The sequence below is a fragment of the Capricornis sumatraensis genome, chromosome 1, assembly GCF_032405125.1.
Source record: "Capricornis sumatraensis isolate serow.1 chromosome 1, serow.2, whole genome shotgun sequence".
In the NCBI taxonomy this organism is placed as follows: Eukaryota; Metazoa; Chordata; class Mammalia; order Artiodactyla; family Bovidae; genus Capricornis; species Capricornis sumatraensis.
In genome coordinates, this window is record NC_091069.1 from 219,933,023 (window position 1) to 220,221,380 (window position 288,358).

Genomic DNA, 288,358 nt, shown 5'->3' on the forward strand with positions numbered 1-288,358 from the left:
CTGATCATTGATCTGCTTTCTGTTACTCTAAATTAGTTTGCATTTGTTTTAGATTCTTTAGATTATTTTTATTCAAATAGAATCATGAAGTATTTATTCTTTTTAAAAGACATCTAGATTTTTTTTACATAGTATTAATTATTATTGACATTCATTCATGTTGCAGCACGTGTCAATATTTTGTTCCTTTTAATTGTATGGATCTAGCACAATCTGTGTTTTCATTCACCTGTTTATGACTATTTGAGCTGTAGTCTCCTCTTCTAAATATTAGTTTTACCACTGTATTTTATCCTTTTACTTTCAGGCAATTTGAGTTTATATTAAAAGTGCATTTCTTATAAGAGCATATTTGGTTCTTGCTTTTATGTTCAATATGAAAATCTCTGCCTTTTGACTTGGGTGTTTAGACCATTCCCATTAATATGATTATTAATATGGTTACATTTACACTTATTTTGTTGTTATTTGTGTTCTCCCATTTCCCTGTTTTCTTTGTTACTTCCTCTTCTGTCTTATCTAGGATTAACTGAATTTTTTATAATTATATTTGCCTTTTAAATTTATTTATTAGCTATAACTGTTTTTTTTTTTTTTTTTAGTGGTAGCTTTAGGGTTTGCGGTATAGATCTTTAACTTACCACAGTCTACCTTCAGAGTGGTCAGTAAATTATGGTCAATGAGCCAAATCTATCCCGCTGCCCATTTTTGTAAATGAAGTCTGGCTTTGTTAGGTGATCTCACTGAAGCTGCCAGTTGTTCACAAGATCTGTTTCCCAGTTCTTACACAATTTTAAAATTGTAGCTGCACATGGTTGCCCAGTTGAGGATTACATTTCCAGCCCACTTTGGAGTCTAGTGTGTCTGGATGGCTAAGTCCTCAGTTTTAGAATGTGAGCCCCAGTGAAGATTGCCAATTCTGGTAATGGGTGGGTGGGGAGGATCAGGAATGATACTAAACTTTAGGTTACTCAGACTCTTTGAAGCCAATTCTGAGTACAGCTAAAGGCATTCAATAAATATTTTGTAATAGATTAAAGAGCCTTGTGATATTTCAATATGACTGAGAGAAGTTACATAAATTATTCTCCTGTGAGATCTTCATGACATAAAAAGACTGATATGGCTATTAATGTTATAGCCATGTGTCCCAGATTCAGCAAGTTAAGCTTCATCATAACAAATGAACTGTACATACTGAAACTGTACAGAGTATAAAGTCAGAGCTATAGAGGGCCCAAACGTTTAACTCAGAAACCCTTTCTTCAGTTCTGCTTTACCGTCTCAAGGATAAGGTGAATCCTGAGGGAATGTTAATGGAGAGCACTCAATTCCAAATTAGATTCAACAAGTCAGTGATATTTTTCTTTTAATAAAGATCTTCAAATAAGTATAAAAAACTACCAATTCACTAATAGCTTTTGTATCTCTATAGAAATACATCTATAAAACATACATAGTCAATGTTTTCTTAATCACCTAGTATAAAAAGTATTACTCTTGAGTGAGTGAGTGAGTGAGTGAAGGCTGATGGCATGGCCACGTTAACTCTTCCCAGGTATGAATTATTATTTAAAACTGTTAATCAAGAGTTCACACACAAACAGAAACTGCTGAAAGGTCACAGGAAAAGGTATTCTGTCACTTGTATGCACATAAAACCCACTAACTGGGTAAATTCTCTACCCTAAACACTAATGGTTTGATGTGATAACTGCTGAGCTAGTTTCTTTACAAAAGCCTTTTTAGGACACTCCTATCCTTCTATCTCCTGCCTTGCCCTTTCTCACTTCTCTAATCAGAATCCAGAAAATACTTAATTCCAATGTATTTGTTTCTACTGCCAACAAGATTCATAGAATAAGAAGTCATATGCTATTGTCGCTGTTTTTGTTTTAGTCACTAAGTCGTGTCTAACTCTTTTGTGACCCTATGGACTGTGGCCCACCAGCCTCCTCTGTCCATGGGATTTTCCAGGCAAGAATACTGGAGGGGGTTGCCATTTCCTTCTCCAGGGGATCTTCCTGACACAGGGATTGAACCCGGGTCACCTACAGTGGCAGGAAGACATTTTTGCCACTAAGCCACAAGTTAAGTATGTGTATAAATATATATATATATATGTATGTATATATAAATAGTCATACAATGTGTGTGTAATTGTAAACCTGCCAAAACATGATTGATTAAATGTCAATTTTTGTAAGGAATTGTCAATATATTATGACATAAAAGAACTATTAGAAGAGAAAAATTAATAAATTTCATTAAAAACACTCTTTTTTAGCAAGTGTAAAAGGCAAGACTGTAATAAGAGTGTAATATCTATGTCAAAGTTAACTTTATGGGTCAAGTTGACCAGATCATGAGGTGACCAGACATTTGACTAAACATTATTCTGGGTGTTTGTGGGGTTCTTGCTGGATGAGATTAACAATTGAGTTGGTAGACTGAGCAAAGCAGACTGCTCTCCCTAATGAGGGTGAGCCCCATCCTTTCAGCTGAAAGTCTAAGTAGGGACAAAAGACTGATCCTCCCACAAGTAAGAGGGAATTCCTCCTTCCTGACTGCCTTCAAGCTGGGACATCAGATTTGTTCTGCCTTTGGGCTTGAGCTGAAACATTGGCTCTTCCTGTATCTCAAGTCTACAAATCTTGGGACGGGAACCATCCCATTGACTCGCCAGGGTCTCCAACTTGCCAACTGCAGATCTTGGGACTTGTCAGCCTCTTTGACTGCATGAGCCAATTCCTCACATTAAATTAATAAGTAAACACATAGACAAACAATATCCTATTTGTTCTGCTTCTTTTGAGAACCTTGACTAACACACTATGTTAGGTAATGAACTCAGATGACAAGAGGTAATGATATAACTGGAAATATAATTAATGAGCAAAATTTTGGAGTAATGATCTTCCTATCCAACAAAAAAGTGTCATTTTACATTTATTAAAATAGTTTAAAATTTTGACATTTATACCCAAGCCTGGAAAGGTTTTGTTGAAACTGCTAAAATAATCCATTACTGGAAGTAATAATTTGTCACAACTCTTTATGATAGTAATGCAGAAAAATATATAAAAGTGGGAGAACCGTTTATATCCCTTGACACTAGTCACCTTAACATATAGGAACTCTTCTTAGGGAGATAATGCTAAAGAGAAACAAAAGCTATCTGCATAAAGAATATTGCAGTTTTATACATAACAGGGAAACAGTGGCAACAGCCTAAGAAATAGATAAGACAGAAATGGTTTAGGAACCTAGTCAAGTGAGTATTATGCATCTATTAAAATTATAATTATGGTGATAATTTAAAGGACATTCCTTATAACCAAGCTTTGTTCCTACAAATTTTAGGGAAATACGGGTACCTATAATTTTCAGTTCAGTTCAGTTCAGTCGCTCAGTCGTGTCCGACTCTTTGCGACCCCATGAATCGCAGCACGCCAGGCCTCCCTGTCCATCACCAACTCCCGGAGTTCACTCAGACTCACGTCTATCGAGGCAGTGATGCCATCCAGCCATCTCATCCTCGGTTGTCCCCTTCTCCTCCTGCCCCCAATCCGTCCCAGCATCACAGTCTTTTCCAATGAGTCAACTCTTCACATGAGGTGACCAAAGTACTGGAGCTTCTTTAGCATCATTCCTTCCAAAGAAATCCCAGGGCTGATCTTCAGAATGCACTGGTTGGATCTCCTTGCAGTCCAACGGACTCTCAAGAGTCTTCTCCAACACCACAGTTCAAAAGCATCAAGTCTTCGGTGCTCAGCCTTCTTCACAGTCCAACTCTCACATCCTTACATGACCACAGGAAAAACCATAGCCTTGACTAGACAGACCTAAGTCGGCAAAGTAATGTCTCTGCTTTTGAATATGCTATCTAGGTTGGTCATAACTTTTCTTCCAAGGAGTAAGCGTCTTTTAATTTCGTGGCTGCACTCACCATCTGCAGTGATTTTGGAGCCCAAACAAATAAAGTCTGACACTGTTTCCACTGTTTCTCCATCTATTTCCCATGAAGTGATGGGACTGGATGCCATGATCTTTGTTTTCTGAATGTTGAGCTTTAAGCCGACTTTTTCGCTCTCCTCTTTCACTTTCATCCAGAGGCTTTTTAGTTCCTCTTCACTTTCTGCCATAAGGGTGATGTCATCTGCATATCTGAGGTTATTGATATTTCTCCCGGCAATCTTGATTCCAGCTTGTGCTTCTTCCAGTCCAGCGTTTCTCACGATGTACTCTGCATAGAAGTTAAATAAGCAGGGTGACAATATACAGCCTTGACGTACTCCTTTTCCTATCTGGAACCAGTCTGTTGTTCCATGTCCAGTTCTAACTGTTGCTTCCTGACCTGCATACAGATTTCTCAAGAAGCAGGTCAGGTGGTCTGGTATTCCATCTCTTTCAGAATTTTCCATAGTTTATTGTGATCCACACAGTTAAAGGCTTTGGCATAGTCAATAAAGCAGAAATAGATGTTTTTCTGGAACTCTCTTGCTTTTTCCATGATCCAGTGGATGTTGTCAATTTGATCTCTGGTTCCTCTGCCTTTTCTAAAACCAGCTTGAATTGCTGAAGCCTGGCTTGGAGAATTTTGAGCATTACTTTACTAGCATGTGAGATGAATGCAATTGTGTGGTAGTTTGAGCATTCTTTGGCATTGCCTTTCTTTGGAATTGGAAGATACATATACTACTATAAGAATAAGATTCTGTTAAAAATGTATGTGAGTGTCAGGTGAAATGAAAATTAATGTAGGAAAAAATAGATCCTGGGCCATGGTTAGTACCCAGCATACCTACCCATTGTCTTGTTTGATTTATTGGAGGTGGGTCATTGATTTGGCACAAGAAAAGATGCTCAACAGCCCTGATTTCTGACAGCTAACCTGAAATAAAATCCACATTGTCTAAAAAGAACACACTAGCTATTACACAGCTATTTTCAGCATGAAATCTAAGAGATATTTTTCCTTTTGAGTCTCTGCAAAGAAGACACTGTGTGAACCTAGTGAACAGGGTCCTACATTTTAGTGGGAGGGGATTATTCCTCCCTTCTTCCATGTTTCCATGGGAGAAAAGAATGTCCACTCCCCTCTTCAGGAAGGCAGGTCGGAGACATACACTAGGAGCTTCTCTTTCATCCCCTCTCTAAATAGGGAGGAATGATACAGCTGGTTGAAAAGTTTGAGAGAAAGAGAATGTGTAGCTTATCTCCTTCCTCACTTATAATTCTTGAAACCAACCTGTCTTCTGGGAGTCTGAATACTCTGCAGCTCTAGGGCAAATTTCAGGGTGGAGCTCAGCCTCAGAGAAATGGGGGTAAATTGCTACTGTTTACCTTTGCCTGTGACTCAGCTGGTAAATCTCTCTCAATCATGGGTGAAGATTCAAGGAGTCCATTTTGCCACAAAGACAGACCCTCCTCCATCAGGCCTCTCGACAAGGAGCTGAAATATTGACCTTCTTCCATCAGGTGTCTCTGATTCTCTTGCAATTGGTCAGACTTTGGATTTGAAGAAGAAGGTTATTCATTGGCCCCTAAAATTCATGCACTTAACAATATCCTTGTACTAGATACATTATTGAGACTTTCAGGGATATTTCTTACAATGTACCCCCAAACAAGACATGTTGCTATTGGAGAAGTAGTACAGAAACCTATGTGGCTGGAGAGTAATGACTGCTGAGGAAAGTAACAAGGTGAGAAGCAGAATGGTAGTTTAGGGACATATCTTAAGTGTAATGTGATGGCATGGGAAGGGTTTAATTTATACCTATAGAGCATTCCATCCAAAAGCAAACTATACTTTCTTTTCAAGTAGACATGGAACATTCTCCATGATAGATACATGCTGGGCCACAAACAAGCCTAACTTTAAGACAACTGAAATCATATCAAACATCTTTTCTAACCACAACACAGTGATATTAGAAATCAACTACAAAAAAAACCCCTGCAAAACCACAAACATCTGGAGGCTAAATAATATGCTAACAAACAACCAATGGGTCACAGAAGATATCAAAGAGAAAATTTAAAAAAAAATCTAGAGACAAATGAAAATGAAAACACAATGATCTAAAATCTATGAGATGCAGCAAAAGCAGTTCTAAAAAGCATTTATAGCAATACAAATTTATCACAGGAAATAAGAAAAATCTCAAATAAACAATGGAGTATTACTCTGCCATTAAAAAGAATACATTTGAATCAGTTCTAATGAGGTGGATGAAACTGGAGCCTATTATACAGAGTGAAGTAAGCCAGGAAGAAAACCACCAATACAGTATACTAATGCATATATATGGAATTTAGAAAGATGGTAATGATAGCCCTGTATGGGAGACAGCAAAAGAGACACAGATGTATAGAACAGTCTTTTGGACTCTGTGGGAGAGGGTGACAGTGGGATGATTTGGAAGAATGGCATTGAAACATGTATAATATCATATAAGAAATGAATTGCCAGTCTAGGTTCGATGCAGGGTGCAGTATACTTGGGACTGGTGCACTGGGAGGACCAGGAGGATGGTGTGGGGGTGGAGGTAGGAGAGGGGTTCGGGATTGGGAACATGTGTACACCCGTGGCGGATTCATGTTGATGTGTGGCAAAACCAATACAATATTGTAAAGTAAAAAATAATAATAATAATAATAAAGGGAAAAAAAAGATTTATATGTAAAAAAAAGTAAACTATCTCCCATGAGGTTAAAAAAAAAATCAAATAAACAATCTAACCTTACACCTAAAGCAACTAGAGAAACAAGAAGAAAAAAAATCCAAAGTTAGAAGAAAAAAAATCATAACAATAAGAGCAGAAATAAATGAAACAGAGATGAAGAAAACAATAGAAAAGATCAATGAAACTAAAATCAGGTTCTTTGAAAGGATAAACAAAATTGATAAACCTTCAGCCAGACTCATCAAGAAAAAAAGGGAGAGTATTCAGATGAATAGGTTAGAAATGAAAAAGGAGAAGTTACAACAGACATTACAAAATCACAGAGACTACCACAAGCAACTATATGTCAATAAAATGGACTAACTAGAAGAAACAGATAAATTTTTAGAAAGGTACAATCATTCAAGACTTAACCAGGAAGAAATATGAACAAACTAGTCACAAGTACTGAAATTGACACTGTGACTGAAAAGCTCCCAGCAAGCAAAAGTCCAGGACCAGATGGCTTCACAGGTGAAGTCTATCAAACATCTAGAGATGAGTTAATACCTATCCTTTGGAAACTATTCCAAAAAAAACTGAAGAGGAAGGAACACTCGCGAACTCACTCTCTCTATCATACTGATACCAAAACCAGACAAAGACACACAAAAAATAAAATTATGGGCCAAAACAGCTGATGAACATAGACATAAAAATTCTCAACAAAACACTAGCAAACCAAATCCAATAAGACATTAAAAGGATCTTACATACCATGATCAAGCAAGATTAATCCCAGGGATGCAAGGATTTTTGAATATATGCAAATCAACCAGTGTGATATACCACATTAACATATTAAAGAATAAAAACCATATAATCATCTCAATAGATGTAGAAAAATTTTTGACAAAAATTCAGCACACATTCATTTATGATAAAAGCTCTTCAGAAAATTGGCACAGAGGGGACATATCTCAACATAACAAAAGCCATGTATGACAAACCCATAGCTAATATCATACTCAATAGTGAAAACTGAAAGCCTTTACTCTGAGATCAGGAACAAGACAAAGATGTTCACTCTCACCACTATTATTCAACATAGTTTTGGATGGCTGAGCCACAGCAATCTAAGAAAAAAAGAAAAGGAACACAAATTGGAAAAGAAGTAAAACTGTCACTATTTATGCAGATGACATACTATCCACTGAAAGATGGATGTAAAGATGCCACCAGAAAACTACTGGAGCTTATTAATATATTCAGTATAGTTGCAGGATACAAAACTCATACACAGAAATATGTTGCATTTCTATACACTAACAATGAAAGATCAGAAAGAGAAATTAAGGAAACAGTCCCATTTACCATTGCATCAAAAAGAATAACATACCTAGGAATAAACCAAGATAAGAAGGCAAAAAACCTGTACCCTGAAAACTGTAAGATGCTGATGAAAGAAACAGAAGATGACACAGACAGATGGAATGATATACCATGTTCTTGGATTGGAAGAAGCAATATTGTCAAAATATCTATACTACCCAAGGCAATCTGCAGATTCAGTGCTGACCTTATCAAATTACCTATAGCATTTTTTTTTTTTAGATCTAGAACAAAACCCCAAAATTTATATCAAAACACAGAAGATCCTGAAAGCAATCTTGAGATGACAAAAACAGTTAATCAGGCTCCCTGACTTTACACTATATTATAAACCTATGGTAACAAAGAAAGTATAGTACTGGTAGAAGGACAGACTTATAGATCAATGGAATAGGATAGAAAGCCTAGAAATAAACCTGCACACTTATGGCCAATGAATCTACAACAAGGAGGCAAGAAAACACAATGGAGAAAAGACAATCTCTTCAATGAGTGGTGCTGGGAAAACGGGACAGCTACTTGTAAAAGAATGAAATTAGAACATTCCCTAACACCATACACAAGAATAAACTTAAAATGGATTAAAGACCTAATTATAAGACTGGATACTATAAAATTCTTAAGATGAAAACAGAAGCAGATGACTCTGACATAAATCACAGCAAGATCTTTTTGGATCTGTCTCCCAGACTAATGAAAATAAAAATAAACAAATTGGTCCTCATTAAGGACCAAGTTTTTGCACAGCAAAGGAAACCATAAACAAAATGAAAAGACAACCCACAGAAAGGGAGAAAATATTTGCAAATGAAATGACTGACTAGGGATTAATCTCCAAAATAGCTCATGTAGCTCAATGTCAGAAAAACAAACAACTCAATCAAAAAATGATCTAAACAGACACTTTTCCAAAGAAGACGTATGGATGGCTAAAAGGCACAAGAAAAGATGTTCAACAGTGCTAATTAAAAGGCTACAAACAATGAATTCTAGACAGGCTATAGAGAAAAGAGAACCCTCTTTCACTGTTAGCGAGAATGTAAACCACTATGGAGAACAGTAGGGAGGTTCCTTAAAATACTGAAAACAGAGTTACCATAAGATTCATTAATCCCACTTCTGAGAATATATCTGTAGAACACCACAACTCAAAAAGACACATGTACCTCAATGTTCACTGCAGCACTATCTACAATAGCCAAGACATGGACGCAACCTAAATGTCCATTAACAGAGAAATGGATAAAGAAGCTGTGGTACATGTATACAATGGAATATTAGTCAGTAATAAATTAGAATGAAACAATACCATTTTCAGCAACAAGGATGGACCTAGAGATTATCATACTAAGTGGAATAAATCAGACAGAGAAAGACAAATATTGTATGTCACTTACATGTGGAATGTAAAAAATGATACAAGTGAACTTTACAAAACTGAAACAGACTCACAGACATAGAAAACAAATTTATGGTCACCAAAACTGAAAAGTGGGGGAAGGGAATGGATAAATTCAGTTCAGTTCAGTTCAGTCACTCAGTCGTGTCCGACTCTTTGTGACCCAATGAACTGCAGCATGCCAGGCCTCCCTGTCCATCACCAACTCCCGGAGTCCACCCAAACCCATGTCCATTGAGTCGATGATCCCATCCAACCATCTCATCCTCCATCATCCCCTTCTCCTCCTACCCTCAATCTTTCCCAGCATCAGGGTCTTTTCAAATGAGTCAGCTCTTTGCATCAGGTGGCCAGAGTATTGGAGTTTCAGCTTCAGCATCAGTCCTTCCAATGAATACCCAGATCTCCTTTAGGATGGACTGGTTGGATCTCCTTGCAGTCCAAGGGACTCTCAAGAGTCTTCTTCAACACCACAGTTCAAAAGCATCAATTCTTCGGCACTCAGACCTCTTTATAGTCCAACTCTCACATCCATACATGACCACTGGAAAAACCATAGCCTTGACTAGAACAACCTTTGTTGACAAAGTGATGTCTCTGCTTTTGAATATGCTGTCTAGGTTGGTCATAACTTTCCTTCCAAGGAGTAAGTGTCCTTTCATTTCATGGCTGTAATCACCATCTGCAGTGATTTTGGAGCTCCAAAAATTAAAGTCTGCCACTGTGTCCACTGTTTCCCCATCTATTTCCCATGAAGTGATGGGACCAGATTCCATTATCTTAGTTTCTGAATGTTGAGCTTTAGGCCAACTTTTTCACTCTCCTCTTTCACTTTCATCAAGAGGCTTTTTAGTTCCTCTTCACTTTCTGCCATAAGGGTGGTGTCATCTATATATCTGAGGTTATTGATATTCTTCCTGGCAATTTTGATTCCAGCTTGTGCTTCCTCCAGCCCAGCGTTTCTCATGACGTACTCTGCATATATTAGGATGTTGTAATTAACATATACACAATGTGAGCTGTGCTTAGTTACTCAGTCATATCCAACTCTGCGACCCATGGACTGTGGTCCACCAGGCTCCCCTGTCCATGGGATTATCCAGGCAGAATTCTGAGGTGGGTTGCCATGCCCTCCTCCAGGATACACAATACTACATATAAAATAATCAACAAGGACCTACTGTATAGCAAAGGGAACTCTACTCAACATTCTGTAAAAACCTATATGAAAAAAAGATTTTGAAAAAGAATACATATAACTGATTCACTTTGCTGTACACCTGAAACTAATACAACACTGAAAATTAACTATTCTCTAATATAAAATAAAAAGGAAAAAATAAATAAGTAAAATAAAGATTAAAAAACTTAGCCATATGAATGTCTGATAACCAAGAACATGGTCCTAGGATGATGTTGCCAGTCCACTAGCTCTAATGTGACATTTCTCATAATTAAGGCTTTCTAAAGAACTTCTGCATCTTTTATTATAAAACCATTCAACAAACACATACACATATAAAACAAGCATTCCCACTTTTCTTTCATCACCGGTAGCCACTTTCACTTCTTTTAGCTAATTATTTTGGAATTTCTTTTCATGTGTTAAAATTTCATCCTTGTATTGCTAACTTCCTGACTCAGTTTGAGGCTTTACCACTTGATTTCCTATTATATAAAACAAGATTTTTGATCAGGGTCTTCCCATCCCATAAGCAGATATCACTCTCATTAACTACTCTTCTGTCATATTATAATTTGGGATAGATCAGTATGTCGTGTTTACATTGTTGTGACTATTAACAGCTAAACTATATTATCAAAATGGTTTTCATTTTTGTGCCCAACTTTTCCTTCTCCTGGAGATTTAAAATTTTTTTTCTATCACAGCCTGTTTACACGTACTTTTCTCTCTGCTTGCAATACCTGCCTTTCTACTTTCCATATTTTTACAAACATGCGTTATTATTTTCTTCCCTTTTGACTTAAAGGGTAACATATTGTTAATATGTGGTAAATTCTTAGTATTATAGTCTGTTTATCAGTGGATAGATGTTCACCATCCATAGATATTTATTAAGTACCTACTCTGAGGTAGGCACAGTATTATGTCCTGGGGAGAAAGCTGTGAATAAAACAATGTCCCCACCTTGCATCCCAGGGGAACTCAGATATTGTAAGCTTCAGTGGTGACAACTGCTTCTAAATGCAGCACTTTTTGTTGTGTTTTTACTTTTAAAAAGAAACAAATTTAATATCATCTAATATGAAAATATATGCTTATCTGTATTGAGCTCATAAATATGTAAGTAAAAATGTTTATCCAGCTGAGGTTTATTATCTCTTCTAAGCTTCCAAGTTTTTGTTTAATGAGTCACATTCTTAAAGTCACTGAGCAGAACTAGAGGGCCCTAAATTAGCGCAAATCTAACCCAAGTCAATTGCTTTACAGAGCAATTAAATACAGGAATAATTAGTTTTAATCTCAAATCCTCTTAGTGAAGTCACTCTCTTACATAATCAAACGTGCTATTCTTTATTTATTCTTGAAAATAAGATAAGGTGACATGTGGTCCCCAAACTTTATTTTTACCACTGTTCACACTCTACTTAAACTAGTCCTTTTCCTATCCTGTGGCCACAGACTTTATTATTTTCTAGAAATATACCACAAGCCTTACCTGCTTGTCCATCACCTTAATCTACACTGTTTGCTGTCATTTACCAAATTCTCTCTCTGCCTGCCTATGAGTTACACAGCTGACTACTTCAGGAACACCTAGATCACTGATTCAAGGCATATGACAAACAAAATGGCACACATATTTTACTTCCACTTCCAGAAGAAAGCAGCTCCTCATTACCACTATTGATTCGGTAAACATGTCAGTGCTGGTAAATACCTTTCTGACAATATCCGCCTAATGAAACTCTGGGAGAAATGACAAGCCTGCCATTAACCTTTAGAACAAATGACAGTGGTAGGACCAAAATTTATCATTAATAAAAATTACTTGTCAATGTTTTATGGATCATTTATCTAAGAGCTAAACTATTAATGAAGTAAGTTCAAACCTTGAAGCATTAAGACTTCTATAAGTAAGCTGTTTAACTAAGTGAACAATTACTAATTCTAACACTAGAAAGAGGCATAGATATATGCTGCCTGCATGTGTGCTCAGCTGCTTCAGTTGTGTCTGACTGTTTGTGACCCTATGGACTGTAACCCGCTAGGCTTCTTGTCCACGGGATTCTCCAGGCAAGAATACTGGAGTGAGTTGCCATGCCCTCCTCCAGGGGATCTTCCTGACCCAGGGATCGAACACACCTCTCCTGCATCTCCTGCGTTGCAGGCAGACACTTCTGAGCCACTGGGGAAGCCCTAAATACACACTATCAGAATTCAGAAGCTTTTCCCAGGTCCAAACTCAGGGATATATTGTGAACCCAACTCCACAATAACAATAAAACTTTATCCTAACTGTGCAAAGAGACTCTATCAGGAAAGCAATAAAACTTATTTATATTTTAGTGAGGAACTTCCCATAAAACTTGATATTTATCAGATTTTTCACAAATAGTCTGGGAAGTTTACTCTGTTTCATTCCTTGATTTAATAAAATAAAAAGTAGAGACAATCATAAAATTTGGGTATCTCAAATTTTATGTTAATTACACCTTTCCAATGTTAAGTACTATGAGTACCAAAAACATAAATACCATGAAATTCACAGCAAGGTCCTGAATACGCTAAAGCATTTCATAAGGTTTTAAAGTCTGTTGAAAAATTACAATCCTTTTATCACTCTGCAAGTTCCTCAACTGGTGTCCTTAGACCATCTGAGGTTTTAAAAGTCCCTGTCTTAGTTCAATGTGCAGCCACAGTTGAGGCCAGGGGTCCACATTTCTCAAAGTTCCTCTGAAAATGATGTGCTTCAGAGCCACCCAGGATCTTGTTAAAAATGCAGGCCAGAATCTTTAGCACTGGGCCTTGAAATCTATGTTTTTAAGAGGGCACCTTAATTGCACTCAGGATCACTTCAAGGCTTAGTATCAACAGAAATGTAATGAGTCCTGATTTTTTTCTACAATGAGTTATCACTTCACCTCTGTGAAAACAACCATCATTAAAATGTCTTCTGCTGCTGCTGCTGCTGCTGCTAAGTCACTTCAGTCGTGTCCGACTCTGTGCGACCCCGTAGATGGCAGCCCACCAGGTTTTGCCGTCCCTGGGATTCTCCAGGCAAGAACACTGGAGTGGGTTGCCATTTCCTTCTCCAATGCAGGGAAGTGAAAAGTGAAAGTGAATTCGCTCAGTCCTGTCCGACTCTTAGCAACCCCATGGACTGCAGCCCATTAGGCTCCTCTGTCCATGGAATTTTTCAGGCAAGAGTACTGGAGTGGGGTGCCATTGCCGTCTACAGATAATAAATGCTGGAGACGGTATGGAGAAAAAGGAACCCTCTGATACTGTTGGTGGGAATGTAAATTGGTGCAGTCACTTTGTAGAGCAGAATGGAGGCTCCTTAAAAAACTAAAAATATGGTTACCATATGATCCAGCAACCCCTCTCCGTACATATAGATAGATACTGATACAGATATGGAGATGGAGAGAGAAAACTTTAATTCAGAAACATACATACACCCCAATGTTCATAGCAGCATTATATACAATAGCCAGGACATGGATGCAAATGTCCTTTGACAGAGGAATGGATAAAGAAGATGTGGTTCCCATACACAATGGAGCATTACTCAGCCATAAAAACGAATTAAATGATGCCATTTGGAGCAAGATTGATGGACCTAGACACTATCAAATTAACTAAGTTTCACAGAGAAAGACAAACATATGATATCATTTATAGGTGAAATTGAAAAATCATATAAATGAACTTTCTTACAAACCAGAAATAGACTCACAGACATAGAAAACAAACTTATAGTTACCAAAGCAGAAAGGAGGGAGCGGGCAGCAGGGGGAGAAATAGATTAGGAATTTGGGATTAACGAATACACCCTACAATATATGAAGTAAAAAACAAGGACCTACTGTGTAACACAGGAAACTACATTCAACATCGTGTAATAACTTTTAATGGAAAAGAATCTGGAAAAAAATATATACATAACTGAATCACTTTGCTATACACCTGAAACTTATACAACATTGTAAATCAACTATAGGTCAGTAAAAAAAAAAATCATAAATATGTCATAATGAATCCTGATTTTTCCCCTTTCTTATTTTCATAAGTCTTCTAAAGCACAAACAGCAGTATCAACAGCTGCAGCTTTACTTTGTGTCTGCAGTGATATGGTTGTTATCAAGATGTGCCTCGTTATTTATTTATTTTTCACTTGCCTGCTAGCTCCAGTACTCTCCCCTGGAAAATCCCATCGATGGAGGAGCCTGGTAGGCTGCAGTCCATGGGGTCACTAAGAGTCAGACACGACTGAGCGACTTCACTTTCACTTTTCACTTTCATGCATTGGAGAAGGAAATGGCAACCCACTCCAGTGTTCTTGCCTGGAGCATCCCAGGGACGGGGGAGCCTGGTGAGCTGCCGTCTGTGGGGCTGCAGAGTCGGACATGACTGAAGTGACTTAGCAGCAGCAGCAGCTCAAGTCTTTGAGATCCCAGACCAATTAATTTCTTAATTCACCAGAGGGAAGTGTCACTCTTGTCTTTTAATTTTGGCATTAGCTTGATAAAGAACCATAACTAATTCTTTGAGAAAATTTTTGTTTTTTAGGTTTGTTAAAATTTAGCAAAATAGGCAGTCCATGGACTACTACTTGGGATATAAATTGGTACATTTTGGTGGGAATATGGCCCTTTCATCTTGGGAAACCTAAGAAGATCACGCTGGGTTTCATGGCAGGGTCATGAGTCAGCCTTATTTCCCAGTACTATCCCCAACTATGCTGTAGATGTGAGGAGACTTGAATCTCTAATTTACTTCTGTCCACATTCCTGAGCCAATATGAACCCAGAAAGACTCTCCTGACCAGCAGGTTAGCCTTGCATGATCCTGACACGGCCCATGGTCATGGGCAGGGCACACAGGATTCCTTTCTTTCTTTGCAGTGTCCTAAAATTATCTGGACATGCTACCAGTTATGTGACTGTCTGCAACTTGATGCATTTAGTAATATACTGACAGCTCTTCATCTCACAGATATATTTGTAAAGGTGGCAAACATTTTTCTTATTGAATATTTTATGTGTATTTGAAATAAAATGAAAAGCAGTTTATAAATTAATAATAATACCAATTATCTTTTTTGGACTGCTGTATATCAGGCACTATGTTTGGACATTTCGGATATATTATCTTTAACACTCTCACAGAAATTGCAAGTAGGTATTATCATTCCCACCTTACAAGTAAGGTAATTGAGTCTGAGATTGTTCAATCCAATATCTTACAAGTAGTGAGTAGAATCCAAGTTTTAATTCAGAAGTAAACTCAAGAGTTGAAAATACAATCTCAAATTTTACTTTTTGCTCTGTTTTAACTGAATGTTTTGTTAAACAGTACCTAGTATATACAATAACTTCAAAGATTCATCTGGAGCCAGATGAATAGAACTTTGCTTACGGCCAAGATGAACTTAGGCAAATGTTTCCATTTCTGTGAGTTTAAGTTTCTTCACCTATAAAATGTGACTATTTGAGGCTTACCTGAGAACATGGGCTTCCCTGGCGGCTCAGTGGTAAAGAATACACCTGCCAGTACAGGAGACATGGTCATTTCCTGGGTTGCGAAGATCCCCTAGAGAAGGGAATGGCTACCCACCCACGAATTCTTGCCTGGAGAATCCCATGGACAGAGGTACCTGGTGGGCTACAGTCCATGGGGTTGCAGAAGAGTTGGATACAACTTAGTGACTAAACATCAATAATAACAACAAACGAGAACATGAGTGTCAAGAACCAAACCAACAGGTGGTCCCTCTGACTACTTATCTTCCTCCTTCATGCCTGACTGTAGTGCTTACCATGTGCATATTATTTCATAGTAAATTGGAATTGAGAATAAAACTCATAGTGTGTAGATTAAACTTCACGTTAAATTGAGAATAAAGGTTTGTATTTCTATCAATTCTGAGGAAAGAAATGATTATAAGATAACCTCACACCTAAAGTCCAATATAAAACCAATCTTTAAAAAAATGCAGGGCTCCCTGACTGCCATACTTCACTGAAAAACAGCTAATTAACCACAGATTGCCAGATGAAGACAGACGAGTTCTTTCTCTCTAGTTCTTCCAGAAAAGCCCTATTATCACTTTGCCAAAACACTGTGACATTGTCACAAAGCTGGGGAATGCAAACAGATGAAAATAATGTGGTCTGAAATGAAGAAATAGACACGCAGAATTTCTCACTCAAATATTTTTTCACATATATTGTTGTTTAGTCAACTGTCCTATTGTCAGAATCTACAGATGTACCTGGAGGGCAATTCAAAGAAAATGTTAAGAACTAAATGAAAGGAGAAGGAAGCTCATGCAAAAGTGCTTTGTTTTGATAAGTTATGAATAAATTAAACAACCATAGTTTCATGTAATATTTATATAACACCAAGAAAATTAATGAGAGGGTTCTGTAACCTTTAGGAATTTTAGAATTAATGACGTGAGCCTTGGCTTCTTTCCATGGAAGTCACAGCAGGAGTTACAGTGAGCCTCAGGCTTTTGTCACAAATATAGCAATTACTCTTTATGATTTTGCTAGAGATTCTTTTCTGTTTGAACACTCTCCTCAAACAAAATATGATAATATTAATTGACACCCATAAAAACAATAAATTTTTTGGTTCCTTATCAGGCAGTGCCTTAGGCTCCACTTTAAAACAGGTTCATAGGGAAACCCTCAGTATTCATTACGCAAGAATCCCTACAAAGAGTTTGTGTGGATGGTAGTGAAGCATAGGACTGGGGAGTCAGGATGCCTGGGCTTCCATTATAAATCCTGCCGCTCACTGACTGTGTCTTTGGGAAGAGACAATCTCTTTGTGCATCTGTTTGGTCACCTGTAAAATAAGAGTAATAAGAAGGACTTACTTCATAGGTTGTGGTAAGGATGTAAAACTTTGAGAATATTACCAGGTACACACACAAACACTAGGTACATAGCTGGCGCTAGTAAAACCAACATTTTAGAAAAAGCAATTTGTCAGAGTTACCACCTAGCCACTTGGCATTGAGTAAGTCACTTTCCTGATTCTGATTTTCTTAATCTTAAAATGGAATATATAAGATGCAGAGTGAGGGCTAAAAATTGTCTTTGAAATCATGGCTGTATGCTGCAAATAGTTGGACATGACTAAGCACAGCACAGCACACAAGCAGCAAATACAGTTGCTCACTGTATTGTAACCTCTCATGTTTTTTAAATCTCTATCTTTTATATCTCTCTTCCCACCTTCTACTTTATAACTGCTTGTGTGTCTTTTTATTCCTTTCTCTCTCTCTCTCTCTATATATATATATATATATATACACACACACACATATTTTACATTATTAATTCCCTGAGAAATGGAAGCAATATATATTTATACTCCATGGCACATAGGTCAGTATCTTAAATATAGTGAATACTAAAAAATTATCAACTGAGAAAAATTAATGTTAGTTTAATTTTAGTACTTTGGCATACACTAAATTCTGTGAGTCTCCTTGGCTTTACATTATGAAAGAACTCACTAGGAACCTGGGAAATTAATACAGTAATACTTTCTATACCATATACACAGCAGAAGTAGAATAAAAGTTTGCAAAAATACTGAAAATTTACATTTTCCCTTTGATGATTTGCCATTATTATTATTTTTTTCTCTTGTAAGCTCACAACCCACTAGAACCCAGATCCATTATTTCCACACTTCAAATGTAACTCATCCATATGAATTTAGAAATGTCCCCAGGTAACTGAAACTGATAATGTGAATCAGTAAGGTCTAAGTGTAAGAGCACTTATACCTTCAATCAGCTTTCCAAGTGCCGACTGTGCTGCGCTCCCACGATTGTGCTGTGTTCTGGCCTCACCTTGGCACACCTATGTCTGTTTCTATCCATTATGCTGTCCTGGCTCAGACACAATTTCTAAAATTCACAAAATCACAGGTCCTCAAGTATTCACTAATATAGTCTTTTAGCAGCATGTTAGTTTCCTGCTGTTGCTGTAGGACCACAAACTCAGTGACTGGAAATAGCACAGATTTCTTCTCTTATAGTTCTACAGGTAAAAAGTGTGACAGAGGTCTCCCTGGGCTCAAACAAGGTATTGGCAGGGCTGCATTTCTTCTGGAGGCTTGAGAAAAGATGAGTTGAGTTCTTCTCCTATCCCATTACTCTGATTTTTCTTCTGCCTCCTTCTCCTCCCACATTTAAGGACCTTTGTGATGACACTGGGCCCACCCAGATAATCCAGAGTAATTTCTCTATTTTGAGGTCAGCTAATTAGCAATCTTACTTCCATCTTTGAGCTTCATACGCCTTTGCCACGTGAGGTGACGTAGATTCACAGGTTCCAGGAGATAAGACGCAGCCATCTTTAAGAGTTCATTGTTCTGCCTACCACGAGTTGTTCAAAAATATGTTTAACATCCTTTAAACGTATCCAGGTTAGCACACTGGAAAACTGGCATTTTAAAACTGGAGTTCTTTGATAACTAATGAGAACCTACTGTACAGTTCAGGGAGCCCTACTCAGTGCTCTGTGGTATCCTGAAAGTGAAGGAAATCCAAAAATGAGGGGATACATGTATACATATAGCTGACTTCATTTTACAGTAGAAACCAACACAACATTGTAAAGCAACTATATCCAATAAAACTTAATTAAAAACTAAAATAAAATTGGAGTTCTTTAAGTAATTTGGGAGAATTAAGACTTCTAGAGGGAGGAGATAGTTCATTTTTGGAAACATGCTCACGTAGTAATGCCAAGAGACTCTTTCATCTCAGAAGTCTGGTTTCCACAGTGACCAATACAGCATCATCTGTTGTTTTGCAGTCTGCCATGTAGGGCGCCCACCTCGATTCCCGCACGGACAAATAAGTGACAGAACACGAAGCCCTCCTGGCAGACACACTTTATCTAAAAGTCCAGAGACTGAGGATTTTGATGCATAATTCAGCCTCCTCCAAGCTAAGTCCGCTTCCCCCTGTGTGCGTGGCAACATGCTGGACTCAATGGAAAGACATCATTCACATTGGATGGTTTCCACTGACTGACAAGTTGACTGCAGAGGGAAACTTATGACAAACAGATAGCACCTCAAGTTCAGCTACGAGGTCAGAGTGCTAGTGCCACAAATGAGCTGCAGTTTGAATGTGGAGGTTTGCTTCATGTGGAAGCTGGCTTTTTAGACTCCCTTGGTATAGCTGGTTATTAGTAACATGGCCTTGATATAAGATAGCCAGGTGCAAAGCCCAGCTCTTTCCCTTAAGAGATTCGTCAACTTGGGCATTTTACTTTCTAGGTCTTAGTTTTTGCGTCTGTAAAATTAGTGATTGCTACCATACAGGATGATTATGAGGAAAAGTGAGTTAATATATTAATTTTAGCACAGTGCTTGGCACACTGTAAGCCCTCGATGGATGGCACTTCTTTTTCTCTTTTTAATCTGTTAGACTTCACTGCTTTAAATTCTAGCTAAAATATTAGGGAGAATATAAAAATATATCTTTTATCCATAGTAACAAGCTACTGAATTATTATTACATTGATACACTACTTGTTAAAATAGTTCATTCTGTAACACTGTAATTGAACAAAATATTAAATCAATTAAGTGAAAATGAAAATTTTAGTTTAAATGACTTTCCAGCAACATGAGATGAAATTCCTTATTATTTTGCAAATTCTATTATTTGCAAATGTAGATTTATTTCCGCCTTGTTTCCTTGCCTCTTTGCTTTTGGGTCTCTCACATTTAAATTCCCTGTTACTGTGTTTCTAATGGGGTTTCCCAGGAGGTGCCAGTGGCAAAGAGCCAACCTGCCAACGCAGGAGACATAAGAGACACAGGTTCGATCCCTGGGTCAGAAAGATCCCCTGGAGGAGGGAATGGCAACCCACTCCAGTATTCTTGCCTGGAGAATCCCATGGAGAGAGGAGCCTGGTGGGCTATGGTCCATAGAATGGGTCACAAAGAGTTGGACACGACTGAAGCAACTGAGCATGCATGCATGCAGGTGTTTCTAATAATGGCTTCTTGTTTGTACCTGTTTATCACTATACTCAGAATCTACCTAGTTCAGGATTATCCTGTTCTTTATATGATAATGGTCATGCTAAACCAGGCTTCCCTGGTGGCTCAGATGGTAAAGAATCCACTTGCAATGCGGGAGATCTGGGTTCGATCCCTGGGTTGGGAAGATACACTAGAGAAGGGCATGGCACCCCACTCCAGTATTCTTGCCTGGAGAATACTGCTCCTCTCTCATGGACAGAGGAGCCTCATGGGATACAGTCCATGGGGGCTCAAAGAGTCAGACACAACTGAGTGGCTAAGTACAGCACACAACACATGTGAAACATGAAACAGGCAGAAAGAAGAGATCTCTGATAGAGGAACACATGGACTGTGATGGAACCTATTCTTAAGGAAGAGATAGATTTCAGGCTGGGCTTGGTCTCAATCACCCTTCTAGTCAAAAAGACTAGCTGAGTATAAGCCAGATGAAACACATCTGGTTATGAACATGATATAGACAAAGAGAGCTTCAGGGCCATAGAAATCAAAAGAAAAGTTGGTCCCTAGCAGTAAGCAACCAGCACTGGGGCACTGGGCAGAGCTTTCCTAGCAATAGAGTTGAGAATTATCATCTGTAAAGTGATCTGGAAGGAAGTCCAACTGTAGATGGTGAGATCAAGGGAGTGAATGTAATAGCCCCAGGTTGCTTGGAAGTGCGAGACAATGGGAAGCCAAGAAGCAGAACCTGAACACAGCAAGAAGAAAAATATGTTCTGGCCGGAGCAGACCAAATCACTTAGCTAGTGAGCTAGTGAGAAGGATTTAGAAATTCACCGTCCAAAGTGAAGCTTCAGTTCAGTTCAGTTCAGTCGCTCAGTTGTGTCCAACTCTTTGTGACCCCATGAATCGCAGCATGCCAGGCCTCCCTGTCCATCACCAACTCCCGGAATTCACTCAGACTCATGTCCATCGAGTCAGTGATGCCATCCAGCCATCTCATCCTCTGTCGTCCCCTTCTCCTCCTGCCCCCAATCCCTCCCAGCATCAGAGTCTCTTCCAATGAGTCAACTCTTCACATGAGGTGTCCAAAGTGCTAGAATTTCAGCTTCAGCATCATTCCCTCCAAAGAAATCCCAGGGCTGATCTCCTTCAGAATGGACTGGTTGGATCTCCTTGCAGTCCAAGGGACTCTCAAGAGTCTTCTCCAACACCACAGTTCAAAAGCATCAATTCTTTTTTTTTTTTTTTTAATTTTAAAATCTTTAATTCTTACATGTGTTCCCAAACATGAACCCCCCTCCCACCTCCTTCCCCATAACATCTCTGTGGGTCATCCCCATGCACCAGCCCCAAAATTCTTCAGCACTCAGCCTTCTTCACAGTCCAACTCTCACATCCATACATGGCCACTGGAAAAACCATAGCCTTGACTAGATGGACCTTTGCTGGCAAAGTAATGTCTCTGCTTTTGAATATACTATCTAGGTTGGTCATAACTTTTCTTCCAAGGAGTAAGCATCTTTTAATTTCATGGCTGTAATCTCCATCTGCAGTGATTTTGGAGCCCCCCAAAATAAAGTCTGACACTGTTTCCACTGTTTTCCCATCTATTTCCCATGAAGTGATGGGACAAGACGCCACGATCTTCATTTTCTAAATGTTGAGCTTTAAGCCAACTTTTTCACTCTCCTCTTTCACTTTCATCAAGATTATTTCTAATGTCTTTATACATAACCATGCTGAAGTTATATGCAAATATCAAGTATATGGCTTTCAATGTGTAGTCATCATGTAAAGAACTAGTAGCTGTTATCCATTTCAGTGGATTCCTTTCATGATCTTCATGAAGCCATTAGTTAAAGCCTCTTTTGGGAATTCTCTGGTGGTCCAGTGGTTAGGATTCTGTGCTTCCACTGCAGGGGGCATGATTTGATCCTTGGATGGGAACTAAGATCCCACAAACCATGCAGTGCAACCAAAAATAAAATAAAAAGGCTCTTTTTAGGCATTCCTCCAGGTAGCTACACATAATAGTTTAAATCTCACACTAAATTTATCCAAATACTATCTTCCACAGTACCAAGCGGGCTTGCTGTATATCTTTGTTTGTTTTTTACTACATTATTTCTTCCTTTGTCCTTTTCTTTCCTAGATGTATACTGGGAAATATGTTAGCGCTCATGACCTCATCTGTTTTACATGTCCAGGGAAGCCTAATAGGAATTTAGGAAATTCACTTATAACATATGTGTTCCCTACATTCTTAGCCAGCAGACTTCACTGGTTGAGTGCTGATGGGTCCGCTGAATGTCCTGCTGAATGTCTTTTACCTGACCCCAGGTAATGAGAATAGGTGTATCTCTTCTTGGAAATTAATGCTGTTTTTGTCATCTATCTCCAAAGATACAACTGCAGTTTGAGTGTGCTGCAGCTCTCTCTGCTTCCCCAACTCATATGCTCCCTACTAAAATCCCTCAAGAGGCCATCTTCCTCTGTTTCACTCATGATGCATCCTATCTGTCTAGGATTGTACTGGTACATGGGAGGCATGTGGATATTTAGTGCCAAGTTGCTCTTGGGGAACAGGAAGCCTAGCAAGGGTTAACCCTCTGTTGAGGGGAAGGGTGAGGGGAGTAAGTTGGGTCAGAAGTCTACACTATTGGTTCTTGAGAGAGCAGACATCAGAAAAGTTTGTGCTTTGGTTGCCCTTTCCAGGTATCTCATGGTCTTCCTTTCACACTGTTTTTTTTTTTTTTTTTCTTCCTAAGATCTTTTTTTTCACACAATGCTAACAACTACTGTATTAACTTAGTATTTGATACATTTTTTCATAAGTACCACTTTTAAAAATATATTTGGCTGAGGAGACCACTCTCTCTGTCATCTACAGTCACCTGAGCCACACCTCTGTGTGGAACTATTTCAGGGAGGAGACTACCACTGTGACTTTGCTAAAGGGAGCATTATTAAAGGGATGGGTAAAACAGAGTACAGAAAAACAGCATCGAACTTTTATGTATTTGTAAATTGCTGAACATATTTATAAAATTGTCTGCCTAATAATCTTTAACGTGGTGGTGGTCAATCAGTCATGTCTGACTCTTTGTGACCCCATGGACCGTAGCCCACCAGGTTCCTCTGTCCATGGAATTTTCCAGGCAAGAATACTGAAGTGGGTTGCCATTTCCTTCTCCAGGGGATCTTCCCAACTCAGGGATTGAACCTGAGCTCCTGCGTCTCCTGCATTGGCAGGCAGATTCTTTATCACTGTGCCACCTGGGAAGCCATCTAATCTTCAGTGCTCATGCTAAATATTGATACTCCTGTTTATGTAACCATCAGTAAACCATCAGTAAAGATTATCACTTTAATCTTCAATGCTTCCCTTCTTTATCTTTTATTTCTGACTGCTCTCTGTTTTTTTCCTGCTCTTTTGTAAATATTCACAAAGAACATACAATATCTATAGTACTGATAGATGCTGGCTTACAGAATCGAATTACAAGGTACTCAAGGTATTTAAGGTACTCAAGGAGACAACAGATGTTTGGATCAACGTGATCCTGTGTGTTAAGTTCTATAGGGAGATGGGTATGTATGAGATGCTGCGTCACCACACAGGAAAATAACTAAGTTTACATGTTGAGGGAAGCTGCCCAAAGGAGACATCTTAAGAAAAGAGTGAGACTTCTACAGGAAGTCAAGAAAGATAGAGATTTCAAACAAAGGGAATATGTCCCTGACCCCACTGGCTGCCCCTTTAAGCACCGTTTCCTCTTCAGTTATTCCTTGCCATTGAAATCCCGACTTTGTTTGTATTTCCAGTAGCCTCATGAATCACTTAAGGCTTAAGTAAGCCTTAGAGATTAAATCTTGGTTAGTCTAAGTCAATAGGAACAGTTCTATTACCCTCTGCATGGCTGCTTTAGAAAAGATGACTTCATTCCATCCTGGTCCATGAGATAGAATTGGGAAATGATTTTTTGTGGGGATTCTGGGACATCCCATGTGAGGATGGTTTTTATATGCTGCAATATCAGGATATGAAGTTTGAAACTAACAGAGACACTTGTCACCATGGGAGACAAATTTGATATTAAAAAAAAAGGGGGGGGGCAAAAAACAACAATCCTGGAACCACTAACTGGAACTAACTCTGATTTCTTGTTGTGTCTGATAATAATCACTTTATTTTGTAAGTAATTTTGAATTAATGGATAAATAATAACAAAACAAAGGCTGTAGGGACAATAAATTATCATCGTTCCACAATTCGCATACCTACACTAAGGGCTTGGCTAATGTTTCTGGAATCCTATGGTATTGAACTGAGTAGTTAAGGATGAAAAAGTGCAATTTCCCTGAGGCTGTGGATGAAGACCAGGGCCAACTCTCACAAGCTTGAGACACCAATAAATAAAGAAGAAACTAGTTTGATTCTATGGGAAAATGCAAGATGCCCTAGTCTAAATATGAATGTCAAATATAAATTTTGCTAGTCTCTGGAAGGGTATAGAGCAACTGAGTCTGGCAGGAAACAATAGGTTGGTCTCTCTGACTTTAGTTCCTTTAAGTTGGCAGGCTCACCAAGTAGACTCACTCCTATAAAAGCCTGCCCTTAAACGTTCAAAGCTTTAATCATGAACCACTTGTACCGATTTTGTTTCACCAAGAAAATCATTTTCAGTTTACGATTTCACCATGATCTTTGGTCTAAAATGCTCAGGGCTTCTTCACTGTTTTTCCCTCCACTCTTCCCCTACACGCAATTCGACACTCCATCAACATCTGGCGCTTCCTCAAAAAAAATATCCTACCAATTTTGGTCAACTAGGATCATCTCCTCTGGCACAGACCACTCTGAACAAGATTTGCTCCAGCTTTATGAAGATTCTAAACAAGATCCACCAAAGTACTTTCTTACAGAGATAGAAAACTGACCAAGTTATTTGTAAAAAGCCCCATTCTTTTTATTTACTGATATTTAACATGTACTTAGGCGTCCCTCGGAGGAGGCAATGGCACCCCACTCCAGTACTCTTGCCTGGAAAATCCCATGGATGGAGGAGCCTGGTGGGCTGCAGTCCATGGGGTCGCTAGAGTTGGACACAACTGAGCGACTTCACTTTCACTTTTCACTTTCATGCATTGGAGAAGGAAATGGCAACCCACTCCAGTATTCTTGCCTGGAGAATCCCAGGGACAGGGGAGCCTGGCTGGCTGCCATCTATGGGGTCGTACAGAGTCAGACATGACTGAAGCGACTTAGCAGCAGCAGCAGCAGTAGGCTTCCCTGGTGGCTCAGATGGTGAAGAATCCGTGAAGAATTCAGATGGTGAAGAATTCCCTGGGTCGAGAAGACTCCTGGAGAAGGGAATGGCTTCCCACTCCAGCATTCTTGCCTGGAGAATTCCATGGACAGAGGAGCCTGGTGGGCTACAGTTCATGGGGTCACAAAGAATTGGACATGACTGAATAACTAAGCCAAGAAACATGTACTTGGTTTTTTGAACATATAATAGCAAAAAATTATCAACCTTACTTTTTGCAGACAACATTCAGTTATCTCAAAATCAAAATTGCAATATAATTATTGAACCCATATTAATTCATATTGAAATAAATTTAGAATATGTACATGTACCAAATAATAAAAAATAGGTATAATAAAAGTAAATAGTCATGGTGTTTATTTTCCTAAAATAGGTACATTGGAGCTGATGCTTCAGAAAAGTGTTTAGATATTAACAGGACAAAACCCTGCCTCAGAAATATTTTCATTAAAGAAGATCTAGCTTTTCAGGATAGCCTTTATAATTCTTTCTTAAGCACAAGAGAACATTTCTATAAAACTGACAAAACCCCATTTTGTTACTTCTCATTGTTTTCCAAAACTATGAGCCAGACTGAAAAGCTGCAGGAACAGAAACCCAGCACTCTTGTTTGTTCTGAAATTCTAGTGCTTAACAAAATGCTTCACATATAATGGGTGTGCTTCTCTTTACATATACATATTTGGAATCAGAAGTCTGAGTATTGCTTTTCTAAAATAAATTTTTTATTCATTTATTTTTGGCTGTACTGGGTCTTTGTTGTTGCTCGCAGGCTTTCTCTAGTTGTGGCGAGTGGGGGCTACTCTCTAGTTGCAGTGAGTGGGCTTTTCCTTGGGATGGCTTCTCTTGTTGTGGAGCACAGGCTCTCAGCGCATGGGCTCAGTAGTTGTGGCTTGCTTAGTTGCTCTATGGCATGTGGAATCTTCCCAGACTAGGGATTGAACCCGGATCTCCTGTATTGGCAGGCAGATTCTTATCCACTGTTCCCCCAAGGAAATCCCTGAGTATTGCTTTTGAGTAATACGTGAGCTGTGAACTTCCAGATGTTCAAGCTGGTTTTAGAAAAGGCAGAGGAACCAGAGATCAAATTGCCAACATCTGCTGGATCATCGAAAAAGCAAGAGAGTTCCAGAGAAACATCCAATTCTGCTTTATTGACTATGCCAAAGCCTTTGACTGTGTGGATCACAATGAACTGTGGAAAATTCTGAGAGATGGGAATACCAGACCACCTGACCTGCCTCTTGAGAAACCTGTATACAGGTCAGGAAGCAACAGTTAGAACTGGACATGGAACAACAGACTGGTTCCACATAGGAAAAGGAGTACGTCAAGGCTGTATATTGTCACCCTGCTTATTTAACTTCTATGCAGAGTACATCATGAGAAATGCTGGGCTGGAAGAAGCACAAGCTGGAATCAAGATTGCTGGGAGGAATATCAATAACCTCAGATATGCAGATGACACCACCCTTGTGCCAGAAAATGAAGAAGAACTAAAGAGCTTCTTGATAAAAGTGAAAGAGGAGAGTGAAAAAGTTGGCTTAAAGCTCAACATTCAGAAAACTAAGATCATGGCATCCAGTCCCATCACTTCATGGCAAATAGATGGGGAAACAGTAGAAACAGTGGCTGACTTTATTTTTCTGGGCTTCAAAATCACTGCAGATGGTGATTGCAGCCATGAAATTAAAAGACGCTTACTCCCTGGAAGGAAAGTTATGACCAATCAAGACAGCATATTAAAGAGCAGAGACATTACTTTGTCCACAAAGGTCCTTCTAGTCAGGGCTATGGTTTTTCCAGTGGTTATGTATGGATGTGAGAGTTGGACTATAAAGAAAGCTGAATGCTAAAGAATTGATTCTTTTGAACTGTGGTGTTGGAGAAGACTCTTGAGAGTCCCTTGGACTGCAAGGAGATACAACCAGTCCATTCTGAAGGAGATCAGCCCTGGGATTTCTTTGGAAGGAATGATGCTAAAGCTGAAACTCCAATACTTTGGCCACCTGATGTGAAGAGCTGACTCATTTGAAAAGACCCTGATGCTGGGAAAGATTGAGGAGAAGGGGATGACAGAGGATGAGATGGGTGGATGGCATCACCGACTCGATGGACATGGGTTTGGGTGGACTGCGGGAGTTGGTGATGGGCAGGGAGGCCTGGCGTGCTGTGGTTCATGGGATCGCAAAGAGTTGGACATGACTGAGTGACTGAACTGAACTGAACTGAGTACCTGATGGTCTGAAAACACTGAAGCAGACTGTGGGGGTGCTGTTATGCAGTGAGTGTCACTGTGCTTTCAGAAGACTATAACCTATTTCTGATTTTGACCATGGACTCTTAGATTTGAAGGTAAGTGAAGAGGTCTTTTCAACCTCTTACCCACTTCAGCAAAACTGCTGTTTGTTTCTGCTCTTTTTGGTTTTAGTTTGCTTGCTACATTCAATCAGTTGTCCTAGGCATTCTTTTAAAAGAAAGACAGAAAAAAATTTACTCAAATCTTCTATATGACTGTATTTTCAGATTCAGAAGAATAGTTGTCCTTCTGCACATGAACAATCCCCAATTTTTTATGACATTGCTTCTTGACTCTCATCATCTTGATATTTAATCCTTTCACCTTTCTCTGGGACATGGAAATCTCCTTTAAAATGTGGTATCATGAATTGAACTCAGTACTCGTGATTCACTCTTTTTTTTAATCCCAGTTAAAAATATAATAAATCTAGAGAAAAGTTAAAGGAACATTGTATTATTCACCTTTATTAACAAATATTTAATATTCTCATTTATTTTTTCTTTGTCCATATAAAATACACTAATTTTTGCCTGAAGCTTTGCTATTAATTTGCTGACATTTAAAAAAAATCGCCCCCAAATATATTTGTCCCTAAAACATAGCATGTATTTTATGAGAACAAAGACATTTTCTCACATTATCACTGTACCATTAACACATCCAAGAATGTAACATTGCTATGACAATAGTCAACATTCAAATATACCTAACTGTCCAATCGTTATTTATAGGTGCTTCTTTTTTCCCTGTCCCAGGATCCAATCAAGGACCATGGTTTACATTTGGCAGTTGTGTCTCTTTAATATTCTTCGAGTTCTCTCACTTTTCTTTGATTATTTTCTTTTTAAAAAGACTTTGGGGCTGGTGTCTTACAGAATATCCCACAATTGGAATTGGTCTGACTGCTTTTTTATGATTAGAGTCAGGTTAAACATTTTCACAATAATACTAGGTAAAGTTGTATCAATAATAATAGGTAAACTTGTGTCATATCACTCTACTGCCTTAAGTGGAGCATGGTATCAGCTGGTTCCATTTCTGGTGGTAAGCATTTTTATCATTTGATCACCATCACTTACCATGGTGTTCCCAGACTCTCCTGTATAGAGGTCAGTATTCTCCTTTGTAATTAATCCACATATAGGGGTAATATTACTTTAAGACTATATGAGCATCTTGTTCTCTAAGATTTATACCTATAGTTTTAGCATCTATTGATGACTCTTGCCTTCATCAATTATTACACTGGCTGGTGCAGAATTTCTAATTTTATCTCTTTAAACTTTACTAGCTGGCATTCTAATATAAAAAAGAGCTTTGCCTTTCCTGATGTGCTTTGTGTGGTTTTCATCTCCTTTGTTCTGAATATTATATTCCCACCAAAGCAGCCTAAGATTGCAGTAAATTATTTCTCATAATTGGATCACACAGGTCACTCAAAGAACAAATTGCAGTTCCATTTGAGCATGTAGAGTTTTAAACAATTCAGCATATATTAGAGCATTAAAGTGTAAGAATTAATTAGATATATTCATGTAATTCATAGGGGATATTGCTATTTCTTTAGCATCCTGACTTAGTTAATTTTTACTTTTTCAAAGCTCTCTACTGACAATGTATTTTCCTGGCCTCTTATGTTACTTCCTGCTGGAGGTTTATCTACCATCTGTCACTGAACTGTAGATACATGTTTAGCAATAAAAATGATCACATAATATTTCTGAAAGTGATTGTAATTCTACCCATAGCTACAAAGTCATTTGCCAATGATTTTCCCCATATCAGCATTATATGTTAACATGTCACAAGTGTTTTTTATTACATAGTAACATTAAATGAGAATTATAAACACTAAATATAGGAATAACATGGTATAATATTGCAACGTAATACTTCTCTGCAGAAAACCCTTGATAGAGATACTGTTAATATTTAAGCATATTATCAGAAAATGGTCTAAATGGTTTGAAATTAGGATTATCTGGCTCACCTTTTTTTTTTTTTCCCCAGAGAAAACAACAAAGTCTAGAGAAACTAAAAATCACTTCTTTATTTCTTTTCACAAGGTCACTTCTTTTCAAGGACATGGGTTTTTTTCTTTTTGGTTTGGTTCATAAAATCACAGAGATTCCTGAATTGGTGTTTCTCTCATGAGTGTCATCATCCCTCAAGCTTACAGAAGAAACAGATGTGGCTTGTCTTTCCATAAAGACTGTATGAGGCTGCAGCAGTTAAACATACTTCTCAGCTGCATCTTCACAACTGCAATTTGGCACTGCTTTTTAATTTATCAAATTGAAAAAAACATAAGGCAAAAATTACGAGCCATTTCTCTTGTTATTATACTGATTATACAGATTCAGCATGAGCAAGACAGATGCTAATTTGTGCATAAAGCACATTCCTTTTGACAGGAAAATATATATAAACTGTGGTTGAAGAAAGACAAGGGTAGAGCTAAAAGCATTTTTTGATTTGTATGGAAAGTTTTCAGTGAAAGACATGATCTCCTGCTTTATCATATCACCAATAATTCCTAGATATAGAGTGTCAGTAAAGACACCCAAACAAATCTCTTCCCATGGAGCCCGGTGAGCTTGGCAGTTGGGATATTTGAAACAGGATGAATCCAAGCAAATCACAGAAGATAGGTGTGATTGAGAGAAAACAACGAGGTCACCTGTGTCCCAATTTCTTGCACCATTTCTTCTACAGAAATTCCAATGTGACCTTCAGCAATTCCCTTAACAGCTTTTGGTTTCTGTTTTCCCATCAAGATGTTTGGGTTACATGCTGGCTGTGTACCTTTCAGCTGTAACATTTGATATATGGATTCTATTTTCCAAGCTGTGTAGAATGAGTTTGTGATCTAAGCATCTTTGAACTGATATAAATTCAGAGTCAAATATCCCCCATGACAGGTGGATTTTCCCCAAATCCCATTATGACCTAGAAAATTTGGTATTAAAAGCAACTTTCCTCCCGATAAACTTATAAGCACTTAAGTGTCATAAATTCAAGACCCAGTCAGTGCAACAAGAATGATATCTGCCAAGAATGATGGCAAAGCAGAGTTTTAGAAGAATGGAAGATTAAAGCTTAAAGTGGAGAGAATGTCTGTGGTGATAGATGAACTTCTCCTACTTAACATGTAATAAAAATCATACTCTTCCTTCAAAGCCTAGTCAAAAAGCTACTTACTCTATAAAAACGTCCCGATTGCCCCTCACCCACCCTATTTTCCATTCAGTTTCCTTTCCATTTTGTTCTATCTTCCCTTTAGTGTGGTCTTCTATTAAAATTAACTATTCGCATGTCAATTTCTCCCACTGTTTTGTAAATTTCTTGAGCCTAACACTTCTCTTTCACTTTTGTGTTCATTCTTTTTTACTTTCTTACAATAGGAGGTCTTGGTAAGAAATGTGGAATGAACAAACTGCTACTAACTGAAAGAATTTGGGAAAGTTCAAAAGGAGAGAGAAGATGCCAGTTAATATGGTCTCTCAACCTTCCAGGATCCTCCTTGCTGGAATCTTATCTCGGCTGAGTGATGTACATGCCACCAAGAAGGATCCTGAGTCAGAATGATTGGCTATAGATAACCTGGAAACTAATCCCATCACCATAAAACCCAAGACTGAGCCACGTGGCACAGCAGTTCTCCTGGGTTTCCTTACCCTGCTACTCTTCACCAAGGTACCCCTTTCCAACAAAGACTCTTGCTTTGTCAGTATGTTGTGTCTCCTCAGATAATTCACTCCCAAGCATTAGACAAGAGCTCACTCTCAGGCTCTGGAAGGGTCCTGCTTCCTACAACAAAATGATTAATATGGCCAGTTGTCGTAATGATCACTAGATGCAATTTCTAAGTATTAGCCTCATTACTCAAAAAGTAAATAATCTCACATCAATAAAAAAGAATTAACTTCTCTTTACTGTGTTTGCTATTGGAAACAGTGGAAACAATGTCAGACTTTATTTTTTTAGGCCCCAAAATCACTGCAGATGGTGACTGCAGCCATGAAATTAAAAGATGCTTACTCCTTGGAAAAAAAGTTATGACCAACCTAGATAGTATATTCAAAAGCAGAGACATTACTTTGCCAACAAAGTAGTCAAGGCTATGGTTTTTCCAGTGGTCATGTATGGATGTGAGAGTTGGACTGTGAAGAAGGCTGAGCGCTGAAGAATTGATGCGTTTGAACTGTGGTGTTGGAGAAGACTCTTGAGAGTCCCTTGGACTGCAAGGAGATCCAACCAGTCCATCCTGAAGGAGATCAGCCCTGGGATTTCTTTGGAGGGAATGATGCTGAAGCTGAAACTCCAGTACTTTGGCCACCTCATGCGAAGGGTTGACTCACTGGAAAAGACTGTGATGCTGGGAGGGATTGGGGACAGGAGGAGAAGGGGATGACAGAGGATGGGATGGCTGGATGGCATCACTGACTTGATGGACTTGAGTCTGAGTGAATTCTGGGAGTTGGTGATGGACAGGGAGGCCTGGCGTGCTGTGATTCATGGGGTCGCAAAGAGTTGGACACGACTGAGTGACTGAACTAAACTGAATGACATGTATTTTCTACATTATGATTGTAGACAGTTAAGTACTCATCAATTTCTGGCAGACAAATGTTAAGATTTACCTGACTGAGCTTCTTGAAGTCAGGGATCATGTCTGGTCCAGTTCTGTGCTGCCGGCATTGGTCATGACATCTGGCACTAAGTATCTGCTCTATTAAGGCTTACTGAATGGAACAATCCTGACCTAGGGAGCTGGGTTAGGATTAGAAGGGGAGCTGTGGGTTGAAAACAGTAGATTAGTTTTTTTTCTTGGATGAATTCAAAAGAGACTTCCAAGAAAGTAAACAAGGGATTGCAGCTCCCAATGAACCACATTATTTGCAATACTTTCAGAGTGACTTAGTCTTTAACTAACTATAGTTGACCCTGGAGTAACTCAGGGTGGGGAAGTGTTTGGGGCACTGACCCCTGAACAGTCCTAAACCTACATGTAAGTTCAGTCTGCCCTCTTCATCTGGGGGTTTTGATCGGTGGACTCAACCAATCAAGATCATGTAGTACTATAGCATGTATTTACTAAACTAAATCTGTATATAAGTAGACCCTCACAGTTCAATCCCATATTAAGGGTCAACTGTAGTCTCATTTCAACAATATATACTTTTTAATAAACTTGTATCAAGGGATGTGAGACAGTGAGTGTGAGATCATGAGATACAAAAGGAATCATTTAATATTCTAGAGTGAATCATCTAAGGTTATCTCAATCCTGAATATTCACTGGAAGGACTGATGTTGAAGCTGAAACTCCAATACTTTGGCCACCTGATGCAAAGAACTGACTTGTTTGAAAAGACCCTGATGCTGGAAAGATTGAAGGTGGGAGGTGAAGGGGATGACAGAGAATGAGATGGTTGGATGGCATCACTGACTCCATGGATATGAGTTTGAGTAAGCTCTGGGAGTTTGTTTGTGATGGACAGGGAAGCCTGGCTGTGCTGTAGTCCACATGGGGTCGCAGAGAGTCGGACATGATTGAGCAACTTAACAGAACTAAAGCTTATCTCATTTTTTTCTTATTTTTAAAAATATCCCCCAAACAGCATTTATTTACCCATTGAACTCCAAAAGATATAATTTAAAAGTCTAGTATCTTATAATCATCCATTTCGATTGACATGGGCTGACACATAAGGAAGACAGCCAAAGAGTTACAAAAAATAAATCCATGACTCTTAAATAATCGTAACCTCCCCCCACTCCCCAAAGTTACAGGTATCAAAACTTTAGATGTATTGCACTGAAAAGGTTTGCGCACCTCATTATTTAAAGAGGGAAAACAAAGTACAACTTAATCGTCATGTGAGGCAGCTTATTATTAAGTGGATGGAAAGGAGAAAGGATCTCTCCGTCTCAGCTTCCCTGAACCGTTTTTCATCAGTTTAAGAAACAGGCGAGAGCGGTGAATTCATATTTGCATGCACGGACATACTGCTTTAACAAACATTACCAGCTTGTTTTAAATGAATCATTTAAATAGCTGACTGTTAAATAGCCTGTGTCCGCTAATTCTCCCTTCTAACTTCCCCATTGCTTTCACCTCCATTTCACTTAGATAAGCAGGCATAGTACAGAAAAGGCCTCCTTGGGAACGTACCTGTCTGCACAACTGGAAAAGGAAGCTTCCACGGGCTCAAAGCAATGCCAATGAATTTGTCCAGAACTGCTTCCCGGGAGAACGGAGAGTAGATATGAGTAGTCTGAGTAGCTGTGCTGCCACACAGACAAGTTTAGCACTAGATATTCAGTGATTGTGATGAGGAAGGACTGGCGGTGACAGGGTGGGGGTCAGGACCGAGGCGCCTGCGTTGTTTTCTCCAGCTTCCTCGTCCTGTTGGTTGCCCCTCCAGAGGGTGAGGTTCTCTCGCAGCAGCCGCACGACAAGCAGGTAGTTCTTATAGGAATCCTCGTTCAGTGAGTCCAGCTCGGTTACGGCACCGTGAAAGGCTAAGAGAGAGGCTTGCCTGCGATCTTTCTGGATCTCGGCGTTGAGTGAGGCCTGGCCTGGCCGGATTGGGTGAGTGGGCTGCAAGCGCTCCTGGCTGATTGCGGAGGCTTCCTTTCCGCAGAGTGCAGAGTTTGGGACAACATCGTTTTTCTTCTCACCGGAACCGGCCCCTGCCAGGTAGCGATAGGAGTCGCCTTTCATCTCCAGGGAGAAGACTTTACTCTCACACTAGAAATCACTGCGGTTCCTCATGAGGAACTTGTCCAGAAGAGCCAGCATGGTGTTGCACACTGTTTCCAGCTCCTTGTTGATCTTCGCTCGGTAAACCTTAACCTTCTTTAGTTTCTTCTCATTCTGCCACAGTTTTCTGGTCGATGATCCTCCAGGAAGACAGGCAAAGCCCACGTTCTTGTAAGCCACAGAGAAGAGGTCTTGGTTTTCAGTGAAGACAGGTTCATTGAGGCTGGTCGCTTCCTTCATCGCGGAGGCTTTGGCCAGCTGCAGTCGCAGCTGCTTGCGGTGTCCCTTGTCGTTGTGGCCGGGCCTCTCCTGGCACCAGGCTCCCTCGCTCGCCCATGGCGCGCGCGCTTTTGGCCACCGCGGAGGCCACTGCCACTGCGCACGCGCGGACTGGCTTGCCGTGTGGTCCAGGCTGCAGGTGGCAGGCAGCTCAGATGGCCCGCAGCTGTGCTGGCCTTCTCGGCTGCCTAGACCTCTGGGCTGGGTTGTCTCATTTTCATATTTGTCTGGAGTGTCGAATAAAGTTTATAATTCCTTTTTCCTCCTTTCTGACATGATTGAGATTTTCTTTTTTATCCACTCTATGAGCTGTTCCATAAAATCGGTAGCATCTGTACTATTCACATAAATAGTGTCTGAACTATAGAGGGCAGCATGTGAGGGAGCACGTGGGAAACCAAGGTCTGGTACAGCTGGCTGTTGTTGTTGTTCAGCCCCTCAGTCAGGTGCGACTCTTTTGTGACCTATGGACTGTAGCCTGCCAGGCTCCTCTGCCCATGGAGTTTTCTGGGCAAGGTTATTGCAGGCGGATTTTTTACCCCTGAGCCACCAGTGAAGCCCACAGCTGGTTGTGCACTGGTCAAAAACCTAGCATGGGGGGGTGATGCCTGAGTGATTTTTGGCAATTTTTAGTGTGTTCATTGCTCAGTTTCCTATTATTTCATCTACATGGAAGAATATATAAAGACTATATAGAATGTGATTTTCTTTATATTATGTATGATAAGAATATAGGAAAATATTCCCTCTATATGCTCTGAGGTCTAGGGTCAGAATAACATCAGAAATGCTACATGCATCACTTAGACATTCTTAACACCCATTAGCATATCAAGAACCTTTGAGAAATTGTTTAACATTGTTATCCTAGAGTTTTCTATGTGTATTTGACCATTTTGCATTTTCTTTCTCCTTCTTCCCTTCCCTATCACTCTTCCTCCGTCCTCTACTTTGACAGAATATCTAATATTAATACTATAGTTTAACCTCTGATGCATGTTTTTTTTTGGAAGACCTCTAGATAAGTTAGAATTTATTGTGAAATAAAATCAGGCTAGGAGAAAACTATAGCATAGTCTAGATTGCGTAGATCTGAGGGTTTACTCTCATGGAGTTTCTTTTTGATGCTATATTCTCGTAAAAGTACTATCAAATCTACCTTTATATTTGATACAGGAATGCTGTTTGGAAATATTGTCCATCCCAATGTTCACTGCACATGAAAATGTTTTTTAGAAAAATTTCTGTTAATTGCTAGTGAAAATTTGCTTCTTCCAAATTAAAGCATCAATAAATGTATAACCTCAGTTAACAAGATGTCAGGAGACAGTTTGGTTTAAGAGTGATTATTTAGCAACTTGGTGATATTCACAGCAATTACAACTTCCTTTTTTTCAGCTATGCACTTTCAGTGTCAAGCTTGTTATTAGGCTAGCCTATGTCATTGTTGTTAGGTGTTTGTAGTAGTACTGGGAGTCAAATCTTCATAACAGTAACATCCTAAAGAATAACATATGCCAAATTTTCTCAGAATAATCTAGCTCAATGCAGAGGAACATCTCCAGAGAACCCCCAGTTATCTCCTACAATTTCATTGGCCGGAACCAGGTTAGGTGCCCAGCTACAACAAATACTAGCAGAACGACTATTGCAGAGGAGATGAGATGACCATGGCTGGCTTAGATTAACCATAATTTACCCCCAATCTACATAACTACCATAATAAAAATGTGTTTGGTTTTTTTTTAAATAAAGAGGAAGGAAGAAATCTTGAGTAGGAAACATAGTGTCTATTTGAAACACTTCCAGGGGCTCCTTTTCATTTAAAAATAAAAAACAGATTAAATTTATAAGCCATACATGTATATTTATGGCCATTCTACTTTATGGCCCATTGTTCTGCTTTTATGTCTTAATCTCATTATCAATTAAAATTTATTTTCCTGTTGCTCATGGTTTTTCTGTACTTTTTAAAAAATGTATAGTTCTGATGTTTTAAACTTCACATGTTTTTCAAAATGATATATAATATATAAAAACTAAAGCTATCAGATACAAACTAGGGGATAGAAGGTGATTAGGTAACTGTTCTGTGTTTGAATATACAGGATTCATTGACATTCCAGCTAAACAGTTAGGAAGTACTTTGGGCCAAGCCTTTAAAAACATGGCTGTGGTAATCAACTTTCCTAGCATGATAACACTGAATATTCTCATGTAATTAACATCTCTGACTTACAGGAAAGCAGCAGTGGTGGCACTCTAGGTAGAATTTGATTAGCCAAGACAAATAAATTAGGTTTCGTGCTTCTATCAGGATAGAAGAATTGCAGAGGCTGGTTTGGAAATTTCAAGCCATTGAATATGCCATTTGACCTCTCAAGGAAATTAACTTTTCTAGCTGCCATTCTGAAAAGTTCTAATTAAGCTATATTGTTATTATTGACTTATTTGCTACATTGGATGTCATATAGGCAACTTTCTTGAAATTCTGTAAAATCTTTCAAATGCTTTTTTTGTTAATGTACAACTGCATGATAGGTGAGATGGAACGCATCTTATGATGGTACATGTCAGCTGGGACCATAGAGAAGATTTATAGATTTAATCATACAGATCCCCAAAGATTCACTTTATTCTTTCCATATGGGGACCCAATTTGAATTACATTTCCTTTGTACAAGAGACTTATAGGATAAAGAATGCATGGAACATTTGAAAAAAAAAATAGCCTATGTAGTAATGGGAAGAGACAGATGTTGGAAAGGCAGATGTGGACTCATTTTATGGGAAACTAAATCAATAATGGGAAGACTTACATAGGAGTGACAGTTAGCAGTGATCCTAAGGGAAATGATTCAGTTAAATAATAAATAGGACAAAAAGTATTAGAAAAGGATTTGTAGGTAGAGAATAACTAATTATAGGGTTATGCAAACTTGGAAACACTTTGTGTGGTTGGTGCTTGAACTAAAACATATTTCACTAGTACAATTACTTCAGCAGAAAGTAGGAAGTATGTGCTGGAATCAGCAAGGACCCTGGAGGGCACAGACATAATGAAGAAGAAGAGAAAATTTTATATTCTTGCAGTCAGAAAAGAGAGAAAGGAAATGAAGGGTAAATGTCTTTAGAAAGAACAGTTAAATGTATGTGATTATAATGTGTGATACTTAATAAATTATTCCTATGTGATAGGTAATGTATGTTTTCTCAACATCCCCATAAAATAATTGATAAAAGCTGATGTTTCTCACTAATTCTTTGTGAGATAGCATGCATTTCAGGAATGTAACAAAGGCTGAGTTCTGGTCTCAGGTTAGTTCAATTGAATCTTGGAAGGACAGCTACTTAAGATTCCATTAGTTGGATTTTGTTCTGTAAATGGACTTATTTCATGTTTATTTATTTCAGTTTTGGAAAGAGATGCTGCTTTTTATTTTTCTCCATAGCAGACGTCTAGAGTTATCTTGGGCTCTGCTCTGTTCTCCCATCTCACTGCAGAGCCAACACTTCTTGCAAAAGGGCCTTCTGTTTGGGGCAAGGGGAGAGTTACTCAAGTATATGGCTTTATAGGGAATAATGAGGGGGCAGCAGGGCACACCAGTTCAGCATTTCTGTAGTCTTTGAATTGATTACCTTGATTATTTTGTCTTTGGACAGCCCCTGCTGTTGGATGACTTCCTGTGGAATACTGGGGAACTTCTCTGGAGTTTTGCATGAGATTCTTGGAATACATGGCTTTCACCTTTGTAGTAGTCCTCTCTACCTGTTTTGGGTTTTGCATGTGTGTGTGTTTGTGTGTGTGTGTTTGTGTGTGTGTGTGTGTTTATGTGCATATGCATGTATTTTAAACACTCACTCTCTTATTGCTTCCAATTTCCAGCAATTTCATAAAAAAATTTTGGCCTATCAAAATAATCTCTTCTTATTTCTACCTAATGTCTATTTATTTTTATTTCAATTAGATTTTGGAAGGAAAGAGAAGCATGTGGGGTTAGTCAACTTAGCCATCTTTAACCAAAGTCACAGGTATATATTCTTGACAGTTTAAAACACTTTATGTTCAGGGTGTACATTGGGCCCCTCCAATGAACTTGTATCCATTTTTTAAACAGGTTACAATGTTAAAATTGATTCAGTTGTCCATACATTATCATCACTTAGTCATTAAGTCATGTCTAACCCTTTTCGATCCCATGGACTGTAGCCCACCAGGCTCCTCTGTCTGTGGGGTTTCCCAGGCAAGAATACTGGAGTGGGTTGCCATTTTCTTCTCCAGGGGATCTTCCCCACCCAGGGATTGAACCTGGGTCTCCTGCATTGCACGCAGATTGTTTATCATCTGAGCCACCAGGGAGGCCCTCATTTGTCATGCTTTCTGGCTAAGGGGGAAAACATCCTTTTGGCCCAGAAAAGCTCTTCCTGGAAATGACCTGATGTATACCAGTGTTTATATAACCCAACTCACATAATTCCTGCTTTGGTTTTAGACATTAGCTTAAAGCAGGATTTGATTTAGTAAACAACAGTTAATCAACTTTTGTGGTTATTGATTAAGGCAATGCATCTGCATGTGAAAACCATCATAAGTAAAAGGAAGATTGATGGAATATGAGCTGGTGCTATACGTCCTGCTTGCTGATATTCTTTTATTCTCCTTTTAGAGCTAGAAAATTAAAATTTGACTTATAGATAAGTATTGCTAAGTGCATATTCAAGCTAATAAAGAATTATTAAACACACTTAGTGAGGAATCAATTTTCAAAGTGATTGAGTCAAAAGAAGCCAAGTACGGAAAGGTCTTGAGCATAAATAAAAAGCCCTGAATATAAATCTCGACGCTGTCACTCTTCATGATACTTTTTACGAGAGAGTTACCTGTGCTTCTGCCTTCCTCCCAATTTCTTCCTCTGGGAGTAATATCATCTTCCTAGGAATAATGGTCATTCTAGGAGTAATATCATCCTTTCATTGTTGTCGAGAGTAAATTAAAGCATCCATAGTATTTAATAGGACTTCCCTGGTAGCTCAGACAGTGAAGAATCTGCCTGTAATGCAGGTGACCTGAATTTGATCCTTGGATCAGGAAGATCTTCTGCCCACTTCAGTATTCTTACTTGGAGAATCCCATGGACAGAGGACCCTGGCAAGCTACAGTCCATGGGGTCGCAAAGAGTCAGACACAACTGAGTGACTAACACTTTCACTTTTCAACACAGTATTTACAGTAGTAAGCGCTTAATAAATGTAACTTAAACGGTCATTGCTATTTTTGTGTTCCACCCTCCTTCGTATCTTCCTCGTCGCCTTTAGCCCTAGTTCCTAGTTCTCGCCTCTGTGTTGGGATTTCTGCAGCCTCACACCTCTTCTGTCACTCTTATTCTCACATTCAGCACTATTCATCTTTTTTTTGATTTACTGATGATCAATCTTAAAGTGAAAATTTTATCCCTTTGTGCTTTTTAGCTTTTTCTGCCTAAACCCCCCAAACTGTATTTTTGGTTCAGTAACCTCTCCTGCAACATCTGCCACAAGGCTGGGCTAGAAATGCTGGCTAACAGAGCATGCTGGATGGCAGGGTTTTTGCATTTAGTCAGTTATAAAATTAAATGATTATGAAACACAGGAAATTTAGAAGCGTTATATAAACTCTACTAAAGATCATATTATTTAAAAAGAAATATATTGTTAGTATTTTCACTTTTTATATTTATCATATAAAAGTTTTAAATAATTTATAGATATAAGCCAGCTTTTCTTTAAATGTTTCTTCCAAGAGACTGTTTTGGTATTAATAATGCCAAAATGGGATTAATGATAACAAGCGGGAGTAAAAATAAGTTAACAGATTTGAAATTCAAATTTTATACATTGCACTCTTCCTGGCAAGGCACAGACATGCCTTGAAGCTCAGCCTAAGCAAACTCCCATTTACCTCTCCCTTTTGCTCACACACATGTGCACTCACACACATACATACACACTCAGATGCAAAACCCTGAAATTTTTATGTAGTATCTACATTTTTGTTATGCATACAAAAATTTGATCAGAAAGTAATCGCTGAGACAAAATTGAATTATAATACTCATGCTATCACTTGGATCAAGAAAAATTCACCTAAGACATTCTACACAAGTATTTTCTATTTTTTCTCTTCCTATCTTCTCAGTATGTCAGGGGTATGGACAACAAAAGTTAAATTACTGCCCTCTTAAACCTAGTCGTCATTGTCAGCTATGCAAGAAAACTCCTCAACAACTGAAGGTATCACATGTCACTACAGAAGAGATAAGAGATGTTCAAAATTCCCATTCTTTTTTTCGTGTGTCTATTGTGAGTAGAAAATTTAAAGATTTATGAAGAAAACAAACTTATGGTTACTAAGGAGGGTAGGGAGGGGTGGGATGAACTGGAAGATTGGTACTGACATTTGTAAACTACTATGTATAAATAGATAACTAATGAGAACCTACTGTATAGCACAGAGAGCACTACTCAAGGCTCTGTGGTGGTATAAATGGAAGGAAATCTAAAGCAGAGGGGATATATGTATACATATAACTGATTCACTTTGCTCTACAACAGAAACTGACACACATTGTAAAGCAACTCTACTCCAATCAAAACTTAAAAATTAGAAAAATAAGATTTGCAAGAACACAGTTTGGAAAACCAGGAATAAATTCTACTTGTCATGGAACTATAAGTCAAGTATTGTTCAAATTCCAAAACATCTGTGCAGGATTTCTATATAGTGATATTCTGGGAGACTCCTGGAAAAAAAAATCTCTGATATTTGGTCTGCAAGATGAGTCTCTATCTTAGATATAGTTGAGTGAGTAACTTCTACCAGTTCACTGGCAGCTGAGTTTGAATTTCTGAAAAACACTCAAGTTGAATGATATATTTATAAACTCTAGAGATTTTCATTTGAGCAAAAAATAATTTTAAGAAATGCAATGAGGCAAAAATGTGGCTTCAGAGTTTCTATAAAGAAGATGGAGAAAGCTAAATGTAAGAAGACTTGTAGCTGAAGGATGTCTATGTTCTGCTATGACTGTAGGTCTGTAGGTTACATCTGCATGCTGACATTAAATGTTTTCATGTTTTTTAAGACTTAAAACAATGCTATGCATATAGTAGATATTTATGTGCCTTTGGAATGTCCTGAGCCTCTTTCCTATAGTGGATTTCTTACATTATGAATCCTGCTTCCTAAGATGAAGGCCATAAACATGTTTTTCCAGGCTCCCTTGCAGCTAAGGTACAGATGTGTGACCTTGATTCTACCAGGCACACCTCAAAATATGAGGTCTCTTATTGGTAGAGTGGTGTGAAGAAGGTAATGCAAGGGGGATTCAAGTCTGATGATGAATTTGATTGCAGGTAGATGCTCAGTTTCAGAAGCAGCAGCAGCATGTGGCCTAGCTTCCAGCACCTGATGTTGGAAAGACAAGATACAGAGCCTGTGCCCAGCATGCAGGCTTAGTGTCCTCTAGAGTCATTTTGTCCCACTCCTAGTTATATAGCCTTTAAGCCTGATTCTTCAGAAGTCTGTAAGCTGTTTGAACCCATCTATTAAATTTCTTTTCTTCTTGAATAGTTCAGAACAGCTTCTTTTGTCTGCATCTCACAACTTCAATTAGTACCTAAAACAATGGTACTATCAATACTATTGCTACTACTAATAGTTTATATTTGTATATAACTTTTGTAATTTTAAAATAACATCTGACTTCTCTGCTGGTCCAGTGGTAAAGAATCCACCTGCCAATGCAGAGGACATGGGCTTGATCCCTGGTCTGGAATGATCCCACATGCCACAGGGCAGCCAAGCCCTTTTGCCACAACTGCTGAGCTCATGTGCCTAGAGCCTGTGTTCTGCAATAGGAGAAGCCTCCACAATGAGAAGCCCATGCACCTCAACGAAGAGTAGACTCCACTTGCCACAACTAGAGAAAACCCTCATATAGCAACAGATACCCAGTGCAGCCAAAAATAAATATAAAATAAAATACCATCTTTTGCATCTTGACTTTCAAATTATCTCTTTCAATTCTCATCAGTTCAGTTCAGTCGCTCAGTCGTGTCCGACTCTTTACAACCCCATGAATCGCAGCACTCCAGGCCTCCCTGCCCATCACCAACTCCCAGAATTCACTCAGACTCACGTCCATCGAGTCAGTGATGCCATCCAGCCACCTCATCCTCTGTCATCCCCTTCTCCTCCTGCCCCCAATCCCTCCCAGCATCAGAGTCTTTTCCAATGAGTCAACTCTTCACATGAGGTGGCCAAAGTACTGGAGTTTTAGCTTCAGCATCATTCCCTCCAAAGAAATCCCAGGGCTGATCTCCTTCAGAATGGACTGGTTGGATCTCCTTGCAGTCCAAGGGACTCTCAAGAGTCTTCTCCAACACCACAGTTCAAACGCATCAATTCTTTGGCACTCAGCCTTCTTCACAGTCCAACTCTCACATCCATACATGACCACTGGAAAAACCATAGCCTTGACTAGATGGACTTTTGTTGGCAAAGTAATGTCTCTGCTTTTAAATATGCTATCTAGGTTCTTATATCACCTTTAAAACCTGGGATGTGGTAGTTCCATCTGACATGTAAGGAAGCTATAAAACAGCAAGGCTAAGTAGCTTGTCTTGTCATAGAGCTTCCTGGTGGAGACAGAAGTAGAAATTAACATTATTTTTGCTTTGATTCTCTTGGCTTCACCATTATTTAATCCCATAAAGAAATGAACTTTTCTCCTAACCCTTGCTCAAGCTCCTTGATTTCTTACATGCTTAATAATAATAATAAAAGATTCCACTAGAGAAACATTTTGCAAGTAGAATTATTGGATTTGTAAACATTCTGTGTTACAAGTGACCTGCATCCAGCATCTACTCATCTTTGTCCAAGGTGAATGTTCTCTAGTGGCAGGGGCAGTTACTTATTTCCTGCACAGTTCCTGATCTCACTCTCCTTTGGCTCCAAAGATGAGGGTAAGATTTATACCCACGTAGAGTGATTGGTTGAGGGAGGAACAGGGACATGATCCTATGAGATGCCATCTGGATAATCCTGGAGAGGCATGTTATCTTCTGCTGGTTTTAAACATGGAAGGATGCAGGCCCAACCTTCATAGTGTATAGGTAAAGTTGACCCAGAGAAAAGACCTGAGAGATGGGTCCTGATCCCATTGTGTGAGTCTTTCATTCCAGCTGTGCCTGGGAGTTTCAGTTACATGAGCCCCTAAATTACTTTCATGCTTAGTCCAGTTGGATTGGATTTTTTGTAGCCAAAAGAATTGATAATCTGTGCCCTTCTAACTTTCTTGGGATTCACCAGTTCTGCATAATCCAACAGAGCAGTAGTCAGGCCAAGAGATAAGTCAACCAACTAAAAATCTAATTTTCTTTCACAACTTAATTACTATTTTTACATGAAAGGACTCCAAATATTGTTTTCCCAAATGTAGATAAAGATTTAAGAGGAAAGCAATAGATTAGACATTAGGAATGTATAACTTTCTGAATATTTCCTGCATTAGTCCTGTTTCTACTTTATTAGTAGCCAATAATCACCCCTTTCTAAATTTAGAAATTGCCTTATAATATCCATTAATAGACTTAAAAGAACAGAAAATACTTGTAATGTTTTTTACATAATAAGCAATTAATTAAATTTGCATATTCAAAACCTAGGTCCTTGAGATATTAATTCAAAAATTTATTGTACTTCTGCAAAATTTTTGTAGCCAATTTTAAGGCATAGTTAAGTAAATTTGGGTGCCTTTTACAAACTGTATACCCATGTCTTGAAATACTTTAAACTGTATTTATAAGTTTAATCATTTTCTGTAATTTTTAAGTATTTTAATATCTGACTCACACAAAATCTTCTTACTATTTAAATAACTCTCTCATAACTAATATATTAAAGTTAAAAATGTGGCAGATTTAATGTCAAGTAGTCAATAACTTCATGCAAAGATGGGCTCAATAAAGGACAGAAATGTTAGGAACCTAATAAAAGCAGAAGATATTAAAAGAAGTGGCAAGAATACACAGAAGAACTGTACAAAAAAAATCTTCACGACCCAGATAATCATGATGGTGTGATCACTCACCTAGAGCCAGACATCCTGGAAAGTGAAGTCAAGTGGGCCTTGGAAAGAATCACTACAAACAAAGCTAGTGGAGGGGATGGAATTCCAGTTGAGCTATTTCAAATCCTGAAAGATGATGCTGTGAAAGTGCTGCACTCAACATGCCAGCAAATTTGGAAAACTCAGCAGTGGCCACAGGACTGGAAAAGGTCAGTTTTCATTCCAATCCCAAAGAAAGGCAATGCCAAAGAATGCTCAAACTACCACACAGTTGCAGTACTAGCAATTTAGTAGTGCAATTTTACTATATTTAGACATAAAAATATTCGACACATAAACTCTGTAAAGACATGCTAGTAAAGTAATGCTCAAAATTCTCCAAGCCAGGCTTCAGCAATACATGAACCGTGAACTTCCAGATGTTCAAGCTGGTTTTAGAAAAGACAGAGGAACCATAGATCAAATTACCAACATCCACTGGATCATTGAAAAAGCTAGAGAGTTCCAGAAAAACATCTATTTCTGCTTTATTGACTATGCCAAAGCCTTTGACTGTGTGGATCACAATAAATCTTGGAAAATTCTGAAAGAGATGGGAATACTAGGTCACCTGACCTACCTCTGCATATAGGAACCCTATATGCAGGTCAGGAAGCAACAGATAGAACTGGACATGGAACAACAGACTGGTTCCAAATAGGAAAAAGAGTACATTAAGGCTGTATATTGTCACCCTGCTTATTTAACTTCTATGCAGAGTACGTCATGAGAAACACTGGGCTGGAGGAAGCACAAACTGGAAACAAGATTGCCGGGAGAAATATCAATAACCTCAGATATGCAGATGACACCACTCTTATGGCAGAAAGTGAGAACTAAAGAGCCTCTTGATGAAAGTGAAAGTGGAGAGTGAAAAAGTTAGCTTAAACTCAACATTCAGAAAATGAAAATCATGGCATCTGGTCCCATCATTTCATGGCAAATAGATGGGGAAACAGTGGAAACAGTGGCTGACTTTATTTTTCTGGACTCCAAAATCGCTGCAGATGGTGACTACAGCCATGAAGTTAAAAGACGCTTACTCCTTGGAAGGAAAGTTATGACCAACATAGATAGCATATTAAAAAGCTGAGACATTACTTTGCCAACAAAGGTCCATCTAGTCAAGGCTATAGCTTTTCCAGTGGTCATGTATAGATGTGAGAGTTAGACTGTGAAGAAAGCTGAGCGCCGAAGAATTGATGCTTTTGAACTGTGGTGTTGGAGAAGACTCTTGAGAGTCCCTTGGACTGCAAGGAGATCCAACCAGTCCATGTTAAAGGAGATCAGTCCTGGGTGTTCATTGGAAGGACTGATGTTGAAGTTGAAACTCCAATACTTTGGCCACCCGATGCGAAGAGTTGACTCATTTGAAAAGACCCTGATGCTGGGAGGGATTGAGGGCAGGAGGCGAAGGGGATGACCGAGGATGAGATGGTTGGATGGCATCACCGACTCGATGGACATGGGTTTGGGTGGACTCTGGGAGTTGGTGATGGACAGGGAGGCCTGGCGTGCTGTGGTTCATGGGGTCGCAAAGAGTCAGACACGACTGAGCAACTGAACTGAACTGAGTCAGTAACTAATAAACTTAGTAAGGTGTTATCGTAAGTCAAAAGTCAACTCAAGTACTCCTTTTAAACTGGAATTACAAGCTGTGGCTCTGATAAGCTAAATGTTAACAACTGTATAAGATCCTAAATTTTCACAGATTCTTTCTTAATTACTATGCAGAGTTAAGCAAACTGTACAGTTATAGGAAATAATCCTCACAAGAACCTTCACTTCAGACACTAGCTGCAAATTCAGGGTCTCCAGTGCCACCCTCACTTAGGACCAGCTGGCTGCAAATTCCAGGATTCCCATGGCCACCCTCAGGTTTGATAATTTGCTACAAGGAGTCACAGGAATCACTGAAAGCCACTGTACTCACAAGATTATACAGGGTCAGTGTACAGGACAAAATTATCCAAAGAATGTTACATTAAACAGGGTCTAGGAGGACTTCCCTGGTGGCTCAGATGTTAAAGAATCTGCCTGCAATGTGGGAGACCTGGGTTCGATCCCTGGGTTGGGAATATCCCCTGGAGGAGGGCATGGCAACCCACTCCAGTATTCTCGCCTAGAGAACCCCCACTGACAGAGGAAGACAAGGAGCTGGATGCGACTGAGCATCTAAACACACACACACACACAGGAGGCCTCCACAAAGAGCTTCTGGTCATCCCCTCCTTGTAAAGTTATGCACAGCACTGCCTCTTCCTGGCTGTGATGTGTAACAACATGCAGGGAGTACTGCCAACCAGGAAGGCTCACTCCAGCTGTTGGTGTCCAGAGCTTTTACTGGGGCTCAACCGCAGACTGCCCACTTTGGTGTAATCTTTGGTCTCCAAACCTTCCTGATGTCAGGCTTTATTTTCTAGTTAGTCTGGAGGTCAAAATTGATTAGCATGACTCAGAGCCACCATAAGAAATCAGTGTTAGATTCTCTGGTGGTCAAAGGTCCCAGCAAACAGATAGTTCTATTAATACCAGGCTGGACATGCCAGGGGGGAGAGCTCACCTTCCAGAAGACAGACTTTCTTTGTGTAGGATTAATTCATCAGTAAACAATGCTGAGGTATTTTCCTCTATCTTTGATTTTCCTAAATGTTTCTAAGTGATTATAAATCGTGTGAGTTTGAAAGACGCTTTCTGGGGAAGGTAATTAATATCCCAGCCAACTGAGATTATGTTTCCCTTTAGTTTTTCACCTGGCATGAGTTCTGGAATTGTGGCCATTTGAGGCACTCTGTGCTGTTCACTGAGATGAATATATTGTTGGCTTTGTCTTAGAGCTTGGGGCTGGTGCATGGGGATGACCCACTGAGATGTTATGGGGAGGGAGGTGGGAGGGGGGTTCATGTTTGGGAACACATGTAAGAATTAAAGATTTTAAAATTAAAAAAAAAAAAAAAAGAACTTTCTGAATTTGGGCCAAATTTACAGGTAGTTGGATTGGTTTTTAAATGAGAACCTTGAGATCTTCAGGTGAAAGGTTTCCTAAGTAAAATAAGTAAACAAACATTTTGGATTCTGTAAAGTGACATATACTGTTTTATACGCATAATTTTGATGTTACATTAGCAAGCTCCTTATGAGAGAAATGGGGATTCCCTGGTGACTTAGATGCAAGAGACCTAAGTTTGATCCCTGAGTCAGGAAGATCCCCTGGAGAAGGAAATGGCAACCCACTCCAGTTTTCTTGCCTGGAAAATCCCATGGCTGGAGGAGCCTGGCAGGCTACAGTCCATAGAGTCACAAAGAGTCAGACACAACTGAGTGATTTCACTTTCTTTCTTTCACTTTAAGAGAGAAACAGTAAATTTTGATCTTGTTGCAGTAATTGTGAGCAAATTCCTTCTAAAGCTTACTTACCAGCCATGGTTTGGACATAAAGAGTATTAATAATGCTTTGAAGCAATTTTGCGACATAATAGGAAATCATCATTTTGGGATCCTTTGATGTTTTAAAAAAGCTTAGAGATTTGTTTCTAAAAAGCATGGTGACAACATACAGCTGTCATTATGGGCTCAAAACAAAGGGAAATCACTCTATTTGTGTGGATTTGGGAAGCAGGACACCTAAGCACACGGTAAGGCAAGTCCAGCCCAGATGGCTGCCTGACAAAACTCATATTTCTTGTCAAAAGTACAGCAGGGTGCCTCCAAGAGTGGGAAGTTCAGTTAGCAAATTCCACAAGCTGTGTCTTTGTGTTCAGGCCATAGATTATGTACTCAGCCTCTTAGACTCCAGAAGTTAATCGTAGCAGAGCTCATTACTTCACAGATTTGCATATATCTCTCCTTTTCCCTAGAAAAATGGTTTCTAAAGATTAAATGTTGAGTTTTTAATGAAGATATCTTTTTATCATTTATTTTTAAAATTCCTAGCTTCAAATCCCATTGTTAAATTGGAGTTCAGTATCATTTTTACATGTGGAATTTACTGTCACCATCATATCATGACTAACGTATCAGCATATCACATCTGAAGCAAACAAAGTACAGAATTTCAGCCAAAATAATGTGGGATTTAAATGAAATAATAACTGAATATATACTGTTTTATATGCATAAAGAAAACCCTTAGAATTACAAAGGATGCCAGTTGTATGGTAATATGAAAGTCCATGGAATTCTCCAGGCCAGAATACTAAAGTGGGTAGCGTTTCCCTTCTCCAGGGAATCTTCTCAACCGAGGGACTGAACCCAGGTCTCCTTCATTGCAAGTAGATTCTTTACCGCTGAGCCACTAGGGAAGCCCGTATGGTAATAGAGGCATTAAAAACCCAGAGTTGATACACAAATGCACATATGTTCTATTAGAACATCAATAAAATCTACAGTCGTCTAGTAGTTGCCTTAATTTCTATATAGCAGTGAGCATTGGGCTTCCCAGGTGGTGCAGTGGTAAAGAATCCGCTTGCCAATGCAGGAGATACAAAAGACACAAGTTTGATTCCTGAGTTGTGAAGATCCTCTGGAGTAGGAAATGACAGCCAGCTCCAGTATTCCTGCCTGGAAAATTCTGTGGACAGAGGAGCCTGATGGGCCACAGTACATGGGGTGGTAAAGTCAGACAAGAGACAGAACACACACACACACAATGAGCATTAAATAATATCTGCAACAATTATATAGTAGTAACAAAGGCTCAAGTAATTCTATTATTACTACTATGGTAATAAATTATTGCTGCTGGTCAGTCGCCAAGTCATGTCCGACTGGTAACTGAGCAGGTCAATCTTCCCTGTCCCTCAGCATCTCCCGGAGTTTGCCCAAGTTCCTGTCCATTGCATTGGTGATGCCATTCAACCATCTCATCCTCTGTCACCCTTATCTCCTTCTGACCTCAATCTTTCCCAGCATCAGGGTCTTTTCCAATGTGTTTTCTCTTTGCATCAGGTGGTAAAAGTATTGGAACTTCAGCTTCAGCATTAGTCCTTCCAATGAGTATTCATGGTTGATTTCCTTTAAGGCTGACTGGTTTGATCTCCCTGCTGTCCAAGGGACTCTCAAGTCTTCTCCAGCAACACAGTTTGAAAGCATCAATTCTTCAGCACTCACCCTTACAGCTGTATGTGACTACTGGAAGAACCATAGCCTTGACTATACAGACCTTTGTCAGAAAAGGAATGTCTCTACTTTTTAATATGCTGTCTAGGTTTGCCATTGGAGAAGTAAATGGCAACCCACTCCAGTATTCTTGTCTGGAGAATCCCAGGGACAGAGGAGCCTGGTGGGCTGCTGTCTTTGGGGTCGCACAGAGTCGGATACGACTGAAGCAACTTAGCAGCAGCAGGTTTGCCATAGCTTTCCTGCCAAGAAGCAATTTGCTTCTTGTCTTCTAAATATAGGGTTTGTTAAATTTCACTTAAAGGTTTGTGAAAATTGAGATGTAATATGTGTGTATGTGTCCAGGGAGTGTTGGCCAAAGACTGAATTCTAGGTAAATTGGTTTCAGAAATGCAGAAACTACCCTCTTTTAACAGGTGGCTATCTAAATGGATTTTGAGAAATGACTTACAGTTTGCAGTTTCTCCGACTTTACCTCCCTTTGTTATTCTCAGTCTGTTTCCTCCAAACTGTTAAGCAGTAAAGTAAAGGCCCCCCCAAGGGCGCTTGGGCAAACTGAAGGAGATTATTTTTGCATTTTATTGATACCCTTGGCAGTCAAGAGAGTCCAAGGAATGAACTGGATGCTGGCAGCTTCAAAGCAGAAAAGCTTTCAAAAGGATAGGAAAACAAGCTCAGAGCCTGGAATCTGCAGCAGACAAGGAAGGAAACTTGGAAAATTGGTCCAGGAAGGTAAATAGACAGAAGGCCTAAGGGAATTCCTTGAGAACAATTTAGAATTCAGTGCTTTCTTGTATTAAACACATGAATTTTACCTCTTACATGAATGCAGTATATATCTGTCAATGTGTACTTTGCCTATTTGTATGTCTATGTGTGAATAGTTGTTTGATCTTCTCAAAAAAAGCTTACTGTGTGTAGTGTTACTCCACACTTTAGAAATGATGGAACTTGAGGCACTGAGATGTTAAAGGCTTGCCTAAGATTACATAGTTTGTAAGCAGAAGATTCAGGCTTAGCATATAAAGCTTATTTCTTAACACTTTCCCACATGGATAATTGAAGGGATTAGGCTGACCAAGCCTTATTCTGGTGTACAAAATGTTTACACAGAGCTTTCAAAAGGTCCTGAAAGGTGATTTCTAGTATGCTAATTTTCATTGACATGCAAGTATCTTATGCTGTAATGCCATTAAAATCAGATCAGACACTACATATATGAACTTTTCTAGAAGTTATCAAATGTATGGGTTTCTCCTTTAGTTAATATTGTACCTGATTCTTAACTTCAAATCTTTCCAGCACAGAGTGAGAAGATTCCTCTGACTAGCCATGGGCTTCTCCAAATTACCTGTCCAGACTCACGTAGAGCTGATGTGTGAGCTAGCAGTGCATGAAGAAGTTCATTATAGAAAGGAATTGGATTTGATTAATTTTTTCTGAACACTGATTGACTACGACAGTCCATTTTGCTAACATTTATGTTGCAGTAAAGTTTAATTATGGATTATTTCACCATAAGGCAAACTAGACTGACATAAAGCAGAGAATGAAAATTTACAGTGTTGTATATATATCTATTTCTAATTTTCTGCTAGTTGCTTTTCTATTTTATTTATGACTTTAGGCACAGAATTTTATGAATACACACAATTGTGTTCCTAAAATAAAAAAAATTTATAAAAACTGTTAAAGACAAAGAAATAGATCATAAGAAATACAGGATTAGTAGCCAATATGACACCATCTATATATATCTACACATGAGCTTTTCCCTATTGACATGACATTAATGGTCAAGTTGGTCAAAAATAGATAAACCAATGTGCCATCTGATGTGGTTGTTTCAGAATAATGATTTTGCTCTTACATATCACTGGGGTGTGAGGATGGTAGAAAGCTTTTCTAACTGCAGGACACTAGCTTAATACATTCTGTCACCATACCTTTTTTCTTTTTTTCTTTAATTTTTTTCAAAATGACTCTCTATTCATTTACCTCTTAAAGTGACTAAAGAATTATAGATACCGCTTTGGAATTAGTCAGGCTTATCCAAGACATTTGCTATTACAGAAAAAAAAAAAAAAATTAGCTTGTAAAGGAGCTCAAAAAAAAAAAAAAAAGAGTGATTGAGTGGAGAAGGAAGATGGTGAAAGGGACATTCAGGGGCAAAAGTCCAAATTTTAATGGTGTGTCCAAGTTCATATTTATTAATTGCTGTTCATATTGGCTTCTGACCCATAAAAATTTGGATAGATATGCCAGTCAGACAAGCACTGAATGAGAAGTGTGTGCACATTAATCTCAGGTCCCCAAACAATTCTATTTTACTGACATACCTTGGGTATTGGATGATACTGGATATAAAATAATGAGCAAGACTATTAAATTGTAAATATGAACTTCTCAAGTTTAAATCAAATCTTGTCCTTGTTTGATCACCACAACCCTCAATTAAAAAGATTTCCTGGTTTGCTTCAGTAGAATAGGCAATTGAGAAGGGTCAGTAGGTTGAGTTCATTATTATTACTAACATCTGGGTTGATAGCTTCAACAATAACAATTCTGGTATACTAGAATAGGGAACTAACTATACAGTCTTGTTCAAAACAGTTCATGCATGTCACTCACTGCATTCTTTTGAGGATGAATTTTTGTGCCAGTTTCTTTTTAACACTTCATATGAAACTTGCACACTGATATTTTTAAAATTTTGTTCAACTTTGTTTTAGTGTCCAGCAAATACCAGTTTGCTCTAGAATCAACTAAATAAATAATTAAGATCAAAGTAAAGAAAAAAATTTTCTTCTAATCCTTTCTCCTGCTGTCATTACACCTAAGCTAACCATTGAAACATACGGGTCCATGTCCTCCCAGACATATACATTGGTGTGGTAAAGAACCTATGGGCCAACGCAGGAGATGTAAGAGATGTGGGTTCAGTCCGTAGGTCAGGAAGTTCCCCTGGAGAAGGGCATGGCAACCCACTCCAGTATTCTTGCATGGAGAATACCATGGACAGAGGAACCTGGCAGGCTACAATGAACAGGGTCGCAAAGAGTCAGACATGACTGAAGGACTTAGCACACACGTAGCTGAGTGACTGAGCATGCATGCACACATGGTGTTTCCAAATATATTCATATATTTCTGATGCAAAATATTCAATATCTTCATTTTAGAAGCAAATTGAAAAAGTTGCACCTTTTAGATCTTTACTCGAATAAAATTTCTGATTTCCTTCTCATTCTTTCCTAATTGCTTATAATTTAAGCTTGTATCAAATAAATGTACAGTCAAGCTAATGATTATTAACCAGCTAATTGCTAATTAAACTTTTTTTTTTGCGAGTCAGACATGTTTCAACTTTCTCTTAAATTTCTGAGTTTAAATCAGTACATTTAAGTATATTCATTGAAGGTTTATAACACGTCCAGGAATAATATAAGGGCTAGAAGCAATAATAAAGTATAATAACTGATCTCACCATTTAAAAGTGATTTCAGTGTGCCCAAGGATACAAAACAAACATTGGGAATAGATTGGAGAGCAGCTGATGCAATATGGAAGAGAGATAGTGAAGGAACAAACCCTGAGAATTAAAGACACCTCTGAGAAGGCTTCAAGGGCTGGAAGGAGGCTACTGACCCTGAGAAACTTAAACCTTAGGAAGGAAGGAAGGGAAAATAATTCCAGGCAGAGGAAGCAACGTGAGCCAACGCGTGAAATTGATAATGATCTTGGTGTGACAGGCCTTTACACAGTGGGGAAAGGTAGTGAAAATTTGATGTGGGAAGTGACAAAAAGTAGCCATTATTAGATAACAACATTTTGACTTGATACCATCTGAATGAATGATTTTGATTTATTGGAAGCCTTATCAAATATCATCTTCATCATCTCTCTAGTTGTCTATGGAAATATTCAAGTGCCTGCTCACATCCCATATATCTTTCAAATCAAATGTTCCCCACACTGCACTCATCATAGCCCTTCTATTGAATGTCCCAAATTACCACAACAGAGTCTGTTAATAAAGCAAAACCTAGCTTGTGCTTGTTGCAGCAAGAAAAAAACCATGAATCTGATATGGTCTTAGCAGTGTCTTAGGAGAGGAATATTTACAGAATTTTGGCTTCTAGGCTCAGGTGACATAAGTCAGTTCCCCCAAGACAGAACTAATTGGGACTGCACAAAGTCTCCCTAAGAACGTCTTGATAAGCAAACTTTATTTGTTAAGTGGGCTGTTGCTCAGATGAACAGCCTCTTATCTTTAATAAATCTATCTGCAGGAATTTCCTAAAACAATTGGTGGAGCTATTTTTTGCTTTACAGTCTTATCTTTATCTGGAAAATTTTTCCAGAACAAAGAACTCTATCATGTTGACATAGGTGGTCTGCAGGCTTGTCTAAGTCATGTGGACACAGATGGTCTCAGTTCTCACCTCCCTAAACCAGGTCCTTCTCAGATGTTTCCTGCCTGAGTCACTGGTAACACCCACCACCCTCCTGCTCTCCCAGGGAACGAGCTTGACGTCATGTTCACTTCCCCATCCTCTGATGCAGGCTGTCACTCTCAGCTCCCATACTTCCCAAATGTTCCCCAAATGCTTCCCAAATGCTCTTCCAGCATCTCTCCTGTCTCCACACTTTCTTTCACACAAAGGTTAAAGTTACATTTCTAAAATAAATAACTGCATATATAACTTCTCTCCTAAATGATTTACAATAGTTTCATACTTTATATATATAAAGTATGTGACCCTATGGACTGTAGCCCACCAGCTTCCTGTATTCATGGGAGTTTCCAGGCAAGAATACTGGAATGGATTGCCATTTCCTTCTCCAAAAGACCTTCCTGACCCAAGGATCAAACCCACGTCTTGTGCATTTCCTCCATCGGCAGGTAGGTTCTTTACAGGAAGTCCCTATATAGCCCATACACATCTATGTGTATATATAGATGCATACAAGATGGTTTCATTAATCAATTGCATCTCAATTAAACTGGACGAAGAGTTTCCCAGCACTAAAAAATAAAACCTGAACTTAATAGCATTGGCTTCAAGACCCTCCCTGAGCTGGTCTCAACCTCTTAATTCACTTCATACGATGCTTTTTGTGGGTAAATAGTTTCCTTAACACAACATAGAGTTTTCAGGTTTTTGCCCTACCTGATACACTCTCTCCCTTTTCTCCACTCAAACTTCCTTTATTCAGTGTTAGAACTCTCTGTTTCCTTCCTATTGCTCTCTGTCTTCCTACTGCCTCACCACAGTTTGTACTTTGTCTTTTCAAATGCTCTCAGCTATTTTAATGCATCTGTTTCCTCATATTTGGTGGTTCTCCAATCCACATCAATCTTCCTTATCTATCCTCTAAGCTCCAGATGCAAATTTACTGCGCTATTCACAGCCCCTTGGGATTCCTACAGGCATTTCAGATTCAACATGCTTGAGACCAAATGCATCCTTCCTCCTGTAACTTTTATCACAGTATCATCACCCAGAGAACAAACCTAGGTGCTAGTTCCCTCACCTCTCACATCCCGTCACTGACCTTGCTTTGCCAAATTTACTTCCTTAGAGTTTCTCAGGTCTTTCCCATCCCTGGAGCTCATCTCCAACCCTCTACAGTTGCTCCAGTTCATGACTCACAACTCTTGCCTGAGATTCGGTGACCACCGCCTAACTGCTTCTCTGACACCTTGCCATTTTCATATAAGACTCCCACTGAGCCACCTGTGTTTCTAAAATGTAAAATTGCTGTCCCTTGAAAGTTTTCAGTGGCTCTTAAAAGCCTACAAAGTACAGATCAGCCTCTTCGACATGCAATATAAAACCTTCTATAAAACCTGGTCTCTCTGAATCCATGCTATATCATGTGCCTTGTGTTTTGCATTTCAGCAATTATGATTTTTTTTTTTTTTGCCTTTGAGATTGTGTTTATGTTTCCTTGGCCTGGAGTTTATGTATTCCCCAAGTCTTCTGAATAACTATGTTATTCTTTAAGAGTCCATTAAGCATCTTTCTAAGGGAGACTTCTTCTGGGATAAGATGAATTACACCTTGTATTCTCATAGCAGGGATGTACTATTGAACATAACGTAATGACATTATTTCAGGAGAAGGAAATGGCAACCCACTCCAGTATCCTTGCCTGGAGAATCCCATGGACAGAAGAGCCTGGCAGGCTACAGTCCATGGGGTTGCAAGAGTTGGACACAAGTTAGCTACTGAACCACCACCAGACATTATTTTTCATAGGTCAATTCTGGTGCATTCTTAGGACTTGGACCTTTTTTTGATTCTATCTATTTCAATTAATCTTCACAAACATACAACAAAATAGGTATTTTAATTATTATCATCACTTTACCTGTGAGAATTTGAAGTTTACAGAAGTTTAGTGACTTTCCTAAGCGAGCAAGTAACAGAGCCTGAACTTAAGCCCAGATCTGCTTGAGTTTTAACTATTATTCTATGCTAAGATGATGTTATAATGAGTTCAGTGTCTGCATATGGTATATACTCAATGCAATTTAATATTATTAACCAAATGGATATTATCCATTTTTATATATTTAGTATATAACTTACTGTAAGTGTTCAATAAATATTTGGTTCTTTGAAATAAAAGATGATTCTTATCTTCTGAGTTGAATTAAATATTCCTTACACAAAGATTTCTGTGCTCCAAAAGCACTTAGTTTTTAATTTTTATAATAGTAATTTGAGTTTCATTACTGTGAGTCGTTCAAGAGTTCGTGCTTCTTATGACCATAAACTTAGGGTCAGAGAATATATGTATATCAGATTATTTGTCCAGATATCTTCCAAATGCTCTTTCCAGAATTAGATTAGAATTAGATTATCAAAGTATAATATAATTTACATACATAGAGTTGTATAGATCTTAAGTATATAATGAATGATGACAAATGCAGGCACTTACCCCATCAAAAGATAGAACATTTTCATCAACCCCAAGAGTTTTTTTAATTCCTCTTTCAAATCAACTAGTGTCCCATCCAACATGGAACACCCATTTTCCCCCTTGGCTGTTTTAAGGATTTTCTCTTTTTCATTCATTGTCAGCAATTTAATTACTATAGGTCTTAGTGTGATTTTTGTTATGTTTAATCTGCTTGTAGTTTGTGAGTTTTCTTGGGTCTGTGTTTATATCGCAAATCAAATTTTGAAAATTCTTAGCCACTGTCCCTTCAAATATTTTTGTGCCCCACCCTGTCTCTTGACCTTTTCCTAAACGCCAATTACATGTTTGTTAAACCATTTGATATTGTCTCATCAATCACTGAGGCTCTGTTCATCTTCAGTCTTTTTTCTTTGTATGTTTTTTGTGTTGTTTCTGTCACCTGATCTTGAAATTCACTATTTTCCCCTTGTGTTGTATCTAATCTTCTGTTAAGCCCATCCAGTGATTTTTTATTTTATTGTATTTTTAGCTATAGAATTTCATTTGGTTCTTCTATATGGTGTCTATTTATTTATTCACAGTCTCTATCTTTTTCCTCCCTATGTTATTGCTGTTGTTCAGTTACTATGTCATGTCCCGCTCTGCAACCCATAGACTGTAGCACACCAGGCTTCCCTGTCCTTTACTATCTTTCAGAGTTTGCTCAAACTCATGTTCATTGTATCGATGATGCCATCCAACTGTCTCATCCTCTGTTGCCCCCTTCTCCTCCTCCCCTCAATTTTTCCCAGCATCAGGGTCTTTTCCAATGAGTTGGCTCATTCCTCCATATTCCTGTTTTATTTTCAATCTTTGAACATGAACATAGCTGTAACACTATTTTTCACTGTCCTTGTCTGTTAACACATTTGAATCACCTATGTAAATTATGGTTCTGTTTTTATTTCCTGATTTGTCTCCTGAGTATAGGTCATGTTGTTCTGCATCTTTGCATGTCTACGAAGTTTTTACTGGATCCTAGATATTGCAAATGCAGTGTTTGTGAAAGTCTAGATGTTCTTTCCTTCCTTGAAGTGTGTTGAGCTTTATGTCAGATATTTAATTTCTTTGAAGGTCAGTTTGATCCTACTGAGGCTTTCTCAAGCTGTGCTTCAACAAGTTGAAAGTCAGTTTTGCTGAACCAGCCCTGCTCGTCAGCAGTTGTCTTTCTGGAGTCTCTTCAGAATCTCTTGAGTAAGATTCTTCACTCTGGTTGGTCAGAATTCAAATGTCTCTCATTTGAGAGACAACGGGCCCTATGCCAGTTTTGGTGGTGGGTCTGGTTAGAGCTCCAGGTATTTGTTCACTCTTACTAGCACTTCTTTGCCATTTTCATATAATCCCATCCTGGATGTATGCAACTTAGAATTCAGCTAAAGATCTAAAAGGGCTCAGGTTGATTTCTGGAGCTCTTTCTCTATGTGTCTCTCTTGTTGTCCCTCAGCTAAAGTGCCTCTCTCACCTCTGATCTCTGTCTCTTAATCTCAGTGAAACCACTTTGCTTTATTTCTGCCTTGTCCTCTTCTGCTCCAAAAGTGCCTTCATGAAGCAATCTGGGTCAATTGTGGGGTTCCTCGTATTGGTTTCCCTTTTCTCATGGATCAGAATCCTGTAATGCTTGCTTTCTGGTATATGAAAAAATTACATATTTTAACCAGTTCTCTAGTTATTATAGCAGGAGCTATAATCCTGGATCAGTTAACTTCACTATGACTGAAATTGGGAGTCATTAAAGTTAGATTACATTAGAAAAAGTAGCTGCTAATGTTATAACTTTATAGGCTCAGTAGATATTTTTGGCAGGCTAGAGAATCAAAGTATTACATTTTAAAGCACATTTTAAGGATATATTGATCACTTCATTCTTATTCTTAAAAGGACTTATACAGTAGTTATTTTTTCTATACTCTTACCAAATACACCTTTGATTGTGTTATTACATTCACAACCAAAGCATTCAACACACATTTTGATTGTGTTATTATTTGACAACAAAACTGTCAAAGGCTATTGCTCATTGGTGAGTCAGTGGCTTTCTGCAGATTTTATTTGTGCTAAACCTATTCCTCATTAATCATAAAAAATAGCTTGTGCAAAAATAAAATGCTACCAAAGAGGGTATATTCAGGGTATATTGATGGACAGGATGCATCTTACTAAATTCATCCAGTCCACTGAGCTGTGATGAGCATCTCCCTTTATCTGGATGAGTGAGCACATGGTATGCCTCATTTGAAAACCAAAACAGTTCTTAGAAATTTATAGTAGCATGAAGTCATAGTTTAATAACGTCTTTTGACAATAAGCATGTCTATAAGAAAGAGCTTGAATTGACTAAGGAAGGATCTTTGGCAAAGATTTCAAAATGTTGCAATGACATTGGCTCTACTAGCAAGTTATTTTCAACTTTGTTGCCTCTCATGAAGAACTGAGCAGAAGATAGCCATGAAACCCAAAGAAAATGAATGACCTGAAATAGCTACTCTAGACTGTGACCCTGATCAAGTGATTGAGGTTAAAGAAAAGAAAAGAAAAACACTCTTTTTGAATCTGGGAAAAAATACATAGTAGTAGTAAGTTTTGGAAATATAAATGCAATGTATAGAGTAGGTTTTATGGCCTGAAGTTACTTGGAGTTTAGAAGGCTTAGAGGAATAAAGTGTTGGTCTTACTCAATGGGCTTTGGAGGGTGAATGGTGGACACTATGAAAAGGGAAATATGTGCTTTCAGAGCTCTCTGCATAGCAGAACACAGAGGTGGAATATTGAAATTCATACCATGAGCAAACTTTTTTTTACTTTCAAATGTGTCTATGACTCTATCCAGTCCCCATTTTAACAAACTCTTGAGGGGACCGATTATTTTGAACCAAAGTGAAAGTGGAGTAATAGTTGAAATCTTGCTATATTCAGAGCTGGTAAACCAGCTGTCTGGGACAGCGAGAGGAGGCCCTTATTTGTGGTGCTTGTTGATTTTTGGGGTGCAAATATTCTTACCATGACAAAGTTTATATTTCCCAGATTTTAACAACTGGGTTAAAACTTGCTGAAACTTTTATAAGACCTATGGGCAGCTTCAGCACACCAATGGCTATATGATATGGTACAGTGCAAGAGAGGTTGTGATGATCTTAGTTTAGAATTCTGGCCCTATTTTTTTGTGAAGTATGACCTTGGGAGAATAACCTTTCTGGCTGTATCCAATAATTTGTGATTTATTAATATTACAAAGGGTTGTTGTGCAAATTGAATGAGGTAATGATTGAGTGCTCAATACAATTCCTGAAACATAATAAGCATTCAATAGTTGGTAGCTATTATTGACTATATGGAGTTTTGAGATATTACAATGCAGTTACAGAAGAGTAACTGCTTTTTTAATCTGAGGATTGAGAAAATAAAATACCTATTATGAATTCTGAAATTTTGGCAAAAATATTTTCATTATAAAATGAATAGATATAGCAGGCTTATCTACATTTGAAACATTATTTGTATTTATTCTTACTACAGAAAATGCTGGGATGCATACGGGTTTTTAGATATGTTGTGATAATGGTTTCCTAAGAGTCAAAGATTCGTAAGTTTGTAACCACTATACTTATAATTTTGCAGTGAAAGTTTGAGTGAGGCAAACGAGTCATCACCTGCAGAGGTGAGTGAACAAAGGAGTTGATACAGGTCCCTGGAGTTACTGCATGTTCACAAATGCAGTTTTCTAATCCAAACATCTAAGCACTTTTCTATACTTGATGATGGAATTTCAAGTAAGACCCAATTTTAGGTAAATTGGACAGAACTGAATTTATTTTTCTAAGATTGTATAATGTTTCATGAGGGACAGTACTTTTACTTCTGTTTTTCAGAACCGTATTCTTCTGAGGAAAATATCAATATATTTTTACCTATTGAAAAAAATACTGATGAAAGTGGCTCATATAGTAGCTTTCTTAGAGTAGAAATGTCTCTTTGTCAGAATCCTTCAAGAGCTTTTGCGTTTTGAAGTTCACTCTATTATTATCATTAGATATTTTGTTCATTTAAGACTTAATCCAGAGAATACTCTGAATTTTTAACTCTCAGTTAATGTTTTGCTCCTTTAACAATGAAAATATCATGAAAATTTTATAAATGTATTTCAAAGAGTAGCATGAGAGTATTTCTAGAGCTCTTTATGGGGGTAGAAATAACAAGATCACCTTTTTATTTTGATGCTACTGTGCCAAGCCTATCAAAATACATATATTACACTGTAATTCATATTTAACAAATGGCTGTGATTATAGTTGAATTCAAGCCTATCAGAGGTAATAAGACTGCAGCTACAATAATTCAGAATAATACAGACAGCATCCATAGATTTCTCTAGCCTTCTACTTCTGTGCAATCGTAAAGCTTCCCAATTACACTGTTGGAAAATCAGTGAAAAATGCAAATGGATAAGAGGTTGTCAAGCAGTTGTGGGAACTGGCAAGAATAATAATGTTGGCAGTTCTGTAATCACCAAGCATACAAAAGCTGACAGGACAAGCACTTTCCTACCAATTGACTGAATGTATGTTATTGCTGCATGTCTTAAAAAGCACAGGTGACAAAACACCATTTTCTGAGCTGGACTTTTAAGCATTTTCAGTCTCATCATGATTTGCTGACTGGCAGAAAGAAAGAATGTTGTTTAATATTGAATTAGTTATTCCATAATCAGCTGTGTTGAATGCATTATAAGGACACATTTCTTTTTCAGCAGAGGAGCAAACAATGCACAAAATATCCTACTAAAAACATTTTTTGGAGCCAGTCTAGCTTTCTCCATTGATTGGGCATTATCCAAGGAGCTCTGAGGACTGTTTCCCTGGATGGAAAGTTCTGATCACTTGGTGAGCCGGGTGCAGGACCTGGAGGCCTCCATAGCTGGATCACTCATCAGTGAGCCTCATATATTGGGTTGGCTGGAAAGTTCTTTTGGGTTAAGATTGGACAAAAACTCAAATGAACTTTTTGGCCAACCCAATATAATGGAGGCAAAAAGGCAAGAAAGATAACTGAGGGGAAAGATGATTCTGTTGTCTGTCCAGTTGCCCAAGGTTTCAGTTTACCTGCCTCTAAATGACTTTTTTTTTTTTAAGGGCCTATATTTGTTTCCTGAAGAGGGCATGGCAGCTCACTCTGGTATTCTTGCCTAGAGAATCCCATGGACAGAAGAGTCTGGCAGGTTACAGTTCATAGGGTCACAAAGAGTCAGACACGATTGAGGCAGCTTAGCACCTTAGCATGTATCTGTTTCCCAGGGCTGCAATAAGAAAGTACTATACACTGGGTGGCTTAAAAAACTTAAGTTTGTTTCTTCACAGTTTTGGGGAAGTGAGAAGTCAAAGTGGTGGAAAGGCTATGTTCCCTGTGAAGTCTTCCGGGGAGGATGCCTCCTCGCCTCTTCCAGCTTTGGGTAGCCCCAGGTGAACTTTAGCTCGTGGCAATGGAACTCTACTTGCTGCTTCTGTCTTCACGTGGTCATTTTCCCTCTGTGTCTGTGTCTTCACAGAGTGTTCTCCTGTGTATGTTTATGTGTGTGTCCAGTTTTCCCTTCTGTAAGGACTCCAGCTGTGTCCTGTTGGATTAGGGCTCACTCTGATGAGCTCATCTTAAATTTGATTATAACTGTCAAGATCATATTTCCAAATAAATTCATATTCTCAGGGACCAGGAGCTAACATTTATATTTAGGGGACACAATTCAATTCACAGGACACTAGGGCACAGATTACTTCTTACGTTCTACACAAGAGAGTTAATTCAGTTATAGTAATAGGCTAGGAGTACTCAATGGGCTTCCCAGGTGGCTCAGTGGTAAAAAACCCACCTGCCAATGCAGGAGACACAGGTTTGATTCTTGGGTCAGTAAGATCCCCCTGGAGAAGGAAATGGCAACCCACTCCAGTATTCTTGTCTGAGAAATCCCGTGGACTGAGAAACCTAGCTGGCTGCAGTCTACAGGGTCTCAAAGAGTCGGACATGACTAAGTGACTGAGCACATGAGTGCTCTAAGATATTTAAGACAAAAAATAAATTAATGGAGTGTGATTCATCATTCATCTAGCATTATAGGAATTTATGAATGTTCTCTCTGCCAGACACACGCTGGGCATGCCAATACAGTGATGAACAAAACAATGTGGTACTTGCCCTCATGGAGCTTGGAGTTTTGTATATTGGATAATATTCAGTTATTCAATATAAATAATATTCAGTTAATCAGAGTTGAGTTAAATCTAGTGAAGGGAAAGTTTGGGATGCTGGGAGAGCATATACTGAGAGGATTTGATGTAGTATGGAAAATCAAAAAAAGGTCTTTGAAAAGCAAGATAAGTATGGCAATAGTAGTAACAATAATAGAAAATAATGATGCCAACATCAAATGGTGGACAGCAGATTTTGGAGGGAAAATTGTGACTTTGATTGGATACCCTGAATCTGAGAGTAGAACTATAATTTCTGAGGTCTCCACTATAGTGGTAGCATTTTAAACTGTGGCAGTGAGTGAGTTTGATGGGTAGAGAGAAAAGAGTATGAGGAGGATGAGGGCTTTACTGGGTTCCAAGGCTCTCCAGGATTTAAAGAGCAAGTAAAAAAGGAAAACGAAATTAGAAAAGTGTCTGAGAAGAAGGAGGTAAATTAGATGTGCCATAATGTGACAGAAGCCGAGGGAAGAGAGGATTTCAAGGCAGTAAACATGTCTAAGACTTCAAGTAAGATGAAAATTGAGTAGTGTTAATTATACTTAATAGTGTAAAAGTTACCAAAGCTCTTATCAAAAATAATCTTAGTGATGTGGAAAGGGCAATGCATGTATTGAATGAATGAACTGGTGAAATAAGGAAGCTGAAAAGTAAGAATTTTGTACCTACTTCAAGAAGTTTGACTTTGGGAGAAGTGAAGGTAGTAGCTAAAGGTAAGATGGAATCTTGGTGTGTGTGCATGTGTGTGTCTGTGTGGGCACACATGTGCACCTATTTTAAACAAATAATTTTGGTTTAGATCAAGCATAAATACTCACAGTAAGGATTCAGTGAAGAGAGAGTTATTTAGGATAGAGACATCACCAGCTTAAGATTCTAGGAAGTTTAAAGGTGGTGGGATTCGTAACAGGTGGAAGGGTGAGGGAGCAGATTTGGGTCCAGGAATTTGAGAGAGTTTATATTTCATGGCTCCCGATTGTTTTGAGGGATAAAGGTAAAGTAACTTGCCTCAAGTGTAAGGAAGACAGACGTGCCAGTTTGTGGAGACTGAAATAGTCGTTGCAGAGGTGGAAGGTGGTCATAGAAATCCAAGTTTGAAAGCATGTTGGTTCAGACATCTTTGTCATTCTGTTTTCCAGATGTATTTCAAATGTCTGGGATGGGACTAGTGCATAGCCCACACTTCGCACATTGTTGAAAGAATGCTTTATGAATTTGAGGTTGCAAGGTGACCATTGCCTAAAGGCCGGAACACAGGAACAGACTTCTGTCTTTGTTTATATTTGACCTGAGTCCCTTTACACAAGTTGAAGACAGTTCTTAGCAGACTTAAAAGGGACTTCTGGCTTTAGGAATTTGAAATGGTGTGAAGAAATGTAGCCTATTCAGTACTGCAATTTATATCTGTAAGAAAAGATTACACACATTTTCAGCCTAGTTTGGTTCACTTATCTAAGTTCTTGCTCTCTTTCAATTTCTTCTTTGCTTTAAGGCATCTTTGACAAGAACACATCCACTTTGAGGAAGCTTTTGTCAAAGGATTACCACTTCTTTTTAAGAAATGCGTGCACCTGAGAGAGATTTGTCATAAAATGAGTGGCAATTATTCTGTGTTTAGAATTAGTATTGGAAGTGGTAATGGCATGTTACTTCCATGATTTCCACATGTCAGTTTAGTCTGTGCAACAAATGGCTTGAGTCAGTTTTGACAGAGTTTGCCACTTCTGATGGAAACTTGATAAGTGATTAGACAATATCAATTTTTTAGTGTTAAGCAACTCAACTCTCAATTCTGAAGTAAATATTCTTGTAATGCCACACATCCTGGTGGTACTACGTAGGCTTCTCTTTCAATGCTTATATTTTATTTTGGAAGTAAAATTAGAATAATCATATAGTAATTTTCATTCTTGATAATGATTTAATAACTTTGGATTCACAGAGAGAAAACCTACTAAAATTGTCCCAGGAGCATATATGTGAAGATGTCTGATATCTTGATTAATTCCTGCACTTAATTAATTCTCTCTGTCCCTTTTTCCGGTTTGCCTGTGTCCCTCTTTCTAATAGCAATTGAGACCCATCCTTTGACAATATATTTATAATTGATAGCACTTTCTTTTCCAGATTGCAGTACTGAAAATAAAATTGAAGTCATTTTATATTTTAAGTGTTCATCCCACAAAACCAGCAAATTCTCAAAAAGATGTAACATACCATCAGTGATAAAATGCTCTGAGTAAGGCTGTAAAATATATTTAATTATGAGAATCATGTTAGTAGCCTCATGATAGCTTTTATTTGATAGTTTAGAAAAATGCTATTCATCATCCAGAATCAACAGCTTTTAAAAATTTTTTTCAATGCAGTTTGTTTTTTGCAAGGAATAATTTGTACATGAAATGCATTCCAGAATAGAGCTTAATTCCCTCTGAATGGCTTGAGTATAAGTGACTCATTAGGGGCTAAGTGACAATTAATTCATTTTCATCATTCATCGATTCATTTCAACTTTGGTTAGGCAAATTAACCACCTGAGGTGCACCTGTTTGAATGCATGTGTTAGGCTTGCATATAAAGTAACTGTAGAAAAAACCAAACAAACCACCCCCCAAAACTTGTTTCTATATCCTGGGGACAAGTAGAGTGCATCACAAGTGATAAGTGCTTGATAAACAGTTACCAAAAAAATTAAAATTTGCTCAAATTCCACTATTACTCATTTTAGGTGAAGTGCATATTTCTACCATGTATTATTTTACCATTTACTTTTCTGCTATCAAAACATCTACAGCAACTATTGCTGAGATATTCTTCCATTAAGCATCTAATGTGTATTTAGAGTAGGTGTAGTATGCAAATAGTTCATCTAACTGTAAGAAGTGTGGAACCTATAGCTACAGAGAAAACAGTTGTAAAATTCCAATGACTTTAGCACCTAAGACTTGCTATGATCTATCCTCAAACTGCTGTGACTCCTAATGGTCAAAACAGAGCCTTGAACTGTTTTTAAAAACTATTACCCCCTTTTCAAAAGAACATCAATATGGTTATTGTAGAGATTCCATAGATAACAGGATGGGCCCCATCCAACATCTGGTTTGATGTCAAGACAGATGATGCCACACACATACCCAATTTATGAAATGATTTATTACTAAGCTCCCAGGCAGGTCTGAAATGACTTAGAGAGCAGGGAAAAGGAGTCTTAGAGTCTTAATGGATGTTAGGAGGTGGGGTCAGGATGAGGATTCGTTCCTGTGTGGTTTGAATCTTCCCATTGGTGCCCAAGGAAGGAACACCTGGCCTTTCTTAATTTGCCCAGATTGGAGGTGAGGGGCAGGAGGAATAAAGGATTGGTGAAACTTAAAAGATGTCTGTGATCAAACATCGAAAATAGAACCAGGGTCTTTATTACAGAAGCCATTATGGGAAAGCAAAATCAGAATTTGGGGGTGTCGATTTTCATCTTTGGATCGTTTTAAATGATCTGTTTCTTGGAGGAAATCAAGAAATCATTTCCTTTTGCGTCTTTAAGGCCTCACAGGTTGTGATTAACCCTGGGCCACTGCTTTCCCTTCTAACCGTTGTTTCTACCATTTTACTTCCTGGAACCAAGTGCTGGCCATATGGAATCATGGGTCAGCTCACCAACTCTGGATCTTTGCTCTTGCTCTTCTCTTGTCCTGGACATCTTTCCCACCTCATTTGCAGGTGTATGTCTTATCCACTCTTCAAGCTCAGTTAGAGGCTTGAACCTTTTTCTGGTTGCGTCTCTTGGAAGAAATCACTGCTTCTTCTAAAGCCCCAAAGCATATTTGGTTTGCTCTGCTAGCACTTGCCACTTTCTAGCTGGTCTCTGAAATTGCCTGAAGACTGGGATCGAAGAGATGGATTGCTTTTTCTATCTTCTGCACTTTCTCAAAAGATATATGTTCTAAGAGGGCAGGAATTTTGTTTTGCTCATTCTTTTCCCTTAACACTTAGAACAGTGTTCACTATATACTATTTTGTAAATAAATAATAGACAATATTTAGTGAATAAATAAAAGTAAAATTCATAAAGGCTCTCTGACTCAAACTTCTATTAGATTCTTATATTGCTTTGTTATGCACTGCTTAAATAAAAGGAAAAGGCAGATTTTGTTGAGAGTTTAGCATTTCAACCGGTTGAGTTGGCAGTTGAACTAATTTAAAAGGAAAAATCAATACTGAACCAAATATTCACAACTGGGCATCTCAGATATGGTTCTATAACAGAGAATCTAGCATTTTCAGAAATTGAGATAGATTTTGATTGAAACAGGGAGTGTTAAATAACCTGTGATCACTGAGAAGGTACTTGGCAAGCACAGACATTTTGCTTTTGCCCTGTTTTCAGAGATTTATGCTAAATCTGTTCTTTTTATCACAGCTGTAGGCAAAATTAGCAGATGCTGAGAGGCTGGCTTTGTCAGGCTGTGCACAAACTCCCCTTAGCCATACTTGAACATACAGCATTCACTGGAGGCCAACCTAAGACAGGTTGTAAGACAAGAAGTGATCTCAATTACTGGTATTGTGAACATATAATGATATCAGGTGGGCCAGTCTGAGTGAGGGAGGTCTAATGAGGAAGGAGAAATCAAGAATGAATACTTCCAAAGTCTGGCCTCTAAATTGGGAGATTGGAAATGACATATACACACTAACATATATAAAACAGATATTAATAATAAGAACCCACTGTATAGAACTCTACTCAATACTCTATAATGACCTATATGGGAAAAGAACCTGAAAAAGAGTATATAGGTATATGTATAACTGATTCAATTTGTTGTACACCTGAAACTAACACAACATTGTAAATAAACTATACTATAATAAAAATTAAAAATGAAATTATAAGAGTAAAAACTTGAAGTTCAAAGAAAAAATAAGCTTGGCCTCAGTGTTCAAGGAGTAACTCTTCTCCAAGCAAATGTGACCCAAACACAGTCTGCAGAAGGTTGCGGTATCTGAACTCACATACGCACTCCTCAAACTAAAGGTGTCAAATTCCAACATCAAAATCCCTAGGTAAATAGGATTTCAACTGATGGTTGGTTGGTTGTTTTAAAGACGTTTCCTTGCCTTTCTACTCCCGGTATCTCTCTTCATATTCAGGAACATAGTCCATGCTCTTCATTCTTAGATTGTGGATGCCACAATCGAAAAGACGAAAGAGAAGGATACCTGATTACAAAACGAGTTGAGCAATAGGACTAGGAGGTCTGGAAAGTTAATTACTAACGAGCCTGGGGCAGATTGTATTTTTTGCTCCTTGAACATGCACTAGTCTTGTGATTTGCTTTGAGGAAAGTGACACTGTGTAATTCAGAGTCCAGGGCTCAAGAGGTCTTACAGCTTCTGCCTTTGCCCTCCTAGCTGCTGCCCTGAAACTTCCACGTAAGAAGCCAGCCTAGTTTACTGGAAGGTGAGAGGTCATGTGATTGGTTGACTCTCTGCACATTAGAGAAGTCAGCTTAAATAGACCTTTTGTTTCAACTGAAGGCAGCTGTGTGAGTGAGTGCAGGTGAAGCCAGTAGAGGAACCACCTAGCCAACTCACAGATTAGTGAGAAATTATAAATCATGTTGTTTTGAGTCACTTAGCTTTGGGAAGATTTTGTTACATGACTAAAGATAACTGATGCACAGCTTGATTGTGAATTTCAATTGTTTTTTAGCCTACAGGGCAGTCTTATTTCTTTCCACTTTCCAAATTTTTTAGGTTTTTAAAAACAATAAAATTTCAATATCTTTAAATGTTATATACCTCTGAAAGGTCATTTGTTCATCCATTTATACTCACTTTGGTGTTCTTCAAGTATCATATATGTGTTAGGAAGTAGCAAGCTGAGACTCTAGAGGTAGGTGGACACTAGACCCATGCTTTTCAATTCAGTATGGGCTGACAGTTAAAAAAAGGTAAGTATGGTTTCAGTTATTAAAACATATGTGTATACTGAGTCATAGTATGAATGTTTCTTTTACCTTATTAAAAAAAAGTATAAAGCCACTGGACAAGATCATGGAAAACATCACACAGTATCCTAAAAACTTGGATTTTTTCCCAGTAGTCTGCAGTGTCATTGAAGAGATTCAGGCAGGTTTATGTATGAGTTTTAGACTGATTGTGCTGGAGGCTGTGTGATAGATCTGTTTGAAGGAGGAATGACAGAAGTAGAAAAATTAGAAGTCTAGGCTGAAACAGAGGTAAGCAGAGAGACTTTCTTTTAACAAGGATTTACTACATTTGGAGAGAAAGGGGTAGATTTGAGAAATGTTTAAGAATTTAGATCAGAAAAAAATCTGAGGTCAATTGGATATGGTGGGGTAGGGAAGGGAGGAATCAAGGAATTTGCGGGTTCTGACAGATATATGGGAAATAATGTTAGGAAAGGGATCAAGAATCTAGAAAAATAGTACAGATGAGCCTATTTGCAGGGCAGGAATCGAGACAAATGCATAGGGAGTGGATGTGTGGACACCAGGAGGTGAGTAGTGGGATGAATAGGGAGCCTGGGATTGATGTGCCCTGCCATGTGCAAAACAGATAGCTAGTGGGAACCAGTATATAGCACAGCGGGTGCTGCTCAGTGCTCTGTAGTGACCTAGATGAGTGGGATGGAGTGGGGAGGGAGGGGATATATGTATACACATGGCTGACTCACTTTGTTGTATAGCAGAAACTAACACATAAAGCAACTATATTCCAATTAAAAAAAAAAAAAAGAAAGGCATCAAGGATGATACAGAGTTCTATCTTGTTTGAATGGCATAGCCACAAACAGGGATAAATAATGTAGGGATAAGACCAACATCTGTATTGGAGGTTTTACTAATTAATTTAGTTTGGAGCATGGCAAGACTGTGCTGTCTGCAGGACATTCAAATAACAGGTAGCTAGATAAACGAGTTTGAAGCTGGAGAAACAGATGTGAGCATCATTCAATGGTAATTGAAATCAAGATGGTAGATATGTAAAGAGACTATAAAGGGAGAAAAATGGGCCCAAGGAAAGAACTTTTAAATACTGGGGAAACCCTTGAGTAGTCAAAATAAAAGAAGGTCAGAATGATGGCTGGGGAAGAAGGCCAGATCCTGCAGTGTACCAGAAATCAAGGGAAGGAGGGTGGGTTTAACAGTGTCAAGTGAAGCAGAGAGATCCAGGAAACTAAAAATATTCTTTAGGTAAGTAGGGAATCATTTATATCAGTGCAGGGGTGGGGGAAGGAGCAGGTGGTGGTTCAATTAGTAGAAAAAGAAAGGATGTCTGGATGAAATGAAAAGGGGAGCATCTTCCCCAACCTCCCTCGCATGAAAGTGAAAGTGAAAGTTTTCAGTCATAACGGACTCTTTGCAATCTCACGGACTATACAGTCCATGGAATTTCTAGGCCAGAATACTGAAGTGGGTAGCCCTTCCCTTCTCCAGAGCCTGAGCTCATTCTATTCATTGCTTCTTCATTAGCATAATTCAGGCCTCCACTGCCTCTTGCCTGGTCTACTCGTTCCCCACTGCTTGCTGTACAGACCTTGTGATTTAAAGAATCATAAGGATTGTGACAAGTAGAATGAAAATAATATATGAGTTACCTTTACAGCAGTTAAGTGACAAGTACTCTGCCTGTTATGATGCCTACTATGATACAGAGCTGATGGTAACATGGTAGCAGGAACATTTAACCTTTTCTGAGAGGTTTAAAAAACTTCCCAGAGAATGTGTCATTTGAACTGAATCTTGAAGAATGAGTGGGTTTTTCTCGGAGGATCAAGACATTTGAAGTAGAAGGGAAGGCGTGTGCAAGAGGAACAACGGAGCACATGGCCAGAAGGTAGGTGGGTGTCTTAGTCTTCTTGGGCTGCCGCAACAGACTGGGTGGCTCAACCAGGAGAAATCTATTTGTCAGAGTTCTGGGGGATGGGAATCCAAGGTCAAGTACCAGCATAATCAGACTCTGGTGAGTTTTCTTTTCCTTCCTTGCAGATGGCTGCCCTCTTGCTGTGTTCTCACTGGGTGGAAAGAGAGAAAGAGCTCTTTACTTCACATTAGAACACTATCTCCATCATGAGGGCATCACCCTCATGACATCATCAAAACCCAATATCTTTCCCTCACAGCCCCATCTCCAAATAGCATCACATCAAGGGTTAGGGCTTCAATACATGACTCTTGGAGGGACACACATTTTGGTCTACAACACTCTGCCTCCCCCTAAAATTCATGTCCTTCCTTGGATGCAAAGTACATTCATTCAACCCCAACAGCTCCCAGAGTCCCAGATCATCAACTCTAAAGTCTAAGGTCTAAAGTCTCATTTAAATAATATCTAAAGCAGGCATGGGTGAAACTCAATGCAAAGTTCATCCTGAGGCAAAATTCTCTCCAGCTGTAAACCTGTGCAAGATGTGTTTTGAAATCCATTTTCCAATGTGTATGTGTGTGTGTGTGTGTATGTGGCAGGTAGTTTAAGGGTAGAGTGCCACAAGGCTGCCCCCCGCTACACCTTCAGATGCTAGTAACAAGCCCAGGTTGTTAACTGTAATGTTAGCCTGCTCACTGGCTACAGATTAGAGGTTTCATGACCCCCTCCCTAGACTTCAGATGAAGTTTACCAGTTCAGGTTGTTACCTGTACTTATGACTAAAGTGAAAGCAACTAAAGTGTTAGGAACTTAGTCATGTCCGACTTTTTTGTGACCCCGTGAACCCCCACAATGGTATTCTTCAGGCAAGAATGCTGGAGTGGGTTGCCATTCCCTTCTCCAGGAGATCTTCCCAACCCAGGAAGTGAACCCAGGAACTTATGACTGACTGACTATAAATCAGAGGTTTCCACAATCCCCTCTCTTTTGGTTTAATTAATTTGCTAGTGGGGCTTATGAAACTCAAAAAGAACATTTTACTTACTATATTGCTAGTTTATTATATCAAGGGTGCATGCATGCATGCTAAGTTGCTTCAGTTGTGCCTGACTGTGTGTAACCCCATGAACTGTAGCCCCCAGGTTCCTCTGTCCTTGGGGATCCTCCAGCCAAGAATACTGGAGTGGGTTGTCATGCCCTCCTCCAGGGGATTTCCCAACCCAGGGATTGAACCATGTCTCTTATATGTCCTGCATTACCAGGCAGTTTCTTTACCACTCACGCCACTTGGGAAGCCCCAGTTTATTATAAAAGGATGTAATTTAGGATGGGGGAGATGGGAGAGATTATCCAGATGGGGGAGATGTGTAGGGCAAAGTATGTGAGAAAGGGAAGGGGCCCCCAGGTGTGTCATTTTCCCCAAATCTCCATGTGATCACCAACCAAGGACCTCTCTGGACTCTGTCCTTTTGAGTTTTGATGGCTTCATTACATGGGCATCATGTAATGACAAAGAGACAATACTTTGTCAACAAAGTTCTGTCTAGTCAAGGCTATGGTTTTTCCAGTAGGCATATATGGATGTGAGAGTTGTACCATAAAGAAAGCTGAGCACCAAAGAATTGATGCCTTTGAACTGTGGTGTTGGAGAAGACTCTTGAGAGTCCCTTGGACTGCAATGAGATCCAACCAGTCCATTCTGAAGGAGATCAGCCCTGGGATTTCTTTTGAAGAAATGATGCTAAAGCTGAAACTCCAGTACTTTGGCCACCTCATGTGAAGAGTTGACTCATTGGAAAAGACCCTGATGCTGGGAAAGATTGAGGGCAGGAGAAGCGGACGACAGAGGATGAGATGGTTGGATGGCAGCACCAACTCAATGGACATGAGTTTGGGTAAGCTCCAGGAGTTGGTGATGGACAGGGAGGCCTGGCATACTGCTGTTCATGGGGTCACAAAGAGTCAGACATGACTGAGCAACTGAACTGAACTTACATGGGCATGATTAATCATTGGTGATTGATTTAACCTGCAGCTCCTCTTCTCTCCCTGGAAAACCATGGGGTGGGATTCAAAGTTCTACCCTCTACCATGGTGTTGGTTTCACTGGTAACCAACCACAATCTTTAGGTGTGAGTGTGATCCAAAAGCCACCTCACTAAGGTAGCAAGAAACAACTCTATCACTTTTACACAGGCAATTCTGAGAATTTTAGTAGCTCTGTGCCAGAAATGGGGATCAGTTCAGTTCAGTTCAGTCACTCAGTCGTGTCCAACTCCTTGTGACGCCATGAATCGCAGCACGCCAGGCCTCCCTGTCCATCACCAACTCCCAGAGTTCACTCAGACTCACGTCCATCAAGTCCGTGATGCCATCCAGCCATCTCATGCTCTGTCCTCCCCTTCTCCTCCCACCCCCAATCCCTCGCAGCATCAGAGTCTTTTCCAATGAGTCAACTTTTTGCATGAGGTGGCCAAAGTATTGGAGTTTCAGCTTTAGCATCAGTCCTTCCAAAGAACACCCAGGACTGATCTCCCTTAGAATGGACTGGTTGGATCTCCTTGCAGTCCAAGGGACTCTCAAGAGTCGTCTCCAACACCACAGTTCAAAAGCATCAATTCTTCGGTGCTCAGCTTTCTTCATATATATATATATCCTAGTATAAATCACAACATCACACTGCGGAACCTGACAGATTTTGTGTCCCCAAAGTACGATGGTAAGACAGCATTGGATAAACATTTCCAGTCCAAAAGGGAGAAATCAGGAAGAAGAAACAGGGAGGGGTCCCAAGCAATCCAGTACCCAGCAAGGTAAACTGCATCAGATCCCAAGACTCAGGATTAAGCCCCTTTAGTTTAATGACCCATCTTCCAGATCCATTAAAGCAGGAGTCCAGCTCTCATGGCACTGCTGCCCGAGGGTTGCACCGCTGAAAGCTTTGCTGGGCAGAGATGTTATCCCAAAGGCTCCAGGTAGCTCTGTCCTCTTGGCTCTGGAAGACCCCACCCTCATAGCACTGGTTAGAATTCCCTGTCTTTATTGTCTTTAATCCAACCTGGCAATGTCAATGCTCAGATAATCCCATAATCTCGTTCAGTTCAGTCCCTCAATCCTGTCCAACTCTTTTCCTGTCCATGGACTGCAGCACGCCAGGCTTCCCTGTCCATCGCCAGCTCCCAGAGCTTGCTCAAATCCATGTCCATCAAATCAGTGATGCCATCCAACCATCTCATCCTCTGTCATCCCCTTCTCCTCCTGTCTTCAATCTTTCCCAGCATCAGGGTCTTTTCCAATGAGTTGTATAATAATTTCTTTATTGTGTGATAATCCAGCCCTTGGTGTTCTCTTCTGAAAATGTTGGTTTTTTTTTTTTTTTTTCAATATGGCCAGGATGAATACTATCTAAATCTTAAAGTTTTGGTTCATTTTTGATGAACAATTCATTATTTATTTCTTCTCTCTTCCTGATTTTTGCAATCACTCAGGAGGAATCAACTTTAATACTTTGCTTAGAAATCTTCTTACCTAAATATCCAATTTCATCATTTGCAGGTTTTGCCTTCTGCATAACACTGGAACATGAACACAGTTCAGCCAAATTCTTAGAATTGCCCTCCCTCCAATTTCCAGTAACATGTTTCTATCTGAGACCTTGTTACTGAGTCCAAGCTTGTACTGCTCACTGCACCCGCAGGCCAGTAAATTGAGAGACAGGTTGCTGGAGCAAGGACTAGTGACTTTACTTAGAAAGCCAGCAGACCAAGAAAATGGTGGACTGGTGTCCCAAAGAACTGTCTTCTCCAAGTTAGAATTCAGCCTTCTTTTATACTAAGAAGTGAAAGTGTTAGTTGCTCAGTCATGTCTGACTCTTTGTGACCTCACTGACTGTAGCCTGCCAGGCTCTTCTGTCCATGGAATTCTCCAGGCAAGAATATTGGAGTGGGTAGCCATTCCCTGCATCAGGGGATCTTCCTGACTCAGGGATCAAACCTGGGTCTCCTGCATTGTAGGCAGATTCTTTACCTTCTGAGCCACCAGGGAAGCCCTTTTTTTTTTTAAATACTAAAAATGGAGAGAGTAAATCCCTGGTTCTGACCAGACTCAGAAGAGGATGTGCTAATTTCTTCCTTCCTGCCCCCAGGATGTTGGTTTTTTGTTTTTGTTTTTGTTTTTTTTTTCTGTGAGCTAAACAAAGATATGTTAGCTTAAGGTTTATCACCTGGGAGTCAGGGTTCCCAGAGATGGGCCATTATGTATAATTTACACTTATAATTTTGGCATTGTCCTTTTAAAGTTTGTTTCCTACCACATCCTCACCAGAAATGGCCTCTAATGTCCATATTTTTATACCATTCTGTTAATAATTATTTGTATATTCTCTAAGAAGATGGAAACTTTCCCTCCAGGTCTCTTCTCTCCTTATTATGAGTCCTCAAAAATTAAACTTTAAAACTCCCTTCATAGCAACGTTGGCTTCTTCTAGTATGCATCTCAAAGCTCTTCCAGACTCTACTCATTACCAGTTCCAAATCTACGACCCCATTTGTAGGCGTTTCTTATAGCAGCACCCCACTTCTCCGTACCAAGATCTGTCTTACTGTGGGAACCAGTAATATATGAAGAGATTTACAATAAGGAGTTGACTCACACAGATTTAAAGGCTGAGAAGTCCCAGGATCTGCAGTCAGCAAACTGAAAACCAAGGAGAATCAATGGTATGGCTGTAGTCTAGGTCCAAACCTAAGAATAAAGAGAGCCAATGATTTAATTCCAGTCCAAGTCCAAATCCAATGGCAGAAGAAGACCAATGTCCTAACTCAAAAACATTCAGGAAGAGAGAGAGCACATTCTCTCTTATTCTGTCTTTTCTTTCTATGCAAGCCTTCAAAGATTGGCTGCAGACCATCAAGAAGAGCAATCTGCTTTATTCTACTTATTCCAATGTTAATCCCATCTGGGAATACGCTCACAGACACACCCAGAATAATGTTTAACCAAATATCTGGGCACCCCATGTCCCAGACAAGCTAACACATAAAATTAATCATCACAGTGTGAATGGAAGAGCTCCTGGGGATTGAAGTTGGATGGGCAGAGTTGGAGCCATTTAAGAGCCTACCTGGTGAGCCTTCTAAGGCTTTTTGTTCTCTTTTTGCTAATAAGAAAGCATTTAAGAGTATTTTAGCAGCAAGGACATATGATCAGAACTGTGTTTTCATTTCTTATTAATATTGATGGTGGTGATATAAATGTTTTCAGAAATTCACACAAGAGACCCAGAAGTCTGGTTAAGACACAGCAATATTTAGAGGCAATCTAGATTCTCATCCCCAACTTCAGCACTTATTATCGATGTGAGTTTGTCAAGTTACTTAACCTCTTTCTAAGTCTCAGTTCTTCCATCAGTAATAGAGAAACTACACAGAGTCCTGTGAATCAAATGCTATCACAACTAAAATAACTGGGAAAAAGTACCTTTGCCCAGATGTTAGATCTCCTACCCTCTCTGTGGATACAGTCAAGCTAGATTCGCTGCCTACATCAGAGCATATTTTCATCAGTAAAGGAAGCAGTATTAAGAAATTATATTTGTGTGTTTGGAATCTCATTTTATTATTTATAAAAAAAGAGAGCTGACTGATAGAAGCAAGTGGACTGCTTTGTGTTTTATTATAAAAAATTTCAAATATGCACAGGAGAGAGTATAGTTCATGAACTTTTATTTACACATCACAGACTATCAAGATTTTTGCACACACGCTTTATTGATGGCTTTCTGTGAAGTATTTTAAGCACCCAGACATCACACACACCATAGTGTACCCTAAAAATATGGGTATATTTCTGCATAACTAAAATGCATTATCACACCTACCAACACTAAGTAAATATTCACGTGTTCTCAACAATAATGGTAGTTCGGTGTGCTTTTCAAACTATTCACATTATGTGCTAAGTTATTTCAGTCATGTCTGACTCTTTGCGACACTATGGACTGTAGCCCTCCAGGCTCCTCTGTCCATGGAATTCTTCAGGCAAGAATACTGGAGTGGGTTGCCATGCCCTCCTCCAGGGGATCTTCTTGACCCAGGGACTGAACCCATGTCTCTTAAGTCTCCTGCATTGGCAGGCAGTTTCTTTACTACTAGCGCCACCTGGGAAGCTCCATTCATCTTATAGGGGCTTCATTAATAAAGGCACAGAAATTGATGGACAAAAAATAATCTATCATTTCTAAATATATGCATAACCTTAGCAGTCCTTACAAAAAGAGCTGTTCGGTTAGATTGGCTTATAATTTGAAATACAGGGTTTAGTGTGAGTTAATAGTATTCACACAAAGACTTGTGCTATTGATGATGATGACAGTTTAAATCTGACAAATCAATACTAATGCAAAAGTAGAAGCCACAGGGAAGGCTTCAGAACATTACCAGCAGGCTTGCTTTCCTTATTTTCTCTGTAAAAGCTTGTATTTTACCTTAATTAAAAAGCCATTGACATTCAATTCAGTGATGTGTGTGTATATGTGTGACAGAATATGTATATATGTGTGTGTATACATATATATATATACACTCTCTTTTTAAGTGAAGTTATTGGAAAGCAATGACTTTCTTCATAAATTAGAATAACAAAGCCTTATTGTTGAAATTTTTTTTGTACAACTACTCAAGTTGAAAATGTCTTTATCCTTGAAACTGACTTTATCCTAGTCATGGATTGGTGGTGTTTAATATTCAATCTTCCTAATTCTTTTTTTGAAAGGCTGCCACAGGAGCATTGCATGTAGAATATATAATGATTTATTTAGTCTTGCAATCCCTCATATGTGGGAACCAAAGAGAAGAAAAGGAAGACAAGCTGATTCTCTCTTATTAATAGAAACAACTGTCTGTGAATTAAATAACTGACAGTACAAAATTAAAAATAGTGACATAAGAATCTGATTTTTAAAGTGTTTTTGCTATTCATACCATCCATCCATATTTTAGAAAATGTGTTTATTTTATTTATTTTGGATGCACTCCACTGCTTTTTGTGGGCTTTCTCTGGTGGTGGTGAGGAGGAGCTGCTCTTTGCTACAGTGCTTGGGCTTATTGCAGTGGCTTCTCTTGTTGTGGAGAACGGGCTCTCGGGTGCATGAGCTTCATTATGGACACATGGGCTCAGTAGTTGTGGCACATGACTTGGTTGCTGTGGTGCATGTGGAATCCTCTGGGACCAGGGACTGAACCCACATACCCTGCATTGGCAAGAGGATTCTCTTAGCACCCTTGGCATGTGTGCTAAGGGTGAAGGGCATAAGCAAGATGACTGAAAAATGAAGGTCAGTCATATTGCCATATTTCTGAGTATAAACGTGGTGGCTTAGAAATACTCTTTGAAATTCCAAGGGTTACACATAAGCCAGTTAACTTTGCAGCTGTGTCCTTCATAAGTTTCAGCTACAAGCAACCAGGCCTAGCTTTAATATGATTGCAAGATGATTTTGATGTCAAAAAGACAAGAAGCGACTTGACATCCCCATTAGGACATTTAATAACTGTCTCATACTCATCTCCCCCAAACTCATCTCACATCAAGACTCCTCCTGCCTCAACTGCTCAGGCTAAGGAGCTCTACTTAGAGTAGCGCTTGAGTCTTTTTTCTCTCATAGCCCATTTCCAGTGTTCAGAGAATCCTGCAATCTCTACCTTTAAAACATACTCAGAACCCAATCACTTTATCATCACCACCTGGGTCCAAGTCACTACATATCTCCTCTGGATTATTGTACTAACTACTTAATTGGTGCCCATTTTCCCTCTGGTCTGTCTGTAGTCTTGCCTCAACACAGCAGCCAGGATGCTTTGTTCTAATTTTTAGGTTCCCTACTTGAAACTGTCCAAATACTTCCAATGCCCGAGTAAAGTCCGAAGTCTGTGTTACAACCTATGAGGCGCCACTTGATCTGATTTTCAGGTTACTTTGCTCCCCCTCTTTCCTTTATCCTTCAGCACACTAGACACACCATGTCCCAGGAATTTTGTACTTGTTACTCTCTCTGTCTAGAACATCCCTCCCTCCCCTAGGATAGCCACACTGCTGGCTCTCTCATCTCCTTCAAAGTTTTACTTAAATATCTTCTTGGTGAGGCCTTCCCAGGCCTCCTCATTTAAACTTGCAATCACCTGCAATGTGCATTCTTCTTTCCCCCAGCTCTTTTCCAGGTAGCATTTTTCACCGCCTAAGCCATGACTTATTTTGTTTATATACATACCTTTATTGTCTATCTCCTCAACTACATTGTAAGCTCTCTGAGGCAGAGGGCTTTTAAAAATTGCTACATCTCTTGTGATAACAAGAGTATCTCATATATGCGTGCTCAGTCGCTCAGTTGTGTCTGACTCTTTGTGATTCTGTGGACTGTAGCCCACCAGCCTCCTCTGGCCGTGGGATTTTTCAGGCAAGAATACTGGAGTGGGTTGCCATTTCCTCCTCCAGGATCTGACATATATATGAACAAAGGTACCCACGGAGCTATTTAGCAGTATTTTGCATTATATATTTTTTAAAACATGCCACCATACTTTATAACACTTTCTTTTCACATCCAACAATTTGGCATAGAACTGTTTCTACATTTTTTATGTTTTAAAGGTAGAGCTTGCAGGATTGTTAGATAGTTGGACCATAAAGAAAGCTGAGCACTGAAGAATTGATGCTTTTGAACTGTGGTGTTGGAGAAGATTCTTGAGAGTCCCTTGGACTGCAAAGAGATCAAACTAGTCAATCCTAAAGGAAATCAGTCCTGTGTATTCATTGGAAGGATTGATGCTAAAGCTGAAGCTCCAATACTATGTTCACCTGATGTGAAGAACTGACTCATTTGAAAAGACTCTGATGCTGGGAAAGATTGAAGGCAGGAGGAGAAGGGGATGACAGAGGATGAGATGGCTGGATGGCATTACTGACTCGATGGACAAGAGTTTGAGCAAGCTCTGGGAGTTGGTGATGGGTAGGGAGGTCTAGCGTGCTGCAGTCCATGGGATTGCAAAGAGTCAGACATGACTGAATGACTAAACTGAACTGAGCTGAAAACATGTTGCCATGCTGTATAACACTCTTTTCACATCCAATAGTTTGGCATAGAACTCTTTCCACATTAGGATGTGGCTCAGCCTCATCTGTTGGAATTGCAGTATGCCTTATATGGATATGAGCTTCCCTGGTGGCTCAGTTGGTAAAGAACCCACCTGAGATGCAAGAAACCTGGGTTCAGTCCCTGGGTTGGGAAGATCTCCTGGAGAAGGGAAGGCTACCCACTCCAGTATTCTTGCCTGGAGAATCCCATGGACAGAGGAGCCTGGCATGGCACCTCCATGGGGGTGCCAGAAGTTGGACATGATTGAGTGACTTTCACTTTCAAACAGATATAGGTCAGGAATTAAGGGACATTTGAATTATTTCCGATTTTTAATAAAGACTGTAACATGCATGTTCTGTACCTGATTCCTTAAGCATATGAGACTGTATTTCTTTAGGGTAAGCCGATTTGTGTTTTTTCACCTCTGCTAAGCTGGAACTATGTTTCCTGGAACTCCCTCTCTTACATAGTTCCTACATACTAAATCTCTAAGAAGCATTTTTTCATGAAATTTGAAGATGGAAGTTATCAGTAGCCATATTGTTTTTATACTTGAAAAGTTAGTCTGGGCACCATGTGCTGCCTCTGCTCACGCACCTGAAAGCTCAACAACTGGCTCCTACGACAGCCCTGGGGTAGAAACTGAGCCGCACTAGGCCAGCCCGCACCTTCTCCTTCAGCTGCTCCACCTCCTGGATAAGTCACATGTTTATTCTGTGATGGCACTCATGGGCTCCTCCTGTAGGATACCCCCATTACTCAAGTGAGAGGTTGGTTGGGGCTGAAAGTCTCATGCAGATTCTTATCCTTCCTCGTGGCTTCAGCCTCAGCCTCCCAGGTTTCAGTTCATTCTTCCTTCTCCCATGTCATTTCCATCTTCCACTCCTGACTGCCAGCCTTTGGATTTCATGCTCCAGAACCAGACACACAAACAATAGCCACATACTGACTGTGTAGCCAACTCCCACAGTTGCACAGGGTCAAGCCAAATACATGTATTTATATACCAATAGTCCTGCTTCTCTGTTGAAATGCTGATCAATGCAGGTAGATATTGAAAAATAAATTTTCCAGGTTTTAGATTTTGTACTTTTTTTTTTCATTTTAATAGATTAGAAGATGGATCTGTCATCTATGAAACATTGGAAGCATTTTCTCCCAGGTATCTATAAATTATGAAACTTGCACCTTAACAACATGAAAAAAAGTGCTTCCCTGGTGGTTCAGATGGTAAAGCTTCTGCTTGCAATGTGGGAGACCCGGGTTTGATCCCTGGGTTGGGAAGATCCTCTGGAAAAGGAAATGGCAACCCACTCCAGTACTTTTGTCTGGAAAATCCCATGGACAGAGGAGTCTGGTAGGCTACATTCCATGAGGTCGCAAGCAATCAGACATGACTGAGTGACTTCACTTTGACTTTAGCAACATGAATAGATAGTAGAGTGTGTTTCTTGCTGAGAGGGTGGCTACGGAGGAAACCAGGGAAGGGAAACAAGAGTAACATGAGACCAAATGATGTGTAGTCCTCATTTGCACAGCTGGCCTCAGTTAACAGGACCACTGTGAATCAATTTACATTTTTAAATACTCCCTTTGCAATGCCAGAAATCAGAAACATAATTTCAACAAAATAAAGCTTTTTTTTTTTTTTCTGTTGAATGTCATTGAAGGTTTGTTGTTCATGAACAAAAGCAATTTTCCTCAGTGTGTGCATTCTTACTCTTGGCAGATGTGGGACAGATGTTTTTACTATTGACACATGGGGACTTACAGGAAAAACACCCTTCTAATTACTCAAAGCAGCCAAAAACTGTGTTTCATAACTTAGTGATGGAGTAAAAAATATGTCTCATGGCTTAAAACATCCATATTAAGATGCCATAATAGTCTGTTGTTCCTTTGATCACATCTATGTTCTAAGAGTCAGTTCTATATATCTCTGTCTTAATGGAGGCCCAGTGAGATGCTTTAAACTCTAGCCCCTTTGTTATTACTGATTGAAATGAATTTTGGAAAACAGTCCTTTTTAGATTTTCTAGTTTCTCTCTGCTATACCATTTGTGTCAAGCAGTAGTCCCTAAAGTTGTCAATAACAAAAGGCCATTTTAAAAAGTGAAGGTGGGGGGAAGGAGAGGGTGGGATGAATGAAGAGAGTAGCAGGGAAGCATGTACATTACCATACGTAAGATGGATAGCTGGTGGGAATTTGCTGTCTGACTCAGGAAACTCAACCCGGGGTTCTGTGATGGCTTGGAAGCGTGAGATGGGGTAGGGATGGTAGGGAGGTTCAGGATGAAGTATACCTGTGTATACCTATGGCTGATTCATATCGATGTATGGCAGAAGCCAGCATAATATTGTAAACAATTATCCTTCAGTTACAAATATATATATTTTTTAAAACTGAAGGAGATTTCCTCTTTGGGCAAATGTTTGGGTGGAAGGATATGCTTAACAGAACAGGGCCTGCCTGCCTCTTATGGTGTGCATTCTGAATTTCCATAGTCAACCTGGCACATCTAGCTTCACCATAGAAAGTGACTGTGGCTGACCCAGAGAGTCCCAGAAATGGGGTCCACATATGCCTTTAACAGAATCTACATGCCTTAATGACTTACGCTCACAATGAGCAAAAGTCAATTTTTGTGAGATTTATGTTTTCTTTTGCAAAAATTAGATGAATTCAGATACTAAGCCGAAGGTTAATTTTTATCTCTCTCCACACGGCAACTCTGTGGATCTCTGGAGATCTCTACCTCTTATCTCACTGGCAGCCAAGGGCCCAGCACAGCTGGGAAAGAGCAGGAGTTTAAGCTGCTCTACAATGAGAAACTTCACAAAACAGTCCTGCTTGTATTCCAGAGGCATCTGTTAAGTCACTCTCCAGGGAATCTGAAAACACGTTCTAGCCTCCTCAGGTGAAAGTTAGGGATGTGTTCAAGTTTGGGAACAGCTTTACTGATAATGTATGAAATCTGAACAGAGTTGTGGAGTGTCTGCCCTGATCTGGTCCCTAAAGTACTTAGAAATAGGTGTCTTCACTTCTTAGAGATTCTTTTTAAAACACCATGAAGGTTCATTACAGTTGAGAAATGCCCTTTTTTTTCCCAGAGCATTTCTGGTCTAGGGTTCTGGGTTTGGTCTTTCTAGTCATCTAAATTTTCTGTGAGCAGGGCACATTCAGCCAGTCCTGGTTTCCCTAGAATACACTCTGCATTTGCAGCCCTATGGTTAATTTTCCTTCTCCTGAGGAGAAAATAACTTACTTTCTAGCCCTGACTCTGATGTCATTTCCTTTCCTCTTCATGCCACAGAGGATTCCATTCTGGAAAGTGGCATTTAGGATTCTGGGAAAGGTGAGATATGGTATACACAGTTCATATAGAACTTTGGGTTCAGAGTAGACATTTGCACAGCAGTAAACTCAGATGCCATTTGATACCAGCCAGCTCATTCTCACTCACCTCTTCCCTCTGCTAGAGAGTACCTCCAACCCTAACAGGTATACCCTGATACCCAAAGTTTCACACTCATCTTCCCCTGCCTAGCTTTCTCTGCTCATTGTTCTTGAAGACACAGTCCCAAGCATGGGTCTCTAGGGACCTCATTTTAAGAAGTGGTGGTGAAGAGCAGGGGTCTTAGAACCAGGCTGTGTGGGTTCCAGACCTGGCTTTTCATTTACTCATTGTGTAAACTCAGGCAAGTTACTTGATCTCTTTGTATCTCAGTTCCCTTATCTGTAAAATGAGGATTAAAATATTTTATTTACCACATAGTGTTGTCTGTATTTACTGAATTAATATGTCTGCTTTCTTGAATAGTGTTGGCCACTAGTAGGTACTATGTAAGGGTTAGCTAATATATTCTGACATTTCAAAAATACTGCAGTTATTTCCTAAGTATTTCTTTTTTTTTTTTAAAGGACAGTTCTGGATTATTGGTCTTTTTTTTTTTTTAAGTTAAAAGAATGTCCAGATTCTTTGACCCTCTCCTTCCTTTCTCCTATTTGCTTTCCTTTTAATTTCCTCTCTGTACCTGCATAGAGCAAAATGAGTCCACCTGGCTGATTCCTGGTGCAAAGGGTTCCTTGGGTATCACATTAGAAACTCTGATGGTCTTAAAGATGTGTCTCTTAATGCATCCCAGTGTTTGTAACATGACATCAATGGCTTTCTTTATCTAACATCAACAACCACACGGAAGTAGGAGTAGATACTTACCTAGACTGGATCTTGTGATAGGTATATAGACCTATAATCTGTCTCTTTACAAACTTAATCTTAATGTTTAGAGACATGGTGGTAAATACCAGATGCAACAGTTAAAGGAGTGGAAGTGATCTCCTCTGGGAAGGGAAACTGGGGGAAGGGATAGGTGGCCCAGAACTGCAATTGTCTTCTTGTACACTGTAGAATGATTTGACTTTCACCTGTTTCTTCTGCTATTTATCATCATTATCAAGAAACATGCTTATACTTTCTTGATTTTTTTTCAGTTTTATATATTATCCTATGGTTTCTTATAATTGGGAAATGAAGATTTAGCTCTCTTACAGCCCTTCTCCCATCATCTCAATATATTTCAGTTAGCTCAATACTGTATTTAGACAGTGTACTGACTGTAAACATTATTTACAGCTGAGCCATGTAGTATGTGGGCTTCCCTGATGGCTCAGAGGTTAAAGCGTCTGTCTCCAATGCGGGAAACCCAGGTTCGATCCCTGGGTCGGGAAGATCCCCTGGGAAGGAAATGGCAACCCACTCCAGTATTCTTCCCTGGAGAATCCCATGGATAGAGGAGCTTGGTAGGCTACAGTCCACAGGGTCACAAAGAGTCGGACACGACTGAGCGACTTCACTTTCACTTTCACTTCCACTTCATGTAGTATGTAGTACACTTCTTTTATTGTACAATGCTGAGCATCCTCGGAGTTAAGAGCCATTATTTCTATTTATCAGTCACTTATTCAGCACGCTTGATGTCTTCAAACACACCAGGTAATTACCAGATTTGGTTTTGTTCATGCTAGTTTTCTTCCAGCTCCCTATCTTCCTGCCCTAAGCCAGTAGTTACTTGGGTCTCTCCTCACCATCACCAGAAAACAGTACTGTATTTTTTTTACTTCTATCTTTTTTGGATTCTGGTTTTTTAAGTCTTATGTCTTCCTTTTTTTGATCAAGTGGAACACATTCTCCACTAGTCTCCTGAGAAAGGGAACAGAGAAGATAAATTTGTTGAGGCTTTCACATGTGCATACCTATTATCACATATACTCACAACAGTCAGCAAAGTAGTTTTATTCTACTTAGCTTATTGATGCGAAAACTGAAGTTTAAAGAGGTTTAAGAAATCTTCCCAACCTCACACACTGGGAAGTAGAACTGAGAAAGAAACTGGCAGAGTTGCATACATGTAGGCACACACATACGATATAGAATTGGCTAGTGCCGTTTATCCTTAATTAATTTTATTTTTACAGAAACAAATTTTAGAGAATTCATCTGAAGAGTATAAATTTTTTTCATTCCTTTAATTTTTTTCTTTCTAGCTTTGCCTTGACAATTAATTCACCATTCTTTTTGAATGATAATTCTAGATAAAAATGTCATTTTCTAGAATTAGAATATCAGCTTGAATATTAAAAGATAATAATCAATGAAGAAAGTTTACAGATACAACAAATTGAGTTTGACTATTCCATATCATATGAATGTTAGTTTGGATATTTAATTTTTTTTCATGGGCATGATATAAATAGCAACAATACTACAAGGATTTATAGCTTCTGAGTAGTTAAACAACTTATCTTAGAAATACTAGCTACAGTTTTTATTAGAGAAACAATCCTTCGCTCTAAATTCTTTATTGAATTATGTGACTATTGAAATTGAAGTCTAGGCAATGGCCTTAGATGGACAGGGAAGCCTGGGGTTCCGCAGTCCATGGGGGTCGCAAAGAGTTGGACACAACTGAGCCACTGAACTGAATGGCCTTAGATGACCTTGAGTTCTCTTCTTTAGCCCTAATATGTTAAAACCATGTCACATAAAAATGAGGAATGGTGTGTAAAGGGGATACCAATGATCAGTTCTTCCATAACAGTTATGAACTGAATGTTTGTGTTCCCTCACTGTTCATATGTTGAAGCCCTAATCCCCAGTGTGATGGAATTTGGAGACCAGGCTTTTGGGAGGCATACTGGGTTTAGATGAGGCTGTGGGGGTGTGGGCCCCCAGTGGAATAGTGCCCTTATAAGAAGACAAGGAGAGACCAGAGTATACTCTTTCTCTACCATGCAAGGATACTGAGAGAAGGCTACTGTTTACAAACCAGGAAGGTGGAATTAAATTAGCTATCACATTGATCTTGTACTTTCCAGTCTCCAGAACTGTTAGAAATAAATGGGTGTTGTTTAAACTACCCCGTCTATGGTATTTTGTTATATTAGCCAAAGCACATAAATATAATAACTCATTTATTAAATGTTGGGATATTTTAAAACTTAGGATATTATGACAAGGAACATTTTATATTTAGAACAAACTATTTAGGTGTTCGTCTAAAATATCATGTAAGTTGGAGGTCCGTATAGCATTTTTTCAAAATCAGAGCTCTCCAGTTGGAAACACTAGGGTTCAAGTTTCACCCCTGCCACCATTCGCTATGGGAATCTGAGCAAGTTTCTGCATTTGTGACATAACATTAATAAGGCACACTTAGTAGGGTACAATGACAGTCAAGAGACTAATGTCCATCAGGTACTTAGCATCATCCTTTGTATGTAATAAGTACATAATTAGATTAGATTGGTTTTTAAAAGTGACTTAAATTTCTCTCTCTCTTTCTTTTTCCCCTCTCTCGCTCCCCTCTTTCCCTCTCTCCCTCTCTGAGGTGGCAAAGTCAGGCCCAAATCAAGAGTAGTTTCTTGGCTAAGAAGTCTGTATTAGTCAGGATCAAATCACAAGGCAGAAAGTACAAAATCTTTTGAACAAGGGAAGTTTACTATCAGTTCAGTTCAGTTCAGTCACTCAGTCGTGTCTGACTCTTTGCGACCCCATGAATCGCAGCACGCCAGGCCTCCCTGTCCATCACCAACTCCCGGAGTTCACTCAGATTCACGTCCATCCAGTCAGTGATGACATCCAGCCATCTCATCCTTGGTCGTCCCCTTCTCCTCCTGCCCCAATCCCTCCCAGCATCAGAGTCTTTTCTAATGAGTCAGCTCTGCATGGGGTGGCCAAAGTACTAGAGCTTCAGCTTTAGCATCATTCCTTCCAAAGAAATCCCAGGGCTGATCTCCTTCAGAATGGACTGGTTGGATCTCCTTGCAGTCCAAGGGACTCTCAAAAGTCTTCTCCAACACCACAGTTCAAAAGCATCAATTATTTGGCGCTCAGCTTTCTTCACAGTCCAACTCTCACATCCATACATGACCACTGGAAAAACCATAGCCTTGACTAGATGGACCTTTGTTGGCAAAGTAATGTCTCTGCTTTTCAATATGCTATCTAGGTTGGTCATAACTTTCCTTCCAAGGAGTAAGCGTCTTTTAATTTCATGGCTGCAGTCACCATCTACAGTGATTTTGGAGCCCCCCAAAATAAAGTCTGACACTGTTTCCACTGTTTCCCCATCTATTTGCCATGAAGTGATGGGACCGGATGCCATGATCTTCATTTTCTGAATGTTGAGCTTTAAGCCAACTTATAAAGAATTATTAATAGTGGAATGAGGTAACAGCGAAGTAACTTTGAGATGAAAAGAGGACTGTAAAAGATACAGGGTTAGCAGATACAGGGAGCACCCACCACACCCTAGGGTGAGACACAGTGTCCGAGGAAGGACCCTCACCTCACCCGGCTGAGATCCAGGCCTCCCTGCAGGGACTAGGTGATGACTAGATGGCAGAAAAGTCACTGTGGAGATGTACTTGTAGGAGTGGCCAGGGATCTTCCCTCCATGTTGTCAGAGAAGGCTGTCCACAGAAACTATCAAGCCTCAGAACTTGTGATGTGCTGGGGACACCTGCTGACCATTAGATGCTGCTGCAACTGGGAGCTAGGGAGGCTGCCCTCTGCGGGAGTCTAGTCCTCTGCTCTGAACTTCCAGGGTGCTGTCAGGTCATCTGAACAAAATAAAGGTCAGCCCCCCTGGGTTGCTGAATGACCATTCTTGTAGAATCTTAGGCATATGTATACACAAAACTTGGAACAGTGACCCAGGCTGGGGTGCCAGCTTGCATTGTCTGGGGCCCTTGGTTATGCCACTGCTGCTTGAGTTGAATGCTAGGCAGAGTGTGCTGCACCCAGATACTGGAGAAAGGTGCATGCTTCTGGAACTCAGCACAGAAGGGAAAGCAATGGAAGAAAATTACTCTCTGCTGGAGACTGGGAAGAGATCCATCTGAGAACCAGGAAGAGAAAGCTTCTTTTTCCCCAAATCTCTCTCTAGAACACTCTGTGCATGTGTGTGTGCTCAGTCGTGTCCGACTGTTTATGACCGCCATGGAATGTTGCCTGCCAGTCTCTTCTGCCCATGGGATTCTCCAGGGAGTGGGTTGCCATTCCCCCCTCCAGGGGATCTTCCCAACCCAAGGATTGAACTGGCATCTCCTGGGTCTCCTGCAGTGGCAGGTGGGTTCTTTTAACATTGAGCCACCTGGGAAGCCCAGGACTCTCAATAGATGAGGCTAATATCTTGTTAAGTGGCAAAGGAGAAATATCTGCAAAGCCCAATTCTGTTACCATACTGCATGAAAAAAGGGTGATATTGCAAACTGACCCGTAATAACTTCAATAATCTGAACCATGTCACAATCAGAAACTCACATACAAAGATATCATCGTATCAGGATAGTATGCTGTGGGCCCTACAGAGGTCAAGAACAGTAATCTTTAATGGGGGATCAATGTGACATATACGACTCCAGGTGTCTGACATCCAAGAAAGAAATTTTAAATCTTATACTCAGAGAACTTAAGGAAGAAGCAAGAAACAATTCGAGTCGAGAGTTTTCGCCAAACAATTACAATAGGTGGCCGATTTTTTAAACTGTTGTTGTGTAATTTATGTCTTTTTAATCATCCACAGGCACACTCAAACTGCTTTCTATTCAAGTATTTATTAAATTCCACAATAAAGTATATTTCTCTAAAAGCACTATAAACCACAAATACACATTACTTTAAAATCATACAAAATCATATCACAATATTCCACATGTACCAGTTCTGAATTTCCCAAAGCCTGAAGATCATTACTTGGTAGGTTAGCCAGAACTGTTTTCTTTTTGTTTCTTTGTGATTTTGGTTAAAAAAATTTCTCTGTCGCACATCTTATTTCTTGCCAACTTGTCACATTTGTTTTTTTTTTTTTTTCTATTGCTTCTCTTGGGAAATGCATCTTGGTAGGTAAAAGAACATGTTAGAATCCAATAGACCTGGTTTAAATTCCAGGTCTTACATCTTTTAATTTTGTAGGCTTAACCAATTTATCTCTCTCCATCCCTAGTATTTCAGTTTCTTCATCTTTGAAAGGAAAATGTACATAAAAACCATATTCTTACAATGATTAACAGTCATATAACTTACATATAGACATACTTATGGTATTTGGTAGACTGTTGATACACTAGAAATGTTAGTTTATCTTTGGAGGCTTAACTAACATAAGAAAGGGGAGAACAAAAACTCATCAGTCTGTTTTCTGCTTGTTAATATTTGTGATAATGGGAGTATAGGGAGGAAATTTTGAAATCATGGAAAAATACAGTTTGGCTCCCATCCATCTGTGCACGTCAGTTTGATGAATAGTTTCTAGAGTGAGAGAGGCACAGACTTGGTCCTCCCAATCAGAAAGTCTTAACAAATCAAGTTGTGAGTTTAGGGTGATGACAAGTCCGTTTATTCATCTCTTTCTTTCTCTTAGGACTCTGGCTGCTTTGGTGCCCTCAGGAAATGATATAACATCAGAGTTAGATTAGATATTCTCCATAGACTTGGTTCTTGGATGTTAGTATAACATCCTGAGAGCATACAGAATGTTTATATGTGCTGGATTCCTCTGGCTTCTTCATGATGAGCTTTCATGATGAGCCAGGGCCAACTGGAATAGCCCATGCAGACAAGATGATATTGTGATAAGCTCACATTCACCAGATGTTCCATTTTGTACTCTCTCCCATGTGGCAAAAAGTGAAACTGCCAGCCTCTTGATTAAATCACCCTTCATCTTCTGTCCCATCCCAAATGCCAACTTCATAAATTATCTACTCCACCCATTCTTGACCCTACAGTCCCCTGACTGCATCACATACCTTACACTCAAAAACAGACCAGAAAACAAATGTTAAAAAATTCCCGAGAGAAAGCAGAACTTCTTGAGGGAAACAGAATTCATTTGTTCTGCTTTCATTTTCCTTACTAATTAAAAGCCATACATCATAAGAAAAATAGAACCCATAGGAATGGGTTGATACCCAAGATGTATAAGGAGAGAAAAATGAAGCAAATATCTGTTTAAGACAACTTCAAAATCAGCCCCAAATCAATTTTTTTCATGAAATGCTGGAAGAAGTTAATGGAAGATCACAAAATTATTTTAAAATTATGGAAAACAGTCACTAACAGCTCAATTTTTTGAAACAGGGAAAAAGTCCACAAATTTCAGAATAGAAGCTTCACCATGATCATGGGAAAGATTACGCAATGGATTATTAAATGGCAGTTTGTGAGCTCTCAGAAAGGAATGAAAGCTCTCTGGAGATCAGCATAGTTTTATATAACAAAATCATGTCAGATCTCACATTTCCTTTACTGACAAGGGTTGTGAATGAGATAGGGCAGCAAAATGCTTAATATGGTATATGTTAATTTCAGAAAGACAATTACCAAAATACCTCTTGATGTACTTTGGGCAATTCATTAATTTATTTATGATATGGTTAATAAACCCATATTATTTGTCAAAGATTATGCTTGCACTATGCAAGATAGAAGAATGTAGCCTCGATGATGATAACTGTGGGTAGATTGAATACTTTCTAAAATCTGTACTTCCAAAGTATGTACTAGAATTCTAACAGTTGGGAGTTAGCATGACTGTAACAGTCCTAGCTGTCCTATATTTTTATGAAAATTCTTAGCTACCAAGAATTGCTTGAATTTAAGTGACATATTTGAAAACAGAATCAAGGCTGAGTGATAACTTGACAGGGTACAGTGATGGATCAAAACAGACAACGCAAAATTAATTGGAAATGACACAGTACCTTGCACTTAGTTTCAAGAAATCAACTGCACAGGTAATAAAGAATCTTCATTAAAACAGAAGCTCGAATGAAAACGTCTTAGCTATTGCATTTCCCTGGAAGGCCACTATTTATTGTGACCTCCCTACCAAAAAGGTAATATAATTTGAGCTACTTGCTAGAGGCTCAAAGTCAGAATGAGAGTCCATCATATGGACACTACCTTATACTTGCCAGACCATTTCTACCATATTATGCTCAGCCGTGGATACTGAACTTTAAAAGGGACAGTCTATGTCTACAGCATGCCAAGTTGAAGGCAACAGTACTATGTATGTTTTGGCAATCTTGTCATAGAAAGTCAGCGGAACTAACTGAAGGATGTCTGCACAGAGAAATGAAAACTCTCAAAGGAGATAAAATAATTATCTTTAAATGTTGAAGGGCTTCAATGTGGAAGAGGGATTTACCCAAGTTTGTGAGCTTGTGACCTTCAGAGCCTTGGGATACCCAAGGGACTGAGAGGTCTTATTTGCTGTGTAGGGCATTGGGGATTTGAAGTGAATGGAAAAGAGGTGGTAGAAGGGGTTTGCTTGAAGGAAAACCAATGTAATAATAAGCAGAAGCAGAGACTAGTGAGTAGAGCAAAGCCTTTGAGATCAGGTGCGCCTGGATCCAATTCCTGGCTTTAACTGTGTGGTCTTGGGAAAGCTGTCTAATCACTCTCAATTCAGTTTATCACCTGTGAATTTGGAATAATGGTAGTAACTAATTCAGAAGATTGATATGAGTGTGAAAATACGTGATGCCTGTAGAGAGAGAAGTGCAAGGCATGTCATCAATTAATACTAACTTGTCTTTCTTCTTCCGTAATGCATTGGAGGAAAGCTAGGATGAGCGTTTGAACATTAGATTGGATAGTTTTTGGCTTTCTAATGTAAGAATTTCTGATCTGTTGGAATGTCCCAATATTACATCTTCAGTGATAATGAGCTCTCCTTCGCTGGAATGTTCAGACAGGTTTTGGGAGGAGCTTTATATCGTATACAACATCATTCTAGAATGATCCTATTAGTTCCTAGCTTTTGTAAGCATGAGGATCTGTATTTAGCGTCAAATATTTCTCACAGTTTTTCATATGATAGTGTTTGTATTTTTACTATTCAAGTGAAATAAGTGAAACATACTGAGTTATTACTGTGGAAAATATGAGTGACAGCTACAACATACTGAGTTTTTACTGTGTTGTATGTATTTTTCAATACCTCTACAATAAACTTTGGTATAGTAAACTCTTCGTAATAAACTCTGTGAGCCAGATGAGCAAACCAAGCCTTCTAGAACTTAAAAGCATTGGACTAGGGCTACAGAATTTATGGAGGACAGTGTAAGCTTTAAAATATATTTTTTAAAAAACCTAATTCTCATACAAATAAATAGTAAATGTGTGCCAAACTATTATTTAACTTATCATTGAGGAAATTTTAAAAAAGACAACAACGTTTTTTCAATGGAAGATACCAGAAACTGATTATATTATATAGAATCTATGAAAGAAAGAATGCTGTGATAAAAGTGCTAAATCAGATATAAAAATTTTATTGCCTTAATTTCATGAGGACAATAAAAATATAATCTTGGAGTTATCCTCTCTCCCGGACAGGACTCTCTTTTATCGTTATTAAGTTGAGCAGGGGACAGCCTCCAATACCAAGTTTCATGTGTCGAATGTTGCTGTTGTTTAGTCGCTAAGTCATGACTGACTCTTTTGTGACCCCATGGACTCCTCTGTTTATAGCATTTTCCAGGTAAGAGTACTGGAGTGGGTTGCCATCCCCTTCTCCAGGGGATTTTCCCAACCTACTGCGTTGGTAGGCGGGGGCTACCAATGAGCCATCAGGCAAGCCCAAATGTGTAGACTATTTATTGAGAAATGTTTGTGGGATCAATACCTATGGAAGAGAGGATAAGAAAGCACGAATGGGCAGAAGGAGAAGCTGAGTTGTGACCCTGTCCCAGCAGATCGAAATCTGTTTTCTTAAGCTGGGAGGAAGGTGTTAGACTATTATATACTTTTCTTTACATAATTTCACCAGTCATGAGCATGAGAAGCTGGTTACTCTTGGGAGGAGGCAAGACCTTGAGAAAGCCTATTTTCTTCCGTGATGGAAGCCCCAAAGAGGACTGACAATTGAGAACTGTATTTTGGTAGTATTTCTGTTAGTTGGGGGACTATGACCTTCATTTCAGGAGGGAGATCTGAGGAATAACTTTCTCAGTCTACCATAAATAAACATAAGTTGTATCTTAGTATTCTATTCATTGAAGTCTAAATTTAAAATATTGTTAAATGTCTGGACCTTAATCAGTAGTAAACAGTAAGTCCCTTATACTTCCCTAGGTCCCAGAGAGTCACAATGGTTTTGTCAGATAATTATTAGCATCACAACATAAGGATATGCAACTATCTTTTGCACCATTAAAATTTTTTTTGCAATTTTATTTTTCTTATTTTTTAAATTATGAAAATATGATACTACATTTACAGGAGACTTGGAATATACAGAGCAAAGTTATATATAATTACACTGTATATTACAATTATTTTTTGAAGTAGATAAATTAAGATTTTTAGTTGGAGTTGGGCTTCCCTGACAGCTCAGTTGGTAAAGAATCTGCCTGCAATGCAGGAGACCACAATTTGATTCCTGTGTTGGGAAGAACCCCTAGAGAAAGGATAGGCTACCCACTCCAGTATTCTCAGACTTCCCTTGTGGCTCAGCTGGTAAAGAATCCTCCTGCAATTCCAGAGACCTGGGTTTAATCCCTGGATTGGGAAGATCTCCTGGAGAAGGGAAAGGCTACCTATTCAGTGTTCTGGCCTGGAGAATTCCAAGGACTGTATAGTTCTTGGAGTCACAAAGAGTTGGACATGACTGAGCAACTTTCACTTTCAATATCAAACTCTCAGAAATTAATAGAATGGATAGGCAGAAAAGTAAGATACAATAGATCTGAAAAGCTCTATGAACCAATTCAACATTATTAAGATTTATACAATTTTTACACAACAGCAGGATACAAATTCTTTTCAAATTCCCATAGACTGTAAACTGGGAGACACTGAAACATATCCAGGCACATAAAATAAGGCACAATGATTTCATGGTCTAAAGTTCCTGAAATCATACGGAGTTTTTTCTCTTATCATTGTGGCACTCGGTTAGAAATCAATATCAAAAGATATTTGACAATAACCCAAATATTTTCAAGTGCATTGTGACATTTACCAAGAGTGATCTTTGATTTAGCTATTGAAAGCCTCATTAAAGTTAAAAGACTGAAAAAACACAGAGGGTTATTGCAGAGAAGAAAGCATTTAAATGATAAATTAATATCAAAATGAGAAAGTAATATCAAAGATACCTTAAAAGCCCCTTGTATTTGGAAATTAAATGTCTACTTTTTAAATGATACATGTGTCTAAGAAGCCATAACAAGGAAAATTAGAAAATATTTGTAACAATAAAAATGAAAAGAGAATTTATTAGAATTAGTTTCATGCGGCTGAAGCTGCTCAATGCAACTAAATACAATATGGAATCTTGAATAAGGTATGAAAACAAATAATGGACACTAGCATAAAACTTTATGAAATTTAAACAAAATCTATAGTTAATAATACTGTACAATATGTTAATATCCTTTTTTTTTTTTACAACATAGTATTTCTTTATAGTTTCAGAATTGGATTAGAAGTTTCAAGCCTCATTCAGTTTTTTAAAAAATCACTAAGGTAATAAGCTTTCTAGACTCTTAGCAGTAATACTAGTGCATCATTTAATTTTTTTCTTAACAATAGTAGGGAGATATGACTCCAGAGAAAGCTCTCATCAATTAAGACAATATCATGAAGTAGTTAAGAATTGAACATCTTCAACTTAAATTTTAAAAATATTAGCACACATGAACTCAAGATGTGCTATTGCTTCAAAATATGAGCATTTCTTGGTAAAATATGAATATGAGATACTCTTCCCAGGGATTTGCAACCCACAGATTGCAAATAAAAGAATCAGATAATTTTAGGACAATTTCTACCTTACGTATTCTGAAGTGCTTGTCTTCCTCAGAGAAAGAGCACACTATGGATATTTACTTTTTTTCTTTTAAATTAATTTCTTTATTTTAATTGGCAACTAATTACAATATTGTGGTGGTTTTCACCATACGTTGACATGAATCAGCCATTGGTGTACATGTGTCCCCCCATCCTGATCCCCCCTCCCACTCCATCCCTCATCCCTCAGGGTTGTCCCAGAGTACTAGCTATGAGTGCTCTGCTTCATGCATTGAAAGAACAGCAAGCAAAACCTCTTTCCTAAATGTACTTTTTTTCCTTAGTAGTGACTGAAATTCTTTTAATAAGAACAAAATCTTGCATGTTATCACTAGTGTTAATGCCTAAATTTAAATGACCTTATGAGCAGCAATATTATGCAGTGGACATTATTATTGCTGACCATGAATTTTAGAAATTCTTTCCTTGCGGGCCTACTTTGAAGTAAGATGTGACTTCTGATTCGGTTTGGTCAATAAAATACGAGTGCAGTTATCATTTCCAGGCAGAAGTATTTATAAGCTGGTACATGATTTTCTCTGGTCTGGTTTCCCAGTTGCAAGAATTGGAGAAGAATGCATTGATGTGGAGGTGCCAACAGTTTGAAGAGGGCTGGAATGCAGAATCACCACATGCAGGCTGGCTGCCCTGGAGAGCTGCCCAAACCCTGCAGCAGACTTTATGGGACTGACAAAAACTGTCAAGCCACTGAGATTTCTGCCTTTATGACTTTAGTATAACTGAGCTTAATTTACTAACAGAAATGAAGACTTCTATGTATGCTAAGGTGTGACTGACTCAGATCATCTCCTTTCCTTTCAGCAGTTTTTGGCAGAAAGGAACGGTAAAGAGAAGCCAGGAAGGCATTTTTGAGGATACTCAGTCAAGAGAATGTGATGGATGTGAAAGGTGGACCATAAAGAAATCTGAGCACCAAAGACTTGATGCTTTTGAACTGTGGTGTTAGAGAAGACTCAAGAGTTCCTTGGACTGCAAAGAGATTCAACCAGTCAATCCTAAAGGAAATCAGTTCTGAATATTTACTGGTAGGACTGATGCTAAAGCTGAAGCTCCAATATTTTAGCCACCTGATGTGAAGAACTGACTCATTAGAAAAGACCCTGATGCCAGGAAAGATAGAAGGCAGGAGGAGAAGGGGACGACAGAGGATGAGATGGTTGGATGACCTCACTAGACTCAATGGACATGAGTTTTAGCAAGCTCTGGGAGTTGGTGATGGACAGGAAAGCCTGGCGTGCTGCAGTCCATGGGCTCACAAAGAGTCAGACACGACTCAGTGACTGAACTGAGCTGAGTCAAGGGAAAGGAAACGGGTTGGTGCAACAAGGAAATATTTGTAACATTTTCAAGTTTGTCCTGTGACAAACTTTCACTGATGTTGCTTATTGAAAGTATTTTTGTAGTTTATTGGAAGTATTAAACATACTTTTATAGAAGTGTTTTTGTAATATTAAACGTTTCCTTCTCTTTCCTTCTTTCTTCCTCCTCCCTCCCTCCCTTCCTTCAAGATTTGATATCAGAGGAACTAGAGCAGAGAAACCTTGAAGCCTGAGTAGAAAGTCTCAAAAATTATATAAAGACTTTCTTACAGTTTACAGAATATTATGAGATTTTGAAGATACATAGCATATTTCAACCTGTGACTATTGAAAAGTGGTTTACCATTCAGAAGTCCTTCCAAGTACAAGCAGCGCATATCTAGGCCACTGAAAGTTTTATTAGTTACTACCTCCACTACTGGGAAAGGACATGTAAAATGTAAGTCACAATCTATAGAGTTTCTAAAAATGTAATCATTTTTTATTAGAGTCATACAGGCTTATAACAAGATCACATTCACACTCCTGTATTCACTCAACCATTCCCGTCTCTAACTCCTACTTCCAAGAGTTAAATACACTTCACTCTTTTAACAAATTTTTAACAATATTTACCTTTAAATTTCATTTATTGCTTATGGTTCTCTTTTTCTATTTTTATTTTATATAGTATATTGAGTTACAACTAAGAATGAAGATTTACCTCCATTAAATTGGTAATTGCCCCAATTACCATCCCCTTATACACACCCCGCTCCCCTAATTTTAAATATTATAATTTAAGCAAAATCAATATTCATGGATAATACTATGACTGTACATATTCACAACTAAGCCATGTAGTATATTATGAGACATTCTATTTTGTATATAAGTTTTATTTTCTCTGGATGTTATAATTTTCTCTCAGTTTTTTAAGTTTAGTTTTCTAATTGCTGCTGCTGCTGCTTAGTCACTCCCGTTGTGTCCGATTCTGTGTGACCCCATGGACTGTAGTCTGCCAAGCTTCTCTGTCCATGAGATTTTCCAAGCAAGACTACTAAGGTGGGTTGCCATGCCCTCCTCTACGGGATCTTCCTAACCAAAGGACGGAACCTGGGCCTCCTGCATTCCAGGCAGATTCTTTACCACCGAGACACAAGAAAAGCCCCAGTTTTCTAATTACTTAGCTTTAATTCAATGCTCTGACAAAATTATAAAACCACAAAAGTCCCAATGATACATTCAAACACATTTGCTGGTTTCATTTTTGTTCCTGACACAGTCCTCCTGGAGTCCTCGATCTTCTGAAATTATTATGACCATTTGCTCTCTAGGTCTGTTGCCTACATGTCAAAGTGCAATCTTCCTTTACTATGAATCTGCATGCCTTCTGCAATCATGAACATGCTTGAAAAGAATAAAAACTGGAAAAGCCTCATCAAAGAAATAGAAACTCTCAACAAAGAAACAGAAGGTATAAAGAAGAAGTCAGTGGAAATTTTAGACTGGAAAAGTGCATAACCAAGATAAAAAAGATGGACTGAAGAGTGGAATGGATGGGACAGAGGAAGGAATCAGTGAACTAGAAGATAAAACAATAGAAACTACCCAATTATTGACTAATAGAGAAAAAAAATGACTGAAAAAAATATGAACAGAGTCTGCTTTGGGTCCCTGTGGGATGATAATAAAAGATCTAACAGTCATATCATCAGATTCCCAGAAGAGAGTAAGCAGTGAGGCCCTGAAGGAGTACTCAAAGAAACAGTGACTCAAAACTTCCTGAATTTAGCAAGAGGAAAAATCCCCACAGATTCAAGAAACCTAGTGGCCTTAAACAGGGTAGGTCCAAATAAATCTATGCCAAGACATCACAATTAAACATCTGAAAATTAAAGACAAAGGAAAAAGTTGAAAGCAGAGAGGAAAATGACATCTTACCTAAAAAGGGAAAAGCAGTTCCAACAACATTGGACTTTTCATCAGAAATCATGGAAGCCAAAGGGATTGGCAAAATATTTTTCCATTGCTGAAAGGAAATAATTATCAACTGGAATCTTTTACTCAGTGAAAATATTTGTCAGTAATGAAAAGGAAATCAAGACATTCTCAGATGAAAGAAAACTACGAAATCTGTTATCAGCAGACCTAACCTAAAAGAATGGTTAAAGGAAATTCTTTAGACAGAAATCAATAAAATTAAAAACAGAAAACAATAGACAAATCAGTGAGACTGGTCCTTTGAAAAGATTAATAAAACTGACAAGCTTCTAGGAAGATTGACAAAGGAAAGAAACTGTGGACACACCCACACAGTATCAGTAAAGAGACTCTGCAAACATCGAAAGGAAAATAATGGAATGCCACAAGCAACTTTATGCACACAAACTTGACAATTTTTAGAAAATGGGTCAATTCTTTGAAAAACTCAGAACTACCAGAACTCATTGAATATGACTCAATATGAAGTAGCCAATTTGAATAGCCCTATAAATATTAAGCAAATTGAATTTGTAACTTAAACACTGCTCACAGAACTCTCCAAACCTAGAGTACATAGGTACTCTAGAGAATTTCATCAAATATTTAAAGGAGAACTAACAGCAATTCTACACAATCTCTTCCATAAAACTGAAGAAAGAATATGTCCAAACTCATCCTGTGAAGCTTACTATAGAGCTACAGAAATCAAAACTGTGTAATGTTAGCATTGGGACAAATCCAGATCAGTGGAACAGAACAGAGAACCCAGAAGTAGAACTAACATACACAACAGATTTTTTACAAAGGTGCAAAAGCAATTAAATGGAGGAAAGGAGCTTTTCAGCAAATGGCCCTGGAGCAGTTAAACATCCAGAGTGGAAGAACCCAAGAACAGAAACTCAATCTACTTCTCATAACTTATAGGAAAATTTAACTGGAAATGTGTCACAGACTTAACTGCATTATGTAAAACTATAAAACTTCAAGAAAAAAACAGAAAAGAAAATCTTCCAGATTTAGGGCTAAGGGAAATATTCTTAGACTTAACACCAAAAGAATAATCCATTAAAAGTGATGTTGACAAACCAGACTTCATGTAAAAAATTGCTTTTTGAAAGATCCTGGTAAGAGATTGGGGCTTCCCAGATTGCTCAGTGGAAAGAATTCGTCTGCAGTACAGGAGATGCAAGAGACACAGGCTCGATCGCTGAGTTGGGAAGATCCCCTGGAGGAGGAAATGGCAACCCACTCCAGTATTCTTGCCTGAAGAATCCCATGGACAGGGGAGCCTGGCGGGCTACAGTCTATGGGGCTGAAAGAGCAGGACAAGACTGAGTGACTGAACATGCACACACAAGAGACTGAGGTAAAAAGCTACTGACTGGAGGAAAACATTTACAAACCATCTCTCTGAGAAAGAACTTGTATCTCACTATGTGAAAAGCTCTCAAAACTTAACTGTAAAAATAGGAACAATTCAACAGAAAATAAGCAAAGGTATAAACAGACATTTGACTGTTGAGAAGATACAGTTGTCAAATAAGCACATAAAAAAATATTCAACATCATGAGCCAATGAGATAGCACCACACACCTAACAGAATGGTTAAAATAAGAAGTAGTAACATCACCAAATGTTGGTGAGGATATGGGAAAATTGGATTACTCATACACTGCTGGTGGGAATGTAAAATGTTATAGTCATTCTGGAAATATTTTTGCAGTTTCTTAAAAACTAAATGTGCAGTTTTTGATGCAGCAATTACACTCCTAGGTATTTATCATAAAGAAATTAAGTGTTGTGTTTATGTAAAAACCTAAACATAAATATTTATAGCCCCTCCCCAAAGGAAACAACCCAGATGTCTTTCAATGGATGATTAAACAGTTATATGTCTGTACAACAGAACAATAAAAAAGGAATAAACTATTGATGTATGCCATAACCTGGATGGATCATCAGAAAATTATAGTCATTTAGAAAAGCCAGTCCAAAATTGGATTGCATGATATGTGATTCCATTTATATAAGATTCTTGAAAATACAAGACCATAGAAAAGGAGAACAGATAAGTGCTTCCCAGAGATTAAGGAGGTGTGGAGGGGAGGGGAGTACATTCAGCTTTCAAAGTGAAATATGAAGGATCTTTTTGGGATAGAAATGTTCTGTATCTTGATTGCATCAATGCCAGTATTCTGGTTGGGCTATTGTATCATAGTTATACAAGATTAACACTGAGTAATCGTGAGTAAAACGCTGTAAAACTGAGTAAATGGTACAGAGATAGCTTTGAATTATTTTACAACCATGTGAACCAACAATTATCTCAAAATATAACATTTAACTTAAAATACTATGGCATAATGTGAAAAAATAGAATTTTGAAATATTTGGTAATTGACAGATAAACCAATAAATGCATATTATATTTGTATACGTATATTTAGTAAACATATTTATACATATTGCAATGTATATATATTAGTGTGTATATGAAAAAACCCTTGAATTTACTATTTGGACACTTACAAATGCATTGCCAACCCATGATACACACACACGCACACACACACACACGGACACACACAGGGAATTGATATTTGAAGAGGATTTAAGTGACTGACTCTTTGTGACCCGGTGGAGTGAAGCCTGCAGGCTCCTCTGTCCTCTGGAGTGGGATGCCATTTCCTTCACCAGTGGATCTTCTCGACCCAGGGATTGAACCCAAATCTCCTGCATTGCAGGCAGATTCTTTATCTTCTGAGCCACCAGAGAAGCTCATCCAGGGCATGTAGGAACGTATAATGTTGCCAGTTAATGGACTTTATTGGCACATTGCAGTTCTGGTGTGTTAGCAAGTTGCTTACCTAAGCAGGCGGCAATTGCAACACAATTTTATGCTTTACTTTTCATTCCCTGTTCTTTTTTATCCCTCATGCTATAAACTTTTTTTTTTTTTTCTGAGAAATAGCCATCAAGTAAGAGAAAGATACTAATATAAATGTAGTTAAATTCAGTGTTAGATGTGCAGGGAAAAGACAAAGTGCTAATAAAGGAGCAAATCATTTATAACATAATTTTGTGTTTTTAAAATTTGAGAGATTCATCAAGGCATTGATATACATCCCTCGAGAATGTCAATGGCTCACAAATGCATATAAAATACGTATTACCATTTCACTAAAGAAATTTAGGTATAAAGTAAGCAATTTTAATAGCAGAACAGAGTACATGAGGATTTTGGTTAAATTCATAAGGATTCTTACAATATAACTAAGGATGAGCCAATGACATTGAAGTGATATGAACACAGTCATTTTTAAAACAGTGTTCTAATGCTGTGGTTGTAGTTGGAGGAGGCAGAGTTGTATCAGTAAATATTATTATTATTATTTGGTATCAGTAATTAGCACTAGTAAAAACATTTTTGTTTATAGTAATACTAGTAAAAATATCCTTTTCTGTCCTTTAAGTTGAGACTTTTGCAGGGTGCTTTAAAAAATCATCCAAATGATAAAAGAAAAATACTACACATTATTATATTTTCTTTTATTTTTTGGTGTATTTAGTATTGCTTCCCTCTTCAAACATCTATAGTTTCCAGTTTCACTGAATTTGCCGTTATAAATAAAACATTTGGAAAAGGATTTTTTCAGAATGATTTTTTTTCTTGCATGAAGGTTTTAAGTTAAAATTTACTCCACTTTCATCACCTCACATGAAACTTACAGTTCAATAATTTTGTTTCACATGCGTTTTTAATAGCTGACCGTGGTGCTTGAGTGAATGCTGACATCAGCTATAAAATGTTGTGGGCAAATCAACATAGTTTTACAGATCATATATAAATCATGTATCATGTATACTTAACTTTGACAGAACTTTGGCATAACTTTTAAATTCTCATTATCAGAGGACATATGAAGTTGGGGAAGACATAAGAATTGTTTCTGGAACTTTCCAGTTCCCTCGGAAAATAATTGAGTACTGATATACTTAGGATTCCAGAGTAAATTTTCCCCACCACAATCAATATTTTACAATGTCTGTAAGTGGTAGTTCTTTTCCTCAAAGTTTCTTTAACTTTATGCTTAAGCGGGCAAGTATTAGAGTTTTGGAGGAGAGTTAGAGAGAGAAGGTGGGGGAGGATTAATTATGCAGCCTGCACATTTATTTTACATGCATTGTTTAAGTCTCAGAGAACTGGGCTGGGCATTTTATTCATTTATTTTGCAGAAACAGAGATCTTACAAAAACTTTTAAACTAATACATTTGATAAATTTGCCTTTCTAATATCCACTGTATAGTAGAATGGAAAAAACTACTGTATTTGGAGTTAAACACATACACATATATTTTAGATTTAAGTTTTGGCTCTAGGCAATGTTCTTATGCTCAGACAAAAATGGAAAATTCTTGTTCGTTGCAAAGCAGAAAGACATAGATCTCCCCTAAATAGCCAAGGGACATGCATGTTTATAAATATTTAATATTGCTGTTATGTCAATATAGCTAGGAGTTTTAGTTTTAGTTTCATTCGTTTCTCTCTATAGATGATCAAGCTTTTTAAGTATATTAACCCATTTTACTCCTTCTATCTGCTAAATTTATCAGTTCTTGTGAAAACTATTTGATACTTGTTTCCTTATATATTGGGTTTTTATGAGTTGCACATAGGTTCACAATAGTTATGTCATCAAGTAATGTACATATTTAAACATAACAATGCTTTTAACTCTGAATTCTGTTTGCTCTAATGGTTCTACTTTTGCTATATTATCTTTCTCTTGGTTAGTATCATTTTCCATTCCTCCATTTTAAGACTTCCTATCCCTCCATTTTAAGACTTCCTATCCCATTAAGTTCTAAACTTGAACTTGTAAATAGCTGAATTTTCTTTCTTTTTACTCTAGTTGAGAATATCTGCTTTTTAAATAGGTTTATCTTCCTTATATTTATAATGATTACATTTCTATCATTTTATTTCTGTATCATGTAAGTCCTTCACTTTGGACTCATTCCTTCTTTGCATAACATCCTTATTCTGCCCTTTCTAATATTGGTTTCAAAGTTATACTTTCTGTTCTATATATTTGAGTCAGTTTCTCAACAACAGTACAAACAGCTTGTTGGGCTGTGTGATTCTTTGCTGTGAGAGCCTGTCCTGTGCATTGTAAGATGCTTCTGAACAGCATGACTGACCTCTATCTTCTCCCAGAGTTACAGCAACCAAACGTGTCTCCAGCCATTGCCAAATATCCCATAGAGGGGAAACTCACTCCCATTTGAGGACCACTGTTTTAAAGGTTATCTGTCAATTGTCATGTGTACATATATCTTAACAAAGCTTAAAGTTGCACTGTATCTTCTGCCCAGAGAAGATGAGGACCTTAAAATGCTGTATTTGAACCCCTTCCTTGTAGATTCAATTTCCCTTCTGGTAAAGTACTTTCTTCTGAGATGGTACTGTCTGTACTCACTGGGTTTGTATCTGAAAAATATGTTTATTTTAGCTTTACTTTTAAATGACAGTTGAGATTGGTTTAGAAGGATGATGTTACTTTTCCTCAGCAATTAGGGGATATTACTCCAGTTTTGTTTGGCACGTATCATTGCTCATGAGAAGTCTGCTGATCATTACTTGTAAATGATTTGTATTCTCTTAAGTTTTTATTATTTCTCATCATCTTTGATGTTCTGTAGCTTCCTTATGATATTTTATTCCATTTGTGGATTTGTTTTTAAATTATCCTCCTTAGGTTTTAAGAAGTGTTTTTAATCTGAGTATTCACTCTTTCCTCAACTCTGGAAAATTCTCCAACATCATCTCATCAAATATTGCTTTCCCCTCATTTTATGGATTTTCTCCTGGGACTGTAGTAGAAATAAGTTGGAATATCTTATTCTTTGCATCTCAGCTTTCACATCTCATCCCGTTATCTGACTGTGTTTTAGTATCAGTGATTTCTTTATATTTATCTATCATTTTATCAATTTTTCTTTGGTACTGTCCAACATAGCTGCTTACACATCTGAGCTTTTAATGTTAATAAACTACATTATTTAATTCTGGAATTTACATTTTCATCTTTATATCTGACTCCTCTCTTTTCCCCACAATGTTTATTCTTGAATTTTGGTTATATTATTTTCATCTCTGAAAATTGTAAACTTGCTTTTTAATATCTCTTAAGATTTGAATAAAGATATTGATGAGATGTGAATTTTCCCATTTTTATAGCTGCTGTTTCTGATTTTGGCAGTCTATTTCATTTGAGTGTGCTGAAATTTCTACAAATGGGCTCCTTGTCAGTGGCAGTTATTTTTCTTTTGGAGTGGCCTAAGTTGTCAGAGTGTCCTTTCAGTTATTAGGTAAATGTCTTGGCCCTGTGCTTCTTCAAAAATCATGTCCACAAGCTTGTGTTTTGTCTTTTTCTCAGTTACAATTATTCTTTCTGTGGCCCACAGAGATTAGCTGTCCTCTAGCCATATCCTAAGGCTATCAGGTACTCTCTTTTCCTTTAAGACAGATAAGACAACTCACACAGATTCTTTTCTTAGGAACCTTAGTTCCATCTCTCAGACACCAAACCCAAGGCCATCAAGAGCAGCTTGGTGAAACTGTGTTAAAAATCCAGTCATTTAGACCTATGTTCAATCTAGATATGCTGTGGGACACTGTAGTTCTCAGTCACTCTTTAAGTTTCCTTTTATTTTCTGGCACCAGGGAGTGCTCATTTTTTTTTGCTTTGGGGCTTGGGTTTGAATTTAAATTTTAATGGTTATATTTTGTCAATATAATATTAATATATAATTTCTATGTTAGAAGTTTTCCACTTCAGTTGAGTTTTCTGTATTGACTAGAACTCATTTAATTTTCTAATGTGTCATTATTTCTTACTACTACTTTTGCTTCTATATCTTTAATTTTTAAAGAAAGAAACCATTATTTTATCCAATTTTACTTAGATTTTACTCTGTTCTCTCCTTGAAGCCTTCTACATCTGTTTCATAGAAACTGCCTCTTTTCATGTTCTACTGAGAATACAAAACCTGTTTTGAAAAAACCCCTGCTAGTTCATACAGTCCCATGTAGTTCATACACTTTTCAGATGTCTGTACTTCATTTTTGCTTTAGGATAAAGTTCTTTCCTCTTTCATCTCCAGTCCATTTTTCGTAAGTTCTACACTTTTTCTGGTTGACCTTCTGAATCCAGCCTCTACCGTCCTTCACCCTGTGGGCACTTACTGTGAAACTAATATGTATGGACTCCGTCAACAGACTGGAGAGTCTTCTGGCTTCCAGTTGAGTTCAACCAGGAGGAGCATCTGTAGGCAAGGAGAGGACAGAGAGAGAATAAGGTTGGAACACTTATTTCCCTATCTTAATTCCTTCCAGGTTATTGACTTGGCACAACACCCACGAGGGATCCTATCATTGTAACTACCATCTCAAGATTCCAAGATCTGTTAGCTGACTTCATCCCTTCAGACTTGGTGTAGAAATGGCTGCCTGTGATTGCTGCCTGGGGATCTGCACTATCCTTCCTAGTATCTCTACACCCTGCTCACACCTTGGTAGAACAATCCCTTTATTGAATTCTTTTCTTGTATTGGTTTTTGTTTGTTCTTTTCTGAGTCTTGTTTTAAAAAGTTTAACTTCAGATTTTTGCTATTTTTTATCATTCTTTATAGGGAGGTGATCTATCTAGAGGAGCCAAAATACATGTGGAGTTTCCTTGGCCAGAGTCTTAAAATATGTTAGTCAGTTCTGTTTTCCATGTTTGTAGCTTGAGTTTATTGTGTTCATATCATACGGCTTTGTTAGAATCAACTCTGAATTTATCCTATCCCCTTGCCTAGCTCTCCAGTATTCTTTTCTGTACTGCCTTATGCCAGCTGTGACACTCCTATTTAACTAGCCAAGCTACCTTCTCCATAGGAAGGGAATAGAATAACACTTCCTGGCATACATACATTCAGAAAAGGCTCTCTCTCTATTTGTTTGTCATGAAAATTATCACTCAAGGGCTACTTCATCTTACTGAAGGTTTAAATCAAAGAGGAAGACTCCAAGCTGAAAAGGTTTAACTGTAAAAAGACATGCGGAAACATTCTGCTTCCTCTGGGCCAAGTACCTCTAGTCATACTAGCCCTTCTGGGATTGATAAAAACTATCAATTCTTGAAAAATACAAACAAAACTACCACTTGGTAGCACTGAAGAGTAATAGAAATGTGTGGAAATTGGAGAAGAGATGATACTTGGAAGAAGGGAAAGGATTCTGGTGTTTCCTGTTTATAAAACATTTATCCTCCACCTCCAGGGATTGCTAAAACTGATGGAAAATGCACAGTGTTACTTGCTTGAAGAACCAGAAGACAGGATTCAGTGGGCAACTGCAACCACTGAAATATGAGGAGGAAAAACACCAGAAAAAGAGAAAACTAGAAAGAAGGAGCCTCAGATTCTGTGTGTAACTCTGCCCAAATCTCTGGAAGCTCAGCTAAAGCTGAAAGAACTGAAGAGAGATTTGAGAGGCTACGCACAGCAGGGAAACAGAGTTTGGTACTTTGCCTTCAACTAAATAAACTGCTTGCTGAAAAATAAATAAATAAATAAATAACTGAAACTGTTTCCTTACTAAACTTATCGGTCCAGGGCAGAGCTTATCTGTGTAGGGAGGGTTTCCTTCCGGTTCTGTTTCTTTCCCATTTTTTTCCCCCAGTTTCTACCTCCCACCCTCTGCCAACTCCTTGAGATGTTTTCTTAAACCTCCATTCATCCTTCTACAAACGAGACAGAATCTCCTATTCCTTCTGCTACCTTGTTTTTCAGTCATTACTTGCAAGGAAAAAAAAAAAAAAACACACTGAAAATAGCTCATCAATAAAAAAGAAATTATTCAAAGTGGATAACCATTTAAAGCATAGAAATTCAAGACAGCTGAAAGAGGTGCACTTCATGAAGAGGAAGCTGGGCCTAGTAACAAAGTCATCAGGTCTAGAAAAAGGAAGATATTTCTCTTTCTAAAGCTACATTACTCTTTTGTCATTGCTTGTTTTTGCATCCAATATTGAAATCCTAACTAGAGCTCTCCACCCATAAGTCTACATGACTACTTGGCCTCCACTCCCAAAATGACTCATTCTTTGAGCCCAAATTGCAGGAAAAACCAAAAAGCAAAACCAAGAACTGGTCCCACCAGCAGTGGCTGGTGAGATAACATGCATGATACATTTGTTGAAGGGAAATAGGAAGATGGGTTACATCACCCCCACAGGAGTCCTCTGGGATACAGAAGATTTTCTTAGAAGAAGGCATGCAAATGGTGTTGTCAAATATGCTGCAACCTTTGAAATCAATAATTTATGATACTTTGATATAGCACTTAATAACAATAGATAATTATTTTCACGATGGGGACACTGCCAGGATACTTGTTAAGCCAAAAATATTTCTTTTGCTGTCCTCAAAAGCAGAGTTGCATGGATCAAGGAAGTGGTCATTTTGATTGTCAAGGACCTTAGGCTATATGTTTTTCCAAAGTTCACATAGCATGGTTTGATGTATTATCTAATTTTTCAGACCAATAGTGGTAGATGTTATAGGCAAATACATTCTCTCTTTGTATTATTTTCCATCCAGGACCTCTAAATATTCTTTTGTCAATTATCATATATATAATCCTTTTTTTAAAACTGAAAGAGTAAAGTGTTAACACCCAGCAAAAGACTTTATGGGAACATAGGGACTACATCAAAATGTTAACAATGGTTATCTCTGTGAGTGATTTTCTTTTATTTAAAAAATGCTAAAATATTCTATAACTAATAGTATTGCTTTAACAATAGAAAAATTAACTTCATAAAAGTTACACATTCTAAGCGCACACGGTAAATATTTTTGTAAATGAGAACTGTGGGTATAAATAAGTGATTAAAGTCTTGTAAACATGTAAGTATGGCCGGGAAAAGCACAGAAGTAAAAACCAGGACAACTTAGAATAAAGACAGTGCCAGAAAATAGCAAATAACTTTAGAGCTACAAAAAAAGAAAATAAGAAAATGAGAAATAATGGTCAACATAAAAGACAATAAAGGAAAGCTAGACGTAGACTTTGACATTTGCCTTTAAGTACGTGCAGTAGAATCTTGGCTAAAAACTGCTATGACAACAAACATCCACTAAAAACTTCAGTTAAAAATTCTGAGAAGAATTTTTTCTTTTTTTGGCCTTGGTAACCTTTTTCAAAAAAAACTGCCAGTGGTCTGACTAGGAGATGACAAATGAGACAAGATCCATGATAAAAATAAGAAAACATGAGGAAATAAATACACTTCAAATTTGGTCACTTAATCAGATCATTGATTATTTATCTTTTCTCTGCTGTAAGTCTAGAGACCAGAAGAGGGGAAATCTAAGTAATAGTAGAGAAGTGATTTCTAAGTGTTAGTCTTGAAGCAACTGGGGCTGCCATTGATCAAGATTTTATATTTTCAGGAGAGTGAGAAAAATTAGAACAAAATAGTGACCTTCATGTTAAGGTAAATTTATTAAATTTACATGAGATCATATCCTTCATATACTTTCATTGTTAAAATATCCTTTCTTCTATGAAATGACATAGATAGTGGATGGTGATTATTAACGTATTTCAAGCAAATGCAAGAGCTATAAATGCTATATTTTCCCAAATTTTCTGAATATGTTAGATCCCAAGAGTTATAGAATTACAGCTTTAAACCATCATCAATGTACATATCCTTTAAAGACAATAGTTCAATTGAGCAAGGAGATACACATCCACAAATAGGAATAGTACCATGCATTATGTGGTCCTATGATACGATGAGTGGCACAGATGTGGGCTGGTAGGACCATGAAGGTCTCAAGGTGGAGGTGAGTCTACCCTGTGATTTATACACTGGGTGAGATGTTAAGTGATGATGGCAGAGAACAGAGCACTCTGGAAGAAGACAATGGGGAGATAAAGTTCAGAATACACAAGGCCTATGAACTGAGTAGACATATTTGCTGGACATGGCAAAAAATAAGATAGACAGGACTGATGAAGTTGAGAAAAATCATTCACTTCAAGATTGTGTTAGGTTTTTTTTTTAAATTAGGTAATGGCAATTGTTTGGCAGTATTAAAACAAAGTGACTATTTGAAATGATTACTGTTAAAGTTTTTTTTTTTTTCTATGTCTTTGGTGCTCTGATGTTTAAACTATGTATCTAGGTTTGAATTTATTATCATTTATTCAGTTCTTGACATGTTGATCTTCTTGAACCTTTAACAAATAATTTGAGGAAGTTCTCAATAATTTGAATATTATCTTTTGCCATTTTCTCTAAATTTTCGATCTTTAGCTCCTAAGAGACATAGATTAGAACACCTCATTCTGATTCGTGTCTCTGAATATAACACCTGGACTGGCCAAAGGACTCCAATCAATGCTCAAATTGGTCTTGCTGTTTGAGAAGATTGTGCCCATCTGAGCAGTCTTGTCTTGATAACACTCAGCCCAAACCTGATATCTGATGTCTCAGGTCTGCTTTGTCTGTAGGTCTGGTGTAACCAATTTTCATGTTTTCTTTGACTTCCCAGTATTTCTCTACCATGGACCAGTGACTTTCTCTATGTCCAGGAGAGTGAGGCCACCTTTGAAGTGAGATGGGAGACCTCTTGGAGGTGTGAGGAAGATGATCCAGTCCTGAGTCACTGCAGGCTTTAGGCTCACTCAGGGGATTGAGTTCTTGGTCCTCTCCATGTTTAACATACTTTCTCCAGGTAGCTTATGGCCTAATTCTTCAATATTTTTTCATTTTTATTCAAGTGCCATTCAATGGGATCTTTGATGAAAGCTATTTAAAATGGAAGCAAGGTTTTATGTCAGTTTTTTGATTTGCGGATAGTTTATATCTGACTCTCAAAACTGCGTGAAGTACAGCACTCTGTTTATAAGATGTTCGGGAGATTTTTTTTCTTCCACCCTTGAAGAGCCCAAATTCCATGTTGTCTCCCTTTAATGGTGACTGAGCTTTCTCTCATTCTTTCTTTTACCTAGGGTAAGATCCTTTAGGGATAGTGTAGTCGCAGCTTTACTGGGAATCTGTTTTCTAACTCTCTGTCTTGAGCGGATCCTTTGTCTTGTTTCTAACTCTGGGATGGGTTTATAAAGTGAAAGTCGCTCAGTTGTGTCTGACTCTTTGTGACCTCTTGGACTATACTGTCCATGTAATTCTCCAGGCCAGAATACTGGGTGGGTATCCTTTCCCTTCTCCAACCCAGGGATCGAACCCAGGTCTCCCACCTTGCAGGCAGATGGGTTTATAAAGCTCAACGTTATTACTATGACTAATCAAACTCCCAAAGATACTTACTACCTCACCTCACTGCTTATCACTATTGTTGCAATTGTTATTGTTCAGTCACTCAGTCATGTCCAACTCCTTGTGACTCCGTGGATTGCAGTACACCAGGCTTCCCTGTCCTTCACTATCTCCCAGAGTTCGCTTACATCTGTCGCCATCCAACCACCTCATCCTCTGTTGTCCCCTTCTCCTTCTGCCTTCAATCTTTCCCAGTATCACGGTCTTTTCCAATGAGTTGCCTTTTCCTATCAGGTGGCCAAAGTATTGGAGCTTCAGCTTTAGCATCAGTCCTTCTAACCTATATTCAGGATTGATTTTCTTTAGGATTGACTGGTTTGATCTCCTTGCTGTCAAAGGGACTCTCAAGAGTCTTCTCCTGCACCACAGTCCAAAACCATCAATTCTTGGGTGCTCAGCCTTCTTTATGGTCCAACTCTTATATCCATACATGACTACTGGAAAAACCATCAGTTCAGTTCAGTTCAGTTCAGTCACTCAGTCATGTCTGACTCTGCAACCCCATGAATTGCAGCACGCCAGGCCTCCCTGTCCATCACCAACTCCCAGAGTTCACCCAAACTCATGTCCATCAAATCAGTGATGCCATCCAGCCATCTCATCCTGCATTGTCCCCTTCTCCTCCTGCCCCCAACCCCTCTCAGCATCAGAGTCTTCTCCAATGACTCAACTCTTTGCATGAGGTGGCCAGAGTATTGGAGTTTCAGCTTTAGCATCAGTCTTTCCAAAGAACACCCAGGACTCATCTCCTTCAGAATGGACTAGTTGGATCTCCTTGCAGTCCAGGGGACTCTCAAGAGTCTTCTCCAACACCACAGTTCAAAAGCATCAATTCTTTAACCTTTGTTGGCTATAATGTCTCTGCATTTTAATACATTGTCTAGCTCTTCCATTATATTCCTATGATCTCAGCTATATATTTATAAAGATATTGACTACTATATTATTTTTTCTCACACTTCTAGGAGGGATAATGTTTTTATCTAACATATCTCATTGCTGGAAATGAAAAATAAAATCAGTGTGTTAAAATATTGACAATGGTACAAGATAAGATTAGAAATGTAAAAGCTTAGTAGTGTATCAGTTAGAAGGCTAGTACAAAGCACTTCTTTTAAAGACTATTTTCTTAGAGCACGTTCAGGTTTACAACAAAATCCAGAGGAAGGATTTCTCATATACCCCCTGCCACCACACATGCATAGTGCCCCCCAGTTTCAACATCATGAATGGTATGTTGCTTCACCCAGGATGAACTTACACCGACACATATAATCACTCAAAGTCCACAGGTTACCTTAAGTTTCACTCTCATTTTTGTATATTCTGTGCATTTGCGTATAATGACATATGTGCTCAGTTGCTCAGTCTTGTTGACTCTTTGTGACCCCATGGACTGTAACCCGCTAGGCTCCTCTGGAATGGGTTGCCCTTTCCTACTCCAGGGGGTCTTTGTGACCCAGGGATCAGACCCATATCTCCTGCATTGGCAGGTGAATTCTTTACTACTGAGGCACTTGGGAAGCCCCTATAATGGCATTATAACATCATTCAAATTATTTTCACTGCCCTAAAACTCCTGTTTGTTCTGCCTACTCATGTTCCCCTGTTCCCATCACCCCTGGAAACCACTAGTCTTTTTGCCATCGCCATACTTTTACTTTTCCAGAATGTCATATAACTGGAATCATAAATTATCTAACCTTTTCAGATTGGCTTCTTTCACTCAGTAATATGCATTTACATTTCCTTTCATGGCTTGATATATATATATATATATATTACTGCTGAATATTTCATTGCCTGAATGTACCATTCACCCACTGAAGGATAGACTGGTTGTTTTGGCAGTTTTGGTAATTATGAATAAAGCTGCTATAAACTTCTGTGTGTAAAATGGATAACCAACAAAGACCTACTGAATAGCTCATGAAACTTTATTCAATGTATGTGTCAGCCTAGGTGGGACGAGGATTTGGGGGAGAATGGATACGTGTATATGTATGGCTGAGTTCTTTCACTGTTCACCTGAAAGTATCACAAAATTGTTAATTGGCTATACCCCAATACAAAATAAAAAGTTTAAAGTTAGAAAAAATAAATATCTGTAGTTTTTTAAGGCATTTAGGTTTTCATCTCTTATAGAATTCCTAATACAAGCAAATGTAATTGGTGGACTGTTCGGTAAAATGTGTTAGGTTTTAAAAGAAACTGCCAAACTGTCTTCCAAAATAGCTGTACCATTTACATTCCCACCAGCAAAGTATGAGAGTTCCTGTTGCTCCTTATCCTCATCAGAATTTCATACTGTCAGTGTTCCGGAGTTTGGCCTTTCTAAACAGGAAAGTAGTGGTTATGATAAATTTTTGACTTGACCAAATGAAAGTTATGTTTTAAGGCAGACTAAGATTTAAACAAAATTCCCTTTTTGTTTGGGCCTCCTCTCTTCATCCCTAATGTGTAGTGTGCATTTGCAATACATTAGCTGGAGCTCTCAAAAGATAGGCGTGACTGCCAAACTGTAAAAATTGTTTTTCCCCTTTCTTCTGATGCTAACAGTATAACTTCTCAGAAGAAAAGCATCCTTTCCCAACTCTTTAAGGGGTCATGGTGACTTGTTGCTTGCTTTGTACATGCCTACCTGGACTATGTATCCTTGGCAAACTTTATGTAAAATATCAATGCTGTTTTGATGTACAATCTTTGTCTTGAAAATGTATATGACTGTGCCTTCAACTTCCAATGGGTAGAATAGTTGTCAGCATTTTCTGAGAATTTGTTTCGCAGTTTATCATCCTCAATTTGGCTCGAATAAAATCCATTTGTTTTCTTAACTTTATTTTTTAATAATTTTCATCAATAGATTTAACAATTTTATATGTTTAGTCACAAATTAGAATCAAGATTTTGATAATTCAGAAATGTTGTGTACTTAGTGAGTATGAAGTGGTGGAGGAAACATGAAGCCAAAGCAGAGTAATTTGGGGGGATGGGAGGTAAGCAGTTGAATAAAAAGCATCATTCTATTATCTGAAGAAGTAAACATAGGACTTTGACTTTCACGGAAGAGGGCAAGGGGAAGATGTCTTTACCAAGCTTAAAATACCAAGAGCTGATTTGTATCTTCTCTTAGGACAGAGGAGCCGGAGGGCTACAGTCCATGAGGTCGCAAAGAGTCTGACACGACTGAGTGACACTTTCTTAAGCCTTAGATAGGAGCTTTCTACTTCTATAAACATTAAATAAAAATTATCGGAGCATCCAAAAACTTACTGTTGTTGCTGTTGTTCAGTAGATAAGTTGTGTCTGATTCTGTGACCCCCATGGACTGAAGAACACGAGGCTGCCTTGTCATTCACTATCTCCTGGAGTTTGATCAAATTCATGTCCACTGAGCTGGTGATCTTACCATCTCATCCTCTGTTGCCCCTTCTCCTCTTGCCTTCAATCTTTCCCAGCATCAGGGTCTTTTCCATTGAGTCGGCTCTTCAGTATTGGAGATTCAGCTTCAACATCAGCATCAGTCCTTCCAATGAATATTCAGGCTTGATTTCCTTTAGGATTGACTAGTTTGAGCTCTTTGCAGTCCAAGGGACTCTCAAGAGTCTTCTCCAGCACCACAGTTAGCAAGCATCAATTTTTCAGCACTCAGCCTTCCTTATGGTCCAACTCGCAGATTTGTACATGTCTACTAGAAAAAACCATAGCTTTTACTATATGGACGTTTGTCAGTAAAGTGATTAAAGCCTTTTAATACACTATTTGGTTTGTCATAGCTTTTCTTCCAAGGAACAAGTGTCTTTGAATTTCATGGCTGCAGCCATTGTCCGCAGTAATTTTGGATCCCAAGAAAATAAAATCTGTCACTGCTTCCAACATCTTATGGTACCAAGAAAATATGAAAGTATCCTAGTGAGATACCACTGCCAGCAAGAGTCAGCCTAAGGAAAAGGGAGGTACTCTGGATAGTTTAGTAGGTTACAGGTCCTTGAGCAGTGACTGAACTTATTAGGAATTACACATTTTCACAAATATAATTTCATGTCCATGGTTATAGTTCCATTAGTCATTCCATTGACTAGGTGATTGTATGCCTTAAGTTACTTGTGTTAAAAAGTAACATATTACTTAGTGAAATTTGTTTTCAAAGTGTTGAATGCATGAAGCAATTCTGAATCTAGGTTATGTGACAGGTGTTTGGGGTAAGCATTGTAATTCTGTCACAAAATTGCAAAATGGAAGCAATCTTGTCTTTGTAAAATATAGCTCTTCTATGCCCACTTATTTGAAAATAAAGCTGATTTCATGAAAATAATAAGTCAACACCCTCATGACATGTCATTGACAGACAACTTTCTATTGCAAGAATAAAGTGCTAAGAGTCAAGAGGACAGGTAGACTTTTTCTCTTAACTTTTCTTTTCTGTACATGGTTTGGTCTACAGGGATTTTAAATTCTTAGCATATGGTGTGTGAATAAACTACTAATGTTCATTAAACACCCACCAATTAGTTAACACATTACAAAGCTGAAGGGAGCTCAAGAGATTTTCTTGTTCAGGACATTTAGGCAGATGAATATCTAAATCAGAAATACTCAACTATTTGATGAATCAGCTCATTAATCAAGTAGCTGGTATGGCACAGTGTAATAGCATCAAAGATGATAACCTTCAACACTGGGTATGAGGTCTGACTGGAAATTGCTACCATATACCTCTCTTTCCTTTTTACAGTTTTCAGGTAGCTATCCACTTTTTCTCTTGTTTCTGATCTGCAGTATAAGTAACTCCTACAAGTAACTGGAGCTTCAGCTTTTGGCTACGATGGAAGAAATTATAACAGATGAATATCCCATTAAGAAACATTGGAAAATAAATCCTACACATGCACATACATCAAAACCACAACCTGTCTGAAGGTGTTATAGAGCTTCTCAAAATCCAGGAGTTGGTTCAGTATCTTTAGAGATAAAGCTTATTGACATGAGTCCACCACTTTGCATGTGGTGATACTCTTGGTACATGTGCCAATTTTTAATCTTGATGGAGTGAGAGACTGAAGGAAAATACTAAGGGGCAGCAGAGCCAGCAGGACTTTGAGCAATCCTATGGGGTTTATGAAACAAAAGTAGATGTATAGACCCGTGAGGGAGGCCAAGGCTTGAGGGTCCAAGATTTGGGAGACAAATAGGATATAAAGAAAATGTTTTAGAAGTGGTAGAAGAGGAATGGGCTATTTCTCCTCCAAGTATTTGTTCATTTATAAGCCCACAGGGCAAGATATCCAAAATTAAGCAAAAAATAAAAATCAAGCAAAGATTTCAGTAGTCTCCCTTCTTTGCTGGGGAGACAGAAATTGTAGGAAAGAATATCCCAAATGGAAAACAATAACCTTGGTTTACATTAAAGGCTCTCAACAAGGAACCTCTGGGAAGAGGGGTGGTTGTTTTACATGCTAGGAGACAAAGTTCAAACCTTGTAATGTCTGAAAAACAGCATCATGTCACCTAGGTTGAGACAATCTGCCAACACTCTGGCTGGCTGTCAGAAAATGAGTGTTAAGTCTCTGGAGGTAGATATTGTGATCCAGAGCCTCTCACATTTTTCATGCACAATGACTGAATATCAAAAAAAATTACCAAGTGTACCAAGAATTATGCCCAAGAGAAAATGATAAACAATAGCAATCAGTTGTATGGTTGATGCAGGGTATTGCAATAGAAAACTAAGACTTGAAATTTATGGTAATTAACATGTTCAAGATAATAGAGGGTGAGACAGGCGATTCAACCAGTGTCCTGAAATCCACAAAAGGAAAGTGTAGCACTAAATATATAATTTAAAATAAAAATGCAATAGATGTGTTTAATAGCAGATTGACACATCTGACAAAAGGATATATGTCTAAACAGACAAGAAAGGCTGAAGCACGGAAATATAAAAGATACCAAAAGACATATGAACACATTGGAAAGTTCCTATATATGTAATTTTTATGATAGAAGGAAACTGAATGGAGCAGAACCAAGACTGGAGACCAAATGTTGAGAATATTTCAAAAGTGATGAGAATAATCAGGCTAAAGGTTCATGAAGAGCTATAAGCATAAGCATGGATAAAATGGAAACACAAACCAACCAAAAAACATGCAACTGCATCATAGTAAAAGTGTTTCAAACTAAAGATTGGGGAAAAATATAAAGAACAGAGAAACCTGAGACAAAACATATACTAACTTTCACAAGATCAATAATAGAACTAATGACTGACTTCTCATATGGATAAACACAAGTCAGACAATGGAATGGAATCTTTAAAATATTGAAAGAAAGAAAATTGCCAATCCAGAATTACTCTTTCCTTAGTGGAAAGTTTCTTCAAAAATAGAGGCAAAATAAAAATGCTTGTAGGTAATGATTCTGAGAATTCTGCACTTGGAGGGCAGCACTGTAAGAAATATTAAAGGGTTTGATACTAAACAGAAATGATTCAAAATAGAAACATGGAAATCAGAAAGGAATGAAAAGCAACAAAATGGTGACTATAAGTAAATCCAAGCAATTACTCACCATGCAAAGCAACAACAGTCCTGATTTCCCAGGAAGATTAACATAATTTTTAACTTAATATTTAATAAATACTTTTCAGAAGCACATATTTTCTTTCCATCTAATGTTCTCTTTACTTTGAGCTATGGAAAATCTACTTCTAATAGTGAAAGATGAGATGTCATCTAGGTTTATTTTAATCTCATTTTATTTTTGTTAACCTGTATGGTGGCTGCCCTATCCTACACCTTTTCCTGACCCCTTGACTGTTCCCTTTGTCAGGTTCAAATTTTGAGAAAAGCCATTGTAGGCAGCAGACCTTTGACAATTCTGGTGTCTAGATTATATTTATCTTATTTTGTCTGGCTGTCCTTGTTTTTTTGCTTTGTTTTGTTTTTGGTAATTGCTTTATCCATATAACCTCTCTCTCAAGGAAAGTTCCCAGGGCTCCTTTTCTTTCTTTCTTTTGCTTATCCACTTTTTTTTTTTTTAATGACTACATGTCCCAAGCTAATATTTGTTCACACCTTTATCATTTATGTACCCAGATACTTATAGACTTTGAATGACAAGTTTAAAAACTACTTCCCATGTAAGAAACAGAAATTAAAAAAAAATATTTTGTGACAAGAACCACTCTGAACTAGAGACAGACACTGAAAAAAACACAGGGTCTCAGTGTTTTACTGATTTTAAATATATGCGCCTTATTTATAGCCATAGGTGATATTATCATTCAGAATTTTGGACATGCTTAGTCAAGGACTACACAGAGTCTGCCTGGAATATGACACATCATTCAGCAGTCCAGTGATTTATTGTCATTTCAAATGGATATTCTTTAAATGTTTAATATTTATTTAGTAGGGACAGGAAGGGGCCTACTTTTAATTAACTGCCTATCTATTATGTTTAAACTATGTAATTTAATGTATGTCCTAAATATTACATAATATTGTATTTTCCTTGAAATTATTCTTTATTTACAATCTTTCTGTTACTCATGGCTTATAGGGTATTTATTAGTCACTCAATCACTATGGCTTCCCTGGCGGCTCAGAGGTTAAAGCATCTGCCTGGAATGCTGGAGACCCGGGTTCAATCCCTGGCTAGAGGTAATCACAAGGTTATCAGTTCAGTTCAGTTCAGTCGCTCAGTCGTGTCCGACTCTTTGCGACCCCATGAATCGTAGCACGCCAGGCCTCCCTGTCCATCACCAACTCCCGGAGTTCACTCAGATTCAATAGTCTTACTTAAAAATACATTTTAAAATCCTTTCTGCTTATTTTCATGGTGGAAAAAAAATGTTTCCTACTTCTTTCCAGTGATTTTCCTCTTTCTTTTCTTATTTTTATTTTTATTGAGATGCAATTGACATGTTAGTATTGTGTACATTTAAGGTATACATTTATACATTGCAATACAATTACCATCACATTATTTGCTAACAGCTCTATCAGGTCACATAATTATCATCTCTTCTTTGTGGTGAGAACAATTATGATCTAGTCTCTTAACAACTTTGAAGTTTGTAACACAATATTGCTGACAATATATGATTATTGTGCTGTGCATGGACATCCAGAATAAATTTTAACACTAGTCATAAGTTTGTACCCTTACAAACATCTCCCCAGTTGCTTCATGAATGTCCCTGAACCCATTGCCATTCTAGAAGGTACATAGAATGTTCAGAACTGAGATGATAAAACCTGCTTCTAGTCATTGCACGATGTCTGTGTGATTTTGGTTGGAAGTTTCTGCTGACAGTGACTACGCCATGTTAGGGGCCTCTCAGCTGTCTGGTCTCTGAGTTGAGGGTAGGCTTGTCAGCAGTTGGGATGCATATAAAGCAAGCTGGCTGTCAAACAGCAGAACCACTCAAGCAAGATTGGGTGGCGCTAATGAGGCTTGTTCTGAAACCAATGTCCACTTCAGGGCACTGTCTACATCAGTGGGAGTGTAACCAAATTACATTCTGGCAGTTTTATCAGGAATTCTGTCTGGAAAGTCCAGCGAATTGGCACCAATGCCTGATTTGCTGCAATGGAGCTGTCGCACACAGTATTGGAGTGGCCTTAGGTATTAATATGAGCTTCCCTGGTGGCTCAGATGGTAAAGAATTTGCCTACAATGGAGAAGACCTGGATTCTATCCCCAGGTCAGGAAGATCTCTTGGAAAAGGGAACAGCAACCCACTCCAGTATTCTTGCCTGGAGAATCCCATGGACAGGAAGAGCCTGGCGAGTTACAGTCCATGGGGTCGCGAGAGTCAGACATGAATGAGAGACTAACACTTTAGGTATCAATAGCTTCCTGGCTTGCAGCTCAGTTGTGTTTTCCAATCTAACTCTATTGATACTGCAACCGGCAGAATCCCCACCTTTCCCTTTCCAAGACATTTCTTCCAAGGTTTATATATATATATATATATATATATTTGTAATTTTGCAGGGTTTTTTTTTTTTTTGGCATTTAGTATATCTTTCATGAGCATTTTAAATTAGATGATGAGAGTATTTCAGACCATGCCAACATGTAAAATGGGCCTAAATGAAATTGTTTTTCCAATACTATGGTGCTTCTCTCGTACCATTCCTTCAGGAGATGCAAACCTCAACATATCTTAGGGTTAAATTCCATAATCCCAATGCAAGTTAATGACGCTACATCTGTACCATATTTTACAATTTATAAGAGTTTTCCATTATGGAAGCAAATCCAGGCAATGAACCACAAACAGTAGGGGAAGAAAGAGCAGAGGGCTCTGCACAAGGATGTCAGTTGGCTTCAGTCTCTAAAATTTACTCTGAAAACAGGGATAAATTATGTATTATCTTGTCTACTTTATATGAGGAATTTGTGTTCTTCCTAGGGATGGATGTACTCTCTGATTCTGTAGGGGTATGTGTGTGTGTGTGTGTGATATCATTGTGTGTGAAAAAATTACTTTAAGTTAAGGATCTATTTTGTTCCCTTTTGGTTTTGCATCACAGTTTAGTATTTTCTGGCATTCATCAAACTTTAAATGATACTATGCCAATAATTACGTATTTCTAATTTCTAAGTTGTTCTCTTGACCACACTGATAGTGGAAAAATGACATAAGGAGAAATACATTTCACTTCACTGTCATTCCATTTAATATATTTAAAATATTTTTAGTACATGTTTATCCAATTTACAGCATTTTCATGAAGATGGGATTATTTATGTTATTATTTCTTTCCCCATTAAATCTGTCTTGAACACTTAAAAAAGACTGTTGCTCAGTCACTTCAGTCGTGTCCGACTCTGTGCAACCCCATAGACAGCAGCCCATCAGGCTCCCCTGTTCCCAGGGTTCTCCAGGCAAGAATTCTGGAGTGGGTTGCCATTTCCTTCTCCAATGCATGAAAGTGAACAGTGAAAGTGAAGTCGCTCAGTCGTGTCCAACTCTTAATGACCCCATGGACTGCAGCCTACCAGGCTCCTCCGTCCATGGGATTTTCCAGGCAAGAGTACTGGAGTGGGGTGCCATTGCCTTCTCCCCTTAAAAGACTAGCTAATTTAAAATATTTCATTTTTGAAAGATTTAAGATGTTTCACATTCATAGTATATCACATGAGATTAAGATGTTTCGGTATGTTTGTTCTGTGGAGAAACACTGAGTTAAGAAATACTATACAGTTCATAAGATGATTCATAATTAAACTGTGTCAAGATTTCATATCCCATAGTTGATTGCATTTAATAGCTTAGTATTATTGGGAAGGTTTGATTGCTAACCTTTTTTTAATTGCAGAAGTATTTTTCTTCTGTTAACATATTAAAAATGAATAAAATGTTAAATAAAACTAACAAAATATTTTCATCTTTCCCAATGTGTTGAGAATCTAGCATTTATTAGTACACAAAATTAAGATAAAAATATTCTAAGGACAAAATAATGAAAATACTAAAATTTGTCCATAATGTAAAAAGTAAAAATAAATCATTCAAATCTATATAAACACATTGAAAAGGGGTTTGAATATTTGTAAAACTCCTTTTAGGCAAAGGGATTTTCAGAAAAATGGCTTTAGGAAACAGTCTATTTTTGTAACTGTATCCTTAAAATTTCTAAATCTATCATAAAATTTATTCACACATATGTAAATGTTTTACATTACTATTCATAAACATATTTTTACCCTTCAACACATTCCTAAGTACAAATAGATAGGAATAAATATAAATACAGTGTACACATGTTTATATATGTGCATATATTATATCTATATACATGCATATCCATTATTCATTATCACAGTAATACTGTATAACAAAAAACTAGGACATCTTCAGTTCAGTTCAGTTCAGTCACTCAGTCCTGTCCGACCCTTTGCGACCCGATGAATTGCAGCACGCCAGGCCTCCCTGTCCATCACCAACTCCCAGAGTTCACTCAGACTCACATCCATGGAGTCAGTGATGCCATCCAGCCATCTCATTCTCTCTCGTCCCCTTCTCCTCCTGTCCCCAATCCCTCCCAGCATCAGAGTATTTTCCAAAGAGTCAACTCTTCACATGAGGTGGCCAAAGTACTGGAGTTTCAGCTTTAGCATCATTCCTTCCAAAGAAATCCCAGGACTGATCTCCTTCAGAATGGACTGGTTGGATCTCCTTGCAGTCCAAGGTGGGAGGGGGTTTCATGTTTGGGAACACATGTAAGAATTAAAGATTTTAAAATTTAATTATAAAAAAATAAATAAAAAAAATAAAATAAAATATATATAAAAAAAAAAAGAGTCTTCTCCAACATCACATTTCAAAAGCATCAGTTCTTCGGTGCTCAGCCTTCTTCACAGTCCAACTCTCACACCCATACGTGACCACCGGAAAAACCATAGCCTTGACTAGATGGACCTTTGTTGGCAAAGTAATGTCTCTGCTTTTCAATATGCTATCTAGGTTGGTCATAACTTTTCTTCCAAGGAGTAAGCGCCTTTTAATTTCATGGCTGCAATCACCATCTGCAGTGATTTTGGAGCCCCAAAATATAAAGCCTGACACTGTTTCCACTGTTTCCCCATCTATTTGCCTCAGAAAGGAATAAAAAGATATACATTTATTTATCTCACATTGACATGCTCAGGTGCTCTTGGCTGGGCTGGCTGGTGTACCTGCAGTCAGCTGGAGTGACAAGGCAGCTCTGCTGATGGAAGCTGGCTCTCTTGCACCACTAAGGATGGCCTGGTTTGGACTGATGTAGGATGTCTGGGCTGAAATGACTAGGGTGATGTGGTCCTGCTACATTGACTTTCAACCACTAGCAGACTAGCCTGGTTGTGTTCATAGCTGGTAGAAGTACAAGAGCAATAACAGACACATGTGTGCTTTTTTTTCCATCCCTCCTTGCACCATCACTGCTAGACTCCCCCTAAGGAAAGCAAAATCACATAGCTGAATTAAAAATCAAAGAGTAGGGAAATATACTCCATCTTTTTTTGAGGGAAGACATGCAAAGTCATGTAGCAAGAGTGTGAATGAAAGGAGAAGTGAACAGTTGGAAGTATTAATGCAATCCATATATTGAAACTTTTATATTTAGGTTTTCAAATGAGACTTTTCTTGATAGAATTAGGAGTCTTTTGAACTAGAACACAGTCAAGGACTATCTATAATTAATAAAAGAAAGGTCTTGAAATTTTCTCTAATATTAAGTGAAGATAACAGTTTTGCTTTGACAGATATTTCAGTCAAAATTAAATATTTCTTTTAATTATAGATAAGATTCCATTATTGAAGGTGGAATTGAGCATGTCTTAAAAGGATCTGAAAGCACATGGTAAAGAGTGGGGAGGAAAATCGTGGGCATGATGTGTGTGACTACCTTCTAGAATTCTGTGACATTGTGTTTTCTCTCTGCTTGTAATATGTCTCATACTTCTCTTCTCTCCGCATGTTCCGACATCATAGAAACACTTAATGGCACTTAAGCTGCATCAGAGCAAATAAAACAAATGAACAAGCTGAAACAAATGGATTTCACTTCCAAATTCAAAGCATGAGACGGAGGGAGGAAGAAAATCCCAAGGGTTTGGAAACTAGTCTTGGCAGTCAGCCACTTAAAGGGGATTTTATTCCCATATAAGATATACCAGAATCGGAGGGAAAGAAAAGTAGAGATCAAAGCTGTATAGTCTAAATCATGAAACTAGGAAGATGGAATACAATTGAGTGAAGCTAGAGACTTGGTTTCTCTGAACAAAGGAGCTCGTCTCACCCTTCTAATGCTTGTTATTTCTAAATATTTGTAGGCTTGACAGGCAGTGCTACAATTATTCCTCCCGGTTATTAAATCCACTCTGTATTAGTAATACTTTTGGAAACCTTATGTGCTAAGTTGCTTCCCTGTGAAAAATAAGCTTTTTTCCTTAATGATTGCTTAAGAAAGAATAAGTGAAAGATGAAGTATTAAAAATCTATCTGGAGTATGACTTCATTTTAAAGAAGGATGTTTTAGGAGACAAGAGAAAAATAAATTACTGTTAAAACAAAGGAGAAAATTCCTATAAACCTCCTGTAAATTGTAAACACATAAAACGAAAAGCTCTATTTTGACTGCTGGAATATTTTGTACTCAACTGTAACCATGAGAAAGTTTCTAATGAGTTGGTCTAAATCATTTATGCTTGGGGTTGTTCTTAGATCCATACAATTATTTTAGGAAAGAGAGAAAAGTCAAGGGACCAATAGAGAACAGAAATAACATAAACCTGAATTTGCTAGCACATGCTTTTAAAATCCACAATGCCTATGATTTAAAAACTACCTTCAACAATTGCTGAGGTAATTCACTCCACTATCAGAGTACCTTAACATTTTTGAGATAAGGATCCCTTGAGAGGCTAATCTGAGCTCTCCTTCCCTGGAACATTCAGAAACCAGAATTTTAGATCCATTCTGTAGAAAGGAAGTAGTGATTTGTAACTCTATTGAAAAATATTATAACCTTGCTGAGTTTTAAAATATAAAAGTTATGTATAATGTTAATTATAAATGAGATGAACAAGTGGAGAATTTTTACCATCTAATATTAACTATAATATTATTGATAAATTGGTATAATGCTTCATAATTAAAGTATTTTAAGAGCATTATGTGATTTGATCCTCACATAATAATTAAGTTATTATTTTTATCATTGTCAATATAATGATCATTATTATTACTTTATGAAATCTTAGTTTAAGCAATTTCTTCAAAATTGCTTTCATACACACTTTTTACACATTATATCACATTTTTCTGGGCAGTGCATTTCATTTTCCTCATCTGTAAAATATGGTTAATAGTTCCTACCTCACAAAGAAAAGAGTTCATTGAGAAAATAATACACATGAACCCTTAGAGTAATTCATGGCATAGAGCAAATGCTTGATAACTATAATTCATTATCATCATAATGAAAATATATTTAATCAGAATTCAGATGGCAATAGTTTAACAGGAACTTGATACATAAAAAAGTGTTGAGTAAATTAAAAGCCTAAAAAATTCCTGGATAGTCTAGGATCAGTACATATTTATTCTCATGACTTCTATATAAATATATACATTGCTGAAATTGATCTTTAAAATCCTGTGGTTTTAATAGAAGACTAGACTGTATTTAACTATGTTAAGTGTGTGTTATGAAACTAGGGTCCACTTAATTTTGGAGCCCTAGTAAATTGGAGTGTTTTTTCTTTTAAGCCTTGGAGACAATAATAGTAGAGTATGTTCACAATTAAGCAAGTTGTCTTCGGAAAGTGCTTTTATATGACGGTGCCTTGTGTCACCAGGCTCAGTTTCTGAGAAACAGTTACACAGGGTACAGTAACAGGCTGTGCCCTGGATGACCTAGAGGGATGGTGTGGGGGTGGGGGGGGAGGTGGGAGGGGGTTCGGGATTGGGAACACGTGTACACCCATGGAGGATTCATGTTGATGTGTGGCAAAACCAATACAATATTGTAAAGTTTTAAAAAAAAAAAAGATACACAGGCTTTAGATTTGTAAGAGCTTCCAATCTGAGCCCTTAAAGGCCTTTCCTTTCCTGATGATCTAAACAGAACATGACCTCTTTGAAACTCTACCTTAATGTATCTCATTGCTTCTTCATCTTTGACATACAGGATTTTCTATGGGTGGAAGACATGCTTCTACTTAATACAGAAAGAGCAAGCAAGAATAAGAATCCTGTCAGGATGGATAACTTTCACATTTTATCTGTAACTATGGTCTCTATGGGCTTCCCAGGTGGGCTCAGTGGTAAAGAATTTGCCTGCCAATGCAGGAGACACGGGTTCAATCCGTGGTTTGGGAAGATCGCTTGCAGAAGCAAATGGCAACCCACTTCAGTATTCTTGCCTGGGAAATCCCATGACCAGAGAAGCCTAGCGGGCTACAGTTCATAGGGTCACAAAGAGTTGGACCCTACCTAGAGACTAAACAACAACAATGGTCTTATAATTTGTTAGTCTTAATCCCAGAGCTAAAGGAAATTAAGATTCATCCACAGTCTTTTTGTCATTGTGTCTCCATTAATTTTTTGGGTGGCTGAAATTTACTCTTGAGTGGTTTCTTCAAAAGAATTCAAAGGCACTATATATTCTAAGTTCTTGCAGGTTTAGTTTGTTGTTTTCATTCTTACATAAGAATTTGGGAAGTTATAAAATCTCATCCTTTGAAAACACTGTAGGCATTCCCCCACTGTCTTCCAGTGTTCCTGTGGAAATTCTGGAGACTAGCCTGCTGTTCTACCACTTATCTGTAACTTGATTTTTATACTTGTACTTTTAAAGGACTCTTTGATTATCTTGGAAGTCAAGTGATTTTACTGTTCTATAAGAAAATTGGGTGTTTTATATCCATTTTTCCCTTTGGAATATGCTGTGCTTTTTCTATCTCTGAATTTATGATGATAATTGGAACATTCTTTGCATTATATTTAAATAATTTTATGTGTCATTATTTTGAATCTCACTTGTAGGGGAGTCATTTAGGTATATGTTAGATTTCATACTACTTATTTTTTCTGTAGTCCTCTTTAGCTCTCCCCACCCCAGTTTTATTCAGAAATAATTGACATATATGAATGTGTAAGCATTAATTACCATTATGCTTAATCGCTAAGTAGTGTATGACTTTTTTGTGACCCCATGGACTCCAGCCTGCCAGGTTCCTCTGTCCATGGGATTCTCCAGGAAGGATTCTAGTGTGGGTAACCATTCCCTTCCCCTGGGGATCTTTCCAACGCAGGGATCAAACGTGGGTCTTCTACATTTCAGGTGAATTCTTTTTATCATCTGAGCCACCAGGGAAGCCCTATAAGGTGATGGTCTGAAGCGCTATCTATCAGAATAGGTCCCCAGCCAGGGGGATCCCTCTATGTGCCTGACACTCAGAACAACAGAGAAGGACCCCAGGCAAGAGAGCCCTCTATGTGCCTGAACGGGCAGAACTATGAGAGAGACTGGCCAAAGAGGCCTTCTGATCGCCAGCTACCGGAGGCTTCAAAAAAGCCTCTGATAGGACCATAACTCCTGCAGCGGAGGAAGTCCTGTGTTCCTGCATACTTGGAGCCGCAGGGTCCCTGCAAGCCAAGCACTGCACCACCTTCATGCTCAACTCTCACTTGGGCAGAGTTGCCACAGGCAAAAAATATTTTGTGTCTATGTGCACAAGGTCACTTTGGTTGTGCCTGATTCTGTGATCCTGTAGACTGTGGCCTGTCAGGCTTCTCTGTCAGGGAGGAGGGTTCTCCAGGCAAGAATACTGGAACATACTGGGCAATACTGGTTGCCATACCCTTCTAGAGCACTATTTTTCCTGCTGCCTTAGCCGCCATCTCCCCTTTGCACCTGGTGCTGCCAGAACCCCTGCAATGCAAACAGCTGCACCACCTCCACACCCGGCCCTCACAGGGGGCAAACCCAAGTCCTCCAGGGTGGCCCCAGGAGCAAACCCCAATGGACGACCCACATGCAGATGTGGAAATAAAACCACAATTGAAACCCAGGGGCAGTGTGGCTAAGGAAGAAGACACAAAATCTTCCCACCAGCTGTACAAACTACAGATTAAATCCACACAATCAACTAGCCAGACTCTGTGTCTATGTAATATACAAAAGATCATTGAGAGCTCCCACAAAAGAAAATGCACTAGTTCCGATAGCTGTGGACATTAGAGGCAAGAACACATAAGAATAGGGACAGATTAGAATCTGAGCTGCCCCCACAGTAAGTTCAGAGACCAGCACAGTGTTGGAGGGCATCCTAGGGAGGTGAGGTGGACTGTGACTCCCAGCGAGGGAAAGGACTCTGACAGCAGTGACTAAAGAAAAACATTCATTATTCTTATGTTTTGACTTCTTCTGTAGATTCTTTTTGGATTCCCCTCCTCCTTCCCCAGCCCCCCGCCCCCTGCCCCATTATAGTTGGTGATTTTATTGGCACTATAAAAAGCCTCTTGATGAAAGTGAAAGAGGAGAGTGAAAAAATTGGCTCAACATTCAGAAAACGAAGATCATGGCATTCGGTCTCATCACTTCATGGCAAATAGATGCAGAAACAGTGGAAACAGTGTCACACTTTATTTTTGGGGGCTCCAAAATCACTGCAGATGGTGATTGCAGCCATGAAATTAAAAGACGCTTACTCCTTGGAAGAAAAGTTATGACCAACCTAGATAGCATATTCAAAAGCAGAGACATTATTTTGCCAACTAAGGTCCGTCTAGTCAAGGCTATGGTTTTTCCTGTGGTCATGTATGGATGTGAGAGTTGGACTGTGAAGAAAGCTGAGCACCAAATAATTGATGCTTTTGAACTGTGGTGTTGGAGAAGACTCTTGAGAGTCCCCTGGACTGCAAGGAGATCCAACCAATCCATTCTGAAGGAGATCAGCCTTGGGATTTCTTTGGAAGGAATGATGCTAAAGCTGAAACTCCAGTACTTTGCCACCTCATGTGAAGACTTGACTCATTGGAAAAGACTGATGCTGGGAGGGATTGGGGGCAGGAGGAGAAGGGGACGACAGAGGATGAGATGGCTGGATGGCATCACTGACTCGATGGACGTGAGTCTGAGTGAACTCCGGGAGTTGGTGATGGACAGGGAGGCCTGGCGTGCTGCGGTTCATGGGCTCGCAAAAAGTTGGACACGAATGAGCGACTGAACTGAACTGAACTGAACTGATGAAATCTAATGATGCTTTGGAGCTTTTTCTTTCTTCTCAGGCACATTTTTCTATTGTTGTTGTAAACCTCTGCCTCTACATTGGGGTTTTGCAGTTCTGTGGAGGTTTTTGTTTTGTTTTGTCTTTTCCTTTCTGCTTTTTTTAATTTTAATTTTTTAAACTATTATTATTTTTTCTACATTTATGCCTTTGCTTGCCTTCCCTGCTGTTCTTTGCCCCTTGCAGTTAATCTTGAATGTATATAACTCTTCTTCATCTACCTCTATTTAAATTTGCATATCTATTCTTTCTTTTCTTTCTTTCCCTTCCTGTCAACATATTTGTTAGTTTTGTTTTCATTGTTTTATTTCCCACTTGGCACCTTGCTCTAGTTTTGTTTTCCAGTTTGTGATTTAGTTAGTTTTGTTCTTAACTGATAAATATAATTTTTTATTTCCTTTGTTCACTGGGTCAATCTACTGTACTTTATTTTTGTTGGACTGTTTTGACTTTGTTCATGGGTGTAAATGTATATGTGTATATTCTGTTATTTTAATTATTATTTGTCTGATTTTGTAACTGCCATTTGTCTGGGGTTCATCTTTGGCTTCTCATTTTTTGGATATTTGTTTTAAGCTCACTTAATGCTATAACAAACTATTTGTGGAATCTTTGTTCCTGATGAGATATTAAGCCCTGAGCCCTTGGAGTGGGAGCACTAACTCCAAGACCCTAGCCTACCAGAGAACTGACCCTAGGGAGTTTCAAATGGTGAGAACTCATACAAAGGAAGGTACTGGAATACAAGACCCAGCATCACTCAACTACTATCCTGTGCAGGATGCCTATCTAAACATCAAGCAAATTAAAAACACAAACCAAATCATCAGCAGACAGGATTAGCACCTCACCAGCCTTGCCCATCAGAGGAAAAACAAACAAACAAACAAAAACTCAGCACAAATCTCACCCTAATCTCACCCTATACAAAGCTTACACAAACCACTGGAGCTTACACCCTTCCACTTAGAAGGGTGGAAACCAAAAGGGAGAAAGAATTCAACCTTGAAACCTGGGAAAAGGAGATCTCAAACACAATAACTTAAAAAAAATAGTGAAAAGGCAGAGAAATACTACACAGATGAAGGAACAAACTAGAAACACAGAAGTTCAAATAAATGAAGAGGAAATAGGCAAACTACCTGAAAAGAATTCAAAATAATGATAGTAAAGATGGTCAAAAACCTTGAAAACAAAATGGAGAAAATGCAAGAACCAATTAACAAAAGACCTAGAAGAATTAAAGAATAAACATACAGAAACAAACAACACAATTACTGAAAGTAAAAAATACTCTAGAAGGGATCACTAGCACAATATCTGAAGCAGAAGAACGAATCAGTGAGCTGGAAGATGAAATGGTGGGAATAACTTTTGAAGAGCAGAATAAAATAAAAAGAATGAAAATAACTGAGGATAGTCTCAGAGACCTCTGGGACTATATCAAATGTACCAACATTTGAATTATAGGAGTCCCAGAGGAAGAAGAGAAAAAGAAAGTGTATGAGAAGATTTTTGGAGAGATTATAGTTGAAAATTTCCCAAATATGGAAAAGGAAATAGTCAATCAAGTCCAAGAGGCACAAAGAGTCCCATACAGGATAAACCCAAGGAGAAACACGCCAAGACACATATTAATCAAACTAACAAAGACTAAACACAAAGAAAGAATATTAAAAGCATCAAGGGAGAAGCAAAAAGTAACATAAAAGGTAAACCCCATACACTTAACACCTGATCTTTCAGCAGAAACTCTGCAGGCCAGAAGGGAATGATAGGATATATTTAAAGTACTGAAAGGGAAAAATCCACAACCAAGATTACAGTACCTGGCAAGGATTTCATTCAAAATTGATGGAGAAATAAAAAGCATTTCAGACAAGCAAAAGTTAAGAGAATTCAGTACCACCAAACCAACTTTAGGACAAATGTTAAACTTTTATACTCAAGAAATATAAGAAAAGAAAAAAATATCTACAAAATCAACCCCAAACAATTAAGAAAATGGCAATAGGAACATATATATCAATAATTACTTTAAATGTAAACGGATTAAATTCTCCAACCAAAAGACACAGACTGGCTGAATGGAAACAAAAGCAAGACCCATATATATGCTGTCTACAAGAAACCCACTTCAGACCTCAAGACACATAGACTGAAAATCAGAGGATGGAAAAATATATTCCATGCAAATGGGAAGGGAAAGAAAGCTGGAGTAGCGATCCTATCAGACAAAATAGATCTTAAAATAAAGAAGATTACAAGAGATAAGGAAGGTCACTACATTAATATCAAGGGATCAATCCAAGAGAAGGGCATAACAATTGTAAATATCCATGCACTCAACATAGGAGCACCTCAATACATAAGACAAACACTAACAAACATAAAAGGACAAAATGACAGCAACACAATAATAGTAGGAGACTTTAACACCCCACTCACACCAATGGATAGATCATCAAAACAGAAAATTCATAAGGAAATACAAGTCTTAAATGATACATTAGATGAGATGGATCTCATTGATATCTTCAGAACATTCCATCCAAATGCAGAAGAATACATATTCTTATCAAGTGCACATGGAACATTCTCCAGGATAGACCACATCTTGGATCCCAAATCAAACCTCAGTAAATTTAAGAAAATTGAAATTGTATCAAGCATCTTCTCCGACCACAACCCTAGGAGACTAGATACCAATTACAAGGAAAAACTGTAAGAAACACAAATACATGGAGATTAAACAACACAATTCTAAATAACCAACAGGTTACTGAAGAAATCAAAATGGAAATAAAAAAATTTCTAGAAACAAATGACAATGAAAATATGACATCTCAAAACCTATGAGATGCAGCAAAAGCAGTTCTAAGACAGAAGTACACAGTGGTACAATCCTACCACAAGAAACAAAAAAAATATTGAATAGACAAGATAACTTTACACCTAAAACAACTGGAAAAAGAGCAACAGCAAACCCCCAAAATTAGTAGAAGGAAAGAAATCATAAATATCTGAGCAGAAATAAATGAAAAAGAAATGAAAGAAACAATAGTAAAGATTAATAAAATTAAAAGTTGGTTCTTTGAGAAGATTAAAAAAAAATGACAAGCCTTTAGACAGATTCAAGAAAACAAGAGAGAAGAATTAGAAATGAAAAAGGAGAGATTACATCAGACAGTGTGGAAATATAATGGATTATAAGAGATTATTATGAAAAACTATATGGCAATAAAATGAATAACCTGGAAGAAATGGATAGATTCTTAGAAAAGGTCAATCTTCCAAGGTTGAACCAGGAAGAAATATCAATTATGAACAACCCAATTACAAGCACTGAAATTGAATTGTGATAAAAAATCTCCAAAAAAAAAAACACAACAACAAGAACAAAAAACAATAGCCCAGGACCAGATTCCTTTAAAGGAGAATTCTATGAAACATTTAGAGAAGAGCTAATGCCTATTCTTCTAAAACTCTCTCAAAAAGTTGCAGAAAAAGGAATACTTCAAAATTCATTCTATGAGGCCATCATCACCCTGGTACCAAAAATCAGACAAAGACAACACATACAAAAAAAAAACTACAGATCAGTATCACTGATGAACATAAATGCAAAAATCCTCAATAAAATTTTAGCAAATAGAATTCAGCAGCACATCAAAAAGTTCATACACCATGACCAAGTTGGGTTTATTCCAGGAATGCAAGGATTGTTCAATATATGCAAATCAATCAGTGTGACACACCATACTAAAAAACTGAAAGATAAAAACCGTACGATAATCTCAATAGTTCCAGAAAAAGACTTTGACAAAATTCAGCACCTATTTATGATTAAAACTCTTCAAAAAATGCACATAGAAGGAACCTACATCAACATACTAAAGGCCATATATGATAACCCTACAGCAAACATTATTCTCAATGGTGAAAAACTGAAAGCATTCCCCCTAAGATGAAGAACAAGACAAGGGTGTCCACTTTCACCACTATTATTCAACATAGTACTGGAAGTCCTAGCTACAGCAATCAGAGAAGAAAAACAAATAAAATGAATCCAGATCAGAAAAGAAGAAGTAAAGCTCTCACTGTTTGCAGATGACATGATAATGTACATAGAAAACCCTAAAGATAGTATCAGAAAATTACTAGAACTAATCATTGAATTTAGCAAAGTTGCAGGATACAAAATCAATTCACAGAAGTCAATTGCATTTCTATATACTAACAATGAAAAATTAGAAAGGGAAATTAAGGAATCAATCCCATTCACCATTGCAAAAAAAAGAATTAAATATCTAGGAATAAACTTACTTAAGGAGACAAAAGAACTGTATGCAGAAAATTATAAAACACTAGTGACAGAAATCAAGATGACAGAAACAGATGGAGAGATATTCCATGTTTCTGGGTAGGAAGAATCAATATTGTGAAAAGATTGATCTGTCTACAGATTCAATGCAATCCCTACCAAATTACCAATGACATTTTTTACAGAATTAGAACAAAAAATTTCACAATTCATATGGAGACACAAAAGACTCTGAATAGCCAAAGAAGTCTTGAGAAAGAAGAATGGAGCTGGAGGAATCAACCTTCCTGTTTTCAGGTTATACTACAAAGGTACAATCATCAATAAAGTATAGTACTGGCACAAAAACAGAAATATAGACCAATGGAACAAGATAGAATGCCCAGAAATAAACTCACACCTATGGGTACTTTATTTTTTACAAAGGAGGCAAGAATATACAATGGGGCAAAGACAGCCTTTTCAATAAATGATTCTGGGAAAAGTGGACAGCTACATGTAAAAGAATGAAATTAGAACACTTCCTAACACAATACACAAAGATAAACTCAAAATGGATTAAAAACCTAAATGTAAGACCAGAAACTATACAACTCTTAGAGGAAAACATAGGCAGAATACTCAATGACATAAATCAAAGCAAGATCCTCTATAACCCACTTCCTAGAGTAATGGAAATAAAAACAAAAGTAAACAAGTGGGTCCTGATTAAACTTAAAAGCTTTTGCATAGCAAAGGAAACTATAAGCAAGGTGAAAAGACAGTTCTCAAAATGGGAGAAAATAATAGCAAATGAAACAACTGACAAAAGATTAATTTCCTAAATATACAAGTAGCTCATACAACTCAATGCCAGAAAGACAAACAACCCAATCAAAGAGTGGGGAAAAGCCCTAAACACATTTCTCCAAAGAAGACATATAGATGGCTAACAAACACATGAAAAGATGTTCAACATCATTCATTATGAGAGAAATGCAAATCAAAACTACAATGAGATATCACCTCACACGTGTCAGAATGGCCATCATCAAAAAGTCAGCAAACAATAAATGCTGGAGAGGGTGTGGAGAAAAGGGAACACTTGCACTAATGGTGGTAATGTAAACTGATACAGCCACTATGCAAGATGGTACGGAGATTCCTTAAAAAACTAGGAATAAAATCACCATATGACCCAGCAATCCCACTCCTAGGCATATACCCTGTGGAAACCAAAATTGGAAAAGACACATGTATCCCATTTTTCACTGCAGCACTATTTACAATAGCTAGAACATGGAAGCAACCTAGATGTCCACTGACAGATGAATGGACAAAGAATTTGTGGTACAAATACATAATGGAATATTCAGTTCAGTTCAGTTCAGTCGCTCAGTCGTGTCCGACTCTTTGCTACTCAGCCATAAAAAAGGAACACATTTGAGTCAGTCAGTTCTGATGGGGTGGATGAATGAAGAACCTATTATATAGAGGGAAGTGAGTCTGAAAGAGAAAGATAATATCATAATTCTAATGCATATATATGGGATCTAGAAAAATGGTACTAAAGAATTCATTTACAGGGCAGCAATGGAGAAACAGACATAGAGAATAGACTTATGAACATGGGGAGAGGAGAGGAGAGGGTGAGATGTATGGAAAGAGTGACATGGAAACTTACATTACCATATGTAAAATAGGTAGCCAAGGGGAATTTTCTGTATGGCTCAGGAAACTTAAACAGGCGGCTCTGTGTCAATCTAGAGGAGTGGGAAGGGGCAGGAGATGGGAGGGAGGTTCAAAAGGGAGGTGATATGTGTGTCACTTCAGTTCAGTTCAGTCGCTTAGTCGTGTCCGACTCTTTGAGACCCCATGAATCGCAGCACGCCAGGCCTCCCTGTCCATCACCAACTCCCGGAGTTCACTCAGACTCACGTCCATCGAGTCAGTGATGCCATCCAGCCATCTCATCCTGGGTCTTCCCCTTCTCCTCCTGCCCCCAATCCCTCCCAGCATCACAGTCTTTTCCAATGAGTCCACTCTTCGCAGGAGGTGGCCAAAGTACTGCACTTTCAGCTTTAGCATCATTCCTTCCAAAGAAATCCCAGGGCTGATCTTCAGAATGGACTGGTTGGATCTCCTTGCAGTCCAAGGGACTCTCAAGAGTCTTCTCCAACACCCCAGTTCAAAAGCATCAATTCTTCGGCACTCAGCCTTCTTCACAGTCCAACTCTCACATCCATACATGACAACAGGAAAAACCATAGCCTTGACTAGATGGACCTTAGTCGGCAAAATAATGTCTCTGCTTTTGAATATGCTATCTAGGTTGGTCATAACTTTTCTTCCAAGGAGTTAGCATCTTTTAATTTCATGGCTGCAATCACCATCTGCAGTGATTTTGGAGCCCCCCAAAATAAAGTGTGACACTGTTTCCACTGTTTCCCCATCTATTTGCCATGAAGTGATGGGACCGGATGCCATGATCTTCGTTTTCTGAATGTTGACCTTTAAGCCAACTTTTTCGCTCTCCACTTTCACTTTCCTCAAGAGGCTTTTAAGTTCCTCTTCACTTTCTGCCATAAGGGTGGTGTCATCTGCATATCTGAGGTTCTTGATATTTCTCCCAGCAATCTTGATTCCAGCTTGTGTTTCTTCCAGTCCAGTGTTTATCATGATGTACTCTGCATAGAAGTTAAATAAGCAGGGTGACAATATACAGCCTTGACGTACCCCTTTTCCTATTTGGAACCAGTCTGTTGTTCCATGTCCAGTTCTAACTGTTGCTTCCTGACCTGCATAAAGGCCACTGTTGAGTTTTCCAAATTTGCTGGCATATTGAGTGCAGCACTTTCACAGCATCACCTTTCAGGATTTGAAATAGCTCAACTGGAATTCCATCACCTCCACTAGCTTTGTTTGTAGTGATGCTTCCTAAGGCCCACTTGACTTCACATTCCAGGATGTCTGGCTCTAGATGAGTGATCACACCATCGTGATTATCTGGGTCGTGAAGATCTTTTTTGTACAGTTCTTCTGTGTATTCTTGCCACCTCTTCTTAATATCTTCTGCTTCTGTTAGGTCCATACAATTTCTGTCCTTTATTGAGCCCATCTTTGCATGAAGTGTTCCCTTGGTATCTCTAATTTCTTGAAGAGATCTCTAGTCTTTCCCATTCTATTGTTTTCCTCTATTTCTTTGCATTGATCGCTGAAGAAGGCTTTCTTATCTCTTCTTGCTATTCTCTGGAACTCTGCATTCAGATGCTTATATCTTTCCTTTTCTCCTTTGCTTTTCACCTCTTTTCTTTTCACAGCTATTTGTAAGGCTTCCCCAGACAGCGATTTCGCTTTTTTGCATTTCTTTTCCCCGGGGATGGTCTTGATCCCTGTCTCCTGTACAATGTCATGAACCTCATTCCATAGTTCATCAGGCACTGTGTCTATCAGATCTAGGCCCTTAAACCTATTTCTCACTTCCACTGTATAATCATAAGGGATTTTATTTAGGTCATACCTGAATGGTCTAGCGGTTTTCCTTACTTTCTTCAATTTAAGTCTGAATTTGGTAATAAGGAGTTCATGATCTGAGCCACAGTCAGCTCCTGGTCTTGTTTTTGTTGACTGTATAGAGCTTCTCCATCTTTGGCTGCAAAGAATATAATCAATCTGATTTTGGTGTTGACCATCTGGTGATGTCCATGTGTAGGGTCTTCTCTTGTGTTGTTGGAAGATGGTGTTTGCTATGCCCAGTGCATTTTCTTGGCAAAACTCTATTATGTGTGTAGCTATGGTTAATTCATGTTGAGGTTTGACAAAAAACAACAAAAGTCTGTAAAGCTGTGTTCCTTCAACAAAAAAATAAATTAATAAAAATTAGAAAAAAACCCTCAACATTCAGAAAACTAAGATCATGGAATCTAGTCCCAAAACTTCATGGTAAATGGATGGGGAAACAATGGAAACAGTGACAGACTATTGTTTTTAGGTTCCAAAATCACTGCAGATGTTGACTACAGCCATGAAATTAAAAGATGCTTGCTCGTTGGAGGAAAAGCAATGACCAACCTAGACAGGATTTTAAAAAGCAGAGGCACTAATTTGCCAACAAAGGTCCATCTAGTCAAAGCTATGGCTTTTCCAGTAGTTATGTATGGATATTAGAGTTTGACTATAAAGAACGCTGAGCGTCAAAGAATTGATACTTTTGAACTGTGGTGTTGGAGAAGACTCCTGAGAGTCCCTTGGACTACAGGGAGATCCAACCAGTCAATCCTAAAGGAAATCAATCCAGAATATTCATTGGAAGGACTGATATTGGAGCTGAAACTCCAATACTTTGGCCACGTGATGCAAAGAAGTGACTCATTGGAAAAGACCCTGATACTGGGAAAGATTGAAGGTGGGAGGAGAAAGGGATGCTAGAGGATGAGATGGTTGGATGGCATCACAAACTCAATGGACATGATTTTCAGCAAGCTCTGGGAGTTGGTGATGGACAGGGAGGCTTGGTGTGCTGCAGTCCATGGGGTCACAAAGAGTTGGATACGACTGAGTGACTGAACTGAAATGATCCTTCCTCATCCTCTGATCAAAATTTTATCATAGTTCAAATTATATCAATAATTAGTGTTTCCATCATTATAACAATGTAAATATTTTTCACTGCAAAACCTCTTAGAATACTATGATTACATGTTCTTTATTTCTTTAAGTTGAAGTATAATCGACCTACAACACTATGTTAGTACCAGATGTAGAAAATAGTGATTCAATATTTCTGTATGTTACAAAATGATCACAATAAGTCTAATTACAATCTGTCACCAACAAGGTTATTTTGATAGTATTGACTATATTCCCCATGCTGTATATTTTGTCCCCATGATTCATTTATTTGTACCTCTGTATCGCTTAGTCTCTCTCACCAATTCCCCTCCTCCTAAGCAACCATCTATTTGTTCTCTGTATCTTGGACCCTTTCTGCTTTGTTACGTTGGTTTTGCTTTTTAGCTTTCACATGTAAGTGAAATCACATGACATTTGTCTCTCTCTGCTTGATTCATTTTACTTTACATTCCCAGGGCCTATTCATGATATTGTAAATGGTAACATTTCATTATCTTTTATGTCTGGGTAATATTCCATTGCATATACATACTACCACTTTATCCATTCATCTATTAATGGGCAGCTTGGCTGTTTCCATATCTTGGCTATTGTAAATAATGTTGTGATGGACATTGGGGTATATTTATGTTTTTGAATTAGTGTTTTCATTTTTTTCAGATACATACCCAGGAGTGGGGGGTCTCAGGCTGCTGCCAACCTGTTGGTGAGATGAGCCAGGACCTTGAGCAGCTGGCTGTAAGGCCCACGGAGTGCAGGATTCATGTGGGCCCACTGGTGGGTGGGTAAGCCTCTGGCGCTAATAGGCTACAGGGAAGACTGTGAACTAGTACCCAACAACACCACAGTCTTTGAGATAGAATGAACTCCACAAAATGGCTGCCACTAGCCTCTGTGTCCCCAGGGAGAGTTCCAGCTGTCTCCCGCCTCTCGCGAAGTATCTCCAAGATCAACCGGTGAGTAGGACCGGAAGACTTTTCAAATGACTGGCTCTGCTCTGGGACTCAGAGTGTGTGAGATTTTTTGTATGCGTCTTTTAAGGGCAGAGCCTCTCTTTCATACAATCTCCTGGCTCTCCCGTATGTATGCCATACTGGACTTAAAAGCCATACATTATGGGGACTCATCTTCCCAGTGCAGGACCCCCAGACGGAGTAGCCTGCTGTGGCACTGAGACCCCTGACTGCAGTTGGGATTATCCTCCCATTTGTCGGTTTCCTACCTCGTGTTATGGGCTGTGACTCTGTAACATTTCTGCTCCTCCCACACATCTCTTTGTGATTCTTTCCTTATATCTCTAACTGTGGAAAATCAGGTCGTTCTCATTGATGGCTTCTCTGCTGTCATTTAGTCATTAGGTCATGTCTGACTCTTTTGGGACCCCATGGACTATAGCCCACTAGGCACCTTTGCCCATGAAATTCTCCAGGCAAGAAAGCTGGAGTGGGTTGCCATTTCCTCCTCTACAGGATTCGCCCAACCCAGGAATCGAACCCACATCTCCTGCATTGACAGGCAGATCCTTTGCCACTTTGCCAGCTGGGAAGCCCCAGCTGCTCTATAAACAATGGTAATTTTGGTGTGCCCATGGGAAGAAGTGAGTTCAGTCTTTTGATTCTGTCATCTTGGCCCAAGCAACTCTTCTTTAACTCTTTAATTCCATTTCCTTTTTCTTGTTCTTAATGTTATACTTCCTTCAGTTCAGTTCAGTCACTCAGTCGTGTCCGACTCTTTGCGACCCCATGAACCACAGCACGCCAGGCCTCCCTGTCCATCACCAACTCCCAGAGTTCACTCAGACTCACGTCCATCGAGTCAGTGATGCCATCCAGCCATCTCATCCTTGGTCGTCCCCTTCTCCTCCTGCCCCCAATCCCTCCCAGCATCAGAGACTTTTCCAATGAGTCAACTCTTTGCATGAGGTGGCCAATATACTGGAGTTTCAGCTTTAGCATCATTCCTTCCAAAGAAATCCCAGGGCTGATCTCCTTCAGAATGGACCGGTTGGATCTCCTTGCAGTCCAAGAGACTCTCAAGAGTCATCTCCAACACCACAGTTTAAAAGCATCAATTCTTCGGCGCTCAGCTTTCTTCACAGTCCAACTCTCACATCCATACACGACCACTGGAAAAACCATAGCCTTGACTAGACGGACCTTAGTCGGCAAAGTAATGTCTCTGCTTTTGAATATGTTATCTAGGTTGGTCATAACTTTTCTTCCAATGAGTAAGTGTCTTTTAATTTCATGGCTGCAGTCACCATCTGCAGTGATTTTGGAGCTCCCCCAAATAAAGTCTGACACTGTTTCCACTGTTTCCCCATCTATTTCCCATAGTTACAGGGAGTATAAGAACATAACTTTTATTTTTGTGATAGCTTCATATAGCTACCAATTCTTTAAGTTTTTTTACTTTATGACTACTTTTGTTCATCTGCTCTGTGGCAAGATTATTTTGGTGTGTGCTCTTTGCTATTTGCTTTTCCTGTCTCCTCCTTCATGTTATGTTATATTTGGTAAGAGCCAATGCTGATTAGTTATTGATGGTACTTTATCTTTGAGTATGGTTTTCATCCTTTACCTGTACCAGTAATTTACAGGAAGTTCATTACAGGACTGGGCAGTTTATAGTGCTATTGGGTAGCTCTTTTCTCCATCCAACATAAGTGAGCAGCTGTAGGGCTGTCTCCATTTATATCATTATCTTTTGCGTTACCTCACAAACTAAATGCTTCCTGGAAATATGGCATGTCACAGAGATTCTTTGTTCAGCCTTACTCAACCTGATTTTTGTTGCCATATTAGTTGATGGAAGTTTCCACAGTTAACCCACACATTCTGATGTTTCAGTTGAGAGATGTTGACTTCAGTTATTCATGTTGGAAATTCTGCCAAGTTAGTCTGAGATCTGCAGCCAGCCACAGGCATCTGTCTTCCCTGTTTATCTCCCACTCTTTTACTTTCTCCAAACTTGGAAGTCCTAATTTATATCATATCTTGTTATTCTGATTCACAGATTCATCTCTCATAATTATTAAAAGCAATTTTTTATGTTTTTTTGTTCTCTTTATTTTCTAGTACCATCTTTTATACTAGAGGCATAAAAATGTGATTTTTACAAACAATGCTGAAGGATTAATCAAAAGCATTGGAAAATCTTCATAAATGTGAATTAATTTTTCACTAGAAATAACACTTTTTCTCCTTTTTAAAACATAAGACTTCTGTGATAGGAAATGTCACAAAATACACTTACAAAACAAAAGCTCCCATGTAATAACCCAAATCCATTTGTTCATTTAACAAAGAAAAATTACATCTGGAAAATATTGAAGTGATTATGAAACTGAAACAAAGTAAGAATCTAATGTAATCTTGACTAAAATGGCTAACAATCAGAGAAACTTCTAAATTATTAACTATGCTGGACTTAGATGTCCTTAGTACTTATAAAGATTCTTAGTTACAAAGGGCTTTATTCTGATAGTGTAGATTTCTCACAAATCTTTTATAATGAGATGGTGATAAACACTCAGTTTTTACAGAAAGGGAAACGAAGTGGATTTTCCCCTACCAACATCAGGGACACATCCATGAGTATTTGAAACAGAAATATACAAAGAGAAAAATGGAGAGGTTTTTAGACACAAGTCTATGTTTTCAGAGACAGAATCTGTTTGCATTATAAGCACCTCAGAACATTGTGAGGGTGAGCCTATAGGCGGCTTAGAGACTGTGCCTTCCAGGCTCCTGTGGTCAGAGTTCAGTTCAGTTCAGTCGCTTAGTCGTGTCCGACTCTTTGCGACTTCATGAATCGCAGCACGCCAGGCCTCCCTGTCCATCACCATCTCCCGGAGTTCACTCAGACTCACGTCCATTGAGTCAGTGATGCCATCCAGCCATCTCATCCTTGGTCATCCCCTTCTCGTCCTGCCCCCAATCCCTCCCAGCATCAGAGTCTTTTCCAATGAGTCAACTCTTCACATGAGGTGGCCAAAGTACTGGAGTTTCAGCTTCAGCATCATTCCCTCCAAAGAAATCCCAGGGTTGATCTCCTTCAGAATGGACTGGTTGGGTCTCCTTGCAGTCCAAGGGACTCTCAAGAGTCTTCTCCAACACCACAGTTCAAAAGCATCAATTCTTAAGTGCTCAGCTTTCTTCACAGTCCAACTCTCACATCCATACATGACCACTGCAAAAACCATAGCCTTGACTAGATGGATCTTAGTCGGCAAACTGGTTTAATTTAAATTCCTGCTCAGCCTAGTGGGAAGGATGGGGCTGCCTACTAATGATTATTGTGCATTCAGAAGAGGTCATGAAGGTGAAATATATTGTGTACTATAACATTAAAAATACCATGATTATGCTTGAAATCATTGTTTAGTTCCACTTTCCTATAATCAGGATTTACAATTTTACCATACCAGTCTAGGGATAATCAATCTAGTTTTAAAGGGACTAAAACATATTTGGCGAACTTAAATGGTTTCTTTCTTTTTTTTTTTTAATCAGACATCTTTATAAAAGGATATCCAATTGACTGACAAAATTTTCAAAATAAAATCTTTGCTAGTTTTTACCTAGCATGCAGTCTTTTTCGTGTTTATTAACAACTAGTTTATGATTTTATTTTTGTCCCTCATAGTTTTTACACCACATGAAATTTTACTACTCCATATTTTTCAGATTCAATTTGTTACTTATGCTTCAGAAAGATTACTAATATAACTCATCTCCAATTGTCAGATACCTTTTCATTCTAAAAATAATTTTTTTTTAGGCTATACAGTAGCTCTCTTGCTTTTTCGATGATCCAGCGGATGTTGGCAATTTGATCTCTGGTTCTCCTGCCTTTCTAAATTCAGCTTGAACATCTGGAAGTTCACGGTTCATGTACAGTTGAAGCCTGGCTTGGAGAATTTTGAGCATTATTTTGCTAGCGTGTGAGATGAGTGCAGTTGTGCAGTAGTTTGAACATTTTTTGGCATTGGAACTTTCTTTGGGATTGGAATGAAAACTGACCTTTTCCAGTCCTGTGGAATTCCACTGTTGAGTTTTCCACATTTCCTGGGATATTGAGTGCAGCATTTTCACAGCATCATCTCTCAGGATTTGAAATAGCTCAACTGAAATTCCATCACCTCTACTAGCTTTGTTCATAGTGATGCTTCCAAAGGCCCACTTGACTTCACATTCCAGGATGTCTGGCTCTAGGTGAGTGATCACACCATCGTGATTATTTGGGTAGTGAAGATCTTTTTTGTACAGTTCTTCTGTTATTCTTGTCACCTCTTCTTAATATCCTCTGCTTCTGTTAGGTCCATACTATTTCTGTCCTTTATTGTGCTTATCTTTGCATGAAATATTCCCTTGGTATCTCTAATTTTCTTGAAGAGATTGCTAGGCTTTCCCATTCTATTATTTTCCTCTATTTCTTGGCAATGATCCCTGAGGAAGGCTTTCTTATTTCTCCTTGCTATTCTTTGGAACTCTGCATTCAAATGGGTATATCTTTCCTTTTCTCCTTTGCTTTTGGCTTCTCTTCTTTGCACAGCTATTTGGAACGCCTCCTCAGACAACCATTTTACTTTTTTGCATTTCTTTTTCTTGGGGATGGTCTTGATCACTGTCTCCTACACAATTTAATGAACCTCCATCCATAGTTCATCAGGCACTCTGTCTATCAGATCTAGTCCCTTAAATCTATTTCTCACTTTCACCGTATAATCATAAGGGATTTGATTTAGGTCATACCTGAATGGTCTAGTGGTTTTCTGCACTTCCTTTAATTTAAGTCTAAATTTGGTGATAAGGAGGTCATGATCTGAACCACAGTCAACTCCCAGTCTTGTTTTTGCTGACTTTGTAGAGCTTCTCCATCTTTGGCTGCAAAAAATATAATCAGTCTGATCTCAGTATTGACTGAATGTGTATGTCCATGTGTAGAGTCTTCTCTTGTGTTGTTGGAAGAGGGTGTTTGCTATGACCAATGTGTTCTCTTGGTAAAACTCTATTAGCCTTTGCCCTGCTTCATTCTGTACTCTAAGCCCAAATTTGCCTGTTACTCTAGGTGTTTCTTGACTTCCTACTTTTGCATTCCAGTCCCCGATAATGAAAAGGACATTTTTGGGGGGTGTTAGTTCTAAAAGGTCTTGTAGGTCTTCATAGAACTGTTCAACTCCAGCTTCTTCAGCATTACTGGTCAGGGCATAGACTTGGATTATTGTGTTATTGAATGGTTTGCCTTGGAAATGAACATTCTGTCATTTTTGAGATTGCATCCAAGTACTGCATTTTGGACTCTTTTTTTGACTATGATGGTTACTCTATTTCTTTTAAGGGATTCCTGCCCACAGTAGTAGATATAATGGTCATCTGAGTTAAATTCACCATTTCCAGTCCATTTTAGTTTGCTGATTCCTAGAATGTCAATGTTCACTCTTGCCATCTCCTGTTTGACCACTTTCAATTTGCCTTGATTCGTGGACCTAACATTCCAGGTTCCAATGCAATATTGCTCTTTACAGCATCAGACCTTGCTTCTATCACCAGTCACATCCAGAACGGGGTATTGTTTTTGCTTTGGCTCCATCCCTTCATTCTTTCTGGAGTTATTTCTCCACTGATCTCCAGTAGCATATTGGGCACCTACTGACCTGGGGAGTTCCTCTTTCAGTCTCCTATCATTTTGCCTTTTCATACTGTTCATGAGGTTCTCAAGGCAAGAATGCTCTGGTTTGCCATTCCCTTCTCCAGTGGACTATGACAAAGCCTTTGACTGTGTGGATCACAATATACTGTGGAAAATTCTGAAAGACGTGGGAATATCAGACCACCTGACCTGCCTTTGAGAAATCTGTATGCAGGTCAGGAAGCAACAGTTAGAACTGGACATGAAACAACAGACTGATTCCAAGTAGGAAAAAGAGTATATGAAGGCTGTATATTGTCATCCTGTTTATTTAACCTATATGCAGAGTACATCATGAGAAATCCTGAGCTGGAGGAGCACAAGCTGGAATCAAGATTGCTAGGAGAAATATCAATAACCTCAGATATGCAGATGATACTACCCTTATGGCAGAATGTGAAGAAGAACTAAAGAGCCTCTTGATGAGTGAAAGAGCAGAGTGATAAAGTTGGCTTAAAGCTCAACAGTCAGAAAACTAAGATCATGGCATCTGGTCCCATCACTTCATGGGAAATAGATGGGGAAACAGTGGAAACAGTGGCTGACTGTAATTTTTGGGTCTCCAAAATCATTTCAGATGGTGACTGCAGCCATGAAATTAAAAGACACTTGCTCCTTGAATTTAAAAGACCAAACTTGACAGCATATTAAAAAGCAGAGACATTACTTTGCCAACAAAGGTCCATCTAGTCAAGGCTATCATGTTTCTGGTGGTCATGTATGGATGTGAGAGATTGTAAAGAAAACTGAGCGCCAAAGAATTGATGCTTTTGAACTGTGATGTTGGAGAAGATTCCTGAGAGTTCCTTGGACTGCAAGGGGATCCAACCAGTCCATCCTAAAAGAGATCAGTCCTGTATGTTTATTGGAAGGACTGATGTTAATGCTGAAACTCCAGTACTTTGGCCACCTGACGTGAAGAGCTGACTCATTGGAAAAGACCCTGATGCTGGGAAAGATCGAAGGCCGGAGGAGAAGGGGACGACAGAGGATGAGATGGTTGGAGGGCATCACCGACTCAATGGACATGAGTTTGGGTAAATTCCAGGAGTTGGTGATGGACAGGGAGGCCTGGCGTGTTGTGGTCCATGGGGTCGCAAAGAGTCGGACATGACTGAGTGACTGAACTGAACTGAACTGAATACAGTAGCTCAATAATACTTTCGATAAGAGAGAGATTAAAAGGGACTAAGAACTTTTCTATATTTAATAACAACAAAAGAGCTCCCAACAGTTTATATGTGAAGTCTATATATTTCAAGAATACTTTTTCGTTCCCATTTTTGAAGTTCATGTTTCCTGACCTTACTGTGACAAGGCTTTATTTTCTATTTTTACTCTTTCTTTGTAATCTGCCCTACTTTACCATGTTTTTTTGGTCTGTATTCTCCTCAGAGCCCTTCATCCAGCCTCAGCTACCATCCACAAGACTAGAAGAGAAAGCGCCTACCAATTATTTTTACTTCTGTAGCACTTAGCATAGTGTTAATTTAAAGAAAGTGCCTTATAGACATATACCAGCTTTTGATTACTTGGTCATAGTTTTTCTAATGATCAAAAGCCTTTAATGGGTTTTTATTTCTGATAATTTTTCACCCAGCAATGATTCCCTCCTCCTTTTTATCCCTCCCTATTTATACTATTTTTCCATTGCCTAGCCCATTTTTTAGACAGTTTTACCTCATCACAGCCTGTTCCAGTCTTCTAAAATCTTCTTAGACCAATTTTGTTAAGAAAATTTTGTTCTATACACTGTTGTTTCTTTTTTCTGGTCTTATTCACACTTGTATAAAATACCATAGTGGTATTAGGATAAAAATAAATTAACAAATCTGTATTCTTCTAAGAACTCTAGCCCCCTTTTGATTCCTCACATGTGTTCAGTAGATTGTCTTAAATGCCTATGCATCCCTTTTTTCCTTTTTCCATCTGTGTGTGGCTGCGATAGCTCCTACTGCTGCTGACTCCAAAGCAGCAACTTTGCTGATTATGCCCACTAAAGTTTTCATGGCTGTTCCAGGTCTTTCCTGAGATGACTGAAGCTCCACGTCAAGGGTCTTGCTGTGTGTGCTAAGTGCACCCTCTTGCATCCCAATGAACGATTTCGTATTATTGCAGCAGTGACTGGCCCGATCTCCCATTGCTACAGAAACTGGAACTGTTATGGTGACCACCTTGCACATGAAGTCTGATGTTTACTCCTTTGGGTTTTACTCTGTCTTTTATTGCAATTCTTTAGCCCTAGAAACCAGGCAATAGTTTGTACAGTTTGGTCTTTCTTAAAGGACAAATGGAGTAATAATAATAATCAGACTGTTCAGAATCACCCCGATAATTGGCCCACTTCCAGTCTATATCCTTGTCAGAGCATAAATATACTGAAAAACTAATAGCTTAAATGTAATTCTCTCTTTAAAAAACCCTACTATTGAAGCAAAGAGAAGTTGTAAAAATCAGTAATGTGCCAGTCAATTCTCAAAACAAATAATAAAGTAGCATTTTCCCCAATTATTTTTCTATATGCATCTCCTATTTATTTAGGATATAGGGGAAAAGTCAAAGTATGTACCTCCTTTAAGGCTCATCTATACCTAATATAGAATTCTGAAAATGGGAACTCTCTTATATATAGTGATGAGGACCTTTGCTCTTAGATATAGATACTTATTTGAAAAGCATTAATATGAACAAAGCATTACCATATGTTTAGTACTTTATTAGTTAAAACAATCATGATTACTGGATTGCTGTAAATGCCTTCACATATATGAAAAAGAAAGCTAGGTACCTGTTGTCCATAGATTATAAGGCAGAGGGAAAGGAGAAGAAGTTCAAATACCAGGAAGAGAATGCTGATCAAGTGCTCATAAATACTGTAAGTTGAGGAACATACACAAAATTCCAAAGAAAGACATTTAATTTTCTCTTTTTTACTTTTCTTTAAGAGTTAGATCATTATCATCTGCCTCAGGTTTTAACAGTCACCCCTGGACTAAACTTACATTACCATTTGTAAAACAGATAACCAATGGGAATTTGCTGTATGGGTCAGGGAACTCAAGCTGTATAACAATCTAGAGGGGTGCAATGTGGAGGGAAATGGGAGGGAGGTTCAAGAGGGAAGAGACATATGTATACCTGTTGCTTATTCATGTTGATATTTGACAGAAAAAAAATATTCTGTAAAGCACTTATCCTTCAATAAATAAATAAATAAATAAAAAGAAAAAAGACAACTTTCAGAGCTTTTCTGCTTAAGCTGTCTATGGTCACTAATGTACCCAACATCTATGGAGACAGGGATGCTTTTGAAACCTTTTACCTCAGATTGGGACTCGAACCCACATGGCTGGGACTTGAACCTAGCCGAAACACAGTTTGGGAGTTAAACCCACATGTCTGGGACTTGAACTCTGCCAAAACCCACAGTACCTGGTTTCAGGACCCAATGAAGTGCAGATTCTTGATGTCTCATCACAGAAAGAATTCAGTGAGAGACAGTGATAGGTAAGAAGTGGATTTATTCAGATACAGAGAGAAACGCACTTCACAGACAGAGTGTGGGCCAACGCAGAGGGCAAATGCGGCTGCAAAATTTGGTGTGGTTAGTTTTTATAGGCTGGGTGATTTCATATGCTAATGAGTGGGAGGATTATTCCACCTATTTTTGGGAAGAGGTGGAGATTTCCAGGATTTGGGCCACTGCCCACTCCATGGTCTTTTAATAGTGCTGTGGAATTGTCATGGCACTTCTGGGTGTGTCATTTCACTTGTTGATTGAGGATTAGTTCAGTTCAGTTCAGTTGCTCAGTCGTGTCCGACTCTTTGAGACCCCATGAAATGCAGCACGCCAGGCCTCCCTGTCCATCACCAACTCCTGGAGTTTAATCAAACTCATGTCTATTGAGTCGGTGATGCCATCCAGCCATCTCATCCTCTGTTGTCCCCTTCTCCTCCTGCCCCTAATCCCTCCCAGCATCAGAAACTTTCCCAATGAGTCAACTCTTCCCATGAGGTGGCCAAAGCATTGGAGTTTCAGCTTTAGCATCAGTCCTTCCAATGAACACCCAGGACTGATCTCCTTTAGAATGGACTGATTGGATCTCCTTGCAGTCCAAGGGACTCTCAAGAGTCTTCTCCAACACCACAGCTCAAAAGCATCAATTCTTTGGTGCTCAGCCTTCTTCACAGTCCAACTCTCACATCCATACATGACTACTGTAAAAACCATAGCCTTGACTAAACGAACCTTAGTCGGCAAAGTAATGTCTCTGCTTTTGAATATGCTATCTAGGTTGGTCATAACGTTCCTTCCAAGGAGTAAGCACCTTTTAATTTCATGGCAGTGATGAAATTTTCTTTAGTGATTTTGGAGCCCAAAAAGATAAAGTCTGACACTGTTTTCACTGTTTCCCCATCTATTTGCCATAAAGTGATGGGACCAGATGCCATGATCTTTGTTTTCTGAATGCTGAGTTTTAAGCCAACTTTTTCACTCTCTCTTTCACTTTCATCAAGAGGCTTTTTAGTTCCTCTTCACTTTCTACCATAAGGGTGGTGTCATCTGCATATCTGAGGTTATTGCTATTTCTCCTGGCAATCTTGATTCCAGCTTGTGCTTCTTCCAGCCCAGCATTTCTGATTGAGGATTAAGGTCTATTCTTGTCTACCTTCTTGATCCCACTTGATTCCAATCAGTTTATGTTGTGTCCTTGGGCTATGTCATTCTATCAAAAGTTGTGCCCTGCTGCTTTCCCTCCTGTCACACTTTGAGTAATGGCTCATGCCAACACTTGTCACTAGTAGCAATAATTCCTAAGATGTGTAAGATCCAGGAACAGTTATCGCTAAGACATAGTCTTTTATATTTTTAACCATGTAATTATAGAATGTTACATTTTATGCTTTTTGAGATTTCTAGTCCAGTGTTTAGGTCAAAGTGTGGCAATTTACTAAAGTGTATAGCATTAGAATGATAATCCATATTGAAATTACCTTCTGATCAAGATAGTTTGAAAAATTCTATGTTAAACAATGTTAAGTGGATTTCTTTATCATAGGGCTTTTCAAAGTTTTATTATGCTAATGATTTTAAGAATTTTAAGACTGACCAAGAGAAGGATTTTATGTTTTAGGTGTTTGTCTCAGCTACATGTAATAGAAACCCAATTACACTGGCTTAACTAAAAGGAGATTGTGTTGTTGTTTTTTCAACCCTCCACAATAAGAAGAAGCCCAGTGTAGGCAGTCAAGGATTGGCTTAGTGTTTTCATTAAGTCATCGTGTTCTGAGCTTCTTCTATCTTTCTGCTCAAACAGTGTTATTGGGTGGGACTTCCCTAGTGGGTCAGACGGTAAAGCGTCTGTCTACAATGTGGGAGACAGACGATCCCTGGGTTCGATCCCTGGGTTGGGAAGATCCCCTGGAGAAGGAAATGGCAATTCACTCCAGGACTATTGTCTGGAAAATCCCATGGACAGAAGAGCCTGGTAGGCTACAGCTCATGCGGTGGCAAAGAGTCAGACACGACTGAGCGACTTCACTTCACTTCAATGTTATTGGGTGATTTTACACCTGAAGTTCAGGAAGAATCCTACATCTCCAGGCATTGTATTACAATTGCTTTCTGAGGTGCCTCACCTTAGTAGGTTTTAACTTAAAAATTCAATGACAGAACTAGATTATATACTTTCAGGAAGTCTGATGCCTGTGGAAGTAAGATTTTAAACCAGGAACACTGTCATTCTAACCAAATCAGGGTTTCAGTTGCAAGGAAGTTGGGGAAGAATAGATATTGGGAGGTAAAAAACATTGTTTGTCATCAAGCATTCTCTAACTTGTTATTTCCATAGTTTATTGTGATCCACACAGTCAAAGGCTTTGGCATAGTCCATAAAGCAGAAATAGATGTTTTTCTAGAACTCTCTTGCTTTTTCCATGATCCAAGGGATGTTGGCAATTTCATCTCTGGTTCCTCTGCCTTTTCTAAAACCAGCTTGAACATCTGGAAGTTCACGGTTCACGTATTGCTGAAGCCTGGCTTGAAGAATTTTGAGCATTAATTTACTAGCGTGTGAGATGAGTGCAATTGTGTGGTAGTTTGAGCATTCTTTGGCATTGCTTTTCTTTTGGGATTGGAATGAAAACTGACCTTTTCCAGTCTTGTGGCCACTGCTGAGTTTTCCAAATGTGCTGGCATATTGAGTGCAGCATTTTCACAGCATCATCTTTCAGGATTTGAAATAGCTCAACTGGAATTCCATCACCTCCACTAGCTTTGTTCATAGCGATGCTTTCTAAGGCCCACTTGACTTCACATTCCAGGATGTCTGGCTCTAGGTGAGTGATCACACCATTGTGATTATCTTGGTTGTGAAGCTCCTTTTTGTACAGTTCTTCTGTGTATTCTTGCCACCTCTTCTTAATCTCTTCTGCTTCTGTTAGGTCCATACAATTCTTTCCTTTGTGGAGCCCATCTTTCCATGAACTGTTCCCTTGGTATCTCTAATTTTCTTGAAGAGATCTCTAGTCTTTCCCATTCTGTTGTTTTCCTCTATTTCTTTGCACTGATCACTGAGCAAGGCTTTCTTATCGCTCTTTGCTATTCTTTGGAACTCTGCATTCAGATGCTTATATCTTTCCTTTTCTCCTTTGCTTTTCACCTCTCTTCTTTTCACAGCTATTTGTAAGGCCTCCCCAGACAGCCATTTTGCTTTTTTTGCTTTTCTTTTCCATGGGGAGGTTCTTGATCCCTGTCTCCTGTACAATGTCATGAACCTCACTCTATAGTTCATCAGGCACTCTATCAGATCTAGGCCCTTAAACCTATTTCTCATTTCCACTGTATTATCATAAGGGATTTGATTTAGATCATACCTGAATGGTCTAGTGGTTTTCTGCACTTTCTTTAAGTCTGAATTTGGCAATAAGGAGTTCATGATCTATGCCACAATCAGCTCCCAGTCTTGTTTTTGCTGACTGTATAAAGCTTCTCCATCCTTGGCTGCAAAGAATGTAATCAATCTGATTTCAGTGTTGACCATCTGGTGATGTCCATGTGTAGAGTCTTCTCTTGTGTTGTTGGAAGAGGGTGTTTGCTATGACCAGTGCGTTCTCTTGGCAAAACTCTATTAGCTTTTGCCCTGCTTCCTTTCATATTCCAAGGCCCAATTTGCCTGTTACCCCAGGTGTTTGACTTCCTACTTTTGTATTCCAGTCCCCTATAATGAAAAGGGCATCTTTTTAGGTGTTAGTTCTACAAGGTCTTGTAGGTCTTCATAGAACTGTTCAACTTCAGCTTCTTCAGCATTACTGGTTGGGGCATAGGCTTAGATTACCATGAAATTGAAATGGTTTGCCTCGGAAAGGGACAGAGATCATTCTGTTGTTTTTGAGATAGCATCCAGGTACTGCATTTCGGACCCTTTTGTTGACCATGGTGGCTACTCTATTTCTTTTAAGGGATTCCTGCTCACAATAGTAGATATAATGGTCATCTGAGTTAAATTCACCCATTCCAGTCCATTTTAGTTCGCTGATACCTAGAATGTCGACGTTCACTCTTGCCATCTCCTGGTTGACCACTTCCAATTTGCCTTGATTCATGGACCTAACATTCCAGGTTGCTATGCAATATTGCTCTTTACAGCATCGGACCTTGCTTCTATCACCAGTCACATCCACATGTGGGTATTGTTTTTGCTTTGGCTCCATCCCATCATTCTTTCTCGAGTTATTTCTCCATTGATCTCCAGTAGCATATTGGGCACCTACTGACCTGGGGAGTTCCTCTTTCAGTCTCCTATCATTTTGCCTTTTCATACTGTTCATGGAGTTCTCAAGGCAAGAATACTGAAGTGGTTTGCCATTCCCTTCTCCAGTGGAACATATTCTGTCAGACCTCTCCACCATGGGAATACCAGACCACCTGACCTGCCTCTTGAGAAACCTGTATGCAGGTCAGGAAGCAACAGTTAGAACTGGAGATGAAACAACAGACTGGTTCCAAATAGGAAAAGTTGTACATCAAGGCTGTATATTGTTACCTTGCTTATTTAACTTATATGCAGAGTACATCATGAAAAACTCTGGGCTAGAAGAAGCACAAGTTGGAATCAAGATTGCCGGGAGAAATATCAATCACCTCAGATATGCAGATGACACCACCCTTATGGCAGAAAGTGAAGAGGAACTACAAAGCCTCCTGATGAAAGTGAAAGAGGATAGTGACAAGATTGGCTTAAAGGTCAACATTCAGAAAACGAAGATCATGGCATCTGGTCCCATCATTTCATGGGAAATAGATGGGAAACAGTGAAAACAGTGTCAGACTTTATATTTGGGGGCTCCAAAATCACTGCAGATGGTGATTGCAGCCATGAAATTAAAAGACGCTTACTCCTTGGAAGGAAAGTTATGACTTACCTAGACAGCATATTTAAAAGCAGAGACATTACTTTGCCAACAAAGGTCTGTCTAGTCAAGGCTATGGTTTTTCCAGTGGTCGTGTATGGATGTGAGAGTTGGACTATAAAGAAAGCTGAGCGCCAAAGAATTGATGCTTTTGAACCATGGTGTTGAAGAAGATTCCTGAGAGTCCCTTGGACTGCAAGGAGATCCAACCAGACCATTCTAAAGGAGATCAGTCCTGGGTGTTCATTGGAAGAACTGATACTAAAGCTGAAACTACAATACTTCGGCCACCTCATGCAAAGAGTTGACTCATTGGAAAAGTTTCAGGTGCTGGGAGGGATTGGGGGCAGGAGGAGAAGGGGACGACAGAGGATGAGATGGCTGGATGGCATCACGGACTCAATGGACGTGAGTTTGATTGAACTCCGGGAGTTGGTGATGGACAGGGAGGCCTGGCTGCTACAATTCATGGGTCACAAAGAGTCGGGTGTGCTTGAGCGACTGGACTGAACTGAGCTGACTGAACTTGTTATTAATGGTCCCCTTATCCAACTCCTTTTTTTTTTTTTAATAGACTATCAGGACATATGGAGCATACTGATTCTAATCTCTTTAGATACGTATTTTAAAAAAACTGAAATTCAATTATGCTTAGGTCAACATGTTTCTATTGTTTTATTTTTAATACAGTTATAGAAAATTTGAAGTGAATTGTCCAAGATAATAAAAATGTTTCTTTGTTTCAAAAGTTCTAAAGCATTTCTTTGAGCTCTTCTACTGTTAGCCACTTTAGGCCTCTCTTTATCCTTTTTCACAATTCAGATTTAAAAAATTATCTTAGCATTTATCTTCATTTGCAAATTGAGAGGTTTAGTTATTGAGATCATCATAAATAGGACCAATTTTAGAACTTCAAGCAGACACTTTTAATATGGGCCATTTGTCTCTGATATCAATTTGATCTGATTACTTTATTGCATATGCATGCTACAAGTGACAGATAGCTTTAATATCACCATGATTAATAGAATATTTTTCTTAGGCTCTCCTGCAGAGAAGAGTCTCATGATGAAATATTGATAGAGTTCTTCCAAGTACAGCAAAATTGTTACAATACATCACAAAATCTTTAAAACTGAGACTCTATATTCCCTGACTAAATAGGTAAATTATTTTATAGCTGAAGATGCATATATTGTACTGGTTTTGTTGTGTAAAAAATCATCTCATGAGATTTTCATGTTCACCATAAAGGAATCTTTCCAATGACTTCAGTCCTCATGAACTTAGATTATATTTGACTGAATAACATTAAATTTGTCAATAACATCAATTTGAAAGTCAGAAACTTAGAAATATATATTAAAAATCACAGTGTATGTACTAAACTGAAAAAAGAACAATGAGTAATTAAAATCTTGAGAACAGTAAGTAGAAACAAATAGGGTACAATTTACATAAGGAAGAGGAAACAAATTTTGATAAAGAACATAAGATGGGTCATTTACAAATACACGTAAACAGTGAAGGAAAGTTCTTAGATCAGGGAAGATAGGCAACAGTAATATAGAGATACAGTACTTGTGTAGTCTGCTGTTTTACTCAGTCCTTTCCTGAACTTCCCCTAGATTCCAGTAGGCATTGTATTTCCCATTGACATTGGGCTTGACCACATTACTAGTTTTGGCTAATGGAATATGAATAGATGCATGACTGAACATGCTTTTGAAGACTGGCTATATCCCTCTGTGAGCATCTGCCTTCTGTCATGAGAATAGCACACTCCAGACAGTGGCTATCCATTAGCCTGGCACTTAGAATGTGAAGACACATAGAGCCAAGTCAAGGTCAACTGATCTGCAGCTGATTAGTGCCTTCATGAAAGTGAGCAAGAGATAAATGTTTGTTTTTGTAAACCACTAAGATTTGGGAAATGTTTTTTGCAACATCATAAGTTGACTAGTAAATCTGTCAATAATACAGGCCTGGAATACCTTAATATGTAAATGGATGCACAATGTCAAAAAACATTGGTTAATTCTCTTGTTGCTCCGTGCTACCTAGGTTGCTTCTGGTACTGTTTCTTCATTTTTCTATGTAATTTGTCTTTATTCTCACAAGGAAAATATTAAGGAACATATACTTAGAAAGTGAAAGAACAAGTATACTATAGAATCATACATATATTTAAAAAACGTTATTGAGGGAAAACTATTGCCAGGCTCTGTTCCACACGCCAGAGAAGGTAGCAGTGAACAAAAATGGTTAAGTCCATGTTTTTCTGGAAGGTTAAGTTCTGGTTAGTTTAAGGTTGAATTAATCAACCCTAATTTATCAGTAATCAGTAGTGTGAAGAAAAACAAGGCAGGGAATAGGAACCACAAGAGAATGTGGGCAAGCAGAGAAGATGCAGGATTTGTTGTTGTTCAGGTGCTAAGTTGTATCTGACTCTTTGCGACCCCATGAACGGTAGTCCTCCATGCCCCTCTGTTCTCCATCTCTTGGGGTTTGCTCAAATTCATGTCCACTGAGTCAATAATGCTATCTAACCATCTCATCTTCTACCACTCTCTTCTCCTTTTGCCTTCAATCTTTCCCAGCATCAGGGTGTTTTGTTCAAAGCATCTAATGCAATGGAAGAAACTGGACTTCATCATCCATCAGAGCTGAGGCTGACCCACAGCTCCAGCACTTATTAGCTGAGTCACTGACTGTAGCTATGCTACCTTACTCTTCTGATGTTGGGTTTCTGTTTTTTGATAGTAAAAAGGTAATTGTAAATGCCTTAAAATATTTAAAGGGATCAATCCACGCAACATTTAGCATGTAGTAGGTCTTCAATAATTGGCAGGTCTCATTAAAGGCATTAATAGTGAGGAAAGGCCTAGGAGCACAGGACCAGGTATTACTTTTACTCTGAGGTGGGACTGGGGATTTTGGTCATGTCCGGTCCACCAAAGGAGCTTGCACAAGGTCTTACAGAGTTTTTATGAGGTGACAGGGCGAGCAACCAAGAAACCAAAGTCTTCATGTCATGGAATAGATAACAGGAAACAACAGCCGAGATCTGGGGCTATGAGTCCAGAAGTCTTGCAGCCCCCAGAACCTGAGGAAGCATCACGTATGAAGAGGGAGGAAGCCTCAGCTGGGGTTTGAGTGAATTGCTACTTTCACTGACTTTAGTTGCCTTTATTGGCCTGATCTACATGGATCATTTGATAAACATCCTCTTTCTCTAGCCTATGACATCACTGCTCTAATTTCTCTTTTTTCCAAGGACATAGCATAAGAGAGTAAAAATGGCCACTAATTGAAGGCAATGGCACCCCACTCCAGTACTCTTGCCTGGAAAATCCCATGGATGGAGGAGCCTGGTGGGCTACAGTCCATGGGGTCACTAATAGGTGGACACAACTGAGCGACTTCACTTTCACTTTTCACTTTTGTGCAGTGGAGAAGGAAGTGGCAACCCACTCCAGTGTTCTTGCCTTGAGACTCCCAGGGACGGGGTAGCCTGCTGGGCTGTGTCTATGGGGTTGCACAGAGTCAGACATGACTGAAGCGACTTAGCAGCAGTAGCAGCAATTGGATTCAGAAGATTTGGATCCACATCTTGACTTTACAATTTTCTTATCACTAGTTATTTTTTCCTCTAAGATAACATCATGTAACTATATCAAGAATTATGTAATAATAATGTATATTTTAAAACTTGTGAACTGAAAAAGCCCAGTTCAAACATCTTTACCACTCAAGAATAAAAGTTCATTCACTTGTTTATTTATTCACTCACGTCCTCACTCACTACACACTGGGGAACTGGGGTGAAAACATGATTCTTACTTTTAAAGATCTTTTAAGTGTGTGTGGTGCAGCACCATGCCTAACATTGTTTATTATAACAGAAAATGAAAACAGGCTGTGAGTGTAGAATGACTGGATTATGAGTATTCCTGCCTCGTTTTCTCCTTCATTGGTACACTAAGCTCGGTTCCTTCTCCCCCTACACCTCTCCTCTTATTCCAAAGCAAGAGTAAATTTTAAAAAGTAGAAGATACTTGTGTGCAAACTTGAGGAACCAGTTTTTCTCCTTTTGGAGACTTGGTAGATGGAGACTGGAGAAGTGGAAGGGGAAGACTGGCAGTGCTCAAAGAAGAGGAAGGATGGACAGGAAGGACAAGGAGAATCTCTTGCTCTCGCTATCCCGTGGCAACGCCAGCAAGCAATAGTTCTAGGCACTTGTAAGACGCCTGAAGAGAGGGCAAGGATCTGCACGTAGGAAAAGAGGCCAGAAAGGTTATCAAGAATCCTTGAAAAAAAGTAGAACTGAACAGCTACTGAGTGGATCATCACTTTTATACAAAATGCATTGTCAGGCTCTACTACAAAGCCACAGTCATCAAGACAGTATGGTACTGGCACAAAGACAGAAATATAGATCAATGGAACAAAATAGAAAGCCCAGAGATAAATCCACACACATATGGACACCTTATCTTTGACAAGGGAGGCAAGAATATACAACGGAGTAAAGACAATCTCTTTAACAAGTGGTGCTGGGAAAACTGGTCAACCACTTGTAAAAGAATGAAACTAGATCACTTTCTAACACCACACACAAAAATAAACTCAAAATGGATTAAAGATCTAAATGTTAAGACCAGAAACTAGAAAACTCCTAGAGGAGAACATAGGCAAAACACTCTCCAACATAAATCACAGCAGGATCCTCTATGATCCACCTCCCAGAATTCTGGAAATAAAAGCAAAAATAAACAAATGGGATCTAATTAAAATTAAAAGCTTCTGCACAACAAAGGAAAAGATAAGCAAGGTGAAAAGACAGCCTTCTGAATGGGAGAAAATAATAGCAAATGAAGCAACTGACAACTAATCTCAAAAATATACAAGCAACGTATGCAGCTCAATTCCAGAAAAATAAATGACCCAATCAAAAAATGGGCCAAAGAACTAAATAGACATTTCTCAAAAGAAGACATATGGATGGCTAACAAACACATGAAAAGATGCTCAGCATCACTCATTATCAGAGAAATGTAAATCAAAACCACAATGAGGTACCACTTCACACCAGTCAGAATGTCTGCAATCCAAAAGTCTGAAAGCAATAAATGCTGGAGAGGGTGTGGAGAAAAGGGAACCCTCCTACACTGTTGGTGGGAATGCAAACTAGTACAGCCACTATGGAGAACAGTGTGGAGATTCCTTAAAAAAAAGCAATCCCACTGCTGGGCATACACCCCAAGGAAACCAGAATTGAAAGAGACACATATACCCCAATGTTCATTGCAGCACTGTTTACAATAGCCAGGACATGGAAACAACCTAGATGTCCATCAGCAGATGAATGGATAAGAAAGCTGTGGTACATATACACAATGGAGTATTACTCAGCCATTAAAAAGAATACATTTGAATCAGTTCTAATGAGATGGATGAAACTGGAGCCTATTATACAGAGTGAAGTAAGCCAGAAAGAAAAACACCAATACAGTATACTAACACATATATATGGAATTTAGAAAGATGGCAATGATGACCCTGTATGCAAGACAGCAAAAGAGACACAGATGTGTAGAGCAGACTTTTAGACTCAGAGGGAGAGGGAGAGGGTGGGATGATTTGGGAGAATGGCATTGAAACATGTATACTATCATGTAAGAAATGAATCACCAGTCTATGTCCGATGCAGGATACAGGATGCTTGGGGCTGGTGCACGGGGATGACCCAGAGTGATGTTATGGGGAGGGAGGTGGGAGGAGGGTTCATGTTTGGAACGCATGTACACCCATGGTGGATTCATGTCAATGTATGGCAAAACCAATACAGTATTGTAAAGTAAAATAAAGTAAAAATAAAAAAATAATAAAAAAAGAAAAATAATGGAAAAAAAAATTAATTGTCTTTTCTGTTTCTTTTTTCTTCTTCTTTTTAAAAATCTTTTTTTTTTGGTCTCTATCTTTTCTTTTTCTGCAAAGACTTTTCTGTTCCTTCCACCTAAATGAGTACCTGTGTCCACATATACATTATTTTAAATATGCATATGGTAAAAATAAAATGTTTTAAACTTTGGCTTACTTTCAAGAATCCTCTTTGAGAGACTTTGTGTCAAAGAGGAATGATTCCTTCAACTTTTTAAGTATTTACTAAGATTGTTACAATTTATATAAACATTTTCTTTCTAAGACACAAGTTTAGCAACAAAGTTATCAATTAAATAATGTTAACAACTGTAAAATACATTTTCTAAAAAGGAACTTGATTAATAACCATCAACATCATTGCCTCTGTGTGGATTAAACCCAAATAATAACTCTCCCTCCAATCTATCTTATGGACATCTCCCACTTTCAGCTGCTTGTGGGATCCTCACATTTGGGGATCCCACTAGTATCAAACATTTAATTTGTTTTGAGCTGAATTTACTTTCCTTCCAAAATGTGATCCTTATTCTGGGCTTTCTCAGAAACTTATACTCAGAACCTTAGAATTATTTTTAATTAGCATCTTTTCCTTTTCATCCATGACTAGTATCCTCAGCTTATTCTACTTGCAGTACTTGGTATTGTAGGAGTCCCTCCCTAGGCTCTGATAACATAATGCTATGGCATTATTCATCTCTCTTGGGAAGAATATGGTATTAATAAGTTATGACTAATAACCAAGTTGCAAAAAGACCCTTGTGCCCTTTTTGCATTCATTTCCCAAAAGATAAGTTATACATACTGTAACAAGAATAGAAGATAAATTATATATATTGCAAATTCCTGTGAGAAATCTCTCTTTGTCTGCTCAATTATATATATTTGCTACTTGAAGTTTATTTTAGAGAATAGAAAAATATCTCATCTTTTGGAATGCAAATGAGGTTAAGGATGTTGTGACTTGATGTCATCATTGAATCTGCCTCAGATGAGCTAAGAATGGTAACTGGACGTCACTTGGGGTCCTTGGTTTCAGTACCAGGGAAGGTAATAGAACAAGTTAGAATTTATCTCATTGGAATAATTCTTTGGTGATTCCACTGAAGCCTGTCTGTGAGATGCAGCCAAAGCCTTCTTTCTGTATTTGCTCAAGGAAGCCAGATGAGGTCAGGTATCTGGGCTGCTTGTACTTGAAAGAAACAGCACATTTGCTGGAGGAGTGTAAGCAGTGCATGTAATATCTGGTTATTGCTTAAGATTTTCTTGATTAGATAATAAAGAAGTGGTATGATATTTTGAAAGGTCTCTTTGTCTCAATATCATAAAACTTTTGTCCCACTGTAATGGAACTATACTAAGCAAAGCCTGGCCAGAGAAATGTCAGATTCTAATTTTTGTAAATCCTCAAACAATGAAAGGGCTCAGGACCTTACTGTGTAAATATGCTATGTGACCGTGGGAGCATTATACGTAGAGGAAGTATCACTGAGTGGCTATGCTGAGCCTTGGGCTGCCCCCTAAAGAGACTTTAAATTGTTAATTCAGTCAACAGTAAGGTGTCATTCTCCATTATGCTTACTTATTACAATTTGCACGTAGTCTCTTTGTCTACTTGCAACTCAGCCATCTTCTGTCTATTGTCTTTCTCATGAGCCTATACAGGCCACAGTAACAGAGAACATGTCTGTCTGGTTCACGGATGTACTCTAGTCCTCAGCAGTTTCAGGCACATCAGACAGTGCCCAGTAAACACATGCTGAAGGAGTAAATAGGTGACTGAATATATCTACTACTATTACTACTACTAAGTCACTTCAGTCATGTTGAACTCTGTGCGACCCCATAGACGGCAGCCCACCAGGCTCCCCCGTCCCTGGGATTCTCCAGGCAAGAACACTGGAGCGGGTTGCCATTTCCTTCTCCAATGCATGAAAGTGAAAATAAAAGTGAAGTCGCTCTGTTGTGTCCGAGTCTTAGCGACCCCATGGACTGCAGCCTTCCAGGCTCCTCCATCCATGGGATTTTCCAGGCAAGAGTACTGGAGTGGGGTGCCATTAGCTTCTCCGAATATATCTGCAGTGTTATTAAAAACCAAATTATGCCACAGGAAGTACACTTTTAGATCCTCAAACCAATAAGGGATATGCAATACAAGATGATTAATGGATGAGGGTAACAATCATATTCTTGTCAGAAAAAAGAGAGCAGTAAAAGTCTGACAACTGAAATTTGAGATTGTGTCTAAAGTCCCATTTAGAGGAAACAAACAGTAAAACACAACGTTAACAAACAGACATTAGAGAATGAGGGCAAAATCAAAATAAAGCATCCTACAAGACTTAGAAAGGAGAACTTTAAAAAGTACAGTAGCCTATGGTGTAGTTCAATCTAAAGAAAAATGACATGTCTCCACAAGACATCAGCTAGAACTTGTTTTCCCATTGAATACTTCCCAGTGACCACACTTTGCAAAACAGCACTCAGCTACCTTCATTAATGGCTTTTACCATATTGTTCCATCATTAGAGGATGATAAAGTTTCCTCTGTGATTTGAGAAAGCAGAGTTCTGCCTGAAAAATTTACTATTGGAAAAGGGAGTCTTAAAAAAAAAGTTCCATTCTCTAAGTTTTTTTTTTTTTAAGAAGAAGCAAAGATATTATCTAATAATTGACAGAACCATCAACTTTAGAACCAGCTGACTTCATATGACAGACAGAAAAAAAGAGAGTGAAAAATACATAAGATGAGGGATGAGAGAAGTTTTTTTTTTTTTTTTTTGTGGTTAACCATTGAGAGAGTCAATTCTTAGGCAGGTTGATAAGAAGTCTGGGGTCCCCGAGGAGGAGAAAGGGGTCTGTGGCTCTTAAGGAGGAGGTAGGGGTCCGGGGTTCTCAAGGAGGAGAAAAGGACAAACTTTTTTCTTTTAGCCCAGAGCTGATGATTACACAACAAAACAAGAGTACAGCTTAGACTCTGCACTAAAGATTATATGGGCTTCCCTTGTGGCTCAGCTGGTAAGGAATCTGCCTGCAATGTGGGAAACCTGGGTTTGATCCCTGGGTTGGGAAGATGCCCTGGAGAAGGGAAAGGCTACCCATTCCAGTATTCTGGCCTGGAGAATTCCATGGACTGTGTAGTCCATGGGGTATATAACAACAATGTATCCTGCTTGAGGACATGTTTCTCCTTCTTGAGAACCTTCTGACCAATCCTGTTATCTTCAAATGCATATTGTGAGAATGGGTCTGGTAAGACCTTTACTACCTTGAGCCATCCTTTTGATTTATTGTTATAACCAATTGAAAAAATATATAGCTCCCTTGCTAAGACTAGCGAGTGGGCACTCTCTGTCCCCCTTCTGATGTCTGTGTCAGAAGCTTTCTCTGTCCCTTTTCATACTTTAATAAAATTCTGCTATACAAAGTGCTCTTGAGTGATCAAGCCTGGTCCCTGCTTCCAAAACTAAATCTTCTTCGGAGATCATGAATCCAACACAGTTCACTGTAAGATATCACCATGTCCAACTCTCCTCTCTTGCTTGCCAAGAAAATAGGAGATGGAAAAGTTAAATACTCAATATTTGAGTAACTCTTGTAATTAGAGAGTGGCTGTATGTCATAGTTTTAGTTAACAAAATCTAAATAAAAATCTTCTGTAGGGACTTTAGGAAAAGATATGTTTTTGGTAGCTCAGCTGGTAAAAAATCCACCTGCAATGCAGTAGACCTCATTTAGATCCAATCTCTGGGTCTGGAAGATCCCCTGGAGAAGGGAAGAGTTACCCACTTCCAGTATTCTTGCCTGAAGAATTCCATGGACAGAGGAGCCTGGTAGGCTACAGTCCATGGGGTTTCAAAGAGTCAGATGTGATTTTTGTGTTTTTTCCTAATAAAAAATTAGTTATTAGCAGGCCCTGGAAGTATCCTAACCCCACTCTTTCTGCCATAAAGTTAAATGTAGCCTGAAGCTATAAAAGTCTTTCTGCAAGCCTGGGGAAAGGCTGGGTGCTACCCTGATATCATTGAAACACTGAATCAGCATCAGAAGCTGCCTAATTCCAGACTTTTCATTAGATGAAGATAAATTCTATTTTCCAAAGCCACTGTTCTCTTTTACATGCAACCAAACATATTTCTTCCTTTACATAAGAATGGATATGAATCAAGACCTTTAATAGTGATTTTCAACATTCCCATGCAAGTTCAACTGTACAGTTATTGATTCCTTACTATTTAGCAAATTCCAAAAATTTTAATGTAGTTCCAAAAGTTTTGGTGTCATTTCAAATTTTAATATTCTTACACATGCATATGCATATATATAAATGCTACAAACCAATAAATAGGAAAACTTAAAAGTTAATGCCTTCATCTATATTTGATTTTATTAAATGAAATGGATCAAATTTATTCAAAATCAAATATATTTTGAATAAATATATTTTAAATTAATTTTCAGATCATCTTTGCCACCTTAGTTAGGAAGGACTAAAGCAAAAATTAAAATTAAAGTTTCAGTTCAGTTCATTTCAGTCGCTCAGTCATGTCCGACTCTTTGCGACCCCATGAATTGCAGCACGCCAGGCCTCCCTGTCCATCACCAACTCCCAGAGTTCACTCAGACTCACATCCATTGAGTCAGTGATGCCATCCAGACATCTCATCCTCTGTTGTCCCCTTCTCCTTCTGCCCCCAATCCCTCCCAGCATCAAAGTCTTTTCCAACGAGTCAACTCTTCGCATGAGGTGGCCAAAGTACTGGAGTTTCAGCTTTAGCATCATTCCTTCCAAAGAAATCCCTGGATTGATCTCATTTAGAATGGACTGGTTGGATCTCCTTGCAGTCCAAGAGACTCTCAAGAGTCTTCTCCAACACCACAGTTCAAAAACATCAATTATTTGGCTCTCAGCTTTCTTCACAGTCCAACTCTCACATCCATACGTGACCACTGGAAAAACCATAGCCTTGACTGTTTAGGACTTCCTAACTGAAAAGTTAGGACTCTGTGCTTCCATTGTGGGGGGCATGAGTTCAATGTGTGTTTAGGGAACTAAGGTCCTACATGCCAAGACATGTGACATCCCCCCAAAAAATGTTTTTAAATCTGTTGATCAAGTGTTAGAAATAAATATGCATATGTGAAGTTGAAATTTAATTAAGCTTTCAAATGATACTTCCTGTTAATGTCATTTAAACTTCTAAATTTATTAAAGCTTAAAACTGTATTTTGAGTTTTAGAACTTTCATACTATGAACTGTGGTAAGCACTGGGATAAAAAACAAATGAGACATGGTACCCAAGTTTAAGAAGCTCATAAGGTTCTCCATCCTCCTGCACACTAAATTACAATGGAAGTTAAAAAATGACAATGCACAGTCCTCAGCCCACACCCCTGGATTCCGGGTTCACTGGTCTAGGTTGGGGCTTAAGCATTAGCAATTTTTAGTCTTCTGTGATTCTCATGTCCAGCCAGAATTGAGAACCGTTCATCTAGTGAGTAACGTTCATATTCATTTCCAAATAAACCTAGGTAAACAAGCTTTCTATAAGGAGGGCTAGTTTATGAAGTAGAATAGTGCAGAATGTGCTTAGAAAGCCTTAAGGTTATAGGAGGTAGCAGTCATCCTTTACCTCAGGACTTCAAAGTGGTAATTAACTACCATGTATGGAATTTCCATAACAATTTTGCTCATGATTTTTCTAGGTGGACAATGGGTAGCCCTTTTCTGTTTAAGTTCTTGTTTAAATCATTCTGAGACGCAGTGGATCACAAATTGCTCTACACAGTGATGTCCGTAATAAGCCCTCACTTTAACGAGTGATGACTGGCTGTCCTGAGAGATGCAGCCTTTTTCCTGGCTTATTTCTTACCAAGAAATTTGCTCCTTGCCTTCCTAAGCTGGAACACAAGAGGGTGATGAAAGGATTTCTATTAATAGTATTTGAGTACTAACAGTATTAATAGTATTTGAAATTGTTTCCTATATTGCATTAAGTACTTGGGAAAGGAATATAAAGGCACAGACTAAAAGTCCTTCTATATAATCTTCTTCTCAAGCTATTTAGAAATTAATAGGAGGTGTGCAGTGGTGGTTATAATAAGTAGATACATTACTATTCAGTTGTTTTATGTGAGGAGAGTTGTTCATGCAACAAATATTCATTAAACAATTGCTTCATGCCAAGTATCTTTCCAGATGCTGGGAACACACAAATGAACAGCACAGATGAGGTCCTTTTGCTGGAAGCTTACAGTCTAATGGGAGAATTCTATTTTGTTAGACTATTTTCCTTAAAATATATTATTTATCTCAGAAACATATTTTTACAGAGTCCTTCAGGACTTTTTTGTGAGTAGTTTTTTAAAATAACTTTTATTTCAAAACAAAACAGGTGTGTTTTGTTTTTGAGGCAGAGTTGACCATACCATTGTTTAAAAATAAATAAAAAATACAGATAGCAACAAAAGAGGAAAAGTTTAGGTTAAAAAGCTTCATAATCCCAGAATTAACTATGGATGATCTTTTGACATATTTTCCAGACATTTTTCCATACACATAAACAGATATTTTAAAAACACAAAACCATATGTCTATAAAGTAGGTGAAGACATTTATAATTTAAAAAGTATAGTCAGTAAGCCAGTTGTGCTACTTTGATCCAAAAGAGCATATTACAAATGCTATTTTTGAAAAATCTTTAAGGCAATATCCCTGTCAGAAAGAACAGAAATTGACACAGGTTACTTTCAAAACTGAGAATTTATTTTAAGAATTCATCTTAACAATGAAGGAACTGGAAATTCTTCCAAAACACAGAACAACCAGACTTCCTGGTGATGGTACTAGGGTTTAGGAATTGGAAGATCTTGCAGGTTTCATACTAATTTTAAGATCAGGTAATTCTGACGCTTCTTCAGCTTCAGGTTCTCTTCTTTTGGATCTCCCCTCAGTTCAGTTCAGTCGCTCAGTCGTGTCCGACTCTCTGCAACCCCATGAACCGCAGCACACCAGGCCTCCCTGTCCATCACCAACTCCTGGAGTTCACTCAGACTCACATCCATCAAGTCAGTGATGCCATCCAGCCATCTCATCCTCTGTTGCCCCCTTTTCCTCCTGCCCCCAATCCCTCCCAGCATCAGAGTCTTTTCCAATGAGTCAGCTCTTTGGATGAGGTGACCAAAGTACTGGAGTTTCAGCTTCAGAATCATTCCCTCCAAAGAAATCCCAGGGCTGATCTCCTTCAGAATGGACTGGTTGGATCTCCTTGCAGTCCAAGAGGCTCTCAAGAGTCTTCTCCAACACCACATTCCAAAAGCATCAATTCTTCGGTGCTCAGCTTTCTTCACAGTCCAACTCTCACATCCATACATGACCACTGGAAAAACCATAGTCTTGACTAGACAGACCTTTGTCCCCTCACTGCCCCACTAATGTGACCCAGCTTCACCTGTTGTCTTATATTGCTTGCTGCTTCAAACTCAACTATTCTTCCCTCTAACCCTATACCTATTTTAATAACCTCCATGCAACCTGACTTGCTACAATGTTACTAATACATTATTCCTCAGATGCACACATAGACACACATCGATGAAATCCCAGTGAAAATATTCCAGTACAACAGATGGACTGTAATTTCATTTGAGCACATTTATATATATTTGTATTTCCTCTTGATTTGACTATTTGTGTGTTTTCAGCCAATGAAAGCTACTCTACACACAGTACTTTACACTCTTGGCCAATGAGTTTTCTTCATCACACTCCCCTCATCATCAGAGATGAGTGAATTCTGCAGTATGTAATTTCCAGCTCTTGGTCTTTATTTCTATTATATATTTTGGCCCCTAGTGGCTTATAGGATGTATAAAAATGATAGCATTGGACCTGTTACAAAAACTAAAGCAAAAACGAAAAGGGAGGAGAGAAAGTATGCTAAAAAATAAAGTGAAAGTTTGGTGACTGCTTGAGATGCTTTTAAGAAAACGATCAAGGTATTAGAAAGTACATATAATCTGGCATTAGGGGTGGGTGGGTAGAAGTCCTTTCATTTTAACGACTACATCTTGTCAGAGAAACTCAAGGTAATTATGGCTGAAGGCAAGTCATGATGTCACTTGACTGTCAATATTTTATATAAGTGACCCTCCTGAAATAGAATGAACCAGTAGTCTTCAAACTGAACACTAGTTATGTCTGGAGGGTACCCAGAGACTTTATAGAGATATGGATAGTTTTAAGGGAATTCAGTTTCCAGAGTCTTAACTTCCATGGATACACTTCCCTGAAACTGATCTGCCTAGGTAACATCAAGATATTCTTTTACTGTGATAAGTGTCCTCCTACTTTATTCCCACCCAAACTGAATCTTCTTATGGGATACAAAAGCCTCCAGGTTTCAAACAACAGGGACACTTAAAAGAATGGTATCTTTAAGTCTTCTTTAATAAGACACCATGAGATGAAGGTTGTCTTATTCTTTTTTTTTATTCAATCATTGTGGTAAGCAAGGATGGTCCCCAAGATGCCCAACCCTGAAGAACAAACTGTATAATGCTCTCCCCTAGAGAATGGGTATCTGTTCTAGGAAAATCACCCCCAGGATTATATTACAGTGTATACAAATATATTAACACATCAGATGGAGAGGTTCTTCTGTTAGTCTTGAAGAAGTAAGTTGCCACATCCTGAGAGGGCTTGTGAGAGCAACATAGGCCAAGGAATTGTGGGGGCTTTAGCTGATCTGCCTCTTGAGATATCTGTATGCAGGTCAGGAAGCAATAGTTAGAACTGGACATGGAACAACAGACTGGTTCCAAATAAGAAAAGGAGTACATCAAGCCTGTATATTGTCACCCTGCTTATTTATCTTCTATGCAGAGTACATCATGAGAAATGCTGGACTGGAAGAAACACAAGCTGGAATCGAGGTTGCCGGGAGAAATATCAATAACCTCAGATATGCAGATGATACCACCCTATGGCAGAAGGTGAAGAAGAACTAAAAAGCCTCTTGATGAAAGTGAAAGAGGAGAGTGAAAAAGTTGGCTTAAAGCTCAGCATTCAGAAAACAAAGATCATGGCATCCAGTCTCATCACTTCATGGGAAATAGATGGGGAAACAGTGGAAACAGTGTCAGACTTTATTTTTGGGGGCTCCAAAATCACTGCAGATGGTGACTGCAGCCATGAAATTCAAAGACGCTTACTCCTTGGAAGAAAAGTTATGACCAACCTAGATAGCATATTCAAAAGCAGAGACATTACTTTGCCAACAAAGTCCGTCTAGTCAAGGTCCGTCTAGTGGTCATGTATGGATGTGAGAGTTGGACTGTGAAGAAAGCTGAGTGCCAAATAATTGATGCTTTTGAACTGTGGTGTTGGAGAAGACTCTTGAGAGTCCTTTGGACTGCAAGGAGATCCAACCAGTCCATTCTGAAGGAGATCAGCCCTGGGATTTCTTTGAAAGGAATGATGCTAAAGCTGAAACTGCAATACTTTGGCCACCTCATGCGAAGAGTTGACTCATTGGAAAAGACTCTGATGCTGGAAGGAATTGGGGGCAGGAGGAGAAGGGGACGGCCGAGGATGAGATGGCTGGATGGCATCACTGATTCGATGGATGTGAGTCTGAGTGAACTCCAGGAGATGATGATGGACAGGGAGGCCTGGCGTGCTGTGATTCATGGGGTCACAAAGAGTCGGACACGACTGAGTGACTGAACTGAACTGACTAGGAGCCAAGAATCAGTAACCAAGTATTAATACTAAAGTTGTAAGGAGCTGAACTCTGCCAATAACCACCTTGGAAGAGGACCTGGAACTCAGGAAAGAATGCTACCTGGCTGGCATCTAATGAGATTCCTTAAGTCTGGTGAGACCTTGAGCAGAGGCCCCAGTTAAGGCAGCCAGGATTTCTGACCCAAGGAAACTGAGACAATAAATGCCTGCTCTTCTTAGTTGCTACTTTTGTGGTAGATTTTTATGCAGCATAGAAAACCAGTTGGCTATTGTTCAGTGGCTAAGTCATGTCCGACTCTTTGCAATCTCTTGGACTGCAGCATGCCAGGCTACCCTGTGCTCCAATACCTACTGTAGTTGCTCAAATTCATGTCCAGTGAGTCTAAGCATCTCATCCTCTGCCATCCCCTTCTCCTGCCTTCAATCTTTCCTAGCATCAGGGTCTTTTCCAATGAGTTGGCTCTTTGCATAAGGTGGCCAAAGTATTGGAGCTTCAACTTCATCATCAGTCCTTCCAAAGAATATTCAGGGTTGATTTCCTTTAGGATTGACTGCTTTGGTCTCCTTGCTGTCCAAGGGACTCTCAAGAGTCTTCTCTAGCACCACAATTTGAAATCATCAATTCTTTGCCACTCAGCCTTTTTTATGGTCCAACTCTAACAGCCATACATGACTAGAAGAAACAGATTTGACTGTATGAACTTTTGTTGCCAAAGTTATATCTCTGCTTTTTAGCATGCTGTCTAGGTTTGTCATGGCTTTCCTTCCAAGGAACAAGCATATTTAAATTTCATGGCTGCAGTCATCATCTGTGGTGATTTTGGAGCCCAAGAAAATAAAATCTGTCCCTGTTTCTACTTTTTTCACCTTCTATTTGCCATGAAGTAATGGGGTCAGATGCCAAGATCTTAATTTTTTAATGTTGAGTTTCAAGCCAGCTTTTTCACTCTCCTCTTTCACACTCATCAAGAGACTCTGTAGTTCCTCTTCATTTTCTGCCATGAGAGAGGTATCATCTGTATATCTGAGGCTATTGATATTTCTCTGGGCCATCTTGATTTCTGCTTGTGATTCATCCAGCCTGGCATTCCACGTGATGTATTCTGCATAGAAGTTACATAAGCAGAGTGACATTATACAGCCTTGTTGTACTCCTTTCCCAATTTTTAATCAGTCAGTTGTTCCGTGTCTGGTTCTAACCATTGCTTTTGTCCTGAATACAGGTTTCTCAGGAAAAAGGTAAGGTGGTCTGGTCTTCCCATCTCTTTAAGAATTTTCCACAGTTTGTTGTGATTCACACAAAATCTTTAGCATAGTCAATGAAGCAGAAGTAGATGTTTTTCTGAAATTCTCTTGCTTTCTCCATGAAATTTTGGAAATTAGATCTCTGGTTCCTCTGCCTGTTCTAAATCCAGCTTGTACATATGGAAGTTCTCAGTTCACATACTGCTGAAGACTTGCTTGAAGGATTTTGAGCAGAACCTTGCTAGACGTGAAATGAGTACAATTATATGGTAGTTTGAATATCTTTTGGCATTGCCAATGCAATGCAAAGAAAACCAATGCAATCATTCAAAAACTGTTTACTGAGCACATACTATCTTCCAGACACTGAGACATAGTCTCCAATGACACTCCAAATCTCCAACCTCATAAGACTTGTTTTTTAGTGGATAGGATAATCATAAACAAATGTAACATATAAAATATCTAGCATATTGTGATAGTTGTTAGAGAGAAAAAAATCAAGTAGGAAAATGGAAGATGACTTGTGGGAAGGGGAGGAGTGGATGGAGAGGGCTATTGAAAGTTTAGCTTCACCTAGAAGGGGAAAGGTCTTGTGAGAAGGAACGTAACTGGCAATGTTCATAGAAGAGGGAAAACAGGTGTCCAGGCTCTCAGAGACCAGGTAGAGGGTTGGTAGGCACATGGACCATGTAATGTGCTCAATCAGGATGGAGAATAGGAGATAAGGTTAGAAAGGGCAAAAGAGATCAGATCATGCAGAGCTTTGAAGGTGTTTGGGGGCTTTTATTCTGGGTGACATGGTGAGCCAAGGGAGATTTTAATAGGATGATATGACTTCATTTAACAAGCTCATGGTATCTCATGGTGGTTGAAATAATATAATGTGGTATAGGCGATAATAATGTGGTAGAGATTGAGAGGGGGCAAGAAGGAAGCAGGGACACCTGTTAAGATCATGTTGTAATAATCCAGGCAATTCATGGATTCATAGCTGGATCAGGGTGGTGGCAGTGGAGAGAAGTTAAGTTTGAATCTTTTCTTTCTTTTCTAGAAAACTGAAGACAGATATGGTTGATATAGAATTAAAATCTCCTTTTGTTCCCCCTGCTTATTTATGTAAAGGTTTCTCAGAATTTATAGCTCTAAAAAATGAACACATAGAATAGAATAGATGTTAAAACATAACAAATAAAATGTATCCATGGATACATGAACTAATTAAAACCTTCCAGCTATCTCATTAAGTGGCACATTTTTTGTGTGTTAAATATTTTTTTCAAAACTTTTGATATAGTTTCACCATTTATATGGTAACAATGCTAGTAATAAAACTCAATTAACAAATGTGCTCTTAACATGTGACGCCTTATAGCCACAAGAATGAAAAATTAATTTCAATTTATAAAATGTTTTGCAGAAAAGATTGAGAGGGTGGTTAATAACAGGACTTTACAATAAATATATTTACTAAGAGTACTGCATTACTATTGGGAAGTAAAATGGAAATTTTAGTACAAAGTAAGGAACAATGAAAGTTTTCATCTCTTTAAGAAAAATGTGATGATTAATTTTTTTAATGGGTAAAAGTGAGCATGAAAATCACCATTGTAGTGACATTCTGTTAGAGCCATTCAAGCTGGGTTGCCCCAAACATTAGTAGTACTTGAATCATGGGAACAAATGGAGGCCCACTTACCACATGCTTTAATATTTAAGAGTTACAAGCCAACCAAATAACTATAAAGGAAAATATGACCTATTTCACCTTGAAAAATGTACTGTCAATATGACAGAAAATCAAATGTGTAAAATTTTGGTTTTTACAGATCTCAAAGTTGGCAAAATGTTAATGAAGACTGAATATGTTTATAATGAATGTGTTTGGATGCTGTGTTGTGAAATTAGCTGTGTTTGGACACACGAAAAAATAAAAATACACCTATTATATAAATTGACATATGATCTTCCATTGATTTAATTTTTTTCTGCATTTCATGAATAATTTATTATGTTGTGTTAACTAAATTTTTCACATAATTTGCATTTTATTGATGGCAAAAATTTAAAGATTAAAAATAAAATGTAGTTATAAACAAAGTTCACAGAACTTAAAAATATGTTTATAAAGAATTATATAAATGTAAAAAGTATTTTTTCATGCTTTTGAAGTTATTTTGACTAAAATATTAAAAACTGTTAATTAAAATTAGGTGTAGTATAAATCATAAACAATGAATGTTAAACTTTTACATCAAAATTAATTTTTGAACACTGAGTTCAGTCAGTCAGACAGTTCAGTCACTCAGTCGTGTCCAACTCTTTGCGACCCCATGAATCGCAGCACGCCAGGCCTCCCTGTTCATCACCAACTCCCGGAGTTCACTCAGACTCACATCCATCGAGTCAGTGATGCCATCCAGCCATCTCATCCTTGGTCGTCCCCTTCTCCTCCTGCCCCCAGTCCCTCCCAGCATCAAAGTCTTTTCCAGTGAGTCAACTCTTCACATGAGGTGGCCAAAGTACTGGAGTTTCAGCTTTAGCATCATTCCTTCCAAAGAAATCCCAGAGTTGATATCCTTCAGAATGGACTGGTTGGATCTCCTTGCAGTCCAAGGGACTCTCAAGAGTCTTCTCCAACACCACGGTTCAAAAGCATCAATTCTTCGGTGCTCAGCTTTCTTCACAGTCCAACTCTCACATCCATACATGACCACTAGACGGACCTTGACTAGACTGAACTTTGTTGGCAAAGTAATGTCTCTGCTTTTGAATATGCTATCTAGGTTGGTCATAACTTTCCTTCCAAGAAGTAAGCATCTTTGAATTTCATGGCTGCAGTCACCATCTGCAGTGATTTTGGAGCCCCCAAAAATAAAGTCTGACACTGTTTCCAATGTTTCCCCATCTATTTCCCATGAAGTGATGAGACTGGATGCCATGATCTTCATTTTCTGAATGTTGAGCTTTAAGCCAACTTTTCACTCTCCTGTTTCACTTTCATCAGGAGGCTTTTTAGTTCCTCTTCACCTTCTGCCATAAGGGTGGTGTCATCTGCATATCTGAGGTTATTGATATTTCTCCTGGCAATCTTGATTCCAGCTTGTGTTTCTTCCAGTCCAGCATTTCTCATGATGTACTCTGCATAGAAGATAAATAAGCAGGGTGACAATATACAGCCTTGATGTATTTCTTTTCCTATTTGGAACCAGTCCGTTGTTCCATGTCCAGTTCTAATTGTTGCTTCCTGGCCTGCATACAGATTTCTCAAGAGGCAGGTCAGGTGGTCTGGTATTCCCATCTCTTTCAGAATTTTGCACAGTTTATTGTGATCCACACAGTCAAAGGCTTTGCAATAGTCAATAAAGCAGAAATAGATGTTTTTTGGAACTCTCTTGCTTTTTCGATGATCCAGCAGATGTTGGCAATTTGATCTCTGGTTCCTCTGCCTTTTCTAAAACCAGCTTGAACATCAGGAAGTTTGCTGAGTTATATAGTATTAAATACATTTATAAGAGAAAAATTATTTGCAATTTTACTGTTCAATTTCCATCTAGTTGCCAGTGCAAAAAATATGGTCTACATGTTTCTATATGCAAATATAAGGGTAATCTGACTTTTTTATTATTTATAAATAAACCTTGGCTACTATTTTGAATATGCAAGTGTTTCAAATATTACTTTAATCAGAAATCAAAAAAAGGCAAGAAAATGGGTATTTGACCCTATGAGGAAATATTCCTTTGTTCTTACAAGAATATGTTGCATGTGATCCATTAGCAGAGGGATATGATCAGTTAGTTAATCTGTCTTTCTCTTACTTAAGAATTTTGTCTACTCAAATTTGCCCTGCTCTTCAAAGCAGTGTCTGACTCAGGCATCAATGACAGCAAATCCTCTGAACTTTCATGACATTGAGATGCAGTTTCTTTCTGTCCAGAGTAGTAGGCCATGAGATCTGCAAAAGCAACTCCCTGGGGCTTGAGTGGTATATATACATATTTAAATATATCTCCAGAGTTACAGGTCTTTTTATGTGTATGTAAATGACAGTAATATAGAGTCCTGTTTTTTTTTTTTTTTTAATGAGTTTGTATGCTGTGCTTTTGTGGTATGCAGGGTTCTCCCTGCTCATGTCTAATATTCTACTTCATTTTTAAAGGTACTAGGGTACTATCATCTTTAATTGGGCAGGGACAAATCCTAGGAGGCAATATATAATAAAAGGAACGAATGCTATACTAGAAAAAGACCAGAAAAGAGTAATGCTTAACAGATATTACTCATTGATGACTGCGATATCAACTGCAGAGCAATAAAGTAGCTGCAGAAACGTTATGGTCATATTACAAATGTTCCCCAGAAATAAGAGTTTTTCAACCAATTTTTCAGCAGAATTCTCTCTGATAAGTGCAAAACATGAACTGTTAGGTGTGTGGTCTCTGGAATCAGACTCCCTGGTTTCTTAGCCGGCTCTATCACTTACTAGCTGTGTGACTTTGGAAAGTTATTTAGCCAGTCTGTCTCTCAGAATACACATCCATACAAAAGGAATAATAACAGTAACCACCTAGTTGGATTATGAAGACCAAATGAGATAATCACTATTAGTCACCAATTGAGCCTGATTAAAAACTAAAGAAACACTAGCTAGTATTTTGAATAAAAAAGCTTACTGAAGTCAATTCATTTTAACATATATTTTTGAAAGTAATGTGAGATAGTGTAATTCTCAATTTGACTGAATTAATGGAGAGGAGAGGTGTTAAAAATATAGAAATTGGGTAAAAGATGCATTAACTTGTCTTTCTATCATTTCTGGAAATGATTATCTATTTAAAAAAATAACTATTTTTTATTTTTTCACCTTTTTATGCATATCACTTTTATTACAAACAGAAAAGCAATAAATCTAAAAAGCAATTCATTCCTAAAATTAAAACAATTCCAGCCTCATTTGCCAATACTACCACTAACTCTTTCATATTACCATGAATATACTGAAATTACTTGCATTTAGAAATGAATAGTGGATTCATTCCTGCTCCATGGTTACTTAATATTAATATGGATGTCCTATTGAAGAGGAAAACAGTGAGAGACCTATCAAATACAATCAGGCAATTTTAGCATTTAAATCCAAAATGAAAAGACAGGCATGTTATCAAAAAGTGGTACTAAAAACAACATGAGTTCATTTATTAGCAATAATTTCCAAGTGTGCTTTGGTAGAATTATTGCTCAACAGTCTTGTTTTATGATCCAAAGGGAGGAATTAAAGATATTTCGGTCCTGCTAAGTTGTTACTTTAATTTTAGAAAACAAAATTCCTCAAATTTCCAAAGCACAGAAGACATCTCATACCTGTGTGCATGCACACACACACACACGTAAACACAGGTATTTTTAAAGCCAGGCCACAAATTACTTTCAATTATAAATTTAAAAGAATAACTATTTACTAAAAATGTTTGCAAAATGGCATTTTATACTGTATTATTTTGTTGAAACCCGAGAAACAACCTCTAGACAGACCATTTTAAAAAATTCATACAAGATAGAAGAAATAATAGATTTGAATTTTGGCTTCTTTAGAGGCACCATCTGGAGAAGGCAATGGCAACCCACTCCAGTACTCTTGCCTGGAAAATCCCATGGATGGAGGAGCCTGGTAGGCTGCAGTTCATGGGGTTGCTAAGAGTCAGGCACGACTGAGTGACTTCACTTTCACTTTTCACTTTTATGCATTAGAGAAGGAAATGGCAACCCACTCCAGTGTTCTTACCTGGAGAATCCCAGGGATGGGAGAGCCTGGTGGGCTTCCATCTATGGGGTCGCCAAGAGTTGGACACGATTGAAACGACTTAGCAGCAGCAGCAGAGGCACCATCATCCCTCTTTAGACACTTGATTTATAAATATAATTATTTAGTTTAATTATAAAATCTGCATGGAAAAATTTAGTCAAATCAAATTTTTATATTTCAGATAAATATCACATTCTAATTTTCAGTTAGAAGTAATTTTTAAGATGGATGAAGTTTTTCCCATTTAACGATTGCTCAGAAAGACATGAGAGAGAAATAAAATGCTCTGACATGATGTAGCATGGGTTTTGAAAACGTTATGTTAGAATTTAGGATGAGTAGATACGGCGGTGATCTTTGAACACATAGGGGTTTACTTCCTACTCTGAAGCTGATAATCCTGAGCTTCTTGTAAAGTGCATGAGTGCGTACTAAATCACTTCAGTCATGTCCAACTCTTTGCAACCCTATGGACTGTGTAGCCTTCCAGGTTCCTCTGTACATGGAATTCTCCAGGCAAGAATATTTGAGTGAGTTGTCATGCCCTTCTCCTTGGGATCTTCTGGACCCAGGATTGAACCCACATGTCTTATGTCTCCTGCATTGGCAGGTGGGTTTTTTTGTTTTTTGTTTTACCACTAGTGCCACCTGGGAAGCCCTGCTACTAATGTGTATTATGTCAAAGCTGGGAAGTTATGTTTTCACAGCAGTTGAAAACAGTCCTACAATATATCAGTGGCAGAATCCTAACATAGAAGTAGAATTCAGGCTACCTGGGTTCAAATCCCGACTGTATTCTAGATAATCAAGGTATTTAAACACCTGTACTCCAGGATCCTCATCTTTAAAATAAGGGTAACATCGTATCTGCCACTCAGTGTTGTGGTAAGGATCAAGAGTTAATATATATGCTTAGAACTGAACCTGGGTATATAGTAAGCATTTAACTAATGTTATATTACTATGGTCATGATTGTGTTATTGTTGTTGTTAGCCTTAATTCTATGATTAGGACTGGGCTAGTCACATATAATATGATAAGTTACATCTGTGAATCCTGATTGCTGAGTTTTTTTCCCTGCCAATTAACTCGTTCCATGGATGTCTGAAATTACACATTAACAGCTTGTCTCTATTAGGATCATGGAGCTGGAGCACAGCCACAGAGGGCTTCAAGTGACCAGAAATCATTCCAATTTTATACTGTCCTTAGATCAGACATTTAAGACCATCCAGTCCAGTAACCGGGAGAAGGCAATGGCAACCCACTCCAGTACCCTTGCCTGGAAAATCCCATGGGCAGAGGAGCCTGGTAGGCTGTAGTCCATGGGGGTCGCGAAGAGCTGGACACAACTGAGAGACTTCACTTTCACTTTTCACTTTCATGCCTTAGAAGAGGAAATGGCAACTCACTCCAGTGTTCTTGCCTGGAGAATCCCAGGGATGGGGGAGCCTGGTGGGCTGCCATCTCTGGGGTTGCACAGAGTCGGACATGACTGAAGTGACTTATTAGCAGCAGCAGCAGTCCAGTAACCAGTTATCCTAGTAGGTGGACAGGCTATAGGTGAGGGGATTTGGCCATGTATAGATCCTTGAGAGCAAGCAACTTATGTCAGGGATATGAATGACCTAGTCTTGGAGACTAAGGTCAAGAGCAGCAGTCCTTCCTGTAGAGAGTTTAGGGAGGCAAACCAACTGGAAAGAACAATGGCACAAAATACAGGGATAGGATCTCAATAGCAGTGGACTGTGTACAAGTCACTGTCCTAGTCACCCAGAAGGCAGTGATCGATCCATCTCAGCAGAATGACAAAAAAAAAAAAAAAGAAAAAAAAAAAAACCTGCCTCAATGGCCCTTTGCTCATCCTAAATTTTTATTTTGTGGTAGACACTGGTTGTTTTGGTCACAGTGTCCATATGTTATGACCATAGTATTCAGTTTTTCTTTGGAGAAATCAGCCCTCTCCACTCAGTCTATGAGCTTTTGATGAAGATTTCCGGAATTTCCCAGATTGAAGAAGCTAATCTAAACTGTATCAGTCAGTGCGTTCCATCCCTACACCCACAGGAATTGGATTAGGGTGGACACATCACTCAAATCATCTTATGAAAGCCAAGAAGACTTAAACCTAGAGCTTTATGTTACCATGAAGCCAGATTATTTCTTCTGATATGAAGTGTGGTGTTGGTATGATCCCTTCTTGAGATCCCACGTGGAGCCCAAGGATGGAGTCCACTCAGGAAAAGCAGAGATAAGAAGTGGGCCCTGGTTGTGCTCCGTCAGTCTGCCGTGTCCCACTCTTTGTGACCCCATGGAGTACAGTTTGCTGGGCTTTGCCCATGGGATTTCCCAGGCAAAACGACTGGGGTGGATTGCCATTTCCTCCTCCAGTGGATCTTCCCAACCCAGTGGACTGAACTCACTTCTCTGTCATTTCCTGTATTGGCAGGCAGATTCTTTACCACTGACCCACCCAAGAAGCCCAGAGCCCTGATTAGATCTCTTTATCAAATATCTCCTGAACATTAGCTTATATGAGCCAGTATGCTGCTTAAACCCATTTGGGAAAAGTCTACCGGCCACTTGCAAGAACAACAGCAAATCTAAAATAACACACATTTACCTTAACCACTTAAAATTTTTTTTGATAACTCTATTTTTCTCTTGGAACTCTCAGCTCATACAGGGAAAACCTGTCTCAGTTATCTTTGTGTCAACACATAATAAACCCTGTCAAGTAATTGATACATAGTAGGTGCTCAATATTAATTTATTAAAGGAGTGAGTGAGTGCGTGAATGAATGAGCACAGTTAATTGGCTGTATCACCAAGTGTCCGGGGAAGAGGTTGGCAGACTGTGACTTATGGGTCATATTAGGCGCACAGTCTGTTTTTGTTAATAGAACTCTATTAGAACACAGCCATTCCAATGCATTTACATGTTGTCTATGTGGAAGGAGTATGCCTTGATGGGGAAGTGCATGTGCTGGGGTAAGAGGGGTTGGGAGGCATGCTTAGAAGAAAGAGTGAAGATAAGGGAGCTAAGGTTGCTGGAGATAAACTTCTCCTCCTTTATAATAGTGATTCATGCTGACTTGATCGCCTAAAAGTAAAACTTACTTTGGTTTTGTAGATTATTGATATTCTATCCTCTTAGCATGCTGCCTGAAATTTTCTATGAGGCATATGGGCCAAATAAGCAAAAATTCAGAGAACAGCACTTCTAATTAATAGGTCAATGTACAGTTTGTGCTGTAAAACTGGAAGGAGTATTTTGTGCCAATTTTGTAAAAACAAGAATATGATAAAAATGTACTCAGAAAAAAAAAAACCAGACAGTTCTAAAATCAAGTGTTTCTATTTTTAAAAAAGTCTAAAACACTGTCTCTAGAATTTTAAGAATACAAATTTACAAAAATCTTCTTTATTTGAATTCTGAATGTCCTCTCATCTCAAGCAATAGAGATCTTATAAAATGAACAAACTTTAGCATTATCAGGATACTAGAGGTAAGCAAAAAATAAATAAATAACAAATATTTAGAAATCGACATCTACAAAAATGCCAGGCTACTTCTATACTGAAAGAACAAGCTGCCAAACATTTTTCTTCTCTTCAGATTTGCCAGAGAAATTAAATTGAAATAGCTTGGGGGACTAGTTTCAGTCTAACAGTTTAAATTTGTTTAACCTTTTAGTCTGTTAGCAAAACACGCACAATGTGCTGAACTCATAGAGTCGCTTTTGCTACTAGAATTAGCAACAAGAGGGTTGATTTTTCAGCACTGTTTTTCTTTTTTACATTTTGTATGCTAATGTGCCCTTTATTTTCCCCAATTTTCATTGACAAAGGAATACATTTGTTTTAGAAGAGACTTAACATAACTTGAAATCTCTCTGAAATAATTTTCCCAAATTAGCTAATTTAGGGAGAGATGTGAAGAATACGATTACATTAACTTCCAAAACAATTGCTTTGGCAAAAAACAAATTAAAGCTGATCAAGTGTAAGTTTATTGTTTTTTTTAAAATTTTTGTTCCATTTTATATGTAACACAGGATGGAAATTCTGCCTTAGGTGTTAAATCATCTCAGGTTGGATGTTTTTGCTCATAAACAGGGAAAAAAACCTAATTGAAGAAACACTTACTTGTAGTTGCTGTTTAGACAATCTCAACCATCAAGAATGCACTGGAAAACTAAGAATAGTAATAAAAGCTGTAATAGCTAAGTGCATTATTTGCAACCTGCATAGTGAGGTTAGTATCTCGAATTATAAAGAAATTCTACTCCATTATCCCTCAGCTGGATGACATACATAATCATATGAAACTAATTGTTTCTAATTTTTACCTAGTCACTGATTAAGCCCAGTGTAACACACAGTAGAAGTGTACTCATTGGGAAAATTTTATGTGCACAGATCTCTATTTTTTCTGAAATCTTCAGATATATAAATAAGATTTCCATCATTAGATAATGTTAGTTGTCTTTGTTGCTCTTTATTGTTAAAATTTAGCATACAATTGTGTGTATACCTTTTTTTCCCTCAATACTTCTATAAAAATACAAACAATATTGAATCACAAGTGTGTTGCAGTCCTGAAATAGCTTTATGTAAATCAGTTTGGAATGGGGCCTGGGCCATGTAATGTAAGGCTGACAGTATAGGCTAAGTGTTAATTTGAGAGGGACGTTTCCTCTAAACTACTGGAGAACTTTTCTTTTTCCAGACATTTCTTCTTCTTCTTCTTTTTTTTTTAATGTGTTGCTCATGCTTCCGTGTATCTGAGTTTTTATCCATACCCTCATGCTGGCATTCTGGAGAAAGGAAAGGTTACCCACTCCAGTATTTCAGCATGAAGAATTCCATGGACTGTATAGTCCATGGGGGTTGCAAAGAGTCGGACATGACTGAGCGACTTTCACTTTTTTTCATGCTGGCATTGGTTTGGTGAATATCTGGGCTAGTCTTCATAGAAGTCCAAACTTGTTGCACTACAGTATGGTGCTTGGTTAAGTTTCAGAAGCTCCTTCAAAATGACCTTGTCACAGGTCTGGTTTTCAGTCATACACTCGAATGATTCATGGTACTAAAGCCCTTCCATCCATATAAGACAAGCTCCCATCAGCAGCCAAATAGCGACCTTTTTTTAATCTTATTTGCAACATTCTAAAATGAAGCCTAACTCAGTATAACTTACTGAACTTAAAGGAAATATGGACTTTAGTGTGATTTCTTTTTATTTGACTCACTTTTCTATAGAGCTATCATGTTTCTTGGACCATTTCCAACTGGTAAAGAAAAAAGCAGCCCTGACCTTTAGGATCTGACCTGGTATAAGCAGCCAGGTTTTGGACCTAGTGCTCACAGCTGGATCTTGGTGTTTTTCTGTTGAATATAAGCAATTCCAGAGAACATCAACATTAGACCAGAACACTCTGTGACTATGATAGATGAAGATAAAAATCATGTTTAAATGCAGGCAAAATGTGAACACTGTCCTCACCATGAAAATAACCAAACATCACCTGCTGGCTAACATGAACTACTTTACCAATCACAACTTCACTTTAATTTTTCCATCCCTATAGGTAAGACTTATTGAGATATGTAGTTGTAAAATTGTTTCCATATTTTGGAAAACCCATTCCACAGTGAATACTTATTATTTGGATCATTCCCCAAATTACCCAACCAAAGCTGAAGTATAATAAGTTCTTTCTAACATGCTCTACCTTAGATGCCCCAATGTTTTTCATAGTGAAACTTCTCTCTTGTTGCAACAAGCGACACACTCATTTGGTTAAGTACAGGCCTCTTCCTGGGGTCTCTGACTAGAGGACATCGACACAATGCTAAATGTCTCTAGCCAAGTGACCCAGAACTTTTACTCACTAAGACTGGATCTCTTTCTTGCCCTCCTGGTTTCATCTACACCTGATTCTAGCCTGACCTTAGGCCTAGCTCATCTCTTAAATCTGCCATCTGCTTTGATTTGTCTCCAGGCTGCCTGTGCCTATATATCTAACTCTTGCTGGCTCTTTTACTAAGGCTCCAGATTATCGGCTTGATTTCTGGTTTGCTTTTCTATATATGTCAGATATAGCATTCCTCAATACAGTTGGTTAAATAGAGATTATTGCCAGGAATAGTAAAGTTAGATAAGACAACTTCTACACTTTCTCCCAACTCTCAGATTGAATAGGTCTCCAAGCCTCCCTTAACTGTACCCACAATGACACATATTCCCATGATAAAAACTGATCAAAATAAAGAAGGCCAAATTATATTTACTCTTTCATGTGGTGAAAATGAAGAAAGTTTCACTAGCTCCATTGGAACTCATGTATCTAGCTATGTAAAAAGAGCAAGATTTTATTATTTAAATGCAAACTCTCCACTCACAATGACAGGGATTTAATTCATCCTATTTGACTGGTTCATATTCATTTACAATTTTTCATTAACTTGATACTCTTATCTTACAATCTGATGTTTTAGTAAGAACTACTACAAAAGAAAGAGATCCATGTCATGCATGAATGCACTATACAATTATTACCCTCAGTAATAGGTCAGCTGTTGCTTGCAGGTTGCTAAAGTAAAGAAAATGGGGGTAAAACAGAGGACTAGAAAAGTTATAGGAGACATGGCTTCTTGTACCAACTCTATCACTTAGTCTGTTAAGTGGCTCCAATCTTTGGTTTTCTTATCTTTCAAATGAGATCAGTTCAGTTCAGTTCAGTCGCTTAGTCGTGTCCGACTCTTTGCGACCCCATGAATTGCAGCACATTAGGCCTCCCTGTCCATCACCAACTCCTGGAGTTCACTCAGACTCACGTCCATTGAGTCCGTGATGCCATCCAGCCATCTCATCCTCTCTCATCCCCTTCTCCTCCTGCCCCCAATCCCTCCCAGCATCAGAGTATTTTCCAATGAGTCAACTCTTTGCATGACATGGCCAGAGTACTGGAGTTTCAGCTTCAGCATCATTCCTTCCAAAGAAATTCCAGGGCTGATCTCCTTCAGAATGGACAGGTTGGATCTCCTTGCAGTCCAAGGGACTCTCAAGAGTCTTCTCCAACACCACAGTTCAAAAGCATCAATTCTTCAGTGCTCAGCCTTCTTCACAGTCCAACTCTCACATCCATACATGACCACTGGAAAAACCATAGCCTTAACTAGATGGACCTTTGTTGGAAAAGTAGGGTCTCTGCTGGTGGTAACAGAGGTATTGCTAATTTTCATAATTTACTGCATTATCTCTCATATTTTCACCAACATTCCACCATCATGTTTGTAACTATTATCTCTAAATAAACCATTCTTGAATTATCCTAATGTGAGTGTATAATCTTTTGCTGTCAAATGAGATAGTTTGGCAAAATTTCTAAAATGCTGTAATTTTATTTAAGAAACATTTCATAAACATAAATACTGCCTCCCCTTGTGACTAAGCTGGTAAAGAATCCGCCTGCAGTGTGGGAGACCTGGGTTCGATCCCCGGGTTGGGAAGATGCCCTGGAGAAGGAAATAGCAAACCACTCCTGTACTCTTGCCTGGAGGATTCCATGGATAGAGGAGCGGGACAGGCTGCAGTCCATGGAATCTCAGAGAGTTGGCCACGACTGCATGACTTTCACTTTCACTCAAACATAAAGTGGGCTACTCTTAGCCATGCATAAGTGTCCAAATATCATACAACTAACTACTAGGAAGAACTAGGTTAATTAGTGGCATACATCTCTTTCAATTGCCTTCTATATAACTTAATGTTTGGTAAGTGTACTTTTGGTAATTCCTCTCCCTAAGGTTGCTGCTGTGTGTGCTCCATCACTCAGTCATGTCCAACTCCTTGTGACCCCCTGCACTGTAGCCTACCAGGCTCCTCTGCCCATGGAATTTTCCTGTCAAGAATACTGGAATGGGTTGCTATTTCCAACTCCACTCCCTAAGGCTGAGGGCTGCAGAAAAATACATCCATCCCACAAATAGGTAACTGGGACATTTTAAGAATTTGCTTAAATTCTAAGTAATAGAATGGTGTTTATAATTAGGTCTCTGGTTTTCCAATCTATTTCTTATTACCCATATATCAATATTCTGCCATCCTTAAAATTTTGTATTTTAAGTATGTGTGTGTGTGAATTCCTTCCCATTATGTATTTCTGTAGAAAACATATTATGCTTCTGAGAAATGCTATAGTTAAAATATAGAATCAAATCCTGGGGAACAATCTGGTCTGCCAACATCCATTTATAAAGAAGAGAGTGAAGGATTTTCTCAGAAGGCTGAGACAATGTAGTTGCCTTGAAAAACTCTCAAGAAAGGTCAAATGGGCCTCTCAAGTGATTTGGGATTAAGTTGAGGCACTATGTATTCCCACAGAATTTTTCTCACTTCAGTTAGGATATAAATGACAGAAGTTGAGTCACAGCAAAATCCAGTCATGTGTTCTGTGCCCTTTTCTCTAGGATTCCCCAAAGGCTGAACTGAGATGGAAAAAAAAATAAATTAGACAGTTAAAATTTAAAAACTTGGGCATTTTGATAAGTTTATCCTTGTTTTAGACAAGAAGAACTGCCCAGATCTTGTTGTTTATATTTTAAAAGTAAGACTATTAAACCAGACTCCTGGGAAATTAAGCAACTAGAAGAATGAAATATTGCACATTTTGTTGTTTTTTTGCTTTCCTCTGAAACTAATTGCTGAATTTTCTATAACAGCATCCTTTAGAACTGTGCACAGGAAGGAAAAACAATAGAAGAGATGAAAGTAAAAGGAACAGAAAGAGATAAGATATAAATTACCAATTCAGGAATTAAATATGAAATAACAAGATAATACAGGAATTCTACAAACAATGCTATATACTGAATTTGACAACTTTGATGAAAATGTACCAAGTCCTCAAAAAACACAAACTACCACAATTTACACAATATAAAACAGACAATCTGGGTAACTCCATAAGTAATAGGAAAATTCAGTTCATAATTTCAAAACTTTCCATTACATAATCTCTAGACCCAGAGAGTTTCTAGGGAGAATGGCACCAAATGTTTAATGAGTGAGTAACATCAATTCTATACAATCTTTTATAAAAATTGGAACAAGATGGAATACTCTTCAAATCAATTTGTAAAGCTAGATTATCCTGATACTAAAACTAGATGAAGACAATACAAAAAAGAAAAAAACTGTAGATTGAATATTCTCATGGGTATAGATGCAAAATTCCTTAACAAAATATTAGCAAATAGAATTCAGCAATATATAAAAGAATCATACATGATAACCAGGTGGAGCTAAATACAGGGATGCGAGGTTGTTTCAATATTTGAAACTCAAATAATATTCTCTATCATATTAACAGACTAAAGAAGAAAACATGATCATATCGACTGATACAGAAAATGTATATGGAAAAATCTTACATTGATTCATGATAAAAACATGCAATATATGTAATAGATACACACATATTTTCACAAAGGAAGTGTGTAAGAATATTCATAGCAGCATTATTTGCAATATCCCCAAAGTGAAAACTACCCAGATGCTTTTCAATAGTAAAATAAATAAATGGTTCTTCATTCACATAAAACAGGGATTGGCCAACTTTCTTCTCTCAAGTGTCAGAGAGTAAATACTCTAGGTTATTTTGGCCAGTATGGTCTCTGTCACAACTTCTCAACTCCATCTATGTAGCTTAAAAACAGCTATAGACAACATAAACAAATGGATATACAATAAAACCTTAATCAGCACTAAAACTTAAATTTCTTAAAATTTTTCATGTATCCTGAAATAATGTTCTTCTTTTGAACAGTAAAAACCATTTTTATCTTATAAGTCATGTAAACACAGGTGATGAGTGGAATTTGGCTCATGGCCCATATTATGGTGAACCCTTGATGCAGAAGAATACTATACAGAAATGAGAATCAAGAAAATTACAATTACATGCAAAAATATGGAAGATGATCATAAAGTTGAGTGAATGAAGCTAGACACAAAAGAATGCACATCATATGATTTCACTTTTATAAAGTTCAAAAATAGGCAAAATTAATTTATGATGTCAGAAGTTAGAAAAGTAGTTACATTGACTGAGGTGATTTAAAGGGGATATGAGTGAGGCTTTGGGGATGCTGGTGATGTATCTTGGTATGAGTGTTGGTTATAAGGTTATGGTTGCTTTATAGAACTTTAATAAACTGTGCCTTATGATGTGTGATTTTTTTTGTTATTTTAATGAAACTTCAAAAATGCTTATAATTTAAAAATTTCCACTGTCACTTTAATCTTTTTATTGGGGGAAAATATTTTCCTCTTTCACTGAATAAAAACTCTGACAGCCCTGTGATTTTCTAGTCTCCCTTAGATAATAGATGGTCCTGTGTAAATTACAGGTTTGATTTAGAAATTATGATATATTAATCACATATCCATATTTGTTCAAACTTCTCTCATCCTTGCCCCGAAGTGTAGTCTACAAAGAATCACTACCTGATTTTAGGCTCTAGAGTGTTTTGTTTCTGTCTTTATTTCCCTTCTCTTCACTTGCCAGTAACACTTAAAGACCATATAGGTTGACACAAAAAAGGAAGAGAGAATGGAACAGAAATTTCTGATTTGACTGGTATTGTTGAAATATACTTTTTGGCTTTGTAGAATTGTCAGAAAAATTGACCTTTTTCTCATGTGTACCTTCCATGGGGTTTTAAAATGTCTCTATCATTCAAGGTTCAACTACAGAAGTATAAACACTAGGAGATATATGTATATATACAGACAGACAGACAGATAGATAGATAGGTATACATATATACATGTGGGATTTTGCTCTATATAGCTGGTTACTCTCTGTAAGACTGTTTACATCTGAGTTTACGATTTTCAGAGCAAGCATCTGGGAAGAGAAGATAAATGTAAAGTGGAAGAGACCGAGAACAACCTGGAATTCACAAGCATAAGCTGTAACTCCATGAGAAAGTACTGAAACCCATGCCAGTTTTTGTCGCTTCTAGTGTGAGGGACATGGGGTGTCTTGCAGAAGCCAGGCACTACCTCTAAGAACTAAACGCGCTTACACGTGGCCCAGGAGTCAGAGAAACTGAAGGAGAAATGCATGGTAAGATAGAACAGCTGCAGGTTCAGCAGCTGTTTGTATTTTTCATCTTGTATTTCACAAGATGAGTCAGTAAATCAGGAACAACATATTTGAGCTACAAAATGTCTGCTGCTTCCTTTCTGCCCTATAACTCTCCCAAGAATCTTCCTCATGGACCATCCTATCTGGAAACATAACGGAGGGCATTCTGGGAAATACAGTACAACCTAGCCAAGTGGAAAAAAGTACAAAGGTACCCTTGGTTTCTTTTTATTACTATTATTTGACTTTTGCCTTTAGGCCTTTATTTCTGATAAACACAATAAGACCAAAGCTTTATTTCCTATTTCATCCACTTCTCTCTTGAAACCAACCAAGAAAATGACAAAATCTAAGCAATCATGCTGCAAATTAAAGCACTATTTGCATTGGCTTCCCCAGTGGCTCTGTGGTAAACAATCTGCCTGCAGTGCAGGAGATGCAGGAGACATGGGTTCGATCCCGGGGTCAGGAAAATCCTCTGGAGGAGGAAATGGCAACCCACTCCAGTATTCTTGCCAGGAAAATCCCATGGACAGAGGAGCCTGTTGGCTACAGTCTGTGGGGTCATAAAGAATTGAATATGACTGAGCAACTGAGCATGTACACATAGCAGAAAACAAATAGTCCTTATGATTTATTATACTCTGCATTTTGATTTGATGTTCAAACTTATGCAAATTCACTCCAAAAATAATTATTTCTTCCAAGATATCTGTGAAGCTGGGCTTACTACAACTGTATTTTCCATGTGCAGAGTGAAGTAAAAGGGAAGGTTTTAGCCAAATTTACTCTCACTAAAACTTTTTATTTTTTCCTCTCAGAAACTTTCTGTAATCCTAAACAAACATTTATATAATCCTAAAAGCAAAATCTTCATCAAAGTGCTTCCCTGAAATTACCTTGGCTACCCAAAGCATTTTTATTCAATGAAAAAGCTTTAAAATGACTCAGCTTCATTAGATAGTTATTTCAAAAGCCACAATTAACATCCAACTGTGAAAAACACAATAGTGACTTTAAAAAAATCAACTGGTGATGTGAAAAAATCAGCAAAACCTCATAATGAAAAAAACAAAGAATTACTGCCAAATGGCGAAACTCTAGAGAAATCCATGCACCTAATTAAGCCTATACCTAAGGAACAATGATACTTATATCAAGAGCCAAGAATTTGCTCCATGGCAAATGTACAAATTAAAAATTTAAACACAAAAACTAAGTATCTTAAATCAACCAATGTTTTCTTTGCTTGCCAGATTTGGTAATTATGAGTTATCAGCTGGATATGCATAGAAAATAAAACAATTTAAGAACTGAACTTTAGCTTCAATTTTGGTCTTGTGATTATGATGCTTATATGTATACTGCTTGTATACTTTTTAACTTAGTGCTATAAAGCTATTTTCTATTCATTTACAGTCTGCATTCTGTTTTCCACATTTTACAGAGAATGCCACAGCCAAGTCATTTCATAATTGCCTAGCAGGGCATGTAAAATTTCCCAAGGCCCTGGGTCTTTGTTTTCTTATCTGTGAAATACTGATAAGAAGACCTGTATTTGATTATCTCAAAGACCTTTTTTTAGTTCTCTAAAGTGATTCTTTTTTAAACTGCTCTGTAAAAATGAAAAGTAAATCATTATGGTTAAGCCTGGACTAAAAGAATTTTTTGAACCTTTGTATAAGAGAACAGCAAAGCTTTTTAAGTAGTAGTAATCTCTCTCTGAAAAGTGAAGATTTGAATTTACATCTTCAGAGGCTCAGTGGAACTAGTAAATGACATCCTCAGAAATAGCTGGGATTACACTGAAAAATGTTAATTTCCTGGCAATAGACCTATACATTAAAAGAGAATGAGACTTTTACAACTCTGTAAAGTCAGACTGGCAAATTTAGGTCATTCAATTGTTTATCAGTATGGCAACTGTATATTATTTTGCCTATTCTTAACCTTTAGTTAATATGAATTGTTAACAGCTATAAGCTTTTACACTGTCCTTCTAAAACAGGCTACCTTGAGATAGCACTCTGTGTTTGTTCCAGTGACAATGAAAATCAAGTCCTTATTTTACATAGTAGAATGATGGCTCAACAGTTCCTGAGAAAGGCAAGTGACATCAATTGTTAGAGTATAATTTTTAAAAAGTTAAAAATCATCGTGGTTATAAAGGCAAAAAAGGAACATAAAATTTTATTTAAATCATTAATTGGATTTAATTCATTATTTAATGAGGGAACCAATGAGGGAATAAAACTTGTTCAACCACTCTGCAGGAAACAAACAAAAGCCCTGACGTGTAGTGTCTGCCAATTTTTGTAGTCCAAGTACTCCAATTATGGCTGATTTTAAGTTTCCAATGAGAAAATAATGAACTTTCAAAACCCTTGAAAATTAAATAATTGATTCTCATGAACCAGTCTGAGTTGGCTCCAGTACTCCACTGTAATAGATATATGGGTAATTTAATAAAAGAATGTTAAAATAAGGTGCTGTTGTTCAGTTGCTAAGTTGTGTCTGATCCTTTGTGATCCCATGGACTACAGCACACCAGGCTTCCTAGTACTTCACTATCTCCCTGAGTTTGCTTAAATTCATGTTCATTGAGACAGTGATGCCATCCAACCATCTCATCCTCCGTCACCCCTTTCTCCTCCTACCCTCAGATTTTCCCAGAATCAAGCTCTTTTCCAATGAGCTGGCTCTCTGTATCAGGTGGTCAAATTATTGGTGTTTCAGCTTCTTTTTTTTTTTTTTTTTGCATTTTTTATTTTTTTATTTTTTTAATTTTAAAATCTTTAATTCTTACATGTGTTCCCAAACATGAAACCCCCTCCCACCTCCCTCCCCATAACATCTCTGTGGGTCATCCCCATGCACCAGCCCCAAGCATGCTGTATCCTGCGTCAGACATAGACTGGCGATTCAATTCTTACATGATAGTATACATGATAGAATGCCATTCTCCCAAATCATCCCGCCCTCTCCCTCTCTCTCTGAGTCCAAAAGTCCGTTATACACAGCTGTGTCTTTTTTCCTGTCTTGCATACAGGGTCGTCATTGCCATCTTTCTAAATTCCATATATATGTGTTAGTATACTGTATTGGTGTTTTTCTTTCTGGCTTACTTCACTCTGTATAATCGGCTCCAGTTTCATCCATCTCATCAGAACTGATTCAAATGAATTCTTTTTAACGGCTGAGTAATACTCCATTGTGTACATGTACCACAGCTTTCTTATCCATTCATCTGTTGATGGACATCTAGGTTGTTTCCATGTCCTGGCTATTATAAACAGTGCTGCGATGAACATTGGGGTACATGTGTCTCTTTCAATTCTGGTTTCCTCGGTGTGTATACCCAGCAGTGGGATTGCTGGGTCATAAGGTAGTTCTATTTGCAATTTTTTAAGGAATCTCCACACTGTTCTCCATAGTGGCTGTACTAGTTTGCATTCCCACCAACAGTGTAGGAGGGTTCCCTTTTCTCCACACCCTAAGGAAACAATTCCATTCACCATTGCAACAAAAAGAATAAAATACTTAGGAATATATCTACCCAAAGAAACTAAAGACCTATATATAGAAAACTATAAAACACTGATGAAAGAAATCAAAGAGGACACTAATAGATGGAGAAATATACCATGTTCATGGGTTGGAAGAATCAATATAGTGAAAATGAGTATACTACCCAAAGCAATTTACAAATTCAACGCAATCCCTATCAAGCTACCAGCCATATTTTTCACAGAACTAGAACAAATAATTTCAAGATTTGTATGGAAATACAAAAAACCTCGAATAGCCAAAGCAATCTTGAGAAAGAAGAATGGAACTGGAGGAATCAACTTGCCTGACTTCAGGCTCTACTACAAAGCCACAGTCATCAAAACAGTATGGTACTGGCACAAAGACAGACATATAGATCAATGGAACAAAATAGAAAGCCCAGAGATAAATCCACACACATATGGACACCTTATCTTTGATAAAGGAGGCAAGAATATACAATGGAGTAAAGACAATCTCTTTAACAAGTGGTGCTGGGAAAACTGGTCAACCACTTGTAAAAGAATGAAACTAGATCACTTTCTAACACCGCACACAAAAATAAACTCAAAATGGATTAAAGATCTAAATGTAAGACCAGAAACTATAAAACTCCTAGAGGAGAATATAGGCAAAACACTCTCAGACATAAATCACAGCAGGATCCTCTATGATCCACCTCCCAGAATTCTGGAAATAAAAGCAAAAATAAACAAATGGGATCTAATTAAAATTAAAAGCTTCTGCACAACAAAGGAAAATATACACAAGGTGAAAAGACAGCCTTCTGAATGGGAGAAAATAATAGCAAATGAAGCAACTGACAAACAACTAATCTCAAAAATATACAAGCAACTTATGCAGCTCAATTCCAGAAAAATAAACGACCCAATCAAAAAATGGGCCAAAGAACTAAATAGACATTTCTCCAAAGAAGACATACGGATGGCTAACAAACACATGAAAAGATGCTCAACATCACTCATTATCAGAGAAATGCAAATCAAAACCACAATGAGGTACCACTTCACACCAGTCAGAATGGCTGCGATCCAAAAATCTGTTTCAGCTTCTAATGAATGTTCGGGCTTGATTTGCTTTAGGATTGACTGGTTTGATTTCCTTGTTGTCCAAGGAATTCTCAAGAGTCTTCTCTAGCACCACAGTTTGAAAGCATCAATTCTTCAGTGCTCAGCCTTCTTTATGGTCCAACTCTCTATACATGACTACTGGAAAAACCATAGCTTTAACTATACAAACATTTGTGGCAATGTGATGTCTCTGATTTTTAATATGCTGTCTAGGTTTGTCATAGCTTTCCTTCCAAGGAGCAAGCATCTTTTAATTTCATGGCTGCAGTCACCATCTGCAGTGATTTTGGAGTCCAAGAAAATAAAATCTGTCACTGTTTCCACTTCTTCCCCATCTATCTGCTATGATATAATGGGACCAGATGCTATGATCTTCATTTTTGGAATGTTGAGTTTTAAGCCAGTTTCTTCACTTCCCTCTTTCACCCTCATCAAGAGGCTCTTTAGTTCCTATTCACTTTCCACCATTAGAATGGTATCCTCTACATATCTGAGGTTGTTGATATTTTTCCTGGCAATCTTGATTCCAGTTTGTGATTCATCCAACCTGACATTTCATATAATGTACTCTGTATAGAAGTTAAATAAGCACTGTGATAATACAGCCTTGTGAATTCCTTTCTCAATTTTGAACCAGCCCATTGTTCCATGTCTGGTTCTGACTGTTGATTCTTCATCTGCTTTCAGGCTTCTTAGGAGACAGGTAAGGTGTCTGGTATTCCCATCTCTTTAAGAATTTTCCACAGCTTGTTGTGATCCACAAAGTCAAAGGCTTTAGTGTGGTCAATGAAGCAGAAGTCGATGTTTTTCTGGAATTCCCTTACTTTCTCTATGATCCAACAGATGTTGGCAATTTGATCCCTGGTTCCGCTGCATTTTCTAAACCCAGCTTGTACATCTGGAAGTTCTTGGTTCATGTACTACTAAAGCTTAGCTTGAAGGATTTTGAGCATTACCTTGCTAGCATGTGAAATAAGTGGAATTGTATGATAGTTTGAACATTCTTGGCATTGCCCTTCTTTGAGATTGGAATGAAAACTGACCTTTTCCAGGTTACAAAATTGGTTGTTGTCTCAAGGAAAAATAAACTTTTAGAGTTATTTTTCTACCAGATAGGAAATTTGTATCTCTGTTGAAAAAAAATCTGTAAGTGAACCAGTGCCCAAATAGAGCCACAAAATAGCCCAATCAAGAGTCAAGCCCAGCACTTCACTGAAAGAACACCTAATAATTTCTCTTTTCTTTTTCAACTTATGAATAATATTTTCTCACAGAACAGATTGCTAAATCTATAATGAATTTATGTTCCTCTGACTTAATTTAAAAATATGAAGTTTCCTTTCTAGACTATGAGGTACTAGAAGGTAAGAAATCTTTTCTATTCTTTGTGCTTCAGCAAGTACACAGAACTGTGGGTTCTCAATACATATATGATAAATTGATGAGTATAACTTTATATGAGAAATGTAGAGGCTAATTTCTAAAAATGTACAATCTCATCTTCATTTTTCTCCTTCCTCTTTAGATTCCTGCCAGTAAATATGACTGAAGGCAGTTAAGGGCAATAATGTTCTCTGCACTCAAAGGAAGCTTTAAAGGCAATGAAAACAAACATTTTAAAGGCAGTAAAAATAAGTAGGATAAATGGTGGAAATAGAGATGTCATAAAAATAATGTAGCAATTTAAATCTACTATTAAAACAATTCTTTGAATTTTGAACTGAATTTTTCTTGAGAGTATAGAGTTATGTTAAAATAGAAATTATCATTTCTAATGAGACAAGGTAGTAAGCATTAGGTGAACTAGATTAGATCATTTCTTGGGCCGAATTTGAAACACAATGGCCACTAGTCTTAAAATAACTAAAAACTAAACAAACAATTGATCAAAGTTGAGTTGATCACAACTTGTTAAATTAGGTGATCACTAATAAATCTAGTATAAAGATATATCTAGTATAAGGAAAGAATAAATGAATAAAGATATTGTCACAATAGTTTGTACTGTGGTCCACCCCTCATTCATCAAAATTTTATTAACTGCCTATTCTATGTCAGACATTGTTCTAAATGCTAGAAACAGAGTTGTGGAGAAAAAAGATAATTCTTATCTATGTAGAATTTACTCCCTAGTGTGAATGTATGTACAATTTGCCAAACAATCACCACAGTAAGTTTAGTTACCATCTGTCACCATATAAAGTTAATACAATCTTATGACTACAGTCTCCTTGCTGTATATTACATCTCCATGACTTGTTTTATAAAAGAAAGTTTTTAACTCTTGGTCCTCTTCACCTATTTCACCATCCCCAACCCCAAATCCTCTACCCTCTAGTAACCCCCAGTCTGTTCTCTGTTTTTATGAACCTGGATTTGGTATGGTTTTGTTAGTATGTTTTGTTTTTCAGATTCCATGCATAAATGAGATTGTATAATATTTATCTTTATCTTATTTGTTTCCCTGAACATAATACCCTCTAGGTCCATCTCTGCTGCCTTGAAAGGCAAAATTTCATTCTTTTATTTGGCTGACTAGTATTTTATTAGATATATAAAAATGTGATATATATATCACATATTCTTTATCCATTTGTCTTCTGTTGGGCACTTGTTTCCACATCTTGGCTATCACAAATAGTGCTTCAAAAAACACAGGAGTGCATATATTCAAATTAGTGTTTTCTTCTTCTTCAGAGAGATGTCCAGAAGTGAAATTGCTGGGCCATACATTAATTCTATTTTTTAGTTTTTGAGGAAACACCATACTGCTTTTCATAGTAATTTCACCAATTTACACTCCCACCAACGTGCATGAGGGTTTCCTTTTCCCTGCATCATCCTCACCAACATTGCTTTTTCTTTTTTATGATAACCATTCTGACAGGTATAAGGTAACATCTCCTGGGTTTGATTTGTTTCCCTGATGATTTGTGATGTTGAACATTTTTTTTTTTAATGACCTGAGTAATTTGTATGTTTCCTTTGGAAAAAAAGTCTATCCAAGTCTTCTGCCCATTTTTTAATCAGATTGTCTGCTTTTTTATTATTGAGTTGTATAAGTTCTTTGTATATTTTGAAAATTAACCCCTTATTAAATATATGATTTGCAAATATCTTCTTACATTCAGTAGGCTGCCTTTCACTTTGTTGATGCTTTCCTTTGCTGTGCAAAAAAAGTTTTAGTTTGTGCAGTTTTATTTACTTTTTCTTTTGCTACCCTTGCCTTTGGAGTTATATCCAAAAAACACTGCTAAGAACATCATCAAGGAGCTTACTGCCTATGTTTTTTTTTTCCCCCAGGATTTTATGGTTTCAGGTATTATGTGAAGTGAAAGTCACTTAGTTGTGTCCGACTCTTTGTGACCCCATGGACTATACAGTCCATGGAATTCTCCAGGCCAGAATACTGGAGTGGGTAGCCTTTCCCTTCTCCAGGGGATCTTCCCAATCTAGGAATCAAACCTAGGTCTCCTGCATTGCAGGTGATTCTTTACCAGTTGAGCCACAAGGGAAGCCCAAGAATACTGGAGTGGGGTATCCTATCCCTTCTCCAGCGGATCTTCCTGACACAGGGATCAAACTGAGCTATCAGGGGATCCCTCAGGTACTATATCCAAGCTTTAATCTATTTTGAGTTAATTTTTGTATATGGTGTAAGGCAGTGGTCTAGTTTTCCCAACACCTTTTATTGAAGAAACTGCCTTTTTCCCATTAAGTAGTCTTACTTCCTTTTTTTCTGAATGAATTGTCCAAATAAGTTTGAATTTATTCTGGACCCTCTATTTTTTTTTCCCCCATAGATATATTTGTTTTTATAGCAATACCACACTGTTTTGATTACTATAGTTTTGTAGTATAGTTTGAAATCAGAGTATGTGATACTCCTAGCTTGTTCTTCTTTCTCAAGATTGTTTTGACTACACAAACTTTAGAATTATTTGTTCTAGTTCTGTGAAAAATGACATTGATATTTTGATATGCAATCAATGAATCTGTAGATTGCTTTGGGTAGTATGGTCATTTTAACAATATGAATTCTTTCAATCCACAAGTATGGACTATATTTCCATTTATTTGTGTCTTGTTTCTTTTATCATTTTCTTGTAGTTTTCAATTTACAAATCTTTAACTTCTTTAATTAAATTTATTTTGAGTTAACTTATTTTGATGCAGCTTGAGTGAGATTATTTCCTTGACTTCTCTTTCTGAGAGTTTGTTAGTGTATAGAAATTCAACAGATTTTGTATATCAGTTTTGTATCCTGCAAATTTACTAAATTCATTTATTAGTTCTAATATTTAATTTTTGGTGGTGTCTTTAGAGTTTTCTATGTATAGTATCATGTCTTCCATGAACAGTGACAGTTTTACTTCTTCCTTTGCTCTTTTTTTTCTATTTTAAGAATGTCTTTATTCTTTACTTCATATTTGTGTATTTAAACTTTTTAACTACTTTTTATCATAAAGAATGTCTAATTCTTCACTGTTCTGATTGCTCACTGTAACTCCAAACATTCAAGCATATATATCCATGTCAACTTTTCTAGTTAGCAACAGAAGGATTGATCCTATTGGACCAATATCAAAAGTGCAGGAGTATATGTACCTATCTATATCTATCTATATGGGTATTTATTTCTGTCATATACACATATGACAGAATTTTCAATATTAGGACACAATAAAAACTATAGAAACTATAATTTAAAAAACTATAAAAACAGAAATCATAATTTCTTAAAATCTCAAATTTTTTCTGTGGCAAATAGATACATAAGATCATTTTTCTTGTCTCAGTTTCCTATCATTTTTCTGTCCATAAAAAGGGTTTTTTATTTTGTTAAAGTAAAAAGTCTGATTAGTGACTTATCTCAAGGGACAGAATCTAGTGTTGATAATATTTGTTTAGGAATGAAGAATGGGAAAGATAAATACAATGTCTGAATGTACCTCTTTCCATTTAATGTCAGTTTTGGGTGCTTTCTGCCTTGATTAAGAAAATGATGGCAAGGGCAAAAAAGGCCGTTTTGTAAACTAAGCTGTGAATTGCTCTTTTGAAGGTTCTGTTCTTTGCCATACAGACCCGGGTACATACATATATTCTAGAAAAAACATGTGAATTTGGTTATTTGATTCAGCATTATGCTCTTTGATTTCTACTTCAGCCCTCTCATGCCTGTTCCCCTCATTCAATGCAATCCCCAATGCATCCTATAGCCCCAGTGTTTACCTAAATGCCAGATCCATGTTTATTCACCTCTACCCCGTTCTCTACCACCACACTGGTACTAAAGTCTAAAGTATACCTGCCATGATAAGAACATCCTGGCAGCACTTGCACTTTATACCAAACACAAGTGTCAACCTTTGGCCTTGACTTACCCTGGGTGCAGCAACTAAATGAATATACAAAAGATGTTGAACCTACCTGCCTCTATAACTTTCCTCTCTTTAAAAATTTCCTATCTCCATCTTACTCAGTTGGTAAATGACACTATTGAGTACAGTAAAATTCTATCTAAAATACAAATAGGCTGGAGTATGTCTCAGATTAGACCCTCCTCCTAAAATAAATGAACATATTTGGTGTTATATAGTTTAGCTGGTCTGGGATCTTTCTGTTTTGGGGGACCCTGGATGATTGATGTTACTAAGTAGTTGGTCTCTGGATATATGGAATATTAACATGTTAAACCCTGAAACAATATGATTTCTAAGCCCAGTGTACACAAGACAGATGAATAGACATTCCTAGTTGTGAACCTGTTTCAAGGAAAAATAATTTAGACACAAAAATGTTTCAAAAAACAAATTTCTTGACAATTCTTTGTATCAGTGTTTTGAAGTGATTTACATACTATTATAACGCCTGCTTCTAACAATCATTTTAAAATACAACGTAATGTTTAAAGAATTACTCGAAGCAAGTAGAGTATAATAGCTCAGGCATAAACTTGTCAAAATTAAAATGACAAATATTTTCTTTTATTAGAGGAAAAGTTCTAAGTTTATCTGAATGTAACACATCTCAATGGTCATATTTAACATGTCACTGAATTTTTATTTCTCACATTATAGTGAGATTATCCTGTAGATTTCAAAGGATGAATTTAAAGGGAAATAATATTTCCTTGATATTTCTCCATGCAGAAACTTGAAAATGAGTAGACTCAGAATTTTCAAATGTAGGTCTTGAGTCAGTAAGAACATCATATACTAAAATAAGTATTGGCTAATATAGGAAAGTCTTTGTTATTTTCTACTAATGACCTACAATGGTGTAAGGACTGTCCAATACTTCACACCATCTTTTGACTACTACAGCTCAATTTCATATATGAGATATTATTTGTTTCTAGAATCATGATAGGTTGGTATTCTCCTTTCAAGTGTAAAAAGGAATCAGTTATTAGAATGCTACTATAGCTGAGATCTGGTAGTTTTAATTTGGGAAGGAACTGGTGTTTGGGAAAGAAAATATCTGTGCTAATCCTCTTCAAAGCTGCATAAATCTAAGTCTGTAACATAAAGGAAGCCCATTCTAGTTGACAGAAATTGTCTCATATTCAGACAGGCCCATTTTGAATTCACAGTTTTACCACTAACTAGCTTTATTGCTTTAGGATATTTATCTGATTTCTAAAAGTTCCAGTTTTCTACATTGTTTTGTGGATTCTTCCAATCTGTGTCATAGAAAACCTGTGCAGGTTATGGCACTGTAAATTGAATTAAATAAAGAAGAAGCAAGGATGCGCCATTCACCGGTGGATTTAGTAAACATGTTTCAGAATGACCTGTGCTGCTCTAAAGAATAAATGTTGTTTTACTGGGCTCTTAAAAGCTGGCTAGTTAGACACAATTGGGACTTAAATGGTTCATGTTTATGGTAACAACAATAACTTCACCAAGCAATTCATTTACTTCCATATATTTTCTGGCATCCTTGGAGATAAGTAGAGTCCTAGGATTAGCTCTGGCCAGTGAAATGTTGCTTGGGTGACCCCTGTGACATCAGGGGCTGAAGCAGTGAAAAAACTGTAAAAGATTCAAGATTCTCCAACTTCTCTTTGTCATGCCACAGTAAACAAGATTACTTTGTTTTAGATGGTGCAGTTATACAGTATTGAGTGTCTGCATCAGTTAGAATCCCTGTCTGACAATGTGGAGTAGGCCCCCCACCCCCACTAGCTGTGATGAGCATGTAGTATGAGCAAGAAGAAAACCTTTGTTTTGTGACTGCATTGGAAATTAGGGTTTAGTTAATTACCGTGGCATAAAGTAGCCTATTATGAGCAATATATTGGTTTAGAGTGGCCATATTTTGAAATATTTTCCCTTATGAATTATTAAATTTAATTAATAGATTTTGTTAAGAATTTGAATTAAATGCACTGGGATTTCCAGATCAAAAAACTATGGAATAGTTATTGAGGATTATGCTATATATAGCTTTCACATAATATTAATATGCTCAAGGTCAGCAAAAATGAGAGATAAAATCAGGAAAGTCTGTGAGTATAGAAATGACATGCACTAACAATATTGAAATAGGCTGATTGCTAAAATTGATAATGATTATTTTTGAGCTTGCATAGCATTTTGTGAAGTATTCAATTCACTACTTATCCTCAGATAAAATTCTAGATGCAAGTGATACTGAACTCAGTGGGAAATATATCCAAGAATAGCATATTGAACTGTAAGTGGACTTGAACTTCAGTGGTAAGAAGTTAAAACCCTCTTCATGGAAGCAGAAAGGACCCTCAAACTATCCATTTCATTCACAGAATGAAATTTCCATTAATACTGAAAGAAGACTTCAAAGCAGTCCAGAAACATTAATTGAGTATCAGAACATGGCCAAGAAACAGGAGAGAACTATTTGTTCCCATTTTTTAGGCCAGCAAGAGGCAGCAGGTAATAACTGGTTCATCTAGGGATAATAAATTTAGTAGTAAGATGAAGGGGCTTCCCAGGTGGTTCAGTGAGTCAAGAATCTGCCTGTAATGCAGGAAAGCAGGAGATGTGAGTTCAGTCCCTGGGTTGGAAGATCCACTGAGGAAAGCACAGCACTCCACTCCAGTATTCTTGCCTGGAGAATCCCACGGACAGAGGAGCCTGGTGGCCTACAGACCATGGCGTTGCAAAGAGTGGTACGCGACTGAAGCACAGCACAGCACAACACAGTAAGATGAATAGGCTTTTGATTTCTAGAAATTAAACCCAGTGGGGTGTTATTGCTGTGACTACAAATACTTATAGCACAGAAAATGAGTGCTGACTACATCAGAGAAATCTGATCTCAAATCTCAGCTCTGCCTGGCTTTTTTTAAGCTTTAATATTTTTATTTTGCAAAAGTGGAAATAAACCATACATCTTGATTTATAATTTTCCCTCTTACTTTTTGAAAAGTTTTTATTGGAATATCGGGCTTCCCCTCTGGCTCAAACAGTAAAGAATCTGCCTGAAATGCAGGAAACAAGGATTAGATCCTTGGGTCAGGAAGATCCTCTGGAGAAGGCAATGGTTACCCACTTGCCTTGATAATTCCATGGACAGAGGAGCCTTGCAGGCTATAGTCCATGGGGTTGCAAAAAAGTTGGACACCAATTAGCAACCAACACTTTGACTTTCATAGTTGATTTACAATCTTACGTGAGATCTTAAAACATGGTACAAATGAGCTTATTTATAAAACAGAAATAGAGTCACAGAAGTGGAAAGCAATATTGTGGTTACCAAGGGGGACATGGCGGAGGGATAAATTGCCCCACGTATTTTTAATGTGATCTTAGACAAGTTTGCTTCCATGTAGATGGAATAATCATGTCTCAAAAGGTAACTTAAGACTTAAATGACAATGAAGGCAAAGAGTTTAACACAGTGATTAACCCACTGTAGGTATTTTACAAATGGAGTTTTTCATTCTTTATTCATTTACCAATTATTCTATTAAGAGAGTTAGTGAGCTCATTTCTGAGGCAGCACAGAAAAAACAAATCAAAACTGATGTTGGGATTGTAGTCGCCATGTAATCCTCAACTTCATGCTCAGTTACTCACTTGTGTCTGACTCTTGCGACCACATGGACTGTAGCCTGCAAGGCTCCTCTACCCATGACTTTTCAGGCAAGCATACTGGAACAGGTTGCCATCTTCAGGGGATCTTCCCGACCCAGGGATTGAATCCTTGTCTCCTGTGCTGCAGGCAGATTCTTTGCCACTGACCCACCTGGAAAGCCCAGACCCTCAACTGACACAACTCTGAGTGTACATGTGAACTGTTTATGTAACAAACTGCACTATTTTAAGGTCCACCAGGTTTTACCATTCTTCGAGAATCTGACTCAAAGTCTCTGAGCCAAAAGGGATCATTTCTCATTAACTGAGGATTAAGACAGACTCCTGACTGGAAAGCAATGGTGTATCTGCCAAGATGCTTTACAAATTGGCACCACAAATGTCTTTGTACAATTTTCCTCCTTAAAAAATACAAGATTAAAAATACTAGATTGTAAACTAAGGATCCCCATACAAAGAATCTTCAGAGTCCATTTCTTATTCAGTACACTGCTATTCCAGAGATACAGGCTAAGTAAAACCCATTCATGAAGTTACGTTTTCAGGACTGTTTAGTTTGGAAACAATTCTGGGATGTGGAAGAAAAACACTTTTTTTTTTTTTTTTTGACCTAGCCTTCTACTTCAAGTAACCGTACATTAGGTAACATAATTTAAGGGCATTTTGTTTCAAGCTCTAGGAATGTTTGAACTCTGTGTATATTGTAATTGTATTGCAATTTTAATTTGAAGGGAAATTTATTTCTTGTTTGGCTGGAATTCTTCCTGCCTCTTTGTTTATTGCCCCATGCCTATTCTTGTGAAAATTTATTTTAGTTTTGTTTCCTATAGTTTCAATAAAAGAAACCAGATTTAAAAGCTCTGTAACATAAAATCCCACATTGCAGACAAAGATCACAGGGTTATGTTAATTTCTAAAGAAGAGTTGTAATTTATGTCTCTTGTTTCCTTTGTGGCCCCTGTCCAGTCACACACCCTCTTTGTCTGACCTCAAACTCTTCTTTCTTTCACTACACTGTAATTCTCTACTATAGCTCTTTACTTTCTTTATAAATAGAAAACAAAGCTCTTGCCAAACAATACAGACAATGCTGTGGTTATGAAATCTGTGGAAGTCATTTATCCAGACATTTATTTTGCATATAATGAGATTAAGACACTGACCACAATTATATCCAAAGACCAGCAACCAATGAGAGGAAAAGCTGAAATTCAAACTATTTTCACTTTTGGAGAAAGATACAGAAAAGCATTTACCAAAGGTTTAGTTGGTAAATTGTGATATCAAAAACATAAGTTATGGTGGGGAAATAGAAGCATAAAATTTTTGTAGGCAAAAGTTAAGTTATTAGCATAAAACAGATTGTTATATATATAAGGTGTTTTATGTGAGTAAAAATTCTTTAAAAAGTACTAGTAAACAAAATTCAACAGTACATTAAAAGAATCAAACACCATGATCAAGCGGGATTCATTTCTGGGATACAAGAATGATTTAACATTTGCAAACCAATACATGTGATACGCTAGAACAGTAGAATAAAAGATGAAAATCTTATGATCATCTTAGATGCACGAAATGCACTTGACTAAATTCAACATTTATTCAACATAAAACCTCTTAAATTGAATACAGAAGGAAAATATCTCAACATAATAAAGTTCATATATAAGAAACTAACAAAAATATACTCAACAGTGAAAGACTGAAAGCTTTCCCACTGAGATCAGGAACAAGACAAGGGTGCCGACTGTCACCATGCCTAATCAACACAGTACTGGAAGTCCTAGTCTGAGCAATTAAGCAAGAAAAATAAAGAAAAGGCATCTAATTGTAAAGAAAAAAGTAAAACCATCTGTGTTTGCAGATAATATGATCTTAAATAGTTTGGAATCCTAAAATTTCTACAAAAAACTATTAGAACTAATTAACAAATTCAGTAAAATTCAGAAAAAGCAGGATACAAAATTAACATACAAAAGTAAGTTGCATGTCTATACACAAATATATATATATTATATTATATACGTATCTCAAAAAGTATTTAAGATATATACGTATCTCAAAAAGAAATAGAGAAAATATCCCATTTACAATAGTGTCAAAAATATAAAATGCTTAGGAATAAATTTAACCCCTGAGAGGAAAGGTCTGTATACTAAAAATTATAAGACATTTATGAAAGAATTTAAAGAAGATAGAAATAAATAGAAAACTATTTTATGTTCATGGATCACAAGAATTTATATTGTTAAAAGTGTCTATATTAACCAAAGCAATCTACAGATTCAAAAAAACCCCTAAAAAATTCCAATGATTTTTTTTACAGAAATAGAAAAAACAATCCTAAAATTCATATGGAATTACAAAAGACCTCATCCAGCCAAAGCAATCATGAAAAGAAGTACACTGGAGTCTTGAATAATGCAGGGAGTTAATCTGCATATAACTCACAACTGGCCCTCCTTAACTGAGGGGTTCCTCTGCATATGTAGATTCAACTAAATACAGACCATGTTGTAACTGTAGCATTTACTATAGAAAAATATCTGCTTAAAAGTGAAACTGCATGGTTAAATCCCAGTTGTTTGAGGGTCAACAGTACAAAGCTGGAGGCATCAGAATTTCTGATTTCAAACTTTTCTTTACAAAGCTATGGTAATCAAATCAATATGTTACTGGCATAAAAATAGACATATAAACCCATGAAACTGAATAAAGATCCCAGAATTAAATCCATCCATATATGGTTAACTGACAAGGGAGCCAAGAACACTCCAGGGAGAGTGTAGTCTCTCCAATAAATGACAGTGGGACAACTGGACAACCACACTCAGAGGAACGAAACTGGATTCCAGTGCTATACCACTCACAAAAATTACCCTGAAATAAATTAAAGACTGAAATGTCAGACTGAAACTGCAAAACTCCTAGAAGAAAACAGGGAAAAGCCTCCTTGACATAGATCTTGGCAAACTTTTTGGATATGACACCAAGAACACAAGCAACAAGAGCAAAAATAAACAGTGGAACTATATAACATTAAAAAGCTTCTACACAACAAAAGAAACCATCAGTCAATACCAAACAAAATAATCTGATTTTAAAATGAGTAAATCCTCTGAGTAGACATTTTTCCAAAGGCAACATACAGATGGCTAAAAGGTACATGAAAAGATGCTTGGCATCACCAATCATCAGGGAAATGCAAAGGAAAACTACAGCGACATATCATCTCACACCTCTTAGAATAGTTACTATCAAAAAGACAAGAGACAGCAAGCATTGGCAAGGCTGTGAAGAAAAGATAACACTTGTGTAACTGTTGGTAGGAATGTAATTTTGTACAGCCACCATGGAAAACAGTATGGAAGTTTCTCAAAACACTGAAAATATAACTATCATATGATCTAGCAATTCTACTTGTAGGTATATATTTGAAGGAAATGAAAACACTATCATGAAGCGATATCTGCACCCCATGTTTATAGCGGCATCATTCACAATAGTCAAGACATGGAAACAAGCTAAGTGTTCATCAACACACAAATAAAGAAAGTGTGACACACACAGACACACCAGAATATTTTTCAACTGTAAAAAAGAAGAAAACCCTGTCTTTTACAACAACATGGATGGGCCTTCAGGGCATAATGGTAAGTGAAATAAGTCAGACAGAGAAAGACAAATACTGTATATTGTTCCTTGATGTGGATTCTAAAACAGCTGAATTCGTGGCTGTAGAGAATACAATGGTGATTTCTAGGGGCTGGGCATTGCTATGAGAGACAAACTGAAGAGATGTCAGTCAAAGGGTACAAACTCCTAGCTATAGGATGAGAAAGTTCTGAGATTCTAACATATAATATGGTGAGTATAATTAACAATAGCATATTATATACTTAAAAATTAACACCACCAAAAGAAAAAAAAGTAATTATATGATGGGAGGAAGATATAAACTAACTTTATAGTGGTACTCATTTTGCAGTATATAAATATATCAAATCATCACTGTATATCTAAATTTACATATATTATAAGTCATTAATATCAAAAAAGCTAGAGGAGATAAAAAGAGACTTAGCTGTTTGGGACCAATCACTAAGTGCTCAAATGTGTTAAATAGGTAATAAATGTGATAGTGGGTCTGTCTCATATTTAGTGTACTCTGCCTTACACACAGGTTGTGGTTAGGAATACCAAAGACAGGGATGATAAATACCACAAACTCTTACATAATATCACTTAATATTCAGGAATATACTTGATCTTGTATACTTTCAGTTGTGCTTAGCAAAAAATTTAATACTGGGCAAAGTCAACAGTAATGGTTTATACAATATGATATGGGTGAAACTGATAACATAAGATTTCCAATCTGCTTCATGTAAAATTTGTGTGCAATTAGCTAAGTACAGAAAAGTGTCTTTTTCAACAAACTGATCCCATACTCTTCTTACCTCCCAAGAAAAACTGCTTGAATATTAAAAACTGTCTCAAGACTGCATGCATCATGCAGTTTGTGTCTAACATTTGGCAAATTTTATGATTCACTAATTTGGAGAGAAGTCCCTAATTAAGTCCTCAGTCTCAACACTGCTTGCAGTTCTAGTGTTCTGTTACACAAAGTCAAACCACCAAAGTAGAATTTTGAACATCTGGGAGATGTTCCTGACAGGAGACAATCTTTTTCCCTTGAAAGAACTGAATCTATATTTATAACATGAAATGTGTCACTTTTATAATAGGTTGTGGAAAAGCAATAAACAACCCTTGGTTTTTATTTTAAAATATTGGAAAAGCTTCTCTCACTCAAAATACTTTCCAATGTTAAACAAAAAATCAGATATTCATTAGTGATAAAGCAAACTACAGAAATGAATTTAGTGTTGGCAGTGGAAGACTTTCTTTAAATCTGATAATATACTATGACTATCTCAAACAGAAATAGTTCATACAACAAAATATTCTTTTTCCTGCCCTGAGGACACTTTTGTAGTAAAATATTTTTCCTCACTATCTTTTCACTTCCATTTACCACTGTAACATAATGAGGGGAAAAATTATATAACTTTAAAGTGTCAGGTAATCAGATATCAAGTCAGTTATGTCTATTACATTATCCTCATTTTATCAATTGCAAATCATGCTTCTGAGTTCTAATAAACTTTATCACTCCTCTGCCTTATTTGCTCTGGTTCTACCGTACAGCTAGGAATCTGACATATTTATCGTAGTAAAGCCCTTACTTCAAATGCAGCTCCAGGAACTATGACTTTCTTATTCCAAGAACTTTATTTCGGTCGCTTAGGGTCTGAAGTCTTAAGCTAGTTCCAGTAATAACCAGTGTTTTTGCTGCGAGCCTCAGTTCCAACATGTGGGTCCTTACTCCTGTTGTCACTCCCTGAGCCCGCCCTGTGCCTCCAGACCATTTACCTCGTGTCTCCTAATGCTAGCTTTCCACGAACAGAGTCAAGCAGCACACGCGGTTTTGCCTGGCATGACACTCGCTCCCTCTCTCCACAGGTCAACCCTTCAACATGACTCTGTAGTAAAGTGCACAAAGGATTTGGCAAGGCGAGATTTCAGGTGTGTGAACCGCTGACTTTCGACTCTGTGATGGCAATGAAGTGATACATTACTCTAGTCGTACTATTTCCAAAGATTAAGAGAGGGTCCAGCTCTCAGGGTTTTCAGAAACCTTGCGAACTCGCCCTCCAGGGTACCCGGATGTCACTGCCTTGCCCTCCAAGGTACCTGGATGTAGGTGGGGCAGGATGGGGAAGGGCCTCTTCACTGACTGTAGCCTGCCAGATTCCTCTGTCCCTGAACATTTCCAAGCAAGAATATGGGGGTGGGTTGCCATTTCCTCCTCCAAGGGATCTTTCCCACCCAGGGATCAAACCCATGCCTCCTGCATCTCTTACGTTGGCAGGGAGGGCTCTTTACCACTGAGCCACCTCGGAAACAACCTCCGCCACCACTACTGCCAAGTCACCTCAGTCACTTTAGTCGTGCCGACTCTGTGCGACCCCATGGACGGCAGCCCGCCAGGCTCCCCCATCCCTGGGATTCTCCAGGCAAGAACACTGGAGTGGGTTGCCATTTCCTTCTCCAATGCAGGAAAGTGAAAAGCGAAAGTGAAGTCACTCAGTCGCGTCCGACCCTCAGCGACCGGCTGTTATCCTGGTCTGTTGATCGCTCTCTCTCAGTCATATCCATGAACAGCCCTCTCCCCTACACCTCCAGTGCCAAGCAAACATGTTAATGTTACTCACACTGCTCCTGCACTATTTGAACAAAAGCACTTTTTTATTATGAAATATTTCACACAGAATCCGTGGGATACTCCAAGAATACAGGGGTGGGTTGTCCTGCCCTCCTCTAGGGGATCTTCCCAACCCAGGAATCAAACCCACCTCCCTTCGGTCTCCTTGCATTGGCAGGTGGGTTCTTTACCACTAGCACTGCCTGGGAAGCCCACCAGACTTACCTGTACACTATTTTTTTTTTTAAATGAATGTAATGAAATAGTGATAATATAAAGAGAAGTAAAAAGAAAGCATAATAGAGTAAAATAAAATATTTTTCAATCTGTAAATGTTTGGACACATGTGCACTGAAGATCTCATGGAGCAGTTACACTTCTTCTTAGATGCTTACAATGGATTTCTTTTGATATAGAATGTATAAGATCAAGAACCATTCCATATGGGAACAGAGTCAAGGATGGACACTCAAATTAAATGAATAAATCAAGCCTAAAATTTGGCTAAGTAATTACCGACCAGGCTTACTAGTACAATGGATAGGAAAGGCCATAAAAACGTGCAGGGATAACAGGCTGAGGCAAATTACAAACTGCTCAAGTGGAGAGAATGAGGTCAACCCTAGTCTCTCAAGTGATCCTCAGAGCTGTATTTGGAACTGTAGTGCCAAAATTATTCACTTTGTTATAGCCGGGGATGCTGCCTTAAGAACACTATATCCTGAAACCCTTTTCAATTACAAATGTAGTTGGAAATGCTAGACTACATTGAATGAGCAGAATGTGCAGAATAAAACATTGAATACGTTCAAGATGATGTCTTGATTCTATCTAAACCTCCCTCTGGATAAGGTCTGTTACATTACTGATCTTTTAGACTAATTTCTTATAGAACTGTCTTATATTTTCATGTATTAAAGTGCCTCCAGTTTATATTTGTGTTTCATTCAACAAGACATCCAAGAGTTCAGTAATGTCAATACAGTGTGCTCCTAATCATGAATTTCTGCTGTACCCCATAAGGGACTGCTCCTACCCATGCTAAGAAATTTGAAGTTCCTGGTGTTCCTTCAGTTCCAAGCTCCTCTGTCCATGGAATTTTCCAGGCAAGAGTACTGGAGTGGGTTGCCACTTCCTACTCCAGGGGATCTCCCAAACCCAGGGCCTGAACCTGCATCTCTTGTGTCTCCTGCATTTGGCAGGCAGATTCTTTACTGCTAGCACCATCTGAGAAGCCCATACAGGAGAGTATCTCAAGGGCCACATGTAGGAATAAAAAGAGTAGGTTTTGGAATAGGCTCATGCTGAACTTAGAAGGTAATGCCAAGTGATTGTTTCAAAATTATTGTACTAATTACAGTCTCACCAGTTGTTTATATGTGCTCTTATTGCTATGCATCTTCATCAGCAGTGTACATGACTTTATTTTTTTATAATATATGGGTGTGAAATGATATCTTGTAGTTTTAATATTCATTTCACCAAGTACTCATAGCATTATCTTTTAAAATGAATATGAAGTATTTGAGTCTTACCCTTTTGTGAAAGGCTTGTTTGTATATTTTGCTTTTTTTTCTATTGGATTTTTTATTGCTTTTGAATTCTTTGTATGTTCTTTGTAACATCCATTGTTGTTCATGTGTTGTAAATATCTTTTCTCGATGCTTGACTTATCTTTTCATTTACCTAATGATGTCTTTTGATGGGCACTAATTCCAATTTTTTCTAGTAAAGTTGATCAAACTTAAAAAAAAATGACTACAGTGTTTGTGTCTTGTTTAAGAAATCATTCCCTTCTGCAAGGTGATAAATTCTTCCCCCTACTTTTATTATAGTTTCAGTTTTTTGGCTTTCCTATTAAAATTATGAATTCTTCAAGAATTGATTTTGTGCAGATGTAAAATAAATTGTCTCCTCAAGATTTATTGAATATCATTCTTTTCTCTCTGATGTACAATCTTTCACTGTGATATTAAGATATTGCACTGTTATATTAAGATATTATTAAGGTAAATACAGATATATCTGTATTTCTGCTTTCTCTTCAACTATGTTAGTCTTTGATTGCTCTGTAATGGTGATACACATTTTAAATACTACAGCTTTTTATTTATTTATCTTTTATGGGCCTTGGAACATAAATCTTATACTTTATTTCAGAACTTCAAGATAGATATTGTATATATTCATTCCTTCACTTGTTCACCATTCATCTCTTTCAGTTAGTCAGTTAGCAAGTAACTTTTGAACATCTACTGTTCTCTGGGCTTATTTTATTTTATTTGTTTTAATTGGAGGCTAAATACTTTACAATATTGTAGTGGTTTTGCTATACATTGACATGAATCAACCATGGGTGTACATGTGTTCCCCATCCTGAACCCCCCTTCCATCTCCCTCCCCATCCCATTCCTCCGGGTCATCCCAGTGCACCAGCCCTGAGCACCCTGTCTCATACATCAAACCTGGACTGGTGATCTGTTTTACATATGATAATATACATGTTTCAATGCTATTCTCTCAAATCATCCCACCCTAGCCTTTTCCCACAGAGTCCAAAAGACTGTTCCATACATCTGTGTCTCCTTTGCTGTCTCACATATAGGGTTATCATTACCATCTTTCTAAATTCCATATGTATGTGTTAGTATACTGTATTGGTGTTTTTCTTTCTGGCTTACTTCACTCTGTATAATAGGCTCCAGTTTCATCCACCTCATTAGAACTGACTCAAATGTATTCTTTTTAATGGCTGAGTAATATTTCATTATGTATATGTACCCCAGCTTTCTTATCCATTCGTCTGCTGATGGACATCTAGGTTGTTTCCATGTCCTGGCTATTATAAACAGTGCTGCAATGAATGTTGGGGTTATGTGTGTCTCTTTCAATTCTGGTTTCCTCGGTGTGTATGCCCAGCACTGGGATTGCTGGGTCATATGGGAGTTCTAATTCCAGTTTTTTAAGGAATCTCCACACTGTTCTCCTTAGTGGCTGTACTAGTTTGCATTCCCACCAACAGTGTAAGAGGGTTCTCTTTTCTCCACACCCTCTCCAGCATTTATTGCTTGTTGACTTTTTGATAGCAGCAATTCTGACCAGCATGAGATGGTACCTCATTGTGGTTTTGATTAGCATTTCTCTGATAATGAGCGATGTTGAACATCTTTTCATGTGTTTGTTAGCCATCTGTATGTCTTCTTTGGAGAAATGTCTGTTTAGTTCTTTAGCCCATTTTTTAATTGGTCATTTATTTTTCTGCAATTGAACTCCAGGAGTTGCTTGTATATTTTTAAGATTAATTCTTTGTCAGTTGCTTCATTTGCTATTATTTTTTCCCATTCTGAAGGCTGTCTTTTCACCTTTCTTATAGTTTCCTTCGTTGTGCAAAAGCTTTTAAGTAAATTAGGTCCCATTTGTTTATTTTTGCTTTTATTTCCATTACTCTGGGAGGTGGGTCATAGAGGATCCTGCTGTGATTTGTCCATTTCTTCCAAGTTGTCCATATTACTGGCATATAGTTGCTGATAGTGAGTCTCATGATCCTTTGTATTTCTGTCTGTGTTGTCTATTGTGATTTCTCCATTTTCATTTCTAATTTTGTTGATTTGATTCTTCTCCCTTTGTTTCTTGATGAGTCTGGCTAATGGTTTGTTAATTTTATCTGTCTTCTCAAAGAACCAGCTTTTGGCTTTGTTGATTTTTGCTATGGTCTCTTGTTTCTTTGGCATTTATTTCTGCCCTAACTTTTAGGATTTCTTTCCTCCTACTAACCCTGGGGTTCTTCATTCATTCCTTTTCTAGTTGCTTTAGGTGTAGAGTTAGGTTATTTATTTGACTTTTTTCTTGTTCCTTGAGGTAAGCCTGTATTGCTATGAACCTTCCCCTTAGCACTGCTTTTACAGCATCTAATAGGTTTTGGGTTGTTGTGTTTTCATTTTCATTTGTTTCTATGCATATTTTGATTTCTTTTTTTATTTCTTCTGTGATTTTGTACAGAAGAACTGTACGAAAAAGATATTTATGACCAAGATAATCACGATTGTGAGATCACTCACCTAGAGCCAGACATCCTGGAATGTGAAGTCAAGTGGGCCTTAGAAAGCACCACTACGAACAAAGCTAGTGGAGGTGATGGAATTCCAGTTGAGCTATTTCAAATCCTGAAAGATGATGCTGTGAAAGTGCTACACTCAATATGCCAGCAAATTTGGAAAACTCAGCAGTGGCCACAGGACTGGAAAAGGTCAGTTTTCATTCCAATCCCAAAGAAAGGCAATGGCAAAGAATGCGCAAACTTCCACACAATTGCACTCATCTCACATGCTAGTAAAGTAATGTAATGCTCAAAATTCTACAAGCCAGTCTTCAGCAGTACGTGAACCGTGAACGTCCAGATGTTCAAGCTGGTTTTAGAAAAGGCAGAGGAACCAGAGATCAAATTGCCAACATCTGCTAGATCACTGAAAAAGCAAGAGAATTCCAGAAAAACATCTATTTCTGCTTTATTGACTATGCCATGCCTTTGACTGTGTGGATCACAATAAACTATGGAAAATTCTGAAAGAGATGGAAATACCAGACCATCTGACTAGCCTCTTTAGAAATCAGGAAGCAACAGTTAGAACTGGACCTGGAACCACAGACTGGTTCCAAATAGGAAAAGGAGTACGTCAAGGCTGTATATTGTCACCCTGCTTATTTAACTTCTATGCAGAGTACATCATGAGAAACGCTGGGCTGGCAGAAGCACAAGTTTGAGTCAAGATTGCCAGGAGAAATATCAATCACCTCAGATATGCAGATGACACCACCCTTATGGCAGAAGGTGAAGAGGAACTCAAAAGCCTCTTGATGAAAGTGAAAGAGGAGAGTGAAAAAGTTGGCTTAAATCTCAACATTCAGAAAACTAAGATCATGGCATCCAGTCCCATCACTCCATGGAAAATAGATGGGGAAACAGTGGAAACAGTGTCAGACTTTATATTCTGGGGGCTCCAAAATCACTGCAGATGGTGGTTGCAGCCATGAAATGAAAAGATGCTTACTCCTTGGAAGGAAAGTTATGATTAACCTAGATAGCATATTAAGAAGCAGACATATTACTTTGCCAACAAAGGTCCATCTAGTCAAGGCTATGGTTTTTTCAGTAGTCATGTATGGATGTGAGAGTCGGACTGTGAAGAAAGCTGAGCACCAAAGAATTGATTCTTTTGAACTGTGGTGTTGGAGAAGACTCTTGAGAGTCCCTTGGACTACAAGGAGATCCAACCAGTCCATTTAAAGGAGATCAGTCCTGGGTGTTCTTTGGAAGGACTGATGCTAAAGCTGAAGCTTCAATACTTTGGCCACCTCATGTGAAGAGTTGACTCACTGGAAAAGAGGAGGAGGAGCAGGAGGAGGAGGGGATAACAGAGGATGAGATGGCTGGATGGCATCACTGACTCAATGCACATGAGTTTGAGTGAACTGTGGGAGTTGGTGATGGACAGGGAAGCCTGGTTTGCTGCGATTCATAGGGTCACAAAGAGTTGGACACGACTGAGAGACTGATCTGAACTGTGATTTATTGTTTCTTCAGAAGCGTGTTGTTCAGTGTCCATATGTTGGAATTTTTAAGTTTTTCTCCTGTAATTGACATCTCATCTTACTGCATTGTGGTCAGAAAGATGCTTGGAATGATTTCAATTCTTTTGAATTTACCAAGGCTAGATTTGTGGCCCGTGATGTGATCTATCTTGGAGAAGGTTCCATGTGCACTTGAGAAAAAGGTGAAATTCATTGTTGGGGTGAAATGTCCTATAGATATCAATTAGGTCTAACTGGTCCATTGTATCATTTAAAGTTTGTGTTTCCTTGTTAATTTTCTGTTTAGTTGATTTATCTATAGGTGTGAGTGGGGTATTAAAGTCTCCCACTATTATTGTGTTACTGTTAATTTCCCCTTTCATACTTGTTAACATTTGCCTTACATATTGTGGTGCTCCTATGTTGGGTGCACATATATTTATAATTGTTTTATCTTCTTGGATTGATCCTTTGATCATCATGTAGTGTCCTTCTTTGTCTCTTTTCACAGCCTTTATTTAAAGTCTAGTTTATCTGATATGAGTATTGCTACTCCTGCTTTCTTTTGGTCTCCATTTGCGTGAAATATCTTTTGCCAGCCCTTCACTTTCAGTTTGTATGTGTCCCTTGTTTTGAGATGGGTCTCTTGTAGACAACATATAAAGGAGTCTTGTTTTTGTAGCCATTCAGCCAGTCTTTGTCTTTTGGTTGGGGCATTCAACCCATTTACATTTAAGGTAATTATTGATAAGTATGATCCCATTGCCATTTACTTTGTTGTTTTGGTTCAAGTTTATGCACCCTTTCTGTGTTTCCTGTCTAGAGAAGATCCTTTAGCATTTGTTGGAGACCTGGTTTGGTGGTGCTGAATTCTCTCAGCTTTTGCTTGTCTGTAAAGCTTTTGATTTCTCTTTCATATTTGAATGAGATCCTTGCTGGGTACAGTAATCTGGGTTGTAGGTTTTTCTCTTTCATCACTTTAAGTATGTCCTGCCATTCCCTCCTGGCCTGAAAAGTTTCTATTGAAAGACCAGCTATTATCCTTATGGGTATCCCCTTGTGTGTTATTTGTTGTTTTTCCCTTGATGCTTTTAATATTTGTTCTTTGTGTTTCATCTTTGTTAATTTGATTAATATGTGTCTTGGGGCTTTTCACCTTGGGTTTATCTTGTTTGGGAGTCTCTGGGTTTCTTGGACTTGGGTGATTATTTCCTCCTCATTTTAGGGAAGTTTTCAACAATTATCTCCTCAAGTATTTTCTGATGGCCTTTCTTTTTGTCTTCTTCTGGGACTCCTATGATTTGAATGTTGGGGCATTTAACATTGGCCCAGAGGTCTCTGAGGTTGTCCTCATTTCTTGTAATTCTTTTTTCTTTTTTCTCTCTGCTTCATTTTTTTCTACCATTCTATCTTCTACCTCACTTATTTTAACTTCTGCTTCCGTTATTCTACTGTTGGTTCCCTCCAGAGTGTTTCTGATCTCATTTATTGCATTATTCATTATTGACTGACTCTTTTTTACTTCTTCTAGGTCCTTGTTAAACATTTCTTACATCTTCACAATCCTTGTCTCCAGGCTATTTATCTGTAACTCCATTTTGTCTTCAAGATTTTGGATCATTTTTACTATCATTATTCTGAGTTCTTTTTCAGGTAGACTCTCTTCCTCTTTTGTTAGGTTTGGTGGGCATTTACCATGTTCCTTTACCTGCTGAGTATTTATCTGCCTTTTCATCTTGTTTATATTGCTGTGTTTGGGTTGGCCTTTCTGTATTCTGGCAGTTTGTGGTTCCTCTTTATTGTGGAGGTTCCTTGCTGTGGGTGGGGTTGGACAGGTGGCTTGTCAAGGTTTCCTGGTTAAGAAAGCTTGTATTGGTGTTCTGGTGGGTGGAGCTGGATTTCTTCTCCCTGGAGTGCAGTGAAGTGTCAAGTAGTGAGTTTTTATATGTCTGTGGGCTTGGTGTGACTTTGGACAGCCCATATATTGAAGCTCAGGGCTGTGTTACTGCATTGCTGGAGAATTTGCATGGTATGTCTTGCTCTGGAACTTGTTGGCTTTTGGGTGGTGCTTGGTTTCAGTGTAGGTATGGAGGCTTTTGGATGAGCTCTTATCAATTAATATTCCCTGGAGTCAGGAGTTCTCTGGTGTTATCAGGATTTGGACTTAAGCCTCTTGCTTCTGGTTTTCAGTCTTATTCTTACAGTAGCCTCAAGACTTCTCCATCTATACAGCACTGATGATAAGACATCTAGGTTAATGATGAAAAGCTTCTCCACAGTGAGGGACACATGGAGAGGTTAACAGAGTTACATGGAGAAGAGAAAAGGGAGGAGGGAGATAGAGATGACCAGGAGGAGAAGAGGGGGTATCAAAAGGGGAGAGAGCAGTCTAGCCAGTAATCAATTCTCTATGTGTTCTGCACAGTCTGGACCTCAGAGAGGTTCATGGAGTTACACAGAGAACAGAAGAGGGAGGAAGGAGACAGAGGTGGCCAGGAGGATAAAGGGGGGAATCAAAAGGAGAGAGACAGATCTAGCCAGTAATCAGTTCCCTAAGTGTTCTTCACAGCCCGGAACACACAAAGAGATTCACAGTGTTGGGTAGAGAAGAGAAGGGAGAGGGAGGAGATAGAGGCAATCTGGTAGAGAAAAAGGAGAGTCAAAAGTGGGAGAAAACAATCAAGCCAGTAATCACACTCCCAAATAAAAATGGGTACTGAAGATTGGGTTCTTAAAGGTACAAAATCAATAACAAAAACCAAAAAGCAAAGATTAAAACCTAGAGTAGAGGTTAGACTCTCAAAAATACAATATTAAAAAAACAAAACAAAGTCACAAAAATTATAATATATATATGAAGTTTGCTTTAAAAATAGGATCTTTTTTTGGCAAGGTAATAGGTTATAAATATGAAAATTAAAGGAGTAATAGAGGACTTAAAATTAAAAAAAGTTTTTTTTAATGATAATAGAAATATATCTAGGAATTTCTCTGGAGCTGTTGTGGGCAGTGTGGGGCAGTTCAGTTTCAGATAGTTCCTTGATCCGGCTTATACTTCTCAAGATCTATAGGCCCCTTCCAATGTAGTCGGTGCTAACTACAGGGTTTTAATCTGTTGCACCTGTCACTTCCAAAGCAGTTCCCTCTGTTTATTCTAGCTTCTGTTTGCTGGTCTCTTCAGTGTCTAATTTCTGCCCTGACACAAGGGGGCAAAGGTGGTCACTTATTTAGGCTCACTTTTTCAGTGAGCTGTGGGGAGGGAGTAACATTCAAACAAATATCACTGGCATGTTTGAGGAGTGCTTGCAGTGTTTTGGCCGCACTGGGTTTGCTCCTGCTCACGTCATGTGCGCTTTCCCAGTCTACACGGCTTTAAGTTTCTCTGCTGCGAACTGTCTGAGGCAGGCCCTGGGTGGCGTGCACTTCCCAAGTCTAAGCCGCTCAGGTTCAGGTTCTCGGGTACTCCACAAAGGTGCAGACTCAGTTGGGCCTGAGTTTTATGCCCTTCCCAGGTCTGAGCAGCTCAGGCGACCAGGTACTTGGTGAGCGCAGTCTCTCCAGGTGGGGAGTGCATCTTATCAACTCCCTAGTCCCAGCCACTCGGTTTCCTGGGTGGCAGTGGGCGTGCCCACCTCAGGCGTGCTGTGTGTCTCTTCTGGGGAGCTGATCTCTGGCCATCCAGAATCCCAAGAAGTCTTGGTTAGCAACAGGAAGCCTGCTTGCAGTTTGGTAGAGGATGCCTCTCTGGGGCCAAGATTGCCCCTTTCTGGCTCCAGCTGACCCCCACCCCCACCCCCACCCCCCAACTCCATCCCCATCTCCACTCCCCCCACCCCCAACCTGCCTGCCTGTCTCCAGCGGGGATGGGCTGGTCCACAGCCTGCTAGCTCTCCTCTGGTATTTGCTCAGTCCTTTGTTCTGTGAGCGGCCTGGCAGTGCCTTAGGTTAGGGCTTTTCACTGGATAGTTTCAGTTGCTATCTCACGTTAGTTCGCTCAGCTTGCCCTCAGGGCATTCAGGCTAGGTCCTTACCCTAAGCATCGCAGCCCACACCTCCCCGTTAAGCCCCTGCTTGCTGGTAGCGGATGCAAGCACTGGGAGTTGTGGGTTAGGCATGTAATCTGTGGGGTTTATTTATTTATTTTTCCTCCCAGTTATGTTGCCCTCTGAGATTCCAAAACTCCCCACAGACCCGCCAGTGAGCGTGTTTCCTGGTGTTTGGAAACTCCTCTTTTAAGACTCCCTTCCCGGGATGGATCTCCATCCCTACCTCTTTTGTCTCTCTTTTTATCTTTCATATATTATCCTACCTCCTTTCAAAGACAATGGGCTGCCTTTCTGCATGCCTGATGTCCTCTGCCAGCATTCAGAAGTTGTTTTGTGGAATTTGCTTAGCGTTCAAATGTTCTTTCGATGAATTTGTGGGGGAGAAAATGGTCTCCCATCCTGTTTCTCTGCCATCTTAGGACCGCTCCCCAATACTAGAGATTTTTAATATACTTTGATATTACTGCTGCTGCTACTGCTGTTGCTAAATCGCTTCAGTCGTGTCTGACTCTGTGTGACCCCATAGACATCAGCCCACCAGGCTCCCCCATCCCCGGGATTCTCCAGGCAAGAACACTAGAGTGGGTTGCCAGTTCTTTCTCCGATGTGTGAAAGTGAAGTCGTTCAGTCATGTCCGACTCTTCGCAACCTCATGGACTGCAGCCTACCTACCAGGCCCCTCCATCCATGGGATTTTCCAGGCAAGAATACTGGAGTGGGGTGCCATTGCCTTCTCTGATATTACTAAGTTTCATCCTACTTGTGAAGCACGTTAGTGAATTTTGGACCTTTGGTCTTTTGTATGCATTTTAGAGTCCACTTATCAGATTCCATGCTAATGCTAATATATCTTTGCTTATTGAAGTTCTATTTGGCTCTTTTTCATATTTATCCAGTTGTATTTGATAGTCTCTTGTTCCTAATTCAAATTTAGAATTATTTTTTATCTCTTTAAATATATTAAACATATTTCTATTCTTGGTTGATATTAATATCTTTGTTTCCATGGATCCACTGTGCTCATGTTCCCTTTTTTCCTTACTGTATTTTGCATAGATCTGAAATAGGCCACAGCTTGGTTCCAAGACAAAGTGAAGCAAGATGTACTGATTCTGTACAACTTCTCAGCTTCTGGGCTAGGATTTCAAAATGTGTTTTCTCAGTTTTGTTTGGATATTCATTGTTTAAATTTCTGTGTGGTGATGTAATTTCAAAATTATGCAGCATTAGATATTTTGTTCTTCTCTTCTTTACTGTGACATAGTACAGAATAGTGATTAAGACTCCTGTTGTCATACTGTCTGAATTCAAATTTGGGCTTTACCAATTGCTAGCTCTGCAAAATAAAATTTACTTATGTGAGCCTGTTTCTCATATAAAGTTAGTATAAATATGGTTCAGTGGTATATTAAGCTATTGGTAGCAGTGAATATGTGAACGCATGTAAAGACTGCAAGTGCTTAGTACATAGTGATAGATCAATTAACATCCATTATCATTAGTTCTGTTGTTTCTCCTTTTAGCCCCAGTACTGAATGTTTCTTATACTTGATACCAATAAGGATGTGGGTTGACTGATATGTGCTGAATATCTGGCTTTGGGGCTGCTTACTAGCAGCTATAATCTACATTTCAGAAAGTGAAAATGAAGTACTGATGGAGGGGAAATTTAGTATACACAGTACAGACAAAAGAGGGCTACTTATAGACACCACAGATATACATACACTTGAGTGTGGTAGCTGTCTCGGGGCAGTCCTGCCCACATGATGGAGCTCTTCTCCTGCATTCCCAGGAGGTCTGAGGTGTCAGGGCAGTGGAATGCATCAGGGAGAAAGAATCATTTGGTTCCCCGTCCTCTGGAAATTACATATGTCGTTATGGTTTTATTTCTCCTGGGCATTAATCTTAAATTCAATCTCAAAAGACTTGCTGAATCATCTTAATCATCTTTTCCTTTTTTTTATGTCCAAAGAGATAAATTTACTTAAAGCATTCCAGTGGTGGATCCCCAAAGAAGTCTTTGGGGAATGTATTACAAAGACAAACAAACTCTAGTCTTAAATTATATTATTTTAGAAGAATGAGAGTGCGTGCATTATAAATTCAATGAAGAAAGGCCTACTTTTTTTCTTAGCCTAAATTTAAGCATTTTAAATCAAGTTAAACTTGAAAATGTGATTTTAAAATATCTTTTTTGTTGTTTCTAAGAGTATCTTCTTTCCTCTTCTTTCCTTTCTTCTGGTTCTCCAGAAGCTACTTGCTTTGTCACTACTCACTTCCTCTAGTGTTTTGAAACTACAGGGCCTCACTAAAGCAAAAGGGATTTCAGAGCTCTCACTTCTTTCAGCACTCAGCTCAACTGGTAATTTTCTTGAGGATTATCATATATTACTACCGTTAAAATACTCATTAACACATTGAATCAGACCTCTCAGTATAAAATTATTCTGAATCTACTAATTAGTCAAGGTGAGACATTTAGCACATTAAATTACTTTTACTTGGTTTTATTACCATTAATGACTCAGCTTATTATACCTGAATGATTTTTAAGTCCTTAAAAAAAAAAAAATCTGCAGTTTAAAAAAAATCTGTGTAAATTTCCAGTGTTTAAGCTCACTCTTCTGGTTTGTCCCTATACATGTTGCATACATTGCAGACACCTTTACAAAATAAGATTTTTCTAGAGATTTGTGTGTATGTGTGCGTGAAAACAACATTAGAGAAAGCTAATTTTGTAGTAGTAAATTGCCAAATAGTGTGTGCCAGAGTCAGTGTCTCACTTTCTCCCCCATTAATTTGGCTGGTTTGATTCTGTTTATGTAGTATTATCCCCCTAAGGAGGGGGAAAGGTTTTTTCAGTTCTTCTCCCAGGACAAAGACTGGACTTAAGATTTATACCTGAGTCTGGACTTACATTCCAAGAGGGCTGGCGAAAGAAGGGATAACATAGCAAAACTCACCTCTCTTTTGAAAACATCTTAAATTGAAGGAAGAAAGAAAGGACTTTTAAAGGAAAGATATATTTTGATTGAATTATTTATACTACATTGGTTTGTAATCACAAGACAGCTTATCATTCATTTACATTTATCCTTTTTGTTAAGTGATACATAAATATATTGTTCTTATTAAAATAACTATTTGTGTTTTGAGTTAGTCTTCAAAGTGAGAAAAGATTTCCTTGAGAACATGTGGACTGGCAACAGGACCCAGAAATGCATTAGAGTGATTTCATGATGTATGTGCATCACAGTGTATTCCAATGACCTCTCTGAGATGTTGCCTGTAGTTTTCTTGCCATACTTGTCAGCTCATGAGCCTCACTCATCTCTCCTGCAGTCTATTTGAGGACTTACCTATACAAAGAGGATGCTACTGTAACTCTTTTCCTCAGGTACCCCAGTGTGGTAAAATAGTATATTTAGACATTGACTTTAATCTTCAGTAAGAATATTTCACAGCAGTGTATACAAGTATAAGTGCACTCACCTATTGCAATTGAACAGAATGTCAAGAAACAGTGGACACTTTTACTAGTCAAACATTTCTAGATATTTCTATTTTATTTAATTAAAAATGCTATTTGGGATACACTAAATTAATTTAATGACCCATAGTTTGAAAAATGCTATTCTAAAAGATGTTTACATAAGAAAAATATACTTGTAAGTACAATTTTTCACCTCTCTTAATTAATGAAAACTTATATTGTGGCCAATAAAAGCACAGAATAGTTAGTTTTGCTACACTAAGGTGATAAATCTTATCCTCAGAAAAGAAGCTTTCCTTTTCATTTCTGTTATGCTTTGTGGAGAAAGAAATCACCCCATTGACCCAATACTTTCTCCCCAGACTCCAGGTTTGAACTGTTTTCCTATAGGTTTTTGGGGAAGTGTCTCTTAGGTCCTTGTATAGTTGGAAAAATATATATTTACCTGACATTTATAGTTTACTTTTTGCTTTATGGGCCTTGTGTGAACGTTGTCTGCCATTCAGCCACAAGCCACACAAGAAGAAATAGAAGTCCACAGAGGAAACACCGTAAAGAAAATATAAACTCCTTATTTTATATTGTGTGTATCAGTTTTTCTTGGTTGTAATGAAAAAATGACACAAATCTATCTCCTATGTGTTTTTGAAAAGTAAATTGCTGATGATTTGACAATGCTGCAGGGGATTTTACCAGCCAGTCAGACTCAGTTACTGACTGTTTCATTCAAGTTTTGCTATTTGATGAGATGAAATTGACCTTGGGGATAAGAAGTGCTTTTCACAGTTAGGTCACTGGTCTGGTGAAAAAAACATAAGACTATCAAGACCATCATATAACTTCTCATCTCATGGCCCATCCAAGGATGTATGCTTAGAATTTAAGGCAGGGGATCTCTCTTGCTTTTTCTCTTTTTTGGTTTTTAACTTTTTCAGCAAAATGAAAAAAAAAAAAAGTTTAAATGTCTAAGAGATGAAAAGCTTAAAACCAAAGATATACTAGGTAAGTTCATACAACATCATGGCTCTTATATGATTTAGGATGAAAATCAAAGCAAAAGATTTAGAAATTTACTCTTGACCAGAAGTGAGAAGGGAAAGAAGTGATGCCACCTGGAGTCTTTAGCTATTCAAGTCCCCAATAACAACCAGCATCAGCTCTTCCATGGTTATACCTAGGATCAGTTTGTCTGAAGATGGTCAAATTTGAGAGTGTGGAAATAAAGATAATAAGAATAATATATAAACTTTACTGAAATAGCTTGTAAATTATGAACAGTATTTTATTAGGAACCAGGATACCCAAGAATTTTTCAGGATATTTTTATACAGATGGATTTTCTCTTTTTGGATTTTCTTGCAAAAATATCACTTATGGTAAATATAATTTATATTGACCTCCTCATTCTATTTGGCTTGAGACAGTGGAATAATTAACATGTAATATATGAAATACATACAGTTTTCCTTTTACTATCATGGGAGTTTTCATAATTTCAGAATTCACCATAAATTAATACATTTTCAAGAGGAGCATTCAGTGTTTCAGTTTGATAAGGCTTGTCATAAAATGGAGTATCCTTTCTTAAAAATGAGAAAAAAATGTAAACATGAGAAAACCACAGTAATCTCTTTTGAGCCTTTGCAAATTTATCTTATTGATTTAAGTAAGTAACACAAATCCCAGTCACTTTACCTGGGAGCTGTTATCACAGACTCTTCATGATGAATATCTTGGCACTCTGTACTGGGATGGGACTCAACCTTGCCATCAGAGAGCTGTTTTAACCTTCAGTTCAGTTCAGTCGCTCAGTCGTGTCTGACTATTTGCAATCCCATGAATCGCAGCATGCCAGGCCTCCCTGTCCATCACCAACTCCCGGAGTTCACCCAAACTCATGTGCATCAAGTTGGTGATGCCATTCAGCCATCTCATCCTCTGTCATCCCCTTCTCCTTCTGCCCCCAATCCCTCCCAGCGTCAGGGTCTTTTCCAGTGAGTCAGCTCTTCACATCAGGTGGCCTAAGTATTGGAGTTTCAGCTTTAGCATCAGTCCTTCCAATGAACACCCAAGACTGATCTCCTTTAGGATGGACTGGTTGGATCCCCTTGCAGCCCAAGGGACTCTCAACAGTCTTCAACACCGCAGTTCAAAAGTGTCAATTCTTTGGTGCTCAGCTTTCTTCCCAACTCTCACATCCATAGATGACCACAGGAAAAACCATAGGCTTGACTAGACGCACCTTTGTTGGCAAAGTAATATCTCTGCTTTGTAATATGCTATCTAGGTTGATCATAACTTTCCTTCCAAGGAGGAAGCATCTTTTAATTTCATGGCTGCAGTCACCATCTGCTGTGATTTTGGAGCCCAGAAAAATAAAGTCTGACACTGTTTCCGCTGTTTCCCCATCTATTTCCCATGAAGTGATGGGACAGGATGCCATGATCTTCGTTGTCTGAATGTTGAGATTTAAGCCAACTTTTTCACTCTCCTCTTTCACTTTCATCAAGAGGCTTTTGAGTTCCTCTTCACTTTCTGCCATAAGGGTGGTGTCATCTGCATATCTGAGGTTACTGATATTTCTCCTGGCAATCTTCATTCCAGCTTATGCTTCTTCCAGCCCAGCATTTCTCATGATGTTCTCTGCATATAAGTTAAATCAGCAGGGTGACAATATACAGCCTTGACGTACTCCTTTCCTATTTGGAACCAGTCTGTTGTCCCCTGTCCAGTTCTAATTGTTGCTTCCTGACCTGCATACAGGTTTCTCAAGAGACAGATCAGGTGGTCTGGTATTCCCATCTCTTTCAGAATTTTCCACAGTTTGTGGTGATCCACACAGTCAAAGGCTTCGGCATAGTCAATAAAGCAGAAATAGATGTTTTTGTGGAACTCTCTTGGTTTTTCCATGATCCAGCGGATGTTGGCAATTTGATCTCTGTTTCCTCTGCCTTCCATAAAACCACCTTGAACATCTGGAAGTTCACAGTTCATGTATTGCTGAAGTCTGGCTTGGAGAATTTTGAGCATTGCTTTACTAGCGTGTGAGATGAGTGCAATTGTGTGGTAGTTTGAGCATTCTTTGGCATTGCCTATCTTTGGGATTGGAATGAAAACTGACCTTTTAACCTTAAGCCCAGGTCATTCCACATTATTGCCATGTTTTAATTAGTACTCCTTTCCTATCTTCTGTTCTCTCCCATACTAGCAACCTCTTGAGACTCTTGCTTGATTCACCTGCTCACTGGTTACTCCCTTCTCTCCCAAACATTTCGGTTCTAGCTTCAGCAAACCCTATGCCACACTAAAGTAACCTTAATTGCTAAACTTTTCCACACAATATGATTTTAATTTTTGTTGCCCTATAGAAACCCTAGGAGCCTCTCCAATGGCTCAGCAGTAAAGAACTCGCCTGTAATGCAGAAAGGGCAGGAGACTCAGGTTTGATCCCTGGTTCAGGAAAATCCCCTTGAAGAGGAAATGGCAAGCCACTTCAGTGTTCTTGCCTGGGAAACCCCATGGACAGAAGAGTCTAGCAGGCTATGGTCCTTGGGGTTGCAAAGAGTTGACCTGAGCAACTGAGCATGCACACAGGTAAACGCTCTCCTTCTTTGTGGATGCAAATGCCCCGGGAACATTTCAGGCAGAAGTATCTGTTCTCTCAGCACATCAGTTGTGGCAGGTTGAATGATGCCCCCCTACTTGTCCCCTGAAGATGTCCACATCTTAATACCCGGCACCTGGAGATTAATGTACTTTACATAGTAAAATATATTTTGAAGATGTATTAAGTTATGAATCTTGAGCTGAAGATATAATCTTGGATTATCTGGGTGGGTCTAATATAACTACAGGGCTCCTTAAAGGAGGCTGGGCAGAAAGATAAGAGTCAGAGAGAAAAAAAGTTATATGGAATGAAACAAAGTTCAGAGAGAAGATGTTATGCTTTGGGCTTTGAATATAGAGGAAAGAGCCATGTGTCAAGAAATGCTGGTGGCCTCTACAAACTAGAAAGAGCAAGGGAACAGGTTCTTTTTAGATCTTTGAGAAAGATCACAGGCCTGCCAACATCTTGATTTGAGCCCAGTGAAACTGATTTCAAACTTTGATTTCAAGAACTTCAAGAGAGTAAGCTGGTGCTGTGTTGTGCCACTAAATTTATATTTTGTTATAGCATCATTTGGAAACTAAAACACCATTATTTATCAACTTTTGTGGCAAAAAGCTCCCCCCTTGAGGTTTATGACATTCATCTATATAAATCCTTACACTCCCAATTTCTTTTCACAATTATAGAAGACCCTGGCACCTACCTCTTCTCCATCTCCTGCTCTTCCATCCTCCCAGAAGCCCACCGCCTTTGTTCTGCTCTGGATTTTGTCCCCAAGAACTACTATTTTGCTTCTCTCTTACCTAATTTCAGTATTCATTCAAAAGTCATGCTTGATCACCTAACTTTTCTTAATTCCCTTGGATCTTCATTTTTCTATGACATCTATCTTGTAAACCCTCAGGCTAGAATTAATATCACTGTCTGCCTTTTATAACTGAGCTCTTGAAGATTGCTAGAATAAAATTTCTCAAATATTCAGACTGCTTGATACAAATTCATGGTCTCCATGGTTAACCAGATCCTTAAGAACTGGTCATGACTCATTTTATGTGGCCACAAACAGTTCTGTCTCTCATTATCATCAGTGATTGTTATGAATCTTTATAACTCTTCTTAAACCTCTACAAAAAAATTTACCTTTTCCTCTTGTGACAGATGATCTTAACTTTTGCCTTACAGATAAAATTAAGGTCAGTGAACGTGAATTATCCTTACCCAGCACTGCCTATAAGGTATGTAAGGCCCAGGAAAAATATTTTGCAAGGTCCATCTTGGTAGAAACTGATTTAATTTTTTAAAATTTAAAACATTAATGGAGCCATGTGAATTTTAGTAATTATTGGTGAAGATTTAGATTCCTGAGTAGAGTCATTTGTATATCTGCTTATTGTCCAATCAGTGCATGAGAAAATTCTTCATAGTGTCTTGTACCATTTCTTCCTGTTCAAGTCCAGGAACCATGGCTTCATGGTATTTATTTCAAATGAGCCACTTCTGGTTAAGTTTATCTCCCACCATTAACAATAGATAACAATACTGTGATTACTTACAATGTTGATATTAAAACAACGTATATCTTCTTGCCTCTGCAGTTCCCAGATATCATTTTTTTAATGGTGGGGCCATGATTACTCATGATGCTGTTTCATCCATTGTACTATCCATGAATACAGGCTTCTAATAACTCTCTTGAAGGTTGTTTTTATGCTTAGAATTCTGCCTACCACACCCTTCTTTGTCTATATGTATTTCTTGAGATGGTTTCAATTACCACCTATAAATAGGTGGTTCTGAAATCTGTATCTTCAGTCTCAATCTCCCTATTGATCTTTTTCCAGGCCTCCAAATACCAGTAGACTTGTTGCTTCTATTTCCAAATCTCATAGCCATTTAAAATTTGACATGTTCTAAAAATGAATACATTCTATTTTTTTCTTTCTCATCTGTTCCTCCTATATTCCTTGTCTTAATTTTTTTTGAAGTATAGTTGATTTACAATGTTATGCCAATCTCTACTGTATAGCAAAGTGTCTCAGTTTTATACGTATAACATTCCTTTCCATTATGATTTGTCACAGGATTTTCAATATGGTTCTCTATGCTATATATTAGGATCTTGTAGCTTATCTATTCTAAATGCAAAAGTTTGCATCTAACAACCCCCAGAACTCCCAGTCCATTGCTATCCCTCCCTTCCCCTTGTAATTACTAGTCTGTTCTCTATGTGTATGAGTCTGTTACTGTTTTATAGATAGGATGATTTGTGTCATATTTTAGATTCCACATGTAAGTGATATCATACAATATCTTTCTCGTTCTGACTTACTTCACTTAGTATGATAATCGCTAGTTGCATCTGTGTTGCTACAGACAGCATTTTTATTATTTTTTATGGCTGAGTCAGTATTTCATTTTACATATGCACCACATCTTCTTCATCTGTTCATCTATTGATGGACATTTATGTTGCTTCCACATTTTGGCTATTTTGAACAGTGCTGCTGTGAACATAGGGGTGCGTGTATCTTTTGGAATTATAGTTTTCTCTGGTTATATTCCCAGGAGTGGGATTCCTGGGTCATATGGTAATCCTATTTTTAATTTTCTGAGGTACATCCATACTGTTTTCCACAGTATCAACGTACATTCCCTCCAACAGTGTAAGAGGGTTCCCTTTTCTACTCATCCTCTCCAGCATTCGTTATTTGTTTTAATAACGGCCGTTCTGACTGGTGTGAGGTCGTGTCTCATTGTAGTTTTGATTTGCATTTCTCTAACAATTGGTAATGTTGAACATCTTTTCATGTGCCTCTGGGCCATCTGTGTGTCTTTGAAGAAATAGCTATTTAGGTCTTCTACCCATTTTTTGATTGAGGTGTTTGTTTTTTGATATTGAGCTGCCTGTGAGCTGTTTGTATATTTTGGAAATTAATCCCTTGTCAGTTGCTTTGTTTGCAAATATTTTCTCCCATTCTGAGGGTTGTCTTTTCATTTTGTTTATGGTTTCCTTTGCTGTTAAAAAGCTTTAAGTTTAATTAGGTCCTATTTGTTTATTTTTGTTTTTATTTTCATTAAATTTCTCATTTATTTTTTATTTCAACATGATCTTTTTTTTCTCTGAAATCCCATGCTATTTTCCACTTCTTTTTGGACTATTATATTTCATTTTTGATGATAAAGTCATTTTAATATTTGCTCTGTCCTATCTCCCATCCAAATCTCAATTAAGGGCGAAAGTATCGAAAACTAATGCATGAAATTTAAAAATGTACGGACTTGGGATTTACACTAATTTTAGTGGAAATTTATTATGGAAAATTTTAAAACAGACAGAGTAGTATAGTAAATTTTTATGTACCCATCACCGAGCTTCAACAAGAATCATAATTCTGGCTTAATTCAGTTTTGTATCCCTTAATAACTGAGTGATAATGGGCAATTGAGATGGAAATGAAGCTACTGCCTGTGGAATGGATACAAAATGCATAGAAACAAGTGTAAATTTGAACCTGAGCATGGTTGTAAGTTCAATAATATCTGATTTGCACACATGAATTTCCATTTGACATGTTTTAACATTAATATTTTTGTGTTAACAGTTTGGTTTTAAAGTTTCCTATGTTCCTTATATATGTGTGTCCAAACAGTTTAACCAAGTTTCATTATGGAGTGAACCAATGACTTTGGCCTTTATTTCAGAATATGATAATTTTCATCTTTCCTTTCCTTAACTCTTCCTTTCATAACACCTTCACTCCTTCCTTCCTTTTAATCTGTTTTCTGGTGGCAAATTTTCAGAGCACTCAACTCTTAAGAACAGAACCCCTAGGGACTTATGGAATGTTAGAGGTGATGAGACATCGGAACAATAAAGTGATTTTCCCACTCCCATCCCTTCAAATTATTGGTGTATGTATGCGTGTGTGTCTTTATATAATGACCAACAAGTGCAAGATATATTATAAAAGTGAAAGAGAGCTATGGGTTATTATGAACTAAAAAACTAATTTTTAAATGTATATAAAAGGTGATTTTTGTTCATTACCACATTGAACAGTACTTTTCAAAGTGAAGAAAGATAAAATTCACATTATTAGAGGGACTTTTAAATAAGTTTTTCAAAATATATTTTTAGGAAACAAGAATGCACCATGTGAAATACAAATAAGACTTGATAAATTAAAGATGTAGGCTCTTAGTTTTCCTATCTAGAAAAATAAAAGAATATTTTTACTCCTAAAAGTGAGAAATACATGAAAGAAAAATCCAATAGACATCAGTTATCTTTAATTATATCTATTATTGAATAAGTGCACAAAGACATATTCTTCTCACTTTTCTAACAGTAATAGCTTTTCCATTAAGTTATAACAATCACACACACTCAAACTATGTGAACAATATAGGTCAGCAACCAGTTATATAATGAACTTTTTGGGGTAATAAATTAGTTTAAAGTGATTAGTCTTTTAGAATGCTTGAGCACTGCAGTGAATCTTTGGGAGTTTTGTGGGTGGAGAGTAAGGGAAGCAGCGGAGTGATGAATAAATGGTTAAGAGTATATTTTCCATGGATCTGTCCAATACCCAAAAGAATAGTGGTCACTGAAAATGTTAAGTTATACAATTTGTGCAAGTTGGTTTGGTAGCTGGATGAGCAGAGAAATGTACATGGGTAACTATGTTTCTTGTTAGCATTCCTGGGATGCTTCATTTGTTAATATTCCATTCACATAGAAAAGCCTGTCTTTTCAAAGGTTTTTCAGCACAACTTATATTTTTTTCCTTCAAATTATTTTCATTTTCAGCCAAGCCTTGCTGATGATGTTGACATTTTGTACTACCCAGGCAGTGACTCACTCACACATTTTGTTTTGTCCACACTGGTTTAGTGACTCTTGCCATCCTTACTAACACAGTAATTATTCTGGCTTGCACTTACATTGAGCAATTGATTAATGCCTGCCCCCTTCCATCTGCAGTAAAACAAAAGCATTTGCACAATCATTTTAACAACCATACGGCAGATAGTAAAGGTAGACTGCAAATATTTAGGCAATATTTGTTCCAGAGCAGCAAAAGATTTTAATGTCATATTGTTGCCAGATAATGGAGAGATAGGAAAGAAATTGGAGGTGAGAACTAGATGATGTTTAGTAAAGACTGTTTAAAGGGAATCTCTGAAAAGATTCGAAGTAACCATTTTGCATTTAGCATATTTTAGTTCCAGCTTATGGTTTGTTATGTCCTATTCCAATTTTATCTGCTGGATTGTAGGTTAATTAAGTGAAAATGTAGTTCTTTACCATTGTTAGTGAAAAATTAAACTATTGTTTTAAATGACATCAACACAAGAAAAAGCTTGTATTTTAATATCACATTAAGAGCACATGCATGCCTTACCTTTAGATTTCTGTTGAATGTTTAATTCCTCAAATCTTTTTTTTTTCCTGTGAAGATAAGCTTAGTCCATTGTTTTCTCTGTTCTTTAACAGTATCATTGTTATTTAAGTGAACTTTAAATTTTTTGAATCAGGAACTGATGATGATTTGAGTCCTCACTTTTCTTGTCTAATAAAACAAGGATGCTTATCTTTGCCGTCATTCTCAATCTAACATTTACTCCTCCTCCTTCTCTTCCTTATCACTAGCAAGCTCTTAAAACACATTGTGTTAATAATAATAATAGCTTATGTAAACTATCCATTATAACTATTCTAATCCTTGTCTGCTTTATTTTTTGGCTTTATTGAATGCAACCAGTAGAATCAGTTTATAGCATGTTCATTTTATTATAATAATATCCATTATTATTTTGTATGCGTGTGCCACACCTCTCAGGTATCCATAGCATTTTAACCAAACAGTATCATCAGCAGGTCCTTAAATAAGTGATCATGGCAATACTTTGTGAAAGATTAGAGAACCCTTTTTTTGAAAGAATAGCAAAATGCTGGCACTTGCAAAATGAGACAATTCAACCATCTTCCACATCTTTTTTGAAATATTTGATATTTTTAGGAACTTAATATCTCTCCAAGTAAGTTAATATAATATTATACATAACTAGTATTCATTGTTATTCATCAGTACAGTTAGGTAATATGTTATAGACTATAGTTGAGAGGACAGATTCACTTAATATTGTCATCACTCCTTGCCTCTTCTAAACAGATGGAAATGAAGCTTTCTGCTGAAAGAACTTCTTTGAGTTGACAACTCAACATTAAATCTTCCAATTAAGCATGACAACTGTGGTACAAAAGGTGAAATGAGAAGGTTCTACAACAAATGAAACAACCCCAGATTATCCATAGTACAAGGGTATGAAAATAAAAATTGGGCCGTTCAAAATGTAATAAAATTAACCTGGAAGTATTCCAGTCTGTCTGTAAAAAACAATGATAAGAGAGAGACAAAAAGTGGATGGAAAATTTCCTGGTGAAAGACAAATATGCAACTGGGACTTAGTTTGTATTTTCAAACAGATTAATATTAAGCTAGCTTGGCATTCTCCAGCTAGTTTTTATGATGTGTTATCCTTTCTTTATTCTGCATAATCAGTTTATATAGTTTTCAATATATTGTTTTATGGTCTAATCCAAACAAAGAGGGCCATTCATTACCACAGCCATCCCAAGAATTTATTATTCAGTTAACCAGCAATCCATGTATTTCAGTTATATTTGGGAATTTGTGCTTCTTGCTTCCTAAGAGTTTTCTGTTGAAATGAAAGGTGAATTCCAGGTTCAGTCTCAGATAGGAACACGTTCTGAATGTTTTTCTACCATATTCTGGAAGTGGTATTTCATAATTCATTAGGCAGGCACTAAAGATGCAGGTATTAGTGGAATATTTTGGCTGGTAGATCTGTTTTGCAGGACTAGTGAAGAGAAGAGCAAAAGAATAGAAACTACCACTTTTGGAAGACAATGAAAGTTAATGAAAATCGTGTGAGTGGGCAAGGAGCACTCCACACTTCTAAAACTGCATTTGAAAATATCACATATTATATTTCCCTCTTGAAGATATTGAGAAATGGAATATTTTCTGCCATATCAGTGAACAAGGATATCATAATCATCAGTGACTGTAACTCTCCAATGTGATCTGATCAGCCTGAGGAAAATTAGGAAAGAAGAGAATATCTGCCATTGAGCAGCCATCAGACTGCAGCCACTCCCTAGGATGAGCCTTGAGGAAACTCAGGTTGTTGCAAAAACACAGAATACTGGCCCCAGACAGGTGAGGCGCATATCAAAGGAATGATTTCAATGAACCCAGGTTCTTGCATCTTCCCATACATAGAAAAGCACTAAATTCCTTGTCTTGAAATATCTTGTTTTCTTTAATTAAGAATAATATTTGGATGTTCAGACTCCCTGCCTCTTGTTGCAAAACTCCTATATAACGTAGACTCTCAGTGTAGTTCTCTCAGGGTTATTTCAGATGCTGTCTCCTGGGATTGAAGCCCTAAAAATTTATACCAAATAAAACATAACCCTCAACTTTTAGGTTATGAATATAAGTCCACAGTATTCAACATGCCTTTGAATATTAAAGGCTCTGATAATAAACTTCATTTAGCATAGAAATTCCCAAATTTATTTCACCAGGTATCCTTTCTTTCACCACAGACTTATTAATATAGTAAGGACCTTTGTTTGTTCCAAATACATTTTGGGAAAGAGTATATATTATCACTTCTGGGAAACAATAACAGAAGTAAAGTAGCTAGCTGGCTGAGACCACATGCAGTGGGCATGGAGCACAGCTCCTGAGGGTGTGAATAAGAGTGATGGAACAGGAAGCTCTGATCAGGCAGAAGAGGAAATAGCTAGCTATTCAAGCTACATTATTTGACTTTTGCTTATGTCCTGGATGGAGAAATGTAATGCTGTAGAGGAGAAGCATAGGAGCAAAGGAATGGAGTCTGCTGCAGAAATTTGTCTCTAATCAGAATTTCAGAGGGTTATTTTATTGCTCATATAATTGTCCCCATCTTTGATTCTTCTTTATTAAAAAAAAATTAGCAATAGAATATCTGTCATCCAAACCACTTCCAAGATAAAGAAGCAATCTGTTCATGTTGTAGACTCTTCCACTGGGAGAAAGAACTTATATAGGAAGAACAGGAGCTTCAGGATTAGGCTGAATCAGGTTCAAATTCGGGATCACAGCTTAACAAATTCATAGTCTTGGGAAAGATATTTCATTTCTTTAATACATTTTTTCTTAAGCATGGATAATACTATATACTTCACTGCACTATGATGTGCACTTTCAAAGCAATAGGATGTTTATCCTGGCATTATGCTGTTTTGCATATATTATGTCATTTGTTTCTTGTAATAATCCGATGACAAATAAGTTCTATCATTATATCTGTTTTACAGAGGAGAAAACTGATACGCAGAGAAATGTCACAGGTTACCTGCATATTAAGAGGTGGAGTTAGGATTTTAGTCTGATTCTGAGTGTACTTTCCAGATGGCTATTCCGCCTAGATATGCAGTAGCCAGAAGGAGATGATAAAGTGTAAATTACCTGTATATCCTCAGATGTCTAATATTAACATATTGACAGTTAAGCTAGAATTCTGCTGACTCTAATCTCCAGCTACTTACTCTGGAACTCCATTGTCTACCAAAGACCTCTCTTAGACTCTTCTAGATGACCACAGAGATAATCAACACTTCACAGTTGTTATTTAGTCACTGAGTCTTGCCTGATTCTTTTGCAACTGCAGGGACTGTAGCCCACCAGGTTCCTCTGTCCATGGGATTTTCCAGGCAAGAATACTGGAGTGGGTTGCCATTTCCTTATCCAGGGGATCTTCTCAACCCAGGCTTGAACCCACATCTCCTGCATTGGCAGACAGATTCTTTACCACCAAGCTACCAGGGAAGCCCCTTTTCACAGTATCTCTCTCAAAAGAAAAGAGGATGGATTCTTTCCTGACTTACATAATAGAGCCTGTAGCATATTTGTTTCTAGGTTGAGTAATGCAAACCATTTAGTCTATTACTACCACTCTAGCCTTTCCCCTGGCACAAATTAGCTGGATCTAAATAGCTTTTTGTATTTGCTGTCATTCTGAACTTGACTAACGATATCAACTCTTCTCTGACCCTTAGTGTTTATTGCTGAATTCAGCTCATTGTAGAAGCTCTCGTTTTGATGCTTTCTTTCTTAACATCACGAAAATCTTATTTATTTTACCCTTTTCCCTCTCAGACATATCTGCATGTGTCCGAACCCCAGCTGCAGAAAAAACTTAGTTCAAAAGTACCTCCATCTGAGGAAAGTTCCTTAAGTCCATTGTAAGTCAAAATTTTGAAATCAGTATCTGTAAGGAGATATGTCAAGTAATATGCTGAGTATATTAATAACTAAATTCCATTTCTTACCAGTCCAGGACTATGATACACAAACAGGTTAATAATTTCAAGAGGAGTGCTGGAACTGGCTCATACTGGCTCAGAGACTGTCAAATTTTACAAAAATTACCAAGCCAGTGGGTAGCTTGAAATCAGCCATGGTGGGAGTACATACACCATGGAAATCAACAAATTCTACAAATCAGTGCTTCCTCCCACTTCCCTCATTCCACCCTCAGAGAACTACCTGTTAGACATTTCCCAGGGTACCATGGCTTTTTCATCTTTTTTTTTGTTGTTGTTGAGAGCCAATAAAAGTTGGGGGTTGGTGGGGAGTCTTAGCAAAGAGGAATGTTGAACATAGGATAAATAAAAGAAGTCATCCATTTGTAAATCCAGTGAGAAATTTTTAAGGAGCTGCAGTTCCCTTCTAGTGAGTCTAGGCTGTCTTTTGATACTGAATATTATAAGATTTCAGGTACATGTTTTCTGATTCAAGTAATATTGCAGTTAGCAAAAAACCAAAGTCTGAAATTAAGTATATTTTATATTTTTTGCTGTGAATTTAGTGATATAAATCTTTAAAAGCTTGTTTCCTAAGTAAAAATTGACATATGATAGAGAAATTAAGAACCCAAGATGTTTTACTTTAGTTTGAATCAACTTTAGGTTTAGGCTCTCAACCCTCTAGGCATATTAGAATCACCTGTGTGCTTTGTAAGCCCTTTGATGCCTAGGACCCTCCCCAGATCAATTAACTCAGATTCTGGAGGTAAATTGCTGGCTGCCTTGTTTCTTAGGTTCTCCAGGTGATTCCAGTGTACACTGAGGATAGAAAAGTGCCGTGTAGCCTCCAAAAACTCCCCTCTTGGTTGAAGACAGTGTGTGTTTGAGGCAAGATGTGGGCTGTTTTCTGAAGCGCTGGCATTTCCTCAGAGACTTGGAGATAAACACAGAGCTGTAAGTGGTCTGAAATTTAAATTGTGTTGTTTTTGCATGTTTTTAATAGTGTACTATTTATTGCTGGCACAACCTTGAAATTGTAGTAAAGGCATTTACAAATGTAAAACACTTAGAAATGTAAAACATTTATAAATGTAAAAACACTGGGGAGTAACTAGAAATCTTGGAAAATCAGTTGCAAATCAACTTTACTTTTCTTGCTGACTGTAGAAATAAATCTCAAGTGAGAAAGGGGTAGGATTTCTCTGAAAGCATTTCCTGGGTATTTCTTCACCTATCTCCATGATACTCTTTTGTTAAGAGAGATTGTTGGGTAGAAACTGAAGTAGTCATGTCTGGATTTGCATTTTCCTTGTTGCAAATTTGTTGTCACTTTTCTTCTCTGGTTGTGGTACAAAACACACAACTTTTATCTAGTAGTGTATTAAAGGAGGCCCTGACTTATCCCTTTTGTGGCCCTGAGTTGTGAGGGAAAAGAATGATAGTATTCCCACCTCAAATGTATTAAAAAAAACAAAAACAAAAACAAAACCCAAACCAAAAACTAAGCTTTAAAGAAATATGAAGATATCCAAAGAAGTTCTGGCTTTTTCCAAAATATCTTGATTCCCTTTTCAAAACAAATCTGAAACACTCTCAAATTTTTAGTGCCTTAATTCCATTTACAGGTTGCCTATTAGGCTGAGTAGCCCAGAACTAGAATCAAAATGACTTCTCTGTTTTTGCTGACTTCTTTCCCAGAGATTTATTAACCATGAATATCCAATTCTTGACATGGCCCACTGACTGAGACTACAGTCTGAAGATGATAAATTATCACAAAAAATGATACATTGTGAAAGAAAAAGTGAAAAGTCAGAATAATGTTAGAAATCTGATCTAGATGACAAATGCTGAAATAAGAGGCAGTTTTGCCAGTTAATCATATTTGTTTGAAAAGCCATAGAAAGGTTTAAACTCATTTCTTTATAAAAACATTGCAGATTAAAAAAAAATAAACTACATGAATTGAACTTATGAGATCTTAATTCAAGAGCAAGTTGAACTTATGATAGGCTTTCTCTGGAACTGGTCTTTGTTTTCACATTATCCATATACATGGGAGAAAACCACTTAATTGGCAAAAAAAAAAAGATTTCCACTTGTAACAGTTATAAAAGTAAATATATTTAGGTGCAATTATCATGTTTATTTCATATATGTTAAAGTCAATTTAGTTTTTTGGCTTTTAAGTGGATTTCTATGAAGAAATTAGAAAGTCACATTTAAATTTAATCACACTGAAGAGTTGAGAGTAGTTTTTCAAAAGGTCATAAAAGTACTTCTGTGTCTTATAGAACATGATTTTCAGACTTCCTCATGAAGAACATGAAAAAAGAAATGACATGTGTTAAAAATGACATGGTGAATAGCTTTAATATTGCAGGTTTCTTTTATACTCTATTCTCAAATTCATCTTGAATATGAATAGTTATCACTTTTATAAAGTCATAGGCTGAAATCATGTGATGATTTTGTGTCTAAGGGTTCATTCTTCTAGGAGGACAAATTGCACACAAGAGGACTTCAGAGTATTGTTAGAAAGTTATGATTCTGTTGGTTACAAGAGAGCAAGGGGACATATTTGGATGTTTGAACTATCTGAAGATGGGCCTCAGAAATTTAAGTGCTTTAATTAAAATATAATATATACATAAAGGGTAAATAAATCATCTATATATATAGCTTGATACTATTTTATGAAGTAGACACACCTGTGTAGCCACTGCTCAGATTATGATATGGAAGACTAGGAGCACCCCAGAAGTATCACACATCACCCCCTTAAGATAATTGCTATTGTGGCCTATTTCAGCAGAGATTTGATTTGTCTGTTTGGGACCTTTATATTCAATATAAATGAAAACATACTGGATGATATCATTTGTTTACTTTTGCTCAACATCTTGTCTGAGATGCAACCAGCTTGCATGTATTTCTTTTTCAATACTACATAGTATTTCATGAGAAGAAGGTACTACAATCTTATTTATTCCTTCCATTGATATACTTTTGGGTTGTTCCGTTTATTGCTATAATGACTAATGCTGTTATAAATATTCTTATACATGTCTTTTGTTGCACATATACAGACTCTTCTACTGGGAATATGTCTGGAAGTGGATTCCTGAGCTGTAAGAGAGGTACATCTTCAGGTTTCAAAATACTGACAAATACTTTCCAAAGGGGTTCACATCAACAGTGTATGAACACAGTAACGAAGTCTGGAGCAAGTTTGTGTAGGGGCAACCAGGGTCAACCCTGTATGTTTTACCAAAATAGACATGCAGTAATGGAAGTAGTGTTAGAGCTGGAAATGTGAATTTGGGACATGGATGCTCAGTGGATGGCTAGAAAAATGGAAAAGAAAGAAAACCCAAGAGTAGAACTTTAGGAGATGCCTACTTTTAGGGAGAAATGAAAGAGAATCAGGCAAGATGGACATATCAGACTTGGAGTAAAGGAATTTCAGTGTTAAGTGGAGTAAGTTAAACAGGTAAAAGGAGGTACAAACTCTGTTATGGCATATAGCAAAATATTTAAAGTTGCCATAATTCAAAGAGTATACTGGTATACTTCAAAGAATACTAATAAGTTGCTATTGGATTTGGAAATCAGTGTCCTGGTTTACATTAAGAGAAAAAATTTTAGAAAAAGAAAGGCTGTGGAAAGTTCTTTGCAATGGAATAAAGAGTGAGAAGGAGGAAAGGAATTGATGAGTTTAGGTTCTCAGTGCCAGAAAGATGGAGAGTCTAAAGGGATGAAGAGAGGACACTTTGGATAACTCAACCTGATGAAATGGAAGGTGCACTAAGAGTTTGAAAAACTACAATGGGTAGAATGTGGACAGATGTGATTGGCTTAGTGGTGTGTCTATTTTTTATCCTTTGGGCCAGAGTGATCTCTGAGAGGGTGGAAGAAAAGGGAAAATATTAAAGAGCTTGTGTCCGTCTCTCTGCTGTTAGGGATATTTCAATGAAATGTTGTCAAAAGGACATATTTGAAATTCAATAAAATTGTGAATTGATTAGTAAGCAAGCAGAAAGGTGATTCAAATTTTGCCAGATCCTTTCTTTTTTAGAAGCCTCATTTCCTAGTGCTTGTCATATTCTATTGTCTAAAATCAAGGATTCTCAGCAGTATTAGTCCAGTCGGCCCTCCATATCCTTGGAGTCCACATCTGAGGGTTCAACCAACTGTCTACTGTAAATATTGGCAGAGGAGTCCAGAAATTTCCAAAAAGTAAAACTTGAATTTGCCATATCCTAGCAGCATAATGTCCTGAAGTTGATGAAGAAACATCAGATGATGGAATAAATATTTCATTTTGTAGTCTCTGGATTTCTGAAGACTATACATATGCAGCCAGATTACATGGTGTCCCCTAAATTTGCTTGTGTTTTAAATGAACTAACAGTTTGACATCAGTGACATTTTAAAACTGTTGGATTACCCCCTGGTGGCTCAGCTGGTAAAGAATCTGCCTGCAATGTGGGAGACCTGGGTTTGATCCCTGTCCCTGGATTGGGAAGATCCCCTGGAGAAGGGAAAGGCTACCTGCTCCAGTATTCTGGCCTGGAAAATTCCATGGACTCTATAGTCCTTGGGGTCACAAAGAGCCGGACACGACTGAGTGACTTTCACAAACACAAACCCAGTATATAAAAATATTATAGAATTACTGTTAAATAACATCTGACTACTTTGATCCACATGCAAAACCCATTCTTAATTCTATTAATAATTCAAGTCAGGGTTATCTGAGGCAAGGCATTTGAATTAAAAGAATTTTCTTTCTGATGTTGACTATTTTATCTTATGACATGCCTAGTGTATTAAAATAATCAGATTCAAAGAATGTTTCATGTTTCCCACTCCTTAACTTATTGTTGTTGGGCAACATTGCATTTTAATGATAAGGACTATTTTTTATTTTTTTAGGGAGAGGGCTGTTAATGATACAGATGGCAGATAGTGGTCTGTTAAATTCTCTTGAGAAATATGAGGCAGTTAGACATGCTTCTTAACACAGATTTTTCTTGTGTAAAAGTAATGAATTCTATCAATAGACTAGAATTTCTCAATATGATCCTTGAACCAAGTGCATTAGCATCATCTGGGAACTTGTTAGAAATGTGAATTATTGGTCTGCCCATGCCAAGCCTCCTTTCCCCCAGCCGAGTCAGACATTCCACCTCCAAATTCTGATGGATGCTGAAGTTTGAGGACTACTGCCTAGTACTATGGAGACACTGTGATGGTGCCTATCATTTCTCTCACCTCTTCATTTCTACCTTATCATTCAAACACTGTAAAATAAAATGAAATACTTAGAAAGTGCTTCTCCTCCCCATAAACTTGTCATGTCTGTGCTGCGATGTGTTGCTGCACATAAATAATTTCCAGTTATCAGAAGGATGATTTGTTTGGCTAGTGTATTACTCATGTGTTCATGGTGTCCAACATGTTACCCCCAACTCTTGCTGGCAGTTTTGCTGGTAGAATGTTGCTGGATGCAAAAACAAAATCTTTTACTTTACTACTACCTATCCTCTGCTTGCTTCTATCAACCTTAGACATAGTGACAGTTTTTTTTGTTGTTGTTGTTTTTTAAAGGAAAAACAGAATCAATAGGATGCATAAGCGGAAAATTAGTGTAGGAACTGGCTCACACAATTATTGAGGCCAAGATGTCTCATGATCTGTCCTCTGCAAGCGTGAGAACCAGGAAAATGATGGTATAATTTTGTCTGGCCCCTAAGACCTGAGGATTGAGAAGCCAATGGTGTTAAGTCTCACTTGAGGTCAAAACCTCCTGAAAACTAGGAATGTTGAGGGAAGGGGAATATGGCTGTCACTCTTCCTCAGCCTTTTTGTTCTATTCAGGTCCTAAGCACATTGTTATGATACCCACTCTTATTGGTGAAGGTGGTTTTTACTTAGTTTGCGGATTCAAATGCTAAAGTTTTCCCAAGACATCAGGTATAATGTTTATCACCTATGTGAGGATCCCTTAACCTAGTCAAATTGACAAATAATTATTACACAGTCTCACGAAGTTTCATGTAATTTCGTCTGCTTGGTTTTATTTCCCATTATTCTCTAGCCTATTTCATCTAGTCTCTCCAGTTGCTGTGTGAATGTTTGGGAACCTTAAGGTTATTTTATAGTGACAACATACTCATTTCAAACAGTATATCTTCATTCCTCCCCTTGCACATTTACCAAGTCCTTTATTCTCATTCTCCACCACTCATCTAATTTCTTCTTTGGTCAGAGCTCAACATACCCATGTCAGTGAGGAAACCAAATCCAAAGAGGGTAACTCAAGCAAAGACCTAAGTATGAGGACTGGCCAGCTGGACAAAGGAATATGGCCTGGCAGCAACCTGGTGGGAACCAAGGATGAAGGCCTCTCTGGCCGATACGGGTTCTAAAATCAGCAAATCTCAAGTGACCCCTGTTGGCAGATGAGGTCTAGGCACAGTCAGGATGGCTTTGAGACTGGCAGAGGCCAAGCCTGTAGGTTGAAGACACCAGCAAGTCCAGCTGATAGATTGTAAAGGCCTGCAGAGGTCTGGTTGCAAATTCTCCAAAAACTATTCCCTGGTTACCCTCACTCTCATTGTTTTTTCGTTTTTTTTGGGTGGGGGTCTTTTCTTTGACCAAAGCTTGTCACGTCTCACAACATAGGACTGACTTGGTATCCTTCTCTGTTTTCTTGTACTGTCATTGTATTGAACTGTGTTAGTGACTCAGCTATGTCCTCTTTGCGACCCCATGGACTGTAGCCCACCAGGCTCCTCAGTCCATGAGATTCTCCAGGCAGAAAACTGGAGTGGGTTGCCATTCTCTTCTCCAGGGATTGAACTGCGGTCTCCAGGATTGCAGGCAGACTTTTTACTGTCTGAGCGACCAGGGAAGCCCGTCAGTGTATTAGTTCATGCTTCTATAAAAAAGTACTGTGGGCTAGGTGGCTTAAACAACAGAAATTTCTTTCTCATAGTTCAAGAAGCTGGGGAGTCCAAGATAAAGATATTGTCCTGTTTAGTTCCCGGGTGAGGGCTCTCTTCCTGGCTTTCAGCTGACTGCCTTCTCCCTGTGTCCTTACATGGCAAGGAGTGAGAGAAAGCAAGCTTAGTTGATCTTCCTTCTCTGACCAGAGGTTACCACATCACCTGCATTGTGATGTGAATTCTTAATCACTCAGCTGGTAAAGAATCTGCCTGTAGTACAGGAGCTCTTGCCTGGAAAATCCCATGGATGGAGGAGCCTGGTAGGCTGCAGTCCATGGGGTCACTGAGAGTCAGACACAACTGAAACAACTTAGCAGCAGCAGCAGCAGCAGCAGCAGTAGTACGGGAAACCTGGGTTTGATCCCTGGGTTGGAAAGATCCCCTAGAGAAGGGAAAAGCTACCCACTCCAGTATTCTGGCCTGGAGAATTCCATGGACATATACAGTCCATGGGGTCACAAAGAGTCGGACACGACTGAGCCACTTTCACTTCACTTAGGTAAGTCCCAAGTTTCTGCTGTATTGAGCATTTGCTTGTCTTGTAATTCATTGTGTTAGCCTCTGGAGCAGAAAAGGGGTCTAGAAACAGTAACACTGCTGCAAGCAGGCCAGAGATTACAGCATATGAACCTTAAGGTGTGCTTTCAGATCAGAAATCAAAAGCAGATGAATTGAAGGTTGCTCATTTTAATCTAAAATAATTCCTGTCCTTTACTCGGAATCTAGCCCTATTCCTAGGAAAGCATTTCCATAGCTTAAACAAATCAAAGAACAGCATATACTGAGAAAACCCTATGTGCCGGGTTCATTCTGGTATACTGATGACTAGCTGGAATTATTTCTTTCAGAAAACAAGTTCAATCTGGAGATCGATTTGGAGAGAGGTGAGTGGAGGTTATTTTGGACACATGGACCAAACTGTTAGGAAAGCAAAAACAAAGGTCTGCTAACAGAGCTTCCCCTGTACTCAAAAGAACACTTCTCTTGTACATTTCAGGTAAAAAATACAAACTCTCTTTGTGTTCCAGTGTGTACACTCAGTTTTTTCTGTAACGGGGCTCTGCTTTCTCTTTAAATATGAACTACTTCTTGAACAGAAATAACAAAAATCAAATTCTATCAGAGTAATGCAAAACGTCAGCTTTTTCCCAAAGGACCTTTTTCTAACTTATCTTTATCAGCATGAAACCCCCCTGAGAATATGGTGAGCTCTGTTTCCTCACTGAGATACCACAGCCTGGAGTCTGGCAGCGTTTCCACCATCTACCACCCACAGAGCTTGCTTTTTTTTTCTTTTTTTTTTAAGTTGTTTTTGTCTGTTAACGAGACCAGTGATTTCTAACAGCGGTCACAGCCAAGTTTCTTCTGGAATTGTCAGCTGTGTATCTAAGTGTTGTTTCCCTGCTGTCTTTTCTTTGTTATATTTTGAAATTTAGATTTACAAAAGAGTTAGAAAAATAGATTTTCTTTATATGTTTCACTCAGCTTATTGTGATATCAACCATGAAGCATTTATTAAAACTAAGAAATTAACTTAGGTAAAATACTGTTAGCTCCATATTTTGTTTAGTTTTCCCAGTTTCTCTACTAATGTCTGATCTGTCCCCAAATCAAATCTAAGATGCTGTGTTGCGTTTAGTCTCCTGTCTCCTTTTGCGTGCATGCTAAGTCATTTCAGTTGTGTCCAACTCTTGGCAACCCTTTGGGCCATAGCCCACCAGACTCCTCTGTCCATGGAGTTCTCCAGGCAATACTGGAGTGAGTTGCCATATCCTCCTCCAGGACATCTTCCCGATTCAGGGATCGAACCTGCTTTGCTTATGTTTCTTGCATTGGCAGGCAGGTTCTTTACCACTAACACCATCAGTCTCTAATCTGTGATAGTTTCTCCTCGGTCTCTCTCTATCTTTGATTTGAATGCTTTCTGCTGTTTTTAAAGCCTTTTATAAATATACCTTTTCATACATGCAAGATACCTTGTAACTGTTGGATAGAATTTGCTTGTTTAAATATACTTAAATAATTTCCACATGGTGTTTTTTCTATATTGCAAAAAACCTTGAAAGGAGCAAAGTATTTGTTGGAAAAAAAATTAGCAAGGAAGAAATAATTCCTTAGCATTTTTACTTACCTTTCCTGCTTCTGATACACCGTAACAAAATACAGTGGGTACATCTCAAACATTCAGAATACTCTTTTTTGTACTTGTTATTTTATACTGGGGTATAGCTGATTAACAAAGTTGGGATAGTTGCAGGCGAACAGGGAAGGAGCTCAGCCATACATATACATGTATCCATATTCCTCCCCCCAATCCTCTCCCATTCAGGCTGCCACATAATGCAGAGTTCCATGTGCTCTACAGTAGTTTCTTGTTGGTTATCCATTTAAAATATGAGTGTGTACTTGTCCATCCCTAATTCTCTAACTGCTCCTTCCCCACTGGTAGCTATAAGTTTGTTTTCTAATTGTGTGAGCCTCTTTCTGTTTTGTAAATAAGTTTATTTTATCACCAGAATGATCTTTCTAATGTAGGAATTTATCATACAGTAATTGTATTGATAGGTCCATATGACCTGCCTAAATTCCAGACTCTTCAGCATGGCACATAAAGTCTCTTGGTCTGGTTCCTATTCATCCTTCAGGAAGCACCTTGAGATGTTCCTGACCACTTGTCAAGTCCTCTGCAGTAGGCAGCCTCAGAGAGCTTCCAATAATCCCCACCTCCTTTACTTTATGGCCCTGGGTTATCTATCTCTTCCCTTTGAGTGTGGGCCGAATTTGACTGATTTCTTAGGAATAGCATATGATTAGAAGTAAAGGAATGCCATTTCTGAGATTGTGATAGCAAAGACTGTGGATTCTGTCTTGGGTTTTCTTTCTTTCTTTTGAGGGAAGCCAGCCACCATTTGTGATAATGAGAGGACCACTTGAGAAAACATTGATATCTCTGACCAGTAGCCAGTGAGGACCCATGCCCTGCTAATTACCATGTGAGTAGGCCTGAAAGCAGATTCTTTTCCAGCAAAGCCTAGGGATGACTGCACCCCTGACCCAATGCTGGACTGTAGCTTTGCAAGAGACACAGCTCAAATCTAGTTGTTTTGAAACCATCTCTATGTCTGTCCTTAATGATCTCACCCGCTCAATTAGTTACTGTCACATATTGTTCTTAACATGCTGCCCTAGTAAACTCTTTGTAATGGTGAAGTGTCTTTTCTTCTGTGTGCATATCAACAACATTGCTAAGCAAGTAAAGTTAGATAAATTCTTATTGACATATTGAAGATGGCATTTAACTTTTGTGTTTTTTGAAGTCTGAATTAAAATGATTAAGCTAAATATACGTATACAACAACTCTAAACCAACACTGAGATGCATGTCTGATGATGAGAATGCAAATATAGGGGAATGGTTAGCGAAATCTCTTACAAACAGTTTGCATGTCAGTAGGCAAGTGAAGACTTGGCTGTGGGAAGAGCACATGAACATGCATAGTTGGGGCTGAGTGTTACATAGATGGAAGGTTCTAGCCTGACTGGGTGGAACTTTGTTCCAGGGGGCAGTGTGAGTGGTGATTGGGTGGCCCAGGCAAGCCTAAGTGACAAGATATAAGCCATGAGCCATGAAGGAGAAGCCAATGTGGTATTTGCCTATGTATTCTGGGCTCCATAGTGCATATTCTGGAGGACGCATATCACTGTTACCTGCCTGTGAACTCTCATTAATGTTGTTGTTTAGTCACTCTGTTGCAATCCTATGGACCATGGTGCATCAGGATCCTCTGTGCAAGAAATTTCCCAGGCAAGAATACTGAAGTGGGTTGCCACTTCCTTCTCCAGGGGATTTTCCAAGATCAGGGATTGAACCTGATTTTCCTGCATTGGCAGGTGGATTCTTTACCACTGAGCCTCCTGGGAAGCCTTACTCTCATTAATGCAGGGTCATAAATCCCTGAAGATCCCACAGAATATTTCAGGGAGTCAAGAGATATGTTCCACCTGAACTCACTTGCCAGTGAGTCAAATCAGTTACATGCAGCATCCACGTTTGCTCCCTTTCTTTTTTCCCATACCTCCTACCCCCTCTCTGGCACAGGACTACTGCTTGTTCTTTCTGGCCCCTCCCACAGAGCATGAAAGAGGTTTATTCTGGGTGGGCTCTCACTGTTGCCTCTTATGGATGGGGCTCAGGGCACTCAAGCTTCTGGCCATCTCTGTCATTATAATACTTGTAGTCACATTCCCTGTATGTTGCCCTGATGTGTTGTAGAATATATATAAATACACACACACACACATACACATAAATTTCTAATTGTAGTTTTACACCCTAATCACATCTTCTGCCCCTCAGGGCTCAGTCATGAGTCCAGCCAAGGCTAAGCAAACAGAGGAGGGAGCTGGACTTGGAGAAAGATCTTCGTGATGTTGATGTTCTATTGATGATTGATCTTGATGTTTTTAATGATGAAAGATTTTGATGTTCTATTCATCTTTTCTTCTTCCTCAGCACTAAGACTGCATTACCCTATCAAGTGTGTCTGACCCTCTTTTTATTCAAGGATTATTTGAAGGCTCACCATAGACTTGTGAGTTGACTCAGATATTCTCTAAACTTTGGTGGGGAACACAGCTAGAGCTCAAACCAGGACCACAGCTATACCATGCTCATATATGCAGAACAACTGCCAGACTGGGAAGGAATTGTCACCCAGGTAGGAAAAGGACCAGAGAATATGAGGGAATGGACATTTTTGTGTTGGAATGGACCAGGGGAGAAATGATCTGCATGGATTCTAAAGACATGGATCTATTACTGCCGTTGCTGTACATAATTTTACTCATTCTTGGTATGTGTTTGTATGGACACAACATTTAAGTGAGAGGTGGGACTTCCCTGGCAATCCAGTGGTTAGCTCTCCACATTTCTAATGCATGGGATGCAGGTTTGGTCCCTGGTCAGTGAATTAAGATCCTACATGCCTTATAGAAATAGAAAATAGAAAAATAGAAAAGTAAATAAAAATTAATAAAAATAAAAAACATCGCTAGTAAAGTAATGCTCAAAATTCTCCAAGCCAGGCTTCAGCAATATGTGAACTGTGAACTCCCTGATGTTCAAGCGGGTTTTAGAAAAGGCAGAGGAAGCAGAGATCAAATTGACAACATCCGCTGGATCATGGAAAAAGCAAGAGAGTTCCAGAAAAACATCTATTTCTGCTTTATTGACTATGCCAAAGCCTTTGACTGTGTGGATCACAATGAACTGTGGAAAATTCTGAAACAGACGGGAATACCAGACCACCTAACCTGCCTTTTGAGAAATCTGTATGCAGGTCAGGAAGCAACAGTTAGAACTGGACATGGAACAACAGACTGGTTCCAAATAGGAAAAGGGGTATGTCAAGGCTGTATATTGTCACCCTGCTTATTTAACTTACATGCAGAGTATATCATGAGAAATGCTGGACTAGATGAAGCACAAGCTGGAATCAAGACTGCCGGGAGAAATATCAATAACCTCAGATATGCAGATGACACCACCCTTATGGCAGAAAGTGAAGAGGAGCTAAAAAGCCTCTTGATGAAAGTGAAAGAGGAGAGTGAAAAAGTTGGCTTAAAGCTCAACATTCAGAAAACGAAGATCATGGCATCCAGTCCCATCACTTCATGGAAAATAGATGGAGAAACAGTGGAAACAGTGTCAGACTTTATTTTTTTGGAGCTCCAAAATCACTGCAGATGGTGATTGCAGCCATGAAATTAAAAGATGCTTACTCCTTGGAAGAAAAGTTATGACCAACCTAGATAGTATATTCAAAAGCAGATACATCACTTTGCCGACTAAGGTCCATCTAGTCAAGGCTATGGTTTTTCCAGTAGTCATGTATGGATGTGAGAGTTGGACTATGAAGAAGGCTGAGTGCCGAAGAATTGATGCTTTTGAACTGTGGTGTTGGAGAAGACTCTTGAGAGTCCCTTGGACTGCAAGGAGATCCAACCAGTCCATTCTGAAGGAGATCAGCCCTGGGATTTCTTTGGAAGGAATGATGCTGAAGCTGAAACTCCAGTACTTTGGCCACCTCATGTGAAGAGTTGACTCATTGGAAAAGACTGTGATGCTGGGAGGGATTGGGGGCAGGAGGAGAAGGGGAAGACCCAGGATGAGATGGCTGGATGGCATTACTGATTCGATGGATGTGAGTCTGAGTGAACTCTGGGAGATGGTGATGGACAGGGAGGCCTGGTGTGCTGCGATTTATGGGGTCGCAAAGAGTTGGACATGACTGAGGGACTGAACTGAACTGAACTGAGACATAAGCAATGGTTAAAATTATTAAAATCTTGATTTTTTAAAGTCATAATCTGACTGATATATGCAGAATGATTTAAAATAGAATGAGCAGGAAGACCAGCTAGAAATTACTGAAATTATCCAGATGGAGAGTGCTTGAATTTTCCTTATCTGTCAGGAAACTCAGAGTTTTGTGCCAACTTGTTGTAGCTGACATTTAGCCACATATAGAATGTGTATAACGGATTTTTGGACTCAGAGGGAGAGGGAGAGGGTGGGATGATTTGGGAGAATGGCATTCTATCATGTATACTATCATGTAAGAATTGAATCGCCAGTCTATGTCTGACACAGGATACAGCATGCTTGGGGCTGGTGCATGGGGATGACCCACAGAGATGTTATGGGGAGGGAGGTGGGAGGGGGGTTCATGTTTGGGAACACATGTAAGAATTAAAGATTTTAAAATTGAAAAAAATAAATAAATAAATTGTAAAAAAAAAAAAATGACCTTTCCTTTTCATTTTTCAAACTACATACATGCTTCTTTTGTTTACTGGTCTTTAGGTTTTATTTTACTTGAATTTTTCCTGTAAGTTATATCTTCTTACTTTTTAGAAGTAAATAGGCTATAAGTAATAAAATGCATAAATGAAAAAAATGATTTATTGCTAGTCATAACAAGACTAAATATGAAGGATGCTTATTTGACATGTAGCCTTTACAAAGAACAGTTTAGTTCAGTTGCTCAGTCGTGTCCGACTCTTTGCGATCCCATGAATCGCAGCACACCAGGCCTCCCTGTCCATCACCAACTCCCGGAGTTCACTGAAACTCACATCCATTGAGTCGGTGATACCATCCAACCATCCCATCCTCTGTCGTCCCCTTTTCCTCCTGCCCCCAATCCCTCCTAGCATCAGGATCTTTTCCAATGAGTCAACTCTTCACATGAGGTGGCCAAAGTACTGGAGTTTCAGCTTTAGCATCACTCCTTCCAAAGAACACCCAGGGCTGATCTCCTTTAGAATGGACTGGTTGAATCTCCTTGAAGTCCAAGGGACTCTCAAGAGTCTTCTCCAACACCACAGTTCAAAAGCATCAATTCTTCAGCATTCAGCTTTCTTCACAGTCCAACTCTCACATCCATACATGACTACTGGAAAAACCATAGCCTTGGCTAGACAGGCCTTTGTAGGCAAAGTAGTGTCTCTGCCTTTCAATATGCTATCTAGGTTGGTCATAACTTTTCTTCCAAGGAGTAAGCATCTTTTAATTTCATGGCTGCAGTCACCATCTCCAGTGATTTTGGAGCCCAAGAAAGTAAAGTCTGACACTGTTTCCATTGTCTCTCTATACCCACTTTAAAGATCAGTGATCAAAACTGGAATATGTAACAAGCTAAATGGGAAAAGAATTTGAAAAATAATAGATATGTGTGTATAACTGAGTTACTCCGCTGTACACATAAAACTATTGCAACATTGTTAATGAACTATGCTCCTATATGGTCTTCCTGAGGCTCAGCTGATAAAGAACCCGCCTGCCCATGTAGGGAATGCAAGAGATGCAAGTGATCCATGGGTTGGGAAGATCCCCTGGAGAAATGAATGGTAACCCACTCCAGTGTTCTTGTCCTGGAAAATTCTGTGGACAGAGGTGCCTACTAGACTACAGTCCGTGGGGTTGCAAACAGTTGGACACAGGTCACAAAGAGCTGGACACAACTGAGCCCACATGCATGCACGCATACTTCAGTATAAAATAAAAAGTTAAAAAAATACGAAAACAAAAACAAAAAAACCCTGGGTAATGGCCTCAGTAACACAAGGCTCAGTAAAGTCTGTTCCTTTCCGAGGCTGAACAGATGGAGAAGTAGGAAGGGTGGTGTGATCAGAGTTACCAGCAATTTGCAGTGAGTGGATGTGTTCATTGTTACCATAGAGTGGTGACTATATGGGGAATACAGTTATGTGCTAGGTGTTAGAGTTTATTAATTAGTGAGGACACTTGCTCTTCAAAAGCTTAAAGAAAATATAAAACCATGAAGGATTAGCAAATAGAAATATAATGTGCTATGTCCTCCGGGATTTGGCAAAGAGCTTGCAAACTCAACTGCCTACAGGGCACAGGCAGATCATCTTGGATGAGTCAAGTGGACAAAGTGTTTATAATATAAAGAGGAGTGGTGGGAGGAGGGTGGACAGAAGTTTCCAACCCTTCAGTCATAGGGTTGATTCCCTTGGCAACCAGCTCCGGATGCCTCATCCTTAGGTACTTTCCAAAAATCACTACATTAATGTAAAGCCAGTTATAATGGAAAGGGGCATGTTATAAGTAACAAGACATCCACTTCATCTTTATGGTTCTGAGATATCTTCAGGAACTGAAGACCAAATATTATCACAAAAGATGCTCCCATTCCTCTTAATGCTCAGGAAATTCCAAGGGTTTTGAGAGCTGTGAGCCACAAATCTTGGATGAAAACCAAATATATATATTTCTTATAAACCAACATAGCAGTTGGGAGTGAGGGCTAGAAGTCTGAATTTACAGTAAAAGCATGGATAAACCTTTTGGTACAAGGCCAGAAAGAATGTGGCTGCCGTAGCTTTTGTATGACAACTAATCCCAAAGTGGGGGGAAAAAAATTCAGTCAAATGCATGTCATTTAACATTCACTGTGTGAGAAAGACGATTTACAAAACCCTCCAAGTTTCCAAAGGTTTAGATTATGGGATGTGCAGTCAAGTTTGGGGTCTCAATCCTAATTTTGTTTTCTGGTTATAATAGTATTCATGTGATTACTAGTACTAGAAAGTTTTTCTGCATCTTGTATCTCAGTTATTCCTTATGAGAACCCTGAAACAGGTTCTATTATTAGCCCACATTTGGTACCCCTAGGCTATGAAGACTTTGGAAGGGAAAGCAACTTGCCCAAAGCCACATTTCTAAGTAAGTTGTGCTCTCTGAGTCACTTCAGTTGGTTCCAATTCTGTGAAACTGGATAGATTGTAGTCTGCCAGACTCCTCTGTCCATGAGATTCTCCAGGCAAGAATACTAGAGTGGGTTGCCATTCCTTCTTTCAGAGGATCTTCCCGACACAGGGATTGAACCCGTGACTCTTATGTCTCCTGCGCTGGCAGGAAGTTTCTTTACCACTAGTGCCACACTGGAAGCAACATATTCTAGAGCCAGACTGGTCTGACTGAAGAGTGTGAGTTTCACTGTGCAGCTTTCTCCATTGATTTGAATGTGACATGACAAGCTTTTGACTTGCCTTGAGTGGGTTTTTGTTTTTTTTCAGAGTCAAATGTCATGATATACATCACATGTTCTGTAAATATATATAAGTGCATAAAACAGATGTTTTACTAACTATGAAATAATGGTTGATGTAATTGGCATTTACCTGGCACTAAGTTCCAGGAAAGTTGCTAGGTGATGATTTCACTTTTGAGCTTTAACTATTATTTAAAACTTTCCCTCATGTGAACTTCTAAATTGGTTTCCACTATGTCCATTCAAAGGGAGGAATCTTGCCCTGTCCCTTTCATGCTAGTTACCACCTGCATCTTTATGTAGCCCTTTTAACCTCTGGGACAAGTTGAATATGAGGAAAGATATAGCCCACCTGAGGTTCCTGTTCACTGAGTGATTGTTTTACCACTGTTCCCAGAGCCCAACACCTAGAGAACTTTTCCTTCTTAACAGTGAACATTTCTTCCCACAGGCTTCTAAAATAAAAAGTCATGGCCCACTGCTGAGCATGTATCCAGAAACACTCAGTTAAAACCACAGGAAGAATTATTATTGCAGAATGTGAAAACTGTATCCTCATACAATTTCATCTAAAATGTCATATTCTTTGACTCTCTCAGGGAGGAAAAGAAGTAGAAACAAATGACAAACTAGGGATGGATATGAGGAGGAATCCAACCAAGCAGTAGGTTTCCACATAGAAACACATAGAATGGTTTCTTCTACTAGCAAACAAAAGCCTGTCACAAGACTGGGAAATAGAGGGTTGAACTGAAGATAGGTACCACATATCATGAAAAAAATGAACCTGTGTAAGAGGGAGAAAAGTAGGACATGCATTCTTTTCTTTTTCTTTTTTTCTAAATGGCTTGATAAGCACATTAGGTTAGCAAAGAAAATTACTTCTTGGTATCGGTTGGTACAGGGATAGCAGGTCATTGGGAAAATAAATTCTTCTTCTTGTTTAAAAATACTTTTAAGGAAGGAAAATAGACCTTAGAAAAAGAGATAAAAACCAGACTGTTACAGCAAAGATTTATTTGGAAATTTATTTTATGATAGAGTATTAAATAGTCTAGAAATTGCTTTAGAAGATTTATACCTGACTGATAAAATAGTTTGGTACATCAGACCCAGGAATCACTGGTCCTTAGGTTGATCTCGTAATAAATATTTTAAAAGTTTGCTGCATGCCTTTCTATTTAAGCATGGTAGGTAATATTTCTTTATTGCCATATCTTTAAGATAAAAAACATCTCAAATGTAAAGTACATAGAATTCAAATAAGGTATCCTTTCTTCAGTGCTTATTATACACAAGCCACAGTGTTAAGTGCTATAATTCAGATCAGCTGTTCTTCAAAACCTTTCAATGTCTTTCTATGGAACTTGGAATGAAATCCAAATTCTCACAGTGATGTCCTGTGATCCTCCCTCCACCTGTGTGCCACTTCACCTGGACCACTCTGCCTCTCTCCTTCCAGTGCCTCTCACAATCCAAGCCCTTTGCCACTGAAGGTCATCTCCACTTTGTTTATTCTGTCTTGAGTACTAACTTACTGTTGTGTTTCTTTACAGGGGTCTCCTTCACACTGTTCAAATCCCAGCTTAATGTCATATTTTCAGAAGGACCGCCCCTGGTCCTCATTTTAAAATAGTTTTCCCATCTACCCCCGCCCCCATCCCACCATCACTGGTTCTGCCACAGCATGCTTTTATCTCCTTCACAGAACTTGTCACACTCTGATTTCTTGTTTGTTTCTCCAGCTGTACTAGGGATTTTGTCATTCTTATTATCTATTTTGTGAAATCTTTTAATGGTGCCTGGTACACTCAACATGTGTCACGTTTCTGCTAAATGTAAGAAATGCATAAATGTAAGGAATAGAAACTAATGTTTATAGAACCCCACTTTTATATTGAAAACTTTGCTAACTATATGTTAGTTTATATAGCTACTATGAGATATTTTTCTAGCTCACTGAGGAGAAAACTGGAAACTTTAGTCTTATAATGGTGCTAAGTCCTTAAGGAATGCCCAGTCTAGCTATATCATTGGAAGTGAGCTCATCATATAATGGATCTGGATTTTCTGTTCTTCCGTGGTGCTATGTTGAAATCTCATATAACTTGCATAAATTAAACCATCATATTTAGCCCTACTTATCATGCCTGCAGTGAATCATACATGTGTTTGTGGTTATGAATGTCTCTATAAAATAAACTTCTTTTGGAGCAAAGACACTATCTTCTGTGTTCATAAATGTGAAATGCCCATTATATTAACACTTGCAATCCTTTAATTATAATCTTTTACATTCATATAACCATTTTGCAAAGACTTCTCAAGCACATTAGCTCCTTACATTTCCTTTCGTGTCTCCGATAGGCAAGCAGGGCAAGCATTATTATCCTCTTGCTGCAGATGCTGAAGGTCTGTGATATTAAGTGGCTTGTCTAAGGTGGCAGAGCTAGCATGTGGTGGAGAGGCCTATTGGCCTCCACCTTCTGTCCCTAGAGCATAATTCCATTGCCCTAAGGCTCATTTTGTCCATCTTCCCCACCCCATCCATCCTTTATCCTCTAAGCATTTCCTGAAAGTCAGCACTATGACATACTGAGAGCTTTAAACAGAAGTGAGAATGAAGGGGTTCTTGGTAGGGAAAACAGATGAGCAAACAGATTTCTCTGCCTGCTCCCCATCTCCCCTGGTGGCCCTCTCCTGCTCCCCCTCCATGGAGCCCTTACTTTCATGCTTACTGATCTGTAATATTTTAATAGGTGACAATGATGAGATAAATATTCTTTCTCGGACCATTTGGCTCCGTATGCTAATAAAACACGGCCTAAAATGTCTCAAATAGTTTCCTTCTCCTCCATTCCTACTAGTCCTGCTCTAGCTTCAGTCTTTCTCTTTCTATCGTCTTCCAACATTTTTGACTTGTTCTCTTTTCTTCAGCCTAGTTACCATCCATTTCACTCTCTACACTGTAAGTGGAGCTTGAATTCTATAGCACAGATCTAATCACGTTGTTTTCCCTCTCTCAGGTAATCAGTGGCTTCCTTTTGCTTGTAGCCTAAGTCCAGACTCTTCAGTGTATCACCCAAAGCCCTTAATAACTGAGTCTCTTGCTGTTCCAGCTCTCTTCCTGGCATATACTATGGTTTTCTTTTAAAAAACACTTCCATCTATTGTCTGCGCATGTCATGCAATCTCATAACCCTTATTCCTTTTCATGGTGTTTCTGCCTCCTTGAATGCTCTGTCCACTTCTCTAAAGTTCACCTCAAACATAACTTCCCATTTGAAGCTTTCCTGGACTTGTCTATATTACGTCTTTTTACCAAAGAAGATATTTTTCCTCCAGTTTTGCCTCCTATGGCATTTTGTGGAGCTATCTGTTAGGGCTACAGTTATGATTCTTTGTGGGTGAGAATTAACTCAGTATTTGAACACACAAATCAGGAAAAGGAATTTGGAGGAAAGGATCGGGGGATGGATAAGATTAGTAGAGAGTGAGTGGGACATAGCATCAACAGTGTTTCATGTGAGGAAGTGAACTAAGTCCATGATTAACTGGAATTGCTTTCTATCACCTGAAAACTTATCCCAAGTAAGATACACTGGCTGAAAATGAAAAATAGTGCCGTTGACAAAAGATGTAAAGTACTTTAAAAGTGCTTGAGCATGTAGCGAGTCCTAATCTTGTTTACATGGCTGGCAGAGAAGGCTGACTTACCAAGTGTCACCTCCTGCCTGTGGTTTTTATTCTTCATTCTCTACAACCTCAAAGCCTTGTAATTTTTGGCAAATCTGACAAGCAAATAACATACATAATTACATCATTTCCCACTGAACATCTGCAGCACTCTTATTTGGCCATAGGAAGTGCAAGAAAAATCAGGTGGGACATTGGATGAAAGGTCATTAAAAAAAAACAACTAATAAATCCTCTTACATGGTGACATTGTTAGATGAGGTTATTGCAAAACACTTCCAGGTTGGTTTGGGGATTTTCAGAATTTTCAACATTTTAAAAGGAACAATACATTTCCTTTTTGCAAGAAGGACATTTCTGACCAAAGAAGTTGTGGTGACACACTTTCCGGAGATGAGAGGATGGTGCACACACATGTTCACCAATGATCTTAGAAAAAGAGATGTTGTGTCAAACGCTGCGCTCTCCACTTGAGGGAAAGGGCTTTGCTTCTTTAAAGGAAGCAAATTAGTTGCAGGCAGCATCTGAAAAGTTGAAGAAACATCTGGAAAGGCCGATAATAGACTGACTTCCTGAAATGTGGTTTTGACTATGATGACTTCAGACAGGAAGCTTATGCTTCTTATCGTAGCATTGGAAAAAGACATAAAATTGCAAAGTAAAACTGATTTAACTGCATACAGGGTTGGAATTCTCTTTTATATTAAAGTCATTAAGGTTTAAAAATGTTATCTTCAGAAGATTTAACAGCTATCAAATATTTTTATCTACTTTCTTTCATAGGGAATATTTAAAGAAAAATATATGTACTTTTGCCTATTAAATTCAAATGTTGTAATCTCTTTTTGAATTATATCATGGAGGCAATTTTAATAAAAATGACATTTCATTCCTCCAAACCAGAATTTTGACGTGAGAAAAGTTTTACCTATGATTAAGTTGAGTTGGGAGTACTCCTGAGAAGAAAAATAATAACCAGCAAAGAAATTAACCATGTTTTTCTAATGATGTGGCTTTTGACTCTTTTATTTTATGATAGCTTTTTAGTTTATTTTTTTAAGTTGCAGGAAAATTGCTTTGCAATGTTATGTTGGCTTTTTAAGACCTTGCTTCCCTGGTGGCTCAGAGGTTAAAGCGTCTGCCTACGATGAGGGGGACCTGGGTTCGATCCCTGCGTTGGGAATATCCCCTGCAACCCACTCCAGTACTCTTGCCTGGAGAATCCCATGGACGGAGGAGCCTGGTGGGCTACAGTCCACGGGATTGCAAAGAGTCAGACACGACTGAGTGACTTCACTTCACTTGAAAGCTATACGAATAATCCTAGGAGTTATCAAATGCATGTGTAATCTTTTTAAGATTTTATACACATGTGAGTATTGTTCACAAATATGAATTCATGGCATTCTCTCAGGAGATTGGGCAAATCCTTTAGCAGCATATTTCCCTCATTACCAACAATTTGCAGTGCTCTATTAACATTTAAATAAATATTTATGCCATTTAAGGCACTCCACATACTTCGGAGGAAGTATTCTGCTGTATTTAAAGAAATATGTGCATTTTATGTGCCAAACCTTGAACGTCCTTTGGGACTTCTTGTTGGCCATCTCTGAATACATGAAGTTGTAAAGCAGCTTTTATTTTCATGTTGAAAAAAGGGAGTTACCCTTTACCTCCTCTTGTCAGACGCATACATCTTGGCTTCTGACCGAAAGTTGAACATAGGAATACACCAATTCTTTACTCAGTTGCTGTTAACGAGGAAGTTTGCTTTCTAATGAGTGCAGAGAATATGGTGTCCATCTAAACACGGCTATGGACACATGCTTTTGAATCTTACCCAAAGTTCACACATCAATTTCTTACAGTTCCATTATAAAAAATTAGGCCTTCAGTTTTTAATCACATGTAGATGTTGCACCTCTTTTCTCTAATGTCCCATTTGTCCTTTATCTCCAGCCAAACAAACTTTCCAATCTTCCCCTGACAAGCTCTACTTTTTGGGATTTGTTGGCCTGCTTCCTCTCCTTGTAATGAGCTTTCTCATTTCTCCACTTCCCAAAGTCTTTTCCATCTTTCTAGGATTGATCAGCTCAAATGCAATAATCTACTTAAAGACGTATCCATTCAGTTCAGTTCAGTCGCTCAGTCGTGTCCGACTCTTTGCGACCCCATGAATTGCAGCACGCCAGGCCTCCCTGTCCATCACCAGCTCCCGGAGTTCACTCAGACTCACGTCCATCGAGTCAGTGATGCCATCCAGCCATCTCATTCTCGGTCGTCCCCTTCTCCTCCTGCCCCCAATCCCTCCCAGCATCAGAGTCTTTTCCAATGAGTCAACTCTTTGCATGAGGTGGCCAAAGTACTGGAGTTTCAGCTTTAGCATCATTCCAATGGGAAAGACGTATCCATTACCTCGTCAATAATTAGTCTTTTTCTTCTTCAGTTGAGCTCTATTGATTCAGAAAGGATTAGCACGCTGTCCTATGTCCTGTGAGGGTTGGACAAATAAGAGAGCTACCCTCAAAAATTAGAAAATAAGGTATATATGTGTGCTGCAATTCATGGGGTCACAAAGAGTCGGACACGACAGAGCGACTGAACTGAACTGAACATAAACAAAATACAGTTCAGATTCATATTTAATATCTGTATTCTACTGAATGAGACAGAATGATCTGAAGTTGTGCACATGCATGTATATACATATAAGATTTACCTAATAGTGGGCCTGTGAGTGATTAAATGAGAAATTAATGGATTGCACAGGAGATTTCATGGCATTTACCCTTTTGTTCTGTTGGGGGTTCATTCATTTATCTGTTTAGCTCCCAAGTGATTCTTTAGTTCAAAGGGAATTAAAGTGCATGTTATAAGCATTTTCTTTTATTACTATAAAAATGTTCATTGTAGAATAATGCAGAAACTTATAATGTAAAAGTTGAAAGTTAGTTTATTCCTATTCTTACTCTTAAGGGGTAACTGTATAAGCAGTTTGTATATCCCTTTGGGCTTTTCACTGTTCATAATTATTGTGCACATAAAATTTGTACATATATAAAACAAAGTATTAATATACATATAGGCATTTCAAAATAGCAGAGTGAGGATTTGAACCTAGGCAGGCTGTCCCCAAAGTTTACATTCTTGATCACTAATACATGCTGTCTCTTATATAGTTGTCCTTAAACTTCCTCATTGTTTAGGTCGTTCTCATTCATAGATTTTAGTTCTATCATTCCAAAAATGCTTTGGTGCTCTAAATAAAATTCTGAGAGGCATTATACAAAAACACTTTGTGTTTTTAGAGAAATTCACCTTGTGTTTTGACATCCTCTACACTTACATATAAAATGGCTCTTTCTCCTTGAAGATAGATTTAAAAGCATACAGCATGGACCCTTCCTATGTCCCCTTTCCAAACACTTTCTCTCTCTCTCTCTCTGCTGCTACCTGAATCTCACAGTCCTGATGCTGGAATTATAAGCAGCATTCAGTGTACTCTCCACCTTTGAGTCCTTTCTGTGCTCTAACTCCAGACACTGAGTCAAGAAAGGTGGGCTTGGTTTCCTTCAAGTGCAGAAAGATACCATGTGCAAATTTCTTCCCTTCTGGATGGAGCAGAAGATAATAGAACACAGCAGAGGGGACTTCAGTTGAAATTCAGGATCTACCCAAAGGTGGACCTTGGTCTGCAGGGTACTCAGTACCTTTAAATCATAATGGATCTACAATTTGTATTTACGGAGTTATATTTTCAAGTACATTTTGGATGTCCATACACTTACCAGAGGACTTTGCAACTATTGAAATCTTTATTTCTATGGTAAATTAAAGGTCCCTTGTTTGGAACTTGAAACACACAAAGTTAAGTATAGGTACAAATTAGACGCCCCACTTGATTCTACAAAGATTGGATACAAGTGAACACTGAGTTTTGTTATTGAATTTCAGAAACAGTAGTTGCAGAAGTTCTTGAGTACTGATTTTTATTTTTTATTTATTTATTTAAAAGTTCTAATTCATTATTTTTTATTAAAAAATGTTTGCTGGAGCATAGTTGTTCACATTGTTGTGTTAGTTTCTGCTCTACAGCACGTGAATCAGCTATTTGTGTACATATATCTCCTCTTTTTTTTTTTTTTTGATTTCTTTCCCATTTAGCTCACCACAGAGCACTAAGTAGAGTTCCCTGTGCTATACAGTGAGTTTTCATTTGTTATCTATTTTATACATAGTGTGTATATATCAGTCCCAATCTCTCAATCCATCCCACCTTCTTTCTCCCTTTGGTGTCTATACATTTGGTCTCTGCATGTGTCTCTCTTTCTCCTTTGCAAGTAGGTTCATTTGTACCATTTTTCTAGATTCCACATATATGCATTAATATATCCATTTCCTCCTCCAGGGGATCTTCCATACCCAGGGATGGAACCCATGTCTCCCGCATTGTGGGCAGACGCTTTATCCTCCAAGCCACCAGGGAAGCCCCTTCTAGATTCCACATATATGCATTAATATAGGGCTTTGCAGCCCAATATTTAGAATATATCAATTGACTAGGCTAGTAAAGTAATAAAAACTAGTATCTCTTAGGCCTTTAACATCATGCCTCATTTTCTCCACTTGTAAGATGAGGATATAATGATACTATTTACCTCCAAGGGTTGTCACATGGATAAATAAAAGTGTGAAAGTGTAAAAGTGTTAGTCGCTCAGTCGTGTCCAACTCTTTGCAACCCCACGGACTATAGCCTGCCAGGCTCCTTTTCCATGGAATTCTCCAGGCAAGAATACTGGACTGGGTAGCCATTCCCTTCTCCAGGGGATCTTCCCAACCCAGGGATTGAACCTGGATTCTCCTGCATACCAGGCAGTTCTTTACTGTCTGAGCCACCTGAGAAGCCCCCATGAATAAAGGAATTAATATATATGAACCACTTAAAGTGCCAGGCAAATGCAGGTATGTTAGTGTCTATCATTAGCACCAATTGATTATTCACAAACCCTTATTATGAGCAGACATTTAGAAAATTCCTTTAGGCACCAGAGTTCAACCAGGCTAACTTCAAAAAAGCACATTAGGCTGCTGTGTCTAAACAACCAAGAAATCTGCAAACTTCATTTTCTAAGGGGAAAAAAATGAAACTGAAAAATTGCATTCTTGATTCTGTTGACAATGAGGTTTCTTATTGAAGGTGAAGAAAATATTCTAAAATTAGATTGTAGTGATAGTTGTACACCTCTGGTTATATACTAAAACCATTGAACTGATACTTTAGTAATTTTATTCATTTTTGGCTGTGCTGGGGTCCTTGCTTCTGTGAGGGCTTTTCTCTAGTTGGGGTGAACAGGGCTACTCTTGAGTTGGGATACATGGGTCTCTTATTGAGTTAGCTTCTCTTATCGCAGAGCACAGTCTCTCCATGAGCATGGGCTTCAGTAGTTGCAGAAGGTGGGCTCAATAGTTGTGGCTCCTGGGCTCTAGAACACATATGCAATAGTTGCGGAGCACAGGCTTAGTGGCTGTGCAGCGGCATGTGGGATCTTCTCAGATTAGGGATTGAAACTGTGTCTCCTGCATTGGTAGGCAGATTCTTTACTACTGAGCCACCAGGGAAACCCCTGAATTGACACTTTAAATGAGTGAGTTATATGGGTACATCAATTATCTTAATAAAGCTCTTAAAAGTCTGACCCTCTTAAAATTTTTTTCTAGGCATTTATGGGAATTTGTTTGGTCTGAAAAGGCAAATTAGGATAAGACTACTGAAGGTTTTTTAAAGATAATTATTATTTGTGAAAATATATCTACAAACTATATAGTCTGGGCATAATAGCAAGAGCTGGTACCAGATTTATGAATTAAATAAATTTAGAGGGAGATTTTAAATTCCACTAAGAAGATCTCACCTTTGTTTCTAATGCTAATGATGTTAGATGTTTCTTTTATCCAAGTGCTAAGTTTCATAGAAACTAATCAATAGTCATATTACTCATTCTGAGGTAATAAAGCAGTAAAATTGGATTCAGAACAATATGACCTTCATTAAGGAGTTCTGTGATAATTTTAAAGTAAGGAACTTACATGATATCTTAGAAAGACTCACCTACAGTGATCTTTCAGCTCACAATCAGTCATGGCAGTTAAACAATGCAGATGAGATGTTTCAAATCTGCTGTTTTCCTCTGTCTTAATACCAAATTCCATCACAGTGGCTTCAGTGAATGTTCAATTTTATTTTTAATATCTGCAGATTCAGCTGGTAATTATTGGGTGTGACAGAAGCCCCAACTGAAAAACCTAGGACCTTATGACATCCTTTTCACACTAACTTGTCAGCAACTGTGATCTCAGTAGAGGCTGTGATTGCCCCATGAAGAGAGCTATCATGTGGATTCTGTCTTCTACTTTGTGAGACTGATCACCAGAAATTCAAGTCTTCTGATGATGAAACTTGCAGAAAAGTATACTTCAAACTAATTGACTATTTACTGGTTTTCACGTTGCTTATATTTTTAGTAGTTCCTCAGTTTCTAAGTCTTATAAAAATGCAGTATTTCCTCTGAAAACATCTATTTGTACATTAAGACAAGCAGAGCATAGCGAAGTACTGAGTCCAGCTGCTGCTGCTAAGTCACTTCAGTCGTGTCCGACTCTCTGCGACCCTACAGACAGCAGCCCACCAGGCTCCCCCGTCCCTGGGATTCTCCAGGCAAGAACACTGGAGTGGGCTGCCATCTCCTTCTCTAATGCATGAAAGTGAAAAGTGAAAGTGAAGTCGCTCAGTCGTATCCAACTCTGAGCGACCCCATGGACTGCAGCCTACCAGGCTCCCCCGTCCATAGGATTTTCCAGGCAAGAGTGCTGGAGTGGGGTGCCATTGCCTTCTCTGACTGAGTCCAGCAGTGGTCCATTAAATTAAGTGAACAATTTCAGAATACCTCAAGTTGTAGGTAATTAGAAATGGGTTCAGGATATGATTATAAGTCAAAATAGCTGGCTATATAAGCAACGTTAGCCAGACTCTGTAAATCAGCTCCATTGTCTGATTTTCCCCATCCAGAATATACCCCCAAATGAACTGAAACAGTTTCAGTCTGGACTTGACTCCCTTTTCTACTCAGATCCTACCCTTGATTTGTTATCTGTAAGCGAAATGGGAGGACTCTGTCAGCTGGAGGCGTCTGTGCCTCTGTGTCCCGCTGTTGTTCAGCCTCTCAGTCATGTCCAACTCTTAGTGACCCCATGGACTGCAGCGTGCCAGGCTTCCTTTTCCTTCATTATCTCCTAGAGTTTGCTCAAACTCATGTCCATTAAGTCGGTGATATCATCCGATCATCTCATCCTCTGTTGCCCCCTTCTCCTGCCCTCAATCTTTCCCAGCATCAGAGTCTTTTCAAATAAGCCAGTTCTTTGCATCAGGTGGCCAAAGTATTGGTGCTTCAGCATCAGTCCTTCCAATGAACATTCAGGGTTGATTTCCTTTAGGATTGACTGGTCTGATCTCCTTGCAGTCCAAGGGGACTCTCAAGAGTCTCTTTAGCACCACAGTTTGAAAGCATCAGTTCTTCAGTGCTCAGCCTTCTTTATGGTCCAACTCTCACATGGGTATATAACTATTTGAAAAACCATAGCTTGACTATATGGACCTTTGTAGGCAAAGTGATGTCTCTATTTTTTAGTATACTGTCTAGGTTTATCATAGTTTTACTTCCAAAGAGCAAGAATCTTTTAATTTTGTGGCTGTGGTCACCATCTGCAGTTATTTTGGAGCCAAGAAAATAAACTCTGTCACTGTTTCCATTTCCCCCCCATCTATTTGCAACGAAGTGGTGGGGCTGGATGCCATGATCTTAGTTTTTTGAATGTTGAGTTTTAAGCCAGCTTTTTCACTGTCCTCTTTCACTATCATCAAGAGGTTCTTTAGTTCTTCTTTGCTTTCTGCCATTAGGGTGGTGTTATCTGCATATCTGAGGTTATTGATATTTCTTCTTGCAATCTTGATTTCAGCTTCTAGTTCATCTAGCCTGGCATTTTGCATGATGTACTATATATATAAGTTTAAATAAGCAGGATGACAACATACAGCCTTGACATACTCCTTTCCCAATTTTGAACCAGTCCATTGTCCCATGTCTGGTTTTGACTTTTGCTTCTTGACCTGTATACAGATTTTTCAGGAGGCAGGTAAAGTGGTCTGGTATTCCTGTGTCTTTTAAGAATTTTCCACAGGTTTTTGGTGATCCACACAGTCAAAGGCTTTATTGTAGTCAGTGAATCAGAAGTAGATATTTTCTGGAATTCTCTTGTTTTTTTCTATGATCCAACAGATGTTGGCAATTTCACCTCTGGTTAATCATCAGGGCTCACCTGGGGTTTTGGGTTCCTCACTTGGTTTTTATACCTTTCAGTCATAGCTTCTGGGACTATGATGTTATTATTTCTAAACAAGCCTTCTTATGATGGTATATATACAGTCATATATCCACTATGGTTGGGGACAAAGAAACATGGTTTTCTAGGCTCCACTCTGCTGAGGACAACTTTTATCAATTATTTTTGAAAAATCAGTATTTAATTTATATTATTATGGCTCTGTAAGTATTATCCACAGCTGAACCATGCATCTGTGATTATGATGGTAATTATTATTTTCCTTTGTATCCAGTTTGCTTTTCTTGGAGTTATTGTCACTGATTTCTATTTAATACTTACCTGACACTCAAATCTTAATTTTATTTTAGTGCTGAAAGTCTGTTTCTGGAAGACTCACCATCAGGTAATCACTTGGGTTCTCTTTCATTGTATAATTTTCTGCTTCTCTGCTCCAATATGGATGAATTTATCTACAGACCTGCTGTACTACCATTAACTAGAAAGCCTTTTATGCCATCATTCTGGGAATTTCTTCACCTCTCTTTTCTGTAAGATTTCTTGTTTTACTTGAATCCCACGTGTTTCTCTTAATTTACTCCTGCATGTTGATACATCCTCTGTGCTGTGCTTAGTAGCTCAGTCATGTCTGACTCTTTGCAACCCCATGGACTATAGCCCGCCAGGCTCCTCTGTCCATGGGATTCTCCAGGCAAGAATACTGACTGAAGGGTAGCCTATCCCTTCTCCAGAGGATCTTCCCAACACAGAAATAGAACCTGAATCTCCTGCATTGCTGTGGGATTCTTTACCAGCTGAGCCACCAGGGAAGCCTGATACATCCTCTAGCTGCTTTCTATAAAGATAAATTTGAGGCATGGTATGTCTGGGGGTTCCTTAATTCTATTCTTTTTTTTAAAAATTCTATTCTTAATTTGACCTTTGGCCTAGATTTAGAATTCTACATTTGAAATATTTCTTTCAGAGTTTTGAAAGCCTCATTCCATTTTCTTCTTACTTCCAAATTTGCCATTAAGAAATCTGATGCTCTTCTAATACTTAATACACATGACCTCTTAAATAAAATCCTTCTGTAGAAGCACCCAAGATCTTTCCATTATCCGTAATACTTAGGAATGTTGTAGTAAAGTACCTTTTAAAATTTGTTGCCTTCTTTTAAACTGAAAATTCACATCCTTTGGAGAAGGAGGGCAGGGAAAGTTCTGTGATGCTTCTTTTTTAACTTAATAAGCATATATATTTTGAAAAAGATATGCATGATGGTTTACTCTCTAATTTGAATTTGTCAGTGTTTCCTTAGTTTAATGATGTGCCTTCCTGGTAAGTTGTTTTTTTTTTTTTTAATTGAAGTATAGTTCCTTTAAAATGTGTTAGCTTCAGGTGTGCAGCAAAGTGGGTCAGTTATACATATGCATATATATACTCTTTTTTAGTTTCTTTTCCCATATAGATCATTACAGAGTATTCAGTAGAGTTCACTGGGCTATACAGTGGGTTCTTATATCTATTTTATGCACAGTAGTGTGTATATGTCGATCCCAACCTCCCAATTTATCCTACCCATCTCCTTTCTCCCTGGTACCCATACATTTGCTTTCTACATCTGTGACTCTATTTCTGTTTGTAAATAAGTTCATTTGTGCCACTTTTTTTAGATTCTACAACTGTATCTTATTAGTTTCATTTTCTGTTTTGAGCTACAGCTAAGAGTGCTCCTACATCTGGTTTTCTGCTTCAAAACTTTTATTCCTATTTCTCACCTGTTTGTGCTCTTATCTCCCATTCTCTTTGACCTTGGGTATTTGTCTTTTTAAAATTCTTTAACTGTCATTATAATAGAGTTTTGGGAGAGGGTAGAAATAAATGCAGGTGTTCAAACTACCACACTTATCTGGAACTTCAGAATTTATATTGCATTTCATGTAACCTTGATGGTTCTAGCTGTCAGTATAGTTTGCCAAGATTTTTCAGATTTTGGCACACAGTGTTTATCACCAAGCTTTTTGATATCTGCAAATATATCCTTTTGGGGAGTTTAGGATGAACACAGCTATTCTGTAGGTTTTTCTAAGGTTTTCAGCAAAAGAAATACTCAGATATATCTGTCTCTCTAACGCACACCTCCATACACACACAGAGAGAGTAGTTACTCATAAATCTATAACATGAGTTTTGAATAGCATAGTTTGAGGCTTTAACTGGCATGGTTAACCAGACTGCAAGTAGCTGATTACTTTATTTTTTATTGCACGTCACTCCTTTATTTTATACTGATCTGGAAAAAAGATATTTTTAGTACAGTTATGCTAAAATGAGTACTGGGCCCAAGTGCTAGGCCAAGCAACTGGAACATGGTTCAGAAGTCAGGCACAGTGAGAGACACACTTGGACATGATCAAGAGGCATTCCACTGCCACAAAACAGTAAGGCCGGGGAGGGATTCTAAAACACACAACAGGATGAACTCCTACACCTTAGAAGTCAAGGAGCTTATCCCATGATGGTGTAAGGAATGACTTATTTGCTGATGACCACATGTGGGAGTATTTCAACCGCCACTAAAAACCCCAGAAAGGTTTTTTGGGTTTATATATATATATATATATATATATATATATATATATATATATATATTTTTTTTTTTTTTAAGTAAATGCAACACAAAGACATTCAGGATTGATCCAGCCTTTTAGAGTCAGGGAGGAATATTTGATTGAGTCACCATGCAGGTTACATTCATCTTCCACTGGAATGACTAGAGCCCCGAGTCACCTAACAACAGTGCCCGACTGGCCTCTGGGGACACGAATAGGCTCTTACTTCTCATTGGTCACACCTCAGCATGGTTTTCTCCCTGACCCCTACGCAAGCAGCTCCTTAGTAATAAACCACTATCAAACCCCCCAGTGATAACCTCTCCACACTTCTGGATAAGTCTTCGCTCAGCTTGGACCGAGGACCATGCCCCAGACGTGCCATTCTGACTAGACTGTATGAAGGGAGTGGGTGCAAGACATAAAATGGCTAGTGTGGAATTGGGAGCCGCTGGTCCCCACCTGCAGCTACAACTTATGATGCCTACAGATGTCGTCAGTGGGACATGTGCCAGGGAGAGGTGCAGAGGAGAAGGGTGGGCCAGGGCAGGGGAGGAGGGTAATCCCTGGGAAAGCAATCTGCTGCTTGCCCTCACTTCTTGGCCTTGCCCTGGGCAGCCACAGCCTCCATGGCTTTACGCTCGGTCTCCTCATCCCCCAGGAACTGCGTGGGCTTGATGGGCTTCAAGTTCTTGTACAATTCATAGACCATGGGAATGCCAGTCGGCAGGTGCAGCTCCATGATAGCCTCTTCAGAGACACCCTCCAGATGCTTGAGGATGCCCCGAAGGCTGTTGCCATGGGCTGCAATTAGTACCCGTTTCCCCTCCTTGATCTGGGGGACAATTTCTTCATTCCAAAAGGGCAGAGCTCTGGCAATTGTGTCCTTCAGACTCTCACAGGAGGGCAGCTGGTCTTCAGTGAGGTCTGCGTACCTGCGATCCTTACTGATGTTGCTGTAGAAGGGATGGTCAGGCTCCATGGGAGGCAGCGGGACATCATAGGAGCACCTCCAGATCTTTACCTGGGCCTCACCATGCTTGGCAGCAGTTTCTGCCTTATTGAGGCCAGTCAGACCCCCATAGTGTCGCTCATTAAGGCGCCAAGTCCTCACCACTGGCAGCCACATTTGGTCAATGGCATCCAGCACTGTCCAGAGAGTCTGGATTGCTCTCTTCTGCACTGAGGTGAAGCAGATGTCAAACTCATAGCCAGCATCTCTCAGCGCCTGCCCGTCTCGCTTCTCCTCCTCGTGCCCTGCTGGGCTCAGGTCCGCGTCGTACCAGCCACTGAAACGGTTCTCCAGGTTCCATGTGCTCTCACCGTGCCGGATTAGCACCAGCTTGTAGGCAGCCATGGCTGCGGTTCGGGATGCGGCGCAGACTCAGCTGATTACTTTTAATAGGACATTATTGATTCTGTTTTTAGACCTTTCCACTATGCTTGCTAAATAGCCTCTATTTAACATGGGTTGAAGGTGACCCATAAGGTGCACACACAGTTTTTGTTTACCTTGTGTTTTACAGAGAAGGGAGCTTAAATCAATTTGATGGAAGATGCCAAAATATTCTAGAAAGAATCATGTCTTTCTCACAAATGCAAAAAAGGCCAATTTGAAGCAAAATTAAAAAAATACTTTTTGTGCTATCTGATTCCATTTTATTCACATATCTAAAATGAAGTTATATAACATCTGAGCTGTAACTTAATATTTCTAAAAATTTTGCTTTTGAAACTTTGAAGGTGAAATTTGAGTTTGTTTACCTAACCTAGTTTCCTTACCATAGTCTATCTTATCACAGATCTCTCCTGTTGATATTAACAAGTTCTCTTGATTGTCATTGAAATCATTATTGTATATATGTGTCATTTCCCTTTCTATTTTTTTAGGTGAATAAAAAAGGCACAAAATATAAAAACTGAATATCACAAATGATCATACTTATCTTTCAGTTTAAATTTACAAAGGCATATTCCCTGTTAAATTACATACTAAAAGACATAAATTTCCTTTTTAAATCATCAAATTCTTTTAAGAGGAAAAGAATTTGAGCCTCATCCAAGCTGGTTTTATTCTTCAATAGCCACTACATATTTTCACTTTCATTCAAGAATGCAGATCATTAAGAATCATGTCAGTTGATCTGGCTAACATAAAAGTTGTGAATTTTTCTGAGTATCCTTTCAACAGTCTTAAGTAGTAACACTGGTGACTGAAGGGGAAGTAAAATATTTTACATCAACTCAAGCCCTAAGTATCAATGAATTCAGTTACAAAAGATGCTCCTTTGGGCTTTCTTGGTTCTATTTCATAAAATATAGCCCTGGAAGGCCCAGGACACAGTCACCAGCCAGCTGCTGTGCTGTCCGTCCCCAGAAAAGCTTGTTGTCCTGCTAATAATTTGAAGTGTCTCTGAGCAGGCACTCTGCCTTGTAACATTAGCTCATCATTTCTCTTGGACTTAAACAGAGAGGACCTGCCTCCGTATGATATCAGATCGGAAGCAGATGCTGGTGTATCTGAACTACAGGGCAGTGAAAATGAACGAGACTTACCATGGTGCTTGACCATGCAATAAAGATCATGATATAGCCATCACTGCTGTTATTGTAAGGTTTGTCCTTCTCATTTCTTACCATAATAGTTTATAAAATGAATAGAGAAGTCCTGTGCTTTTTATATAGTCCCATGAGAGCCATTATTAAGACAAAATGGTTGTAATTGTACAGCAACCTGCAATTACATATTATAATTAGGCCAGGGAAGTTCAGGTGTGATTATTTCACTATTACTTCTTTTTGTGATTTATTTTTTTCCTGTTGTAGTGAGAACTCTTCCAATAGTAGATACGGAGGTGGGGGGAAATAAAACCCTGACAAACTTTTCTTTGATGAAACAACTTAATACATAAAATACTTTTACAGTAAAAGCTTAAAATGAGTTCTAGCAATACTATATTAGGCTAATCTGAACAGAAGTATTAATGTAGCATATGTGATTAAAATATTATTGCCAACATCATAACTAAGAACAGACTTTCCCAGTAGCACTCAGAATACTGTAAATATGTACTTAGAAGAAGTAAATACATACTTCAACAGAAAGATAGCATAAATAAAATTGTCGTAAAAGATTCCTCCAATAGTCCTCCAAAATATTGTGCTACAATAATGGGATTGTGCTGGAAGGGCATAAAGGTCACATTTCAAGAAATAATTCAAAAAGTTGGCTTTATACTTTTGAATGCCCCGAGGCAGTGAATGGAGGGTTTTGGTTTATGGGGGCTTGAGATAATAATTCTGTCCTGCGAGAAGAAGAGAGGAATGAAAAAAAAAAAAAAATCAAGACTTGCCCAAGGGAGAAAAACATAAACTATTTCCAATTACATCAAAGTGAAGTGGGCATAAGACAGTGAGCTCAGCCTCAAAAGGGAATGTGATGGACGCAGAGCTGTATGGATACTCACAACTGTTGAATTCCTTCTCCTCTCCCTGTGGGAGCAATGTGGTCAATAGTGTATTCGGATCACATCTGCACTGACTGCAGGGAATCTTATTGCGGTGTTATCTCTGTGACTGCTCTTCTGTTTGTTGAAATTTCCTATACATAGTCTGCCTGCAGGAACAGAGGGGCTTATGCAGAGGGTTCAGCGGTATTTCATGTAGTTGGAAAAACATTTTGAAACATCCTTCTGTTTTTTTTTTTCCTTTGATGTCATCTCATCATTGCCTGTGTTTCTCAAAAACAAGTTCTTAGCTTTAGAGTAACAGATAAAGGAGCACTTCTCTCCTATGAACTGTGATTTGGGTAATTTTTTAAGAAAGTACATATTCCTTATGGAGTAATACCTCTTCCTTCTTGAACTTTTCCCACACCAATATGAAAACTGAAATATGTTTATAAAGGCAGGGAAAATTAACTTTTTTAGCATCTGCAATAGAATTACCACCAAAGTCAATGAATTACATCTTTCTTTGGAGATACTTGATCATTTGAACACCTATATTTAATCCGAAAATTATAAGCTCTCATGTTGGGATGCAAGGTGAAAGGTAAGAAGAGATTACCCATAAAATAGAACATGTAGAGTGTAGGTATGTGATGCAGGTTGAGTTGTGCCCCTGCGTAAGTAATGGTGCTAGAGAAGCTGGATTGGATGATGCATGACATCAACCCAAGGTATAATCAGTGTGGGTGTGATGGCAGAAATAAAGAGGCCCGGCACCCCTCAGTGGCCATGTGAAGGAGACTTGAGTTGAATTTCCAGGGAAAGGGTGCTGACTCTCAGAGGACCTGCCAGTTATTCAACCAATGATGCTTTTTTTATGTAGTCAGAAACTCCAATAAAAGAATAATGAAATCTGAATTATAAATGCTTCAATCATAACATCATTAGTTATGAAGTTCTTGGCAAACTGGAATAGAAATATTTTCAAAGAAATGGGAACATCTGTAAATACCTTGTTAAAAGTCTACTCTTGCTATTTGCTTATGTGATCTTTGGCTTCTCGTGATCCTTGTTTTGTGGTATATATGAGGCTTCTGTAGCCATTTCTACTAGGAAGAGGGAGGGAAAAGGGGAAGGATAGAGGGAAGTATGAAAGCAGAGTAGACTAGAAAGTATGGGATGGGATAAGAAATATCTAAATTTTTAATGAAACATTGGTTTTCCATTATTATGGGAAATGCCACATGGGCCTTTCTATTCCTTAGTTCCTGAGCCCCCTCCCAGACTAGAGCTGCTCTGTGTTCCTCTTTACCACAGGAAACATTCAACATTTTGGAGACCCTCCAACCTCGGGGACACCCAGTGTATTTTCTGTTTCTGAATCAGCAATGACTGGATATTTTCTCTCAGGGTTGTGAGTTTTCTAGACTCTACTTGCACCTTCAGAGGCTGGAGTTTCTTAGGACTGCAGTGGGTTTTGAGGATGTATCTTGGCCTGAGAAACTTCTGCCTGTCATTTCAGACTTGTAACAGCGTTTAATTGGCTTCCTTTCCTTATCCATTCACAGATGATTGGTCTGTGAAAACAAAGAACCTGAAATCTCTTTGCCATTTCTTCCCCCAGAAATACTAGTTTGAATTTTTATTTTTCTTTACAGTCATAACAGAAAATCTTGGCCAAAAAATGGCACTATTGCAAACCCACAAGATACATGTGATCTTCTGCTTTCCTAGAATAGTTAATGGTATATGGCTAATTTTTTCTCCTCTGTTGTTTTTTCTTCAAATTTTCATTCATAGTGGTCAGTTCTATAGACATAGATGTGATTTGCTGACAAAGAGGGTCAGATTGATTCCTCTTTGGTTTCTCTAGGTTACTAGAAGGTTCTTATGGGCAGTACCCTGTTCTGTTTCACTTTGTCATCTTTAGGCCCTAACATGAAGCTTGATATCCAATAAGTGATTCACTAATGATTTTAAAATTAAAACATGAATGCATTTAACCAAATTTGATGTATAAAATAGAATGCATTATTTCCCATTCATACCCTTTAGAACAGTTTCATACCAGTTTCTACAGTGTCTTGGGGGCACAACTGGTCTCTCCCTCTTTAACTGCAGGCTTATCATAATATTAATGAGTTTGCTCACCCTTAATTACCATTACTATTCAAGTATCCTGTGCCTCCACTCTGAAGTAGTTCTTTCATGTTGCTAACATCAAGAAGCATACACCCAGAGTCTAATTGGCTTACTTACTAGGCAGCCTAACAAAGAGTCAGACACGACTGAGTGGCTGAACAACAACTCTTATTTTAGACCAGGCAGTGTTTTGTGTTGATTTTGCTATGAGGAAACAGTTTGTTAGACTTGAGATGATTTGAGACTAATCTATTGGATTAGGTGCACCCAACCTGTGATAATTATAGTGGTGAACCCTTCAATGATATAACTTGGAGATTTCAGATGAACACACAAAACCCCATCAGATAGCTATATGCCCTAAGAGCTTCACTTAGTAGTGTCCAGTTTAAAGAAAACTTACAATGCTTATAGCAAAAAAAATGAAGTCAAGAGGAAAAGTAAATATTGCTTTTGCTTCCTATTTCTTCCAGCAGCCTCAACACATTTAGAACTATCTATGCTGAGATATTATCTACTAAAAGTGGACAGGGAAAGCCTCTATACTTAGCCCCAGACTTGAATCTCAACCCCATAATTTTTTAGTCATGGAAACTTGGGGATTTCTCAGCCAGTTTTCTGACTTGTAAGTACAGAAAGTAGCTGTGGTTAATAAAACGTGTAATTTCTATCACTGTGACTGACAGCATAAGCTCACATTAAATATTAGATTCTTCCCTCCTCAAACATATCTGATATTGATATTAATATTTATTATTGAAAATCAATGCATGAAGGACAAAATATAAGAGAAATTAAACAATTTCAGTTTCAAATTTTGATGGATTGATCAATGCTCAGAATATTGAGTAACTTGTCTTCTAGAAGTATAAAGTAAAAGGAGAATGAGAATATTTCAGTGGAAAATCTTGATAGAATAATAGGGAAAAGTCTTTGATTGGGAGTCAGAAGACCTAGTCATTAGTCATACATCTTCCCCAAACACAATACATCAAACACACAACCATCTTCTTTAAGTTTATTCATCATCTCAACTCTTCCTAAAAGCCAGTCTCAAAGTCATCTCTATTGGTTTTCCTCCGATTATCATTGTCTTCTTCCATACATCTAACAGGTCATTATTTTGTTGCTTCCTGCTTCCTAATGGCTTTGTCATCTACTCATCTCTTTTTATTCTCACTACTATGTCCTAACCCAACACTTAACTCTGATTTGCAGACAATTATAGCAGTCCTAATTCAGTTTCCTATTCTGTACCTCTACTCAAAAACCAAACAAACCTCATTTGTTTCAGATAATTATTTGCTTAGACTACTGAAAACTTTTCTTCATAGCTAGCTGCAAATTTCCCCCATATATTTTATAAGGGTGATCACATTATACAGATGGGGCATGTGCCATGGACTGCAGTAACTGACAAACAACCCAAGGAGCTGTGCAGTAGATAGCCTGTGTGGCCTGACACTGAGATCCATCTATAAAATATCCAAATTACTCATTTAAATAATCCTTGAGGCTTATCAGCCTTCACTGATTCTCACTGTCCATACCACAAATACAGATAACCAAAGAGAAATCTGGGAATCCTTATAATCTAGATCTGACTTGCCTTTCCTACTCTATCTTCCTGAATTTCCTGATAAGCATATGCCATGTCATCCAGACTGGTTATCGCTTGACTCTTGAATGGAATAGACCGATCTAGGTGTTACCTATGGAGTAAGGATAGAAAGAAGGAACAACAATATCAGCAAATAGGGAGGGCTAGATTAAATATTTTTAGAATTTATACTAAACCGGGTAGAAAAGTTATTACTAGATGGGTCCTAGGGACCAAAAGCCAGAACTTTGATTGGGATACTACACCATAACTCCTTTGGCTCAGAAAGGCCAAGCGAGCATAGAGTCTGAATTCCTCAGCTTTTTATGGACTCCTATCTAGACATGAGAGAGGCATTTTGACTATCTGTTAAAAAACTCAGGACAACAAGTCCAAATCCTGGCCCCATGATAGAAGTCCTATACATGATGGTTAGTAAAGGAATGTGTAAGATATATTGAATAAAACAAGAACCACATTTTCAAAAGGATGAGGAAAAAGTAGCTCATTGACTTGGTTGCCAGGGTCACCCTAATTAATAAAGCCTGTTTGTTTTGCACAGAAAGAAAATTATTATTGCAATTAAAGTAATTTGTAGCTACCAGAATAGCACTAGGAACTTTGTTAATTTTACTTACTTCTGTCATGTCATGCCTCTCACTGCCTTCTACTTAACCTCATATTCTTGTCAAAATGAAGGCAAAAGAATTCCAGGTCTCCGCCATGTGCTGGGAGATTAATGAAACACATTTTGAAACAGAGGGAGGGTGGAAAAAATAGTACCAAATCTTCATCTGTTACATGTGCTGCTGTAAGTCCACATTCTGTAGCCAAACCCTCTTCCCTCCCAGAGTGCCTTTCTTTCAGTCCCCCAACTTTAGATTGCCTATCACATCCTGCTTCACATCACTGAACCAGCTTCTCAATTTCAATGTTAGGAGAATAGTAATACTGCTGCCAACCACACTGCCACATACCCCAGAGGCTGAAGGTGCATATACAAGATAGGAAGGTTGGCTCATTTATATGAGCATAATAAAAATGCATAATATTTAGAATTTTCATATGTATTGTATACATATTAAAATTTAGCTGGGCATGTATTTATTGTGGTTCTAGCTATTACTCTGACCCAGATATTTGAAAAGTAAAGAGAAACAAGATGATACTACAAAAGGAAAAAAAAGAGAGACAAGATTATAGTACAAAAGGAAAATCAAAAATTGTTCAGAAGTCATTGCTGCTGCTATCTTCAGGGGAATAACTGATAGAATGGATTAGGAAGTGTCCAGAGAAAAGGGCAAGGGACTCTTTCAAGTTCTACTTATCCTACAAACTGTTTTCTTAATGGTGAAAAGGGATATTTATGAAACACACCATTACTGAAACACAAGGATCAAAGAATTACCCCAGATAGAAAACAGCTAAAGCCTATGCTTTATAATATTGAACTATAGTTGCAATTCCAGCATCTGAACAAATCTGTGCAGTGATATAAAGAATCAGAAATATCTAGAACAAAGTTATTGATGAATAAACCTTCACAATTTAGAACCTAGATGTTGTCAGTGCAAGACACTAAGTCTCACTTGTGTTTCAGCTTTTAGCAAGAGGGTATTAGTTAAAACTGAATGGATTTTGGGTTTTTAACAGAGAAAACTGAAGAGAAAATAGTAGACTTGTTAAGCCTCTGTGGGTTTTTCCCCCATCTGGTCAATGGAGTTACAAACCTCATAATGAAGTGGACTGGCAAGTAACCATAATCTCACACTGAAGGATTTAGTAGAGTTTTGTTTATATTATTTATAATTAAACTATTTTTAATAAACTGAATATTGTCCAATTCCTCATTTGAATCAGTTCTTAATATACATTGATCTTACCTTCAAAGATGTTTTGTGGCAACATCTCTTTATTTTAGATATATACATGGATGCTAATCACACCGTATTCTTTGAGAATTTCACATAAAAATGGGCAGATCAGACATGCAGCACCACTTACAGTTATGTCTCTTACTGGCTTATCCTTTTCTAGATATTCTTCTTGACACATTGACAGCTTGTGAGTTCTCCCTAGTGGTGAATTTTAACAAATATTCGGGAGAACAAGAGAAGGAATTATATTTCATGTTCATATAGAGGTAAGACCTGGATGTTTATTATATCCAGATGTATAAAAATAACATATAAGCATATAAAATATGTATTCACTAAAAATGTTAACATGCTAATAGAACACGCCTACCTATTTTGTCTTTTGGGGTGGGCACTTTTATATTTATTTCAAAATAATCCTTGAATAGGGTGTGTTCCTATTCACATTTGCCATTATCTATAAGGAGATCCAACCAGTCCATTCTGAAGGAGATCAGCCCTGGGTGTTCTTTGGAAGGAATGATGCTAAAGCTGAAACTCCAGTACTTTGGCCACCTCATGCGAAGAGCTGACTCATTAGAAAAGACTCTGATGCTGGGAGGGATTGGGGACAGAAGGAGAAGGGGATGACAGAGGATGAGATGGCTGGATGGCATCACTGACTCGAACGTCAGTGATCGAGTAATCATCAGTAATTAACTCTGGGTGAACTCTGGGAGTTGGTGATGGACAGGGAGGCCTGGCGTGCTGCAATTCATGGGGTCGCAAAGAGTCGGACACAACTGAGCGAATGAAATGAATTGAACTGAACTAATACAGGAGTCAAAACGTACAGCAAATATATCACTTTGAGGACATGAAATCTCACTGGAGACTGTTACATGAGTAGTAAAAAAGCAAAAGTGTAAGAGCAAAACAAATATGATTAGAGGCAAAATTGATGTGAATATCATCAGGTATTTATGGCATTCTTTCATATATTCATTCAACAAACACCAAATGCATACCACCATCCAGGCACTCTTCTAGGCACCCATAATTAGGTGGGAGGGACAATTATTTACTGTCTAACTACAAATTATTACTTGGAAAGAGTTAACTTTGGAGGGAAAAAGGCACTTGATATTTTATAGATGATTTGGGAAACCCTCTCTATTAAGGGTCCTGAAAATAAGGGTTTAGGCTGGGAAGGCAGAGCATTCTAGGCAGAGGAAGCAGGTAGAAAGGCCTTCAGGCAGGGTATACTCATGGTACAAGGTAGACAGTAAAAGTCATGTATGGCCTCAGAAAGTATTAAAAAGACCCTAAGCCTTTTCTGACAGAAGAAATCATCCAAAGAGTTTGAACAGAAGATGACATTGTTTGACCATGGTGCTGTGATGGTTCAAAGGAGAGATGATGGTGGAATTAACAAATGTAGTAGAATTAATGATGGAATTAATCAAGGTGGTGAGAAGTGCCAGATTGTGAAAATACTGTGAGGGAAAAGTGATATTGCTTTTTGTTGAGTATGGGGGAGGAAGAAAATTCAAGGAGTCGAGGAGAATTCCAGGTTTTCTGATAGGAACATCTGGGAGAATGATGTCTCCATCTACTGAGGAGAGTTGCCGAAAGAGTGTCTTAGTGTGGAGGCTGGATATCAGAAAAGCTCAACGTTCAAAAAACTAATTTCATGGCATCCGGTCCCATCACTTCATGGTAAATACATGGGGAAACAGTGGAAACAGTGACAGACTTTATTTTGAGGGGCTCCAAAATCACTGCAGATAAGTGACTGCAGCCATGAAATTAAAAGACGCTTACTCCTTGGCTTCCTGGTGGCTCAGAGGTCAAAGCATCTGCCGGGAATGAGGGAGACCTGGGTTTGATCCCTGGGTCGGGAAGATCCCCTGGAGAAGGAAATGGCAACCCACTTCAGTACTCTTGCCTGGAGAATCCCATGGAGGGAGGAGCCTGGTAGGCTACAGTGCATGGGGTCACAAAGAGTTGGACACAACTGAGTGTGTCTATCTTTATCTATCTATCTACTCCTTGGAAGGAAAGCTATGACCAACCTAGATAGCATATTAAAAAGCAGAGACATTACTTTGTCAACAAGGCTATGGTTTTTCCAGTAGTCATGTATAGATGTGAGAGTTGGACTGTAAAGAAAGCTGTGAAGTGAAGTCGCTCAGTCGTGTCTGACTCTTTGCGACCCCATGGACTGTAGCCTACCAGGCTCCTCTGTCCATGGGATTTTCCAGGCAATAGTACTGGAATGGATTGCCATTTCCTTCTCCAGGGGATCTTCCCGACCCAGGGATTGAACCCCAGTCTCCTGCATTGTAGACAGATGCTTTACCGTCTGAGCGACCAGGGAAGTCCACCAAAGAATTGGTGCTTTTGAACTGCGGTTTTGGAGAAGACTCTTGAGAGTCCCTTGGACTGCAAGAAAAATCAGTCCTGAGAGTTCATCGGAAGGACTGATGTTGAAGCTGAAACTCCAATACTTTGGCCATCTGATGTGAAGAGCGGACTCATTTGAAAAGACCCTGATGTTGGGAAAGATTGAAGGCAGGAGGAGAAGGCGACGACAGAGGAGGAGATGGTTAGATGGCATCACCGACTCAATGGACATGAGTTTGGGTAAACTCTGGGAGTTGGTGATGGACAGGGAGTCCTGGTGTACTGCAGTCCATGGGGTCACAAAGAGTCAGATACGACTGAACAACTGAACTGAACTGATTTTCCAAATCAGAATAAAAGTATTTATGTCTCTTCAATTTATGACTATATGTTGTTGTTTAGTTGCTAAGACTTGTCTGACTCTTTTGCAACCCCATGGACTGTAGCCCCTCAGACTCTTCTGTCCATGGGATTTCCCAGGCAAGAATACTGGAGTGGGTTGCCATTTCCTTCTCCAGAGGATCTTCCTGACCCAGGGACCAAAGCCAGATCTACCACATTGGCAGGTGGATTCTTTACCACTGAGCCACCAGGGAAGCCGTGACTGCACTTTACCCAATCCTATATACTTTTATTGCAATTATAAAGATGTAACATTAAAAACAAGTTAATTTCCTAGGTGGACGTCCCCCACATAATTTGGACCTAACTTTTAATTATTTTTAATCACTTTTATTCATTTATAATTTTAAATGTAGTATTTCAGAGAATAACATATCAGATACCCATATATTCACCTAGGATTAATAGATGATAACATTGACTACAGCTTACCAGATGGCTCTAGTGGTAAAGAACCCACCTGCCAATGAAGGAGATGTAAGAGATGTGGGTTTGATCCCTGGGATACACCAACATTGACTACATTTGTTCATATTTTTATAGCTTATGAAAAATGCCAGATTTTGGTTCTGTCTTTCTATATCTCCCCTCTTCCATTATCTTCACCTGCTTTCCAGGAGGAAATCACTATTCTAATTTGCATTCATATTTGTCAGTCTTTATATTTTACTCCCATATGGCACTGGTGGTAAAGAATCCGCCTGTCAATGAAGGAGACATAAGAGAAGCAGGTTTGATCCCTGGGTTGGGAAGATCCCCTGGTGGAATGCATGGCAAGGCCCTCCAGTATCCTTGCCTGGAGAATCCCCATGGACAGAGGAAGCTGGTGGACTACAGTCTATAGGGTCACAAAGAGTTGGACATGACTGAAGCAACTTACCACCATACTTCATAATATGCCCATGAGCAACTTATGGTATTTATGTATATTTTAAAATTTTGCATAAATATAACCAGTTTTTCTCATTCAATCTTATTTTTAAGACTTCTTACAAGTTAATATGTAGATTGATTTTGTTCTTTTCACCTGCTATTATAGTACTTAACTGCATGATTATAACACAAATTCTCATAGCAGTAAATATTTAGGTTGTTTCTAATATTCCCATCATTACAAAAGAACTGTAATCAAAATCCTTGTGCATAGCTACCTGTTATAAAGCTTTTCTAGGGGTAACTTTTAAGTTGAAGTCAATAGAATAAACATTTTTAATACCAATGAAAAATTCCTTTTTAAGTGATAGTGTTTAAATTTCTCCCATAAAATTTGAAAGTTCACATTTTTATACATTTATTCATACTTAGTATTGTCAGACTGTTTTGTAAATGTGATGAACTATGAAGTGGTTCTCTCAGTTCAGTTCAGTTGCTTAGGCATGTCTGACTCTTTGCAATTCCATGGACTGCAGCGTGCCAGCAACTCCCATCAGCAACTCCCAGAGCTTGCTCAAACTCATGTCCATTGAATCACTGATGGCATCCAACCATCTCATCTTCTGTCGTCCCCTTCTCCTGCCTTCAATCATTCCCAGCATCAACGTCTTTTCTAACGTGTCAGCTCTTCACATCAGGTGGCCAAAGTATTGCAGTTTCAGCTTCAGCATCACTCCTTCCAATAAATATTAAGGACTGATTTCCTTTAGGATGGACTGGTTTGATCTCCTTGCAGTCCAAGCGACTCTCAAGAGTCTTCTCCAACACCACAGTTCAAACCATCAGTTCTTCAGTGCTCAGCTTTCTTTATAGTCCGACTCTCACATCCATACATGACACCTGGAAAAACCATAGATTTGACTAAATGGACCTTTGTTAGCAAAGTTGTGTCTCTGTTTTTAATATGCTGTCTAGGTTGGTCATAACTTTTCTTCCTAGGAGCAAGCGTCTTTTAATTTCTTGGCTGCAGTCACCATCTGCAGTGATTTTGGAGCCCAAAACAATACAGTCTGCCACTGTTTCCACTCTTTCCCCATCTATTTGTCATGAAGTGATGGGACCAGATGCTATGATCTTCGCTTTCTGAATGTTGAGTTTTAAGCCAGATTTTTCACTCTCCTCTTTCATTTTCATCAAGAGGCTCTTTAGTAGTTCTTTGCTTTCTGCCATAAGGGTGGCATCACCTGCAAATCTGAGGTTATTGATACTTCTCCCAGCAGTCTTGACGCCAGCTTGTGCTTCATCCAGCCCAGCATTTCACGTGATGTACTCTGCATATAAGTTAAATAAGCACGGCGACAATATACAGCCTTACCCTATTCCTTACACAATTTGGAACCAGTCTGTTGTTCCATGTCCAGTTCTAGCTGTTGCTTCTTGACCTGCATACAGATTTCTCAGGAGGCAGGTCAGGTGGTATGGTATTCCCATCTCTCTCAGAATTTTCCCCATTATGTTGTGATCCACACAGTCAAAGGCTTCGGCATAGTCAATAAAGCAGAAAGAGATGTTTTTCTGGAATTCTCTTCCTTTTTCCATGATCCAGCGAATGTTGGCAATTTGATCTCTGATTCCTCTGCCTTTTCTGAATCCAGCTTGAACATCTGGAATTTCACAGTTCACATACTGTTGAAGCCTGGCTTGGAGAATTTTGAGCATTACTTTGCTAGCATGTGAGATGAGTGCAATTGTGCAGTAGTTTGAACATTCTTTGGCATTGCCTTTCTTTGGGATTGGAATGAAAACTGACTTTTTCCAGTCCTGTGGCCACTGCTGAGTTTTCCAAATATGCTGGCATATTGAGTGCAGCACTTTCACAGCATCATCTTTTAGGATTTGAAACAGCTCAACTGGAATTCCATCACCTCCACTAGCTTTGTTCATATTGATGCTTCCTAAGTCCCACTTGACTTCACATTCCAGGATGTCTGGCTCTAGTTGGGTGATCACATCATCATGGTTATCTGGATGATGAAGTTCTTTTTTGTACAGTTCTTGTGTGTATTCTTATCACCTCTTCTTGATATTCTTCTGCTTCTGTTAGCTCCATACCATTTCTGTCCTTTATTGAGCCCATCTTTGCATGAAATGTTCCCTTGGTATCTCTAATTTTGTTGAAGATATGTCTAGTCTTTCCCATTCTGTTGTTTTCCTCTATATCTTTACGCTGATTACTGAGGAAGCCTTTCTTTTCTGTCCTTGCTATTCTTTGGAACTCTGCATTCAAATGGGTATATCTTTCCTTTACTCCTTTGCCTTTCACTTCTCTTCTTTTCTCAGCTATTTGTAAGGCTCCCTCAGACAATCATTTTACCTTTTTGCATTTCTTTCTCTTGGGGATAGTCTTGATCACTGCCTCCTGTGCAATGTCACGAACCTCCATTGATAGTTCTTCAGGTACTCTGTCTATCAGATCTAATCCTTTGAAGCTATTCGTCACTTCCACTGTATAATCCTGAGGGATTTGATTTATGTCATACTTGAATGGTCTAGTGGTTTTCCCTACTTTCTTCAATTTAAATCTAATTTGACAATAAGGAGTTCATGATTTGAGCCACAGTCAGTTCGTAGTCTTGTGTTTGCTGACTGTGTAGAGCTTCTCCATCTTTGGCTGCAAAAATATAATCAATATGATTTTGGTGTTGACCAAATGTGTATTTTCATCCAGAGAATCTTCTTCTGTGTTATTGGCAGAGGGTGTTTGCTATGACCAGTGCATTCTCTTGGCAAAACTCTATTAGCCTTTGCCCTGCTTCATTTTGTACTCCAAGGCCAAATTTACCTGTTATTCCAGGTAACTCTTGACTTCCTACTTTTGCATTCCAGTCCCCTATAACAAAAAGGATATTTTTTTTGTGTGTGTGTGTTAGTTCTAGAAGGTCTTTTAGGTTCATAGAACCATTCAGCTTTAGCTTCTTCAGCATTACTGGTTTGGGGCATAGACTTAGATTCCTATTGAATGGTTTGCCTTGGAAACAAACAGAGATCATGCTGTTGTTTTTGAGATTCCACCCAAATACTACATCCTGGACTCTTTCATTGACTATGAGGGCTACTCCATTTCTTCTAAGGGATTCTTGCCCACAATAGTAGATATACTGGTCATCTGAGTTAAATTTACCCATTCCAGTCTATTTTAGTTCACTGATTCCTAAAATGTTGATGTTCACTCTTGCTGTCTGCTGCTTGGCCACATCAAATTTGCCTTGATTCATGGACCTAACATTCCAGGTTCCTATGCAATATTGTTCTTTACAGCATCGATCTTTACTTCCATTACCAGTCACATCCACAACTGAGTATTGTTTTTGCTTTGGCGAAAACAACCAAGTGGTTCTCTAATAACTTTTACAAATTTTCCCCAACATGACAAAATCTTTCATGTTTATTAGTCATTTAGATCTCTTTGTCAGTGAATTACCTGTTAAACATATATCTCTCTCTATATATACGTGTAATTGTATTATTGTTGACGTTGCTGGGTCTTCATTGCTTTGTGGCTTTCCTCTAGTTGCCACAAGTGAGGGCTACTCTTTAGTTGTGGTGAAGCACATGGGCTCAGTAGTTGTGGCTTCTAGGCTCTAGAGCTCATGCTCAGCAGTTATGGTCCATGGGATGGGCCTACAGCACGTGGGATCTTCCCAGGCCAGGGATCAAACCTGTGTCTCTGCTCTAGCAGGCACTTGAGCTACCAGAGAAGTCCCTATATATTTCTTTGATTGGGTTTTTATATTGTTCTGTAGTAGTTCTACTTAGGCTTATAGCAATACTTTTTTGTTATATGTATTGCAGATGTCTTTTCCCAACCTGTGGCTTTTCTTTTTAGTTTGCATATGTGGGCTTTCAAAATTGTATCTTTACAAAATTTCAGCATGCTCATTAATCTTTCTTTTTATGGTTTGTATATCCTTTTTATGTCTTGTTAAATAAATGTCTTATCTTCATTACTGAGAGGCCATGAAAAATAGCCTCCTTTATTTACAAATGTGGAAAGCAAAACTTTAAAAAATTTATGCCTTTAATAGATCTGAGTTTTGATTTAAGCATGGTAAAATTCCTATACTATACATATTTTCCCTTCATATGTATGAAGGGAATACTCTTTCACTCACTGATTTATAATATCAGCTCTCTCATATACAAGTTCTATATTGTTATGAGTCTCTTTAGGGGCAATTTTTTCTTTTCCACTGGTCTCTTTGTCTATCCCTGAACCAACAGCTAATTCAAGTGATGTAAATCAACTCTCTTCATTCTTTTATGCCAAATTAGTCTTTACTATTTGTGGTCTATTTTTTTGTCTCTGAATTTAGAATTAATTTATTAAGTCTCATGAAAAATACAGTTGATATTTGATTGCAATTGAATTGAATATGAAGTTTTACTTAGAAAAATTGCCTTTTTTTGTAGTAGTATATCTTCTCAGCCATCAGCATTTTAAATCTTCTACTTATTTAGATCACTTTTATATCCATCAGTGGCACTTTATCATTTTCCTAATATAGGTATTAATATTTACAGCTATTTTTAGTTACTTTTGAAATTACTCTTGGAAGTGAAAGTGTTAGTTGCTCAGTGTCCAACTCTTTACAACCCCAAGTACTATAGCCCACAGGCTCTTCTGTCCATGCAATTCTCCAGGCAAGAATGCTGGACTGGGTAGCCATTCCCTTCTCCAGAGGCTCTTCCTGATCAAGCGATCAAACCCGGGTCTCCTGCATTGCGTGCATTTGTGCTAAATCACTTCAGTCATGTCCAGCTCTTTGTGACGCTGTGGACTCTAGCCTTCCAGGCTCCTCTGTCCATGGGGATTCTCTAGGCAAGAATACTGGAGTGGGTTGCCCTGCCCTCCTCCAGGGAATTTCCTGACCCAAGGGCTGAACCCTAGTCTCTTATGTCTCCTCTTTGGCAGGTAGGTTCTTTACCAATAGCACCACTTGAGAAGCCTATTGTAGATGGATTCTTTACTGTCTGAGCCACCAGGGAATCCCAATTACTCTTAGCATAATAGAAATGCTTTTTTAAGTTTTATATTATTAATCTTGGCAAAAGCTATGTATAAAATGTGTATAAACAGTTCATATTGTTAGAATAAGCTTGTTAACTCTGTTGTTCAAAACTTATTAATTTTGTCTTTTTGATCTATCCGTTAGAGGGGTGTGAATTGTTTCTCTATGATCAGAGGAGTTATCAGTCTCTTCAGTCTGCTTCTGCTTTGTGTTTTTCAGAGATACACTGTTCAGTACTTATGTATTCAGAGAGTCTAAGTGTCTTCACTTTATACTGAAAAGTGACCCTCTTTATGCTATTAATGGCTTTGCAAAAAGATATATTTTTTCTGATGTTAATTATGTAATAAGGGCCATCTTTTGATTAGAATTTGCCTGCTATATCTTTTTAGAATCTGTTAAAAATTTAGTTAAAATTTGCAAAATATCAAGACATATCAAAATAAAGATTCACATCACATTCACCCTTAAATTGAAGAAAGTAGGGAAAACCACTAGATCATTCAGGTATGACCTAAATCAAATCCCTTATGACTATATAGTAGAAGTGACAAATATATTCAAGGGATTAGATCTGATAGACAGAGTGACTGAAGAACTGTAGACCAAAGTTCATAACATTGTACATGGGGTGGTGATCAAAACCATCCCCAAGAAAAAAGAAATGCAAAAAGGCAAAATGGTTGTCTTAGGAGGCCTTGCAAATAGCTGAGAAAAGAAAGGATGTGAAAGGCAAAGGAGAAAAGGAAGGATATATCCATCTGAATGAAGAGTTCTAAAGAATTGCAAGGAGAGATAAGAAAGCCCTCCTAAGTAATCAATGCAAAGAAATGGAGGAAAACAATATAATGGGAAAGACTAGAGATTTATTCAAGAAAATTAGAGATACCAAGGGAATATTTCATGCAAAGATGAGCACAATAAAGGACAAAAATGGCATGGACCTAACAGAAGCAGACAATATTAAGAAGAGGTGGTAAGACTAGACAGAGAACTATACAAAAAAGATCTTAATGACCCAGATAACCACGAAGGTGTGATCACTCACCTGGGAGTGTAAAGTCATGTGGGCCTTATGAAGCATCACTATGAACAAAGCTAGTGGGGGTAATGGAATTCCAGTTGTTATTTCAAATCCTAAAAGATGATGCCGTGAAAGTGCTGTACTCAATATGCCAGCAAATTTGGAAAACTCAGGAGTGGCCACAGGACTGGAAAAGGTCCTGTTTTCATTCCAATCCCAAAGAAAGGCAATGCCAAAGAATGTTCAAACTACTGCACAATTACACTCATCTCATATGCTAGCAAAGTAATGCCCAAAATTCTCCAAGCTAGGCCTCAACAGTACATGAACCAAGAACTTCCCAAGGTTTGAGCTGGATTTAGAAAGCGGAAGGAACAAGAGATCAAATTGAAAACATATGTTGGATCATCAAAAAAGCAAGAGAGTTCCAGAAAAACATCTGCTTCATTGAATACACTAACACCTTTGACTGTGAGGATCACTACAAACTGAAAAACTCTTAAAGAGATGGGAATACCAGACCACCTTACCTGCCTTCTGAGATGTCTGTATGCACATCAAGAAGCAACATGTTGGAACCAGACATGGAACAATGGACTGGTTCCTAATTGGGAAAGGAATACCTCAAGACTGTATATTGTCATTATACTATTTAACTTATATGCAGAGTACGTCATGCGAAATGCCAGGCTGGATAAAGCACAAACTGAAGTTTGAGATTGCCAGGAGAAATATCAATAACCTCAGATATGCAGATGATACCACCCTTATGGCAGAGAGTGAAGAGGAACTAAATTAGAGTCTCAATGAAAGTGAAACTGGGGAGTGAAAAAGCCTACTTGAAACTCAGCATTCAGAAAACTAAGATCATGGCATCCAGTACCATCACTTCATGGCAGATAGATGGGAAAACAATGGAAACAGTGAGAGACTTTATTTTGGGGGGCTTCAAAATCACTGCAGATGGTTATTGCAGCCATGAAATTAAAAGACGCTTGCTCCTTGGAAGAAAAGCTATGACCAACCTAGACATTACTTTGTCAACAAAGGTTCATATAATCAAAGGTATGCTTTTTCCAGTAATCATGTATGGATGTGAGAGTTGAATCATAAAGAAAAATTTGTGCTGAGACTTGATGCTTTTGAACTGTGGTGTTGGAGAAGACTCTTGAGAGTTCCTTGGACTGCAATGAGATCAAATGAGTCAGCCTAAAGGAAATCAGTCCTGAATATTTACTAGAAGGACTGATGCTGAAGCTCCACTACTTTAGCCACCTGATGCAAAGAGCTGACTCATTAGATAAGACCCTGATACTGGGAAAGATTGAATGCAGGAGGAGAAGGGGACAAGAGAGGATGAGATGGTTGGATGGCATCACTGATTTGATGGACATGAGTCTGAGCAAGCTCCGGGAGTTGGTGATGGACAAGAAGGCCTTTAGTGCTACAGTCCAGGGGTTCACAAGGAGTCAGACATGACCGAGTGACTGAACTTATAAATATCCCCATGCGAACATTAAAAGGTAGAATATTGCCAATAGAGTTGAATTCTTCCTGTATTATATTCACTGATTGAATCTCTTCCATTCCCTCTGTTAACATTAGCCTGAATTTGATATTCTTATTTTTCTTGCTTTTGCTTGTACTTACATTTACTGTTTGTGTTGCTCTGTGTGTGTATGTGTGTAAATACCATCTTTTATATATTTATGTATGTTGTATACGTTTCTATTTTGCCTTTTGAAAACGCTTGCTACATTTCCATAATTTAATAAATTTTTTAAATTTTTCTAACATATTTATAATGGTGTAAGTTTTTATTACCAATTTCAGACACAAATTGAAGAAAGTAGGGAAAACCACTGGACCATTCAGGTATGACCTAAATCAAATCCCTTAGGATTATACAGTGGAAGAGAGAAAAAGATTTAAGGGCCTAGATCTGATAGATAGAGTGCCTGATGAACTATGGAATGAGGTTCATGACATTGTACAGGAGACAGGGGTCAAGACCATCCCCATGGAAAAGAAATGCAAAAAAGCAAAATGGCTGTCTGGGGAGGCCTTACAAATAGCTGTGAAAAGAAGAGAAGCAAAAAGCAAAGGAGAAAAAGGAAAGATATAAGCATCTGAATGCAGAGTTCCAGAGATAAGAAAGCCTTCTTCAGCGATCAGTGCAAAGAAATACAGGAAAAGAACAGAATAGGAAAGACGAGATCTCTTCAAGAAAATTAGAGATACCAAGGGAACATTTCATGCAAAGATGGGCTTAATAAAGGACAGAAATGGTATGGACCTAACAGAAGCAGAAAATATTAAGAAGAGGTGGCAAGAATACACAGAAGAACTGTACAAAAAAGATCTTCATGGCCCAGATAATCATGATGGTGTGATCACTCACCTAGAGCCAGATATCCTGGAATGTGAAGTCAAGTGGGCCTTAGAAAGCATCACTATGAACAAAGCTAGTGGAGGTGATGGAATTCCAGTTGAGCAATTTCAAATCCTGAAAGATGATGCTGTGAAAGTGCTGCACTCAATATGCCAGCAAGATTGGAAAACTCAGGAGTGACCACAGGACTGGAAACGGTCAGTTTTCATTCCAATCCCAAAGAAAGGTAATGCCAAAGAATGCTCAAACTACCGGACAATTGCACTCATCTCACATGCTAGAAAAGTAATGCTCAAAATTCTCCAAGCCAGACTTCAGCAATATATGAACCATGAACTCCCTGATGTTCAAGCTGGTTTTAGAAAAGGCAGAGGAAGCAGAGATCAAATTGCCAACATCCGCTGGATCATGGAAAAAGCAAGGGAGTTCCAGAAAAACATCTATTTCTGCTTCATTGACTATGCCAAAGCCTTTGACTGTGTGGATCACAATAAACTGTGGAAAATTCTGAAAGAGATGGGAACACCAGACCACCTGACCTGCCTCCTGAGAAACCTATATGCAGGTCAGGAAGCAGCAGTTGGAACTGGACATGGAACAGCAGACTAGTTCCAAATAGGAAAAGGAGTAGGTCAAGGCTGTATATTGTCACCCTGCTTATTTAACTTCTATGCAGAGTACATCATGAGAAACACTGGACTGGAAGAAACACAAGCTGGAATCAAGATTGCTGGGAGAAATATCTTCAGATATGCAGATAACACCACCCTTATGGCAGAAAGTGAAGAGGAGCTAAAAAGCCTCTTGATGAAAGTGAAAGAGGAGAGTGAAAAAGTTGGGCTAAAGCTTAAAATTCAGAAAATGAAGATCATGGCATCCGATCCCATCACCTCATGGGAAATAGATGGGGAAACAATGGAAACAGTGTCAGACTTTATTTTTCTGGTCTCCAAAATCACTGCAGATGGTGACTGCAGCCATGAAATTAAAAGACGCTTACTCCTTGGAAGAAAAGTTATGACCATCCTAGATAGCATATTGAAAAGCAGAGACATTACTTTACCGACAAAGGTCTGTCTAGTCAAGGCCATGGTTTTTCCTGTGGTCATGTATGGATGTGAGAGTTGGACTGTGAAGAAAGCTGAGTGCCGAAGAATTGATGCGTTTGAACTGTGGTGTTGGAGAAGACTCTTAAGAGTCCCTTGGACTGCAAGGAGATCCAACCAGTCCATTCTGAAGATCAGCCCTGGGTGTTCATTGGAAGGACTGATGCTAAAGCTGAAACTCCAGTACTTTGGCCACCTCATGCGAAGAGTAGACTCATTGGAAAAGACTGATGCTGGGAGGGATTGGGGGCAGGAGGAGAAGGGGACAAGAGAGGATGAGATGGCTGGATGGCATCACTGACTCGATGGATGTGAGTCTGAGTGAACTCCGGGAGATAGTGATGGGCAGGGAGGCCTGGCGTGCTGCGATTCACGGGGTCGCACAATCAGACACGACTGAGCGACTCACCTGAACTGAAGTTTTTGTACAGGTCATTTTAATTTGGATAGTATTTTATTGCATGCATTTATCATTTATCTTTCTGATATACAAGTTGTCTCCATTTTAAATGTGTGTATATATATGTACGTATGTATGTATGTACATATGCATACAGATGGAGAGAGACTTGCTACTATGAACACCTTTTATCTCTGTACCCTTGTGTACATTTGAGGATATTTCTGAAGAATATAAACCTAGGAAGAGAATTGCTGGGCCATACGACTATACTAATTTACATTCCTTTCAGGAGAGTATAAATTCCAGTTATTCCACAGTTTTGATAACCGTTGATATTGTCAGACTTCAGCTTAAATTATTGCTTCTCTGGTGGTGTAAAATAGTATCTTGTTGTGACTTTAATTTGCATTTACCTTTTTATGTTGAAGTTAAGTATTTTTACATGTCTTTATAGGCTGTTTGGGATTCTTTTTCTCTTAAATGCCTATTCTATCTATATTTTCTGTTTTTACATTGATTAGCTTGTCTACTGTTACCATTTTGTAGACTTCATGTATTCTGAATGCAAACTCATTTG

At 38.3% G+C, this 288,358-nt stretch overlaps 2 pseudogenes; both read right to left on the minus strand.

The window, feature by feature from the left end:
• Positions 1-34,640: 34,640 nt before the first annotated feature.
• LOC138076749 (14-3-3 protein eta-like) lies at positions 34,641-37,771 on the minus strand (annotated as a pseudogene).
• Positions 37,772-265,651: 227,880 nt separating this feature from the next.
• LOC138091709 (phosphoglycerate mutase 1 pseudogene) lies at positions 265,652-266,416 on the minus strand (annotated as a pseudogene).
• Positions 266,417-288,358: the final 21,942 nt, after the last annotated feature.